The 271989-nt window shown below is 37.6% G+C and overlaps 1 protein-coding gene across 1 annotated transcript; it reads right to left on the bottom strand.

Annotated features, from left to right (window-relative positions):
• Nucleotides 1-54624: 54624 nt before the first annotated feature.
• On the bottom strand, nt 54625-252099 carry AGMO (alkylglycerol monooxygenase; the record flags this gene model as incomplete). The annotated part of the gene is made up of 13 exons (XM_081996664.1): nt 251768-252099; nt 245012-245142; nt 231098-231249; nt 174440-174543; nt 168473-168568; nt 153329-153395; nt 150714-150779; nt 150532-150611; nt 149263-149397; nt 148658-148774; nt 138594-138676; nt 137749-137854; nt 54625-54705 (listed from the first exon to the last, which is right to left on the bottom strand). Exons 1-13 carry the CDS (start codon nt 251894-251896, stop codon nt 54625-54627), a joined length of 1347 nt encoding a protein of 448 aa, XP_081852790.1. The 5' UTR covers nt 251897-252099.
• Nucleotides 252100-271989: the final 19890 nt, after the last annotated feature.

Raw genomic sequence — 271989 nt, 5'->3', positions numbered from 1 at the left:
CTCACAAGATACAAAATATCAATGTTCCTTGCATTTTACTAGTGTTCAAATCAGTAAAGTAGAGCAATATTTAAAATGAACCCTACATTTATTACTAGTGTGATTTTCAGGGATAACTTTAGCTCTGGTTTCCAGTAAGGAATGGTATAAATACATTTTTAAATAATTTAATTCTTTCAAACAGTCTATTGTTCTACATGTCCTTGTAGACATTTGAAAGGTTACAAGATTTTAATAATTGAATTTTAGAGAGATCGATTTTATATCAGAATGTAATTTGCAATATTTAGAACCAGTTCTATTTATCTTCTGATTTTACAGGTACTGTGCAGCTGTGTTATGCAGGGCACAAATGGCTTCAAGTGCTTCATGAAATCTAATAAAAATTGAGCTGTTTCAAAGGAAAAGTAGATCTTACAAATGTGTCATGTACCTAACCTTAAGCCTCTAAAGTTTCACATTCTGAATTGCTTGCTCCTGAGAAACTAAAAGAGAACATAATGCCAGCAAGATTTGCATTCACAAGACATAAGCCATAAAATTAGGCTAGTGTGAAAAACAAATAAGCTGTTACTGATAGTGCTCAGTGATATAAGGCAGACAGTGAGGATAATAAAGGGTATAAAACTGACTTTCAGCCATCAAATCAATATGATACTTTTTAGGAAGCCAATTCAAAGACTTCTAATTCAGACTGAAATAATGATAGATTTTAGAAAGAAAAATGCATGTATGACTAATCCAACAGTCATGAACACAATTAAACTTGTCTGTAGGCTGGACAAATAAGCACAAGCTTGTACTGAAGTGTCATTATCTGATTGCGATTGGGGGAATCCCTCAGCTGTAAGATTTGGTCTCTTTCTCACAGTGTTTGAAGGAATTCAGACATTCAGAAAAAAATTACTGCAATTGCCATGTTGGCAACAAAGCAGATGGGCAGCAGGAAAGCATTTCCAAGAGGACTACATGCCAGCCCCCCTGGCTGGGGTTTTCTGAACATGAGCTCTCATCTGCTTCATTAATGTAAGAATGGTGACGGGTGTATGCAACCAATATGCCCAAACTCAGTTAAAATCCAGTGTTTACATAAGTATATTTTTCTCCACGTTTGTCACATGGCAAGAAATCCTAACGAAGAGCTGACCTGTCAGAGGGAAATAGGTTGTAGAAAGGACTAGGAAGACAATTAAAAGGGACAGAATATCAAGTAAAACATGGTACTAAGAGGTAGTGTCGGCAGGTGATACGGCTGAAGAGATAGTGAGATTGATGTTACAGAAAAAAATGAACAAGAACTGTCAGAATCTGGTACTTCTTAGGCACGGGGTGCATTTTTGTTTTCTTAGTTTTATTATACTAGTATTTTATTACTCTGTTGTAAATTCTAAGTTTTCTTTTCTATTGTCATGTCCCCTCTTCCTTATGCTTTCCCCTGTGTATATCTCCCTCCTCAGTCTCCGTTTACTTAGCTCCCTTCCAAGCAGCCATGTTCCCCCTCCTCCTGCCTCTTGTTCAGGAGTGATGTACTATGTTTTCCAAACATCAGAACATTTACTTAGAGTCATACATTTGGTTTTAATAGTTCCACTTAAAAGCATTCAAGCTGAAAATGTTGCCTTGGACAATATTGTAGACATTTTCATAAAGCGTGTTTTGAATATACAGAAAGTAATGCTGTGCCTGGAAGCATGCTCGTCATGAAAAGAATTACGAGTAAGGGACTGACATATTGTGATAGGAATATATTATGTATTTGAAGGTCATTGTCATAATATATTAATGAAAACGAACGTGACTGTTTCTAACAGTACTATTCCAGGCCTCCTGTTTTACAGTATTTCCAGAAGCTGTCAAACAGCACCATGGACAGTAACCAACGAGCCTCTGAGACGCGGTGCCGCAGAGCGCCGGGATTCAGATGTTGCCGTGTTTTATCACTTCAAGCTCGTGATGGAAGACTAGGAGACTCAGGACTTGCTGAGCCTTTCACTTCTGTCATGGTCTATCTCTGATTGTTTAAAATGCTGTGTGAAACATTTGATTTGCACCGCAGAAGTATTTTGAATTTATGCTTGATTCAGGTTTACCTTCTGCCCGTAAAGATTCAGTATTTTATTACTATTTTTCCTTCTCATGCTAACTCTTGAAGTTCTTTTTAAATTCTGTCTAGTTATCTTCAACTCATATTAAGCTCCTATCACCTGGTGAATCTCAGATTTCATTAGGAAAAGTCACACTGGGAAGCAAATAAAATGTTCCTATATGAGAATTACTGTGCTTTACACAAACCTGAACTTTCCAACAGTTTTTAATTAGATAAAAAAGGTTTCTTAAAACACAATCCTTTCAGACCTTGCCCAGTAACTCCATTGTGAAATAAGGCTTGAAATATATTTTTAAAGAAAGTTAAGGAGATGGAGATAATTTGTTTAAAATGTGTGGACAGAAGAATTTTGTGTGCGATGCTCAAAATGCCACCAAGACATTTCAGTCACATATTCAATCTACCATCATACCTGGGCTATTGGTTTTGGATGCAAATGCAAAAGCCCCTCTCCAATACATTGACTCTGATACTCAATCAGATTACTAGACAGTCTGCAAGGCTGACAGTTTAGACTCTCCCATTATAAAATTAAGCACTTGAGTTCTGTTACATCAGTTCATCCCACATCATACAAAAGAAATGTTGAAGGTGCTGTCAATCTGACCCATCAAGAATGCCCAGCAAAGACTTAGGTTAGTGTTTGTAAATAAAACTAATTACAAGGAATATAATGTTCTTATATTTAGTTCTTTGGGAATAAAAGCAACACTGACATATATAACGTTGCCACCTTCTTCAAAAGATTTTTGATTTTAAAATCACTCTGTCATCCCACAAAATAGGCAAATGTTTTCTGTAATTCTTTTTAATCTCACATTTCAGAACACAGAATAAATCACTGAAGTACTTTCCCCACATTACTTTGCATGTACACTGCTGTTCATTGAAAGATTAAAAACAAGTGGAACATCAAGCTGAGCAATCAAGAGTTGTTTTTGTATGCTAGCAGCTAGCTTAAAAAGCCTTCAAACCATCAGCTGTGACTTTCCTGTAGTTTGAGTTATAGAGCCCTGGAAATGCATGTTGATAGACTGTATCTCCAATGCTGCATATTTTACTTTAAAAGTTGAGGATTGTCATACTTGATTATCTGTAGAGTCACAGACCATTACTCCACATCTACAGAATGTATAGTTGTTATATCTGTGCTTTGAATTGCTAGTGTTACTTTTCAAAATTAAAGCTTTAGATTTACCTGCAGTTCTATTTGTTAAGAACATAACCATAATCTTGCATATATCCAGCTAAATCAGGATGAAAAAAACAGAAGCCAACACACTTGTACTGGTTAGAAACAGAGTGAACTCAGCATGAGGTTAAGTTTAGCTTCCCCCCAGGGAAAAGGGAATCCTTAATGCCTATGGGTTTGTAGTAACATTAAGCCATCATTTTAAAAACACTTTTTCATTTCAATTTGAAAAAAAAGCCAAAACCAAACCCTTAGTTTTAAAGCTTAGGTTTAGACCTTAGTTTTCTCATACAAAGTGAAAACAACTGAAAAAAAAATCAGTTAATCATATAGTCTTTTGAATAAATCAACCCAACTAAATACCTGCCCTGTAAACTGTGATTACTCCTCTAAATTGTTTTTTTTGGGGGGGTGGGGGGTGGTGTGTTCATTTGCTGTACAAGCAGATCAATATTCCTATGTAAAGAAGCAGTGCTGTAGGGGATTTGGTTTTTTGCCTTTTACTGCAACACACTGGACCCCTAAACATGAAAACTGAAATGTAGTTCTGAGAATAGACCTCTGTGGATCTATTCTAAAACCGCAGATGCTGAAGTGTTACCGGACCTTGTCTGAAAGCCACACTCTTGTATTTACATTGTTCCTGTTAGCAACTAGATATATAAGTTACTTTTTTGTGGTATTTGATGGAAGTTTCATATTCATATCGATATTTCATATCCAGTATCCCTTTTCCCTTTTGTCCATGGCACCCCTCTCTGAGACACTGGGTCCCTATTTCAAATGCACTGATGCCTGCAATCTCAGGGAAATTCTCCAAAAAGAGAAGAGTTTGCACTTCTGAGCAGAGAGCGCATGGGAGATGAATTGATCACGTTCAACAGCTGCAGCAGAGCTATTTCTAGTCAAAAATGGGTCAGACAGTCTTAGATGTGCAAAGAAAAAAGTGCTTGCTGAGGTGTTATCATAGCAGTAAACACTGCTATATATAGCTTGCACAGCTTGTGAATGAAGAGTCTTGCAAAAAACCTGACTCCCTAAACCAGAAAGAATAAAAAAATATGAAATATCCACAGGAAATGTATGAGAGAGTGTTTTATTTTTTCTTTGGAAGGGGCACTGTGTCTCCTTATTTGCTGTTATTGATCTTTTTATCAAACTTCGCATTTTTGTTTTATCTTCATGCAGAAAGTGGGTGAATCATGCTCTGAAACAGTAAGGTTTCTTGCATTGTAGGGTGAGTGGAGAAAAATGAACTTTAATTAAAGTGGTTCATATAGTGCCTCATGATTCACAACCTGTGTGTAGAATGATGTCAGGTTATAACGTGTAGTGTTTTGTCCTTGAACTCCACTAGTCTCTGTTTGTAGAAAAAGTGAGCTTTATCAGATTCTCAAAATCATGCAGAAATCTGAGACCTCAGCTTTTTTTCAACAGTAAATATAGCCTTTTGCTTCCTTAAATCCATTACATAACATTGCCCATTTTCAGTGCTAATCTCCCCAATTTGCTAAATTATATTAAGTAACATTCCTGTGGATAAAACAATGCTTGAAGTTCTTGAAATAAGTTTTTACCACCCCAGAGGACAGCAAGTTTCTTAACTATGGTGAGTATCGTGTTTTAGCTACTTGCTCACTCCAAAAGGCAGCAATTCCAAAGTGGAAAGAAATGTGATAAAATCCATGCCCGTTGACAGATCCAAATTTAGTACAGGTCTCTCAAAACTACCATCATGCCAGATGAGAATCCCTCAGCTAAAATTTTTTTATCCCACAGTGCTTCATTTACAAGTTTTAATATATGTCTGTCTTTCCTGAAAGCAAGATATGTACAACCTACAAGTGTAGAGTCAGCTAAACAGGTTACGTTTTTTGTAAGCTTGATGTTAAAACACTAACAAGTTATCATTATATGTAATCTGATGTGCAATTATCTTTGATGACCTTTTCAGTATATTCCTGTGTTATCTTTTAATACAGAAGAGTTCTTATTAATTAATGCTTGTTTATGCAACAGCAAAGACATGTTAGATTGGGTGCATCAAGCTAATGCACTGAGCTTTGTTACTTTCAATACAGATCCAGATGAATCATTAAAAAGTTCCAAAGAACAAAAAAGCAATAAGCAGGAATTTCTGTATCAAACTGTATGGTATTCAGAAAGTTAAGCTCCTAATAATCCATGATATCCTTAAATTCTCTGACTGCATGAATCATTTTTCTCAGAAACAGCAAGGGAAAAATTTTGCTTTTGTGAAATGACTCTATGGCAACTGAAAAGAGAAGCATTTGACTTTAATTCTTCTACTGAATTTACTATTGAAAGCACAAGAGTTATTTCACCACCTTCTTTTCAATGTTCTTAATCTCATTAGAATTACCTGTGAAACAGCATCACAGCACAGTTTTAAAGTGAATTTGTTCTCCCTATACAGAACATATGTGACCAAGATAGGTCATTTTATTCTACAGAGGAAAATCACTAATTTGGGGGTAAAAGCAGCATTATTCTTTCTGCTTGAGCATCTCAGAACAGTAGCAATACAATTCTTACTGTGAATTCTGTACACACTGCTATTTTGAGATTTGAAGAGCAGTACATTTTTTTGTGACAGCTTAGTTCACAGCATTATATTTTGCCACAGAAATTTAGGACTTGAGCCAAAATGGAGGCAGTGGAAAGGTTCCCATTGACGTCAGTGAGCTTTGGATCAGGCCCAGACAGCTAAGGACTAGGATTGTTAACTTACAATTAACGTGCATCTACACTGACCCTGGAACAGTCCAGGCAGGAAATTCCTCTTTTGCTTTTACAATTGATTTTAGCATCTTTTACTGGTAACTTTGAGAAAACATTTATTTAAAAAAAAAAAAAAAATACCTATAGGCTTTCCAAGTTAAACCAGAAGCTTATACTCAAACCTCTGTATAAGCTGTTATTTGCTGATTTGTAATATAACAACAGAATCATAACATTCAGCAATGCAATGTCCGTGTATACAAAAGTTATCTTCCTTCACAGTTCAAAATTGTTGCCTTTAAGGGTCTGAAAGCTTTCTCATTTAAACTAAGTAAGGTGTCTACAAGGAAAGGAGGAGTCTGAATGTAATCACTGAATTACAGCAATGACACTGAAGTAAACAATTCAGTTTAGAAAGGACAGCTGTTTCTGATGTTTTCATGTGTTTACTACAAGTATTTTTTGAGGGGTTGAAAAAGTTTACTAATGTAGTGTATCTGACAGAGGATTACTAGCTAATGTTGCAGTGAATATCTTCAGTAGAACTACTGAAGTAAACAGTGACAAAACTTATTACCCTATCTCCTTATTGCCTTTATAGTCCAAGCCTTTTTCTTTCTAAATAATAATGTGTTTTGGCTCTCTACTTCATAATTTGAGCTTCCATTTAACTTTTTTGTTATGTGTTGTGTCACTTATGCTTAATTCTGTAAAAAAATGCAGACTCATTTTTCAGTTAAGTAAATATAATATTTTTGTGTGAGAGATATATTGTTTTAATGGATTGCAACTCATAAGCAGCTAGTATTCATAGCAGACATGAATCACAGTTATATGTCACAAGAATGAGACGTATAATTAGTGTCATTGCAGTGAATGATTAGTTCATAGGTTTAATTTCATTGAAATTTTCTAAATATTACTGATAGGGTCTCATATTCTAGTACTTCCTCAGACACCTATGAAATTAAAAAAACCACAACTCATTAAATAAATATCAAAGTTATAGTAGGAAGGTTGATGTGATGGATGCAATTACTCAGGAGTTCGCATAAACAAGCTAATGAACATTGGAACCATTTTTATGATTGCAACTGAACATTTAATTTGAAGGAATAAATCTCCTCTGAACACTGATTGTTCATTTCATATAAAAGGTAATTTTATTTTCCTGTGATGCACTGAAAATAATAGTAATGTTCATATTCATTTCAAAGAAGCAGTTGGTTTGTAAAGCTTTTATTTACCCTGTGGGGAGTAACACTTTCAGGCAATGTTTTAGGCTCCTGAAGCATCTGAGAAGCATCTGCTTCAATGAAAATATTTTCCTTCTGAAATGCTGAACATTTAGCACTTACTCATAGGCATTTCATAGCTTTAAGAGACAGTAGATTATAAAAATCACAATGGGAAATTGGGAAAAATAGATTCACTTATTGTTCTTGATTACAGTGCAAATATAGATAAAAAAGTGTGTGTTGCAAAATGGGATAATGTCAGAAACATTTAGGAATACATCTCTGTACACCCATTTCAGTAATATGTGACATTATGTGCTATGTCACTGAGTTCAGCTACAATGTCTTTGACAACATAATGGAGGGAAATAAAGTCACTCTGATCTTTTAGTTGTGGATGACTCACCCAACTAACTTCTAACTCTAGAAGTAACTTTAGGTAGACCTGAGAAAAGACAGATGGAATTAAGAAATTTTCCAAGAAGTGCAAGGTTAAGGAAATAACTTCCTGAATTTGAGTATAGTATCAGCAAATTCATAGCTAAAAAAAACAGAAAAAAGTGAGGAAAAAGGCAAGTAGGTGAGTGTTCAGAATAATCAATTTTTTTCCTTTGACATTTTCAGAAAGAAATATTTCAACTTAAGTATGTTTTTGTTTCTAAACTGCTTTTAACTCCTGAAGTATTAGGATATTAGATCTTTCCCTAAATAAAAGCAAATACTCCCACTCAAGCTGAAGAAGAACCTCAAATATAACTGCAATATTTTCCTTCCTCATCTTGCAATGTTTCAGGCTCAGCCACTGAACCAAAACATCAATTATTTTTATAGATCTTCCTTTCAGTTTCTCTAGGGACTGTTCTCCTCTGGAAGTGGAATGATCATGCCCTCACTGTCTAAACTAAACTGAAATACCAAGGTAGTGATTGGTGGGATATGGTCATATGCCAAAAAAGGTGCTGTCCACCTGTTAAGAAAAATGTCTGGATGTTTTTCTGAACAGTTTATAACCACACAAATTAAGACAGAGACAGAGCATTCACTTCTTGTACTCAACCTTCTCACTCTCATTCTTTCTCACCTTATGCTTAAAACATGCAGGAATGTCTTTCAGATATGGTGGAAGAATTAGAAAAAAAACCCAAAGTCAGCAATATGCAGAATTTCTAGAAGTATGGTTATTAGGAACCAAGGTGTTCTGTCATTGTCTGATATCCGGGTGAAAAACCAAAAGCTGAAAAACATACGCTATATGTAACTTTATAAGAGCTCAAATATATCCATACATTTAGGGAAACTCAGAAATACAAAAGTTGGAATGTAGAGGAGAGAGAGGAAGGGATTTCAGAAAATCAGTTTTAAATGTCTCTTTCTAAGGGACCCAAACAGTAAATTTTCCATGGTGATGACAGCACTGATAGCTTAGTGCTGTTTAAGAAATTATTGTTTATTTAAGTATTTTGGAAGAATTTTTTTGTTGTTGTTTATGTTGAATTCATCCCATGAACTATTATTTACCTGTGTAACAAGTGACTTATTAAACAAAATGAGTAGTTCACCACTTCCAGGAGAAAATATGATAGGGTGACATTTATAGTAAATAAAATCCACCAATACATAAACAATATGATCTTAAGATCCTTACGAAAAGAAAAGGAAAAAAGAAAGGAAAAGACAGATGAAATAATAAAATAAATTCAATATGGAGGCTTAAATAAATTCAGTTCATTTTCCTGCTCTCTGCGGGTTCAGTTGTGGCCTCCTTGCTGGTGTTCTACCTTTGACGAGAAGCAGGAAACCTGAAAAAGGATGAACCATCTCCCAAAGTAGAAACTGATCCATAATGACTCTCAGAAACAATATCTATTTAATAAGCTGGGGCAGGATTTGTAAAGGTCCTGTTGGTGTCCCATCTGAAGAATATATCTGGTGAAGAGACGCATATTCAATCAGGTGTAGTAGTTCAATCAGTCAGTAGCTTTGGGCTACTGACCATTGACTCAGCCCCTGTCCGTATGGATGCACTAGTTAGATATTTGAGAAACACCATGTGTTCCATACCTACAGTGCAAATTCAGATAAATAAGAGAAAAGAAAGAGCTTTTACAAACATGGGTCATGTAAGTTTACTTAGAAACTTTGCCTTCTTTACTGTTCATTTTTTAAAATACAATTTTATTCTTCATCATTAAAAAAAAGAAATTAAAATGGGTCCTCTTAAACTTAATATGAAAGTTTCTTGAGAACAAGATACCAGGTTATTTGTAGGTATTTTAATTTATTAAATAGGTGTTTCGTTAGTTGATTACTTTTACATGTCTTGAATATATTTTTTCTTGAGTGTTCGAGAGTTTTTTTAGCATTTTTTTTCTAATCGTACTAATTTTCGGAGTAAAATCTCTGTTTAGTAGCTTTAAATTCCCTTGGAACAGGTTACAGAAAAGGTATTTATAAAGCTACTCCAAACACATTCACTTGCATTTCAAGACATTTCCTGTACATCCGTCTGACAGTGTCCTTGCATTCTGTAACTACTTTTAACACATGAAATCATTATAAATCCTTCATGATTAAGCTGACCTTAACCCAGTTGTTAAGGTCAACTCATCAAATCAATGGAAAACAAATGAAGAAAACAGACCTGATGGATATTGCCTAATTGGCTCATAGCTTCTTTAGTATGGTGTAGCATGTTCTGGAGGAGGCAAAAGCCAAACACTCTTGTAAGTCTACTGTTGCAAATGTTTTCTCTTTTCTGGTTAAAAATGATAGTTTAGAATAACTGGCATCATATTAACTATCAAAAAAACCCCAATTTGGAGTTGATTTAGAAAAGAGTTGAAGGAAATTAGACTGTAGAAAACATATATATTTCCTTGAAATAAAAATTATTCTTATATTTTGTATGATATTTTGATGTGTAATTAAAGAGTGACTAGTCAGTTCTTTGGAATTATATTAACCAAGCTCTGTGAACTGACTGCTACAAATGAGAAAATCTGAGACTTGTAAATATATGAAATGGGAGTGATTGTTAAGAGACATGTGAGGCTGCGAGTCCAGCATCCCAGGAGAAGACACAACAGGGGTCCACCACACCTCAGTCAATGACTTAGGATGTGTTTTGCAATACCCTGTTTTAGTTTCTTTAGCAAAGGACGCTAAAGCCCTGAGAAGCAATAAATTCTTATACACTTAGTAATTATGTGGGATTTTTTTTATTTATTATATTTTTGCATAGAGTGGGGAAACCCATTTATACTGTCAAATCTTCAACACCTTTAGAAACTTCAGGTTGTTCCCTACTAAACCTTGAACACTTCAGCTGGATTTGTTACCTTTTCTTCTTTGCCCTCCTGCATGACTTTATGATATCACTGACTAAGAATTTGGTCCTGTCTGCAAAAGGACACTTAGAGAAGTTAAGATGAATTAACTGAAGGTGTGAACTGAACTGCATCATCCAATTCTTGCGCTGTTGTTTATTTCATATGAAGGTTGACTTGACTAAACTAACTCAAGGCTACTCTTCTGAAAGAGAATGTCCAATGTGCAATACAATCTAACTTCACACCTTCAGCTAATTCCTCCTAATTTCCCCAGTGTCTCTGGATATCCTGGAGGCACACCAATCTCTGAATCAGCTACACAATCTTTGACTATAATACAAAATTGGCTATATGCCTGGAACTTCTGGTCTCCGACTTTCTCTTTCATCCAGCATTTTTTCTTCTAATATTCCAGACAAGCAAAGGCCAGATGTTTTCTGCTGTTCAAGAAAGCAACCAGAGAACACCCTTAGGGGTTCAGTATTTTACTTTCAGAAAACATTAAATTTGGTCCATTTAATTTCAAAAACATAGATATATTTTCTCTCTGTGTTGCTATTCAATATACTAATTATTGCATAGTACCTTAGGGTTTCCTAGTTCTTGCATGACTTTAAATAGAATAGGGTTCTGAATTACTGTGTTCTCCATCATTGATTGGTATTTCTAGAGCAGGCAGAGCTTGAAATAATTAAACTCCTCACTTTGCTGGTAAAAGATTTACTCATAAATTTTCTGTTCATGCTACAAACATAGATATAAATCTATTACAATAAATACTGAAAACACGTCAGTATTTTCTTGGAAGTTCCTACTCTCTGTAATGATTTCTCAGTTACATGGTTTGAAACATGAAACCCTTTCAGAAATAAAACTTTAAAGAATTATTTTAATACTGTTACAGCACTATATGCACTTCTTAACTCTCCTCCCCAGACATCCTCATACACATTTAGCTGTATCTAAACTGGATTTCTTGAGACATTTCTTGAATAAATACCGAGGCTATCTTCCACTCCTGCAGATTTATAATCCAGCCATGTGTTTATCAGTGAAAAACAGTAGCTTCTTTGATCCTCCAGAACATAGTTATTAAACAGGAAGAAAGAAATTCCATTACCACTATGCCAATGCCACAATTTCATTCATCCTTCCTCTGCACAGTTTTTCTCCTTGTTCATTTATGCATTAGCAAACAACACTTAAGGAAACTGTAGTTAATTATCAGCATTTCTTATGTATCTCTAATGTACTTTTATTTCATACTGACTAATCACAGCATTTCATTTGAACCATGTCTTCATCTTATTTATACCTTATATCACAACTGCAGAAAGGCGGTGGCTTTCTGGGTCAGGCCAATAGTCAGGAAGATGTATACATCTCTCTGAATTGCAAGATTCATTGTCTTGTAAAGAACATTGCCTGTGGTCCAGAGAGCTGACAAAGGCATGGTCCCCAAGATGTGGGGAGGAATAGGTGCTCTTTGGTCTGTTCCTTCCTTCATATTCCTCTGAAAAAAGAGATGGGGTCCTGGTGTAAAGCAGACAATTAGAGAGGGTGGCAGAATTGCCACACGATGCTAAAGATCTTTTCTCATGCCACCAACTCCACTCTATCCTATTGCCACAGAGCCCTGAGCAGCAGCTTTACCCCTACCATAAGTTTGACTGTCCGTAGGCAGCAATTCCTTCCTAGCAACTTTGTGCACCTTTGTGCCTGGTACACACAGCCCTGACGAGGAGAGCACTGCTTTCAGGGGTTTATTATTGCACTTCTTAGTATCATTTTAGACAGCTCTGGAGTTTCTGTCCCTACTTTTGCGCTACCATTCTAGCTTAATACAAGTATAAATGCCTGCACAGGAAAAAAGGAAAGGTCCCTTGTTTCTAGCAAGTAAGAGACTTACAAAACATACCTTACTACCTTGGTGGTATTACTTGTTATGTACTTATATTATGCGCAGGCAAATACAATGATTAATGCAATTACATTGTATTCTGGTTCCTTCTCTCTAAGACAAAAACCATCATAGTGGTTTTCATCATTTAACTTACCTTAATTTTTGAGTCATTTCCCTAGTGCCTTATTGCCATACTGTTTTATAACCACTGGTCATGTTTTAATTAGTTGAAAATTGAAGCAGGAATCAGCAGAGCAAAAAAAATTTAGAGATAATTTCTTTTTAAATTTTGCCTGTCAACATTCAGCTGTACTACATCTGAAAATAATACTTCATGGCATCATTTTTAACTCTTACAACTAATTTTTGAAGTGTGCAAATCAGATCATTCATTATTAAGTGTTCAGCTGTCACCAATATGCTCTCTGAAAATCTTTGTGCTCCATACAGAGTCCAGCTATCACAAAGTCAATGCAATTGCGTGCGTGGTTAGCTTTAGATATTTGAATAATATTCCAGAAACCTAGGAACAGTCACGTAAATAGGTTCTCAAGCAGAAGCAAGGGTAAAAAAACCAACAGATCTATTATTGAGGATATACTGAAATTAAGCAGATAAAAGGTCTTTCACAGAAATGGCATTTCAAACAATCAAGCTGTATTAAATTTCCTGGGTTGAGAAAGAAACTGCCCATCAATATCTGAGTGGATTACTGACAGCAAAAGGGTTTTTAAAAAGCAGAAAAAGTTAAAAAAACCAAAGGCTGAAACTTGATGTTATATTAGAAACAGGTGTATCTATCTTAGAAGCAGCAATAAAGTTTTCAACAGTTCACCAAACGTGATAATTCGAAATCTTTAATTATAGATTGAGTTTTTGAAAAAATATCTTTCCACTTAGGCAGAAATTCTGGACATGTGTCATGGTTTAAATCCCAGGGTGGGATGGGGAGGAGAATCAGAAAAAAAGGTAAAACTCATGAGTTGAGATAAAGACAGTTCAATAGCACAGCAAGGGAAAAATAATAATAGTAATAATAATAATATTCCAAATAAGTAATGCACAATACAATTTCTCACCACCCACTGACCGATGCCCAGCCAGTTGCCAAGCTGCAGCACCCCCAGCCAACTCCCTGCAGTTTATATATTGAGCATGACATCATATGGTATGGAATATCCCTTTGGCCAGTTTGGGTCAGCTGTCCTGGCTGTGCCCCGTCCCAGCTTCTTGCTGACAAGGCATGAGAAGCTGAAGTCCTTGACTTGTGTAAGCATTACTTAGCAACAACTAAAACAGCAGTGTGTTATCAACATTATTTTTATACTAAATCCAAAACACAGCACTATACCAGCTACTAGGAAGAAAATTAACTCTATCCCAGCCAAAACCAGGACAATGTCAAAAATTACTTGTTGAAAATATACGTTGGGGTTTTTTTGTGTTCTATTTTGTTTTTTCTTGTGTTTCGTAATAAAGAAGAGATCAGGTAAGCATAATGCTCTCTCTAAAATATTTCTGTATTTTCTCTCATTGGATTTATCACTAACTTTTAATGATAATTGTAATAAGTGCATTTCTAAACACAATCAAATTTTAAAATCTGAAACCCAAGATATGCAGTTTTTTCTTTTGGATTAACAAGAAGAACCAAAAAGACGTTCACATCTAGGGTGCTATAATTCCCTTGTTCTTTGATTCCATTCTGTTGTACCTAGGAAAATACTATTGCCGTTCCCAAAACATCACCATAGCAAATTATTATGCCTTGCACTTCCTTTAGTGAGGCATGTGGAGATGTAGTATTCAGGACAGACATTGCTTTAGTGACCTTACTACTGAAAGGGAGCAGATTCAGCTAAAACCATGTGGACCTGATTTCCTGAATAAGAGATGGGATTGGTACCAAGTCACTTTATGGAGAAGAAATATTCAAGTAAAATTTTTTTCCTCCTCTAGCATTGTCTATGTTATTCTGAGGGCAAATCCGCCCATCCAAGAAAAACTGAAGCTAGGCAGGCTCTAAAGGAAATAAAAGTCAATATCTCTTTCCCTTTTAATCTTTTCCCTTACCTGTATATTTTCTGCATACATTTTACTCAGTGCTTTGAACCACAAAGCATATCCCATTCATTAAGAGCACAGGTATGCCTTATTTAAATATTTGAATAAAATTTGTTCCATTACAGTAAAATTTTCTGACTCAATGATCTTACCACAGAGGTTTCTGCCCTCCCCGCCTTGGGATAACCAGTGGAACTGCTAGTTTCTATCTAAAACTCTCTAGGAAAAAACCCAAACATGTAAAAATTAAAAAACTCCAACAAAACAACAAAACCAACAAAACTCTAAGACTTCTAATTTTATTTATCTAAACATCAGTAAGCCTGTGTCAAGTGATTTTATCTATTCCTACAGCAAAGGAACTGGAAAGGCATAAAAAACCCCAGTAAAACCCTATTTAGAAACAAAATTGGACAGCAGCCCACTCTCTCTCAAGAATTTATTTTTCTTCCCTTCTTACCACCCCTTTTTAAAACCACCCTCGAGGGTAGAGACTTGTGTGAAGCTGCTGTAGAAGGAGAAAACTGGGAATGGGTTGATGGAAAGCCACTGGGGAGTTCTACTATCAGTAAACAAACTGAAAAAGGCACTCTCTTTCTTTGACCCTCCAGAGAAACCAAAGGATCATTTGTACAAACTGGTTTAAAGCTAGCCTGTTTTCTTCTTTCTCCTCACTCTGAGTACTGCTGAAGTGGTATATGGTTTCCTCCTGAACATTCACAAACATCACCTGGGGGATTTACAAGGATGGATCCTGCCCATGTGCGTAGAGTCTTGGCTGCTTCCATTTGGACTTCAGAAGGTAACTGCTCACTTTCTACAAATGTTTTAAAGTGCGGTCAAAAGAATAACTAAAGATAATTTGCTTATGACCTTTATTTGATTTTGTAATAATTTTCAGGATGGCATATTTTTTGCAATTGAATGTCACTTATATATTTCATTAAAAGAGAAAAACTTTTACCTTTTTTAACACGCATCATTAGCTCACTGTCCCACCTATATCATCAGTAAAGGAAGAAAGGCTGAAATATGTCAACATATGAGCAAGCCATGAATTTGAGAACAGATTTAATTTCTGGTTGGTAAGTATGCAACGGCTGCTTTTTCAGTGCCTCAATATATATTTTTAGGACAGACGGACATTGCAATATCATTCTTTTCACTACATTTTCTGACATTTTTCACTGGCATATTTGAACTCTATGTTCTTCTCCTTTCTGCTAGTTAGTTCTCAATTTTAAACTTTTTATCTTATCTTTATCCTTAAAGGATTGTGCAGCAATGTGGATTAGACCAAGCCTTGCATTATACCTATATAGCGTAATGACACTCTCAATGCATTTTAAAAGAGGAGGAAGATATCATACTTTTAATATGCAACAGCTATTCCGTACTGAGTTCCTATGTTGCTACTGCAAATTCCCCATCCCTTAAATTTTTGCAGAGAACCCATATCATTTTGCTCCTTTTCTTAAATCTGAAGTTTTATTTCTTGTATATCTACCATATAGTCCAATTACTTTAGGGGTTACATGTTTGAGCTGAAATAGACTGGAACAGAACTTCTATAAAGTGTGACACAGCAAACGTGAGACTTTGGCAGGTGGTGATACAATATGTTGGATTTAGTTGCAATTATGATGTGATTAGAAATATCAAACTGCAACCCCACCCACCCCCCCCGCATTGTGTTTTTGCCAAAAGCAAAAATTACAATTAGCCTTTTCACACAGTGCAAACACATGCTATCTGTTTTTCTAGTTATCATTCAATTAAACAGGTTTTCCTCAAAATACACTTGCTGTTTAAAAAGAAACAAAAAAAGTTACTGTCTCCTAACTTTACCATTTGTTCTCTTTTGCCTAGTCCTATCCAAATAACTTTAGAAATTATGCTAAAGAAACACATGAATTTTTAATGGAATACAAAAAATAAAGGTGAAAGACACCCTGCAAGCTTATCTAGTCCAGCCTCCTGTTCCATGGCAGAATTAATTGTTTCTAAATAATTCCCTGTATGTTTGCCTAATTGGTTTAAACTATTGATTAAACTATTGGTTTATTCCCATTCTTCACTGCCCTTACTCTTGTATTTGATAAGCTGCTTAAATAAAAAAAATAAAACTGCCTTACTGTAGTATTGTGCTGCCTACTGTTTATTCCTCATCATAACGATAATGGAGAGAACAGAACTAAGGACAGAACTTTGCATATAATTGAAAAAGAAAATAAAACAGAAATTTCAATAATAATAATAATAATAATTTCTCCAGTTTACTAAGATACTTTGAATTACAAGTCCATCTTCCAAAAGAGTTGTAGCTACTCTTCACTTGCAACTGCTGGACAGTTCAATGAACGTACTATTTATTTTATTGGTCCTTGCTGAAATACAGAATCAGAGAAGATAAATTAAAATCTTCAATGAATACATCCTTCCAGTGGAACAGCTAGTAATTGATTCCTACTTTTTTGGTACAGTTATCCCATCAGTTTTGCACCCGCATTAGAGCAACTCTTTCCTTAACTTACTTGGAAACCTATTAGACAAAAAGAGAGATTAAGGAAGACGCAGTATGATATAATTTATTAATTTTCATTACATCTTACCATATATGTTTAACTTCACTATCAACATCCCTCATTGGGATATAAAAATACGTTTAATTTGGAGCAACAGAGTGCATATCACTTGTTGGCAAAGAAGTTGAAAGTTGTGGTCGATTGACCCTGGCTGGAAGCCAGGTGCCCATCAAAGCTGCTCTACCGCTCCCCCTCCTCAGCTGGACAGGGGAGAGAAAATACAACAAAAGGTTTGTGGGAAAGGACAGGGAGAGACTGCTCACCAGTTACTGTCATGGGCAAAACAGACTCCACTTGGGGAAAAAATAATGTAATTTATTATGAATCAAATCAGAGTAGGATGACAAGAACTAAAATCAAATCTTAAAACACCTTCCCCCACCCCTCCCCCTTCTTCCCAGGCTCAACTTCACTCCCAATTTTCTCTACCCTCTACCCCACAGAGGGATGGGGAATGGGGGTTGTGATCAATTCATCACATGTTCACTTCAGGATATGGTTTAGTGGGCTTGGTGGTGTTGGGTTGATGGTTGGACTTGGTGATCTTAAATGTCTTTTCCAACCTTAATGATTTTGTGATTCTATGTTGTTTCTGCCACTCCTTCCTCCTCAGGGGGAGGACTCTCCACACTCTTCTCCAGTTCCAGCGTGGAGTTCCTCCCACAGGAGACAGTCCTCCAAGAACTTCTCCAAAGTGAGTCCTTCCCGTGGGCTGCAGTTCTTCATGAACTGTTCCAGGCTGGGTCCCTGCCACAGGGTGCCGTCCTTCAGGAACAAACTGCTCCAGCACGTGTCCCCCACAGGGTCACAAGTCCTGCCAGCAAACCTGCTCCACCCTGGGCTCCTCTCTCCATGTGTCCACAGGTCCTGCCAGGATCATGCTCCAGCACGGGCTTCCCTTGGGGTCATAGCCTCCTTTGGGCATCCACCTCTTCCACCATGGACCTCCACGGGCTGCAGGGGCACAGCTGGCCTCACCATGGTCTTCACCACGGGCTGCAGGGGAATCTTTGCTCTGGCACCTGGAGCACCTCCTCCCTCTCCTTCTTCACTGACCTGGGTGTCTGCAAAGTTGTTTCTTACAGTCTCACACCTTTCTCCAGCTGTATACCCTAAATACTGCATACCCTTTTTTCCCCCCTTCTTAACTACGTTATCCCAGAGGCGCTGCCACCATCGCTGATGGGCTTGGCCCTGGCCAGCGGTGGGTCCATCTTGGAACCGGCTGGCACTGGCTCTGTCAGACACAGGGGAAGTTTCCAGCAGCTTCTCACAGAAGCCGCGCCTGTAGCGCTTCCTTCCCCTGCTACAAAAACCTTGCCATGTAAATCCAATATAAAATTCCAGAAGAGAATAAAGAAAATAAATACACTAGTGAGAGAACATGATGCAGAAAAGTACTCCAACTTACAGCTATGTTACCAGGTAGTATAGTGCAATTTTTACGCACTATGTCTTAGAATATAACTTAAAAGAAATAGTAGGATAAGACTATTAGATCTCTTTTTAAAAAGTGGAAAGATCAAGTCTAGTTTTCCATGGCTATTTCTTCACATAGAAATAACATTGCTGACACTAAGGTTATAAGTGAAAATAGCAGCAGTCAGGTGAAGTAAAGGGCATGAAATAACTCTGGCAAAAGAATGGATTATTTTTATGCTCTGTTTTGATACTGAAAACTGGTTTGCTGTCTGCCCCAGTGCATTGCTCTTGGATAATTGAGATTACTCAAACTAAAATAGAGTTTCGTGGCACAGTATGGATGGGGACACCTTGTGAGTTCTCTGAAAGCACAGTAGCAATATCAAAAAATCCTTCTCATCCTCCTCAGTCCATTTGCCTTTAAAACCTCACAGGTATTGTGATCCTGTTACATATTGAAAGAATAATCTTGTCAGAGGGGATCTTTGGCCAATTTAAATATCGAATTATCTTTTAAGACATTTATCCATTATAAATAGGAAATTGTATGGAAGAATAATTATGAACAGAATAATAATCACAAGCTCTCAAGATTTATGAATGCAGAGATATACTGTGCTAGTTTTGGCTGGGGTAGAGTTAATTTTCTAGAAAGTGGCTAGTATGGGGCTGTGTTTTAGATTCGTGCTGAAAACAGTGTTGATAATATACAGAAGTTTTTGTTATTGCTGAGCAGTGCTTACACAAAGTCAAGGACTTTTCTGCTTCTCACACCACCCCACCAGTGAGTAGGTTGGGGGTGCACAAGAACCTGGGAGGGGACACAGTTGGGACAGTTGACCCCAACTGCCCAAAGGGATATTCCATACCATATGATGTCATGTTAAGTATATAAAGCTGTGTGAAGAAGGAAGGAAGAGGTGGATGTTCAGCCTGATGGCATTTGTCTTCCCAAGTAACCGTTATGCATGATGCAGCCCTGCTTCCCTGGAGATGGCTGAACACCTGCCTGCCCATGGGGAGTGGTGAATGGATTCCTTGTTTTGTTTTGCTTGCGTGCGCAGCTTTTGCTTTACCTATTAAACTGTCTTTACCTCAACCCACAAGTTTTCTCACTTTTACCCTTCCAGATTCTCTTCCCTATCCCACAGGGAGGATTGAGCAAGTGGCTGTGTGGTGCTTAGTTGCCGGCTGGGGTTAAACCATGTCATATACTTACAGGAAAAGTATAGGTGAGAAAGCAGAATTTCACATTGGTAATTAGTTTTGGGTGAGTTTGAAATATACTGATGGTGTCTTTAGGCACCAGAGTTACACACTCTGTGTGTAACAGAGCCAACACCCTGTTTGCGTTATGATACTAAGTTGCCTAAGGACAGTTCAAAAGCATAGTAAATTCACTATTTAAACAGAAAGCAAATTGTAAATTGAGAGATTTCTTTCTTCAAGACCTGCAATGCAGGAAATACATTACAAATAGCTCTGTTTTTCAAGCACCCTTTGCTAAGGAAACCAACCATTGAAGCAGCATGGCTGAGGATTTTGGAACAGCTACAAGTGCTTTGCTGTGCCAGAGAGCTGCAAGCGCAATCACAGCCTCAGCAGCCACAGCCACTGGAGAGGAGCTCCCCATAAAGTCTGCAAAGTTAATTCTTTCTTCTTTTGCAAGCCAGCCTGCAAAATTTAACCTCTGCAGGGCAAAAACCTGACCATGTACACAGGGAGACCTCTGACTGTCATGGGTTGGCTAATATCACTCCCCTTTTCATTCTGTTCCTGTATCAGTGTCTACCCATCTCATGTCTCTTTTTCTACTACTCTCTGTCAGTGCAGTGAGACAGAGACCTCTTTTTGTTCTGTAATTGTATGCTCTGTGGCATCAAGGAATCTCAGACTTGATTATGGCTCCAAGGTGCTGCTGTAGCAGAAATAATTACGCAGTAGAAAAGGAGAATGGAATGATCTCAGAGCTTTATCTCTGCCTAGGGCCACAGACACAAATTGGAAAAAGCTATTCATTATGTCTGCTGAGTTATCAATTGCCAAGTCTTCTGCAGGTGGGTAATTGTAACAATTCTCATTTTACATAGGAAAAGCTAAGGACAGAGAATAAGACCAGAAAAGTATGTTGTGGGTTTGTGGTTTTTTGGGGTTTTTTTTTGGGGGGGGGGGGGGGGGGGCGGGGAGGCTTTGCTTTTTTTTTTGTGGGCACAGGTTATACATTCACACAATTAACTACATGTGCAGAAAAGAAAATCACAGAATCATTAAGGCTGGAAAAGACCTTTAAGATCACCAAGTCCAACTGTCAACACCACCATGCCCACTAAACCATGTCCTGAAGGGCCATATGTACATATTTTGAACACTTCCAGTGATGGTGACTCCACCATCTCCCTAGGCAGCCCGTTCCAATGCTTGACTACTCTCTTCGTAACAAAATTTTTCCTAATATCCAGCCTAAACCTCTGCTGGTGCAACTTGAGGCCATTTCCTCTAGTTACTTGGGAGAAGAGACCAACACCCTCATCGCCACAACCCCCTTTCAGGTAGTTGTAGAGAGCGATAAGGTCTCCCCTCAGCCTCCTCTTCTCCAGACTAAACAACCCCAGTTCCCTCAGCCACTCCTTGTAAGACTTGTGCTCCAGCCCCCTCATCAGCTTCATTCCCCTTCTCTGGACATGCTCCAGCACCTCAGCATCCTTCTTGTAGTAAGGGGCCCAAAACTGAACACAGGATTCAAGCTGCAGCCTCACCAGTGCCTGTACTTTTACTCTGTAAAAGTACTACTCAGTAATTCAAGTAATTTACATTCTGTAGATGCTAAAGTAAGCAAACCACCTTCTTGGTTATAATATGACATTGTCATCCACCTATAAGTTATAATATGACATATAACCTCAGGTGATAACCTAATGAAAACAAAATAATGAAAGGTTAAACCGAAAGAAAAAAAATTAATGAATGGGCAAATGTCCTGGTTTCAGCTGGGATAGAGTTAATTTTCTTCATAGAACTAGTCAGAGACTGTGTTTTGGATTTGGGATGAGAAAATGTTGAAAAGGTACTGATGTTTTGAGTTGCTGTTCACGAGTCAAGGACTGTCCAGTTTTTCATGCAGACCTGCCAGTGAGAAGGCTGGGGGTGCACAGGAAGCTGGGAGGGGATGTAGCTGGGACAGTTGACCCAGGCTGGCCAAAGGGATATTCCATACCATATGATGTCATGCTCAGTATATAAAGCTGGGACGAAGAAGAAGGAAGGGGTGGAGGGATGTTCAGAGTTATGGCGTCTGTCTTCCCAGGAAAATATTAAGCATGATGGAGCCTTGCTTCCCTGGAGATGGCTGAACACCTGCCTGCCCATGGGGAGCGGTAAATGAATTGCTTGTTTTGCTCTGCTTGTTGTGTGCAGCTTTTCCTTTACCTATTAAACTGTCTTTATCTCAAACCATTAGTTTCCTCACTTTTACTCTCCTGATTCTCTCCTCCGTCCCACCATTGGGGAGTCAGCAAGCAGCTGTGTGGTGCTTAGTTGTTGACTGGGGTTAAACCATGACAGACTGAGACTTTCAGGAAATGACAGGAGCCATACAGGACAGATGCATTTCAAGAACTGCCTTCAGAGAATTAACAACGAAGTTAGAAAATATACCTAGTTTTCCAGGAGATCTTGGACAAGTAATATTTCCCAGCTGCCACACTCTGACACTGGTGTAGCTGAAACCATAGTAGAGAAGGTTCCCCTCCCCACCTTTTTCAGAATGAGAGAGAAAAAGATAAATAAAAGAATACAGATGAACCTAGAAGAGATAAATGAGATAAAAATAAAAAGAAACTCCATATTTTTCTATTTAACAAAGAAAAAAAAAAGAAAAATGATTCAGAGTAGCATGGGATACATAATGTTGCACTATATAACTTCTACACCTATGCTTTTGCTGCCCATTCCTATTACAGTGCTGAAATGGTTGAAGAACCTTAGATGGGCTACAATTGTACAAATTTCACCCTGTATGACTCCAGTCCTTTTCTAACATTTTCTTAATACTGTCATCTTTATGTAACTATGTAACATCTTTATGTAACTATTAAGTTATGTTTAATATAACAAAATGTTATCCAAAGGTTTATGTAAGGATGGGAACATAGAAGTTCATGTTTCTTACTTGTTGACTCAAAGTTGAAATTTCTGCAATACTGCAACATTTATTTATTATTAAAAAGTCCAGAGTCTGAGCCATACTAAAATTGAAATGACCAATTCCCATATTTGGCACAAAAACTGGAACTCCAGTCAAATGTAAGGAAGAGCTTTTCTGAAATGGAGCTTGATTTCAATCATATGTGAGTGAATGAATCTGTAAGGTGCTTGTTTCAAGTCTCTCCCGAGGTCATAAGAAAAGCATTTGGAGTTTTATGGAGATATCTCATCATTATCTCTTTCAAAGCCTCATCAACTCTGGAGGACAAATCCGTCTTGGCCAAACTGGTACTAAAAGGAAGATGTTCATTTAGTCTAACTTAATCTTTTTTCTTCTCAACATAGGGCAGAAGGGCTTTTGTTTCCATAGTTACCAGGATATTTCCTTTGAACTTCTTCCAGAATAGTTTTATCTCTTCCACATGCACTGACACACAATTCCATGAAGTATGTATGTATTTGTGAAACAATCTGTGTTTCATTACCAGTTCTTCACTGGATGTAACAGAGGAAATTTAGTCCATTGTTAAAGCCAAATTTCTGACTTGCTGATTTAGGTGTTTTAATCTTTAGTAATGTATTACTGTAAATTGACTTCAGAATATTACAAGTGAAAGATTAAATCAATAACATTTATTCCAAGAGGTTTTTTTGAAGTTACTATTGTGCAAACCCAATTCCTTGTTATTAGGTATTTTGAGTCAATATAGTTGCATGCCTTCTAAATTAAAGAAAACATTGTTTACATATTGAAATATGTGCTTTTTCTTTTTAATTCACTATCAATATCTGTATACTGGCAATAAGAAACTCAGGAAACATAGGTTGCTGGTTTTTGGATTTATTTTTTTTAAAACAGAAAAATCTGAACTTTAGGTGAATTTACCTAGTTTTTCTACCCTCAAAAATATTTATATCACTTCCAAAAAAAAAAAAGTTTCCATTTCTGTCTTCCGGTTGGAACCATTTTTAGCATTCCTCCAACACCATTCCCTTTCAATTCAAAGAACAAGTTTTCATCAAACGAAAAATTTCTATTCTATCTAGCTAGATACTCTATCCTTTTTAAACTGATATCCAATGCCCATGAAAAACAGAGGAAAAAAACAAACTTCAAGGTATTTCTTTTCTTAAAAGAGTATCTTGAAAAGCTTTTACATAGAAATATATACAACCAGTTCCATGGTCTACATCAGTGGTTCTCAAAGATTCTTTGAACTAGATGACTTCTAAGGCACTAAGAAGTGAGCTGCTCTTGTAGTACACATCAATGCTCAAACCCTCTCCTCTTACTCTGAGGTCCAGTGCACCACATACAGCTGTCATGTGGTTCCTTTCATTGCTGCCTGAATAGCTCACCGAAAAGCCTGGAAATGTGGTTTATTTTGGGGCTTTCCAACACTGGATACCAGTAGTGATATGAAAGCTATGTCAAAAGTGGTGCTATTTGGGTTACCATCTTCTTTCTAAAGGAAGACAGACAAGTGGCTCCTTTTTTAGCAGTCAAAGAGTTGTTACTCCACTCAAATAAAAAAAGGCCAGAGTGCTGGAGTGCACCTCCTTCCTTGCATGGATGTGGTAGATGAAAGTATAGAAATTGCTTGTATTGGTCCCATTGCAGTATTGGACAAATATCTTTCTTTGAGAAACTGACAACAGAACAAAACCGAATGAAAAACCAAACTAGGTTGTTATTAAGGCCAACAAAAGTTCTTTCAAATGTTGTCTGTTAATTTTTGTGGGAAAACACACAAACATATGCACTAGCTTAATCTGACAAATGAGTAAGGCTATACAGAGTCCTTAAAATGCCACAGAAGTCTGTGCAGAAGCATGGACTACATTACAGATCTCCCAAAACATTAAGATAAAAAACTCCCACTGCCTTAACCATAAGTAGCATACTCATTTATCCATGTTCTTTCATATCTATAGTCAGAAGAGTCATCATTCAAAAAAAAGTTGAATCCAAGACTGTATCACATCTTCTGCTACCATTAAAGATTGTTAACAATTAATAAGCTATTACAAATGGTAGGTATTCTTTTACCGAAGTATTTAGTAAAAATAACCAGTAGTTGAACTTTTCTATTTGCCATTGTCTGAAGACAGTTGTTTAGATATTAGATCAACAACAGAATGGACTGATCTTTTACTCGAGGAATGCAAATGCTCCCAAACACTAGTGTCATTGACAGCTCAAGAAAGATATGCATAAGACTAGGGTTCTTTTTGATAAGAAAGTTGATTTAAAGGAAATTTTTGACCTCTGAGAATGAAGCCTTGTTTAAAGTTATGTCTGAATTCATTCACTGCCTGGTATCCCTAATTATCTGACAACCATTGCTAAACATTGTTGGAGTGGAAATTATAGGGACAGAGATCTAGATGCTTAGGTTATTCTTGATTCTACTGACTCAAGAATAATAGTGAGCATTTAGCCTAATTCCCTTGTGATTCATCTGTTACAGCAGCTACAAGAATTTGGCTGAAGAAGTCCACCTAATGTATCTTTCTATAAGAAAAAATTTTTTACAGTGAGATCAATCACTAGAACAACCTCCCAGGGTAGAGTCCCTGTCACTGGAGGTTTTCAAGGTGCAGCTGGACAGGGTACTAGGTAATCTCATTTAGAGTCCCTTTCCTATGAAAGTTTGGACCAGATGATCTTTCAAGGTCCCTTCCAACCTAGGCTGTTCTATGCTTCGTTCTGTTAATAAGTGATCTGGTAAAAGGTTTAATAGAAGTTTTTTTGCTGCATGTTATTTAACTTTAGTTAACTATGTATACCCATGAGATACGTGGAAAAGGCATGAAACAAGGAATAGATAAGACAAATCGAATCTGGTGTGAGTGCAGCGGCAGTGGTGTCTTCTCCAGATGCTTCATTGCTCTGAAGTGTCATTTCATTTACGTGTGCAATGTGTATGCATTGGCCCCAGCAGACTTCAAAACAGGATCATAATTTGGCTGTAAAGAGTAATTTTAAGTCCATTAGACCATTAAAATGGAACCTAACATATCTCATTTATTAAAAGGAAAGCAATGTTTTGTGAAAAATAGCTGCTTATTCCCATATGGAGTAAGAGCTGCTCTCTGCAGTCAGAGACATTTGGCAGTTACAATGTGGTGTTGACACAGCTGCAGGCTGTGGCAGCTGAGCCAGTTTCACATGGCTACGCTGTTTTCTTCCTCCCTCTTCCCCCTCAAAAATCTAGGGAAAAAATACTGGACAGTTTCTAACCTGGCCTAGTTGGTTTTGTGCATGAGTCATTACAAGACTCCGTCACTGTCTTGTTTGATGTAGGCACATTCGGCTATTGTACTTTCAGTAGGGTAATGAAGTCAGCTCAATGCCTGTGTTTGAATACAAAGTTGGTTGACTATGTCAAGTGTTGAATGAGGACAGATCAACTAAGATAAAACCCAGATGAATTAACTCACATGGGTGGGAGTGAACCACAAAAAATAAATTCACATTGTCTTTGTTTAGCCAGGTGTCTTACTGGATCCTTCGCTTTTCCTAAATGTGAAAGTCTTCTGTGTCAAATATATCATGAAACTCAAAAAGCACCATGGGAGAAGAGAAGGTGGAAAGGAAGACGACATTAATATTTCAACATTAAGACCATTAATCACCAAATAATGTTCCACTACAGCTGTTTTGCCTGGAAAAGCACTAGATGAAAAGTAGCTAACACAGCACAGATTTCTAAGACACTAGTCTCTACCTTCCTTTCCTTTTTTGTGACTGATGAGTAATTGCTTTATATGACAAGCTCATGCTGCTAAGTTACATAAGGAGACTCTGATACAGTCAGATTTGTCCCCAAAGCCAAGTTTAGAGTTTTCACCCACCTGTTTTAAAAAGCCCTCCAAACATTTAACATTCTTGTGGCAATTGCTTATCTTGGAATAGCTTCTAGAAGCTCCTCCAGAAAACATTTTCACTGTGCCTACAAGGGGAAAAAGGCAGAAGAAAGGAAGTTTGTTCTTTTACCTTTTCAAGTTTTAAATTCATCTTAAATACGAGCTACTGTGAGAGATACGCTATAATTAAAAAAAATAAAATCTTTCTCCTTATTTTGAGAACTGGTTGATGAATTATCCATCTGTGAACTACTGGGGGGAAAAAAATGCTTTCTATGGATTATTCTAGTGTATTTTTTTTTCCATACAAAGCAAGGTTCAAGGAATAAATGAGAAGGTTTTTAGAACTACTGCCTGTGTGCAGCTATTAGTAACTTTCTGCATCAAGAGTACACTGACTGCCAGTTTTTAAAAAGAGATTATTTGAAATATTTTTCCTTCCATCACATTATATTCAACTTATTTTTGCATTCTGTATTAGTAGAAAATTATCTTTTTTTTTTTCATATTCTTTGACAAATCTTAAGTCAATAAAATTCAATTTAACAACACAGACTACAGGTCCTAAAGTTTAACTGATCACATGTCAAGTATTTTTAATATTAGATTTAAATAATCATATTATATATTTTAGACACTATTACATAAGCTTCTTAATTGTATAGTGCTCCATTATCTATGAAGCAACTTTTGCCACAAACAGAATCAACACTTCTCCAGTGGCTTTTAAACTTTTGTTAAATATTAAATATTCCACGCTTGCTATGTTACCAAAAGCAAATGGGTGACACTTTCACAGTGCTCAGCAACCCCAGAAATCCTTGAAACTTAATATTCCATGGGGAAGAAAAGAAAAAATTCCTTCTGGGATCAAGTAAACAGGCCCCTCTGGTATGCCTAGTTGTTTTATATTGCAGTCAACAAGAGAGTTAAATGTCTTTGAAGATCTTTGAAAGAAAGTTCTGTATGACTAAATTAGGCATGTCCTTCCTCCCTTGACAGGCACAGAATTCAACCTTTCTAGGCAGTTTTCTGTAAATCAGCATACAGCTGATGTGCTGGAGCTCATCTATATCTGTGTGGCTCACTTTGAATGCAAAGCCCTTTGACTGAAGCCCTAAAAATGTCTTACAAGAAATTTAAACATTTGAACTGTAGCTATCTGCCTAAATTTGGATCAGAACAGGCTGTACATGTCTGTCTGTCTAAACAGGCAAGAAAAATAACAAAAAAAATTCCAAAAAAACCCCCCGTGTCAACTAAAGTTTCATACCTGGGGAATTTTCATACCAAATAGTGTCTAATGACTTTATATATAAAGGATTAATTATCTGGATTTCTACCTGGGATTTATATTTTATGCTTATAATTCTTCTTAGTGCCTAAGTGGGATTTTGGGAGACTGGATCACACAATACTTGGCTTTTGATTTAAATTGGATATCCACATTCTAAAGCTAATGAGAAATCATTGTACTTCACAGACCTCACAAAAGCAAAGAAATTTAAATAACCAGTTAGAGAGAATATACATTCCATGACAATCTTTAGAGCTTTTGGAAGATAGAGAACATACCAGATTTTTATTTACTAGATGGGCTTTAAAAAGCCGTAAATAAAAAAAAAATTGATGTCTTGTAACTGGGTTTATTTTTGGAAGAACTGCTGTGTTTTGTCCCATGAGGATTGTAGTTCTGATTCTTCCTGAATAGATCTTGACCTTCTGAAATTCTCATTGCTAAAGCAGTTACAGTACAGATTACACACCCTAAAAATAGTAATTCAAAGGATACTTCTGAATTTTAATATCTTTTTGATTCCTTCTCAAGGCAGTTAGCATGCAAGAGGCCTCTACTTTCTTTGGAGTGAAAATAAGGAGTGAAGCTACCCTAAGAAAGCTTATACCTGGATGGAATGATAATCCTGAAATCATTGCTCTATCTAATGGATATAGCTATTTCTCATGCTTTAAAGGCAGAACTGAGGCTCGGATTAAGACTTCTGTAAACCTGCTCCTTCCTCCCCTCAAAATGTCTTCCCTCTTTGGTAAGAGTCTGAATGCTTAGCATAAGGCATGGACCAGCTTCAGAGACATCATTAATAAAATACTTTCTTGGACCTAAAATGTGGCCCCTTGCAAAAAGAGTTTGAGATTATAACTTTAACACATAATTTGCTAGATTTTTTAAATTGAATAACAAATCATTTAGAACAGGAGTTACGACTAAGGTTAACTGAAAGAAAGACAGACTCGTTCTTCATTCAAAAGTCTTTGAGGAACAGACAATACTCAACCAGATCTATACTTTTCCATTCTAATTTATCTGTATGTGCTGTTTGTACAATACAGAATCTACTCCTCTCTCTGCATCTTCAGACAGGAGCAGAGATGATTAGATGGCTACAATTTATCTGAGGAGTTCATACCTTTCTTGTTGCCAAGAGCAGATGACATGGTGTTGCAAGACTTTGATGGTACTTCTTTTCTGTCTAAAAAGCATCTTGGACAACTCCATGCTTTTGAAACTGGTATGAGTTTGTTTTTTGGGTTGTTTTTTTGTTTGGTTTGGTGGTTTGTTGTTTTTTTGGTAATTATAAGACTGAGATGATAGATCCAAGACATTAAAAGAAAACTACCTGCTGAGGAACCGTTGTGTCTGGAGATATACCTTTTACCATAGCGAGACAGACATAGTGAGACAATTCTGTGGACCAAAGCCACCAGAGCCCTAACAGGTACTAATCCCTGGAGAGCATGTGACATTTTGTCTGACATTTTGAATCCTTCCTGTGGCAGAGCTTGGTGTCTACGTATGGAGTAATTAATCTGTCAAAGCTGCTGATGAAGCCACAGTCTCCTGGAACATGCAATGGTTCCCAGAAAGGGTGCTCCACTTTGATCACTTCTTACCACTTGGGTCTGCCTCTTCTGATTGGTTCCCAGAAAGGGTGCTCCACTTTGATCACTTCTTACCACTTGGGTCTGCCTCTTCTGATGTCTGCAGCCAACATGTCAATGATCCAACCACTACTGAGCCACCCCAGTGACTTAATTAGAGGAGAAACTGTTTATGCACCATCCAGAGACCATATTCATTCAGCTATCCTTAAGGTTTGGCCTTTATCAGGGATTCCTTTTTCAGACAACATGCCAAGTAATAAGCAGAGCCCTACGCACTGGATCCAAACACTACAAGGATCTAGCTCTCCTAAAGCTTGAATATGAAGTATCAAAACCACAGCTCTATTTCATACACAGGGAATCAGTTCCTTACATGTTCACTGACATTTTTTCACTGGATATCATCAGGCAACTATTAAGACTTTTGAATTGGTTTATCTGCTTTACCTATATGCTAAATACACAGTGTCATTCTAGTCTTTTATCAGAACAACATGGTCTGTTTATGGCATATCTTCAAATGTTATATTTGGATCTTTTCCAGTCTATGTGTCCTGATTTTACAATTACAGTGGTGCTTTATATAGATCTCATTTAGTCCTTGATGGACTACAGACATCCTGTTTGCTGGCCTATTATCCAGCTTCTTATCAGTTTCACTCTAAACCATTATTTCAGTTGCACAACTACAGCAGTTAGGTCAACTCTTTCTCAAACTACAGTGTTTTAATCTACCCTTTCTGAAATTACTTGCTCCAAGTACTTGAGAAACTTTTTCCAACTAAAGATAATAAAATGCATTTTAAGACGACCACACAGGAAAAGGCAAATAGACCAAAAGGTAATATAACAACAGTACTATCTGTAAATGTGAAACAGAAATATCCCTTGCATAAGTCCAGTGACTGCACAAATTGGCACACTTAAAAACAAAACCCTAAATCGAACTAAACAAAGTTCTACTTTTTGAAAATTTCTGCAGTGCTGGAATTTACTTTTTACCTGTCACCAGGGTTTCAAGAGTGATCTGACCAGTAACCTTAGACTAGAAAACAATCTCTTTGGAAATGTGTTGATTCAAGCAGAAGAGAGATCATAAATTTTATTTTCTGAATAGACACTTTTGTGCCTATTGAAGCAAGTGTTCTGTTTGCAGGCAGTGTGCTCTCTGTTCTGTTTGACAGGAGAAAGCAGATGTCAGCACGTACAGCTTTGGAATTACATTTCATGTTAGAGGTATAAACTTTAGTTAGCTTATAACTATGTAGTACTATTTTATTTTTCTGAAATATTTTATTGTTCCCAAATGCCAAGGTTTAGCACCAGCTATACAGGAAGCTGATCATAAGAATCATCTTACAGATGTAGCTTCAGGCCAGACACAATTGTTTGATGTTAATTGCTCACTGATAAGTACAGCCATTTGGGAAAGGAACATTTGTAAAGATGCTGCTCACACCAACTAAACCAAAGTGATCTCATTATCCTCAGCAGCACACATTGCATCACCTGAATGACACGTAAATTGCTGATGTAATTACACCAAGGGGTGCGATTCCCATTACTTAAACAGGAAGTGAGGAATGAGAGTTAAAGAAAGCCCCATAATGACCACTCATTATAGAACAACAGCTACTTCCACACTAGTTCATATTGGAATATTTTTCCTTGACAAGCTTCCGATTGTAAGAGGCATAGAAAAAACAGGGAGTTCAGGGTGGCTGCCACCTTCAACTACTGGGTACAGCTAGATACAAACATTCACTTTTTTAATGTTTATTTAAAATAGTTAAAGAATTTTTTAATAATAACAATAAATTATAATTATAATAATAATTAAAACCACAAAGATTGCATGAAGCTCTTGAACAAGCCAACAAAAAAATTGTTTTGCAATTTTACCAGAGAAAGCAGAGGAGGAGCTGCAGAATTATTCTTTGATGGTGAATAACATTAAAAATATTGGGTTTTAATGCCAATCTTCAAGAATGTCACCTGGTCTACCTATTCCCTCAGCTAAGCATCTGAAGAGAAATAACAGTCAGTCTATGCTAGCTCCCAGAAAATTTAAACAAGGTACTTCATAATAATGGTTGTTCATTTTGCAAGTTTGAACCAAGGAGTTGCCAAGCAGTGAATGAGACAAGGAAAACAGTCTCTAAAGGTTGGCAACTTCTTTCACTAAAAATACTGGATTTGGATTTCAGTAACAGACAACTATGATCACTTTCTGCCCCAGAGTTCCCACAGCTAAGTAGACCAAACCCACAAAATTAATCAGTTTTCTGACTGACCATTTTGTTTTCTTGTTACTTGAAGAGGCTTGGAAACATCACCCAGCATTTGCTGGAACTGTCATGAATGGGCTGAAGGCTTAATAGCATGGCTGCTCTTACAATATTGTGGCAGATGAGCCTGGTGCCTCAGAGGTCTACAAACAATGATGTAATGAATCTATGGACCTCCTTTGTAAATAATAGAGAGTATTGTCTATACAAAATTTTCTTCCCTTCATTAAAAAGCTTTGTCTAGAAATTTCTATACTTCTACCCTTTTTGCAGCCTAAAACCAATTGCACAGTCACTGACATGAATGAAATGAGTCAAATTAAGAGTACTGCATTATTGCTTCTGAAAGTACAAATTTAAGCTTATCAGCTTCCACAGCATCAAATATGGACTGATCTTCGAGCACTACAGTAGGTGGTTCATTGATCTATATCCCTGTTGTAATTATCAAAGATCAGATCCTACCTTCTACAGTTATGAACCCAGTGCTTTTTAATTGTGCCAATGCGGTTTTAAACCACTGCATTTTGATATGCTATTCTGTTCTTGCTGTTTTCATTAGCTACAACTATTCTACCAGTCTATCAACTAAGTCTAACTTAAATTAAGTGCAAGAAGTGTACTACACAGTCTTTTCATCCAGATCTCATGGTTTTATCTTGATGTTCCATCCTAAGACATGAAAAGGGAATTATGAAAACAATATAGTGCATTTTCTAACCAGGAGGTATTAACACCAAGTGTGAATGTATAAAGAAATGAAACCTCAGAACTCATTTTCCTCCTCTTCTTTAGGACTGTCATACTTTCTTTTCCCCATTGTGACTTTAAAATGTTGGTAAGTTGATAAAAATATAATATTGAATGTAACTGTGTATCATCTGACTTTAGAACTGTTTCTCAACTTAATGGGGAAGACTGAAAGCAGAACTGAATTTTTCCATTTCATTCTTTGATTTGAGGCTGAACTAAAAGAGATACACTCTCACACTCTGGGGAAAGAAACAGAAAATTAATCTTCCATTGCTGTTATGCCTCCATTAGCAGCGGGGTATGAGGTCACACTGCTGCCTCAATAAAGATTGCTCAGCCTCCTTCGCCAAGTGCTCGAGTCCTGCAGAGTATGAACAGCTTGTCTATAAAAGAGACTCTGGATGTGGTGGCTCTATAAAGGCCTAGCCTGTGCTGTCAATAAGGTGTATCAGCTAGCAAAAGGTCCTGCAGGTGTCTAAAGGCAATTGAACAGTATTTTTCAAGCCTTGTAAAATTGCTCTCTCCCCCACCTTCTCCTTAGAGCTCACCCACAGACAGGCACAAATACAGATAGGACTGTAAGTTCCCAAACTGCAAAGTGCAAGATATAAAAATAGGGATTCAATGCCCACTTCCTCCTGCTACCATCATCCCACAAGATGGAGGATATAACAAAAGGGGCGTGTGGGTGGTGTGGTGGCGGTTCCCTAGGCACCTGCAAACCAAATACTGCAGCAACTGACTCCCTAACAAGGCTGGGAAGCGCGTGGATTCTGCTGTTAATACCACCCTCAGCATTACCTGTGTTTCCTCTGCATGGTGCACAGTATGTCCACTCTATCAAGCTGCATTTGTGAAAGGCCCGCAGGGAAGACAAGGACAGCAGCTGTAACCATTTTAGATGTGTGCAGCCCAAGTTCCCTCTTCTAAAGATTTCCACTTGCCAACCTCACTACAGCAGAATTTGGAAGACTCTACAGCTAGTAAACTTCATCTGATATTGGTAATTTCCAACACCATCACTATAAAACAGGGTCTTAATAGCACACCTTATGGATCACGTCAGGGAAGAAATGGGAATAGATAAATTATGAACTCACCGGATCTCTGTTCTCCTCACAGCCAAGAAAACAGGTATTCTGTGGCTTTTTGAAGCTCAACACAACACAAAAGCAACTACTCTGGCTGAGGGGAAAAAAGCCAATGTCAAGGGAGGAGATATAAGAACAGGTCAGTTCTTAGCTTTCCACCAGACTCCAACCCCTTCAGTGCTTCATTTTAAGCCCCTCCTGAGCTGCTTCTGGTTGTTTTATTTTAGTCACTAGTGAACTCACAGAGAAGACATCCATTGTTAGTGACTAATAGGAGTTTTTAGCACACACGTTATTCTTTGACAAAGAGGTTCTAAAGATCAGCTACATATAAGTATATGTATATATATACACACATATATGTATAAAAGAACATGTATATACAGTATATATTTATATAAAAAAGAACATTTGTTTTGTTTCGAACCTGGCTCTGACAACTTAATACCAACTGGTTGATTTTTGTTCTTTGTTTTTGTGTGTGTGTGTCCTGAAAAGGAGAAATATGGCAGTAATTTTCTGTTGTCCTACTAATGTACTACTGTCAAGTCTCCTCTCAGTCGTCGTCTTTCCCTCAACCTTCATCTCTCTAGATTTTTACTATTTGTAAGAGAAGATAACGTAGACACATATAAATTCAAAGGCAAAAGGATGGTACTAAAAAAAACCCCAAACAAACAACAAACCATCCCCAAAGACCCCACCACATCCAGAGTAAAGTGCATGATAATTTTAGAAATTGTGCATCTTTTTGTGCACTACTGTTCTAACTCTTTGGAAGAATATGACTTATTACACCTAATAGCCAGATTTACAATTGGACTTACAGTGGTCATGTTTCACAATCTTTAGTTATTATTATTTTGTCTCAAAAATAGAGACATGCTGTAAGCCCTGACTGTAGGTACTGAACATTTCAGGGAAAAAAACCCAAACACCCACACCTTAATATATTAATTTACTTACAAAAAACATTCAAACTTTCAGCTTCCTTCTTTCCTGACATGATGATATAGTTTATTTACATAAACACCTAAGCTTCCCTAGATTCATCCTCTTCCTGCTCACGGAGCTGGAGGCCACTCCAGGCTTCCCAGCCTCCAGCTCCAAGGTCTGGTGTCTTTCTTTTATTTGCCCATGTTCACAAGTCTCTAATCTTTACATACAAATACTTCACAGAGTTCTTTCTCTCGGTTTGTCCACACACTCTCAAATCACGCTGACTCTCAGCTCCTCTGCCCTTAACTCCACAAGTGTCATTCTCCCCACTACTCCAGTAAAAATAATGGAAATCCTTTCCAGTACCAAATTTCAAGCCTCTTTTCCAGAGCTGTTAGTTTCTTCCCTAATCCTGTGATGAACACCTTTAGCAGTTTTTTTATCCATAGGGACAAATCAAGGAAGTTTTATGCCTCAGAGTCTGATCTTTAAGAAAGAGATGTTATACTTCTAGACCATTTTAAAGTATATAATTACATAAGCACAATTTAATCATTATGAGTCATTGTGGATATGGAAAGAGTAAATCATGTTAAAGAAATCTGGTTACTTTTAAAAAAATGAAAAATGTTATTAGCCTAGATAAACCAAGAGGCTTGACATAGCTGGGTTTTTAAAAAGGTTCAGAGGAAATTAAAAATGATGGATGATTATTGTCATTAAGAAACTTTTGCTGTGGATGGACTAAATCTTTATTAAAAACAGGCTTTAAGCTTTTCTCAAATATCAAGCACTTGTGACCCAGCATTCATATCTGAAGGTCAGTATCCTGAAGTCTGACTCTTTCCCATGCTTGATCTTTAGTTTGTTTTCTTTGGGGCACCTGCTTTTTCTGTAAAACTGTAATAACTTCAATTGACTCCATATCTGATGCAGTTGCCTGCCTTCAGGGATCAGCAGTACCAAGGTACCAATCAGTATCCAGAACAATAGGGGACTGGAGTGAAAATGGAAAGCCAACCACTGAGAAGTGAAGACCCACAGCGCTGTAGATTAACACCAGCAGATTTTCATATTTTATTCAATGATCTAGATAAAGCTGTAATAAGTCAGATCATTAAATTTGCAGATGATACTAAAATAAGGGGAGTATTTAAGACTCAAAGGGATGTAAGAATAATCCTGACATTAACAAAATGGGCTTAGAGGTGAGACAGGAAATTAACTGATTATTCATTTAATGTAATGTAAAGTGACACACTTCAGTAAAAATAATGCCCAGGACACATACCAAGACACTTACAACTTAAATTATACTAAGTTGATATGCAAAGAGAGAGAAAGTTACAGGTTATACTTGAATTGCCATTCACGTTCATAGTTTTAAATTATAATAAGAAGAAATGGCCCCTGTCCTAAAGGGATAACAGATTACAACAGACAAAATAACACACTGTCATTAACACAGTAAGACTAGGTGTTTGCCAACACGCTGCAGAAAGGAGAGCTACAGCCCTCTGGACCAGTCAGTCATTGACAAGACTCAGAAGAATGGCTGTGGCCACCACCATCTGTGATTTTCTACTATTTTATTCTCTATGAAAGTATGTCTGATAAGAGGCTACTTCAAAATCACACAGATAATTTTTGAGAATATAAGTCTTCAGGCATGAAAAGAACAACATTATATTACCAACTATTTGAATAATACTCAAGAAAATTAAACATCTGTTTCTAAGAGGAGGCAAAAAAGCCCCAGTAAACAAACAAGAAAACCCAACCTCTAAAAGTAGGCCTCCAACCCTCTCTCAAGGTTGCATAAGAAAAAAGATCTGAGAATAAAGCAAGAAAAAAGCCAGTAAGATGCAGAGAAAAGGGGAAAATATGAAACAACAACAAAAAAAAATCAAGAACAAAACAAAAGAAACCTGTAAGCAAGCTAAAGGCAAAGGTCCTTAACTCTAGTGCACCAAAAAAAAAAAAACCCCAAAAAAACCCAAACACCACTAGAGACACCAAAAATAATTTTGCAAAAAGACTGTAAAAGCTAAAGTTCTCTATTAATACTACTGTAATAGCATGTCATAACACCTACCTCCAGAGTAGAATACCTCTTTTCATTATACCAGTGAAAAGTTTGAAGAAGACTGAAAAAAAAAAAAATTCCTCACAATTTACCCTTGAGCCAATGCAATCATTTGAGGGCAGCAGATTCTCCGGGTGTTCTTGATTTAGCCAAATTTCTTCACCTAGCCTATTAACAGCCCCAATGCACTACAAGTGTCCAGCTGTAGAGTCTTAGTTAGGCCTACTGTTTGTTAGAATTTGAAGAACAAAATTTCAAGGAAAAACAACAGCAGTGTTAACAGAGAGAAACTGCCAAGGTCATATGATTCATTTATCTAGGAGCTTAGCAACAAAGGAGAGCTGTGAAATACTGTAATAGCAATAAGCCAATGGATTAACACAGCATCAAGCAACATCTTGAAGGAGATGAAAGTAGTAAATAACATAAAATGCAGTAACAAGAATGAGAATAGGGTGTTCAGTTTCTTACCAGTATGAAAGAAGGAATGAATTGCAAAGGACCCACACATCTTAGAGCAACATGAACAGAGAGGAGGGAAAGAAAATGCTGGCAAAGCTTTACCCCAGTTAATAAGAATTAAAATTAATTTCTATTCCTTCTTTAATGAAACACTGTTGTTGGTGTCTTTCCTAAACAAATTACAAGAACTCTGATGTTTTATGAATGATGTTATTCTAAAATATTTAAACAAAAAGTTGAACAGTTACAGGATATAACGAAGTATTATTTAAGATTCCCAGAAAACCAAATAATTCATCTAGCCTACGCTGCAGAAAAAAAAACAAAACAGTGACTCATACTGGTAAGAAGCCCTCTGATTTCAGTTTAGAAAACAGTTTGATATGTTTCTGAAAAGAATTCGTTACAGTAAGTGTACCAATATCAATCAAGTGAGAGGATATCTATAAAGTATACTGTATCTGGAAGCATTACACCACACAAATAAAGCCCATAGTCTGTGATGTAAGTTGAATAGAATCTGTTACAATATACAAATTCCTGGTTTTCAAGATAGAGCCTCATTTAAATATAAACTTACCAGAGAATAAGCCTGTTGTGAATGAAGGGCTTGCTAGACATCAGGATGACAGAATCACTTGCACTCAGTAAATATGAGTCTATCATCTTTCAGTAGTATCTCATTGCTGCAAGCACCAAATTACATCTGCAAAAGATTTTACCTTGATCACATTTGCTGTTAAATATCAAGGTCTAAGCTTGTATATGAATGTAGACAAGCGACAACATTTAAAAGTCTAATTTAACAATACTATTTCCTATGTAAATCTGTGTAATTCCTCAGATACTATAATAAATATATGCAAATGGTTACTTCTTTATAGCAACTACTACAGAAGCTGAAAGGGACCCAAAATCTGAAATCTTAATTTCCCACTACTTTTATCTGTAGTGTCTCCATTAGTGCTCCCCCCACACCAGCTACCCACCCACCCAACTGGACTAAAAACTCACTGTTGTTTCTCAATATGTAGTAAGTCCTTCAAGTCCTCTGCACTTAATGAAAACCATTCTGAGTGAGTTTTTACAAAGTTGAATAATTCTGCATTTTTTTTGCAAGAGTTAATAAGAAAGGAAGTACCTATTTCGTTTCCTCCTCTCACATTATATTGCAAAAATGCACGTTTAGGACAGGAAGGGCAAGAGACTCTGGTACTACAGGCAACCAGTTGTATTAGCAAGCAATTCCAAAGTATCTACTTTAAAATTTTTATTCTAAATGTATTGATGATTACTTTACCTATTTTATATTAAGGCTTCTTTGCCAATTAGCTTACCAACTCCTCTTTTTTGATGTTTACTCCCCGAGGAGTTAAAGGTAATATGCAAACCGCCTTTTTATTCTCCCAGGTTCTGATGTGCATCCCAGTTGTGTTCTGACTACTTGGCGGCTCGTGGCAAGGCTTTCCACTCCTCTTCCATCCCTGTGGTGCAGACAGTGGGTTACATCAGGCTGAAAGCAGCATTTGTCGTGTCCTCAATCTGAACAAGAGGAATTCCTGGTTAATTCCATCTACCATGCAATCTACAGACAGCCTGGGAAAAGCAATCATGCTGTCTCTTAGATTTTGTTCTATTTCTTCAAAAGATGAGTCCTTTTGCAATCTCTAAATAGCCTTGTTGCCTTTGGCGTATAGGTGACTGGAGCTGTATCTAAAATTATGGTATTACAGACAGGATCTTATCAGCATCTTGTAAAAGTAGCATTAGGGCTTTTCCATCTTAACAAGGAATTTCTTAACACAAGCCCTTTAGAGATCCCTGGAATGGACTAGCAAACAGAGATCTTCCTTCTCAATTCAAGATCAGGTTGGACGGGACTCTGAGCAACCTGAACTAGTTGAAAATGTCCCTGCTCATTGCAGGGGGTTGGACTAGATGATCTTTAAAGGTCCCTTCCAACCCAAACTATTCTATGATTCTATGATTATTCTTGGTCGCTTGTATTTTGAGTTAACAGCCAGTTTTTGCCATTAGATCTTTAGTGAATGACATTGTCGTTCCTGTTACTAAAGTTCATCAAATTTCTGTTATTCTCTTTCTTAAGATTATACTATATCCAGATCTCTCTGTCCTGATGTCTTTCAGCTTTATCAGTTAATTTTCATTTCTGCACTCAAACATTCTGTGCCAAGGTAGTTAGAGAAAAGTTAAATAATATTAGACTCAAGACTGCGTCTTGAAGAGTTCTAGTATTAACTCCCAGGGTTCTTTTATCAGGTCCTCCTACGACAATTGAACAGGTGAACTGGGTGAGACCAAATTTCCCTTCTACCTAAACGATTAGGAATAGTATATGATTTTTGCACTGAATAGTCCATGACAGATTTCTTTAATTCCATAATCCCATCTAAGTATTTTTGAACTCGATAAACACTTTTTATATTTATAATATTCTATAGCTGTAAACTTCACAGCTTAATTACATGGCAGGTGAAATTGTACTCCATTTTCTTTTGAACCTAACAGTCTATCTATCTTTGATGTTACCTCGATTTTCCAATACTAAAGAAAGTTAAAAATCATGCTGATGTCCTTTCTGCTTGTGAACTTGTAAGCCACAATCATATTCTCTTTCAGCAGGCTTTTCTTGAGGCTGAAAAGACCTAGTGTATTTAGTCATCTGTTTTGTCTGTGTCCTTATATGCCTTACAATTCCCGCACTTATCATAATCTCATCCAGCTTTGCTAATAATTTCCAATGCAGCATCATATAAAATTATTTCTAAAAGTATTGATAGATGATGTATTACACAGTTGTTGTCTAAAAAATCAGTTACCCCATGTAGAAATGGCGGCAAGTTAGTCTGGCTTGACCTTGCTTTGGTTAACCCATGCTACATTTTATTCTATTTCCTGTTTACCTGCACATTTTAAATTTTTCTTTCATTTTTTAAACACTTTTGAATTCTATTGAGATCAGACTAATGAGCATCAAATTACTTCAATAATTTTCTCCTTTTATTTAACAGAAGTATAGTATCTGTTGTTCTCCAGTGATGAAAGCATCCTTATTCTTGGATGAGGAATTTATCAGTGAGTAATGAGAGCCTAAAGTTGAACTCATTAAGCTCACTTAGTTTTGTTTCCAATAGTTATTTCCTTTCTTATATATCCAAATTCATGAACCATCCTCATTTTGCTTTCATGTTCTATATCTTCCTCTAATTTAAAACTGAAACAAGCCATTCATTTGGATTTGTAGACATACTTTTTGAATTTATTTTTCCATTCCTTTTACAACTTCTGAGCTCAACATTTTGCAGCTCTCAACTGATCCTTACTAGTGTCTGACTCTCTAGATAAAGCTTTCTTTGCTGATGAGTTCTTTTTTCCATTCCTTTTAGATTTACGTCTAGTGTATTTTTAACTTGACTATTCATCTAGTTAGGCTTAGAGCTTTTCCTACATATTTATGTTCCTCCTGCAGTCTACGAATAATTCTTTCATCTTTGCAGCCTTGGCTGTATGATGTGTTTACGTGTCATTGGGAGGGATCATTACTTCAGTGCAGTGCCTTTCTATTACCTTGCATCAACATGCATCTGGTGATGTGCCTGAACCAACACCCAATCCCCACAGCCTGAATGCCGGGGCATCCAGGTGACTCTGCACAGAGTTGCGGTCTGTCACAGCTGAGATGAAGGTGGATTTTAATAAGACAGGACAGGCTTGGGCAGGATGTCTCTGTCCTGTGCTCTCAGGACACAGTGTTCCAAGAAGATTATTAGCACAGCGTCGTGCAAATACGGTCTGGAGCCTTCCTGAGCTTAATGCACCCAATTGTATGATAGAAGAACAGTACAGAGGGGCCTGAAAACCTTTTCAGAGTCTGTTTGGGGATGGACAGGCATATTAGAAGTTCCCGGCCATACCAGAACCAGGTACTTATGTAAAAGACCTTTGTGGTGTCCCTACTCTCTGTTTCTTGTAATCCTATTTGCTAAGTACCCAGCGCAGATTTTAGTGAGTTTTACTCATTTCAGTGAAATAAGTCTCTCCCTTAATATCTGTCTTCAAGCCTACAGAAGGAAGCTTTCGTTTGCTGCTTCTAGTATTCTCTCCTTATATTCATTTGAGCAATCAATGATCTTGAAAGCACAGTCAGATGGAGAAAAGTGACTCTACAGTGTTTGCTCACTTGAACTGATGTCACTGAAACTGCTTATACAAGCCAAAGGGATACAGTACCAAACCAGGGTTATTTTTATGTAGCAATATTTGCTCAGAAAAGCCGCAATACAGTGACTGAACTATTTGATTCTTTCCTATTTTATCCTTTTACAGACACTCCTAAAGCACCAAATAATGTGATAGAATTCCTATTAAATAAATGGTGAGATTAATTTGGATATATTTTCATTGTAAAAAGTGTCTTTTACAACATCATTAACATTTTATTTCTCCTTCAGGCTCTGTAAATGCTGAATAGGAAGTGAGAATGTAACTCTGGTTTTAAAAATTGAACATTTCTCACCCAGCAGCAGGAGAAATTGATATATTATTTAAATGAGAAAAATAACTGAAGACATTATCAATTGTTTTATATGGTATGTATGGTTTATGCACAGAGATTTGCAGAACATGCAGTTCAGAATATAGTCAATGTATTTGAGGCTTTATCAAGTCCTTTTGCACTCAGATTGTTTGAGTCAATTATGTTTGCTATTCTAAGATCATAGTTCACCTATTCACTTCATAGTAAGATCCCTGTCTGACTAGCTCCCTGACTGAGTTGCATTTTTATTATCATAACAGAGTCAATAGGGTATAAGCCATGTTGCTGCTTGTGAAGATACATCAGAATAAATAAAAGCAAAACCAGATGTTAAGATATGTAAAACAATAGCAAGAAGTAAAATGTAATTAAAACCTTTGATTGTTTGAGAAAACAAATTTTCTTTAAAAGTCAGAATTAACTGAACTTAAATCATATGCAAAAAAACCCAGACCAAAGCAAAATCCTACCACTACCTATAATCTGAGGCAACAAAGAAATCTCCTGTTTCTTCATCTTCTTCATCTGAAATATTGGGGAATTATTTATCATATCCCTGTAGAAAAGAAGACAACAGGAGAAAGGCCCCAAAGTCACAGACTCTAGCAAAAAAACATGAAACTTTCATATGAGTTTATTCATCAAGGGTCAGGTGTTACGGAGGGACATAGGTTGAGGAAAATAAGGTACATTTCCCTGGTGTGCTTGAAGATACCCTGGGAGTCCTCAGGAGAATGAGGAACAGGAGGGAAAGGGGCTGTCCTGGGGACTGTGCTTGCCACAGCATGCTCTCCTTCCACAGTTTGGATCTCTTAATTTCTCCTGGAGATTTTGTGAGGTAGCATTACTCAGTACCGCCTGCTGCTGACACCAGGGACTGTATGCTAGAGTCTTCTCACAGTACATACATATTTTAAAAAAATGTAAATACATTGGCTAATTCATTGTGTATCAGTCTTATATTTCTGGACAAGTCTAGGACCCTTGCCGTAAGCTTTAGATGGACACAAGCCATATTCACAATATGATCCAGAGGTGTGAAGATGACTTGCTTAAAAAAGCCAAAGCTAATTTCATTCCAAAATATCTGTATGGTTGTGTCCATTTGACAGCACGGACTTCAGTTGCTTATGAGGAAGGCTTCCCAGGTCTTTGCTCACTGGCTAACTGCTACTGTACCAACTCTGTTAGATTTGGTCTTGTCAAGACTTAATCAAAAGCTTGAGCATTATCTATAGGGGATTCAGTCAAATCCTGTATTTGTTTCCTTTGAGGTTGCAGCTTTGGTTGACGTGTTTCTTCTAACCAAATTTTAGACATCTGGGTAAGTTTCTAAGCTCACCCATCATCAAAAGAGAGAAAAGCACATTTTCCTGAATCTGATTTGAACTCTTGCCACATTTTTCTTTTTCACATCAGTATTTTCATTCTTGTATAAGTTTCGATGACAGGTGTGTATCTGCTTTTGTTTAACTGAAATTTTTAGTTGTTGAACAATTTTTCATTTACTAATACACGTTTAGAGTTTTTTCCAAAAGATTGTTCTTTAAAGCTCCAATAGATGTCACTATCAAAATATAAAAGAGAGCTGGTTGTGTAATGCAGTCAAAGAAAAAGGCAGCAGGGAAGCCTTACTCACTGGACTGCTTCAAATCCCAGCGTGACAGCAGAATTCATTAAGATAGACATTGAAGTGAGCAGCTGCCAGCCAAAGAGCGCACTTCTTTTCATTCTTTAAGCCTTTACTATTAGATCAAAAATATCTAATAGTTTCACTGAATATGAAAGTAAGACTGAACCTCCTGAGTTTCAGGGCTAATAAGCACTTTTCTGTTAGCTTTTTCCTTTCTCCTGATTCAACTACAAAAAATGGCCTATCTTTTCTTTAGCCCACTTTGCACATTTCTGTGTTGTGTTTTACAAATTCTTGTTTTTCCTGGTTTTTTAGATTACATCTGGAGTAAGTCTGTTATGAAACTTTACTACTGCTTTTAGAATGACTTGTAAAAACATGACAGCACTGCTTGAAATGGATAAGTAAAGCTTATGAGTTAAATGATTTCAGAGCCATCTGCCCATGCTACAGGAACCTTACAGCTTTTGTACTGACCAATCAGATACTTTGTTCTTTTTGTTTAACCCTTAAATCTTTGAAAAAAGCATATTTTCTGTGTGAATATTAGAATCTTTCATTGTTCTGAATCTCTTTTTTTTACTGCTTGCAACAGAGTAAGAAAACTCTATGTAGTTACTGTGTCAGCTCTATTACATGATGTTGAGATGACTCTACCAGCTCTACTGCCTTGGAAAACAAGATACTTTAAAAATAAAAAACAGTTTGTAGCCCCTAGTTCTTGGGAACACACTTGGTAATGGGACCCTTTCTACCTTCAGAAAACCTAGTGACTCTTTCTATATATCTCTGTAAGCCCATATGTTGAATGCATTTTGATCAAGTAGTAGAGCATTTTCACTGGTGAAAGTTTTGCAAAAACTGCATCAGAATCCACCCCGAAACTGAATTGTACCACAAGATGTCAGTATCCAATGCAAACAGCTCCCACGTTCATGGCTCCCTGTGATCTGCTTGTGAACCTTATTCCAGTTTGGAGTTATTTTCAGTAACAAATATGTCCAAAAAGTTGCTAATCTATTTACAGACAACTAGCTGAAGTACCAAAGAGAAAAGAGTAGCTGAATAATTTGTTTCAAATGACCTGTCCAGCCTAGAGCCCTATTGCTTGTATAGGAAGTCTTCTCACTCTATCTAGAATCCTGGACCTGTGCATTAATTCGAAGACACAGACACTTGGATGGTTCCACTAATAACAAATCTGTGGCTCCCAGTCTAGAGAACTTTTGTATTTTAATGCAAATAATCTTTGTAAAAAAATTCTGCCCTAAGCTACAGAACTTACAATACAATACTTACCTTTTAAACAATTTCTTGCAGAGAATTTGGCTGAGCCACAGTTTAATGAGCTTAGGATGTGAGGAAATTCAATGAGCCAAAAAGAAAAAACAAACAAACACAAAGGTCAGCACAGCTACCCAATTTATGTCAGCCAAGGATCAGGCTCTTCTTACTAAAATACTGTAGGAATAGGACCAAGCTGCTGTTTTTGTCTCATCTGCCTGATTTTTTTTTTTTTTCCTAAAGACTAGCTTTGCTTTGGGGTGATGGGAACCTCCAAAAGGTATAAGTGTCAGTGCAAGCTGGAGACCACTATGACCAAGTACAAACACAGACTACAGGTGGCAAGGTTTCTTCCCACCAGAAATGGCAGCACCCGAGCACGTATAATCTAGAATTAGCTCTTAGGGAACACGGCAAGGTTTTTTTTCACTTGCTTTTTACCTGCTGTTTCTTGTTAAAGGAAGGGTTACTCTCTCATCTCTCACTAATCTTCTCTGATGTGCTATGACAGCAGGAGCCTTATCTGTGAGAGTCTCTTCACCTTGAAATCAGCTCGTTAGAGAAAAGTAGACCCCAGGTCCTCACACATGGTGTCTAAGCAGTTTACTTGGGTGACCACCTCCAGAGATTTTGTACAATGGGCAGCCAGAAAGCAGATTGAAATTGCACAGCATCAATTTTCTTGACTCTTTAAAAAATACTGCATGGGTAATCTGTACACAGGAGATGATGCTAGGGTCCTCAGCCTAGCTGGCTCTCCCCATTTGTGTGGTTTCCATGTAGAAGGTGTAAGAAAGGCACTGAGACCTTCCAAAGAATCCAGTGAGAAAAAGTCAAAAGCAGCAGCCTCCAATAACAATTGCCATAGCACAGCAAAATCATTAATGGGATTTAATTAATCAGATTTTCTCAAACATCTAGAGTACAGGATTTTATCTAGCATATAAATTCATATTTGCTATAGGGATAAAGAAAATAAAATGTGAAGTAAGCAATGACCACAGCTTTGAAAAGCTGAAAAAGTTGGTAGGACTTCCCATGCATAGTTGAAAAAAAGATCTTTTCTCCAGACAAGCAAATAAGATGCAGAAACCATGAAAGAAAAATATATTTATACATAATTTTAGCTCACTTCTCCATAATCAGAAGCTGTTCCCCAGAGGAACCAAACGTAAAAACAAAGCCACTTAGTGTTATTACTTTGCACCTTTTTAACTTTAGTGTCTGCTGCATATGTAGTAAGTAAAAATGTAGATGATATGACTGCAGTTACCCAAAAATACTAGAGTGGTTGAGAAATATGACTATGCCTTCTGGAAAACACAAAAGTATATCTACATATCCTATTCTGTGAAAATGCAGACATAAATCTCCACATCTCAGAAACAAAATGCATATCTTCTAACCAGACAAGTTCAAGGACTCAGGCACTATTAATTCTGTTACTCTGAGATCTCCTTAACAGGAAAATGGGCCTTACAGTTGAGTATTTTCCACAGAATATATTTAGACTACATAGCTACATTTTCCATAAGTTCCAGAAAATCTTCCAGAAAAAACAAAAACATCCCAGTGCACATTTTTGGCAAATTTGACTGAACTCAGACTGTGCAACTGAACTTGAAATGTTGAGTTACTTTTACTAATATTAATACAGTGATCAATATTTTCTAACCCATATTAACAGTAATACTGGTCACTACTGTTGTTTCCCACTAAAATCTGACTGCAAGACATCTCTGATAATCTCAACATACTGACAGCTTCATAGCTATTACTCTGTGTTACACTGCATACAACTATACTGTTTGTGAAATACTGTCTGGAGGATATACTATCTGAACCTTTGTTCATTCTGAAAATTCAAAATAAATAATTTTTTTTAAATACTGTACCTCTGCATCCACTAACCAGAAGTGGTTGCTGCTGGTGATTCACAAGCATTGTATACAACCCTGTATACTCATCCTGTTAATGAGAAAATTACAGTATGAAATGTACTAAATTATGCACTTTAGTGAATGTATTTATACCAGCTTCAATGGCCAGTGTTACATTTTGCCTGTTTTCATTGTTTTGTATATAAGTGTAATAGAATCCAACAGGAGCGTAAAGATATGTATTGCGAATACATGTCAAATGCTCAAACCCACCAGCATACCATTTCTTCTTCTTGATTAAAGTATTGGTAGAAAAATCCCCTCTATGTATTAGAAGACCCATGTTCTTTGCACTTACCCAAGGCATAGTGTGATGGAGAAATGGATGGAAACAGGGGAAATCCAAAGAAAGAATAACAGCAATAACAACCACCACCCACAAACAGGCCACATGCACTGTTTGTGGACCACCTTCTCTGTCATATCTATTCTTATTAACTTTTTATTCTGAATGAGAAGGACTTTGTGCCATTCATTTCTATGGCCAGTAGGCTTGTAACTGCCACCCTCCTGCTGCGTCCGCCTCCCAGGGCATACCCCCTGCTGCCTTATAACCTCTGCTCCTCTCTCACCCTGCAACTGTTGGGGAAGGGAGATGGATCATCTCACTTTGCTGGGGCTGTTTGATAAGGTACAATGCCCACTTCTGACAAAGCTCAGTCACACTCAGAGAGGAGTTATTTTTCATGGAACATCTTAAGAGCTGGTTGATTCCTCAGGGAAAACGTTATGGGCTTTCGTAAAGAGGTGCAAAGAGGAAGCCATTAGTAGTGTGCAGCAAGTTTCCACGGTCCTATAACATCTAGGACTATGCTAACTAAATTCCAGTGCTACCATGGATTTTTCTTGCAAGGAGAAATCCTGGGGAAAAAAAAACACTGAGCGATAATTCTGCTTCTGTAGCACAAACAATTTTTCATTAATAAGGCCATTTACACACATACTACAGTCCAATTATCAGGCATAATTAACCATAGGCATGAGGCACTCTTAGATTTTCCCATGAATAATAGGAATATTGCTGGCAAAAAAAAAAAAAATTCAAGTATATATCTTATTATTGGCTGTGAAGGCATGAATACATTACTTCTCTCTTACAGCTGTATTTCAGGGAAAATAAGCCATATATAAAATAAAACCAAATGTGATCTGACCTTCAATGGCAAACTTTGCTGTCAGAATCTCAGACACATCCCTTTCATTTCTCTCACTGATCCCTGATCATCAAGCTTACCTCTGTTAGGCATTGCTGTGAAACCCAGTTGTGGTGATGGACAGGAAACTGGGAGTATTTGAGGTTTTCCAAAACGCAGCATGTTGGTACATACCTACACTGGTGCAGTGTAACGCCTTAAGCTCTCTCAAAGCATTTTTTTTGCACTGTGATTAAAAGAAGAGCAAAAATAAAATCTGTGCTTTCAGAATGATTAAAGGTAATGAGTCAGCTGTGAGTCATGAGTGGAGCGAAGGTAAAGGGCTGTGAGAACTGAAATCACAAATGCTGCTACATGAAGCAAAGGAGTAATGCCATTATCTTCAAATAACAGGCTCATGACCTCTATGCAGACAGACACCAGCAAAAGACATGATCACACTCAGTAAATTGATAGGCTATTCTCCAATCTAAAAATTGTAGTTCAATTGTCTTATACTGTATTTTTCTTTCCTGGCAAACGTTTCTAAAATTGTAATTATTGTGCTGCTAAGTACTTACATTCAAGGTTTATGGAAAAATGTAAGTAGCAGAAACACCACAAATTCCATAGTGTTTAAAACGTTCCATGATTTTCTTTATTCATTTAATCTCTTTTTGATCAAACATTATTATTACTGGGCTGCCTGCCTCTGCCACACTAAAATCAGCAAGTTAGAAAATACTGTGTAAAAACTGTAGTAGACACCCTGATCCAGTGAAGGGATGACAAGTAACTAGAAGAAAATAGCAAAGAAACAGGAGAGGGAGTAGAAACTGGGAAAAGGACAGTGTTATGTTACTGGAATGGAAATAGAAAATTACTCATTAGAGGACACTAGGCAGATAGATACATATGAAATACAACATTAATGATGTATGAGCAGTATATTGTGTGTTTTGAATACTAGAAGGTCTGTTGACTGATAGGAACAATAAAGAAAGTAGTCACCTTTAGGTAAGTATATTTCACTCTCATCTATTAAAATAAAATAACATATTTGTGGATATGAAATATGCCATTATGTACCTCCACACATAACAAACCTAAAGCAAGACAGGACAGGATTTTTTTGCAAAGATAAATAAACATTAGAGACAGACAGACAGAAAAATGGGAAGAAACAATAAAGGAGGAAACATTAAAAATATAGCAAGGGATGGGGGGGAGAGGATTCATTTTGTATCACTTTTCTTTGCCAAACCATAAACACAAGGACACTCAGCAGTTCATTCTTACTCAATGTTTCCACATTTTTTCTGCTGTTTTCCATAGGTGTGGCAAAAATGACAAAGGACTGAGCCAAGTTTTCCATTGGCTCTGATATTAATATGGAAGTTTTTCTCCAGTATGTGAGATATCTTATTTTTGCTTTACCTTGTGGTTTGTATCCGAGTTTCAAACTCAGTATTTTTACACTTGTTTGCTCTGTAGAAAGACAAAACCCTGAAGTCCACGCTACATCTCTTGTTTGCTTTGACCAGAACTGCTGGGAGTTATCGGTAACGTGACATAGTGTGGCCGAGGTCTGCCTTTGCCTGGAGTTACTGAGGGTAGTGGGCCCTCAGGGAGCCCGCTCTGTGGCCCCCTTCGTTTTAATTCCAAACTGAACAGGTCAAACACCAGCAGGGAACCAGGAAACCCAGCAAAAACCCTGCCTCATGGCCATTGTATATGCCTATGCTGGAACCAGAGGTTTTATGGAAAAAGGATAGACCAAGAATAGTTTTTTCCCATTCAGCATTAGCAATCCCAAGAGATTAAAAATCGTGAGTCAAGCCTGATGTAATCATGAGGGTGGTTTAAAAGGGAAAATATTTTAAAATATTACCTATTAAAATATTCTTGTTTACCTTTTAGATCTTGAACCTTCAATAGCTCTTGTTTTCAGCAGAAACATGTGCTAAAGAAAGCAAATCAGTAAAAAAAAAAAAAAAAAAAGAGGACAAAGCAGCAGTCACAGGATTCCAGGAGCCAGAGTTTTAAGAAAAACTTCAACTATGGGCAACATAGTTTGCATAATAGTGCAAGACGTGGCAATGCTCTAAGCATTCTCTAAGAGTTACTGCTCTTCTTGATAAACTCCATAGCTTTTTGTACCACAAGAGCAAAGAAGAAAAGTCTGAACGACTCTTACCTTCAGTACTATTCATCTTAGTAGCATCTAATGGCATGACATAAAATCCTGAAAACTCACAGGAATTTGTCTGTAAAAAGGAAGCTTTAAAATATCTGATCAACTATCTCCTTTTAGATAATGGCTTAGGTAACAATTTCCTTAATCCCACAGACTTGAGAGAAAACTGGAGACAAGGAAAGAGAAGAGAAAGGGCCCTGAGTCCTTTGTATCTGGGATGCATAGCTTACAGCTTTAACTGCCACCATTTACCCATCAAAGGGCTCTGATTTTAACATGACATAAAGGACACGTGGCGACGAGGGTGTTGGTCTCTTCTCCCAAGTAAGCAGCAATAGGACGAGAGGAAATGGCCTCAAGTTGCGCCAGGGGAGGTTTAGATTGGATATTAGGAAAAATTTCTTCACTGAGAGGGTGGTCAGGCATTGGAACAGGCTGCCCAGGGAGGTGGTGGAGTCGCCATCTCTGGAAGTGTTCAAAAAACGTGTGGATGTGGCGCTTCAGGACATGGTTTAGGGGACATGGTGGCGCTGGATTAATGGTTGGACTTGATGATCTTGAAGGTCCTTTCCAACCTAGTGATTCTGTGATTCTGTGATTCTGTGACACCATGTTATCCACTTAGAGGAACAAGTAATTGTGCAACTGTGTTACTTCTAATTAATGCACTGTACCAGACCTTGAGCTGCAGTAACTATTGCATCATTCTTTTTTCCATACAGGGAATGCTCTGCCCTGATCCTGAGGTCAGCAGCAAGTTTTTGAATGGAGCAGGGTCAGGTCTCAAATGAACACAGGATTCAGCTGCTTACTTCTGGGTTTTCAGTAACTTGATACTGCTGTGTACATAGTCCGGGAAAGGCCGTGTGTAGGGATGTCACATTATAGCAGCTGGAAAGAGCAGGAGAAGCCACTTCTTTAACACTCTTGCTGAAAAAAAGTTCTATTTATCTACATTTTTCTCCTAAGATGTGCCACTGAGGAGTTTAATGACAAACAAAATCAAAAGGAAGTCTTAAGCAATACTTCAAATATTACAAATGTTATTTATGAAGTTTCTCACTTGGACATGTGCGGCTAGGGTTTTAGCCTGCAGAATATTTTTGTTTCCAGAGACATGAAACTGTGGCTCTCTAAAAGAAAAATAGCTACTTGCACAAAATCTGTTAGTTCTGCATCAATATTGTGCTCACTAATTTCCTTACATAATTCACCCGATTTCACTTGATCCCATACAATTGTTCAAATCACACAACATGGTCAAACTCTAAAGAAGTAAACAAAGGACTATTAAAAGGGTGAGGGGAGAAGGGTAGCTTACCCAAATATCACTAATATATGCTAGCAATTAGCCATGTTTGCAGTTAGCATTTAATTCATTCAGTTAACTGTATGTAATATATCAACTACACATAATTCAATTCATTGGTCATCTAGTCTCCAGAGTGTTTTGATTACTCAAAAACAGAGATCTTTGGGATGACTGTTTCACTCTATGCAGTGGCTATATAGTATGAACTAGATCCAGTACTGGTGTTAGGTGCCTAAAATATTGAAATAGGTTATATTTTAAGAAAACATGACAAGCAAGTTGACAGGGAGATGGCTACCTACCACATAGCTAATGGGAGAATGATGCAGTCAAGGGTGTTTCTATGAGTTTGTCCTTGAAACTCTCTCTTGTCTCAGAAAGGCAAACCCCAGCTTCCAGGCTGTATTAAAAGATTGCTTATACATACCCAGTGGATGTTATTGTAAAGTATGAGAGTCTCAGACACCCATGATGAGTCTGTTCAAGCCTTCAGTCAGAGGAGTCGTTCTCAGACTCTGTGTTGCTCCGTATGCAACGGGAAGAACGTTGTTCCTCTCCTGCACCTTGCTTTCAAACAACCTATACATGATGGCAAGTCCTTGGAAGTAGGAAATTGGGATTTAAAAACTCTTGGAAAAGTGGAAATTTATTGGGTCTCTGCTTTAATGACTAGGTTTCCTTCACCCACCACTTTTCATAAGGGACATGGATCTGTTAGACATGTTAGATGTTCCCAATGGTAGAGCTCCCCACCCCATCATTTGGCCAAAGTGAGGCTGCCAAACTGAAGCTGAGGAATGTTTCATTTCCAGATTGCCATCAAGCTGAGAAATAAAATACTTTTAATGTAGGAAAGTAAGGTTTCTGTAGAATTCAGGATCTTTGAGAGAGTAGGCTGTAGCAGGGGTATATTTGGATTATATTTTGTGCCTCGGGTTTGTATATTTCATTTATTAGAATTAACCTCATATGAGTACAACTGTTTTCTTTCAGATAACATCTTCATTAAACTACTGTGCCTTTTGTATTTGTCACTATTTTATCTGTATTTTTTAATTTATTTGTAGGCAACTGATAGTGACTATAATGAGAAACTGGTGATATACATGGAACATATACATCTTAATATGAATTTACCTTTGAAATCATATTTCTTTCATGACTTCATGTAAATAAGACATTCATTAGAATACCTTTAAAATTAGTTTAATTTAATTCAGATCTTCATTATTGTCCTTCCAAGATTGCAGATTTTTAAATGCAGAAAATGTTAAATCTTTATCCTGTCCTGTCTCTGAAGGATTTATTTTTATAAGGAAACTGACTTTCAGTATGACTCTTTGTTATGTTACTTAGTCATTATATTAAACTGACCTCAGAATATTCCTGTGAGGTTGATGTCACTATTACAAATTTTGAAAATATAGGTACACTAACTTACAGGGTCACATAAGAAGTTTGTAGATGGTGGTGTACTTCTGGAATCAGATTCTGTCATTTTCTTAAATATCCTATAACAGATTTGTAAGGAAAAGATCCCAAATGCAACACTTTGATTATGGTGAGAGACATCATCAGTATTGCCATCACCCCCATTCCACAGGCAGGGAAATTCAGGCAAAGGGATGGTAAGTTTTGGTCAGAACTGGTAGTACCAGAGAAAGCTCATGTCTGTTGCACCAGTGTTTTAGTCACAAGATTATATTTCCGCTCTTGAACTCACTTATCTATTTCTTAAAATGACATTGGAAGCCTACCTTACTATGAATACAAGTTTGAATTAAACTTCTCAACAACTATTTAAAATCTGATTTCTTCTAGGTTTTTCATGGGCCAGTTTTTCATGGGCCAGTTTTTTCATCTTCTCATTATGTAAAGTGAAGAAGATGCACAAGTAAGCCTTCTATTTAAACACAGCTCCAGTTTTAGAAGGTATTATCCTTACCTTGCATCCCAGTAATCGAACTAACACCTGCTTTCTCAGTCAACTATTTCAAGGTCTTTGAGTATAATCTACAGCGATTATACTCTACAAGGCATTAGATACACAAATGGAGTAACTTAAAACTTGGGGTTTAAAGTAAAAATTTATATAAAATTAAGCTGATACTATCACTAGACATTGGATCAATTTTATTTATATAACATTATTGTGTTTCCAACAATTTATTGGAAACATCCAATTATGTAAGCAGTGGTATCTGTTACAGCTAGAGACTGAAAATATAGGTTAATGAAAAGGAGACTATCTGTCTAAATCTGAGATGTCTCTTAGTAAGTCATTAACATTTTTAAGGAAAATGGAATGGGAGAAAAACCCAACCCAAACTCAAAACCATTTTTGAATCCAGGTATTACTAGTTTGAAGCATGCAAGACAGCCTACATTTTTTAGCTACTTGACTTTAAGCACTTCTAAAAGTCTTGGAGTCAAATAAAAAGTTGGAAGAGTGTGAGGAAAGAAAAACAACCTAGCTCCAGTATTTTTGCCAGTCCTGCTGTTTGGAGACTCCCTTTACCATTTGTATTTAATTTTCCTATCTTAGTACAAACCATCTTTCCAACAGCTCCTGAAAGACAAAACGTGCATCTCCCCTGAGATCACCCCAGCAGGAAATTACCAGAAATTAAGGGCCCAGCCTTGCAAATATTTGGTCATGTGAGTAACGTTAGTCAATGGGATACCCATGTGTAAGTGCTGGCTTGATCAGTGTCTGAAGTTGGCAACTGCAGGTGTACTCTTTAAATAATTCAGTCTAAACTGCAAGTCTGCATTATACAACACATACATCAGCCAATTTTATTGAAGATGTTTCAACCCATACTAGTTTGAGTTATTTTATCATGCTGTGTTTAATCATTTTCTTGCCTCGACTACTCATCCTCATGTAGCTGTATGTTATGAACACCGAATTGGGCATGACATTGAGATTCTAGTGTAATTCAATCATTACGGAAAAACTGACATTCACATATGTTTACGTTTAGCCTCAATAAGAAGACAGTCAGTCACTTTATACCAGGTTACAACAAACACAATTTTAATTATTCCTCTTGTGGAAAATACTTTTCACATATGATTACTAACAAAATCTGCAAAATGCAATTAGGTTACATGGTTTCTAAGACTTTGTAATCCTTTGAATATAAAAATGTTGGGAACAAACATTTTATTTAAATTGGAGGGAAATTAAATATTTTTTAAAAAATCAAATAAAAATGAATACACATCCTAATGAACCTTTCAAACTTTCATACAAAATCACAAACCTCTCCTATCATAAGTGAAATGATTGCGATTCAGTAAGATTCATGGTTGATTAATTGCAAGGAACTTAGAAGGTTATTGCAAAATGCTGTTTCCACAATTAAAGTGATGTTAGTTCTGCTCTTTCAGTGATGTTTTTCTTTGGATGAAGTGATCTGCTTCATAATTTGGATTCCCCAGAATGCAGCGCAGAGGGAAAACAAGACCTACAACACAGAATTTAAAATGAGAAATATTATATAAGATTTTTTAAATTATAGTTGTCTGTAAATATAATGAATGGGTGAAAACAGAGAGCTCTCAAGTAGAAAATTTATACAAGACTCCCAAGCATACTGATAAATTCATTTTAGGAATGTATGCTTACTTTTTTCTATTACTCTTTATTGTGTACATTCCTGTTTGAATTTGTTTTTTCTGAATGATACCAAAACAAGATAACTGGCAGTCTGCATGTCCTTCCTTACTTTGTGATTTAATTTGGATTTGGAGTACTCAGAGTCGTATATAAGACAGGACAATAACAACACCAGCTATGACAGAAGGTAGGTACAAAAATGTTAACTGTTTTCTTGGCAAATGGTCTGAAGAATGCTGACATTGTAAGTTGCATGGTAGGGTACAAATATCCAAAGTAGCCTTAAATAGAGTCTATGGCAAAAGAAGTGTTCTAGCTGCAGTACAATTGATCAGTACTTATTCCCCAACCTGTTATTTATGATAAGATATAAACTAAACTGGAAATAACTTAAAGATGTAATACTCTTTATCTTGTCCTTGGTTCTGTGCATCTTTTTATTTTTCCTTTAGTCACTGTGTTTTAATGAGAGATCTGATAATTTTTTTTTTATTAGTTTATTTGCTGAAAACTGCTTTGGGATGAGTAGGAATACTTGCAGGGTGAATTCTAATCCAGATAATAACTTTGTCCAAAAAACAAGAAAGAGAGCAGGATAAAAAGTGTGTGCAGGTGTGTGTGTGTGAAATTTTCTATTTTTAATTTTCTGAAAGAAGCCTTTGTCTTTCATGTAGAAACATTTCTCTTAGAAAACTGCAAAATTAAGGCAATTTTTACGGTTTACTGAAGTGATTTTTTTTTACCGTGAGTTAAACAAAACATTCCATTTATACTGAAAGATATTTTGTTCAGGTGATTTTTTGCTTGTTTGAAGGGACAGATAAAATTGAAAAGGAATTTTGGGGTCAAGTTATAATAATTCTTTTTTTCAGGTTAATCTGCAATCAAAAGGTACTGACTAGGAGAGCTCCAATTTTAACATTAACATCATGTAACATTCAACATATAACAATGCACGGCCCGAAAATCTACTTCTGTCCTCATCTACACAGTCACCCACTGAAGTACATGAGATCTGAATGTCCAACATAAATAATAAATGACCATAATACCCAAAAGGTACTCATTTTGCACTCATTGAAGGGAATGTGATGGGATCAAGTCTGAGCCCTCTCACAACCCGTTTGGGACAGGTACAGGCTTCATGTAATCTATACGTTACCTACTTAGCAGCATGAGATGGAAATAACACAATGCATCAGGAAGTAGAATTCTAATCAAATTTTAAAAATCCAATCTCCATTCAACCTTTATCTAGACAAATTCCCTTCAACTATTTTCACCGAATGCTTTCATTCTATTTGAGCAAGGGAAGGCTGTCTACTGTGTTTAAAGCTTCTGATGACATTGTTGGTGCTCTCTTTGTAGTCCCATTTGTAAGAAAGACTCATAAAATTCTCACCAAAAGACTTATTATTATGAGTTTCAGACCTTTAGGTATTAAAGATTTAACTTCTTTTTTTCTTGCATTATCACAAGCACCTTGTAAAACTGCATAGCTCTTATTTTACAGCTATGGACTGGAGAGACTTTCTAAGCAGTGCTGCAGACACATACTCTCCGTGTTTTGTGGGATGTTTTATTTCTATGCTGAGATGCCCCATAGAAGAAAACAAACTACAAATAACGATCTCAATTTCTGATTTGGCTGTTATGTAATTGGGATGAGTGTGAATCATGACATACATAAAATGATGACTTCTTACATATAACATGCTCTTACTGCAGAGAAATTCTGCTGTGCTATCTCCAGAAACACATCTTATCCACTTGTGGTAATTAGTACTTTTCTGACATGTTACTAAACTCCTTTCATTCCTCACCTCTGAAAGACCACTCCTATTCCTGGAAGATGCATTAAATATATAAGTATTTCATTTTCAGAAGAAGCACGTTTAAACACAGTTAATGACTGAGATGCAGGGCATTTGTAGGGGATTAATGACTGCTGGGAGATGATGATCACCTGAAGAAGCACAGCCATGGGCCATTAAGTCCCAGGAAATGTCCTCAGCTAAAGATGGTTATTGCTATTATAGCCTGAAAATGAAAAAAACCATCCCAGGTGAATTTTTCTTTTTAAAATGGAGTGATGTAGTTTTTATTTTCTTAATTAAATTTTTTATTGTGAATTTCTTAAAGCATGCAATCAATGCTTGTGGGGGCGTATTCCAAATTGCAGATATTACATCCAGAATGAAAAACCACATACTGCACATTGTGGATCTGTAGAACTAGTTTAGCTTCATGATTCTATAAAAGTATTGATTCACTGCCTATCAATGTCAGGACTGCCAGTACTTGATGGAAATAACGTATTCATGAAACAATAATGCTGCAAGGTTGCGGGGGACAGGGTTTGAGAAAAACCCAGACATCAGGGAAAAAAATTAAGGGGCCACATCCTCCCTTGCATGACAGCAATTCTGGCTGGCTCTACTTCTATAATGCTGACCTACCGTGAGTAGAAACTTGCTGTGTAGGTTGGAGTTCAGTTTCTTTTGATTACTGCTACATATTTGGGAGTTACAAGGCTTGACCCACTTAAATGAATGGTGCAATCAGGTGATGTCAGCAGGGGAAAGCCGAGACGATACTTGCCAGAATTTTGAGCAGACAATAGTGTAGGCAGCAGGAAGCATCAGAAGAGCATTCCACCAGGCAACCTGAACTATAGTTGACCGGTATTTTTTTAATGCCCTTGGGAAAACGTATTTCCTGAATCCTATGTGCAGATTTTGCATTTTCTGTTCAACTCTCTTGCACCCTAACAGGTTTGCTTTTGGTTTTGGGTTTGGTTCCTTTGCAGTTTCTAAATTATTGTCACAGAAATTCTCATTCTTTCTTATGTTGTCCAAAACAACTAATATTTGTCCCTTGATAAAAAAATTCACATATCGTTTTCCTAATTCAGCTAGTTTTGAAATTAAAAAGTAGAATTAAATAGTAAAGTTTTTTCTATTTTTACACTGAGAAAAGCTCCCCTACAAACAATAACAGTAGTTTCACTTCTGTCTTCAAATGAAAAATTACTGTGGACAGTGTTCATATATGGAACAGCTAGGCCTAAAAGCAGAATTTCTTTCAACTTATATCCAGCAAAGTTAATGCAAAGTTTTTGCCACCTTAATATAAGCACTTGTTACATTTACCTGTTAAAATAACTACAGATTAATTGTAGACTGTGCTTTAGACTGCTGGAAGAGGACAGTCCTCTTCCAAATATTTACATTACCTCCTTTCATACAGTCTTTCTATTTCCATACAGCCTTTCTATTTCCATACAGCCTCTATTCTCTCCCTGAATAAGCCTACAGAAATGTAAATAACATTCTTTGCAGGAACAAAGATAGCTTAACTAATGGATTGACTGGAGGACTGAGTCTGCTTTTCACAGGAAATCCCCTCTGGAGTAATCAAAGTTTATTAGGCTATAAACTACTTTAAAATCATTAGCTCAATTCAAGCACCCACTTCTGCATGATTAGCTTTGCTGTTGATCACTAACGTTATTTTCTGCCATTTTCTTTTTTGTATTGGCTTTGTATATCTGAGTTGCCTAGACATAGTGCCTTTCCTCTTGCAGATTTCATCTGGATGGAATCAGAAGGCTTTAGACATTGGCTTAGAAATCTAGACAAATGTCCAAGTAGCCCTGCTTTAAGGAGGGGGAAGAGGCTCAAACCACAAGACCTCAGATACCTCCCAACCGAAATCATTCAATCATTCTCTCACATTTCTCAGATACTGCCCAGATGCGTTCACTCCAAATTTCACTGCAGAGACAGTCTGCAACTGTGCAACAAATTGGCTGTATCTGGGGTACAACACCATATGAATGGGCATGGTCTTGAGACTGAATTCTCTGAATTCACCTCTGTGCTGTGCAATGTATTCCTAGCTCTAGAGAGAGCTCAGGAAGATCAGCTCATCCATGTACTTCATTAGGTTGTCTGTTCACGTCATCAAGTGGAGCTGGTACTGGGAAATGTGATAAACAATGTACCCTTTCAATGTGATGCTGAGAATTGTTTAACTGATACAGCAAATCAAACATGATTAAGGTTCTTTCTATATTCTTTATCTACAAATCTGGACATGGCATCTTCAAAGGCACCAGAACTCATTTCATATTACCAATATTAATGATAGAGTAATTTTTAGACTTTAGAGAAGGCTGTGTTTGCATAATGTCATTGTCCTTTTCTAGTAAAGATGGAGACCACAAACTGGTATAACAGTTAATAAAAATACTAATATTCATAACAAAATGCTTGAATAAACTACTCCAGATTTCACAAGTGCCTAAATGGTGCAGTTTTCACTAATACCATCGCTATTTTCCCACCTCTCTACACAGGACTTCTTCAGGTGCTGAACTACACAGAGGAGATGATAGAAAACATATGTCTCAGAAGTGGGGAAAGAGGTTCACTATTTCTAGAAGTCACAATTAGGGTAATAAACACATGGATCTTCATTCTCAGTGCAATATTTTGAGATGAGCAGTCTGAGGCTAGTAGAGAAATGCCATGGCATTAACAGCAGATCCAGAAATCACTAATCTTGTACAGCGCACAAATCAAGACGATTACACTAGCAAAAGTTGCAATAACAATACCTGGAAAGGGAAACCAAGAAACAAGAAGCTTACTTCTCTGTGTGATGTCTTCCATATACTTGGAAATATATGGAGAAGGAAGTGGGAAACTGATTTTTTTTTTTTTTTTATGTGAAGGAACTTGTGATAGAAGGGAACAGGGACAACTACGATAGTAGTGGCTTCACAGCTTTTGTCCAAGATTTCTGTAAGAGTAGCAGTATGTCTGGAAATTCTCCATAAGGTTTCATGACACACATTTGGACTATTGGTGCAGCATATATCTATCTCACAGATTCAGCATGTCCATGACATAGAACAAGGTATTATGAGATTATTGGCACACACGGGATTAAGCCAAGTATCTTCAACCCCCACAAAGCATACTCCACATGTTCGCTCACAGACTGGTTTCTTGCTACTATCTTATATCTCATTAGTTTTATACTTCATTATTAACAGATAATGAGAAAATAATAGGGAAGTGATATATACATCTCCTTCCCATTCTGTTAAATGTTTTAAACATCCCTTCTTTTATTAAAATATGGTCTGAGACTCTAAAAACTGATAATGCATGAAAACACAGGCTGCAAAAGGCCCCATACCTTAAAAGACTTATATTACCTATCCAGGAAAGACAAAGAAAGATCTGGAGAAAGGATATATATTCCTCTGTTGATTTCGCAGCTGAGCACATCACCAGTATGAAGTCAAGTGCACTGCAGAGATGCCTGAGCTAGCAAGGCCAGAAGCTGCTAAATCTCTCTCAGCACAGCACTACCAGGTTGACTCTGACTTTCCTGGCATTGCACACAAGCTAGTAAGTCACACCCCTCAGCTAAATACATGGGGATTTTTACACAGGCAGCGAGCGCTATTGCAGTTATATTTACACCTAAAATGGCTTACGTGCATCCAGCATGGTATCTTACATCACGTCCTTCACTCAGGAGAAACCAGCCCACTGCCTCTCAAATCACTTGTGTAGATATATGTATCCTACTGAACTGTTACCTATGAAATCCCTTCTCTCTTGGGTCACAGAATAATCCACAACCCAAGCACTAGGATTAGGAAGGTTTTACCTCATTCCCCAAAAGACAAAAAAAACCCCACTAAAGTGGGAAGCTTTGCTGTCAGTCATGTGAATAGGAACTCCAAAGCATGTTAGTAATTATGAAATCTTCACATTGCGATGAGCTAATGCAAGCTGGAGACGGTATCAACATTATACTCATTAACATACACATAAACTCTGCATCTCATCAGCATGAAATTTGTTTTAAGATATTTTATTGAAACATCTGAGAATACTTCCCACAGTAAGTTCCCTAATTCCTTCTATAAATTCCTAGATCATTCTTAAATGTTCAGCCATTTCAAGTTGTCCCCAAAGTAAAACCCTGTTAAACAAAAAAAGTCTTCTTAACTGTTCAATGAACATTTAAAAATAACTTCTGGAGCAAGTTTTTAATTGTTTGGAAAACACATTCTAAAAAAATTATTTAGTAATTATAAATTGTCAATCATCATCTGAGCTTAAAAATTTCGTAAAACCTACAAACAATATATGTACTTTGTTACACATTCTAGAGCATAGTACTATTTTAGAATTTCTGTTCATTAATTCATTCATATTGCTTTAGTTTAATTTTTTACAACACAGAGCTGAAAAACAAGTTCAAAGATCAACAGTTTAAGAAGACCTTAATTCTGAATGTCACCTATTTTATTTTAAATATTCTGCAATTTTTCAGCCTCCATTATCGCTCAAAGTTGAGAAGCAACAGGCATGGAAATTTTCTCAATTATTGTATTTTAAATGAAAATTAAAAATAAAGTTTTCATAAACGTTAAGACGACAAAACTTACTCAATCTGTAAACATACCAGTTTAATCTGTTGCAGGCTAACAGGACAAATGAGATTGAAAGAGTTATTAATAGCTCTTCATTGCAGAAATGAAATATTTGAGATAGTCCTGTCTCAGTTTGGCTAAAGCTGTTGAGTTTATTTTCTTAAACATTTAAACAGGAAATGTACCCATTGAGATGAAACATCTCATTTACTTTCATGCCTGTCAGCAGCTGTAGCATAATTACATACACCCCACTGCATCACTTATAGCTCAAACACAAGTTGGAGGGTAAAACAGACATCTGCAAAGAACTATTTCACCTTTTAAGATATTATTTAAATTATATGTAAAGAGCAGTTTAATTTCCCTTATTCAAGAAATATGAAGCTCATTTTAGTCAATAGTTTACTGCAGAGATCTTATATTAACCAAATTTAAATTGTTCTCTTAGGCTTAAAGAATTGAATGCTTTTAAATGCAATACTCTATGTGAGAAAGACTGGACATGTATATTTCTGGGATAAGAGTAAGGGTATTCTTTTTATAAAGTCATGGGTTTAAGAAAAGTTTAGGTACCATACTGCTTAATCCTGCATTGAAGTAAGTTTTTACTTAAAAGATGGGGCAAATTCATTTAAAGTAGCTCATGCAGGAGGGAACTCTCCTTTATGCCTGAACCCTTGCTTGAAAATACAGAAAAAAAATGACTATATTTTGAACACAGAAGAAAAATTGCTACACATAACATTTCAGAATTTGGACTGGATATTACCTAGCTGTGTAACATTCACCAAATAACCATCTACAGAGACAATTCAGTCTCTTCAATCCCTTCATTTGTATGTCAGTTTGGTACAATACTATACCGACATTGCAGGAAAAACATTAGGTAAGTCAGTATCCAATCTCTCCATCATTAGCAGACATAAAATATTGTACGTTTCTACACAGATGGTTTCATTTCAGAGTGTGGCTATTGTGCATAAGCCCCCTGGCGTGGTGGTGAACAGAACCAAGCCTGGAGAGCTCTTACAAAGGTGGTTGCAAAGTGGAAGATCTCCCCTCACTGGTATACTAAATATCCTCTTGAGAGAAAGTTGACTAGCTACGAGCTCCAAAATGGGAATTTTTCCATTGTGTGGGGAAAAAAAAATATTAAAAACATAATCCCAGCCTTTAACTATAACCCACAGACATTAGATCACTGACGGGAAAAACTTTGCTGCAGATGTTGAAAAGAAGTGATGGGAAAAAGCTGGCTACTGTGACTAATGGGAAACGTGAAAGAAAGGAATAAGAATGTGCAGAGAGGGATAAAACAATTGAGTGACAAGCAGAAAGGATTTCCATCACAGTGAACAAACACCAGAAAAGTATTCAAGAAAGACAGAGGAAGATTCAAGGCTGAAAGTCATTTGAGACAAAGGTTGCTCTTAAAGGTAACATGTTATAAGGAGAAGTGAATACTTTCATTGAAAAATGGAGAATATAGAAGGCTGTTCTCAGCATTAAAAAAACAAACTCAACCAACCAACCAAACAAAAAAAACAACTTCTGAATGAAGGACATGGGTTAATATTCATTGATGCCGTAAAGGAAAAATCTTGCCATAGAAGATAGATGTCCAAGTTAAAGATAGACAGAACACACCCATCCTGCCGGCCAACTCTCTTTTGAGGCCAAAAGCAGTAAACTGTGACTGTTTTTAAGTTCCAAGGAGAAGAAAAATGTGCTGAGGTCAGTCCATCCTCTGTCCATCCCTTTACATGGAAAAGTAGATCTCCTTCTGGCTATTGGTGTTTCTCTTTCTTGTCTGCTCTCAAGACACTCTTCCTCTGTTCCAGCCTGTTGCTTCTGCTCTCGTGCAGGGAAACTCCCATTCCCAAAACTCACCATCCTGATTATGTAAAAGTCATTGTTATCGACACTAACCACAGAAAAATTAAAATGGGCTAAATCACTGATATCCCTAATCTTTAGGTCAAGCAAATGTAGTTTTCTTATTTAATTAGCTTATAGGAAAAAAAAAAAGAAATAAAATTAATGGAAGTGATCCATGTGACTTTCCATGGCACAGGCAAACTGGGGGAACATGTTCTAAATTAAACTTCTATATGGAAGGTACAGAACTGAGTGGAAGAAGTAACCTCCAGAAAGGATCAATCAATTATTATGTCAAAAATAAGAGGGAAATCAGAATTAGCTGAAAAATATAGTAACATTTCTAAAATACAAAAAACTATGAAACATCTTTCTTTTCCTGGAAAACAGGAGGAGAGTTTATAATGTTTTTAAAAAAATCTGGAGATACTGAATAAAATGTGTAATTTAATAGAAATGGAAGACACTGGACTTAAGAGAATCCAAATACACAAATATGCAGTGAGGAATAATCATTACTCAGGAATACACCAGAAAAAATTGGAGAGTTGGAGCAGTTCACAAAAAAAACATGTCTCAATCATACAGTGCTGATACAAAAACATGCCAGTAGCAATATGGAATATACTAACAGAATCATTTCATGTAGCCCATATGTATTAATCCAGCCTACTGAAAGGTGATGAAGTCTTTAAGGAAAACACAGATAAGCTACATACAGTCATGAAGTAGACAACAAGAATAATAAAATGTTTAGAAAAGTTGACCTGTGGGAAAGCTTGAAGCAATTCTTGAGAGAAAAAAGAAAAAAGTCTCAGGAGGGGCAATAAAAGCAATCTTCTGATATGCAAAAGAAAAATAAAAAAAGAAAAGATGGTAAGCTACTGCTTAAGGTAATAAAAACAACAACAAAAAATCTTTTAAAACTAAAATTTTCATTAGATAATAGCTGTCTATAAGAATAGTATAGCATTGGAATCAGTTATGTAAGGAAGCTGTGAAAGGTGTGTAAATGGTTAGATAAGCATGTGTCTATGGTGTAGCTGTACTTGATCCTTCCTCAGTGCAGGCTCTCCGCCAGCCTGCTATTTTTTTTGCAGTAACCAACCTTGTGCAAGACTTTACCAATTTCATTCTCAGATGTGGTTGTCACTTTAGTAAAAGCATGAAAAGCAGGATCTGCTGTTTCTTTCATTTATTTTTTTTTTCCAGTTTCTGGAATTAGGCAGGGTTGAACCTGCTTCCAGTCAGAGTAGTCATAGGATTATAACATTTAGAGATCAGCTTGCATTAGCTCTTTGGACAATAACTGCAAAGACTGATGGCAGAAGCATGAGCTAGCTCACTCCTATTTTACACTCAGTGTACTCTCTACCCTAAAAACATCAGACTGCCTAGTCAAAATCATCTGCCTCTAAGAATGGGAAAGAATAATCACGGAGTTACAGTAAAAGCCTGGGAAGCTGGGGTATTCAATTTGCACTCGTTGCCATAGATTAGGCAAGACACTTAGTCTTTACAGCTCTTTAGCGGCAAAAAATTGATTCTGTTTTCCCAAAAAGAAGTTACTTTCCAATCCCTGTCTTAATAAAAACTACGATAGTTTCTTTCATCACAGTAATGATGAAAAGACAAACACATGTCAGAAAGGCATAGATTTGGCCGTCTGTGATTTTGTCTCTGACAAGCCTCATATCAATAATTATTGGCCACAACAATGTTGTTTGGCCACAACAACCCCATGCAACGCTACAGGCTTGGGGAGGAGTGGCTGGAGAGCTGCCCGGCGGAAAGGGACCTGGGGGTGCTGGTTGACAGCTGGCTGAACATGAGCCGGCAGTGTGCCCAGGTGGCCAAGAAGGCCAACAGCGTCCTGGCCTGTATCAGAACTAGTGTGGCCAGCAGGAGTAGGGAAGGGATTGTGCCCCTGTACTCGGCACTGGTGAGGCCGCACCTCGAATCCTGTGTTCAGTTTTGGGCCCCTCACTACAAGAAGGATGCTGAGGTGCTGGAGCGTGTCCAGAGAAGGGCAATGAAGCTGGTGAGGGGTCTGGAGCACAAGTCTTATGAGGAGCGGCTGAGGGAACTGGGGTTGTTTAGTCTGGAGAAGAGGAGGCTGAGGGGAGACCTTATTGCTCTCTACAACTACCTGAAAGGGGGTTGTGGCGACGAGGGTGTTGGTCTCTTCTCCCAAGTAACTAGTGATAGGACAAGAGGAAATGGCCTCAAGTTGCGCCAGGGGAGGTTTAGATTGGATATTAGGAAAAATTTCTTCACTGAGAGAGTGGTCAGGCTTTGCAACAGGCTGCCCAGGGAGGTGGTGGAGTCGCCATCTCTGGAAGTGTTCAAAAAACGTGTGGATGTGGCGCTTCAGGACATGGTTTAGGGGACATGGTGGCGCTGGATTAATGGTTGGACTTGATGATCTTGAAGGTCCTTTCCAACCTAGTGATTCTGTGGTTATGAATTTGTACTTTTTTTTTCAGATAATGGCATTCATTTCTTATATTTCTCCAGCTGTTGAGCAATCTTAGTTCCATAACTCATGGCACTGACCACATGAAGAGCTAAAAATGGTGTGAGAATTTGTTTCCATCTCATGATTATGTTGGTTTAAAAAAAGTCAAAAATCACTGTATCTTTAACAATTGCACAATGTTGAAAAAAATACCAATCCAGGCTTCAGTTTTATAGAAATGTATCCTTTTCTTATTCTAAGTTTTGTTTGGGTTTTTTTTACTCCTATGTTGAATCCTAGATTAAAGAGGATGTTGTGCCCTAAATATGCTTGTCTTGGAAAGGCTACTTGGTATTGTTGTATTTGTATGTCAAAGGGAGGACTAAAGTCTCAACAATTGTTAACCTCTCCCATGGTGTGCTAATAAAAGGTCAGAGGCCTACATGTGGCTTGCAGCCTGGGGAATTTCTCTCAATGTTCTGCCAGGGATGGGACCGCCTGAACGGTTTCTCTCATAAGTTTTAAGCCATAAACTGCATCCTACTTGGCTTGCTATGCCAAAACTGAACCCAAGGGTATCCAGAGTCTTGGCTGATGGGAAAATATGAGTGCTTCCTATGGAAGCCACAGCTGTTTTCCTGAGAGAGAGAGAGCACAGATGCTCAAATATTTCTCTACTTTCCGTTTCTGACTACCTGTTCTGGCAGCAGTTCCGAGAAAGGGGGAGGACAGAGGCAGGCATCCAGCTGCTTTCAATAAGCCTTGGCAGCGCAGGTACTGATTGCCTAAACACTAAAAATGATCAAAAAGAATTTTTTTTCTGGATTTCAAGCTATAAAAAAGGTGAGAGCATGCAGTAATGCTCCCCATCTTCCCATCTTGAGTAGAAATTTGGTGATCAGGATAAAGACCTTAATTATGAAAGCAGAGACTTTTTCAGGGAAAAAAATGATGCTGCATACTATTAAAAAGATATCATTCATAGAAGAGTGTGTGTATCTATATACGTATATCTATATACACAGAAATTCAAGCATATATGTAAAATATGTATATCCTATGTATTTTCTAGAAAGATTTGTTTTTTCCATCAGATTGTAGGCTGAATGTCATAATGTGGAGTTGATATTGAATTGTGGGGCCATATTTATCCCTAGTGTAACTCTCTGAATTCAAAGAAAATACATATGAAAAGTTATATTATACATTGATTTGGCCAAGAATTGTATATAATATCAGCTACCTCATAAATTTAATTGAAATTACGTTACATTAGGATGTGGCTTATGATACTGTTTAGTAACTACCTAGTAATTATTCATATCTGCCATTTTTTGCTTATACGTATTGATGTCCAATGATCTTTTCATAGATATACTTGGTCAAAAATTTATGCTTGTCTTCTGAACAGGTTACATAGCTAGTTTGAAGCCCTTATATTGACACCCTTCAACATTTTTCTTCAGTGCTACCATTTGAAGTATTATATAAGTATTTCTTAAATGGACTTCATTAGTCCAGTTAAGGCACAGTTAATTAATGTAAGTAAAAATGGAATAGTAGATAGTTATAGCCAATATGTAAACAGCAGAACACCACATACATAAAACTGTAAAAAAAACTGATTTAATGGTTATTCATTGCTCAGTGAATCAACAGAAGCACTATCAGTTAAGCTTGCAGTTCACTAGTTTATTTGCTTTCCTTAAGGACAGCTCTGTCAGTCTTGTTCATGGCTGCATGTGTTTGCTACCTGCAGTGCTCAGTCAGTACCTGTCCCTTCTGTCACAACCTCTCTTCCTTATCAAATGAAGAAACATGGGAAGTAAGCAGATGATCAGTGTTGTCTTGAAAAAGCTTGGGGAAAGAGCAGCTCTATAAAAGTAATTCTCCCCAACAGACAGTCAAAAAGGCATTCTCCCCACAAGACGTCTGAATGCTGTTTACTTCAAGACTCGCAGCAGGCTACCTGAACAGCCTCCGACCAGCTGTCCTCAGGGCTCTCCCTCTCTGCCCCATTGTTCATCAAGACCTTTCATTTACATTCAGATCCAAAAATTTTGTGCTGTTTTTGTCTTGAGTGCTTCTTAGACACCAGACCTATTTCTACTTCAGTTGAATGATCAAACTACGTTACCAGTGTTCTTGCACTAAGAGCTAAGCTGCTCTCCTAGCCAGTACATTCCCCAGGCAGAGCAATAGCTTTGGCTTGACAGCTTCCACCAGGGTATTCTGTTATTGAGTGTCTGAGCGCTCCTTCATACCAGAGAAGCTTTAAAGCTGGTGAAGTCAAACCCAGCATGGTAGCTGCAATATTTCTAAGCCATAAGGATAAGAAGTTAGATCCGCTCGGAGTAGTGATCTCATAGCTCAGCCACGCAGGCTGCTGCTCCCTCCTTAGAGGTAGAAACCACCAGCAAGATGGATCACGTAAGAATCCTTCTAGGAACAGAACAAGAGGAAGAAAGTGGTTTCACTTGACCAAACTATGAGAAGCTGGTGACTCTGAGCTGGTGAGGAAGTCACAAATTCAGAAAAAGGACTACTGTATTTGAACCACACCTTGCCCAAAACTGTTCAAACAGGGGAAAGAGTTACAGGAATTTTGCTGCCTGTATACACCAGAGCTTGATTCTGCCCTGTCTCACTTTCTCCTTTGTAACTCATGCATTGCACTCCCAAAAGAATCAGTACCTGACCTTTCTGCTTTCTTGTCCAAGTATTTCTAACATAGAACCTGATAACCTAGAAGCTAAGAAGAGAACAACCGTCCCTTTTTTCTCTAAACTAAGTGACAGAGGTCTTAAAAAATGTCAGATGGCTGCCCAAGATAAAGTGTCCCTTTGTGACAATAAGAATCAATCCCCCACTACCTATTTAAATGTGAATGTCATCATTTTCAATTGTTCATTAAAGATCAAGGAGGTTTTGCTGATGCCTAATTAACCTATAATTAACCTAGGTAATAGTATATGTTTATCTCTAGTTTTATCTTAGCTACTTGAAATATTTTCCTTTTGCTATCTTTTAATTATTTTTCTACTCTTCAACTGACTTGTATTATTCCAGTTTTATTGAAAGTACCTCTTATTTTTATGTCTTTCAAGCACTCTCAGAAGCTTTCTGCAGTTACGCGTATACATCAGCCAAATCATACTTTCAACAGTACTATAAAAACACAGCATTACTTTTCTTTTTTGTTGAAAGCCTGCATACTTAAATACTGAATCATACAGAAAATACGGAAAATAAGTGCGTTATCATAAAAATCATTAAAGCAGGAGAGTGAAAGGGCACAGGGTTACAGAAGTGTAGACACACTTCTGACAAATTCGTATATATGTGATATAAGATCTAATCTTGCAACTCTTACTCACAAAAGTAATCTTACTGAAGTCTATAGGAGTACGCACATAAAAAATACAGGATTAACCCTGAAAGCCTGAAAGAAATCCACTTATTTTTTCAGCTATGAGAACAAATATTGCATCATAAAACAAACGATGTCCAGATGAGTAAAATAGCTTAGCAACAAGATAATCTTATAGAAGACTTATAGGCACGTCTGTAGTGACGACAGATAATAGAACCTGAGGGGAGGTTATTACAGACAATTTGGAGTATGACATTGAGTCTCCTCCTGATTGTTAAAGAAATTATTGTGAGATACTGCAGCAAGATTAGTCTGTATCTAAAGGGATTTACTACTGATATCATAACAACACCATCAGAGAGAAATGATTTTTGGAATAAAGGAGGAGCTAACTGGTTTAAAAAGTTACTTAAAAGCCTCTAGCTGCCACTAACCAGAGAAAAAAAACAAGCAAGCTACCCATAGATTCAAAAAAAGCTTATCACAGTCTACAGTATTGTGAAATGCATTCAGGAACAAAGACAAAAATGAAGAAGAACCAAACAAGTCTGGACACAGATGTTGTATTTCTGAATAAACAAACATGAGTTCTTCATTAACTAAACCCACACAATGATTTAATTTAAATGCATAGGTTTGTTCTAGCTGTAGCTAGTAGCTTTCTGTGGGACCTTATTACAGGGGTGATTCTGATCCGTGGAAGAGGAATTGTATCAACATGCTTTGCTGTGCTCACCAGGCCATGAGCCATGCTGAAATATTGGAGAACTGTAGCATGGGGGGAGGCTCCCAGAGGGTCTCTGCATCCCCGCAGGGTGAGCTGGACTTGGCATCACCCACAGACAGCTATGGAGCAATGGCTAAGGACACTTTGTGACGATATCCCTAAGTACAGTTTTTCTGAAACAGGCCTTGAATGGGCTTATTGTAAAGTTCTTCTCACACACATATCTATAATAAGGACAAGAAATAATTGTAAAGTGAAAAATATGTTTTTCATATTTTTGTAACTTTGCCCAGTGGTTGGTCAGTTTTATGAATTCAAAGTCTGTTGATTCCTGTATGAATTTATATTCAGTACTGAAATATAACTGGCTAGAAAATGTGTGAGAAAAAGAAGTAACATTTATTCATACATCTTTAACATAGCTAATGAACTTTAGAATAAAAAACATAGGTAAAGCAAATCAGACCTATATTAATAATTTTATCTCCATAATCTCATGTTCTTTTTATGAAGCATTGTACTGGGATATATTTATTTAAAGAACAAATATAAATAAATAAATAAATAAGTTTCATTCTGGTGGTGAAAATCTTAAACACGGAGTTGTGCAGAAGGTGCAGTTAATTAAAAATGAAATAAAATGTGTACGATGACTTATATCTGGAAGTAGGAAACAAGTGTAAACATATATATGTCTATCATTATTTTGTCAAAATGTACTTAAGCTCTTGTGTGGGATTGATATGAATGGAGCCTGTTACAAACATGAGGGGTAGAAAGTAAAAACTGATCAACCCAAAAGATATAACTGCGTTTGAGTTTGCTTTCTTGGTTTTTTGCATTAAAAAATGCATTTGAAAATGATTTATCTCCATGAAAAAGTTTGCTGTGTTTCTGTAAAGTATGTTTAGATATACTTTTAGAAGAATAATTTATTCAACACATTTCAACTCTTCTGTTATACATAAATTTTATGGAAACAGAATGACTTCACAACATTTTTATTAATCAAAATTATTTGGCTATTTCTTTATGGATTCTGCTTTTCCTACAGATCATGCCTTATTACAAATGCTTGATATGTCTGCATCATATTATTAACTCAATTTTCTATTATATCTGTGTTAAACATATGTCTAAACTTGTATGAAGACATCCTATTGTATTCCAGACATCTGCTCTGTACAAACTTGACAAGGTGCTTGACAACTTTTGGGAAGGCAGTCCCTGAGAAGCCCCCCAAGTACTGCCTCTAGTCTCCCAAGTCCCGTTGAAACTATCTGGTACAAGTCAAAACCAACAGTTTTATAGCTACTGGTATCTAGGTAAAAGCATGCAGAGGTTTAACAGTATCCAACCAGTATCCAGCTGAAATAACCAGATGGACAGCTTTGTTGACTGGGAACAATCTTTGGCCATAAATATGGAGTAAGACTTGAATTCCTGTTTCTCAGGCCATACAAGCAGGTAAACCACTCTACCAGTGCTCTCTCAACTATGACTCCTAGTTCATGGAATGGTAGATTTTCTAAGGCCTTGGTAGATATCCCATGTTAAGATTACTAAAGTCAAAAAGCTAAAAAACCAAGACTCTTGCACACATTACAAATAAACGTATGAAGCACATTGGCCACTTGCCTCTTCCACAGAACAGTAGAAGTCTCATAACTTCATTTTTGCTGCTCTCCTGAGGAAAATGCTCCTCACATTCCAATGGTTATAACTCTCTTTGTAGTTCTGTCTCTATTTTTTTTTTCTCCAGTTATACTCACCATCCTGCTATCACACTACAGCCCTCACCACCAACAGCAATAAAAACAAACAATAAAACCATTGTGTTTTTAGCTCTTCCCTCTTCAATCACTTTATCTTGTCACTCTGCCATTTAACCAGAGCAGCCTGCGTCAATCTCTGCTGGTACCAGTGTACCGATGCCTGGCCTGGCATCCCACCTAGTAGTGGGATGTGTAGCAACTACATGCACGTTTTTCCCATGTACCAACCCCTCACCCCTCACATACCCAGTTCCAATCCTGGACAGGTCACACTGGACTCCATCCATGAATACGTGGGTGGTGATAACATATCAGAATAATTTATGGGGCAAAAAGGTCAGAAAGAATTTTAGCTAATGGAAACAGTATTAAAGATTTATATATTCATATCATTAAACTGCTTCCTAAGCGACACGTTCTCATTGAATAGGGAAAAAGGAACATGTCATTTCCTTATATTGGTATACCATTGAAGGCCTTGAGGAAAAGTGTGACTAAAAACTCAGCAAGTTTCAACAGATTTAGCTCATGGTTGGAGCAGAGTAGCTTCTGGTTCAAGAAGAAAGAAAAAAAGCAAAAAAAAAAGATAGACAGACAAGGAAATACAAACGAGGAGCTGACAGGTAGGGTGTAATTTTGTCTACCTAGGGAATTCAAGGACAAGTATGGCTATTGTAAGTCACCTCTATGTGAAGTGGACATGATGGACCAATTTGGAACTTGGATTGTTATCACTGCTCAGGTACTGTAGTGATGAGAATATTATAAACAAATATATATACACACACACTAGAAATCCATTACATATATCAATTCCACAATATGAAACAATATGAAACACAAATGTACAGGAGTTATAGGGGATATGGGTATTAGAAACATATGACTGGAAGAACTTTTTGAATCAAGTTCCTTTCCCACAGTGATAAGAAACCACACAAACAAATATTTTGTCCAGAAAACCTACAGAACATAACACAAGTGAAAAATATTTCCTAAAATACTTTAATACTGCAATATTAATGTACTTCTTTAATCTGTAATAAAATCACAAAATCTACAACTGTTATATATAACAAAAAGATCAGGGAAGTCATAGTGGCACTCTAAAAAGCACACATAGAATGGGATTACAGATCCTCAAATTCCTGGCTGTAAGACCCAGCTTTTCTCTTTGAGATGTGGCTAAAATCTAATAACATACTACAGATTACAAATATATTTTCCACACCGGAGTACCTGAAGTGGCTAATGTAGCCTAGAGGGTGCTTTGGATTTTTCTGGGAGGAACATATTACAAATTACATAGCATTACAGTAATCCACATCATTAATTTTTGTATTTATTAATTCTCGTAACTTAATTAACTAACCCTCAGAGCATTTGTGTGGTTTCTGTAAAGAATGTGTGGCCTGGTAATCTGTCACAAAAGATTTATTGTGTACATTTATTTGTGGAATGCTTAGCTGAAGCAGCACTCAATATCACAGTAATGAATGCAGAAAAAGACAGAAAACCAAACATGTATGATGCTAGGAACTTTTTTTTAAAAGCTTCCTGTACAGATAGAATAGCAGTGTAGCATGGAACTACAAGTAAAAGTGAAATCAAAATAAATGAATTGACGTGTATGAGGTTTAACGAGGCCAAGTGCTGGGTCCTGCACTTGGGTCACAACAACCCCATGCAACGCTACAGGCTTGGGGAGGAGTGGCTGGAGAGCAGCCCAGAGGAAAGGGACCTGGGGGTGCTGGTTGGCAGCCGGCTGAACATGAGCCAGCAGTGTGCCCAGGTGGCCAAGAAGGCCAACAGCATCGTGGCCTGTATCAGGAATAGTGTGGCCAGCAGGAATAGGGAAGGGATTGTGCCCCTGTACTCGGCACTGGTGAGGCCACACCTTGAATATTGTGTTCAGTTTTGGGCCCCTCACTACAAGAAGGATGCTGAGGTGCTGGAGCGTGTCCAGAGAAGGGCAAGGAAGCTGGTGAGGGGTCTGGAGCACAAGTCTTATGAGGAGCAGCTGAGGGAACTGGGGTTTAGTCTGGAGAAGAGGAGGCTGAGAGGAGACCTTATCGCTCTCTACAACTACCTGAAAGGGGGTTGTGGTGAGGTGGGTGTTGGTCTCTTCTCCCAAGTAACCAGCGATAGGATGAGAGGAAATGGCCTCAAGTTGCGCCAGGGGAGGTTTAGATTAAGTGTTAGGAAAAAATTCTTTACCGAGAGGGTGGTCAAACATTGGACCAGGCTGCCCAGGGAGGTGGTGGAGTCACCATCTCTGAAAATATTCAAAAAACATGTGGATGTAGCACTTCAGGACATGTTTTAGTGGGCATGGTGGTGTTGGGTTGATGGTTGGCCTTGATGATCTTGAAGGTCTTTTCCAACCTTAATGATTCTGTGATTCTGTGACATAAACAGGTAGAATGTTTATGGTCCTGCACCTGGGTCTGGGCAACCCCCAGTATCAATATAGTCTGGGGAATGAAAGGATTGAGAGCAGCCCTGCCAAGAAGGACTTGGGGGTACTGGTGGATGAAAAGCCGGAAATGAGCCAGCAATGTGTGCTCGTAGCCCAGAAGGCCAACTGTATCCTGGGCTGCATCCAAAGAACTGTGGCCAGCAGGTCGAGAGTGGTGATTCTGCCCCTCTACTCCGCTCTGGCGAGACCCCACCTGGAGTACTGTGTCCAGCTCTGGAGCCCTCAGCACAGGAAAGACATGGACCTGTTGGAGCGGGTCCAGAGGAGGGCCACAAAAATGATGAGAGGGATGGAACACCTCTCCTATGAGGACAAGATGAGAGGCTTGGGGTTTGTTCAGCCTGGAGAAGAGAAGGCCCCAGGGAGACCCTATTGCAGCTTTTCAATAATTAAAGGGGGTTTATAGGAAAGATGGGGACAGACTTTTTAGCAGGGCTTGTTGCAACAGGACAAGGGGTAATGGTTTTAAACTAAAACAGGGCAGATTTAGCCTAGATATAAGGAAGAAATTTTTCCCAGTGAGGGTGGTGGAACACTGGCACAGGTTGCCCAGAGAGGTGGTAGCTGCCCCATCCCAGGTAACTTTTAAGGTCAGGTTGGACGGGGTTCTGAGCAACCTGATCTAGTTGAAGATGTCCCTGCTCCTTGCAGGGGGGTTGGACTAGATGACCTTTAAAGGTCCCTTCCAACCCAAACTATTCTATCATTCTGTTCAATGATTCTATGAACATTTCAAGAAAATAAAACGTATGTAGTAAACTTCAGCTATGAATCCTAAATCTTGTATCTTATCACAAAAACCCCAAATCAGAAAAGTCATGCGGGGTTTTGTTGATACTAGCCATCTGAGCAGCCAATTTGAAGTGAGATATTTGTTCCTTTGGTATAAGAAACTCGTACTGCGGTTCAAACAGTTGGTGGATTAGGCGGAAAAAATATTCTTTAAGAAATCAGATATCATTTCATGAACCTCCAGAAGACTTTCTTTTTTGAAAAAATGTTTACAGGTAGCTTCAAATATGTACATCTGGGATATAAGTGTCATTGAGAAGGTTAAATTCCCTCTAAAGTTCCTTCCCTGACAAAACAGTTTGCCAGGTTGGTATGCTAAGGAGTGGACTTTGTATTTCTGGAGGATACATGACAGTGGCATGCTGTGAAAGTAAATCATCTTTTCACATAATTGCAAAAATTAACACTAATTTAAGTCATCAGTTCCTGTAGATTGTCACTAGGAGCTTATTTTCCTTTTTTGTTTGCTGTTGCAACATCTCTGTAGCAAGTAGAGAGAAAAATCCCATTTAAATCTTTTACATAACTTAGGGTTGAGTTTTTGCTTTCTTACTGTTAAGAGTTTGCTTTTGGCTTTCTTGTGAGTTACAGTTTATGAATTAGGACATGGAATATCCTGTCACCAGTCAGACCTCTTTGATACATAAATAGTCATTTGCAAAATATAAGCACATTGAAATTCATTGTCTGAAAATCTCTAGTCTAAACATATTAGCTGTTTTCTATTTCCTGAGGTTTAAAAGTTTTATATCATCTAGAAGTTGCATATTCACCTTGTTATAACTATACACGTATTTTTATCTTTGTAAAATTTGTACAAATAACATAAAATCATAATACAAACATTTTGTCTGCATTCTTCAAGGGATAAGTGACTACCAATATACATGACTGTGGAGAAATAAGCACCAATAATAAAAAAAAATGAAGTGACTCATTTTGTGGCTTCAAATGTAATAATTGGTATTTTTTTTACATTAAAAATATCTCATCTTCTAATCTTAGTTATGAAATAACTAATGATGTTAATGGGATTACATAAACCAAATTTATCCCTCTTGTCTTGTGCCCGATTCTCATTTATGTGAACTTGTCAGTCCTGTCTGAATGATGAACATTTTAAATTAAACACAATTAAAATGACCACTTTGGTAATCTAAACTTTAGATGTTCTCAGTTCGGTATTTTCAAACTGGCACTCTGGCCTGTTAGTTTGTCTGCATTGCCATCTGGAGGACCTCATAGCAAAATCAGGTTGAATTCCTTGGGTGAGATTCTGTGTTAAGGCTCCATGAGTTAAAGCAGCCTCTTGTGCTGCAGGAAGAGACCCACCGTGGCTTCCCCCTGCGCCCCTGCAAGGGGGAGGCCTGAAAAACTCCAGAGAGAGCCTGGAAGATGTCTAGGTACCTAAGCAGGTAAGTTGTCTTAATCATAAAGGCCTGACGCTAACTCACAGTTACCTACCGCATCTAAGAAACTGAGAAAGAGAGCACACAGCTCCTTGAAAGATGATGAATGGCAAAACAGAGAAGTTAAGGTCTCCAGTCCAGTTGGACTACCTACCTAACATTGTGGCAAATAATTACAAAAAAAAAAATCAGTCAAGAACTTGATCCTTTTTTAAAAAAGACAAAACAAACCCCCCTACTGATTAAATATTGAGTAAATGGTAACTTTTTGAAACTACTGCTTAGTCTGAGTCCTTAGATTTACACAAAAATGTAGAAACAAGTGAGGAAGAACATGCTATCAGGTTGAGCAACAAAGATTTGAAGAATTTTGCATCTGTAGGAAAAATGAAACTTCAAAAGGAATATATCAACCTGCAGAACGTACCCATAAGACATCATATTTGGGAAGGGAAATAAGATGATGTTACTTTGAATGATTGTAAAGACAAGTCCTGTATAACAACCAGAGATAAAGCAAAAGTTTTAAAAATAATACAAATACAAATACACTGTAGAAAGTTAGAGAATAATGTGTGATAGCAAGAAACAAACAACTGTTTTCACCAGAATGACCATATTTGCAAGAAGCAAAACTTTTCAGAAAAAAAAGAAAACTTTTCCATATGTCCCCTGAAGGAACATAATGCTCCAGGCATATTTTGGTTGCAAGTCAAGTAGATAGGTGCTAATCAGTGGAGGTCACAGTCTTCCCACAGATCCAAGTCATGGTGAAAGGAGCAGATCACTACCCACCACACAGAGATGACACTGCTGCAGCAGGGAAGAAAGGTTGTTTCAGCAGGAGGAGGATCAACACAACTGACGAGTCCCCCATCAGAACTATCTGGGACATAACTACAGCCAGTGGTTGGATTGTTACTTTGAATGCAAGGAAAATGCTTATTAACCATAAGTTGGACACAGGTGCAAAGGGTTAACGGGATACCAGAAGTCTGACTAACAGGCTGGAAGGGAAAATTTTGTCTTACAGAACAGAGAGATTCAAACCTTATGTTAGACACAGTAGGTGAGTGAGAACTAGATGAAACACAAGCAAAATCTTGGAAAGACAGAACAGTAGGTTTTAGCAGAAAACAGACTACCTGTTACAGGGATGAAAATAATGTCCTCAGTACAGCTGAGTTTCAGAAGCATAGATTTAACTGGAGTGGGAAATCTCAGTTCGTGATCCTACCTTTTTTCCAAAACTAACTAAGGATTGATACTGTTATCCTGGCCACATCTTAGTGCCTGGATTGCAGCTTTATAGGCTGTGGCTACACCAGGAGCTCTCTTGCAGTCACTGAGGGAAAGCAGCGGTTGGATGCGATTGCTGCTCAGCAATTTGTGTTTCCACTGTGTTTAAGGAAGAGAGAATTAATCTGGATGTAAATATTTGTATCAAATACAAATACTAATGTAAGCACACCATTTCATTATGCCAAAGCCTCACATTGATGCGTGTGGAAGAAATACTTCTAAAATACTCTGTAATCTTCAAGGACTACGACTACAATATAAAACACGAAGGATGTAAAATAAGAAAACTTCCATGCTCTTGACTGGAAAGCAGAGGACTCTGACATGGAGGTGAGCAGGGTAGGCAGAGCACAGAATAGAGTACAGCCTCCAAAACAGTAAGAGACAAACTTACTTTAGCACACCAGCGTGCCAAAACTACTAATCTGGTTTAGTATTATTCTGGATACTCCTTATATTTCTTCTACAGATTTCTACACAGGAAATTAAAGTCTGTACTTACTGTATGGCTGTTACTTAACTGTAACTGTTAGGCTTCAGTTAAAGTCTCTTTCTTTAGCTAAAGAGTGCTAAAAAATAACAAATCAATAAGCTGCTTGAGACACATGTGGTGAGGGATTGATTTGGAGGCCAAAGATTGTTTCCTACTGGTGGGAACAGCCTTTCTGCAAACTAAGTGTTTTTTTATATAAATATCAAATTTATGGAAAGAGGAAATTCTTTAAAAGACACAGTAAAGAGTAAACAGTGTATATAAGGGGACAGAGAAGCAGCGAGGGGACAATCCCTCAGAGAAGCTTATATACTGGTGACAGAGATAAAACAATAAGGGAGCGAGCAGAAAAGAAAAAGGATAGAGTCAGGAGAAGGAAAAGCAGAGAGAAGAGTTAAGAAGAGAGACTACAGGAGGTGGAGTGAGATGAACACCACATAAAAGTACAAAAAAAGAAGAGGAAGGAAAATTAAGGAAAGAAAGAATCAGCAATAACGGAAAAGAAAAATAGAAAACAGAAGATTGTAAGAAATGAAAAAAATTTATAATGACTCATTCTAAAAGTGTGCAACAATTGACGAATAAGTAGATTAAAAGGAAAAAAAAAATCTGCAAATACTGTCTTTATATAGTGTGTATACCTTTCTTTTGCAGCCTTCCCTGGATAAGAGGCTTGCTGGTGCTTCATGAAGTGCAGGTGTATCAAGTGGCTACGCTGTCACCAAGCGGCAGATGTGGCCGTCATTAGTGCTGTCCTGCTGCATGGGGCAAGGGTTACTGCAGGAGCCTCTAACCTGTGTTTTTCTGCAAGCACACCGAACTGTTCAGCTGCCATTTCATAAAGCAAAATTCATTTGCCAGGAAAAGGGTTAAATTTAATGCAGCTGGACAGCTGAGCAGCTGCTTTCATGATTTAAATAAAAACAAGCTGAAATCCTTGCTGTCAGCTCAGTGATATATGACTTGTAATGGGATGTTTCCAACCTTTTCTTCCATATGGTCGCCTACGTTAGGTAATACACACAGCCTACAGTGCAACCAGCTTCCCAGAAAACATCTGGGTCCCATTCCTGCTCTGTTAGCTTCAGTGTTGCCTCCCACAAACACAGATGATTCATAGGACAACATCCCTTTGGTTAAGGATCAAATTAGGACGTTTCATTGATAATTTTATCATGCATCCCAACTGGAGTTATGGGAAAATGGAACTCATTCAAAAAAGAATTTCTCCACACATATTTCCAGCCTCCTATCTGCAGTTGATAAAGTTAAGATTTCAGAAACAGATTTTAATGACTGCTTAGGAAAAAAAAAAAAAAAAAGAAAAAAGAAAAACTAGCCTATCTCCTGTGAGAAATGCATTTCCGCTTGATTTCATCTTCTCTCTCGCCTAATTTTAGAGTATTTCCCCCTCTAAAAATGTGTTTGCTGACAGGAAAATCATAACATAATACTTATTTCTGGAAGCTGAAATCAAAACCAATTATTTCTTCTATTGATAAGAGATAAGGATCTGCTGTAAGAAAATTATGTCATGTTTAAAAAAAATACAATGCAGTAAAGAGGAAATGGACAGTCTGCCCTGGAGCTCATGCAGTGATACAGGCTGGCTGCTAGAAGTCCTGTAAAGAACAGACAAAGTTGGCAAATGCCAGACAGTCACTTCTCTAGGTTAGGTCCCCCAAATATTAATTCAGTAGACCATTTAATTATTTGTTTCTGAGAATTAAGGCCGTCACTGGTGTCCATTACTTCAGTTTTTGTGGTCATACTTTTGAACATGAATGACTGACAATACTGGAAACTATGCAGCTATTTCACTGATTTCCACAGTTAGTTGCCCACACCAATCAGTAAGTTTGTGCAAATGTCTTTAAATCATCTTTTCCAAAACAGTTTAAATTCAACATGAGTTGCTTTGGTGGAGTTGCTTTGATGTGATACATTACCCCATTAGTATTAGTTACAAATAACAACAGCAGCTGGGGTATGACACTTCGTCTCTATTCAATTTTCAAAATGCTACTTCCCCCCCTCCCCAATTTTAGTGAGTGACAGAAAGTGGATTAGGGAGAGAATTTAATTAGTTGAATATTATTAAATAATAATACAGCAGCTTGAAAATGCATCTCTAGCATAATTTAATATTCCCGTTTAGTTCCATTATTTCAGATAAGTCAAAATAATATAACGACGCCCAACAAAAAATTAAGAACCTGTCAGAATGACTCTCTTTTGACTTTCTTCACCATATTTATTTTGCCTATGTGCTAACAAAGAATTTAAAAAAGGATCAGGCTCTCATCCACTTTCCATCCCAGGTATAAAATAACACAAAGTATAAATGAGTAATATTTTCCCAGGGGCAGATGCATACAAACGCACTCCAAAGTTTTTCAAGAATCATCCAGCTACCTCAGGATGGTGTTGGGCCACTGACATGCCTATCAGGACAATCTGCCAGCGCCACGGAGACACTGGGTCATGATCCTGCCTGTAAGGAAACGGAGCCTGACTACTATGAGGCAGACTGGATGTAACTAGAGACAGGCCTCCGTAACCCCAGCCTTTCAAGACTTTCTAAATCATGCCGGGGCTGGCGGTGCCGGTCCCGGCGCAGACCAGAGTCAGCGCTAACACAGACTTACAGCCGCCCTACTCCCAGCTGCCAGTTCTGTGGTGTGCTCAAAGGATATGCAGCACACATTCTCACCCAGTGCGTTACTAGGATTTACGGAAAGAAAAATCAAGCGCTGCCTTTGTTTCAGAAAGTCTGGTTACATTTTTGCGCAAAGATCTGCTGGTGCTTTTGTTTTACTGACACTTAGAAATCGCTGAACAACTCAAATTGTGCTATAAAATCTGCCATCTGACACCGTGGGATGTTCTGGAGTGATAAAAAAAAAGTACATGAAAGAACAGACACAAGGTTTCTTAGAAAGTTGTTGTTTTTACTAGTTATTTACTTAAGCCATTTTTCTCCCATCGAGTCATGAATTTTGTGTCATCTTAAACAACATTCTGTTGACTTGTCAAACAAAGAAACTCATTCAACAGCTTATACTCAGCAGCTTATACTCAGCAGCTCAAAAAACTAACTCAAACTTATATTGACTCAAAGGATATGTATTACAGACAAGTTCTTTTCAGAATTAAGACAAAGTGCATCAGAAACTTGCACGTTGTTTAGACTGTTGTGAGTAGCAGAATTCACAGCAGTCCTTCACCTTTCTGTTTTGCAGAAAGGTATTTCATGTTCTCTCTAACAGGTCATTCGCTACCGAAGACAAAATATAATTTAAATCACTTAACCTTTTTCTGTATGTAGTGTTAATCTTTAGTTGTGTTGGATAAATTTCTCATCCTAAAGAAATACAAAATGTAAGTTAATATAAAGATTGCTTTGAGTGTTCATTACCAAATTCTAGCACTGACATAATGTTAAAATGTATATTATCTACACCAGAAGTGACTTATCATATGGAATGTCAACATGTGATAACGCACAGAGGAATTCTTCTCCGTGAATGTATCCTTCGGTGCATTAAATGTGAATAAACTCCTGTACACTTTATCTGGAGAATGGAAGTGGTGGAAGTAGGAAGCCGAGTGATCGCACCGTTAGCAGTGGAAGTACCAAAAAGAAAGTGATCAGCTTTCAGAGGAGGTGAGAATACCCCTGGGTAAGGTACACACGCTCATTTCTGCACTGCCAATGCTTAGAACTGCAAATCCCATAAAATCATAGAAAGAAGGTGGCTGAACCAAGGCAAAGAGGTTTTGGGTGAGAAGAAAGCAAAATCACAGAAACAGGACCTCTTTTTTTTTTTTTTTTTTCTTACTCATAATCAGATTTGAGAGACTTTGTTTGAAAAAGTGTAGAAGACAAAGACAATACACACAAAGTATCAGCTGCCTGCTGAAAGCCAGAGATGCTTGCAATAAACTCCAACATATTTGTTGCCAAAGTCTCAGATTCCTTTACACCTGCTTCAGTGACTGAAAAGCTTTCTAGTTAAGCCTCCTCCCATTTCACCTCACTTCTACTTTAAGAACCCGAGTAAAGTAATACTAACATAAAGTTTAAATAATGTCTACATTCAGAGTTAAATACTGTTTGGTACCTAAAGATACTGGTATGGCATATTTGCCCCCAAAGCTGAAAGCACAAAAAGGTTAGGGACTGCATTCATCCTAATATATTTCATTATATGAAAAATAATGCCACCATGAAATTTCACAGAGGTCTTTATGACTTGTTAAAATGGGATTAGTTCTAAGCAGGTGATATATTTAGTTTTTAGCTTTCATTTCTCAGTACTCAGTTCCATTCTTTCATTCCATTTTGTTCCCCCATCTTTGTATCTTTTTGATTTTATTACTAGGAATCAGCCATGACAGAAGCTCAGAAAATAAAACACAGAATGATGCAACCATGAAGATGAAAGCACAATTATGCATTTTTCTAATGACGCTTAACACTATAAAGCCAAGCCAGTGGAATTGTGTATAGACCACAAGAGTGTGCATTCAGGTAACTGAACGTATATGAAACAAAAAGTATATAAAAAAGACCTACTTTCTTTTCCACATAGGGTGTAGCCAAGATACCATACACACAGAACTTTTCTCAGTTACAATTTTTAAACCTGTTTAACTAAGTATTATAAATGCTACAATCATGACCTAGCTTGAACGAAGGAATACTCTCATGCTCCAGAAAGCTTTTCCATAAAGAAAAATACGTATTTGAAGGATGTTTGAAAGACCATTTAACTGAAAGAGGAATGATAGGCATGCCTTTCTCAGAAATACACATACATCTGCAATTCTTTAAGATTCAGCTAGATGCACATAAGCACATGCAAAACTGTAAGCAGATGACAGATTTAGAGTGTAGGAAAGTAACCAGAAGAACCAGCAAACTAGAGAAAATTCCTTTTCTCTCTTGTGAAAATTAGTATGTCCCACTGGGTGAAATCCTGAACTGGCTCATGTCTATAGTCCCATCTTCCTTAATGAGACAACTCAAAGAGGTAACAGGGGACCAAGAACTGTAGCTTCTGAACACTCTTCTCAATTTCTTGTTATTGTACGCTGAGGTAACCAATTAGAGTGAAGAAATGTAAAAAAACTCATCTCCTAGAAAAATGAGTTCCAGCAAGTTTTCTTCATCTGCTTAACAGACACTCTGGTGCAAGGAACCTCGGCAGGAACAGTTACCTAATCCAAAACATTTGATTCCTGCCTAAACTGATTATCAGGATATTCGCAGGCCATATTGCCTCATTTCTATTTCTTGAGAGAATTATCTTCTTCACAAGAACTTATTTTAATGGCAAAGAGCTATTTAGGGTGACTTTTCTTGTCCCTAACAAAGTCCTTATACCGACCATAGGTATTTTTCATTGCTTAATAATCTCAGAGATAACCATAACTCACTATTAACCATTGGACTTCCTACTCAGCCTGAAAAATAATTAATGAAATGTCCAGGGCCACAGTAACTTCATTCATGAAGTACTCTCAAAGTTATATGTGCAGCCAGTTAAAAAGCACTCTAGTTCAAGACATGCTGGCCATATTCCCTTCTTTTTGATCACCATAGCTTCATTAGCAGTGTGGAAGTTTTGAAGGTGGCCTTGAGTCATTTAACATTAGCTTATGAGTCAAGAAAATGTTTTTCACTCATGTTTTGTTTGTGCTGGTAAAGGACAAAAGATTTGAAGGTCCCCTGAAAAATCAGGCTAAAGTTAATTAATATGTTCTATTGAATTTCGTCATGAAAGCCTAATTATAAAATAGGATCTTTGTTTTCTCCACCTTCTCTTTCTCTCTCTACATAGATATTTTCTTGCTGGACTCATTCATCACAATATTATGTAACAAAAAAACAGAATACATTAATTTTTTTTTTCCTTAGCAAGAATAAACATAATGATGATTCTTACTCCAAGGAAAATAACATTTCATAGAAATACTATTCAATAATAATATCTATTAATAATGCTAAACTATCTACCTAGTACCCAATTAAACGACACATGGAAAGAGAATGTGTCCTGAAGCCCAGGAGTTCATAACACTGCTAGGTGGGGAGACCAGGATAGTTACGAGAGTGAAAAAAGCCTGGAGCGTAGGAGACAATGCATGTCCAGGGAGATGTGCAAGATGATCTGGAAGCTTTCTCGAGGGTGGATAAAGGCTTCAGCAACAGGAAGGTCAGAAGGAAACAGCTGGAAAATAGGTGTGGAATAATATTCTTGAAGAAGGCTTATGTGAGGGAACCAGGTTTGAACTCAGGCTAGCTTGGGGAGTTTTGTTAATTAAGTTAGAAGTTAGGAATTTAGTCCTGCCAGGAATATGATGCTTCAATGATAGGAAGTGAACTTTTAGAGTATATAAAGCCATGGTACTAAACATTTCTCTAGTGCCTCAAAGTACTTCAAAAATTGCAAAGTCTGGGCATAAACAAACAAACAAAAAATCTTGTAAAGATTATTTTTACTTTTTAGGTAGTAGAAGTCTAGCCTTCATAGACAATAATGGGAACTGGCAGCCAAACACCTGAAGCCAAATACAGCTTCAGATACTCTGCCTGAGGAGTTCAGGCTCCATAAAGAACACACAGAGTTTTAAAAGTACCAAAAACCAGTTTGTAAATACAGGCAAATGGAGGAGCGATCCACCTAAGCTGCTCAATAGCAGGCTTAGGCCTTCCACTCAAAGGTACAAAGGAAACTCTTTCCTACCCTTCAATATTTTCAACTCTGAACTTTCCCTCAGATCTGAGCACCTAAAAATGTTGTTAATTTTAAAGAAAAAATTGGTCAGGATTCTTGTACATCCTGTATGCTCAGTATGCCCATTGAACCAGAGAGACAAGGAGTACAGCTTGGTGGCTTGATCACTCTGTTTAGTCTTCAGACCTTGAGTTCAATTACTTCACAGAACATTGAAGATTTTGACACAAAATTGAAGAGCTTCAACCAAAAGAACTTGAGTGTGAGCATCCCCAGAAGCTCTCACCTGGTCAGTGGGGTTCCGAACCTTAAAAGCATAGGCAAAACCAGACAGCAGAAAAGCATGGTGAAGTTCAATCTTCCTTTCAAGTCCTAGACAGATTTAACAAGGGCATTACCAACACCACCCTTACGTTGTGTTTCATTTTGTTTCAGTGATGAGGTAGGCAATAAAAAAATGGCTAAACTCACTTCTCTGGCGCACATAAGAAATGAGCAGGTATGATGTTAACCAAATTAGGAGAGCTGTAAATCAACTCACTTATGATTATCTTTGACGCACCGTTTAGGTAACTGTGCTCTGAACCTTGCTGCATTGGTATACCCCAGCAGAATAAGTGATAACTAACTTGTCTGAGACTCTAGCTGTAGTCTGAGCAGCAGAGCTGTATCTGAACTTGTCTGGTATGTGTTTAGAAGCTGAAATGCTGGTGGCTTAGGCCACCTGCCCAGCTGGCCACCTCCTAGCCTTAGAGACCGATGTCCCCACGGCATTAAGTGTAGTGAAGGGCAGAGGGGCAAGGGGAGAGTTTTGCAAACCACTTAGAAAGTCTAAGACTGGATGAAGACTGACTATTTAATTTTAAACTGTACTAATTTCTATGGACCTGGGGTAACTATAAGGTAGGTAGTGTATCTTAATTTTGAATGCAAAATGTATGTGGAAGACTATATTTTACGTTCAATACATTAATATTAAAAATAAACTGTATGACTGTAACATGGTGGAATTTGGCTCAGAATTTAAAAAAAGAAACTCTCTCCAATAAGACATAGTAAAGAATATCATATTTAAATAAGTTTAAGATGTTTTCAGTCTATTCTATTTTACTCAAGATGACATTTTTTCTCTAAAACAGCATAAAAAAGAATTATATTTAAATAAGTTTAAGATGTTATCCATTCCACTCTTTTTTCCTTTAAAAAAATATAATACATCTGTCAATGAAGATAATTATAATGTTTCTCAAAGTTCCCATCCACTGAAATAGTGAAAATACCATTCCTACATAACCTATCAAAAGAGAGAAAAAAATCCACATTCTAACATGAATGACAAAATCACCTTTAAAAACAAAATTAAAAGGAGGAAGCAATATGATAACTTCACAGGTTTTGTTGACCATAATTAAATGTCAAATCAAACACAACTTATTCTTTTTTGATCTGCCATTTTCAGATACATAGTAGAATGACTCAGCAGAGTGTTACTTTTACTATTTTAAAAAGTACAGAGAAAAACTGTCATTAACACCCTCCTCTACTCTCTCCCACACCATATTTTTTCTACATCCTCTTTCTTAGTAGCTAATCGTGATTTGAGATTGCAGTGTATTTTGTTATTCTGCCTAGAATGAAAATCTAATTATCATTCCCTGTTTCATAGCTACTTGCAAGTTTAAAAAAAACAAACCACAAAACAAAAAAACGAACACAGAACTGATTAAAGACTAAATAAGAGCAGTATGAGATTTACTGAGATCAGGATGCTCTTCCTAACTACACAATTGTTTTTGTCAGTCATCTTATGTGTGATCCCTGCAGTTCTCATACCTTAAGGTAATATCACAATACCTTTATGCTACAGTGATAAAGTACATTTTAGAACATAGTTAAAAAAGAATAAAAAAATAAAATTTTTTTAAAGCTCTACGGTAAAGTCTGGTTCTACTGAAAGCAGAATATTTGAACCTGCAGAGGCCCCAGCCAACCATCATAGCTGCTAGCCTCAGCCACATAGACTGAATAGGACATCGGCATCATCTCCATCTCATGCACCACCACCTCTTTTTTTAAAGACACTGGATATCCACAAACCATCCCTAATCTTCTAATGTGCACAATGATTTTAACCTTTACCCTTCGTTTCCCAGCTGCTATGCAGCACTTTCACCTTCTAATGCACAACTCAATCTGACATAACCCAAATCTGCAAAAGTCTCTGAGATTTTTTTTTTGCATTTGGCATAAATATCATTTGCAATATTTCTTTCTCCTCAAACCTCTGAATTGGAAGAAAAGTTGTTTCCATAAAGCAGTAAGAAACTGCAATGGAGAATTGGACTAGGGGAAGATACTTAGGAGTGTCTCATCTTAAAGTTCAGAAAAAGAAAACAGGAATACTTTTCAACAAGGAGAAAAAATATGAAATCTTGAGGAAATACTCATTTTAGTCAATTAGGTCTAAATCTTCCAGAATTGTTTTACAATGTGCATGCCTTGTGTGTACATGTTTTTTACTTCTTGTTTCCAGGGGTGGGGTGGAGAGACAAAGCAACTGATTACTTGTATTTTTCACCTGGGAAATGGATTCAAGCTAGAGAGAAATTGTAAGAGTTTATGGTGGTTGTATGCTGCACTAAACAGTTAGGCATGGGGTTTTTTTAATGCCATGCTAATAAAGTGATTTAGGTCTTCCATCAATGCCATTTGACATGGTAACACTGTAACTCGGTGACTAGTGACAATCCTGGTCATTCTGAATAACTGTTGATGCAGAATGAACATGTACAGACATTCTGAGACATACAGAGGAGACTATCTTTGAATTAATTAAAATACAGAAATCCTCCCTACAAAAAAACCGAAAGGGGTTTCGGAGGGAAGTTAGGGTGTCTGTAGCTCATCATTTGAGAAAGAATATGTTCGCCTCACCTTCAGATTAAGGGAGGATTTATAGACATCTTTGTAAACCTGAATGAACAACGAAATTCAAAGGATTATATTAAAAAACACACCATCCCAGCAGAGGTATAGAACCTTCTGCTGCACTGCTAGAACTCTGGTCATTTGGAAACAGTTTGATAGACTGAATGATATATTAGAAAGAAACATGGATTTATTTCATGCTCCTGCAGTGCTGAAACAGAGAATGGTTTTGTTAAGTAGGTGATTTTTCTACTTTAAAAGCCCAGTTTCATACCAAAAAAGGACCCATTTATGAACTCAGTTATACAGTCACAGACTCATTTCCTGTCTTTATATTTCCAGTTTGCTTTCAAAGTTATTCCCTTCTGCAATTTGCCTTTTAAAGGAATAAACTGCTATTGAAATTGTGGGGGCAGAAAAAAAAAAGAAAAATCACATTTCCTCCAATGCACTTGTGAATTTCATTATATGTGAAAAGCAGTTTTTAGCTGCAGAAGCCAATATTGCTTAGAGGAAGTCGAGTGGAGGGGCAGCTGGAGGTGAAAGGATGGTCTATACTTTCTGTGACCTGTCAAGCTGAAGCGCACACATGTGATGTAGGCCACTCACAACAGGGTGAACCTACAAAAGGTGGGAAGTTCTGCTGGTGTCAAGGGAGAAGCTTTGGAGAATTAGCTGAAAACATTTGCAGCAAATTGCCAAAGTCGTTTGAGTTCTATTTCTTTCTTGTTGTGTTGCAAAGTGTGTCAAAACTTCCCTACACCCTGTACCTCTAGTTTCCTTTTCTTTCCCTGAAAATGAGCATTGATAGGGGTGTGAGGGAAGAAGAACAAAGTGGGAGGGACTGTGCATTTTTTAAAGGTAGAAAAGTATATCTAGACACTAAGGGGGAAAAAAAAAAAGAAAGAGAAAACCTTCTACAACAGAGAATATATGGATGATAATTCAGAAATGGGAAGAAAAACCTTCCCCATGCCAAACAAAGAAATACCTTTTTTGCAGAATGCTAAAGCTCAAAACATTAAATTTTCAAGTTATTCCACTGGTAGAAAATTCATTGCTAAAGTATCAGACATTAAATTAACTTATATAAGAAAGCAAAGTGATAGCATCCTAATTTTCCACTAATGCTTTCATGTTTTTGACTGAATGAACTACATGATACTTTATAATTAACAACATTGGCTTTTATTCCATTTCATTTGGAATAGGAGAATTAGGGTAGCATAATTTTTTTTTTAATTCAGTATGTTTCATAATGAACCTTTTTATTTTCTGAATATTTTTCTAATCACTACCACAAGTGTTTAAAGACCAATTGCCAAATTTTCCATTTTATTTTGCCATTTTGTTTTTTTTCTGCATGACAAAAGGAATCCCTAAAATAACCTGATAATCTTAAATTTGGAAAGGTTACATCTTATCTCGCAGATGGAATTTCACCATGTGAGAATTTTTGTTGCAGTTAACTGCAAACAAAAACTATACAATAGTTGAAAAAGTAAAAACAGATCCATCGTCTCCTCTGTATCATTATCTCTCTGTAGATAGCTCTACCTAAAAAAAATAATACAACTACTTCCGTGGTTAAGTTATCCGTATGAACATACTGCCTTTCTATGGCCTTCAAAGCCATCTCTGAAATGTTTCATAATATATAACACTAAAAAGAAATTTTAAAAAATATATCTAAATAGGAACTCAAGTCCACAAATTTCACATTTGAAACTTGTGTTGTAACATCTTGATAAATTAATTTAAATATTGTTTGCAGAGCAAGTATAGAAATAAACAAACAGATAAGAGACTTCTCTTAACAATATATGTTTTCACAATGCAACTTACTTAATAGTTTCAGCAGAGCTAGTTACATTGTGACAAACTTAATCCACAAGTACTGATTCAGTAAATTATATTTGTGGTATAATTGGACCATTCCTACTTTGATTATAGCTGGGTTAATGCTCAAGTGTACATCTGCGTATTATATGAAACTTTTTTCCAGTGTTCAGGTGCTCAGAAAACTGATGGGGTGAAACAAAGGCTACTCCTTGTAAGCATCAGCATTTTGGAAAAGTTCAAGCTTGTTTTATTAATTAAGATGAAATACCCATAAGAGATGGGAATGTCCATGGGTTAAGCCAGCTCAACCACTTGTTTGTTGACATATCCCCAGAGTAGTGGAGTTGGGCTTGGGGAACTGTTTCATAATGCATTTAGTGATGTGCAAAGGATGCTAATCAAAATAGTATCGGATGCTAGCCTCAGAGAAAAAGAAAATATGAGCTCTATACACACAAGAAAATAAAAAGCGTGTATAAAAATCTTGAAAATAGGGCCAAAAGTGTCAGGTAATAGAGCAGCAACACGCTTTCACAGATCTCTGACTACCAGAGTCTTGGCCTAGCTCCCAGCTTCAGAAGTTGGATCAAACTAATCTTCATCTTGCCAAAGCTGATGGAAGCTCTAAAAATGTAAATCTGAGCTACAGCATAAAAGTGAAAGAATTTTTCTTGCCTTATACAATTTTTTAAAGCACATAAATTTTAAAATTAAATGCTGGGTCTCTGCAAGATTTGGACTATTCAACAGCCAAAATAAGTTACCAAAATTAATGGAAATAGGGCAGTAAGCTTTTTCAGGATTATAATGTGATGCAAGTGTTAGGCAGAGTGATGACAAGTCTGCTGCTCCCCTAGATATCTGTATTTCATTTTTCTGTGCTCAAAAGTTGCACATAGTTGTTCCATCTACAGAAATCAACAAATTCTGGCATCTAGATTTTCACTAATAGAACAGTATGTCAATCTACTCCAGCATTAATTATCATTTAACAAATCTTCACAGCTAATTTTGGTTTATAAAAAAATATGTATTACAAATATTAGGAAGGATGGGTTATGAAGCATTATCTCTTCAAAACTAGAGACAAATATGCCTCCTTGAAACCTTGTGGATTTTAAAAAATATTAGAAGGTTTGGAGTAGAAATACAAAATTGATGGCTCACACTTACATGTGGCTTTAAGGTGCAATACCGGGCTGAAAGAATATCGGCCTGGGCAAATTTGACTCCATTGTAACTTTCTGGGTCAACTTAGGGAATAAAGGAAGTCATACACAGGCATTTTATCAAGAAGCATATATGTGAAGTAAGTAAGCGTGCCATACTGTTGTGACATGAACATCATAGTTAATTCATACAGGGTACATCTACACAGTTTTGTACAGTGACAGCAGGTTTTACAAGAACAATTAATACTTAGCTTAAATTATAATATCCATTAACTAGGTTTGAGTTGGTAACCCCATTGAGACAACTTCAGCAAGACAGCTGTTGTGCTATGGAAAGATCCACGCATACACATACACACTGTACATGAAAATACTTGCACGTTTCCCAACATATAATACACACACTCTGCTTTATTTGGTGGTTTGAAGCAAGAGACCAATTTTAAGAATGTGTCCATGCAAATACTGCAAAATAGCATTTGCCTGATACTGTTCACGTCAACAAATACTCCAACACCTTGACAATGAGTTATATTACAACTACTATTACTATTACAACTACTATTTACTGGGGAAGATTATGGAGCGGTTAGTCTTGAGAGTGCTCACAGGGCACCTGCAGGACAACCAAGGGATCAGGCCCAGCCAGCATGGGTTCATAAAAGGCAGGTCCTGCTTGACCAACCTGATCTCCTTCTATGACCAGGTGAACCGCCTAGTGGATGAGGGAAAGACTGTGGACGTTGTCTACCTGGACTTTAGTAAAGCCTTTGACAGCGTCTCCCACAGCATTCTCCTGCAGAAACTGGCGGCTCGTGGCTTACACAGGTTTACTCTTCGCTGGGTAAAGAACTGGCTGGATGGCTGAGCCCAGAGAGTTGTGGGGAACAGAGTTAAATCCAGCTGGCGGCCGGTCACAAGCGGTGTTCCCCAGGGCTCGGTTCTGGTTCCGGTATTGTTCAGTATCTTTATAGATGATCTGGATGAGGGAATCGAGTGCTCCCTCAGTAAGTTTGCAGATGACACCAAGTTGGGTGGGAGTGTTGATCTGCTGGAGGGTAGGAGGGCTCTGCAGAGGGATCTGGACAGGCTGGATCGATGGGCAGACGTCAACTGTATGAGGTTTAATAAGGCCAAGTGCAGGGTCCTGCACTTTGGCCACAACAACCCCATGCAACGCTACAGGCTGGGGGAGGAGTGGCTGGAGAGCAGCCCAGAGGAAAGGGACCTGGGGGTGCTGGTTGACAGCTGGCTGAACATGAGCCGGCAGTGTGCCCAGGTGGCCAAGAAGGCCAACAGCATCCTGGCCTGTATCAGGAATAGTGTGGCCAGCAGGAGTAAGGAAGTGATCGTGCCCCTGTACTCGGCACTGGTGAGGCGGCAGCTTGAATCCTGTGTTCAGTTTTGGGCCCCTCACTACAAGAAGGATGCTGAGGTGCTGGAGCGTGTCCAGAGAAGGGCAACGAAGCTGGTGAGGGGTCTGGAGCACAAGTCTTATGAGGAGCGGCTGAGGGAACTGGGGTTGTTTAGTCTGGAGAAGACGAAGCTGAGGGGAGACCTTATCGCTCTCTACAACTACCTGAAAGGGGGTTGTGGTGAGGTGGGTGTTGGTCTCTTCTCCCAAGTAACCAGTGATAGGACGAGAGGAAATGGCCTCAAGTTGCACCAGGGGAGGTTTAGATTGGATATTAGGAAAAATTTCTTCACTGAGAGAGTGGTCAGGCTTTGCAACAGGCTGCCCATGGATGTGGTGGAGTCGCCATCTCTGGAAGTGTTCAAAAAACGTGTGGATGTGGCGCTTCAAGACATGGTTTAGGGGACATGGTGGCACTGGATTAATGGTTGGACTTGATGATCTTGAAGGTCCTTTCCAACCTAGTGATTCTGTGATTCTGTGATTATGTGATACTGCATCTTTCGTGAAATTAATTTGGTTCTTTGGTTTATTGACTATTTTTCCCCCTGTCTTACCTACTCATTCTGTCCTGGACTGTAGAAAAGAGACTGTTCTAGCATGATGGGATGGTGAATCTTAACAGGCACCTAGGTATTAATGTAACAGAAACAATAATAACATAGGGTGGTGCTGTTAAGTCAGTAAATTGACTTTACCAAATTATTCTTGTTATAGGAGTCAATAATTTTCAGATCTGGGTGCAGCTGTACTGGGTATGTTTTCCCAGAAATAATGTCAGCTTCCCATGATCCTTATTTTTCTCCTTTTCCACTTCTTTTCTCTGTGAATATCCAGTTAAGGAGTGAAATCCTGGCTCATTCAAAACCTAAACCAAAACTCTCAATTGGTTCGATAAGGCCTTTAAAATAGCATAGAAAACTGAGCTTCTCAGCACCTGATTGCAAGTAGGAACAAAGTAGCCTGAAGACAGAATATATGAAAATATAAGGGGACAATCTCAGCTGGATGTTGAGGAAGGAAAAAAAAAATGAACTCTGCTCTCAGTTGGTACAAATACTGAATTTCTCCTGTACTTAGAAAGATTCTAAGGGGCAAAGGATACATTTATGACAGCCTTTTATTTGAGGTCAGGATACTCAAAGCAGATCTCCTGGTCATCCCCACTTGCTGAGCTTTGTTTCACATTGAAGCTCTGGAGCGTTAGAACTGGAGTCCTTTGGAGTGAAAGGTGACTGGAAGGTGCCCTCTGGCAGCACGCCTAATGCCCTCCGGCTGCTGTTGGGCATTCAGTCCACAGACCAGGCTACAGCCAGGCCAAAGCAAAGCAAGTACGGTGTGGACTAAGACCCTCAGTGCCACCAGTTTGCTCTAGAAATCAGTTCCTGTTGTGCTGCACTACTTTCTAGACACACTATATCACACAGGCACTTGAGGGAGAACTCGTAGGGCTCGTTAGTTCCACTGATGCCGAAAAACAAATAGGAAACGTTGCTTTCTGAAGCAAGTGAACAGTATAGTGAGGAACATCTACTGTTTTTGGAGGAAAACCAACAAAACCAAACATTTCTTAGAAAGTGGAATGAAGCATCTGAAAAGTTGAAACTTCTCAATAAAGGTTTGTTGTGGTTTTGGTTGGTTGGTTTTTTGGTTTTTTTTTCATACTGCTGGTTTCATATTCCAGTTTTTGGGAACAAAAAGGATAAGCATGGAATAAACAGAATAGAGAATGACATATCTTCTAGGAAATGTTTATGACATAAAACTACATAGAAGTGAGATGTTGCTGACACATACTGGCAAAAAATTCAGTCATGAATGGGAAGATTAGTAACAGAACTTCTTGTGTGTTACCTCATTCATCCATGAAAGAGGAATACTCAGAGACGAAAGCATAATTAATACCCTATTTCCTTTAGGATCAATAAAATGCAAGAATAATAAGAAATACTAGTAACATTGCCTTTCTACAGCTGAAAAAATGGGAAAAGAGCTTACTTTTAGCTAGAGAAAAATTATCACAGAAGAGGCAAACATTTTTAACCAGGATCATTCCATTTAAATGTTACTATTTTGCACAAACATTGCAAAAAAAGGAATAAAAATAACATTTACAATATTAAGTCAAGTTATATTATGAAGTGTGAAATCATATGCAACAGAAAAATGTGTCTTTATGAAAATCCAGAAATAAACAATTTGAGCATTTCATAACTATTTCTTACGAGTATTGGAGATCTCTTAAAATGTAACTTAAAAAATATGGAATTAACTTTTTACATACATCACAAGTGTATTTAAATACACTGCACGTTACTTTGCCGTTAAGAGTATTGAACACAGCTAGTAGGGTAAGTTACGGGTGATTCATTTCTTGTTGTTTTGAAAGTTTACATGAAAGATGATGGTATACCATGCAGCAGAAATTCTGAACAAGGAGTGGTGAACATCTGTGCTGTTTCCTCTCTAAGAAAAAAAAAAATCATATCCCACCCAGGGAGAAGCAATGACCCTGATAAAGAATGTAAGTGATCTTGTTTGACCTGTGATGCAGGACTAGTGCTGACCTCTGCCGCCTAACCACAATGCATGTTTTTTGTTGTAAGAGGGAGCAAGTGTGTATTGCTAAAAAGGAATGCAAGAAATATGAACGATGCTGAAAGTCATGAGAATGAAATATTGATTGTGGAAGTGAAAGTGTGTTTGTTCAGGTAGGTTTGAAAGGCTGAACGGAGGAGGAAGAGGAAGAAACACAGGAAGAAAATGAAAATAAACATACACATAACCAAGTCATTTCTGTTCTGGAATCAAAGAATATGCCGCTTCCCTGTCCTTCCTCAGACCAATAGCACTCTTAAAAACATACTAGAACTGCTAATTATGGAATTTAAAGTAATAAATAACCCAAATATTGTCCCATATATTTATGAAAGTACTAAAATGTTAATCCCACTCTATTTGAGAATGCTAGTCATCAGCATTCTATATTATTTATATAACTTTTCAAATGATAAATTAAGTACTTCTAACTCAGCACACGGAGAGCATGATTAATCATTCTCATCCAGAAACCACCCATTGCACTCATGGTATTCTTTAAAAGAAGAAAACGCTCTTATTTGCCAATAGCTGGATGCATAAATATTTCTAATATTGGTATAAACACAACGCACTGATCCTGAAAAATGAACACATGAGAGATTTTAATTGTCAGCCTTCCCACGTAGTAACTTTAAAGTAAAATAAAATACAACTGGCTGCTTACTGACAATGTCTGCTATCTACAGTGCAGGAAATAGCATGCTTACTATCTAGTCTATATAAACATATTGTCTGCGTAGGTCTCTTTTTAAATATGATTAATGCAACAGACGAAAAGCTGAAGTCAAATTTAATCCATGCCATCTCAAAGCACAAACAAATGCACTTCTTCTCACAAATAAGAATTGTAATTTATTAAGGGAACTCTGGAAGGAAATGAATTTATTAAAGGAATTCCTGCCAGCTGAAAATTTGGCCTCCAATTTTAAAAGTGGCTAACAGAAAAACTCGAGAACGCAACAATAAATCTAATGATATCGCAGCTATCTTTTTTCTGAAACACTTTAATTTAATCCTGAAATATAAACACAAGACTAGCATTAAGCATAGAAGAATAACACTGCCAGGTGTGATGTACAAATCTCAGTAATATGTGAAGCAATTGGACAAAGAGAGTCTAACCTGTCAGCAGTCATTATGCAGTACATTTTTAGCAACAGTAAGAATATGTTTGGTGGAGCCGGATGACTCAAAAGGCAGGAAATATAACATGGAACTTTACATCTCTGGGTCACAGGTTCAAATGTAACCCCGGGCAGGATCCACAGTGCAATGCCTAAGCTTTAGGCACCTGCTAAGAAATCATAACCCAGATACCACTCACTCCACATAGATGCTTAAGACACTTTATAAGCGCACAGGGAAAATAAACATGTTCAAAAGGAGGTCCAAGATGGCAAGGACACCAACCAGGGAACTGCAACGAACAATCACAGAAAAATATCTTTTCTCCCCAGAGAATAAGCACTTCAACTCATAATGCAACTGAACACTTCTGTCCCTAACTGATGATCTACAGCATAAGTCTATCGCCGGGGTCAGGTATTCGAGCCTGTTTCCTAAGGTGAAGCACCCAACTAACGGGTGCCTCAAGGAGCTGAGCAAGATACACTGTTTTTAAAATGTAGTCAGAGAAGCAGGTGGTGATGATTGTACCAAGCTTTTACAATGTCACCCTCCAAAAACTTAATCTATTATAAAGTCACGAGATAAATAGTTTAGGAAGATTACTTCCATTTTCTCCTTAGTCCAAGAGAGTTCATACCCACATCCATTCTTTTGCATGCTCCAACTGCCATACTAAAATCTATACTGAAAGAAGGAAAATACTCTTTCACTCCTGCTGAAATTATACTTCTGTACAGGAATAGAATAAAAATCTTAAGAAATGAGAGAAAATGTCTATCAAAAAAGGTGAACATGAGTTACAGGCCACTGACTTGAGAAAGCTTAGTTCCAGTCCTTGCGTTTGTTGCTTTTATGCAACTTCAGCATGAAACTTTGCATTAAAAGGACAATCGCCAGATAAAATAAATCTGCTGATTCAGGTACTGCCCTGGAAGGTAGAAGATGTGTAGAAGGTAGAGAAAAGAATTGCATCTGGTTCTTCTGTTTCCTGAGCAACTTCTGTCTTTGCTAGCCTATTATGCTTCAGGGGGTAGAGGGTGAAGTACGAACAGTGTGTGTGCTATAACAAAACAACTGCTGCTGCATCTGGAAGGGAGCTTGAATCTGTCAGTGCCATGACAGCATTCCCTAAAAGTATATTGGAATTGGACTCTCCATGGTATAGAGAGGGGAACTTTGTCTTCATCCCCAGCAGACTTAGGCATGTTCAAACTGCAGCAGCACCACAAGAGCTGCAAGCAAAGCAGCTGAAGTCTGAGTATTTCCAGTGTAAGAATAATTTTTAATGACAATTTTGGATTTAACTGCTTCAGATAGTCTCTCTTGAGGTTGTAAATGTTTTAGCTACCAGTGTAATCTAGCTATCAATCACCAGTGTCTGGAGTTGCTGCCCGTTGATTGAACGTTGGCAATTCATGAGGTGAACATAATTGTATTAGCAAAAAATCTCCACCAGCCAGCTTCTCGTCTTCCAAAACAGTTTCTAAGCAGTGAACAGAGAAAGAAAAGAATACTTTCATCTGGCCAAAAATAAAGCACACTGGCCAACTTCACATACAATATTGTTTAAGCCACATTTATTTCAGTATCATCATCCAGTCAGTAGTCCAACCATAAACATGCACATGCTAAAGGGAAGGTCTGTAAATACCTCTAGTGTATTTGATGAATTTCCATATAGCTTTGCTGTTTAAATTAATACTTTAACTACTATGGTGTTTATGCTGTATTAAAATGTGGAAGTATAATAAATTGGTATCACCTGTTACACATCAGAAATTCTAGTCAGTAGACTGGTTTCAGAAAAAAAAATTCAAGTTAAGGAATGTACTTTTACTTCTCAGGTTTTGCAGGTGCCAATAATTGAGAGATTAAAATTTCATCATCAATTACAAATGAGCATTATTAAATTTATGTGGATGGCTGATTTGAGCACATTTAAATTATCAGATGCCCAAGTGCATTAGTTGTCCCCTCAAAATACATACCCCACTTTCTTTTTCAGCTATCCAGAAATCACTATACAAGCACAAGAATGCAGGAATAAATTTTCAGAAGTTATCATCCCACAAAATTTTTCCCTTTTTGAAGTCACAGACTTTAGAAATAGACTAGAAACTACATTGATATTGCATAATCCCACAGCAGGTTCACTTTTTAAAGTCTTGAATTCTTCTAATAATTTTGTATTCTCCTTTGATTCTCTCCTGATCCCTCTTTTTCCTTAGCTATATTTCTTCCTTACATTAAAAATTCTTCATGCCTCTGAGAAAGAAGACAATCACCTAACTGAATAGTAACACAAATATTGTCACCTCTCTGGTAATGTTGGGCATCTCAGATACCATCTGGAATAGAAAATTTTTCTAATTTTTCTAATTTTTATCATTTTAATTGAATATAAAATATATAATAGGGTTTATGATACCTTGGTATGCTAGCTTTTCCAACAAATACGTATTTCCTATCTTATTCTTATAGTAGAAGCAATGGCCCACCTCTTAAGATTAATCACAGTGTTCTTACTCTGCAAAAGAATGTGTTACTAATAGCAACACAAGGGACTTGAAGGGTTTCTTCTGGTTCTATCAATTTCATCACCATTCAAACTTCAAAATAAAGCAACATGTCTTTTTACATCATATTTTATAGAACATTAACTCTTCTGCCCCGGGGACTTGCACAGACACCTCAGCCTGAGCTCCAACAATTGCAATCAAAACTCTTGACATGTCCTGAGGTTGAATCCATTAAAGTGTAAAGGCTCTGACATTTTTGAGCATTCTCTTTATGTTACATTGACAAATGGAGGGGTTTTGTGTTTCATTGGTTAAGAGGGAGTCAGGTTTTAGTTATTTGAAACTGGGGTAACTTCATTCATGGATCAAAAAAGACCTCTTGGGGCTTCCAAAGTCTTAATTATTTTAGAGCTACAAGGCATGATTTGGTAGAGATTTGGGTAATGGGAAACATATTCTTCTGGGATCACTTCACTTTGGGGAGCTTTCCAGCTGTGAAACAGGCTCTCAAACTTAAAAGCTCTCCAAAGCTCTACCTGGCCCCAGGCCCAAATCTCCCTGTAACAAAAGTTGACTCGTAGAACAACTAGTGTAATATATGCAACCAGAAAACTGCAACATTAAAGAATTGGTGAGATTTATGATAACACTAAAAGTTGTTAAAGTGTTTTTAAAAGGTCAGCTTTTCACATTTTGAATCAGAAGAATGTTCATTTTTATGTAATCACCATATACCTAATTCCACATGCAAAAGTGACGGTTATTTTATTATACAAGGTATATAAGGAGGTTTGCGCATGACAGTATCAGCTTATTAAAATAAAGTGAAGGTTCCATTTGTTATCATTCAGAGTGATAAATATGAGGGCTCTTTTTACTTTAGAATTTTTGGTTTGTTTTTTTTTAAAACTGCTTATATGGAGATAGCTTGTTTATTAGTTAAGGTAAACATAATTAAATAATAAATCTGTTGAAATCTCTGTGTGTCTGACATTATTTTGCAAGAGTTAAAAAAAAAGTATCACTTTCAAGGCATGTTTATCAACAAAATATATGGAAGACAGGTTACTGTTAAGCCCATTAATAGAAATTTTACGTTGTGTGTACACTCAATGGTAGATAAGAGCTGTTCCATGCAGTTTGTGATGTGAATAGGATGTGTTTTTCATTCAGAATTGTTTAAATTGAAAATTTTTCTATTGTTATCAGTATGAATAACAGTAAGTGGCTTTTGAAAAACCTAAAACCTGGGATTTTATAGGCCCGAATTTGTTTAAAAGTGCACAGCAAACCTTAGGTGCCGGGACAGACTTTCAGCATAAAGTTCAGTTTGTGGTCTGCTGTGATCGTTTCTTACACAGGCCAAACTGAAGATGTCTTCTTAACATAAGGAGACTTACAAACAACTGAGGGAATTATGTATGCCATTAAAGAAAGCCATTAAGCTTGAGGAAATTACACATGCACAGAAATCAGACATAGCAACCACCAAAATTGCCTACCATATCAAAACATCAGAAAAACGTGCCACAAGAAAAAAAAACCTTCTTCTGTTGAAGTGTAGGGAAAAACTCTTTCATGTTTATGGGCTCTATTTGAAGTCTGGAGTCCATACATCCCCTGCATTCAAGAAAAAAAGAACTGTAGATCAACAGTCTTTCAATATCTCTATGGTATCTCCCCTAGTCCTCACCTAGAAAAGTCTTGTACATCCTCTGTTCTACTCTGCAACAATGATGTTTTTTTAAAAAGTTCGCAGGACAATGATTATCAAAGCTTCAATTGTATAATAAGGGTGACTTGGAATAAAATGCCTAAGCATGTATTCTCCTTTGATTCTCTTCTGATCCCTCTTATTCCTTAGCTATATTTCTTCCTTACATTAAAAATTCTTCATGCCTCTGAGAAAGAAGACAATCATCTAACTGAATAGTAACACAAATATTGTCACCTCTCTGGTATATACAGTAATGTTGGGCATCTCAGATACCATCTGGAATAGAAAAATTAAGAGGACCAAAAGACAGACAACCTGATGCTTGGGTCAGTCCAGGTGAAACCTCATCCAACCTGAGCCAGAATAAAAAAGATTTCTCTTCAATCAGCTTCCTACAAAGAACATGGTACTTTCAGACTGTGATTCATCAAGATCAATGTTTAGGGAGGAGGCAGGTTTGTTGGCACAGGCACAAATTGAGATGTGAGCTATATCCCTGTGAAAGAATAGAGAAACAGCCCAAATGACAAGTGTTTCTGGAATTGGTAGCACTAAGGAGTGTTACAGGCAGCCATGGGAATGCTGCTCCTCCACACCCCCAGCTCCACTGGATTGGGAACGCGGGCAGGGAGATCTCAGATGGCCATGTGCACAATTCACTGCGTTCCACATCTCACCTGGGTTTATTAGTTTATGCTCCTTTCTGAGCAAAAACTGCTAGCCTGCTCTTGGACAAAAACTTTGTAGAAAAAGTATAATCATGTTTGTCAAGTGCCAGGACTGAATCAATAATCCAGGTTGCAGGCATCAAGCTCACTATCTCTGTATTTATCTAGATTATACATCTACAACCTAGATAAGCAGTCATGAATAACTTAAAGCAGACTGTAATAATAAATATTGGTAATAAAACCAAAATCTCAGAATAGTAATATGTGGTTGCCTAATAAAACTTTAAGAGGAAGATTCTATTTATTTATTTATTTTTAAGCAAGCACACCTTTAGACAGTACGTATGAGGAAGTTTGGAGTTCTTTTTCACAAGGGAGAAAAGTCTAGAACTGACTTGAGCGTCTTGGGTAATAAAAATATGGGATGGAGCTTGGGAAAAAAAAAATGCACTGCCCGATGCATATGTGTAGACTGAATAAAATAGACCACACTAAACAAGCAATGCAGGTAAAATGATATAAAAATATTTGTATCTTTGGAATGAATTTACTGAAGGAAAAGGTTTATCTGAAAGATGATTATGCACAATGTCTATTGCTGGAGGCAATGGCTTTTACTCAGTACATCAGCTATATAGTCTAAATTGTAAAAATTATCTTCATTCAGTAAAAATTCATATGTTAACAGAACTGTTATTTCAGTGACTGCAACTGCACTGATCTGAGCATGAAATGTCTGTCCTCCACACAGCAACCCCTGGGGCATTCTTTATGCCTTTACTTACATTCTCCTGAAAGGTTCATTGCCTGCGGGACACGTAGGTCTGACAAGGAGCCTCAGAGCTGCACACAGAGAGCACAGGTGCAGTCCCTGGGAGTGTTCACCAACTACCAGAGTGGTCCTGAAGCTGCTCTTCACACCAGATGGACTTGCCTGTCACATGGACAAAGGGCCTGCTAGGATGGACCTAAGCCTCACCAGAACTTCCATGCCCAAGTTTGACAGGCAAAAACCTGAAGGCACATACACAGGTTTTCTGCCGCCTGCCACCAAGGTGGCAGCAGAACTGGGAGCTGGAGCGGTCACAGAGCATCTGCCCCTCACTGTTCTTCACAGCCACAGCCGCTGCTGGGCCCCAGTCCTGCCGATGTGTGGAGTTATCCTAAGCCCTAGGGGTGCTCCTGTTCTATCTATGCTTGCTGATCCTTAAAAAAAAAAGTAAGAAGAAAAAAAAAATTAATCAGCATTATCACATTATTGGTCATAAGATTAACAAGTTCTTCAGACTGTATTTCCCCGTGTCTTGCACTGACATGTTTTAAGTATTCCCAAGGAGTGGAGCTAGAAAGAGAATTCCACAAACAGATTTCACCACAAATTAGACCTGCCAGGGCTGTTGTAAAGTTATTGGTCATGCTGACCTGTTGCAGCTTGTGCAAGGGAAGGGTATTGCCTGTGCTGCTGCTGGGCAATGCTCCTCGCCCTCCAGCAACTGACAGAAGATTGCCAAAAAAGACCCCAAAGAAATAAAAAATGGAGAAACTGCTTTTTTTGGTGTGAATAATTAAAGGTATATAATTTTTTAGGCAATGACTGTTTCTATGAAGGGGCACCTGCAACTGAATACTCCAAACTTTCATAAGTTGAAGAGGGCTAGGCAGATTGTGTCAATGTGCCCATGAATTTATTCCTTAACACGTCACTAGAATTTAGCACACTAATTGTGAGAAGGGGAAAACAACACCACCACAAACAAACAAACAAAGCTCTCTTGCAATTAAAAAAAGAAATTAAGTGAGAGAGAGAAGGAGACTGTGCTGTTCCATCCATGGATAACCCATACTTGCCAAAGCTGCCCTGCATTGATGTGACATTTTAAAGATACTTACTTCAACTGTATGAAAAATCATACTTTGGTTTGAACCAGGCTTATTTCAGCTGCTCTAACTTGTTCACACAGAAAAGCCTGAATCTAATACGCAGAGCTACCACCAGGACCTGACTGGTGTTTCTCCTTGGGCCATGCACATCAACTTCAAACCAGGCCAAGACTACTGGCTTTATGTTGGCAATCTGACAGATGTTATCAGAGAACAGTACTCCCTCACCTTTAAAGACAGTTGCTTTAAAACTTTCCCCTGGATTTTGTTTCAGTGGTCATAGGAAGGAGACGCAAGAGTCAGGTTACACCTTCTGAAGGACTTCCTCACATCACAGGCATCCGCAGCAGGATTCTTACAGACTGCTGCTCCCTGACACTGCCATGCTGTACGACTGCTTTCCTGCCCCCACTTGAAAGAGTAGCAATTAAATCATTTTACCTGATCCACAACACCTGTTGGAATGTAGTTCTGAGTAAGAAGTCTCCATTACTCAGGTATTTGAAATCAGCTTTGTACCAAGAACATGTGGACAGAAAATTACATTATTCTGACAAAAATACTTTTCTGTGCTATTCATCATTCTGTACAGCTCGCTCTCTCATAAGCACACACATACAGGCTCATACACCCACAAGGGACCCCATCCTCCTCCCGTAGATAAATTTTTTGTCATTTAAATCACGTTTATAGGTGTGGTTACACTGAACACTCACATATCTGGGCGTATGAATGCTGCCAGTATACATGGCCACATGTACCCTTTTTATAGTCAAAACTGCAAATCATCTTCTGCACTGAAATAAGTCATCACTCAACAGTTACATGTTGTAGTAAAATCTACCTCTGTTCTGTCTCTGGGTAATTCTTTCAGAAGCAGCTGCAACAGAGAGCATCTATGTATCTGAACAACTTGGCTCATGTTTGGTGAATCAGGTTTGGTTTTCATTTAAAGAATTTTTTTTTTACTCCATAAATTTATTTAAACAAACATTAAAATATTTCAGGAAGATTCAGTTGCAATAAGTGATCAAAGCTGCGGTTATTTAGGCTCCTTTTTTTATAGGATGGTTACAACCACATTCGCAATGGTTTTCATTCTTTTTTTTTTCCCCCCTTTATAACTGGATAGCACTGTCCCAGTCATCACCGTGTGAGTGACCTCTGCCCCTGCAGTCATGTCAGAACAGGCCAGTCTTTGCCCATTTATCATGTCAGGACATAATTTCATGATGTACTTGCTAAGGTCATGCTGCACATAGGTTTTCCTTTTTCTTTTTTCTATTATCTGCTCCTGTATGACTTCCTTTTTCCCGCCTAGATCTAAGAACTGTAATCATCTAATCTATTTTGATGACTATGAGACAACTGTAGGTCTGCTAACGCAAAGAATGGTTAAATTTTGGTTTAGGGACTATTTTGGAAGTTCAGCATAATGGATAAAGCATACCACCAACACCTAAGTCTAAATCATTGACTCAAATGTGTAAGTGTGCTAGGATGAGACTGTCAAATGAAGGAAACTGTTCTGTGACATTATGAAAACAAATGCTTATGGGAACATTATAATAAACAAACAACAATGTTTTTGTCATAGACCTTTGGAAGTTATTGAGCTTTCATTCCTTCTGATAAGCAAGCTAAGTCTTGCAGTCATAAACATGTTCAAGTAATAGTGACTTGAGTGAGACTTGTAGGATCTGATCCTTCAGGAATTACTCATACGTAATGTTAATAACGTATGTAAACTTTTGCAGCACCAAAACCGCAGTTTGTACATTATGCACATCACATCGTAAATTGTGTTATGCAAGCAGCGTTTCCAGTATTTTCACATCTTATTTTCTGTCAGCCTGTTAACATACATTTTTGTTGGTATCTAATACAGAGACCATTAAAAAAAAACCAAAAAACAAACAAAAACCAGACAGACATTCACTTGCAAAGAGGTGTATGCAAGGGCTCCTAAGACTCTGCTGGGCTGCAATTTCCTTGGTTCAGTATGGAAAATCTGGCTGGGTTAAAAAAATTTCATTTGGACTTCAGCCTGAGAAGGTTTGGCAAAATTCCTGGTTTATAGAATTTCTGCTGCCTGATGTTTGTGTTCCAGGTAGTGTAATGCTTCAGAATCTTAAAGACTTCTGCTTTAGTAATTATTTTTACAGACTTCTTGATAATGCCAATTAATTGATTCTCATGTGATTTAGTTCTTCTGCTTATAATACGTCCTTCAAGATTAAATTCAAAATCAGATGGTAATAGAGCTGCTCTGAATAATATTTTAGTTAATTTACTTTATATATTTAACTTATAGATATTGTTAAAAAAGTAAAAAAAAAAGAAAAACCAAAAAGAATTACCTGCAAAGGTTTGGAACATAGGAAAATCTGCTGCCTTTGCTCAAGGAGACTAGAAAAATATTCAGTGTGATACCAAATCTTCATAAAAGTCTTCATTCCCATTTTGAGTCAATTTTACTTATAAGACTTGACAAGACCAAGCTAATATTATTGAAAATAATATCCAACACCTGGGTTGCTTAATAATTTATTTTATTGAGTATGAGGTTCACTGTGATCAACTGGCAAAATCCATAATATGATTCTTGGAGATAATGCAAAATTGTAACTGTCATAACATTGGGGGTGGTGGTGTGGGGATTAAACAGTACCTCGCTTGTCCTTTAGACTTTTTTACTACTATATGATTTCTTGATACAGAAAGTGTAAAAATAGTAAGAAGGAATGACCCTCTGTATTTGGTTCTTACTTTCAGGGGTAACACAATGAGAATATCAAAACATAATTTGACAACTGGGGTCACAGTGACCATGAAATATTACCTTGTGATGACTGGGATAGGAAGAAGGACTAAGAAAGAAATAAAATCAATGAACTTCACTTGAGCAATGAAGTTTTCAATATACTGACAGAATTGGTTGTAGGTTTTTGAGGAGAACTTATCTAAGGTGAAAAGGAGTTAAGGAGAGTTTACAGTATCTTAAGAAATAATAGTAAGGATGCAAATATTAAAAAAAAAACCAACCACCACCACACAAACACAGCAAAACAAAAAAACCTCATTATGAAGAAAGAATATTCAGGACATAAGTTGCCAGAAAATCATTAACTTTTCCTGATTCCAAACACAAGATGGAATGCACAGGAAATATTTGAAACATACTGTAATAAAAGGTCAAATAAACTATTTATAAACATATGTAGGTATACAAAAAATCCTCACAAATATATATGTAAAGCATAAGAACTAGCATAGCTGTATGAAAAACAAACTGAATAAAACTATATCCACATTGGATAGGACAAGAGATAACAAGTATGATTCAGGCTTAGTAATTTTTTAAATTGCAAGAACGATTAAACGCTGAAATACACTGCCTAGGGAATCACCACCACTGAAAGTCTTTTGAATAAGTTAGAAACACATCTGCTAGGATGGCTGTTAGGAAGTGTTGTTGACCCTGCGCTGGAGAAGGCAGCAGGATTGGAGTTTTTTTCTGTGGTTCTTCGAGCCCCACAGTTTAGTGTCCATTTCTATTCGTTCTATCAGTTTTGTGTGGTATTCTGTGCCCTCCAGACACCAACCCATCACCTCGTTTATCCTACTTCTATGAACCTGTGGCACTCCACAATGCTCCCCTCAGTATTATATTAAGAGTGGACCTGGTCCATGTCCTCGGTATCTGATGGTTGGTACGGTTGGTATGGTAGAGAAAGAAGCGGGCACAGGACATGAGAAGGATCCGATGAGCCTGCAGTCAGGGACTGGGGAGAAATGCAAGTGGGTGGGAAAACAAGGAGGGAGTTGAGTTTCTGTGTTCAGTGTATATAAGGACACAAACATATGCGAAATGCACTCATTGGCGTATTACCACTGCTCCGGAAAGGGCACTGAACAGTGTTTTCCTTTTAAGATATCTGATCAAAGGTTTTCTTACGAAGTTGGATTTCTGCTAGAATAACACTGCTATAGAGTATGTGAGGGTTTTTTAAATTATTATTTACCTGAAGGAAATGCTTGCTGCAGTTTGTAAAAAGTCATTAATAAATAGCGAGCTTGCCCACAAGGGCAAAGGCCATGTGCTGCATGGGGAAACTCAAATGTATTGGCTTAGGCACCAAAGAAATATAGTGCTGACCGTGCCATGTTAGTGTGACATTCCACTAAGACAATAAGGCTTGCATTTTTATTGTGTTTCACATACCTGAAGTTTTGCTTAGTTTTTAATTCTTTTCAGAAAAACATGGGTTGATTGCCAAACAATGGAATTTTAAACAGCTGTGAGATTTAGCTGAGGGTTCTTCGTCTGTGGGGTCTCTTTTATGAAAAGGCAAGTAACAAAGAACCAAAAAAACCAAGGATTTTTGTAGTGTTTCTTACTTGTTTACTACTTGCAATGCATTTTAGGTGTCTTTGAATACCTAGGAGTGCAGCTGGCAAAAATGGCAGTTCATTTCTTGATTAATGCAGAAAACAGTGTGAGGCTAGAGGGCAATCCAAAGTGGCTTGCATATCGCTGATCCTACCTTACATCTGCTGTGCACAGTGGTGGCCCTTATGCATTTTAGCCAAGGAAGACAGCCAAGGATGAAGCTGCCAAGTCCCCTTGTGATAAAGCTACTAAACAGCCTAAACTCTGTCTAGCCCTGGAGCAGCAGGGCCCTGGAAGCCAGCAGAATTTCTTGTCTTGCCTTGCCTTCCCTTACCCTGAGCTCTCTGAGGGACACGGAAAGTGTCTCAAGACAATCACCCACATAAAGATTTTGGAAGGCAGTCACAGAATCATTACTGTCACTATTTCCTAACCCATCTGCAGCTTGACAACACTCTCATAGTATCTGTAACTCCGCTCACGGATGCGCAAACTCACAAATGTTTCTTTTCTATGGCTGTCGTTGTTGACTTTAGGAAAAGACTTTAATAACCTAATAATCTGAGGACCCTTCTAATAACAATGTCACAGCTTCTAACTCCATATGAAAACTTCTTATAAGTAACATACACATTTGAAATCTTAAGTACTTTAAATACTTGTATTCACCTGTGTACCTACCATGAACTTTATAGTAAACATGCTAGTAAATGAAAATTCACATTTCTGTCTGAAAAGTAGGTTGCTTAGAATAAAATGTCAAAGGTAGTAATAAGTTTTCCTGTTTTTCTTTAAGTCCTTTACTATTTCTCACTATTCTTGTGTGAATTGAAAAGCATTTGGGCTATAATCATATACAGTCCTTATCCAAAATCAGCAATGCATTTTTTACTATTGTGCAATAGCTACATCTGTCCATATTTGCCAGTTGTGCGGTGTTATTGTGCAAATTAAACAATCAATTTCCTAAAGAAATCAGGCTTTTTTTTGTGAATGAGTCAGGAATTTCAGGCTTCTTTAAGTGTGATTACTGATGGCTGGTTTGCATTGAATACCAGCACTTTTCACAGAACATAAATTACCGTATTTACAGATATTAAATTACCGTATTATAGATATCTGCTAGGAATTAACCATACCATTCTTGACTGCAAAGATATAAAACCAAAATGGCACAGCTTAATGGAAAATTGATATTTAGAGCACAAATAAAAAGTCTGCAGTCCCCTAAATCCAGGTTAGCACTTATTCCTCCTTAGTTGTGTGTTGGTAAAAAATAATTATCAGATATTATGCACAAGAATTTGAAGGAGATTTAACATCACACATCTTAAATTGCCAAGTCCTTCTTGCTCCAGAAATCTCTGAACCAGCCACGGTTTTTATATATACAAAAACGTTTTATGATTTTTTTTTTCCACACGATCTATTCTAGTCTCTTCCTAAGTCTTTGTGAACTTTTTGTTTTTACAGAATCTTGTGAGAAGTTCCAAGGTCAAACTCACATTTTGTCATCAACCATAGCCTTTTTTTTTTGTTTGTTTGTTTTGGTTTTATTTTTGTTTTGTATTCACTACATGACATATTAGCTTCTGTTGCTAATATGTCATGTAGTGAATACAAAACATTTTTCACTTGTCTTCCCATGCAAGTAGTGCATTACACGCTGCATCAATGAAGCAGAGGTCCATTGTGGAACCCGACAATCCAAACGTGTATAAACTGCATAACCAGATATTTCTCATTGCCACATGAGCTAACACATGTACCTCAGCTGTGGATTCCTGATAACTCAAGAGATATGTAAGGTGACTTTTTAAGCTGAAAAGTTTGAGAATTTGATGGGGGGAAAAAAATCAATTATTTTAAAAACACTACCAATTATAATGCATAAAATATTACTTCAGGGCTTTTTCTTTTTTAATGTATGATAATACTTACATTTTGCATCTCTGAAGACTAGAGACCATTCTCCAGTAGACAAATGTGCTATTATTATGTTACCATCTCTGTCTGATTTATCCTCACTGCTGTTAGTTTTTATGTCCCATCACTAAACCTAAGCACATGTTTCAGTCTGTACGTCTATGCACCTGTCAGCAGATGGGTTAAGTTGATTAAGGTTGTATTCAGAGGGTCTCAGTATTTCAATATCTATCAAAGTCTATTTACTAGGGTGTTTTTAAGAGCCAATCTTAATATTTAAGATAAAGGCTGAACTTTATTCCTGTCTAAATTTATTAATTAACCTATCTTTGCTGAACATACTACAGCTGATAGCTATAGCACACAGCAGTTCTGCAAGAGTAACAGGTGAATTTTAATTTCTTTTTAATTTTTAGGGTTTTTTAAACACAAAAATGAGATGTGAGCAGGGCAATGCTTTTAAAAATCTGTATGCAAGTATGAATCAGAAAGCCCAACTCAAGAATGCACTGACATTTTAATACTTAAGAATATTCTCTCTTGAACAGCTCAAGACAAGATCAATATATCCATAATAATAAAAAATAATGCTCTTGGACAGATGAGCCAACACTTGGTGGGTATCCAGTAAGAAAGGAGTGATGTGTAGCAGATTAAGGAGCTTTCTTTTACTTTAAGCAGTAAAGAAAAATAATGAACAGAGACAAAATAACACAGGCAAATCAGTATGTAATTTACTCATTATTAGTTCACCTGGAGATGAAAAAAAATTAGGACAAAACAGTTGGTGATTTCAGGCTCACTTGAAACAAAAATTTGTTTGCATTTTTTAACAAAAGGGATCAAAATGTTTCTTTTGCAAGACTCTGAAAAAATATTTAAATGTTAATGATTATTTTTCAAGAATTTTGCTTTCTCAGTCATAACACTGGCAAAACAAACCTGTAGTGCCAAGCAATATATCAAGACACATCCATGCATCTTTAAGTACTAGCATTTTGTGACCCCACCTCTATTTCTGTATTTTTGATAGGTGAAATCAAACTCAAAAACTTTGGAAGAAAGTCTAGAGGCAAGAAAAAAGATGACTGGTGATATGGCTTGTCATTATGAAGAAAAATACTAATTATTTTTAACGTGTTTCCTATGATACATATTGTATACTATATTCTTTGATATACATGTTTGTGCATGCGTGTTACTATATATGTTCAAGAAATATATGTATATTTTTTATATATACACACACACTTATATGTGAATATATAGCTATTCATTCCATTTCTAATTTTATGTCTGTGGTTTTGTCTGTATCTGCCTCTTTAAAAAAGTGGTATTTCTGGACAAAAGTGGAATTTCATGTCAGATAACATTCTTCGGTATTTATTTCAGTAGGGAGTAAACAGCCGTGAATGACCTTCTTGTCTTTACCTTTGATTTTTAAAACGTTTCTTGGTGCTTTAACAAATGGTTCGCCACACTTCAACTGAAGGGGAAGAAGATGTCAGTGACTTGATGGATGCTTTCATAACTATGAGTAGAAAGAAGGTGTTTAACACCATGTATTCTCATGGCTTGTTTTATAAACCTATTGAATATGTACAATTGATTTTTTCAGAATATATTGCTAAGAATATTGTTAAATCTTTCTGTTTGAAATCTCAAAGATTAAATTTTATTAAAAGACACATAGCATTTTCCCTAAAAAGTTTATAATGAAGCAAATGCAAAAAAATTTTTCTCCTAAAACTTTACTGGAATTTGCTCTTATTCTTGGATACAAGAATGTCTCAAAATTTGGTCTCTGTGACAATGTTGAGAATACACATTAAGTCGCAACATTCAAATAACCTCACAAGAAGAACAAGACAAGAAGAAAACAGTTACTGACAGGAAGTGCTTTCTATAAAGAACTGTCATGAAAATTGTATGCACTAAATTAAAAAAATAATCAAGTTGTTCATAATGACATAAACTAATGGCTACAAGACATACATTTTGGGAGTGGGAAAGAGGTGCTTTAATTTGCTGTGGAAGGACCCTCTGACAGTTCGAGGCATTTCCTTTATGTTAGATCCAAGCTTCATTTAATTTTTCATCCACTGTTGGTTCCCACATCCTTTAGCAACTAGCACATGCTGACCAGAGATGACAGACAGACTTATATAAGTCACTTGGGGCCAGCTCCAAGAAAAGACTTTGATGCCTTAAATTAGATGCCACTACACCAAACCATGCTCAACAATCCCTCACAGACATGTCTATGCATTTTTTTTTCTTTTTGAGTTTAATCTGTATCTGCTGTTAGATCTTTTGCATCGGTATATTCGAAATTTCTCATCTTTCTATAAGGTAAGTGAGGAATTCCAGAAAAAAAAAAACAACAAACAGGACTTCCATGAAAGTGATGTGTTAGGAGAATAAAAGATTGAGCCTTACAGTACTGTCAGACCAGTATTAGTATGCAAAGTACACAAAAACGCCTACTAGAATGGCCAAATGCACAAGTGAAAATAGACTCATTTTACTTTCCTATATAAGGAGAGTGACATTCTCTGCTCCTTTCCCTGTTTTTCTCACCAAAAACGTCTTTGCACAGGTGCTTTCTGCCCTCTTTGTAACTTGTTTAGTCTGTTCTATCTGTGCAAGTCAGGTGTACACAGACATGAATGCTAACAAACCACAACAGTGATGTAATGGCTGCATGTGGTTCACAAAAAGAGACCATCAGGTACCATCATATGTAAGTAGCACCTATAATGCTCTTCTATATTTGCGTTCTGTTCTCAGTTCACAGGACCCATTACAAGTCTGCAAGCCCGCCTAAAAGCATGATTTAAGCCATTCTAAAGAAAGGATCTGGCAATTTCAAAGGCATCCCCATTGTCAGCGGTAAAATACCTGGATTTTCCCATTTTTACTGCCATATTGCCAAATAATATGAGCACATAGCTGCACACATCACAGTTTTGCCCTCACCCTTTTACATTCGGGAATATTCCTTCACCACCCTTTGCATTCCGCTGCTTGTGGAAAGTGAAGGCATTATCTTAGCTTGCCCTTCTCTGCTCTCCACTTTCTCCTTTCAACTCATCTCACGAGCACTATGATTTTATTGTTCATTTCCTGTCAGACTATAAACATTGTCTTTTCTCTTGGAATTTTTTCATACTTTTTTTTTTCTTGTTTCCTTTAGTGGCCCGTTCTGCAGCTTCCCACCCTTTCATATCTGTCTCCTAACTGTATCTAGCTGGAAATTATTTTTTTAAATGTCTCCTTTTATTGAAAAATACCTTTTTTTCCTTCCCTCCCCCCCCGGAATATCCATTCTCCACCCACTCTTTTCTGTCCTTCCCAACTAGGTTTACTAGAGGCCAGCCAACCCTTCCATTGCATTCAATAGATGATTTCTTTTTAAATAATCACATTGCAGCAGTATTATCATGATATTAGTTCTCAGATGAGTGGTCTAAGTAGGGGCGAATTCTTTAATTCTTCCATTCTGCCTTTTCAGTTTGGCAATCTGTTTCAATTTTTCCAGCATGGATATAAACGGTGCACTTTTAGATTACAGAAATATTTTCCAAATTCTCCCACATTAACACAGAAATTTGTACTTTCAATAGCATATCCTAACCATTACAGTGTCAAAACCATTATCATTAATTTTTATTTGGTAAATTAATTTACTAACCTGAAGTTCTGAATTTCCAATCTATAAAACAAACAGTGGCACAGAGATTTAGCGATAAAATAAGTGGGGAAAAATACCATTTGCTTTCCAAAAAATTATATTTTCCACTTTGATCGGGAAAGCAAAAGGCATAAGACCTTTGTCTCCATGGCCTCACTGTAACTTTAGTTCAATGGGATTCCAAGGAATACGGGAAGATTTATTAATCCCCCAAGACCTGTAAACTGGCTATTTTTTCCTTCTTCAGTCTCTCTTGTAGGCGGGGTTCTTCATTTTCTAAAATCCTCCTAAGAGCTGAGGCAGTGGAATTTTAGGCTTCAGACTTAATAAAGGAATTCTTTTCCCTTGGGTATGCAGCACTGGGAAGAGGCATAAGAAAGTTCAAATCCAAAATGAATAGAAACATTTCATATCTTTTTTTATGATTATCCAGTTCAGGTAACTAGAGAACAGTGACAGTTAAGTCAGTAACATGACATCAGTACAAAAACAAGCGTATTTCAGATATCAAGGTGTATACTCACTTACTAATGAGATTTTAATTTAAAATGACAATTTACTTCCATACTGCCAAAGTGTATTGAAAAGATTTATTTATACACCTAATGAACCATAACTTAGAGAGCAGTACAGGACTATATTACTCTGTGGAGCTCCTATGAGTTCCACATCCCTATTTAATTTTTGTTCTACTGAATGGTAATTAATTCTGGTCATTTACTTTGACAGTTTTCTGTCAGGCAGCCAGGTGTAATCTACAGAATACACACAAAAGCTACAACACTGAGATCATACCACTCTACATGTAAAACATTAAAGCAGAAAACATTAAAATCTATCTGATTTACGATTGAAAAGGCAACAATATGGAGTGTTTTTTCCATGGACTTATGCCTAGATTAAACTGATTTGGACACATAAATGGCAGGGGCTTTATTAGGCAGATCCAAGAAAATGTTATGTTTTAAGAGGCTCAAGTTCTGTGGCTACCATTCTGTGCTTGAAGTTAGCTGTACATGTAAAACTGCAAGCACAGTTAACTACCAACAGTAGCAAAATTCCTGGTTTTTATTTGGCTATCTGGCTAATGCTTAGTCATTGGCTATTAACTAGTAGATTTTCAATACACAATTTTCCTTCCTTAATATGGCTAGTAGCTATTACTTTTGGAGTTAAGACAGTAGTCTAGACAAACCACAAGACAGATTGGTTCCTAACATTATGTAATCGGATTGCTTATACCTCAAAGGAACTTGCAAAACATCCTTATACCTTATTGCAACATTTCACTCCAATGAAGACTCAGTAAATGTACACAGTTGCATTATTTCCTCTTCAGAAAATCTGGTCTAATTTATATGATCATGCTCCAACTCCCTGCACAAAGCTTCTGTCAGACAGCTCCATCAGGGCAGGAAGCTGGAATCTGTCGCAGTGGTGATGCAAAAATTTTCAGCCTGGGAACCCTGATTTAACACCTTTGCTTAAGGCCACAATTCTCAGCATGAAAGGTCTGTGCCCCTGGCTGTTATCTATGATTCTTTTCTGTCCTCCCAACATAAATTCAGCCATATTCTCCCCTCCTAGCTGCTAGTTTCCATTTCTAGTCTCATACAGAGATTCAAGGGATTCTTTATAACAATGTTCTCTAATAATATTTGAATGATCCCCCGATGATTTCCAGGACAAAGCGTACCATGCACCTGCTTTCAGGGCTTCTCCCTCTCAGCAAAGCACTTGCTGCATGGCCCAGGACAGGGCCCTCACAGAGGTCATAGCTTCCTCCTTGCAAATTCTTAGTGTATCTTTGGCTGAAAATTGTCTGTTTAGCCATAACAGTGCCCATCAAGGTATAATTCAGCAATTCATTTTGGGTACCCTTGTCAGTTTATTGTTTTACCACAGTCAACTTCTGCAGCTGAAATGAAGATCGGTGTTTCAATAAGTGAAGGATTACAAACAAACATTAAACTGCCTTTTTTCTCATGATCTTATATCCTATAACAACAAGCAAGAGCTTACACATGAGACAGACAATTGTGAGGTATGCTTGTAGCAGATGCCTTAGGCTGCAGCCATCTAAATGTTTCTTTCTGGTTAGCCCTCTAACACATTGGTCCTTGACTTTCAGGAGCCCTGAAAGAAGCAGATCCTGAGAAAAGATTTAAGGGAGTCATTAGTAAATAGCAACTTAAGAAATCAGTTTAGTGAAAGAGAGGAGTAACCAGATAGAACAAACACTTAAAAAACCATGCACATGCTCGAGATTGACCTCCACAATAATACAAGACGTGATGGGAGACTAACTCCATGCAGTCAGGAGGATGAAGTAGGGGAGTGAGAATTTGCATGGAAGAGCTGAAGATTAAGACAAGAAGTTTGAACTCACTAGGATTGGAGTTGGTGGAAGGTCAAGAAAAGTCTGGGATGATTACAAGTTATCTGGTAGGCATGATTATCACAGAATCACAGAATCACTAAGGTTGGAAAGGACCTTCAAGATGATCAAGTCCAACCATTAATCCAGCACCACCATATTCCCTAAACCATGTCCTGAAGCGCCACATCCACACATTTTTTGAACACTTCCAGAGATGGCGACTCCACCACCTCCCTGGGCAGCCTGGTCCAATGCCTGACCACCCTCTCCGTAAAGAAATTTTTCCTAATATCCAATCTAAACCTCCCCTGGCGCAACTTGAGGCCATTTCCTCTCGTCCTATCGCTGGTTACTTGGGAGAAGAGACCAACACCCACCTCACCACAACCCCCTTTCAGGTAGTTGTAGAGAGCGATAAGGTCTCCTCTCAGCCTCCTCTTCTCCAAACTAAACAACCCCAGTTCCCTCAGCCACTCCTCGTAAGACTTGTGCTCCAGACCCCTCACCAGCTTCGTTGCCCTTCTCTGGACACGCTCCAGCACCTCAGCATCCTTCTTGTAGTGAGGGGCCCAAAACTGAACACAGGATTCAAGCTGCCACCTCACCAGTGCTGAGTACAGGGGCACGATCACTTCCCTACTCCTGCTGGCCACACTATTCCTGATACAGGCCAGGACGCTGTTGGCCTTCTTGGCCACCTGGGCACACTGCCGGCTCATGTTCAGCCAGCTGTCAACCAGCACCCCCAGGTCCCTTTCCGCCGGGCTGCTCTCCAGCCACTCCTCCCCCAGCCTGGAGCGTTGCATGGGGTTGTTGTGGCCAAAGTGCAGGACCCTGCACTTGGCCTTATTAAACCTCATACAGTTGACCTCTGCCCATCGATCCAGCCTGTCCAGATCCCTCTGCAGAGCCCTCCTACCCTCCAGCAGACCAACACTGCCACCCAACTTGGTGTCATCTGCAAACTTACTGAGGGAGCACTCAATCCCCTCATCCAGATCATCTATAAAGATACTGAACAATACCGGACCCAGAACCGAGCCCTGGGGAACACCACTTGTGACCGGCCGCCAGCTGGATTTAACTCTGTTCCCCACAACTCTCTGGGCTCGGCCATCCAGCCAGTTCTTTACCCAGCGAAGAATAAACCTGTCTAAGCCACGAGCTGCCAGTTTCTCCAGGAGAATACAGTTTGTTCCCTTTGAGGAAGAAAGTATTTCAGAATCTTTTTTTGAACTGTATTGGTGACTCTGGTTTGTGGGACCACAAGTATGAAAAGCACATCAAGCTAATGATAAGAGTGTTTTTCTTCCTCTCACATTCTCTCTCCAACCTTCTAAAAAATAAGTTGATCAACACCACAGGAAATTAATACTAATTTATATGCACTTTTCAGCTGAAATCATCTGCTGAATATGTGTGATTACAAACAGACTTGTTTTAATACATTACATTTGTGGCGATAATTTTCATTATGACACATCTCAGTCCAAATTCACTAAAGCTGGTTAGACACAGTCTACCTAAAGATGGAGCAGTTAAATATGCTTCACAAGGCAGGGGAGACTCCTGTTAGAGATAAGTAAAGCAGAAATTATAATAAGCATTAATGCAACTCCTAAAATAATGAAAAATTATTTCCTCGGATATTTACACTCCAGTGCTCTGAAATCCCCGGGCTTCACCCAGGCCCAGCCAGGGTCAGAATCTAGATTCTACTGACTTTAAGCACTACGCAGTCTCTAAGTTCGGTTAAATTTAGTTTGTGTCTGAATTTGGAACTAACAGAGCCTAGGGGGATTTCACTTACAGAGTTCTTCTCAGACTTGGCCCACTTAATCCTTTAATTGGATGTTGAACTTTCTAAGTATAAAAACAGAAACCGTACATGCCTCTCATATAGGAACATATGGGAAAAATAATGTGTGTATAGAATTGATAAAAATCGGGGGACTTAGCTTTAGAAAATGTTTTTAAAGTATAGAAAATGTGTTCACAAAGAGTTTGTTCATTTGTTTAGTAGAAAATAGAATCCAGTATTATTTACCTATATTATTTTATGCTAACATGGATGACACAGCCGACAACATTTAATGAGTTTCCCAATATTTATTTCAAAGTAGTGCTTTACAGCTTGAAATGAATATCAGTGCTGGCAGGTGTCAAGACTCAATAGCAATTTACTTGCAGAGTAATGATGCAAATTACACACTTGAATTCTACAAAGCAAAGAACAGCAGTAAAATATGTGGTGACAGTACTATGAAGTTTGTAAGAAGTGTGACGGATCGGCTTCCTGATGTATCTGGCTTACCCAGCACAACAAAATCTTTGTGACTAGCACTGAATGCAGAGTCTACTTAAATTTAGCCATGGAAGAGAGCATGGCAGTAGCTTAAAATCTCACTATGTTTCTGCCTATTTCCAGAGCCTAAATACTTTGCTCTGATTCAACATTTCTCTACATTCTTTTTACTAAATTTAATGCTGAATAGGACTCTTCCAAGCCCAGCACAAGTCCACTCACTCCCAAAATGATACAACAGAAATCAATAAAATAGGTAATTGCCTTAGTTGTTAAGAGAAAGTTAAGGACTTACTTAAGAGTAAAAACTAGTACAAAAGTTAGAAGTATGTATCATTAATAGCTTTTTAAAATATAAAACAATAATTATTTGGATTTTTTTTAAGTAATTATATAAATACATCCTCTGAAAAAGTAGCAAGTCTATATAAGTTATTTGAAATTTGTAAAAACATACTACTAACTCTAAACAAAAATGGAAAACACAGATGTAATAAAACTAAAATCCCATGGCAACTAGGGAAGATCAATAAGTGAATTCAGACATATAAAATCTTCTCCATAGACAGAGAGAATTTTCAGCATTTCAGCCCAGTAAGGTAACTGCCTTGCGTAAGGGCTCAGGTTAGTGGAAAGGAAAATACAGACTACTATCCAGCAAAGATTTAAAACACATGCTTAACTTCATGCACCTAAATGGTCCCATTAATGTGAAGTTAAGCATGTGTGCATGTCTTTGTAGGATCATACTCATGTGCTATCCCTTTGATGAATGCTTCTTCCTGTGTTAGCAGGGAACAGTGTTTGATCAGGCCAGCATGGGGTTAAGCGCCCTTTGTCTTTCACCTCTCACTTAGAGGACTCTACTATGTTGGTGGGGTGAGGGTGAGGATGAGGATGAGAGAAGCAGTATCTAGCCCTGAAGTTATACAGTTCAAATTCTTGTTATTTTAAGAAGAGGAGTTCCTAACATACTGAAACTGAAGGTCTATAGAATTTGTATCCTGCAGATTCCTCAGCTGCTTTGGGTTGCAGACAAACTCCTGATCAAAATTTTTTAGATTTTTTTTTAAGTTTTATCTAGTGATTAATGTGGAAGTAGCTCTGCCGATTTCCAGATTAATCTTGTGCTAAGAAAATACCAGTAATTTTATTTTCCATTCCTCTCCAGCTATGATGAGGCCCATTTATATATATATACACACAATTTTTTTGCAGTTTGGCTCTTAATTGCAAAAGCAGTGATTGCAAGATAGCTGCATAATATACCTTACCGAACAACTGCAAGCCTAAACTGAGCTCTAATAATACATTCCTGGTTTAAAGTTTCTTCAGGCATGTTGCTACAGTAAACTAGCACAACTGCCTCCATGAAGGGACAAGTATGTCATGACAGACCATGAAGTTTTGTGCAGAATACAAATGAGAACGCAAGGAACTGTGTTTCCTTCAATAGTGTAACTTCCAATTGCTTAAGCCCTTTCATAGCGTAATTCCAGAGGCTCTTTACAAACACACTAATCATACCTAATAAACGCATTATAATGTGGGCATTCTTGGATGCATTTTCTACTCAGTTAAAGCAACACGAAGAAAGATTCTACCATCTGCCTAAGCAGTCACTAATTCAGCAATAGGCAGGAATGGATCTTCCAAGTTCCTATTCTCATTTTAGAAGTAGTTAAAAAGATTGGATTTTTTCCCAACATTTTTATTGACAATATATTTTATTACACTTCTTCCAAACAGAATTTTATAACTGCACATAACTACTGCATTATGGACTGTCCTGGAAAGACACGTAACTTGACGGTATATGCCACAAGGATGTAACCACACATGCTTCCAAAAATGAAAAAGAATTCAAAACATATGAAGTATATCAGGAGAGAATATAAAAGAGAATGTAACAAAAGGACAAGAGGAATCTACCCTAGATCTTTTGGTGAAGAAAACCAACTGAGGATTATTAATGGCCACAAATATTCAGTGGCTGTGAAAAATGTTGTCAAAAGTTAAACAGAATAGAAAGCTGAGAACTTGTGTGAAAAAAAATATTTCCTATTCTTCTTAAATGTTGTTTTAATATTCCATATATTGTTCTAACAAAAAGTGGATTGGGATGTATTTAAATAAGGAGTTGTATTAAAACTAACAACTGACTCATTACACATCGCGTAAGTTGTAGCATCCCTGAATTACAGTTTGTGATGGCTTTGCATATTCCTAACTTTACAGCTAATACCCCTTCCAGTTTTTATTATCACCTCGTTACTCCCATTCTTCCTTCATGATGTTATGGTGACTAAAAAATATGTGACTAGAAAATAGCAGCCTTTCATACTTCAATCCCCTGACTTCCCCTGGGGGAGTGGATTACTGCATCATAATACTGGTATCTGTTAGTTAATGCTGTGGGCTTCACTCAACTTCAAAGCAAAGATATTAAAGGCTCGTTTTCCACTACAAGGCAGGTGTATTTTTATTAGCTCTTTTTCAAAATTGCTATGACTTCACTTGTGGATATCCCGCCAACAACCATTATTGAAAGCTGGACTATAATTGCTAAGGAACATGCAATGTCTGAAGCACTAAACCAGTGTTACTGCAATCCTCCAACAATTGACTGAAACCAAGTGTTACATCATTAAAGCTGAATTACAACACACCCATGGCGTGTTTTCCATGTGTGCTATTTTAAACAATAGTAGAGAAAAACCTGGCTATAAATTCACAGATCCCCAATTTGTTCAAAATTCATGAACAATGAGGGCTGTCTGACAGGCTCTGTTGGCTCTATTTTAGTCAGAAATGTCACGCACCATAATTAAATGTCTGTTTGGCTTTTATTGGAGATGGAAATGCTAGCTTTAGTTGTAAATTTAAACAACCTGTCACAGGGGGAGACGCCACATTTGTATAGTTTAGGAAAGTTTAGCAATTGTAATTGCTCCAGGAAAGACAAATAAACTAATGGAAACTGTTCTATTTCTTAATTGGCTTTGCACTGGAAAAAAATAAGCTAATGTGGTTATGGTATAGCTTTCATCTGGTTTGGACAGAATTCTTTGCTTTGGTAGATAAAGTTAGTGGACTAGTACCTTCCATTTCTGTTCACACAGAAATTAACTGAAGACTACGGTGATCACAGCGTCCAAGTTAAGAGAAGATGCCATTGACAAGTGGCAACAAAATAGCATCAGTCTTCCAGAAAAATGTTTAGTTCAATTCAGCACAGTTCACCCTGATGTTGTCCAAGTGGAAATATTTTGCCGTCACACTGGTATGCAGAGGCTATTATAGTTTAAGCAAATCCTGCAATTTTTCTACTCAGCTTCAGAAATTTTACAGTGCCCAGCTTCCAGTGGAAAATATTTGATCACTCATATGCTTGGATAGAAATTTGTCACCTGGAATAGAAATCAGGGTAAACCTGCCAGCATCCTTATGCAGACAGGCTCTGCAAATATATACTAGGCAAGATCTCTGCCAAATAACTTGTGTCTGGCCAATACCACCTTTCAAATAGTCTGTGAATACCAGTTGCCAATAAAGATTCATTATACCATGTATAGGTAAATATTATTTTAGCTTTTGCATCTACGATTTTAAGCTTACACAGTAGCAATTCATTTGCTCTCCACATATTACCTGTCTGCAAGTTTCTGTGCAGTAGCCAATCACAATATTCACACTTCTTACTAGCACCTAAACAATATTCTTCTTTTACTTAAAATAGATCACTGTCAGATGCAAACATTTCCATGTTTTTCACTAACACACAAAGTATGTACTATGGCTATTTTAAATAGTAATATCACATGCAAAACTTCACAGTAGATGTTATAATCATCTAAGTCTTTTCCTGCTGCACTGCTTTTCATGAAGCTAATCATTTCAGCTGTGTTCTATAATCTATTTAAATGTAAGTCAATGTATAATGTCTTCTACTTCTGAAAATGTATGCATATATTAAATTAATGCAAAAAATACTACTGTCTCTGTATTTCTCATGGTAAAAGTTCAGAGCCATTCCCTTAGATGCTCCTAAACAGTCCTAAACCATGTACTGGGTTACAGTCAAAAAAATAAAAACATCTTAGAAGGGAATGCGTGCCACCTTCACCATAAATGTTTACCTATACATCTTCATTCTCTCTTGTTTAGAAAAAGCCCGCCAACTCAGATTATCTCATTTCAGAATGCTATTTGCTTTTTCAAAATAGCACCAAACTTGCTGTTACGAAACTTCCCAAGCAGTTGTGTTGATTTAATTTTCACTTTAATTGTACCACTATTTTCACCTATTAGAAGAACTACATGAGAACAATGCAGTGAATATCTATTAACATTTGATTAAAATAGCTAGAAACATGTGATAGCAATAACATTTAGCAATAATTTTTTTTTTCCATAACATTTTCCCATTTAGCAACCTGACAAATCAGGTTGCTTTCTCTTCTACTGCCTTTCCTTCTATTACATACTTTCACACAACTTCATTGGTTTATTTTCCTCACCTCTTCCCATCATAAAGTCTTCCAGTGTCCTTATATCTCACTAACAGTTATTTGAAGCTCTCTCCTGCAATCTATCTTTATTTTTGCTCATATATTACCTCACATTTTCTATGGGATTTGGTCTTTCCTTCTTTCTGGAATTGGTTGTAAATACTAAGGTGTTTTTTTAGAAGATCCTTTTTCATATGAGAGACAATAAATGAAGTTTGGGCCAGATTGAAGACAGGTCTATATGTCCTTGTGTGCATCAGCCAGGACAGCTAATGGCAAAGATTTAACTCCTTTTTAGCACTCTGATATCTAATTGTTCTGGCTATTGATTTGTCACAAGCACTGTATACTGCATTCTCAACAATACTTCAATTTATTCCTGCTTTTGCAGAAGACATTAGTGGCTAAATAATTGCTATACCACAAATGAATCCTGAGTCAGTTCTCTCCGATAATAGTAAAGCCTGTTTGTAGTATTAGAGCACTCTACTGCAGCACGATCAGGGATCACATTTGGTCCCAGTTGCCAGAAAATATAATTTTCGTGTGCAAACAAACAAACAAACAGTCTCACCACCTTGAACTCAGCATGGATAAATCTATTCATCTGTTGTATATTTGGACATTTTTCTTTAAGTAAAAGATATTTCAATCATTCTATCTTTTACACAAAAGTTCTATTGTGTAGATCTTGTATAATTAAAGTTTATTTTATGCTATTATATACGGCTCAGTAGATTCACCAAGTTTTTATGCCTAAGTACAGCTCAAATACACCAAGTTTTTGTGCAAGATCTGTCCTTGTTTTGCTTTTGTAGTCCTCTAGATATTATTACCCCCAACATAAATTCTATCAGCTCTATGCAGAACCCACTCTCTTCTCCAAGTCTCGACCCCCTCACCCTGCCAACTAAATTGCAGCCTTCCCAATATTATTGTGTGTCTAATTGTCAGCTTATGTTAAATATAGTTTAAACCCTTTATCTCCTCTGTTTCCAAGTAATTTTTGCCTCCTTTTTGCCCTATAATTCTAGATATCATCATCACTGCTTACATATCATCTTCAATTCCCATCTCTCCTGAGATTCCCCATATCCACATGTGCAGATTCTTTCCTAACAACATACCTGACATAATTAGTCTTACTCATTCATGCATCTAGCATTCTCATCCAGGCCCTTGTCTTCTCATATGTCTGATACAGCAATTCTTTCTGCCAAAACCTTCATACCCCACTGATGTCCACCCAGAATGCTACTGAAATAAATGGGTGTCTTCGACTGTCCCTTTAGCTATGTCCTTCCTCTCTATGTATGTTTTCTTTGGCTCCCTTTTCAAAAGTAAACTAATTTTCAACATTTTAAGGATCTTTTCAGCATATCTCTCAGTTCCCTGAGCTAATTCTGTTAGTTCCCATTATCAACATGCTCAATTTCCATAGAAATATTTTGTGATTTCTCCTCCAATGGTACTGATGATTGTCCACATTCATCTGCTGCCTTTTATTTCATGTTTACACTGTACATGCCTGGGAGCAGGACTATCATTTTGTTCTGGAGCCTGACAGTACTTTGAACAACTGTGAGAATACCTGAGTGCCAATTAGTTTGCCTTCAGAGTTAATAAAGGAAATATTTACTCTTAAGCAGCACATTGCAAACAGTGATTATAGTGATTAAGTATTTTGTGCATATTTAATTAGTGCATTACAATACTGATTTGCTACTGTAGAGTGAATGGACAGCAAGGTGCTTCAGGACCTTCTTAATACAGCAAAGGTGAAAAACACCCAAATGTTAACAGTGAGATCCCTAACGCACTAAGTAAACAGTTGAAAAGTATTTTCCTGGATCAATGGGCTGAGGTCAACTGTATGAGGTTTAATAAGGCCAAGTGCTGGGTCCTGCACTTCGGCCACAACAACCCCATGCAACGCTACAGGCTTGGGGAGGAGTGGCTGGAGAGCTGCCCAGTGGAAAGGGACCTGGGGGTGCTGGTTGGCAGCCGGCTGAACATGAGCCGGCAGCGTGCCCAGGTGGCCAAGAAGGCCAACAGCATCGTGGCCTGTATCAGGAATAGTGTGGCCAGCAGGAGTAGGGAAGTGATTGTGCCCCTGTACTCGGCACTGGTGAGGCCGCACCTCGAATCCTGCATTCAGTTTTGGGCCCCTCACTACAAGAAGGATGTTGAGGTGCTGGAGCGTGTCCAGAGAAGGGCAACGAAGCTGGTGAGGGGTCTGGAGCACAAGTCTTACGAGGAGCGGCTGAGGGAACTGGGGTTGTTTAGTCTGGAGAAGAGGAGGCTGAGGGGAGACCTTATCGCTCTCTACAAATACCTGAAAGGGGCTTGTGGCGACGAGGGTGTTGGTCTTTTCTCCCAAGTAACTAGTGATAGGATGAGAGGAAATGGCCTCAAATTGCACCAGAAGAGGTTTAGATTGGATATTAGGAAAAATTTCTTTACCAAGAGAGTGGTCAAGCATTGGAACAGGCTGCCCAGGGAGGTGGTGGAGTCACCATCACTGGAGGTGTTCAAAAAACGTGTGGACGTGGCCTTTCAGGACATGGTTTAGTGGGCATGGTGTTGTTGGGTTGATGGCTGGACCTGATGATCTTAGAGGTCTTTTCCAACCTTAATGATTCTGTGATTCCTCTCTAAATATTTTGAATCAGAAATAATATCAATTTTCATATTTGGGAAGCATTTTTTTAAACCAGATTGGCCAGAAGAACATTTTAGAGCTGTTTTTCTTAACGTGTAGTAACACCTGTAAGGTGAATATAATTGTTTGCATTAACAGAAGGATTTATTTACATTGCTAACTCCACAGTTTTTCTAAATTATCTTAACAGTAAGAGAAAAACAAAACAGGAAAGCAAGTCACTAAACTACCCAATTTCATCTAATAACAAGGCAATATATTCTTCTGTTCAGCAACATACTTCAAAGTGCATATTCAACCAGAATTTTTCAATTTTTTAGCTCCCATTAAAATAAAACAACGAGGTGTTTCATGCATTTCATGTAATGCTAAGTGTTATTTTTAAGCTAAGCAGTATGAAAATGCTGGATGAGAATGAGCTCCAGAGAGTTGGCATTCCTTAAAAATTACTGTACATGAATAGTTACATATGCATAATTATATAATTACACTTGATGGCAGCAATAGCACATAGAGAAGACTATTAATAGCACGTAAAATCTGCAGAAATCTCATGAAGACGAATATCCTTTGAAAGTATGAAAAGGTGGCACTTGGTGCAGAATATATTTTAGTTTTACATTTCATCATGACAATTACCATGAAAGAAAGGATCAAAGTCAAATGGCACAGCTGGCAGCTTGAGAATAATTTAAGAGGTGTACTGGCAATAGCTTTTTGGTTTCAGTAAGATGGACTGCATTAACTGTAATAGGGAAACGATGGTGGAGAAAAGTCATACAGCATTCTTACCTGGCACTACTACATTAGTTGAACCTGCAGTTTTGATGACTTCATACTAATTTTAAGGGAGAAAACTTCTGCTAATAAATATGAACAATAACAATGTTTCCTCTGCAGTTTGGGACAAAACAACTCAACATCACTTTAGGCTTAAATCACTGATTCAGGAACTCATGAGCACTGGGGAAATGAGATTAGCATGTGCCTCTAGTAAATCCAACCATGGTCCTCAACCTTGTCCCCAAACTACAAAGAGATAATCTGTCTGCAAGGACATGACTAAATACTTTAGAAATCAGGGCAGCTGGGCTCGAAGGATGTAATAGAAGCTGTGCAGATAATACCATATAAACCCAAGGCTCTTCTCTCATTTCCCACTCTCCCTGTAAAGTTTGTATTTTACAGTATTGCAGGGATCACAGAAGCAACTTCTTATCATACAGTTCCTTTACAAAGGAAGTAATAAAAGGACTTGGGAAGAATGTACAGATCCTCTCTACTTTCTATGGTTACCATAACTCTCTCCTAGCACTCTTTGGACCAGCATTGCTCTGCGTGGACCGGAGAGGGTCTGTCATGCCTGCCTTCCCCCCCATGCCATTTCCTTCCACTCCACTTTTAACCTGGCTAATATTTGAATATGCATACTCTGTCCAACAAAGAATAATGCTGCATTTGATAATACACTTTACAGCCACCAATTTTCAAAAGTCTCTCCCTCAAAGATGACCGTACCTTGGACTGGAGGCAAAAGCGTGACATGTCTTAGCTGAGTTTTCCTTTAAACAGCTAGGCATTCAGCAGAAGACCTACCTTTATTTGTTTTACAAGGTATTAAGCATAGCTTCACTTTCTCAGCAGTTAAGCTAACAACATGGTTCCCTATCAACCACAATTTTTGAAAGAGGATTTGTATTCTAAAGACTCTGTCTAATCCAAGAGGCAAACATTTGTCCACACACAAACAGTTGTGAAAATCAGAATATTCACTGCCAAATGTATTATGGGTTCTCTGAAATTACCGGCCAAATATATGCCCAAATATGCACAGCCTAGCACATGCAGATTTTACAGTTGCAATATGCTTTTCTGTAGAGTTTAATAGTACGGATTACTGCATATTACAAAGCAAAATAAAGTCATGAAGACCACATAATTTGATCTACACAAAGATCAAAATAAAACAGAAGAGGATGTAAAGTAGTTGCTTGGGCAGATTTTATGTGGACTGTCCAGGAAAAATGGACCAGTTTTGGTTGCATGCTGCTTTCACAGCTATTATTTTTGTTAGTTTTGCAATCTGATGCTTTTGATTTTTATTTGATGCTAATAAGTTCTGAAAGCCACAGAGTTTACAAAGCCAAAAAAATAAACCTGGATCCACTAAAGATCCTGTTTTCCTTTCTTAACTCTCCACTAGCCAGCAGTGGAGCTGTCAATTTTACATCACTAGAAGGAGCAGATTTGATTCATCCAGTCAACTGAGACTTTTTATAAGAATTTGGCAGAAATCAGTAAATACTTTGAAGGTGATAAATAGTTCAATAAGGTACTCAAAAACATTGAGTTAGGATGGCATCAATTTATATAAAAATTAAGGCTATAAAAATATATTTGTTCTATTGCTGTTCTTAATCAGAGTAACACTGTATAAATTGACATTACAGTGGGAAATAAAGTTATATAAGAATATACCATGCTATTATTTAAATTTGTTTTTTATTCTTTGATATAGTTCACTGATAGCTATGCACCGCATATACCCATAAAAGAGTTGGATTTTTTTTTCCCCGCATAGATGAACCCAGCTCTCTTTCAAGCTATGAAAGGATTTTCTAAGATCTTTATGAAGCCTCCACTGAGAATTTCTTCTAAAATTCTAAAGTCTAAAATTATCTATTTCATGTGAACTACCTTTGAGTAATGTAGAATGACAGAAAAAATCAGGGTGTGAAAAAGCTGATCTAAATGTCAGGCCTGAATATTCTACCAATACCAAGGCCTGTGTTAAAAATTTACAGTGTTTGCTTTTTTAATATCCAGTTTCCCATTGTTAATGAAAACCTTCTTATTTCCAACAGCAAGGTCCTCATATAGCTACTCAGATGAAACACTCACTCATCTCTGTCTACTCTTGGAAGTAGAGATTGGACAATTTTATAAAAAAAAAAAATATTTCTTGAAGTGTGTCCTTTCAAGATTAATGAACTTAGAAAAAGTTGTGGACTTTTGATTTTATTTTAAATGGAGAAGTTTGAATGAGAAGTTTTTGTTTCAGGCAATACTTTCTTCTGGCATTTGACTAATCTTATTTTGTAATGGTGCAGGGAAAAAACCAACAAGTTTTTGGGTTTGGGTTTTTCTTGGTAAGTTTTATTTTATTTTGATTTGGTTAGTGAGACAGAAAATGAAGTTTTCCTACAGCTCGCTCTATCACTTGAGTCAATGCGGCAGGGCATGTTGAGCAATGCCAGTCTGAGCATTGCTGTGAGTCACACAGAGCAGAGCTGTGAGTCTTTACTGACCAATTCAAACATTCAGCACATTGATAGGACAAAATGTTTTCACTACTGTGTAGTTACCAACAGAAGGCCACAATGGTATGGACAAGTCTGTCTGGAGCATAACAGATTTGATCATAAATCTTAACCTAGGATGCAAATACACAATTGCTAAAACTGGTTAAAATTGTTTGTTTTTGAAATTCCCCATGAGTAATATTTATTTTTATGCTTTTTATTTTTCAAGTTTTTAAATTAATTCCTCTGTGTTAGTCCTGATATTAATCCTCTTCATTTCCTTTTCTTATCTTTTCCTTTTTCATACATGGAAAGAAAAAAGCAAAAGTAATAAAAGGGACAAGAGGGAGAAAGGAAAAGTTAAAAATTGGACCCTTTTATTTAGAAAAGTCTTAAATATTTTTCAGCACTTTTTATTCTAAAAACATATAAAAGCATATGCCATTTTTGTCAGCCAACTGCATATTCTAGACTTCTATCCAGGGGGCATAGCAAATTCTAGCTAATTATACCTTAGTTTTTAAAATTGATAAAGATCTTCTCAGTTATTGATATCTTGGTAACAAATTTTTTTGGTCCAATTTACAAGTCTGACAGTTAATTCCTGCTTTTTACATGTTTTATGGTCTGGGGATGTATTTTAATAAGGCCCAGACAATCCCAGAAGCTAATTACCATCTATAGACATAGTATGGAGGATACATTTGGAATGGACTCAATTTAACCCAAAACCTTCATTAAAAGCAAAGATGAACCAAGATGATATTGGAATTAAATTCCTGAATGCATCTCATACTGTGCTGGAACGTACTCAGCTGAAGACAACACAGAACTTAAAAATATGCATACTTAAAACCCCCTGTTTCCTAAATAAGGCAACAGTTTAACAGGCTTCACTTGAAAGTCAGGAATAAGAAATTACAAGGAATTTAACTAGGATGATGGCAGCTCTATTCACTGCTTACACAGTGCACAGAAGTGAGGTAGGCCCTTTATACATGCAAAAAAGGCAGGTATCTGCCCTAAGATGTTATAATCTAACTAGACTGTTCACAGACAAAGGAAAATGGAGATAGGTATGGAGACATGCATATATAAAACAGTGCAATTAATTGCCAGAGTTTGTTTCTTAACATCCACTTTTAACTGTTTCCTCGTATCTGACCGTTCCTTGAAGTCAACTTACATGAAGCCAACAAGAAGAGAAATAAATATATCTAGAGATTTACAGTCATATGCAGCTGTTCAATGAATTCAGGTAATAGCTAAGGACAAAAGACAGCATCCCTTTCTCCATAAAATCTAAAATGTTCAAACTAAAACCAGGCATTTTCAACTATGTATTAGCTTCCAATCAGCAAAATAAACAACTTATTCCAGGCATTTCATGGGCTCCACATGAAGATAAACCGAACTAATTCTGTCAGGACAGATGTGATCACTCCCAGACTCCATAGGGGGTTGCTGAGTTATTTTGCCTTAGTTTCAAGCGATAACTAGAGCTTTACATGTACTTTTTTTCCCATAACACCTATTTCCGACTTTTAAAAATACAAAGTGTTTTGTGTGTTCTGCATTTGGGAATCAGTTGTTAAACATAGCATTTGCTAATCTTCTTTCATCAGGCAATTTTTATTTGGCATTGGCAAGAGAAGGAAATTTTAAAACATTCTCTTTGCCTTGCGTAATACCCAAATATAAAAATAAATATAGCATTGTTTCTTTCTCTATATTCACTGCCTCTAAACATCATAGAAAACAGAACTCATACAAAGAAATGATATATCAAGACTTACAAAAAAATAACCCACAGCATAGATGATGATTTGATTTTATCTTATTGATCCATTGTGCACTTTAGACAAGAGGCACTAGATTAGAATTTAGCATGCAATTTCCCAGATGTTATGAACTAGTTTTCAGTCTCTGGTTGTTTCAGGTGCTGCTAGTAGAAAAAGACAGGCTCAATTTTTACTGTGCTTTTCCTTTTTGTTCCTAAGAAGCTTCTCAAAAAATAGACTGTGCAAAAGATTATTTTTTTAAATCATAAATTCTAATAAAATATATTATAGAATATTTTGAGTTAGTTTCTGTTTTCCTAAATACAGGTATTGATTTGGCTTTCTAATGGCCTATGTTACAGACCAATCCTGTGGGTCCTACACAGCCACTCTATCCCAGAAATGCTAATTTTTCACAGCTGCCGTGTTCTGCTCACTGTTACAGAAGTGGGAATGGACATTTATGGGAAGAAGAATCTTGTACCTCCATCTCCCTTGCAAGATGTATTAATTGGGTAACCCCGGACCGCATGACTTATTTTACATTTGGGTTTTCTCGACTTAAATCTTGTGAGGCAAAAATATCCGAAATACTTGAAATACTAGGCTGGTTCTTTGTGGTCACCTTGTATCCGCCAAACCCTGATTTACTGCACATCAGAAATAGCTAGCTTAATTAAAGCTGTCATCTGCTAAAAGCTAATTCAATCCCTCTGCCTGTCACGTTGAGGATAAAATTCAAAGTAAGCCATCTGCCTTCAGCGTCTTGGGAACACAGGCACACCTCTCCTCTCTTTAAGGTTAGGACAATTCACACCTGCCAATTGCAATAGTTTTGGTGGCAGACTATCTGATTTTGGAAGTCTACTAATTTTGCATTATCTGGTTGTCCTAACAAACACTTAGATGCAGGTGAGCTTGATGGGCTGAAGACAGCTCCACCGCAGCGCACACGGGCACCGGCTGCGCACGGTGGGGATGGAAGTCTCGCTGCTCCAGAGCGCTCAGCACAGCTGGGGGGCACAGCCTGATGGATACAGAAGGGGTCTTCTGCTTCTCCTCACGCCCTGTGTGTGGGAGGGAGAACTCAGCCAGTGAGCCAGTGTCTTTCATTCAGGATGTATCAATCACATCGTAGTGCGATTTGACTCGTGGAGATTGCAATGCGCTTTACGCTACGCTGCGCTTTACGCGACGCTTTAAATCAGCGTGGAACGTAAAATGTGTAAGAGTGCAAGCTGATCGGTGAGCGCTGGTTCTGTCAAGCATAGGGAACACGAGTCTGCTCCGACTGCCTTCGCATCTCCCCCACAGAACCCAAACGGCGCGAGGTCTGTCTGTACGTCTTTGTCTCGCTCTAGTTTATGCCAGCCCTGCCTCTGTTGTAATTCAGAGGTGCCTCTGTGCTTGCACAGATGACTAATACTGCAAACAAGGCATTCTCTGAGCATTCCTTCACTGGAAGTACTTTTTAAAACTCTTTAAAAGGAGAAAAAAAAAGAACAACCCAACTGTTAAAAATTACTCTACAGATTAGTTTTCCTAACAGTACCACGTCTGCAGAAGAAATCCAGGTATGAAAAAATATATGCATTCGTGCATAAACAAAAAAAAGTCAGTTAATACTCTAGTACTGGAACTGAAACTACACAAACAGAAATATCTCCCCATGTGGAGTATTTCAGTTGTCACCAGGGATTAATATCAGTGAAGCAATTCACTGGTATCGAGATTTCTATTATTATCCATGTGTTATTATGATTTAGAAAAGAATGCAGTTTGATGGGGTTTGTAGCATTACTGGCTTTTAGGAAAATTATGCTTTGACTTATGAACCAAACCGGCCTGCAATGCAAATCAGGAACAACGTGTGTGAAATGGCACAGTTTCATTTTTAGAAAGACACCCTCAGATGGATAATTGAACATTAATAATTTCATTTGGCACGGCTGCTATCTTTAAAATGCAAACATTGCATACAGATACAAGCCAATCACTAACTACTTTGGGCTAAGAAGGGTCAGAAAATAAACTTTACAACTATCAATGTGAGTGTTGAGAGAATAAAACACCAACTTTCAGACAGTATTTGTGAATATGTATTTTCTATCTTCAGAGTACCACCTTTGCTTCATCTTTGACTGCATGCTTCTGATTTCTATTAAGTATGACTACCTCCTTGTCTTGTCAAGCAATTAAAGTGACAAAAGTAATAGCAGATGCCTCTTTCATAGCTAAAACTACAGCAAGCAGACCATAGCTTGCATTTTATTACAACCACTCTATACAGCTTAATAATTGCAAGGTAATTGAAAAGATCCTGATAATAAACCACTAGTTTACTTTTTTTCAGACAAAATAAATATATAACCCAATTCAGGCTTCATTTTAACGACACTTTAGATGGTTTCCAACTTGTCTTGATTTTTTTTTTTGTATTTTATGATAGTAAATAAACCCTGGAAAATTCCTTCCCCCATTTTACCACCTGAAACTGCAGCTGTTGGCTGACATTATCAAAGCCTCGCAATTCCGAACTCACGTGCAAATCTCATCAAGTGCAGACACTTCTAATTGATTCCAGAAGTTTTTCTTCTGCTAAGATCAGCGCGCAGAAGAAGAATAATGAGCAGCTTTTAAGCAGAGGGGGGAGGGTGTTGAGCTCGGGGAGTGGAGATTTTAAAAGCTCCAGCTTGGCTGCTCTGCCAGAAATGCGGAGCAATTTTACGGTCAATTGGCCGGAGCATCTGGAACTATACATCATAGTCTTTAGTTGATGGTGGTGAAGCCGACTCTCAAACTGGCTAAGTCTAAAATCAGTAATGACTCTGCTGTCACACCTAAGTGGAAACTAACTTAATCTACTGCCAGATTTTACTGTGACTTTTTCTAAGGGACATTATTCCCCTTAGGGCAGTTGTCAAGAATATTATAAGCCCAGTCCTTGGGATAGACTGCATGGTATAGCAGACTTTTCTGAATGAAGCTAACATAGAAAATACAGATTACAACTTGTGTTTGTTTAATTCCATGTGTGTTGACAAGGCTTTTTATCATAAGGCAGTAGAGTTTCCTTCCATCTCCAGCTTCATTTCTAAAATACATTTCAAATACACCAGCCAATCTAGTTAGGGCACAGAGACTGCATAAATGCTGAGGTCATAAATCATAGCACAGGGCATGGAGCTTTCACCTTAATAGAAACCAAATATGGGATATGCTGCTCTTTGAAATGTGGCACAGATGATCATAACAAGGGACCAAGGAAAAATGCTGCAGAGCAGAAAAGTATCATTGATGTGGAAATAAGTTCTTATGAGTAAATGTTTGTTTTAAGTCAGTACTCATAAGTCAGTATTCCAACACTGGTAAATTGCACTAAGAAACAAGTGAGGTAACAGCAAGTCTTTGTACGATGAAAGGAGAAATAAGTAGCGTGGTAATATATCACATTAAGAGGGACTGCTGTAGAATGCAGAATACAGTGCAAATCAGTTCTTTAATAAAAAGATATTATATATTTTTATCCAGACAAATTAGCTGACACACTTGTAAGAAATGCCAGAATTGCATCAAAGATCAGAGAAGCAGTCCATTTGGTACAGAATACCGTCTCCAAAAGTTTTTGGAACAGCTGCATCTACTAAGTTTAGATACTCTGGAGTAAATAAACAATTTGACCACAATGAAGTACATTTCTGCCTTCACTAGTTACGGGCTGAATTATACCCTGCAGCACAAGATTTTATGTATCTTCTAAAGTTGGTTATATTTCTAATGTACCACATGCCCACATAAAACAAGTTATTCATTGAAAGTATCACACAAGTATGCAACCTTTCTTTTTCTCTCTTTTCCCCAATGAAAGTTGTCCCAGATTTTTATCCTTGCTATTGGTAAATTAATACATGCCTGCCAATGCTTTCATAGCCAGGCAGCCCAGGAAGTTGCAGTGCAGGAGTCTGGGTGAAGAGATTTACTCTCAAATACAATGCCCTCGCTGAGACAAAGGTGAAAGATAAACAAGCACATCAAGACAGACCTCTGTATTTCCTCCTCCACCTTCCTCACTCCTAGCTCCTTAGTTTAAGAGTCTTTCTCAGTACTGAGCTGCAGCCACTATGAGAGTTGGTGAAAATATTTAAGTCAAGAGTTCCAACAACATGTCAATGGCTCTCATTTCTACTTGCTCCTCATTAGTACTACTGTCAAATAACAGCCAGTGCTTGACCAAAATCAGCTCATGGAATATGCTGGCCGATGCCAAACCAGAGCAGTTGGATGGAAACACTTTGAAGAGGTGCACCATCATCACAGATTTATTTTTACATATCGTGCCTGCTGAACTGTCACATAACTGAACACACAAGCAATGTTTTCTGCTGCCTCCAGGTGGTTAGGAGGCTCCAGACCCAGCCTGACAGAAAATGATTTGGCTTTAGTAATACACATGATCATCACATTACACAGGCATGAAGTAATCAGCCTAAAGAAAACTAACTAGTATAGAATGTGGCAGCACAGATCCTCAAGCAGAAACATAATTAGCTCCTCACTTTCCTGTCTACAACCAGTCAAATATGGTAACTCTGCCCTTATCATCGAGGTTTTCGGTGACCTCCACACAGGAAACGATTCTCTTAAGATCTAAAAATGTCCTCAAACACCGCATTTTTTTTCTTCCAAAAAAAAAAGCAGAGCCTGCTTCTTTTACCTAACTATCCATATTGAAATACATACAACACAAGGAAGAGAAAATGCATGCTTTCTTGCTCCACAGCAAATCACATCAACTCACTTATCTGAAGAAAAATCTTTGGCTGTATAAGGCTGACCCAGTTAGATGGGCAGCAAGGGTAAGAGGCTGGAGCCAGAGGACAGGACTGCTCCTCCTGCTGGAATTGCAATCTTTAGCTGCTTTTTTCACACCCACCTGAGCTAATTTAATGTCAAAATGTGAAAGGCTTGCTCCTTGTTTCCTCCTCTTTTCTTTCACCATTGCCCTAGTTTTCTCCATTTCTTCTGTATTTCCTTCTAGTTTTCACCTGGAAAGCCTTCCTCCCATGCAGTAGTTCTGATAATTGTCAGACCTCCTTATGAGCCAAACGCAACCATTTGCAGTCTAAATCACCTATTTTTAGTAGTTAGAGTACCCTGCAAATAGTACTGCAAGGATATTTACTTCTGAAATCTTATCTACTCGTAAAATATTCATAAGAAATTTGAACATGTGAAACATAGTCACAATAAAAACAACAGGTACAGACAGGAGTCACATACTTTTTCACTAATTATTCAACATTATGTATGGCAAAATCACTCTTGCACTTATCTGGTGCAATGTGTACCATTGACTTAAGAATGTTGAGACAGAATTATTTGTTAAATTCTAAACACATTGAATAGTGCCATCATGCCTCTTACTTAGGGATGAAAAAAATAAACTGCAAGTGCCCTGAAACACTTAATTTATAGACCACAAAAAATAAGTAAAAAGAAATACTTTTACATGATATTGTGCATTCATTCCTATTGCTCGTAAATACTGGATTACTAAAGAATTGTTTATTTCATAACATAAAATCATGCAGATGTACTAAGTACGTTATTTAGGTATAGTACAGATTATGAGTACTGAAAAGATTACATTAAAAAGATCAAAGTCAATTAAATCTAGCTGTTAAAGAGTAAATAACTGGTTTAATTTACATCTCAAAAATTGAGTGGATTAAGTGGATTTGAAGGAGAAACAGAGCAAAGGAAGTTGAAAAGCAAACAGATAAAAATTACTAGGTCATATGTAGCAGAAATTTTAAAAAAATGCTTATGAGATAGGTCTGTGTTTATGAGCCTCACAAGATTTTTGAAGTATATCTACACTATACTGGGAAGGCTAGATAACCTGCTTGAATGCTGGAAAAAAACAATTTTTAGGACAAACTTTAGACCCAATTTCTGAGAAAACCTTTTATTTATTTATTTATTTGTTATGCTTTCTGGTATCTGCTGGTTCAAAATGATCACATCTATAATGACCGAAAACATTAATATTTGAAGACTTTTCAACACAAATTGACAAATCTCTGGCATTTTGTCTTTATTTAGAATTTTTTGCTCATAAATACCCTTATAACAACGTTACCACTCATAAGAACATTCCAACCATTAACCCAGACATTGCATAATGCATTGAGAGCACAAGAGTAAAACCTATGATGGTGGATCATTTATATCAAAATGGGGGACCCTTTGAAGTTCATCACAAATAGCACAAATGCTACTAATAACACAAACTTTCTGATTTATGATAAAATGTAAGTCTCTAGTATTGATCTATTGGCATTATTCAGAAGCATTATCTATTCCAGTCTCATTGGGAGCACCTAGTCTTTCAGTATTTTCAAAGAAATAAAAATGTAAGCAAAGTGCTCTTGTTTCTTGTTAAATGGACTTAATGTTCAATGGACTGCCTAGTCACTGTCAAAAAAAGGACCAAGACCAGACTAACAGAGTATAATGTAAAGGACAAAAAGAAAATCACTAGACAGAAGAAAGCATAGGAAAGTACGGTAGGAAAGAACTAGCAATGGCAAAGACGTTAATATTTTAATGACAGACACATGTAAAGAACAGAATAAGAACCATTTCATTTTGTTTTCTTCTTCATGTAGGAAGCCATATAGTTCACTACAAACAACAGAAATCAGAAATGACAGTCTGATAACTTTACTTCTATTTGCTTCTTAGTAGGAGACGCTTTTACACGTTACACATATACCTCAGCAAGGAAAGTACATGATTTTTTTTTTCATTTGGAGTATATATTTTGACATATGATTCTCCCCAAATTCAGTGAGAAAACCCAAGTATCTCAAGTCTGAGAACTATATCTCAAGGTCTATAGAATCAATTGCCGTATTTTAGAATACTTCAAATCTATCTATTGTATTAGACTACTTAGTAAATAATAAAAACATTTTACAAATTATATTTAAGCAAGTAAAATCCTTAAAATATCTGTTGAGGTCTGGCAGACTCTTACCAAAGGAATTCAAGAACTGTTTGATTTATACACCGAAGTTTTGACTCTGTAACAATACGGAAAAAAAAACCAAACCCATTCTTGATTAGTGGCATTTATCTAGCTTTAAGTATTGTCCAATATTTTTTGTTTCCTATCCCAGGTTAAAAGACAAAAAGACAAAAGTCCAAAAAGACCCACAGCAGCATGAGATATTTTTGCATTCTTGATCTCTTGGAAAAGCAGGAGAATCAGCACCACTACCGGAAACCTCCAATTATGAAAGTTGCTGTAAGTTTTGAAGATGTTTCAAGTCAAAGGAACCATTCTGAACTCCACCAGTGACAGGTTTGAGTTGTGATCCCCACTGTTTTATTTCATTTTTTCTGGTTTTATGCCAAAAGGTAACTTTCTGATATTTCTACTAGTCTAGCAAACTGTTCATAAGCTTGCTGATAACTGTCTTTGCTGGTAACCAGCACACAGTAGCTGGGGAATGTTATTCAGATCAGAAACATATTAATAATTCAGTGTTATTTAATTCAGATCATATTAAAAGAGTTATGATGAAATATCAACTGTACTGAAAAAAAAAGGTAGATTAAAAAGCAGAAGTCACAAACAGGAGAAAAATAAGTCTTAAGAACTCAGAAATTAACACATTTAATCAGACCAAAGGCCTATTTAGTCCAGTATGCTATTTTTGTCAACGGCTAAAAGTCTGGTTTTGAGGCACAGTGTAAGTACAGAACAAAATATTTGATATTTTAGACTCTTCCAGCCTCCAAGCATTTTCAGATTTTCCCCATGAAAGGTAAGTTAATCAATTCAAATTAAGCAACACATTTCTGTTACTCCCTTCAAAACATATGGCCACTAATATATTATTTTTGCAAGAACTGGTAAATAGACACTTTCCTGACTTTTTTTCAGTGTAAATTGGCATCTCTATAGCAAAACACAATAATTTTCTTACAAGTTAATCATAAAAAGTGAGAACAAAAGAGATAAGAAAAAAAAATCAGTACTCTACTAAAATAGTATAATAAAAAAACAGGAAACAAAATATAAAATTGTAGTGTTACTGGTTTTTCTAGAGAGATAAAAAATCTAGGGTTATTACCATAGACATTTCAAAATAAATGTCTTACCTCATATGCATAACCCAAGGAAGAAATCTGACTCCTTAAGTAGCCAAGTTTGTACACACCTACAAAGACCAAGCAGCGGATGATTTCCATAATTCCCGCTTTGGGCCTAGATATCGGAAAAAAAATAGATTAATGTCTAATCATTTCTTCTTTGCTAATTTCAGTGAAAAAGAGAATGAAGAAATAGTCTGTGATGCCCTGCACTTAAATCAAGTCATCTTTCTTAAACTGATATTCAAGTTTGTATAGTATACATCTTACATGGATTTATAACATTGAATTTACCGGGGGTGAGAATACACATACACACACACTATTTCTGTAAATATTTACTAATTCACATTATTAACTCCCTAAGTCATACACATCTCTGGCATATTGACAGATTTTCACATATCCTGAATTAAACTATTCAGTCCATACAAGTGAAAGTTATTCCTTTCTGAAAACATAATGAACAGCAGGTGCAAAGCAGGACTGGCATCTCAATCTCAAATGAAACTTGAAGAGTCTCAGGACAGCCTGTAGGTCTCACCGGCCTGCCAGTGTCCCAAAATCAGAGATGTGGATCCAACAAGTGCAAGCATAGAGGGTGACATGAGTAGCCCATCCTGTAACTTTTCTGCAAGAGACAATACAGATATCGCCACTAATTGCTATGGAATGCTCCTGGGTTTAGGTGCTGGCTATTCATGTGTTATTCTCTAGTCAACAGACAGAAATGTATGTGTCCAAGAGTATCTATATTTCTTTATCACTATCGTTTCTGACACACCTGAGATTCCCATATAATGATAAAAAAAGCATAATGAGAGAAGGAAAAAAGACCACATTTTTTATCTTGCCTGTTCTCCAGAAGTAGTCCGAAATTGGTCAGGGACAGAATGATAAAGCCAATTCTCAGAAGAATCGTTCCCTGTGATAACATCTGTTAAAAAGTAGACAACTCAATTAGAGTAATTTTCTGAAGAGAAATGAGCTTTAACAGAACAGTAGCTTCAATTTCCTCACTCAGTGATGTTAGTGTCTGCTTTTAAAGTAATTTGTTACTTTAAATTTTACAAAAAAAATCTGCTCTGAATAGCACACATGTGGAATAAAACCTTTATAGTTGTTTTCTGAATGTTGTATTTCCAAAATAGTGTTATAGTCCCTTCTGCACTATGTGTTTTCCTGAAGTTACTTGATGATCTTAAGCCTTTACCCAAGAAAGAACAAACTTATTTCTAGACAAAAATCCCAGCAGCGCTGTCCTTTTTCTTCATCTTATATTACCAGGTCTTTACAATTGTCGTCTATGAATCCAAATGGGTACCAAAACCAATACATTGGTGAGAATAAGAATACACATGACATGATAATATAACCATATTTAAGAAGAAACAAAATTAATGTTGTCCTTTCATGACAACTCAACACTTGGTTCCCAATTCAGCAAAACTCTTCAACTCATAACATTAACTTCAATCAGACTTCAAACACTTTTAAACATTAACAAGTGTGTTAGTACTCGGATGAATAGAGCATGAAGATGTATGCCTCTAAAATTTACATCAAAATGATATAAACAAAACTCAGAAAAACAGAAATTATTTTCATTGTGAAGTTTGAATTTTTTCTTTTCTTTTATTAAATGTTTTTTTGTATTCTACGCAGCTGCCTTTGAAAATCAAATATTTAATCAGTTTTCTTCTTCCCTCCCTAACTTCCTTTCAAATATTAGTTTTGAAAAGCCTTTGTTTTTTCATTTAAAAAACAACAAAAACCCAAAACAAAAGTAGTGAATCTTGCTGAGTTATAGGAATCCTTTCTGGCTTCAATAGCAATAAGGTTTATGAACAACATCTTGCACTTCAAGATTGCAGGCATTGGAAAAATAAAAATCTATGGATGTCTGCCCTGATTTCAATAAATTCCACTTGGTGACATGCCCACCTTCCTGCAGTGGTGGCCCCTACCCCTCAAAGAGATCTGAGGTAAGTATCTGTGAGCGTGGGAGGCCACAGGAGGATATTCTCAAGTTTTACAGCTGTGTGAACTTACAGTGCCCATGTTTGCAAAACGCATCAAATCACACACTCAAGCTAGGTAGGCTTCTGTTGTTTTACTGAAGAATCACAAGCACCTACTTAGACATGCTTAACAAACAGTTACTGAACAAAGAAAAGTCAATCCCAGCAATGAGTGAGCTAAACAGCAGCCTCACCAGTTTACAAGCCAGAACACAATTCTCACAAACGACACCTGTCAAGCCACTCTGTTGCACAGATTTATACCAGGATAGATCCAACTCATTACTGCATTGCTACCTTTCTAATCTTTATGACAAACTTAAAAAACCTCAGACTGATGATTACCACCATCATCTACTTATATATACTTATCCTTGAGAAAGGATATTCTTTACACTTTTCTTACACTCTTACCCTGGGCATCTGCTATCAGCCACCACAGGAGACAGGATATTGGGCTAGATATTGAACTCTGGGGGGACTCAGTGTAGGAGTTACGTGTTGAGACTCTCACTTAAGTCAAGAAAGCAAAAAATGTTCTAATGGGCTTATAATCCTTTATCAAGGTTTGTATCAGGTGGGATACCTTTGCAAATTCCAGATACAAGTTTTAAAATTGAGGGCACTCTTTTTGAAAACTTCAGTTTCTAGAATCTGAAAATCCCACAGCTATCCTAAGTTTAAAAGACTTTCCATTGTTAACATGAAGCAATTTATTTTGAAGTGACAAAATTTTTGGATAGAGCTTTCTTATAAAAACCAGGCACAGACTCTATTTTAGTTTAATAAAATGAGTAGTTCTTAAATGGCTCATCTAGTCATGGTAAGTTCAACTCCCACTTCAGCTTCCTGTAGAAATTGGGTCATACAAAAATTCAAGATGTGAGCAAAGAAAAACATGATTTGGCACAGGAATAAGGGAATTCACCCATAAATTTCTTAGAAATGCTTTGATATGTTTTTCAGTGATTGTTACTTGTCAAATAAAGGAGTTTGCCAGGGAAATAGGACTGGAATTCAAGACATTCCTGCTTAGAGACCGTCCTGACTTTTAAGTTGGAGAATTACACCTTTTTTTAAACCTAGTCCTTCTGGACAGGTGGGTCTGATTTTGCTTTATGTTTCTAACGCAATGCACTAACTTCTACAGACTGCTTTAAAAATGTTCCCACAGTGGTAGGGCACTATTCTAAGAAAAAAAAAAAAACAAAACACTAAAGTATTATATCCCTCTTAGGCAGGAAGGAGAACTGAACATGAAATCCAAATTTCAAGCAAGTCATGTAATTGCTACATTACAATATATGGCTAAAATCACACTTCATGGAAAACAAATGAAGCTGCAATGGTTTTGAGAGAACAAATGCTAATATTTGTCTTTGGGAAGGATCCAGCAGTACCTGCTATGAATGAATAAGGGTGTCTCCAATTTCTAGTTTAAAAGAGCTGCATGATTTCACCCTTTTCTGTCCTCCCAGTGTTTCCGAGCTGACTAGCATTAGACAACCAGTCATGAAGTCCTAGAAAATTTGGTTTCCTTGTGATTCCAGTTTCAGAAAACTGATGTGCTTATTCATTCTATCTTCCTTTAAGTACCTTTACTGAAGTGCCTAAAAACTTGTTATTAAGCTAAGCTTTCTCTGTAATCAGTGGAGAGAGAGCAGTTTCTGAATGATTCTATTTCTTGCCATTAGCTAGGCTGCAAGGGTAGAGGCTAAATTTGGTCCTTACACTAAGAGTGGGATTTGAGTGGGTGATGGAAACACTCCTCCAAAGCAGGTACTTTTGGGTCATATTTTTAGTGGTTTCTCTCATAACTTCTATCAAAATTCTTTTGTTTTGCTTAAAGATAAATTTTAATTGCCATTTCTGGAAGACTAGGAAAAAAATTAGAAACTCTTTTAAAGGTAACATATTTTCAGGAAACAGTAACATTTTTTATTGTTGTTGTTCTATTATATTGTTATTGATGGACCTTGAAATAATTGTAAACTTGATTAGAGACACTGTAATATTGTAATTCAGGCTGCAGCTTTCTCTCCACAAAGAAAGAAAGGATTGAATACAAGAATTTGGAGTGTGACCCTGCAAACTTCTCTTAAACATTTTTTCTAAGATGTGCAAAATTGGAGCCTGGAGTTATCATTTGACTCTGCACATTTATCTAACCACAGAAGAATACAGCATAGATTAAGAACTTGAAAGGAAATTAATAAATTGCAGTTCAGTTTTAAACATGGATTTCCAGAAAAAAATGAGAATAGAAATACATTTTAATGTATATTAGTAAATCAGAAGAAAGAACTGAAGCAACCTTATCATTTAGGAAAATCAAACGCAAACATAAACAAGCCTTTATCTTTAAACGATTAAAAAATGGTTAACCGCTATATGCAGTTCTTTGATATAATAACTACCTGAGCCAGGCATGATCTTATTTTACAGACTCTGGTTTTCAGGCCAATTTCCTTTTCTATTCAGATGCTTTCCTACTTGAACCATAACATTTTGAACACTAGCTGTTTGTAAAACTTCTTATGGTCCAATACCATCTGTGGCCCAGAATGTGAAGGACTGGAGGAACCTAAAGCACAACTTGCATTTCACAGTTATTTGCAAACTGGCACTATCATCAGACCTACACAAACGCGTGGCACTGTAATGTCCGAGTACAGTGTTGCAGCTTCTACTTCCCAAGTCCTCAGCTTTACTGGAAACTATGAAGGTAGAAGGTGTAAGTTACCCTTCACTATAGGTACATGCACCACATTCACATACAGCAAAAAAATGTGTTCTCTCAAGGACTACCAAATAATTTGCAGTGAAATACACCATGATGCCATTTGGGAATAACAGCTTTTAGAAAACCAGCCATGTAGTATAAAATTTAGCATTATTAGTTTGCTTCCACAACTCTTTTTACAGCTCCAGTGGTATGGTTACATGCTGCCTTGATTCTTTTATTTACCTTCAAACATGTATCACCCTATGAAGTGGATGATGGCAGCTGAGGCTTCCATTTTTTAGGCATTATTCTACTAAAATCAACAAAATAGTCAGTGGGTTATATCATTAAGTTAAACGTATATTAAAACTACACACTGCAAGTTGCAGTGTGAAAGAATGTGCCTTTTACACCGTTGTTAGTGCTAGCATCCTTGTTCCACTTACTTAAACATAATATGCATGGATGTATATAAAAAATAAATTAGTATTTACATACTGTAGTATTTGTATAAACAGAGAAGCCTGTGGGACCACAGCAGGTTCCCCAATTAGAAGTCAGCCACATCTTTGCAATGTGGTTATTGGCTGCAATCAAACAGAAAAAAAATATTTCTGTTGGGTTTTGATTTCATTGAAAGCTTTATAAATATCTTGGAGCCTTAAAAAAAAAGCAGGTTTTAGAATTTTGTGAAGAAGTTTACATGGCTTTGTAATCAACAGATTGCCACAGCATTATTATTTTCTATCTTGTCAGTAATGAAAAAATAATTCATTTAAACAGAGGAAATATGTGTATTTAGATGAAAATTGAAAGATTCCAAATTGACTTTTATATTTTAAAGGACTCAGATTGTTTTATTCCTTTTGAAGAATAGCATTTTCTCATCCTGCTGTTCAATGTTTCCACAGAGCTCCTAAGAACGATGTCACCACATTTTATAATTTATAGATGCCCTGCTGTCATATGTCAGACACTTTAGACATTCAAATGAAGAATGCTACTACAACGCTTTGAAATTTGTATTGTTAGGAGTCTTTGTCTGTATGAATTTATTTTAACTTAGAATTACTTAAAAAAATTGTAAATTCTTAACAGTTTTCCATATACACTACTTGGTGATGTCCTACTGAATGGATATATTAACTGTGTTCTCCGCTTTCAGGAGATCTATCTTATCACTTACTCCTGGTCCAGTTGAAACTTCTCGCATATTCATAGCATTATAAGCACAGTAAATGTTAGAGTATCTATCAACAATAAAAAAGACACTGCAAAATGAGTTTAAGGTACACTTCACTTTGATTTATGTGATACATGCAGTTCTGGAGCTATGAGACTCTTGCTTTGAATGTACTGCAGTTTTACACTCCTAGCACTCTCTCTGGGACTGATCCAAATCCCATTTCTTCAATGAGCTTTGGATCAGATCTAGATGTGCAGAGCTCAGAAGTAATTTTTACTCTCTGGATGTAGTGCAGATAGCTATATACAAAATAAACACTGTATGCTTTCTCCTGTACAAAACATTTATTTGTTCTTTCTTGTTTTGCTCATTTCCTAAGTTAAATGTAGGTCATTCAGACTGAAGGTACATTGGTTGCTCTTTATGTATAGAGAAATTTAACACTTCTACAGGGCGTGAGACCAAACACTGAGCAACTGTAATCACTTGAGAAATGTAATAGCTGTGTGCTGTGTCTTATGGCTATTATGAAATGGAACTTATACCTAAAAATGAGGAAAACAGTTAGCTTTCTCCATTTATGGAGCTATGCCACAGTTATGACATAATTCATAGCCAGACAGAAAGTTCCAGTTGTATCCATAGACATTTTATAACTCAGTGTAGTGGAAAACTGATATTGAAGAAATATTTTTGCCAAGTTATTCATACACAAGCTTCCTTCTCATGACAGCTTCCCCACTGTACTGCAGAGAGGTGCTGGAACTCTGCCTTGGGACCAGCACTTTCTACACCCACGCTAAAGGTTTATGTCCTGAGATGAGGTGCTTCTAGTCCCCTGTGCTCTCCTTCTTATCCTTACTACCTTATTACCCTGCAGTTTTGTGCCGAGAACTTTCTAGTTGTTTTTCTACAATAAGTTCATAAATGGTGGATCTTCAGGATGTTTCCTCCATGATTGCAAGAATTTAATGACCATCTGGGGCTTGGGTGCATTTTTCAACTTCCCTTCTTCCCTTAATACTTATTCTTAAACAGCTGCAGGTATCAGCAGAGAAAATAATTTGGACAACCTATTTTTCCTTCCAGGACCAGAAAAAGACAAAAAGAGGAAAGAATAAAATAGGAAAAAACTTATGGGCAGACTCCTTACTTCTTGCTGCTAAAAGGAACAGTAACAAAGTAAAAGAAGAAAAAACAACCAAACAAAAATCCCCCAGTTTGATCCCTACATAAACATGAATTGCTGCTGGTATGTAGGAATCTAGAATTATATCCGGAAAGCCTTGCAGAGGCTTTTCTCAATATAAGAACATTGGCAGTCATGTATACTGTATATCTTGTATACATTGGAGGTATTTATCCTTACCTTTGGCTTAATTTCCTGTCCTCAGAAATTGCGTAGAATAGACTAAGCCTCAGATGGCTTAGTAATCTCTGAATTCCCTGCAGTTGCCATGTGACCCTTTATAGAGGTGAACACGATGTGTAGAATAACTTCATATTAATCAGAAGAGTATGCCTGAGGTTGCTTTTATATTATATCAGGAATGCTACATAAAATACTTATTCTTTAAACTTTTCTCAAGAATTGCATTGTTTTACTGGGCTGATGTGCTACTCAGAACACATCGAACCAAAAAAGTTAAAAAAAAAAACCCGACCTGTAGCATTTCACATATGCAGAGCTGTCAGAGCTGCTATAAGCCTGCTGCTGCATAGCCCAAGAAACTACTGCAGGCCCTCTCCTGCCATTCTTGCCCTGGGACGCAAGAGGAATGTCTGAGTCGGAAGACGAAAACGTCAACATTTGGACAAGATTTCTGAGTGCTTTGAAACGGTTTTGCAGTCCTCTGGAATCCTTCATGGATGACCATGGTCAGATATCACAGAATCACAGAATCACTAGGTTGGAAAGGACCTTTAAGATCATCAAGTCCAACCATTAATCCAGCGCCACCATGTCCCCTAAACCATGTCCTGAAGCGCCACATCCACACGTTTTTTGAACGCTTCCAGAGATGGCGACTCCACCACCTCCCTGGGCAGCCTGTTCCAATGCCTGACCACCCTCTCAGTGAAGAAATTTTTCCTAATATCCAATTTAAACCTCTCCTGGCGCAACTTGAGGCCATTTCCTCTTGTCCTATCACTAGTTACTTGGGAGAAGACACCAACACCCTCGTTGCCACAACCCCCTTTTCAGGTAGTTGTAGAGAGCGATAAGGTCTCCCCTCAGCCTCCTCTTCTCCAAACTAAACAACCCCAGTTCCCTCAGCTGCTCCTCATAAGACTTGTGCTCCAGACCCCTCACCAGCTTCGCTGCCCTTCTCTGGACACGCTCCAGCACCTCAGCATCCTTCTTGTAGTGAGGGGCCCAAAACTGAACACAGGATTCAAGCTGCCGCCTCACCAGTGCCGAGTACGGGGGCACAATCACTTCCCTACTCCTGCTGGCCACACTATTCCTGATACAGGCCAGGACGCTGTTGGCCTTCTTGGCCACCTGGGCACACTGCCGGCTCATGTTCAGCCAGCTGTCAACCAGCACCCCCAGGTCCCTTTCCGCCGGGCTGCTCTCCAGCCACTCCTCCCCAAGCCTGTAGCGTTGCATGGGGTTGTTGTGGCCGAAGTGCAGGACCCAGCACTTGGCCTTATTAAACCTCATACAGTTGACCTCTGCCCATCGATCCAGCCTGTCCAGATCCCTCTGCAGAGCCCTCCTACCCTCCAGCAGATCAACACTCCCACCCAACTTGGTGTCATCTGCAAACTTACTGAGGGAGCACTCAATTCCCTCATCCAGATCATCAATAAAGATATTGAACAAGACCGGCCCCAGAACCGAGCCCTGGGGAACACTGCTTGTGACCGGCTGCCAGCCGGATTTAACTCTGTTCCCCACAACTCTCTGGGCTCGGCCATCCAGCCAGTTCTTTACCCAGAGAAGAGTAAACCCGTCTAAGCCACGAGCCACCAGTTTCTCCAGGAGAATGCTGAGGGAGACGCTGTCAAAGGCTTTACTAAAGTCCAGGTAGACAACGTCCACAGTCTTTCCCTCATCCACTAGGCGGGTCACCTGGTCATAGAAGGAGATCAGGTTGGTCAAGCAGGACCTGCCTTTCATGAACCCATGCTGGCTGGGCCTGAGCCTTTGGTTGTCCTGCAGATGCCCTGTGAGCACTCTCAAGACCAACCGTTCCATAATCTTCCCCGGTACAGAGGTCAGGCTGACAGGCCTGTAGTTCCCAGGATCCTCCTTCCAGCCTTTCTTGTAGACGGGTGTCACATTGGCAAGCCTCCAGTTTTCTGGGACCTCCCCTGTTAACCAGGACTGCTGATAAATGATGGAGAGTGGCTTGGCAAGCTCCTCCGCCAGCTCTCTCAGTACTCTCGGGTGGATCCCATCAGGCCCCATAGACTTGTGGGTGTCCAGGTGGTTTAGCATGTCCTTGACTGCTTCCTCCTGGATTATGAGGAGTACATTGTGCTCTCCATCCCCATCTTCCAGCTCAGGGGGCTGAATACCCTGTGGATACCTGGACTGGCTATTAAAGACTGAGGCAAAGAAGGCTTTAAGTACCTCAGCCTTGTCCTCGTCTTTGGAGACAATGTTCCCCGCCATATCCAGTAGGGGATGGAGATTCTCCTTGCCTCTCTTTTTGTTGTTAATATATTTGTAAAAACATTTTTTATTATTTTATTATTTTTATTATTATTAGAGATTTATTTCTAGAAATATGCCTCTTGGCTGGATTCAGACATGTTGGTCATGGCCAAAGGCATCGGGGTGCAGCGAGAGGGGCTGATCCCCAGAGAAGGGGTGGGGGGCTGGTGGTGGGCAGAGGTGCCGGGCCATGGCCCCAGCGGGAAGGGTACTGTCCCACAGTGCCCATCGAGGTGGGCAGGGGATAGTAACCACCATCAGTCAAGGGCTGGAGATCTCCAGGCAAGCATGCCGGCATGAGGCAGGTCCACAGATGAGCAGAGGCTGAAGAACCCAGGGGGCCCTTGGCACCCTGATAGCAAGCCTGTGGCAATGTGGGTGACACAAACACAGAAACAAGACTGCTCTTTAACCAAGGAGGTCTTAAGAAAGGGTTTAAGAAGGCGACCAAAAAGCATTTTATCAAACTGATAGACTTTTGTGGTGTTTTGGTAGGCTTTTGACTGATTTGTGGGAATATTAGATGCATTAAAATTATGCTTCATAACTAGAAGATATTAGCCTTAGTAGAAGGAGTTGTCAAGGAATAAAGAATGATAAGGAGATTGGAAAGTATGGAGAGTGTGAAACCATGGAAACAGTTAACGTTCTGCTTCTTGTAGGTGGAATTGGCTTCGCAATTCACCTTCAGAGACCTCCAGGTATCCATGGAGGTACTACATCATGTTACCAGGGAGATCCTGTCAGCCCAAATGTGAGGTGGTAATACATGACTCTCCTTCCTGTATTTCTATCAATGCTGCTGTATATTCGAGCCTGGGAAAAGGATTTGCCCTGAGTCCGTGCTCCTCCAGCTCTGAACTCGTGCTGACACCAAGCTTCCCACCTGCAAATGCTACAAGCCCTTTGCAATCTTCCTTCTAAAGCTTGGGCATTATTGGCATCTAACAATATTACCAACCTTGACATCTTAAAACCTACATAGTTTCAAGTCTGAGACACATTTTTCCTTTCATGGGGTCCTAAAAGCTGAAGCAGACACATACATCTTCTATAGAACATTTATTATTTTAATTGCTTAAATTAATTAATATTGTTATTAAATATTGTTTAAAAAACAATAACAAACATTGTATATTTAGTTTTATATAATTATCTATTTAGCCATTTATTTTGATCCTTTTTACGTAATCTAGTTATTATTATAAGATTTGAGTCAGGCCATAGAGATTTTACTCAATGCTTCATTATTTAAATATGTTGTGTGTCATATTACTGTTAGCATGAGATGCTGTTTCATTAAGATAGGAATTACTTACAGTCACATTACCAAGAAGTTCAGTATACAGGTCCATTATTACAGCAAAATGTACAACTGCGTAGCAATTAAGATAAGCTGGTACACTTGGATTGAAGGGAACTTCTTTTCCAGTGATCTGTATGAAGCAAAACAGATAATATCCTTCAACAGTGACCTGCTCCAGCCTGTTATTCCTTAGTATTCTTTATACTTACAAAAAAGATTAAGGTACATAAATAATTGCACAAACATAATCTACGATCAAATGTAAGTATTAGCTAGTGTGAGACAGAGTTTAACTCTGCATGTGTGTGCGTATGTTCACAGCTAAAAGAAAAAGAGAAATTACCATACTCTATAGAACAATTTTGAAAGTCTCTTTAGGAAATGAATAATGAAAAGGTAAATAAAAATTATATTTTTTCCTTCAAATAAAAGTAAAAACACACAGCTAAAACATTAATTTCCTTCAGTTTCTGTTCCCATTTCATCTTACCCTATGCTTTATGACTGCTAATTTGCTAATTTAAAATAGCATGTGTAGAGTTTTTAACATTGATCCAGTAGCATTAAGAGGTCCAAGTAAATTACACAAAGCTGAAAGCCTGTGCATGTTCTATTTACCACTGGGATTTCCTCAGGAAGGCCAAGTCTAGGTTTGCCTGGTCCCCAGCCTGGCCCTTTGAATATGACAGAAAGCTTGTTGCAGAATCCAGGTGTGGCCCAAAATGTGTTCCAAATATGAGCCAAGGGACGTAACTGAAAAGAAAAAGCAAGTAATTTTTCATTATTAGTAAAATAAAATTTAATAAAACATTGTATTTTATTCATTTTTAGTTCTCAAGTAAATAATTTTTCACAGTCTAAAGAGAATAAATTAGGAATAGATGAAGACAGTCAGAAGTTCAGAAAACCTGACTGAAATAGGCAGGAGCCATATCAAGCTTCTGGTTTATAGTGAGAATTACAATGACTTCTGCCCAGCGTAAAATCTGTCTGTCCTGTAATCAATCCAGAGCATTTAACAGTATATTTTATAGTTATATTTGTGGCAGTTTTAATCTAGAATTTTGTTACTGGGACCTTGACATGACATACTCTCAGTAACTAAATTACTTCGTTTCTGACTGGAATTAATATTATTGCACAGGTTGTGGTCATCCTTCCAGCTTCCAGTCAGACACCCCTGCAGGTAGAATTTCTCATTCTTTGAGATACCTCCTTGGGTGAACAGTCATGAAAAGGAAACAGGGACTTCAATACTCCTCAGTCCCTCAGGTTTTTACAGAGAATTTTTATCCAGCTTAAGTGAAGCCTGGACCAATAAACCTAAGGAGCACCACACTAAGTACTTTTTCTTCTCTTTCTTTTAAAAAAATAAACAAACCATATTCAATCTGTGCTGGAGGTTTTATTGAGACCATGATGGCTGCTCTATAATGCTGACAACATAAATAATTCTGAAGTACCTCGAGCAGCAAATATGCAGAAGAGATAAAAAAAGTAAAGATACTACACCATGGGGTTGTTTATGAAATAGCAATATTTAGAGAAGACAAAAAACAGAAGAAATATATATTTTTGTCTGTGCTTCACTGTATGTTGCTCTACATACAGCAAAACAGACATCATTCAGTCCAAGGCCTGTTATATGTCCATTGTAATTAGTTGTTAATTTTACTGTATTGTATTTTCATGATGACTACAAGCTCTGCATATGCTCAGGGTGGTGAGTAGAAATAATTGTTTTGTAATGAGATACTGAAGAAATTGTAGATAATATAATTGTCTGTGCAGTAACAAAAGCATGGCCTCAACCTTTCCTAAGAGGAGTTTCTTTTGAACATGAGTGCCTGTTGAAGATACCAGAGTCAGTGATACAAACTATAGCACCTGGAGCATGATGGGATCAAATGAATTTACTGGATGTGTTAAGCCATATACAACTTTTGCATCTTCTGCCTCAAATGTTCCTGACGGAAGAAGAAAAAAAAAAACAACCAACAATCAAATTCAAAGTATACATATTTTTGCACACTAACTAAACATGAGAGAACACTTTTCTTTTTACTTACCAAATATCCTGTCCCAGATAATGAGTGTGCCGCCATAATTTTTGTCAATGCAGTAAGGATTTCTACCTGTAATAAAAATCGTTTGTGAGAACAGTAATGGCATATATAAGAATACCTGCAACTGATTTATGAAGGGAAATCTTCATCAGTAGCACCAATTGATAATCTAAAAATAATTTTAAATGGTAGCTAACACACCACTCCTTATACATCTATAAAGTTTCTCTTTTCTTACTAGGTTTATTGCTCTCTCTCTACTCAGATTTAAACATACAAATCAAACATACCCAAAATTTCTGTGAAATATAAGAATTCATTTGGAGACTAAACTCAGTTCAAAATATAAAGACAAATTAAAAAGCAAACAAAAATCATTAAACCAGTTTATACCTAAGAAAATATATGCTAAATATATTTATGCGCAATCATCTCATTAATGGCTTTCAGCTGTCTCTATCTTCTATGCCATATATCTGATCCTGCGTGAGGAAAACTGATCCTACTATCTGTTTTCTAGGAAATGTATTTGCATATAAATATCAAAAGTATGAGCAAAGAAACATTGATTACATATCCCCAAGTTTGTGGAGATTGTCTGGAGCGACTGTGCAACACCTGATCAGTTCCAAGTGATTCTGTTTAAATCCGATCAGGATCAGACGATTAGTTTGGATTTACAGCAGAGCAAATAAAGCAGAGTGTCTCCCTCCAGGATTATCAGCACTTGTGCAAATTTTAAGGATTAGAAATTTACAGCACCACAGTCTTTTTAAAAAGTCTACACAGTGTCATAAACACTTTACACATGGAGGATAATAAATAATTAATAACATCCTCCGAGCCTGTTTTAAAATATTTTGTTCTTCTATTCCCCTATTACCTTTTTACTGGTTATCTCTGCACACTGAATGAGCCAAGGGCATCTATGAAAACCATTCTATTCCTCAGATAAGTTCATGACATTTTTCAGTATACAGTGGAGTTACTAATCCAATTTACATATGCAGTACAGTCTTGAATGCCTCTGAATATTGATGAAAACTCAATCATCATGCACTTGTGTGAGGTGAGATTTTTCAATAATTCAGACAGCCGAAACCAAATTCCACTAAAGTATTTAACAGTTTTTCTAAAAGATAATCATGTCTTTTCACACACTCAGTGCTTGAGTTTGAATGCAAAAGCATCTGTTAGCAGTTGGTAAGTTGATGATGTTTTAATAGTCAGGGCACAATGATACATTTTTCTATCACTCTTCATATTTACAAACACTGAATTGTTTTACTCTAAGTCTTCAACTTCTGCTCAATAATTAAACTTACATGTAAAAACTTTAAAATTTAAATTTAAATTTTAAATTAAATCTTAAAATTAAATTATAAAAGTTTTTTAAAATACTATGAGGTGAGGAACTGGCTGGATGGCCGAGCCCAGAGAGTTGTGGTGAAAGAGTTAAATCCGGCTGGCGGCCGGTCACAAGCGGTGTTCCCCAGGGCTCGGTTCTGGGGCCAGTCTTGTTCAGTATCTTTATAGATGATCTGGATGAGGGAATCGAGTGCTCCCTCAGTAAGTTTGCAGATGACACCAAGTTGGGTGGGAGTGTTGATCTGCTGGAGGGTAGGAGGGCTCTGCAGAGGGATCTGGACAGGCTGGATCGATGGGCACAGGTCAACTGTATGAGGTTTAATAAGGCCAAGTGCAGGGTCCTGCACTTTGGCCACAACAACCCCATGCAACGCTACAGGCTTGGGGAGGAGTGGCTGGAGAGCAGCCCGGCGGAAAGGGACCTGGGGGTGCTGGTTGGCAGCCGGCTGAATATGAGCCAACTGTGTGCCCAGGTGGCCAAGAAGGCCAACAGCGTCCTGGCCTGTATCAGGAATAGTGTGGTCAGCAGGAGTAGGGAAGTGATCGTGCCCCTGTACTCAGCACTGGTGAGGCCGCACCTCAAATCCTGTGTTCAGTTTTGGGCCCCTCACTACAAGAAGGATGCTGAGGTGCTGGAGCATGTCCAGAGAAGGGCAACGAAGCTGGTGAGGGGTCTGGAGCACAAGTCTTACGAGGAGCAGCTGAGGGAACTGGGGTTGTTCAGTCTGGAGAAGAGGAGGCTGAGGGGAGACCTTATCGCTCTCTACAACTACCTGAAAGGGGGTTGTAGCGAGGTGGGTGTTGGTCTCTTCTCCCAAGTAACCAGCAATAGGACGAGAGGAAATGGCCTCAAGTTGCGCCAGGGGAGGTTTAGATTGGATATTAGGAAAAATTTCTTTACCGAGAGGGTGGTCAAGCATTGGAACAGGCTGCCCAGGGAGGTGGTGGAGTCGCCATCTCTGGAAGCGTTCAAAAAACATGTGGATGTGGCGCTTCAGGACATGGTTTAGGGAACATGGTGGTGCTGGATTAATGGTTGGACTTGATCATCTTGAAGGTCCTTTCCAACCTTAGTGATTCTGTGATTCTGTGATTTCTAACTGAACAAGGACTATTTTTGAAGCAATGATCAAAATTAAAGTCCTCTGTAAAACTAATTTTACAGTACAATTTTAGTACTCTATTATTATACAAATGGAGACCAAGAGAAAAAACACACTGAGCAATAAGAGATTACACGTTTAGCTTACCATGATGAACTCTGTGATGACTAGGAGTATTAAGAATCCACTCCAGAGGCCCAAGGTTCGTGATAACCTTAAAAAAACCCGTAATGTTTCAATGAATTTGAAAATACTGTATAAAATCAAGGAGGCAAAAGAGGGGGAGGAAATGCACAAAGAGAAAGTTTCTCTAAAGGAGAATTGCATAAAAAGACAATAATGTAATTTTTTTGCCCGAACCATTTAACTGTATTACTGTTAAAAGAATTTTCATGAAAAAGTGAAATTTGGTAAAATGCAAGTTAAAAAATAGATTTCTTTTTGATCCAGCAGCATATTTTCTTCTTTTTTCTATTATCAATTCACGATTCCATAATGATAATTTCACTCACATTTTTTACCCATTTCCATTGGTACTGCTTGGGATCCAGTATAATGCTCAGATCCCATTTATATGAACACTTACATCAGCAAATGATTGGCACTGACCGAGCAACAAGTGCTCCTTCCTCCTTCAGTCTCTTTGACTGCTTGTTCCTCCTATCAATACCCAATGAATTTTGTTTTGTTTTTCTAAATTAGTTTAACTGGATCAATTCCTGAATCTGATCCAACATACGGTCACAAATACACTGGCATGAGTCAGAGGCATGAAAAGAATGTAGACCAGCATAAATTCATAATGGAGTTGCGATCTAAGGCAACAGATCAACAGTACAGAAAATGCAGCCTTAATCATTTTAGTACCAGACCAAAAATTACAGAAAGTGTTGATTTCCATAAACTTACTCTAATGATTCAAGCTGTGCCAGAAAATGCTGATGAATTAAGTTTGTATCAGCAGGGTTTGTGCTGAATTAGGTACTCTCCTGTATTATGGAGCCAGAACAAAGCCAGCATTAATTTCAAATTTTGTGCTTTGGTTAGTTCAACAGAAGTGTGTCAATATAGCAACCATTGCTTTATCCCAAACACAAAATCATCAGTCACAAATAGATGCAATCACTGGATGACCAGAAAAGATTTCTGTTCAAAATATATCCTAAAATGGTATCTATTCACCATGTCTGATTATGACCATAATGTCTCGCAATTAAAAGGGGTAGGGGGAGGAAGCAGCTAAATAAAAATACTTCAACCTTAAGAAACAAAACCCAGAACCTATCACTTTGTCTTTTACAAAACTTAATTAGTAAATTTAATACTCATACTGCAGAAATGGGTGATCTGTAATATAATGATCAATGTAATATTAGCAAACAACACATTAAGTAGAGGCAGACAGTCATTACTCATAAGAGCAGGCCCATTCATCTAAATAACTAAACATACAAGGATTTTTATTCATTTAAGTTTTACAGAACAAAGTCCTAAAATATGCCAGTGCCATTTCTGTTTAATTCACAGCTGTGCAAGTGGAAGTAGATCTGGACGCAGAAAGTAGACACAGGACATTCTTCAGATGTATTTAAATTTTTATGAATCAGGCAAATATCACAATAAAAGCAATAAGTACCTTTTGTTCATTTTTGTCTTTAATAACAGCTAAAAGAACTTCTACTTAATAGGTTAAGTAGAGCAATTCTGTAATTAAAGGAGTACAGAAATGAGCAAATTCTTCAGATAGAGAGAGCTGTAACATTTGGAGCATCTGTCTCAAAATCCTGCACACACTTGACTGGAAAAGTAGAATACTAGGACAAGTTTGTTTTGTTTTGTTTAACTCGGAAGCCAAGGGCAACATAAGTAGGACCATTTGTTTTTCTCAGTTCTCCCTCAAAATAAGTTCAAGCCTGAAAAGACCACCTAAAGGTGAGAAAAAATTCATCATTCACACCAGCTCCATTTCTCACCTCTCTCAAGCAGAAAATCCCACTGTGTTAAGCTATGCGAGATGTGACCACTAGATTAATTTAATCTAAATCAAATGTCTTGGATTGAACTGCAGCCCAGCACCTGAGAAAGCAGTGATTTATCTAGTAGACCACACCTAACTTTGATCCACTTGGTTTCAATACATTTTTAGCTCAGTATTTTAGCAGTTTTTGTGAAAATAAACCAGGTCTGCACTAGGAGAGCAGGGAATCACTAAGGAATAGCAGTCTTCACTTTTAGCCTGCAGGTGGATTATAATAAAATGTCCTTATAATGAAGGCCTTCAAGTCTTCAACATCCAGCTGACTAAATTCATATCTTAAAATTAAAATTCATCCTTTTGAAAGTCCATATCATACAACAGTAAGGTAAAGTAGAACTTTGCGTCTTGGGGGTCCCTAAGGACCTCAGGAAATTACATAAAATTTTAAATAAATACTTCTGACTAATTGTAAAGAAACTATTTTCTATGGAAAATGAAACCTCTCTCATCCTGTAAAGTGGTCGCAGCCCACTACACACTCCTTCTTTGGGTGATGACATTTACAGGTCTACTGAATATCTTCTCTGCAGCATCATTAGTGACTGATGCCTGAACCTACTTGATTCATTATTCAGCCAAGGTTACCTCCATTGCAAAGGCACACTAGCCACATGCTGATGGAAATATCATTGAGATAGTAATTATAACCGCATGACTTTCAAGCTCAGAGGTGGTACAGAACTCTGTACCTGACCGCGCAAAAATCCAGCATGCTGAAATTAGCAATCCATAAATCAACATCCTGGCTAAAACACATCAAAAATTTTTTTTTCACCTGCTATTCTAAACAATACAGGATGCTATTTATAGAAACTTCCTTTGTTATCTGTAAGTTTACTTCTATATTTAGCACATTTCTAAAACAGAAAAAGCTGTTGTCAGTGGAAAATATTTGTTGACAAAAAAATTATAAATATTTTATAAATGTATATGTTATAAATATATCCATATATCATTCCAACAAACAGAAACATATCACCTCTGAGAAGCTGAATTTTGAAGGCTCCTGCAGCACCACATGGCAAAGAACATAATTATTCTGTTGAATTTTTCTATATACCACCATCTAACCAGGGGCAAAATTCCTATAAGCAGATCTTTCGCCAAAGTGAACTGTCGATGCTGGGATAGTAAGACAATTTTTACCAGACAAGATTCCGACCCTGTGTCCTGGTTTCAGCTGGGATGGAGTTGTTTTTTCTTCCTGATAGCTGGTATAGTGCTGTGCTTTGGAGATAGTATGAGAATTATGTTGATAGCACACTGATATTTTAGTTGTGGCGCAGCAGTTGTAGTGCTTGTACTCAGTCAAGGGCTTCTCAGATTCCCGTGCTCTGCCAGCGAGGGGGTGCACAAGAAGCTGGGAGGGGGCACAGCCAGGACAGCTGACCCAGTGTCCTGGTTTCAGTCAGGGTAGAGTTAATCTTCTTCATAGAAGCTAGTGTGAGGCTATGTTTTGGATTTGGGATGAGAAAATGTTGATAAGGTGCTGATGTTTTGAGTTGTTGCTAAGTACTCAAGGACAGTCCAGCTTCTCATGCTGGCCTGCAGCGAGCAGGCTGGGGGTGCACGGGGAGCTGGGAGGGGACACAGCTGGGACAGCTGACCCAGGCTGGCCAAAGAGATATTCCATACCATATAACGTCATGCTCGGTATATAAAGCTGGGACGGAGAAGAAGGAAGGGGTGGAGGGACGTTCGGAATTATGGCGTCTGTCTTCCCAAGAAACCATTACGAGTGACGGAGCCCTGCTTCCCTGGAGATGGCTGAACACCTGCCTGCCCAGGGGGACTAGTAAATGAATTCTTTGTCTTGCTTTGCTTGCGTGCGTGGCTTTTGCTTTACTTATTAAATTGTCTTTATCTCAAACCATGAGTTTCTTCACTTTTACTCTTCCAATTCTCTCCCCCGTCCCACCGTGGGGGAGTGAGCGAGCATGTGCGTAGTTGCCGGCTGGGGCTAAACCACGACACTCAGGCTGGCCAAAGAGATATTCCCTGCCATATAAAGTCATGCCCAGTACATAAACTGGAGTCAGACAGAGGGAGGGAATCGCTGCTTGAGGACAGGCTCACCGGGTGGTGAGCAATTGCTGTACTGGGCATCACTTGTTCTTGTACATTCCTTTGTCGGTATTATTGTTGTTGTTGTTATTATTATTATTACTACTACTACTACTACTATTACTACTACTACTACTATTACTATTATCATTGTTGTTTCCTCCTCTCTTGCTGTCCTATTAAACTGTTTTTATCACAATCCATGAGTTTTTCCAGATTCTCTCCCCGGGCCCACCGGGCAGGGGGGGAGTGAGCGAGCAGCTGTGCGGTGCTTAGTTGCTGGCTGGGGCTAAACCATGACACCCTGTTACGTCAGGCTGACAGGAGCTTACTGAAATCACAGTGAAATGAATGAAGTTTGTAGGAACTGACTCATAACAAAATTTAATGTGACCTAACACCAACCTATGTTCAAAAGCATGCCTAACAGGCAACGGAGAGGAGAAAGGCAGTGGCAGGTACTCCACCTACTCATCTACCCTTCAGGTGTCAGTCTACCCTTGTTTCTGTGCCTTCATTGTGTCTAGACATTTTTCTTGGAGAATGGCAGTTGCAAAGGAGCTCATAGGTGTTCATGGAAGCAGAAGCCAGGCTTACACTGCAGTTGCAACCAGTCACTAAAGCATATACACCACTCAGTCATGCAAGACAGCAAAACATTTTCAGCTTAAAAAAGCTTTGTATTCAAAATGACGTTTTAGAATAAGAATTTTCACAATGTTTACATTTCAGGAAAACAACTATTTTAAATTAAAAATTTTAAAAATTTACAAAATAAATGTTATAAGAAAAGCAGCACAGTTCTCAGGTTTTGTGGCAGGATTTTCATTGAAAAAAGAAAGTTTTCTGATACTGTAATTTTTGTATGCGGTAGAAACTTTTGTTTCAGACCCTTTTACTGTAAACTAGGTTCAAAATTTAAAAAAAAAAGTGGAAATTTCATTATTCAATATCCTTATCAACTCTACTTCAAACCCTATTTCATACTGTTGAAAGGAAAAAGAGACTGCTTGTGAATATAAAATATTCTTGTTCTTTATATTATCATCTTGCACTGATTTTGGGAATACAGAAAAATAGCTATGAATCCCTTAAACATTGAAATACCCCAACTGTTGTCCAACGATGACCTTACCTGTATTTTAACCAATACGGCTGGCGGGGTTACATTTGTGTTTGTTTTCCTGATACAGACACCTCTGCTCTAAATCAATTCCTGTCTCCAATTTTTCCTCTCTCAATTAACACATCATGTACACCTCAACTCCCCTGCCAGTGACCCACAGATGAACTGCAGCATTCCAGCAAAACTATTTTCCTGTTTGCTTTATTTATTTTTTAACATCCCATAGCCACAAAAATAATTTTTCACCTGCCAAAATGCAGCCCTTAGAAATGGATCCAGTAAACTACCTACAAATCAGATGTGTAGGTATCTTATGTATACCACTTATAAAAGCTTTGTTAGATCACTCCACAAAACATGTATTCCTTTTTTTTTTTTTTAACAAAAAACATATTTCCTCCATTGTTGTACTTGGGTATCACTAAATAATAAAGCAGAATTACTGACAACATTTGAAGCAATTCCAAGAACAGCTTAATAAACAAGGCAGGCTAAAAGCTGTATGCTTAGAAACAGTTTCCTTACATTACTGAATAAAACATGCTAGAAGTGAAATATTCATATATAATGAGACCAAATGTTTTTTCTATAATAGTAGTTCTTATATAAAGATGTTTCCTCTGTGACAGCAACCCCTAGCCTAAAGAAAAAAAAAAATTATGCAATATCTCCTGCAGCATGTAAGCACCTCCGTTTGCGGTCTCAGGGTTTGTCAGCACCAAGGGAAATCTTTATTGCCTGGTACCTGCAGCACTTCAATGCAGTTCTTGTTTAAATAATGAGAAAAAATCGTGACATGAAATCCAAGGGAAACTTTACATCTTGTGTAACAACTCCTCCTGTCACCACTACTACATGAATCTTTACTTAACTCTGTTTCAACATGAACGTTAGGAAGGTATGTTGGCTGAGTAGAGTCGGCAACATTACAATAAAACCATTCGTATATAAAAAGTTTTGTGGTTTTTTTTCTTTGATTATAAAGAAAGCTGTAGAACAGCACTACTTTCAACATCACAGTGTTACTGATCTACAGGACAGGAGAGGGTAAATTCATCCCCGGAGTATCACTAAGGAGCATTCTGAACTTAACTTTAGGGTTTCTGTTAGACTAGTTGGTAGTAAAACACACGTTACTACTGATTTCCTCGTCAAAATCAAGATAAGATTTTTATTCCTGGCGTATAGATCTGCATTTCAGACAGTCTGGTGGGGAAATTTAAAAATAAGACCTTAATTACGTTCCCCAGTAGAGCTGCTGTGTTAATTCAGGACAACACACCCAGTTATTTATACAGATGGCCCTGGTGATCAGATTTGCCATGTGAAGTCTCTACAGGGAAGCTAGGGAAAGGCAGAACTCCTAGGATATGTGCTCGCCTGCCAGTTTCACACTTTGAAATCCTCGGCAAACCCTGATTTATACACCGCCAACTGTTTTCCTATCTGATTAGGCAGTTTTCTACTCCAGTAAGCATGTAAAATGGATGTAGCCAAATTTCCACACCGAGGAGTGAAAAAACAATATTTATGGTTTAGAAATAAAACAAGCGAGAGGAACCATGCCTGTTGGGATCATAAAGAGTTTCATAGGGGGCAAATTTCTGATAAATCTGGATTGTAGGAATGGGAGGTGAAAGCCTAATTTTAATGGATAGTCTGGTTCAGGGCATATTTATATAATAAACACGAAGACTTAAGAAATGTGTTTATAATAAATTATCTTGAAGGCAGGCTGTTGTCACTTTTCATTGTTTTATGCCTCAACCAGGAGGTAAGATTTGAATCAAATCAGCATCTTACATGAATATTTTAGTTAACACTTTCAGTAAGTGGATGTAACTTTTTTTTTCTTTAAATGTTGAATTAAGCCATGTTGTGGGAAAGATGAGCACATATAGGAAGTTTCAATCAATTTATCCACTAGAAATGAGAGAAAACCTACACTAACTGGTTGTTTTAACTGCAGCATTATAAAAAGCAGAGCATAGAGAAAGTCACTCTTTCAGTCATACATCAAGTTAAGCATTTTAAACAAACTCCAGGAGAAAAATTGCTATACAATTTCAGTATTTTTCATCAGCTTGACAAATACATGCTGGCAATTGTGGGGAAAAAAAGGGAAAGTAATAAATCAGTATGCCAGTCCTGAAATAAACTAAAATATAGCCAAGTGTAGCTCTTCACTTTCCTCTTTAAATAGATCAAAATACAGTCAGCATCCTACACTTCGTATTTTTAACAAATAAGGGTCTTCCTAATTTTCTGTTGGCTTTGAAGCCATAACCAATTTAAATCAATTCTCAGTGAGTACAAGCTATGAGAAAACCTCAAGAGTATTACATGTAACATGTTAAGATGGAAAATTAGATAATTTTTTTTTGACAGAGAGCAGTATCTCTAACTTACCTCCACGTGAGTGTGGTATCCTTTCATTATAACAACAACTTTATTTGGTAAATGAGTTGTTTAGATCATTTTGCAGGATGCCGAATATACTGAAATACGTTGCATCTCTAAGTAGCTCATTTCACTTTTATCTTGATAATTCCCCGGAGACATAGTAGACACAAGTGGCCTAAATAAAAATCTTTAAATATGACTTTCAGTTTTAGGGTTTCTGCAGGCAGGTTACCAATAGTCAGGCCTCCTGCTGCTGAATTAAACATTTCACAGCTGTCTCTTACAAGTAAAGTCCTTGGTGCAAGGACCAGAAACCAACATTCAAACTCAAGAACTTAATTATTAGGATGAAAAGTCAAGTTCCTACTTATGTTTTTGTCCCATAATCTTTTCATTTCTGGCCTCACCAGTGACCCAGCTTCAACAGGGAAAGGGAAGGGTTCCTTTGCCTGGATTGTTGCCATCAAAGGCAAATATCCAACATAAGCCGATTATTGTGGAGCAGATGCTTTTTGAATGAAAAAGACCACAGCTCCTGCTGCATGTTGAACTTGGAGCTACTGGGTGCAGAGGACTACTCAGTTCATTTAAATGACTTAAAAATATGTACGTCCCTCCCTCCCTATTCTGCAGTTCAGTTGAAAGAGAAGCTAGGTAAGAATAAGATACTTAACTCACTGTGTCAAGGCACAATACCACAAGGTATCTGGGTAGACTCAGATACCTAAAAGTACCAAGGAGCACTTAGGTTTAAAATAGGAGGCTCATCCTGGGGCTACGATGGTGTAAAGTTGGCACTTCTAATAATCATTGAGGTCCTAGGTGCCAAGGAAGGAACTCCAAACCTCATCCCACTATGATTTTCCTGATTAAAGTGTGTTCAAGTGGAGCCTACACTTAGCAGGACAGGAACAGTGTGCTCTCTTATGAATGTTTTATTTTCTCTCTCTTTTGTTATTCTTTTTCTTTAAAACAAAGAGCAGAATAATATGGTTTATATATCTAGAAAGGTAATACTTTTCTCTCATCATGGGGGGGAATGAAACATGGATAAGTGGAACATATTTTGCAGTTATTTCTAGTATTTTTACTTAGTGATAGTGTTGTTAGCTTTGCTCTTCTCCTCACTCTGGCAAATGACAAGACTTCAATCCTGCGGGTTGGTCAGAAAAATCTAATAAGCCATTTTGGCAGACAGGCTGGATTGAAGCAGTGAGATATCTTTGTTTCTTGGAATCATGTTTGAGTTTTATTGTCTATATTCTATATATATCCTACCTGGACCTACAAAGGCACTGTCTGCATTAAAGGAAGCATTTTTATCTCCCTGGTATTTATTGATTTATTTGTTCTTCTTCTCTCAACACTAAATGCTTGATTTGAGAGTTTGCAGCAGGTGAACAATGAATTTCTGAATGATAAAAGCATCAGCTATTAGGAATGGGACCAGAACTTTCTTCTGTAAATCAAACTTCTGTTCTTTATGCAAATCAGCGATTAGTTCGTTTCCCATCGGTTTTAGAATGATTTCTTGGATCTTTGTAACAGTGAGAAAATCCAGCTTCTAAAAGTCAGTAGTCTGTCACATGATGTGACGTGTTTCTTGGAAATCCACTTAAATCATCTGTGTCACTGAGAGTTGTCAGGCACAATCTTGAACATCAGACCAGGAGAATGGCTGTAATCACCTCTAATTACATTCATCTTTTTGATGACTTTTAGCAAAAGTCTTGTGAATGGTAATTTTTTGATCCCTTGTATCCTGTGTGTGTTTCTAATTTGAAAGGACACATCAGACAGACCTATGTCTATTTTTGGCTATAGTGGATGAATTAAAGAAAATAAGTTTGTTCTTTCATTAAATGATGCAATGTAATAGAATACAAAAAATGCAAGGTTTTGTTGGCATATCTTATTTGAATTCAAAATTAGTTTCCAGAATCAAATTCAAAAGAGACTGCAATTTCAGAATTATACTCAATACACTGGATTATTACTGATTTTACCTTTTGCTAGTGATGCTTTTTATTAAAGAAAAACAAACAAAACAAAACAAAACAAAAAAAAAAGGGAAAAACCAAACCACATTTCTCATCTCGGCCAGGAAATCAGATCAGTCCACCATATCCTGAATCCACTGTGATCTGTTCAATACCACTTGTATACCACGATTTTGCAAAAACTTCCACACATTAAATTTGACTCATTACTTATTGACCTTATAGGAACTATTCATAATACATCCAATTAAGCATAAATATATGCCTTTGTAAATAAGGCCTGAAGATTTTTTTACCTACGAGCAGAGCATGTCCATTTTTCATTTGCAAATTATTTACAATTTTAGCTCATTACCAACAAAAAATCTCTCTCCAATGACACAAAACAACCACAAAACCAAAACTTTCTTCCCACTGCAAACACGCAAAAGTTTTATAGTCAAATAAGTTTTGTTGAAATGCTTTTTAAATTCAAAGTCTCATTTCTCAATCAAATTTACCTTTCAGTTTTAAGAAACGGATTACTAAATTGCTTCTAAATTACTGAACTACTGAAAGTAATTCAAATAAACCTTGGTACACTTGTTTACTCCTGCACTCCTTTCTTGTTTATTTAAATGAGAATGCAGCACACAATGTAGAAAAGGTAGGTCCAAGAAACTGAAAAAATGAATTTTGCAAAGAACTAGAGGGTTATTAATAACAATCGCAATTGTTAGGGACTGGGAATTAACAACTGAATATTTTATCTATTGTCTCATGCTGTCACTTATTTATCACATTGTCCTAATATTTTGTGATTCTTTCAACAACCATCTAATAGTCTTTTGTCTCAAATAGCTTTTGCTTATGAGGACACATATGTCCTTTAGAGTTTCAAAAATAACTTTTGCTATTGATACGGTAATCACAGGTGTACTGCTACTTAAAAGAAATATGTACATTTTTATGTATTTTACTTAATTTTACTTGCTTCTTTAATCTGCTGGTTTAATTTTCTTATCGACCCTAAGCTCATATGTGGAAAAAAACAAAACAAAACATGGAATATTTTTTCTGAATCTGTCCGTCTTCCTAGGTAAGAGTTGATTGATGTAAGGACTTCAGGATTGGGCCACAACAGCTCACCTGTACTCAGGGAACCCAGATGGGCTGTGCATGGCTTCCTGCCAGGAACAGAATTCCTTTTCACGAAAGTGTGAAGCCTCCACAATTTCTCTCTTTTTCAGAGTTTTTCACTAAAGAAAACTGAGTAGAATTCAAAGCTAAAGAAAGTCATAGACAGAAACTTAGACCAGTACACACTGCACATCAATGCAAAATATTTTTTGACAAATAAAATATACTTCCACAGCGAGTTTCAGTTTTACTGAATTGGTGTTTTCTGACAAAAAAAAAATATATTTTGGCCTATCTCTGTAGCAATTTCACATCGTTTTTTCCAGCCTGCATGAGGTGTTGCCAAAATTTTTCTCATTCCTTGTCTTTTTTCACGCACGTTTCTCCTGGTTAATAGTAGTGGCTCACCTTTTTCTGCTCCCAGAGTTTGATGAGGCAGAAAGACTTTAACAAGGGAAAAAGAGATGCCTTAAGAAACCTGACTTCTGTGAGCATGGTAAAAGGCAGATTACAGTCTTTCCTTAAATTTGAAAATTAAACAGAAACTAATGCATGTCAAAGATCAAACCGGCAAGGAATAATCTGCTGCTGCAATTACTACCAACAGGGATTGATTCAGTTGATACTTTCCAAATACAATTTGACATCTCATAAAAATTACAGCTAAACCAACAGAAACTAATTTCTGTTTTTCACAGGTGTCTATCAGGTTATAAACACACCTAACTTATTGGTTGTAATAAATGCATAACGGAAGGATATAGTTTAATATGAGCCATAGACCTTCCGAATCACCTGTGAAAATAAACTGAAATGGAGTATTTCTGTCTGTCAGTAACAGTCCTGAAACATTTTGTGGCTTTTGAAAAATTAGATTTTTAGTGCTCTTTGACCAAAGTATTTTTTTTAGTCCCCTTATGATCTAGATGAGAATGGTCTACTCATAGAAACATTCCTCCCAGACTGTTTAAGAGCAGATCTACCAACTCATTCCATTGACCTAAGTTGTATTGGATAGGAACAAAAGTTGTTTTCTCTTGGTTAATTGAGATCCTATCTTTATGCACCATTGCCAAAAAGTGTTTTTTTCAGTTGATTTTGGGTTAGGACTTTTTTTTTTATTTTCATTTAAATAAACTATTATGAGTTTATTTTAATACTTCAGTGCTACTCAGAGATTTAAAAAAAAATCTTTGGAAAATTTCTGATATCGTTTCAGATTGCCACGTACACAGTACAATAATGCACAGAAGCAGTGAAAAAAGTGTACTTCAGACAGAAAAAATTCTTATAGTGGCAGAATATAGTTAAATGCAAATGCATACCTTTAATCACAAAGTTGTGTTTTCACTTTAGCACACCCAACCTTTTTTTATTAATTACTGAAAGACCTTTCCTGTATCAATAGCCCATTCTGATTTTATTAATAATAAAAGATCTCTAGCACCAAAAAAAAGATATAGTATAATCTTTATATGAGATTTATGGTGTTTAAAATGCTGTACTATTTTATAGAAAAGGCTAAAAGCTAATGCATAGCAAGTATGCAGGAAACAAGTCTAACTGAGATAGAACAAGTGGGTACTTTTTGATCTTTATGATTTGGTATACTGTCTTCACAGGAATATATGAGCCACTTGAATTAAAATAAAATAGACCACATCTGATCTGTTGGTAGGAAAGCTGGACAAAAACTGACATAACTAATATTGAAGAAGGTCAAAATTATAACACAGGAAACTTCTAGCATTATTTGAAACAGGAGTGGACACATTCAAAATTAAAGTATAGGAAAATATCAGGGATCATACTTTGGCTATAAACTTTTCTTCTACGCTGAAATATGGCATCGGAAATTTCAGCACAGCATAACCATTCTCTTGTAATTGAATTCATTAATTTAAATTACTCCCAAAACAAAACATCTTCCCTCAGAAAATGCCATATACTTTTGTTCTTTCCTATTACTTCAATATCACATATTTTTTTCTTTTATAAAGCAATAAATTACCCTTATCCTTTATTAAGCTTTTCAGTGCTATGAAAAAAAAAAAGCCTATTAAAGAAAAGAGATTTTTTCCTTGTATCTTACTAGATTTTATTTTTCTGAAGGTGAAAGATGTGTAATCAAAAGTTGTGAAGTTGCAATTTCCAAACATACTTGACTAGTCAATATGGGGACAAATCTTGTCTAAGGAGACAATGATACTGATTAAAAGCAATAGAAAGCTGAGGACAAACTCAACATTTCTTATCAAATGCTCCTGCATTTTAGAGGCAAGCTACTACATCTTGCACTGATAGGATAGAAATAATGAGGTGTATCTCCACCAGACCCCTAATGACATGTACTGCCGCCCTGTAACAGCACCCACCATGGGCTCCCGAAGGACACCAGAGCTGCTGCGGGGTGATGAATCTCAGTTCTCAGAGCAAGAGCTAGAAACTGTCACTGAGATAGGATGCTGGTTTTTATATAGCTCAGGCTGGCGGCCCCAAACAAACCTCATATGTTTGGGAACTGCTGGAAACAGACTTACAGAAAGGGTTTTCATTTTACTGTATATCTGTGTAAAATAACTGGAACCATTAAAATTCAGGAAAAGGAGGGTTAGGAAAAAAAAAAATAGAGATGCCATAGCTTTAAACAGCTAAATTGTAATAGTTGTTGCAAAAAAAAATCCCCAGTATAATGGTGAAGCATCATATTAATTTAATCAGAAATACAGGTTAATAAAAACCTGTGTACCTGCAATAGCTGCTACTATTTCCCTTCCTTTCCCTTTTCTGTTATGCCCTTGCCCTTGAGAGCAGGAAATCTGCTAATACATGGTGTAACACTATTTCTATTTTGACATAATTTTTGACCTTAAAGCATGACTTTAACATATTTTAACTGATTTCAGCTATGCTACAAAATCAACAATATCAACATTAAGAATAACTTCCCTTGTAAACAAAGATCTACGATTGGATCAACTGGATCAGTACAAAAGGTCCATTGTTTTTGTACTGGCACAATAATTTAATAGCAAGGAGTGCTTGCTTATCTTTTCATTGAGACTGAAATTCATTCCTGTTTAGACTAGTGTCTAAACTTGGCAAAATCCACATATGCTATGGAAATTCCTTTTAAGCCCTACAAAGGATTTAGCACTTTAGAGCGATGTAGGCAATTCATAAGCCTCTGAAATTCACTTTAGAAACTTTAGATGCACCCTGTTGCACCAGTGCTGAGACTCACTGAGTTACTGCAAAGCAGCAGAATGTTAGAAACCTCTCAGACAAGGAAGAAATGGATTCAGACAGCAGAGAAGACATAGATGAGGTATACTATATTTTTCTTAGTGGCAGAACACAGTAAAACCAGTTAGGGGAACCTATGGCACAGTCAAAGAAACTTTGCTACTATGTGATTCAGAGTATTCATTTGGTATAATTTCAAAGTGTTCAAATTTGTTCAAAACATTTTGACAACCTTAATTTTGTAGTGCTTGAGTTTATGCCAGTTCTGGTGGTGTGTGACATTTTATTGTAAGCCTTTCCTATTCACATGGTGTTGTAGAGCATCAGACCTGTATTAATGATTTTAGAAATGTGCCCAACAGAAGTGAAATTTTAACAACAGAAGTTTGCTATTGGGTCACTAAGTAGCTCCCCCACCCCCCCTTTTTTTTTAAGGAAACACACAGAAAAGAGAAAATAACTGTAATTTAAGTGACACAATCACCTAGAATAGCAGATAAAGAAAATAAAAATGCCTTCCAAAAGAACTGTCCTATAGATCGCATAATGAAACTACAGAGGGGAAAAAGGCATCTGTCTAGTCAGAATAATCAAAGGAGTAACTGTTGTAGCGATAATTAGTCCACAGCCCACTAGGGGCTACTGAGAAATATGCTACTGATATATAACATGGGAGACCTTTAATTACCTCTACTGTAGTGTGAGCGAGAAGGCAGAAGGCCACTCAACTACCTGAGAAGTATGGGAAACTACTTAATAATTACAGTGGGTTATTAACTGTATATGTATGTAAACTAGCTATGGTCTATGCACTCACAAAACACCAATAAATAGGTGCAGTCTTAAATAAAGAGTCATCAGATAATCAAAGAGTGTTTTGCATCTGAGAACTACTTGCATTAAGAAGGAAACAATATCTGACTTCAGTTGCAACTCTAAATGATCTTTAAGAAGCACTGGGTTTTGGATATTTTTCATCTTAGAAATGAAATCAGTTTCAGTATCTGCCAGAAATGTTTAATAAGCTGCAAGATAGGAAAATATAGTATTAAAATAGAAAAAAGTTTTGATTCCTTACAGTTACTTTTTTTTTTTATCTAATTGGGACCAACTGGCCTCATTGCTTCTTATAAACTTAGCAATATATATTCAGAAAAAGGAATAAAAATGAACAGATGTTTCTCCTTAAAGAAGTCAGACAAAGGTTTTTCTTACACAATAAATCAGCTGCTAGTGTATTGCCAGGACGCTGCTCCAGGCTAACTGTTTAGGTATGGCTTAAAAACCTGGTTTACCTCTGTATGTATCCAAAACTGGTAAAGTAGATTAAACTGTAGATGAACAGCAAATACCGAAGGGGGAATGAAAAGAGCCATGGGCAAGTTGAAAATCTGAAAAATGAGAAAGAAAATATATATTAGACATATAATTCTAAACTTCTGATGGTATAACAATACTGTCTCAGGAGCTCAAAGCACTGCACAAGATAATTGCTTCTTCTAATATCTGCATAATGTAGACATTACATAGAATAGATACTGATTATTATGTTACTACTAGATGTGCTGTAGCAAATGAGACATAAATTGATGCCAAAGTGATTTCCCAAAAGTCATACTGAGCAAGTAGAAAGATCAAGAAAAGGACTCAGAAATCCTGAGATTAAATATTTATTCTGTGTACTGTACAGAGCAGGCAGCAACATACCCTTGACATGAATGGTTCACTTTTAGGGGAGAATTATCACAGAGTAAGCAAGGTGTGAATTTATAACACTATAGCTTTCCCATCTGAACTCCCTACGTGAGCACCATAAGGGCAAGGCAGCTTACTTGGCTTTCAAAGTTAATTATAAATTCTCACCCTAACTTCCTCACGGCATCTCCCTTGAAGCACCAATATATTGCTGAGTTCTAAAGATGTGCTAGCATGAAAACAGCTTCAGAAAACTGCTTACTTAGGAAAGACACTGGTATCTTACATACAAAGTCCCAGGAATTTCACAATTAATTGGTTAATTGGCTGAGCAATAGAATAAGACTTTCAAGACCTCCATGTGTTAAAAGTCAGTCTGCTTTCTTCAGAAAAAGCTCATCCTTTTTTTTTTTCTTCTACCTGACATTGTATTATACCAGCTGCATTAAGAAGTTCATCCTTCCCTAAAATACAGAGATTTTTTCTAAACCAAGCAGTAGCGGAGCTATCTTCAAAATTTTACATTTCTTTAGCACTCAGGGAAAATCTGACTAGCAGATAAGAGCCCCCTGTGAAACATAGAAAAATTAGCAAAATCCTTTTTCAAATTCCTACTGACCTTCTCTCAAAAATAAAATCTTTGAACATCAGAGAAAGCAATCTGATAACAGGCCTCCTCAGCCAGGAATTCCTTTAGTGTAGGTCTGCACATAGCATTTAACGCCAATATTCCCTCATTGTTTGTCAAAAGGCCTACCCAATAGATAAAGTCACACTGGGGCTGTGAAGCAACTGCACCTCCATCCCCATGCGGTGACTGATGCTCGTGAGAAAAATCACCACAGCTGTATCCCACTGTCACAAGCCAATGGAGGACTAAGACCATGCAGTCCCAGCTCGGTCTGGTGACTTCAACACCAGATGACGACTGAAGCACTAGAAAGAAACCCTTAACTGACTGCAGTATCACCTGGTAGGACTGGGGCAGCTGTGATTTCAAAAGCTACATTCAAAGGCTTCATGGATCACAGCTGCCCCGCAAACTGCACATGGTGCGTTCCTGGTTGAATGTTTTGGAAGCTCTTTTCCAAGAAGTAAAAGGAATTCAAAGGCAGTAGAAGGATTATCCTGGGCTTCTGGAATTTGGGGGAAAAAATGCAAGTAGCTATTTTGTTTTAATCAATCTGATCCTCAAAGGTTGAAACGTTTGCATAACATTTATACAACAAAAAAGAAAGAAAAACATATTTGGAAGGTGAAATTTGCACATTGAATCCCTAAGAATCACTCAAAGTAAACTCACAAAAATACACAGCAACTCTTACCTAAGGTGGGAGCTAATAAATGGCATCAGGGGGATGTGGCATTTAGGCACAAAACTCCGGAATAGAGGTGGGAATGAGATTTCTTTTAGAATTAAAAATGCAGATCAGAGTGCCTTGTGCAGAAGGCACTCTTCTACTAAATGGAAGAGTGACTTTCAAACTCGCTCATTCTCCATTCTCTGAAGCAGAAACGTAGAGCAAGCCTCCCATACTTTAGAAGAAATGACCTTAACACTGGCATGGAGTCAATCTGTTTTCTGAGTTCCTTTTTACTCCTTCCTCTAACCTAGACTCCTTTAGTATTTAATTATTAGAAGTGGGAAAGCTGCACAAAAAGAGATACTGAGATATATTTGTCCCACAACAGCCAGAAGGCTGACATGGTTTTTCTCAAAGGTTATCTTACAAAGAAGCCAATGAAGGAGTAGGACACACAGCCACATTTAGGTAAAGATACTGCAATTTTTTCTTATTATTGATTGTACCTGCCTAATGGCACGATAGAAGCAGGAAATTTTTTAAAAGGAATGGAGAGGAAGTTAATTTAAAAAAAAAAAAAACAAAACCAGGTGGTTTTCAGATTATTCATGGAAGTGGTTGCAGGATTGAAAACAAGGTTAAAAATGATATGCTTTTCACCTAAAAATATCAGAGGCAATTTAGTGGTATTTACAGATGACTCAGAGTGGAAGGAAGGATCATCTTTATATATATTTTCTAACCTGCTTCTCACAATGAGTACTAGGATTTCCACACTAAGTGGTGAGATGAGGGAAATTTTATATAAATCTATGGGTAAATTTGAGATTGACAAAGGAGAATGCTTTCCTGCCTGCCTCATGTTTCCTTGCATGTAAGCTTTGTTTTGCACAGAAAGGATTTCAAAGATCATTTAAGGAAGTAGAACCCATAGGGAGGGATGAAAACGTTTCCCATACAAAAGATTTGGTTTCCCCTATTTGTGGTTTCATTGAAACAACAAGATCAAGGTCAGAAAAAAAAAAAATCATTAAATATTTGTTCACTGGAAATGCCAATTCACCAAATGAAAACGTTTCATGGAAATGTACCAGCTCTCATTATCCTTGTAGAGGAAAAACTTTGCTGGCTCCAAGATGGAATTTCTGGGTAAAACTGCAGAAAATCCATTTATCACACTTACAGATCTTCTCCCATTTGTGGATTCAGCAACAGAGATTGAGAGCGCGCCACAATAACTGATAACCCGATGGGAAAGGCGCTCGGCGAGGGCGCGCTGGGGGATTCCTCTCTGGGGCTGCCGTACTGCAGCTGTGTGCCATCACCCTTAGGGCACTGCCCCTTCTGCAGGGTGTGCGTCCGCTGCGCACTCTTCGACACGGGCACGCTCTACCTTTCTCCCTCTCACTTGTGAGTAAAAGCTTATAAACGTTTCCACTACAGAAAAGGGAAAATTTGAAACTCTTGAGGTTTAGCAGGAGGGCTGAGTTTCTTGCGCGGATCCCCTCCGTTTCCACGCTGGGTTCCCCCTCACAGAGGTGCCACGGGGCACAGCTGCCGGCAGCTCATTCATGCGAGCTATACTTCTGTGAGGATTCTGCAGGAATTAAAGGTAAGGATAAAAAAAAACCAAACCACCCATCCCTTACAGAAAGCAGACCTGGCAGACTCCTCAGTAGATAAGAAGCGAACTTTGTGACTCTGTGCTGAAAAGAACAGTGTTGCTTATTCCATTTCCAGATTTATATATAGATGTTTCCACTGCTTTTAAACTGACAAGGCATAATTCAACCCTTTATCTAAACATATAGTCTAAAGCTATCAAATTATTATGGATCTAATAGTTGCAATTAAATCCTACCCCGGAGGAAAGTTGAGAACTGGTACTCAAAGAATTAAATCATAGCTCCTCAAGGTGTATATGCAACTCTCTCCTTTCACAATTACACTTTATCTAAATGTTTCATCAGAAGCAAAAATTTATAAAGCATTAACTTGTTGATTTCTTCTTAAAAATCCCACACACACATCTTTTTCCCACAAAAGGCTTCAAAACCATCTCTCAGCCATAACAGTAGGTCTACTTCTCTATGGCCCCTCCACTGTGTGTGCAAACGACATGAGGCGATACACGTTCGGTTCCCAGTTCAGGAGTACATCTCACACCACGGATTGTACTTTAAGCATGTTTTTCTCTTCTCTTTCATTTCACATCTCCTCAATCAGCTCAAGCACGACCCACACAGATTAATATGCTGATTTATTTATCTTATAACATTTAAGTTAAAACACATACAGAGCTGGCAGCAGAACAGTCCCACAATCCCACATCATCCACCACAACTTTCTCACAGCCTCCACAACACTGGATGTCAAACTGCATTCAACAGTACACATTCAGCAACATCAAATCACTGTCAAAGATTAAACTCCACTGAGTTTCAGCTTCGAGGCAGATGCATCCATGGGGTTCTGGACAAGTCTGGCAGTACAAAAAAACAGCAGTGTTATTAAGATTAGCAAGAATTGTGTAAACGCACGGTAAGGCTTTGGAGAAAGAAAACTGGCACACCTCTCAAAACTTCTAGGGGGAGTGAAACTAATATTTACATTAACCAAATGTCTTGGCTTATACCAAATATTTGGTGGAAAATACCTGCACACAAAAGTATTATGGATTCCTAGGTTTGCTCCCCTTTGCTCAAAGCAAATGAATTTCAAATGTACATATATTATTTATCAAGAGATACCGGTGTGGTCCTGAAGATGGTCTTCAGAATCTAAGGCGGCCAGACGTCTTGGCCTTCCTGAATTTTTTATGCTCTCTGAGGTATCATCCTCCAAACCACGCAGGCAGGCAAAGTGCTTATGCACACACCCATATGTACACACAGGCTTTTTGTCTTTTTTGAATTATTGTTTTTGTTAAGCATTTGCACATATGGTCCCAATGGGTAAATGTGCAAAGGTTAAATCTTTAACATGGCAAGTATTTACATAGGAAGCAGAGTTGTGACAGAGATGCATCCCTTCCGCTGTTGTTCATTATGGCCATGTAAACTTGAGGCACTTCTATCAAAATCAGATAACTATTTTCTGAATAAAAAAATTAACAAGAATTTACAGAGAAGACTTTAAGAAACAAAACAAAGAAACATTATCTGCTTCACAATTTCCGGAAGAACTAGTCATTTTTTTTGAAACCTAGTGCTTTAACTCATCTAATGTCGTGGTCTTGAAACAGTTATGAAAAACAGGTTAAGTCCACACTCAGTTATATGAGCATAAATCTAGACTAACTTTACTGAAATTAATGGAGTTACACTGGATTTGCATTTGTGTGAGCACACACTCTTGGCTTTGAGTCATTTGCTCGTAGGCTAGTTGTAAAGATTGCCAGAGGACTGTGGGTTTCCTCCACCACCAGTATTATACCTCACTGGAGAAGAACATTTCTATATTTTATATATACAAAAATACATTGAATATTGCTTTTGAACTTTAATTCTGAACATTCAAATTTTGAAGTTATTATTCTTTTAAAAACAAATGAACAAACTACAACCTAAGTTAAAAATAGAGTAAAAAAGAACATGAGAGCGCAATGGAGGAAATCAGCAGTTATTCTGGGACAAAAACTAAACACTGAATAGTATGTTACGTTTATGAATGTATTTGGAAATATACATTTCTAAATCTGTAAATAAGTACTCAGTTTATATTGGATACGTACACAGCTCACCATTTAAAGCAAATTATATCTGAAATAACACTAGGTAAAAGTCTTGGCATACTGCCCTTACTTACTGGAGTACTGACACATGACATGAATGAGCAGAGAAAAATAAATACAGTTGCATGTCCAAAGCAATCTTTAGTAATGATATCTCTCCCTGCTCCTTTCAGTTATATAGACATATTTGAGAGTAGTTATGTTATACTCTGATCTTTTCCTGTACTTACGCATGAATAATCAAATGAAAAAATTGTTTCATTTTACTCAAAGTTATGAAAAAATAAATACAGGGCTATAATTAGCCTTCTTAACTACTGTATCTTTTTTCAAGTTTGCTGTAAAAACATTAATGAATGTATTTTTAAAGCTTACGATTCTCAGATTCTTCAGTTTCAACTTCTGTGCTTTCAGTGTCGAACATCTTACATAATTTATAAGTTTTTCTTCAAAGGGAAATAAACACTATGTTTTCAGTTTTACTAAATCTTGTTGATATTATTCTCTCTGTCAAATCTTGTGCAACTTACCCAGGAGGTGTATTTCTGCAGTACAGATTGTCTCAAGGCTGTGAATAAGTTGTAATCTTCAGAACTGTGATGTATTTGGTGCGCTGCCCACAGTATATTAACCTCTGCAAAACACATAATTTCTAATGAGGTATGCACCAGAGAACAAAGCGACATTTGTTTCCAAGGCCTTTTTTCTTAAGCTAAAAGCAACTAATCCCCCAACTTACACTTTGCTATTTTACCATAGTATAGCAGGTAATAAAACCTAATGCCCAAAACTGAGTTTGGGTAGGCTACATTAAATGTCTGTAAGTGGACACAGGTCAGGGTAACTTTCATGCTGAGGAAGGCAAAGCCACGGCAGGAACTAAAATCAGTGCTGGAAGAGCAGAAGGAGAGTTAAACAGCTAGAAAGCCTGAGCTGAGTCCTGATAACATGAGTCAGTAGGAGCCCTGTTACGGGGTTCAGAGGGACAGGACTGAGGATGCTTTATGCCTGCATTTGTTTACTGAAGTTATACTTCAGGATTAGAAGGGGACACAAAGTGTTCCAAAAATCTTGTGCTTCGAATTTAAACGACGAAACCAGTGTCTACTGTTCTGCATGCAGTTTTCTGGAACGGGTAAATCTTCAAGCCCACTTGTACCGCAGACCACAAAACACAGCCACTGCCTGCCCACTGGTGACAAATGGGAAAACAAATGGCCACTTGCTGGGAACTCTAGACCCAGCCAAAGGAAAGCAGTCGCTCTATTGTGTTCCAGTTCAAAAAAAGTTGCTGGAATAAGGGCAAAACCAGTGTCAGCCATGTGCTCTGAAGGCGTGACACCTATAATGCACTACAGTGAAGAAGAATACTTCAAAATCCAGATTGTATTTCAATTATGATCTCCTTGACCCCTCTGCAGTGAAAAATGATAAAGTGGGTGGTTAATGCAGCCCAAATAAAGCCTATTTTGCATAAACCTAAATTTAAGGACACATGTATTTCAAGGGATGAAGTCTACACAAATTTACAGGATTTTAATTTACAGAAATTAAAAGTTTACTGGCTGACTGCCAGCTGCATGCTCCCATTGCCACCGACTGGTTTCACCAGAGCAATTAGAGAAGTGCCTTTGGCAGATTCTAAAATCGCATTCACAGAATGATCTTATAATGTGTATTTAAAGTCCTGACATTATCTGGTGCCAAGCTTACATCAAATAGTTTAGGTCTGGTGATTAATATATACTTGCAATGTAAAGTAATGTGAAAAAAATCCCCTTAATGAATCTCAGGGTGTCTTTACCATTTCAGGACGACTAGACAGTCTCGTAACAGGAGGTAACAGTCTTGTATGCTAGAAACTGAAAATTTTAAACCCAATTAATTTTGTCAGTTTGGTAATTTATATGACAACATCATTTTTTAATGTCCTCTTAAGTCCTTGAAAATCCTTACAATTGCTGAATTAAAATTGTAACTTCAACTATTATAAAACACTTAACACTCTCTATGTGAGAATTCTTCCTTCTTTAAAGGCATTTGTTCCTGAAGGAACAAGTGTTCACTATATCAAGAATTAGCGATCGCACTCTCAAAGAAAACCCCAAAACATCTTAATGCATCTCTGCCTAATGAGCTCACTAGGAGATGAATTATTCAGGTGAGCTTCAGTACTCAATAATAATTTGTATTTGAAATGTTTCCCAAGACCTTGACAGAAGCTAAATGAGTGAACAAAGCATCTGAAAAGGTGGAGGTTAAAGACCTGTCTCCTTAGTTGTTTTAAAAGCATTTACTTCCTATCACAAACTGTGTGTAACACAAGCCTCCACTCAATGAAGTACAGCTGTACAAACAGGGTACAGTAACTGGATCTTGCTTCTTTCCCTCGGTCATTTTTCAGCATTATGAAAAGTTCAAGGAAGGGAATCTATGATGATTTTTACAGTCTACATTCATTGTAGTTAAGGTCAAATGGTTTTCAGAATGAATTACTAAAAAGGCATTTTATTAAGCATTCATTTTTCAGTTAAACTGCCTCTTTACACTAACAAGAGAATGGAATAAGTTAACTGAATATTGGTAAAATGGTAATCTTTTAGATGTGCAAGTCAGCTTAAATGATCTATCATTCAAAAATATACCTCAGGAATATTAGGGACATAAACAAACAATTCTGCCACAAGTAATTTAACTGCTAAAGTTATTTCTGACTTCTTCTGTTACAGCTAAGTAAATTAAATCTTGGTCCTTAATCCTGTTCTCGTTGACATCAGTGGCACAGACTATGTTAAATTCCTTGGCAAAATAGGCAGAGTTGATGATCAGAAATAATTTTTGTCTTAAAAATTTATCTGAAGAAATTGATCATCTATAACTTTTTAGTCGAAGCAAAAGAACATCATGAATATGTGTGAAATAGGTCACCCCAAAATTCAGTCTGAAACCATTAGTACATTAAAAATATTACAATTATAATGCCAAAAAGTGTCATCTCACAAATGTAAGAAACAGATCAAGCACTCTTCAAGGAATACAGCTGAGTGTTCACCAACTATCCGCCAGAGGCCAAAATGTATGTGTCTATAGAAGAATCGTGATTTCACTTTTTCAGTCATAATGATGATAACTTGAAGCAAAATAAGAAAAGTTATTTGAATAAGAATGAAATTATAAAAGACTCTCTCATGTGCATTTTCTCATATGTATTATTACATAATGACCAAAAAAGAGAGAAAGACCAACATATGGCTGATTCCATATTTTTTAAAAAAATCTATGTAGAGAACAGGAAGTATTGCTGCATTTTGTAGCTCTCCAGTCAAATTCTCCTGTGAAGCCACAGAAAAAAAGACGTTGATGGAGAAGCAACCCAGACAATGCTCTAATGGAATTTTTTATGTTTCCCAAGTCAAATGTGTTGGTAAATATAATTAAAAAAATACATAATACACATATGCACAAAACATCTATTTTTTATTTAGGAGCGTGAACTTCATATACTCATCAGAAAATTCAGGCTGGAGAGAACCACAGGAGGTCTCTCTAGTCCAGCCTCCTGCTCACAGTGGGACCGCCTTTAAGTTCCTGAGTACTACACCCAGCTGGGTCTTGGAAACCTTCTGGAATTATGAAGAGCTCTCTCTAACATAAGATAAAGGTGGAATTTCCTTTTCATGTAGTCATGAGGAAAATTATACAAATTATAACCTAGCACAGCAAGGACCTCCTTTTCTGGTGTGGCTTTCCCCAACTTCCTGTTAATGGGTGGAGGCCTAATGAGCTATTTGCATCTGGGGGAGAACAGAACTCCATCTTGCTACTGGAGTTAATTATTGTTTTATATGTTATTATTACCATTGTACAGAGTCAATGAGTATTTTCTTCCACCACCCAGTATAAACTGTAAAAGAATCAGCATGTAATCCCCAAAAGAGAATGAATGATGCCATGTAGATAGGTGAGGAAGGAAATAAAACTGGTGCTACACAGGAATTGCTGGATGATGGATGGGTTATCATCTGGCCCTCAGTTTTCACTCCAGCTCTTTAAGTCTCCATGAAGGTATCGCAGAGTCAGACTTGCAGTTGCTAAAATCAGTGGGCTCCATGTGGTTGACATATTTGTATCCTAATATTAATTCTAAAGGAAAATTAAGTTTTGCCTTTTTTAGAATTAGTTCAAGATATGAGTTCTACTGATAGAAGAAAGAAAATGGGATGCTGAGGGAAATGGCCTGGAGAAGAGAAGGCTTTGGGGGACTTGACAGCAGCCTTGCAGCACCAGTAAAATACCAGTTATCAAGAATCTGAAGTGAGGCTTTTTGCAGCAGTCTTACTTTATCTTCTTTTCTGTTTTTTTCCAAAAGGAGGAGAGATTAATAACGTTATCCTTCTTTCCCACTTTTTCCCTCCCTCCTCCTCCTCCTAATTAATACATAAAAAGTAATGTTTCACACACAATCACAACTATATTCATATGGCAACCAATGATTTTACTTAACCTTTTTTTTTTTATTATTTCAAATTCATTTTTTGGCACTAATCAAATCCCTTTCTATGAGACTCAAAGAGATATCCAGTGCCTGGGCCATATTTCACTATTCCTGAAGTATTTTTTTTGTGGCAGTTGAAACTGGTCATCATGCACATCTCTAAGAATACATAATGTGGAGAGTTCAAAAGTAGACTGTGTGGTTCATTTCTGTAGCTTTCAGTGATTTCCACAGCCCAACACACTTTGATTAACAGGAGAAAATATGTATGCAAAAAAACCCTGTAGTCATCTTAAGGATTGATGTCAATGAAAACAGCCATTTTACACAATCCTCAAAATCAGTGAAATGGTAAAGATTTGATGAATCTTTAGTGAATAAAAAAGATTAGATAGATTTTTTAATGAAAAGGGGGTAATTTCTTTGCACACAGCTTTATAAGACCTGGATCTAAGATAAAGTGGAAAAAAATACAGATGATTTAGAAATACATCCATATGATGAGTCATGTAAAGCTTCTATTCTCTTTCACTCAACGTTGACTGTAGCTACAAGAACAGCTGAAGGTTTCCCCTCAACATCTAATTAAATTTAAACAAAACCTTCAGTTCCACTATGCTTGCCACCTCTTACAGGATTAGATACCTTCAGTATTCAGTGAGGAACTGAACTACAATTTACCTATCCAGAAATTTATAAGACAGCAAAATTACATTTACTCTGCTACAGATTACCATGGATTACGATGAGCTCTGCAAAGCCAAGCATGTGGCAAGAAACCCGTTGCCCATGGCATGGTCCCTGCTGACCCCAGCATGGAAACCACCACTTCCTAGAGCAGCTGTAACCTGCAGTGCTTCAGAAGCAGTTAGTCTGTGCTGCATTTGCCTACAAGCAATAAAAAAGGGATCATCTCATGGGTCCGATTCTCTCCAATCAGAATTAGAAACCCCAGGACAACTGAGGAAACAAAAATAGCCTGGCAGGTAAATCTTCCAGTCACTTCTTTTCTATGTATTTCAACCCTCCCTACAAAGATAAACCAGAGAATAATACATAGTATTCAAACAATTTCTCCACTAAACTATTAGCTTTTCTTACTCACGAAACAATGTTTGATTACTTACTACCTTCCTGTCTTGTTTTCACTGATCTGTTCTGTTGATGCTTCTGAAATGTTTGAAAAAATCTCTTCTCATGCAGGACTTTTTGAAAAAGTCTCATTCCCTGCTGGATTCTACACTTGCATTGGATGAACCACCACTGAGACAGAGCACCACTCTGACTCTCCTGTTTAGGCTGTTGTGGTGTAGTCTGCCCTTTGTTACTCTTCTGATCCAAATTTCATTTATGTTTTTTGTTTTAGTGTTGTTCAACAAGACTTGGAAGATCGGTTATTTGCCAAAGGCCTCTGCTTCCTTCTTATTAGAAATGTAATCCTTATAGGAACAAATTCTTTCCTCAGTTACGTTAGTGTAAGAGTAGTGCTGTATGGGTTTAATGAGAATAGGATTTGATCCAAGGAATTTATCTGGAAGACTATATATACCACACACAAAGAAGCGTGTATACAGGGAAATGTACACTTTTTTTTTTTAATAAGACACATTTTTCTTACATTGCGGCCTTGGCTACAGTGAGTATTAGCAGTTTGTATTCTCAGGATGATCACCTACGTAAATCAAAAGACTGGCTGTAAGGCGATCTGAGTTCAAGTGGTGAATTAGACTTGATTCACTATATAGCTTCAAACAATTGTCTTAACTTTCTTTTTCTGCACATTTTTATTGAGAAGCACCTATCTGTGCGTGTACCTGACACAGACCAGTTCTCAGCATTTAGAAAGTAGGAGTTCCACTGCTGTTTAGAATAATAGGAAAAGCAGAATCTGCTAGCCTTTGTTCCCAGAGTTTGTTTGTCAGGAGAAGTGGAACAACTCAGAAGCACCTCTTCAGCCTCAGCACCACCTAGTCCTCTTTGGTCATTTTGCAATGAAATACACTGCAGTACCCAGATCATTTTGGGATGAGCAATCACACAGCACGACACACAGCCAGTCTCAAACAGAAAATAATGCTCCCATGAGACACTCTGTAACCTACACAATTGCAGTCCAGCAGCTTAATTAGGAAATTTCACTAGGCAAACAGCATCTGATCCTTCCGTGATGTAAGACGGGCTTTGTTCAGTATCATCTCTGTTTTTCATACCTCTTCTTAAGTTACTGTATGTGGTCAGCAAACTATTTAGTGAGTGGGCTAACTTATAATCAAGTAATACATGGTATATGCTCCCATGGCTTACAAGCCAAAAATTGGAGCAACCTTCTACAAAACCTGCCTCCAGAATCTGCACAAGCCAAAACCTCCCACTTGATCTGCTGCCATACCAGTTGAAAACACAAAACTGCTCCCACACAAAAAATCCACAATAAGATCTGCAAAACTTAAGATGCAGAATGGTCTAGGGAAACGTGGGAAGAATCAAGACAAGCCAAAATATTACATATGCTACCCAGAACAAACAATGGGCCAGACCATATTCCCTCTTAGCAAGAATCCAGGGGACTCTGAATACACTTCTGAATCTGTAAAATATTTAAGATATCACATGACTAGGAAAGCAGAGCTTGGACAGGTCAAAAATAATGGTCCTCTCAACCTATACGTGCCCTATGTTATTTCCCGGCATCTTCATAAGCACAGGACATCAACAGAAAGGCTAGAAAAAAATGACAGTGTTCCTGAAGACTCAGTGTCTTCTAGTAGGAGCAGTTCCCTCAGAAGCCAAGCTGCAGGGATCAAACTTCATGCAACATAGTTATATCAATGTAAACAAGAGTAAGAGTCCCAGTTAATTACATTAGCACAGTCCTAACTCGCAGCCTGTGAGCTTTTCATACAGTTGCTGTGAGTTGAACAATCTCTTTCCACACATGCCATGGAAAACCACAAAGGAGTAGAGGTTATTAGGTAAGGATTCAGAAATTAATCCACAGTGACTCAATCTCTGACTTCACTCATAGTTTTAATAGAAAATGAATGTGCATTCCTTTGTGGGGAAAGATATTGAGAAGATAAATGATGCAAAGCAATTTTAGCATGCAAATGTTGGATTTGGACACTTCCACAAAGCCAAATAGGAAAAATTCAAAAGATGCAGAAACGCACAGAAAGAATGAAGTTTTAGTAACATGTATGTATGTAAACTCTGAAAATAGTGGAATACTTGGCAAGTCTTTCAGTACACAGCAGGTCTTACACAAATTCTGCTATACCAACTTTCCCCATCAACCTGTCTCTCACACCTTCCTGAAGCCAGTTGTTCAAGTTCTCTAGTTGCTTGGCACAGCTCTGCAGCTGGTTAAAGTTCTGTTTGCTTGAGCTCTGGATGATCTCTGCACCAAAGATCTGAGTCTCTGGATCGTGAGGAACCATGACAGCAGCAGCTGTTACACTGCCACTTGTCTCTTTTGTGGGTGTATAAGGCTTGATACGGGTACCCTGTTTTCCAGTTGTTCTGGCTTTTATAACAGGTTCTTTAAGTGTTAGAGTCTGAATACAGCTCTGATTTGTACCAAAAAAAAAAAAAAATTGGAGCCATGGCAGCTTCAAGGATAACTAAATCATAGGATAAAATCCTGTTTGTGAACCCAGTCTCAAGCCCAGTCAAACGTTTCCCACCAATATTGGGCTCGAGTTTTTCAACTGTCCTTTCTTCGGTGAGGGTTCCTACTGGTTATAGCTAGGTTTATCCACCTTACACCCTCACAGCTTCTTGACTGAGTAACACAGTGTGTGTTAACTTCTGCAGCTCATGGATGTAGCAATTTTTTGCAGCACTTAGATCTTTCTGCACCTTTTTTACCACAAAGAGGATCATATGACTCATTAATTGCACAACTATAAATCATCCTGTTGGTGAAATTAGTTTTATATATTAAAATAATAAAAACCTGCAACAAACTTCTGTGTAAAGAAGATCCTCAGCAGCTGGTACCAAGTGACTTCTGTAGATCTGTGCCACTTTATACAAGCTGCAGACTTGACTCAAGCTTCTCCAAATATGGCCGATTACAGCGCTGGCAATCTTCAGTTCTGAGCGTTTGCCAACCTGTATAGTATAACTTGGTGTTACTGAATACTGATGTCAAACTGTGGTATAAATGTGTGAAACACATTAGCTGTGACCAAATTAGCACTCCACTCCTTAGCTTGATGATAAAGAGAACTGAGACTAAATTAAATATTTTTTTTTAAAAAAGTTACTTCAGAGAACCTTCTTTTTTTTTTTTTTTTTTTTTTAGTTCAATTCTTTTTTTTTTCCCTTTCCCCAAAGCATCTCAGCCACTGAAATGTCAGCTTATGCAATTTGAGAACATATTCATCTTGGAGGATCTTAGAAGGAAACTGCTGGAATGAAATGGAAAAAAAAAAAGAGAAGATAATTCTCCTTTTGTTTTTTTGGTGAGGAAGTGGGGGTGAGAGTTCTTATTCTCCTGTATGCTGGGCTGTCTCTACAGAAGATTGATGTCTGGTGTCACCGTTAGGAAGTGCAAACTGTTCAGCTTCATTGCAATCTATGTCCTCATCCTCTTGCTCTGCAGGATACCACATACTTTGGCAGGCAATATTCAGATGGGAAGCACTTTAATGGCAAGAATGGATGCCAGTGAAACCTTTTCCCACAATGTTCAAACCTATGAACGTGCATACGTTAAATCAACATAAATCTGCAGGATATTAGGAAGAAAACAATAACTGATACTAACTCAGCTACATTAACCTTACATTTTGCCCCTCAGAACAATATATTCAAAGAATGCTAGGGAAACACACACGTATACAAAAAAAAAAAAAAGATGAACTGGAATGAATTAAAGTCCTCCAACTCAAAGGCATAAACATACTTTTCAAAGGAAATATCCATGGCCCCTCATGTAACTTACTTTGTAGGTTGAATTCCTGCATTCATTTATTTGGTTCTTCATTTTTCTAAGCCAGATACAGCAAGCATTAACACTGATAAATCAATGGACTTATTCTGGTGTAAAAGAGGAATTAGCTCTACATAGTTTTCTCTTGCAGATTGTTTTAGTTGATTTATTACGCCAAGTTCCTGAATGAGGGATGTGTGGAAAAGCAGACTAGATTTGCAAAGGAATCTGTTGAAATGTACAAAGACATCAGGAAAGCCTGGGGGACATCAAGACACACCAACCCCCTTAAATAAACTTAAAATATTCTAGAAAAAGAACATTTACATCCAACTTTCATCCCACTCCTTTGTAGATTTGCAAACCATAGAAAAAGCCAACCAGACACTTTAAGCAATGCACGAGTTTTGTACTCTCTATGGACCTGATCCAAAACTTACTGAATTCAGTTGAAAAATATCCATTAAATTTAACAGATTTTGAAAAATTCGAAACAATTCGAAACAAAGGGCAGTTAATTCTTTGAAATCAAGTTCAGGTATTTAGTGAGATTGGCCACCCATATTTATTTATATATTTGCTTAACAAGCGTCAATTATTTATCTAAGAAATAAAAAGAACCAATATAGTAACAGACACTGTGTTATAGATCCATTGTATGTGTTAGTCATACTGCTTATTTACAGCGTATGTGATGCATACAGAAAGATACCTGCACTTCCACAGATGACATTTGGACCGGTGTTGTCAGAACTTATATTATACTCCCATTCCTAAAAGCACATGGCTAACCGTAGATCCTCCGTGTCCATCAAGTAATTACTTATCACCACATCTGTCATCCAACAGATTGGCTCTGGACACTATTAAGCATTCTGAAACATTCACAGCCTTTTCCATTTATCATTCTAACAAAAAGGACATAGAAGCCACATGGACAGATAGATTAGATAAAGAGACCAGAATGCTGGCAACCGTCAAAGCACGCAGCCTCAATTTGAAGGCAAAAAAGAAATCTTGCCTCCCTACCCCGGCGTCTGGTAGAGCCCACCCCTAAGCGTGCCAGCTAGAGGACTATCTAAAGGACGCCTCTAACACTAGAATGCTGTGTTCAAGGTTTTCTCTCCAGCCACTCCCTGCCCTGTCCCTTCAGCAGGGAACAAAGACATGTGCCTGAATTAAATCGTAATTATGCCTTTACATTGGAGCCATCAAAGGGGATACAGGTACTGGCAGTACGATCAAACACATTTAGTAAAAAGGCATCAAAAAGCCTTTAAGAAATCCTTCTAGTGGAGTGTCCATTGTTACTGGTGCTCTCTCTCGAACTTCGACTATCAGTCAGAGGAGTTACTTTATATTCCATTTCGTCTTTCCCCAAAATATTAATAAATGATTACAAGCTGAGGACTGGTGAAGCCACACAGAGTAGAGTTTCAGGAACAGAGTTCATTCCAACGTTTGCCATAAGTTTTGGTAGTGATGTTTGTGGGGCCAAAGCTCCTCTAGCATTGCCGGCAAACATTGAAACTTTTTACAGGCTGGGAGCATAAAACGAGGGTTGGAAAGAGCAGCAGCTGACAGAGGCGGCCGGAGGTGCGGGGAAGCAGGAATACCAGCAGGCTCCTGTGATGCTAATTCAGACTGCTTTGTCGAAGAACAGCCATAGCACTTGACCTGTAAAGGCTCTCCTCCTACACGCTCACTGGTTTTTGCAGCCACGTGTCTCCTGACTGATGTTGCGTTTTCTGACTTTAAAGGCCTACAGCTAGTGGCCGGATAATTAGTAGCAGAGCTAACAGAAAGGAAAGGATTTCAGAGATAGAAAACACCAAGTATGGAAAAGAATGATTTTTAACTGATTAATTATGACATTTTAATATATCCCACATTAAATGAACTAATTTTTATCCTTTATCTGTTTGCTCTAAGCTATAAAATAACTAAGCTAAGATCGAAAGCTCAATGCAGGATGCATCTGTTGTACTTTCCAAACGCACAAAAATATGCATTAAAATTATGACATGTAAGATACTAGACCGCAGACTTACCTCAACCACTAAAATTGTATATAGAAAACAGATCTGACTAAGTAAAATAGGTTCCTCTATTTTATAAAGTGTCATTATTATCTGGCAAGGGTGGGGTATTTTATTTTCAACATAAAAATTGTTTTTTTGCTGCTTTGAGATCTCTGTTTTAAAATCCATTACTAGACAAAAGAACTGACCCAAAATGAGAGCATGCTATTGGTCTCTTAAGGCAGATTGTGCCAAACGTAACTCTAGTCTAACAAAAAAATCCTGTTACTCCACAGCCAATCTCCTCCCACAGTTAGCAGGGGAGGAGAGGGAAACAGAGAATCTTCCTCTTTATCTGCAAAGTGTTGATTGTTTTATGGAAAACATACTTGCAAGTACAAAGTTTTACAGTGTGTTACGATATCTCAAACAGTAAGCATTTATGTATAATTTCATAGGAAATTTTATATGTGTGCCAGTACCCATTATCTCTATACCCAGCATGGGAGCTCTCAAAGCTTGTAAGTTAAATGACTACCCCGGATTCATCCCAGTGCTAACTCACATTCTTTGGTAGAAGGCCCCAGCAATGGATGAAGTAGTTTTGGTTTTTTTTTTCAGCTGCTCAGCCAAAAGACACTCGGAGGCAGCTGAGCAATGGCCAGAGGGAGGCACGGCACGACTGTGCCAGTCCAGGCTAAGAATATCCTTTGCTAAAACCCAAGAGGAATTGCTAGGAGCTTACACTAGGGAGTTGAAATCCAGATAAACAAAGTAGTATAATTTACAGCACCTGGTGCCAGTATCACAAAAATCTAGGACAGAGGCTATAGCACAGGAACTTTCTGTACTTCCCTTCCAGGGAGGGGGAAGAAGGAGAAAAGAAAAAAAAAAGGGGATGGGGGGGAAGAGAGAAAAAATTGTATGAACACAAGTGAACCTGATTTAGTTACAGAAACACATCAGGACTGTAAATTCACATATGTTTATAAAGAGCTTGAAGGACATGAAGGTTGACATTAATTTGCAGAACCAGATCAAACCATTAAGTGATTGTTTAAGGAATTTTAATCCCATTTAAATAACATTCCCAATTATTTAACCACTGCCACAGAGAAGCACCATGTCTGATAAAGTAAATGGGAATTGAGACATTGGCAGAACAGTAAATTTCTCTGATCCTTAGTTTATAAAATGAAAATGTTACTTCACAGGGCTGTTGTTTACTTCCCTCTGCTACTAGGAAAAAGAACTGTAGTTTAAGAATAATAAATACTCTCCTTATTCCCCCCCCCCAAATGACAAGAAATATAGTACTGCCTTGATAAAAACTGAAGAATAAGTGTCTTAGCAGGATGTCAATACAGATTATAAATAGTACATGTGTCTGTTGCTAAATCTAAAAGCAAAATAAATATCTGCATTTTGTAATTGGTCAAGGCAATCACATCACTACATAGATGTTCACCTAATTCTATCACACCACTCTTCTAACCATCCACATATTTTCTCTGAAACTAGATTACAAACCCTTAACTTCAGGAGCATTTCTCTCTGTGCATTTGCTGAGCATCCAGAACCTCCCAGCTTCAGTCTCTTCTGAGACTTTAGGATCTCCTGTGCCATAAGACCACATAAGGTCTAAATAATCAAAGTTATAAGGAAAGATTTATAAAGGTGTAGAAGAGACAGATACATTTGTTTCTGGAATAGGATAGGACTGGTGAAGTAGAGCTCAGTGGAAAAGCAGGTGGTTGAGATTATAATCAACCAATCAAACAAACTCCGGCAAGCTGGACCAGATGGTCTTTTTTCTGTTACTAATATTACTTATGTTCCTATTCAGCTGTAAGAAGTTACAAATAGTTTACCTGTTCAGATTTTTCTGACTCAAATTACATAAGATCAATGCTCTCACTTCACCATCACATTAAAAGTTATCATGACACTGTCTGTAGTTGTATTTAATAATTTACAATGCTGCCTACCCAGAGGAGAAACTGGTAGGTGTAATAGAAGAAGTTTTGCCTTTTACAACACAAATTATGTAGCAAACCATATAAAAAGGGAAAGAAAAAAAAACAAACAAAAAACTTAATCTAGAGGATTAAGTGCCACTAGATACAAACAAAATCTAAAGTTAAACCATATTTCCTGTATTAAAAAATTAAATTTTGAAGGAAAACTAATGGGCATGACTAACCTGTAGTCACATAGATTGCATGACACATTAATCTACAACTGCACCAACCATGTCTAAATCTCTCCTTCTTCTAACATGGGTCACAGTTCAGAGGCTATAAATTTAAATTCAGGAAGGTATTTCACAGGTGCAAGAAAAAACCCTAACATCTCTACGCTTCCAATTTGCATTAATTTATTTCAAAACCATACAAGCAATTTTCACATATAAGATAAAGCTTATTTTAAAATTCAAACTAATGTGAATGTCATGCTTTTGCATGACAGCAGGTCTAAAAATTACTGTTAGCAAAGCAAACTCATTTGTGGGGTATACTCTGATGCTGTAAAGATCTAATAATCCAGTGAAAACAAACAGTACAGGAGTGACAAGATTTACAGTATTACGACTGGATGTAAGAGCAATCCACTCAACACCTAGCTCTACTTTCTAAATTAGCTCTCTCCACTCTAATTTGACATCATACATTAGAATATTTAAGACAGAGTAAACTGTGCCCATCATACACCGTATAAAAGTTTAGAAATTATTCTGCATTTATGTCTATTTACGTTTTAGATGTCATCTTGGTTGATTAAAGTCTGAGTTTTGATTCAGCTCTTCAAGCATTCCAGGTACAGGAGCATGAGGCCACGTACAGGACTGCTAAATTCCAGTTCACATCTATCAGGAGCCTTAGAGGAAACTACAAAAATATATTAACCTTCTATACCTATTCTTCACATATGTTTATTAAAGCAGGCATAGAACATGGTACTTCCTTCAGCTACTAATATTCATAGTTACAGATTGCTGCTTCATTTCCTCATAATTATTCCAGAGGAATGCTGGAGGAAGAGTTTGAAACTAAAAATATACTACAGCACCCAGTATAGATCGTATTTCAGGAATAGCTTTAACAACATACTTCACACATTTTCTTGATCCTGATTCTGTAGACATGCAAGCATTTTCATTGACACGTGGTATAGGTTTTTGGCTGGGTTTTTTACCATTTATAGTGACAGTACACAGTACATTTTCCTTAAACATAGTGGGCTGGCCCAGCAATGGAACGACAGGTAGACTGAGCATAGCCAGAGATGATGCAAAGAAGGAGACTTTCCAAGCAGCACAGAAAAAACCCTCGCATGGGGATTATTGAAATTGGGATGTCACTATGAACTTCTTGGAGTTGCACCCCTCTCTGGAATGACACAGTGGGCAGGCAGTGCATGGATTTTCACATCTATTTCCAGGCTGACACATTTCAAAGTTTTTGGGTATCTGTATTCAGAGAGTTTTCTTGTTCTAGTTTATACATGTATCAACTGTTGTGGTAAGGCAGAGCTTTAGAGATTGGAAGCCTTCATTAGATTCCAGCATTCTTGCATTTCAAGGAAAGTCAGGTGAGAAGCTGTATCTCAAGGATCTCATTAGTTTGGAACCTGCTACATATGGAGATGTGATTATTTGTGTGTTCAAGTGTTTTTTTCAGTCAGAATTACAGAGATTTAAAAATGCTGCTTTGATTTTGTACCATGTACAGTCTCAATAGCCTTCATGTAACTGAATAACTGAAAGAACTTACTATTTATCCATGTATTACATCAGTTAATGCCAGCCTTACTACTTCAGCACAATAAAATAAGCATTAATGCAAGAAATTAAGCTTAAAGAGTTTATTATGCAGTAAAATATGCTGAGAGGTAGTTTTGGGAAGTTTCTCTTGAAGGCCACAGCTATAATCCCTGTGTGATCATCTGACTAAATATTATGTTAGTGTATTGTATATACAGATGTTCATTTATGCAGATTTGATTCTTCCTTCACGTATTTTAATGAAGATATTTATTCTGGGGTACCTACTCTCCTTGTTTTAATGCAGCAGAGAAGAGCAGAATGCTCATACATAATCAGTCTGAATATCAGAAGGATGTTTAAGAAGTGAAAAGAATCAAGGGCAAAACTAATATACTCTATGCCAGCCACCACAGTCTTTTCTATGACTCTTCTAGCATATTTTCAAGTGTATCAATATTTTACTTGACTCTTAGATCAACAGATGAACACGCACAAAATGGGAAGTACATAGCAAGCACATTTCCCAGAGACTACTCAAAAGCACTAAATAAATAGCATGGCCACAACTTTCTGTTCACATTTAATTCAACTCTCTTCTCTTCCAGTAGAGAAATCAAGTGATCAGATCAAATCAGCCTCAGACCTCACAGTTTCATGAGCCTAACCAGGGACAAAGATCTGTTTAAAGAAAATATGTGAGTGGATTTGCTGCGAGCATTGGCATCTGTTAACTGTTTAAAGATTTTTGGACAGTCTCTTTTAATCAAAATTGCTTAGAAGCTTTCATTTTAATCCAGCTTAAGGACAAAAAGAAATGATTCTTTCTATAATGTTTATTATTTAAAAAAAAATTAAAAACTCAGGAAGGTGATCTGATTTCATTATTATATTGAGTATTTCTACATTTTGCCTTATATTACTTAAACAGTTTTGAGATAGTTTAGGTATTCTTATCACAAGCTGTTCTATCAAACTAGGGTAGACAAAAATGGCATATAAATTGAGCTCAGGAAAAAGTCCCACTCACAAGCAGCTTTTCAGATGGGGCTTAATCCTGCAAGGTGCTGAGGCCTCAGCAGTATGTACATACAGCAGGCTGTGTCAGTCTCCTCGAGCTGCAGTGCTAGACTAGACCAACAGGAGATAATAAAGCCTATGAAAAAATGGGACTCTCTAGAGACCATAAATAAACTTTCTTGAGCTTAAACTCCAGAAGAATTTCACACCTTTGGTGTCCTATGGATGTTAGGAGCTTACATATAAATTGCCAACCTCATGACCCAAGGAGTATGCTGTTTATGACCTCATGCAGCATGAAATCTACAGATGGGCTGGTTTTCTTGCAGCTTAAAGAGTGAACAACAAACAACAAACATTTGCATTAAATTCTCAGATAAATCAAGACGACGTCAACCATAACGATCCAGAAGATTGTTCCTACTCACTTTCAGAAATGTACTAAATTATTTTTTTATTTCTGGATAGAAAAATTTTGCTGATGGCACAGTACTAAAAAAAATATTTTTCCTCATAACTCTTTCTTACATGTCAAAATGTTGGAGGAAGTCTTGACAAGAAAAATTAACCTACTGACTAATGTCCAGTCTTACTAGAAAAGATCAATGAGATTATTATTGAGAAATATAGCTGCTCTGCCCTGAAATTTCTGGCTCCCCCCCTAATCATTTATCCTTAATCTATACAAGTTAATTTTTTCAGTGTGATGCCTAATGTTTTGATCTTTGGATGCCAACCAGATCTTTGGAATGGCCAAGCTACAGCTCCAGGGCCTGTGAAAGCACTCACCAGCTCCAACTCATATATTGGAGCTGATTTTCTCAGATGTGGCTTTACCCTACCTCAACCACATCCTCATGGGAAACTCTGGTTTAGAATTAGGCTAGTTGCTATGACCCCATGTGATGCTTATGGCAGTCAGAGCATGGTCAGAAAATACCACCTTATCTTCATGGCCATTCTCTACTGACTAGAACAAGAACACTCCTCTGCCCCCCAGCTATTCACTCTATCACTTTGCATGTCAAGACGGATTTGATGTCTCTTCAGCCCAGATCATCAGTACAAAATCACATAAAATACAGAAGGCAGGCAGCTACAGGCAACACATGAGAAGATTAGGTGTGATTTTGAGCTCTTAACAGGATGGCTCCTGTTAAGTTAAAGTTACGCAAATGTAGAATCAAGAAAGCTGAGCAACATGCACGTAAGATTTTGAGTCAATAAACATGCCATACTCTGTGTACTTCCATATAAGTATGTTGTTATGTATTACCTGATGACATCCCCTCTGCAGTACAGTCACCTGTTGGTATACAGGTAGAGGTGCCTGAATATGAACACGGATCCTACTCAGCCTATTTTACAAGGCCAGTTTTCAGCACAACTGAACTTTAAAACTTCAAACATGCATGTAGGGATTTGCTGGTGGCCACTATTTTGGATTAATGAATGAGCCCCAGAACACACTGCACATCTGATGAGATCTCCAGCTGCAACCCAGAATTACAATTTATCATAGATGAGATCTGCTGGGCTCTATTAGGAAATGGTTTTAGAAGTAGGGGAGTGAAGATGTCATAGGTCACAGCCAAGTGACAGCTGAGAAAGCCTGTTGTGATTAAGGCAGCCTTACATGACTGTCATGAAAAAATTTCAGCACAAAATACAACATCTGTGCAACCAACACTACCTAGCAATTGTGAGGACAATGACCAAAAAACAAGGAAAATGATACCATATTCTCTCATAAATAGTACTTCCCATAAACAAGCAGAATTTTACAGGTCTTGACTGAGTGAAATGTTGAGGTCATAAGGGAGAAGTTGCAAGAGGCGAGCAGAAGGGATAGGTCAAATCCTTTATAAATAAGCATCAGCTATGTGTTTGCTATGTGTGGCCTCATTACTGCTGAGGGAGCCATGAAGGAGAGCCTCCAAGAAAAGAGGCTAGGGGATGTAACTTAAGAACAAAGAAATCATTAATACTAAAATTCCAAGGAGACTTTAACAGTTATAATATGAAGAACTTACATTTTATAAGTCCATAGATATAAAGAATGAACTTTAACTATTTACTTACTAAGTCCAAAATGTCTTAATTTCATTTTAGCTCCAGGAAAGTAATAAATGACATGGTTAAGCAGTTACTGGGGAGAATCAATGCAATGCTAGGGACAGAGAATGGTTTTTTTATGAAAAGTACTGTTAATAAATTTTAAAATAGATCATGATAAATTTAAATATGCCAATATTTTGAAAATAATTACTATTTTTAAACAGGCATATTTCTTTCAGTGGGAATTTGAGATAAAAATAGGGCATACAACAGGATCAACTGTGAATAGCACTAATAAGATGATCAACGATATGTATATTAACAACCTATACTGGTGTCTAGCTGATCAATCATGTTTGTCCATGGACAGCAGGACTAAGTAAAAAATGTCAATTATCTTACTAACATGAATCATCCCAATGGATAGCATTCTGAAGGATTGTGCAGACTTATACTAAGTACTAAAGCATACATAAGAACGCCAAAATTTTAAATACTATATTTATAGAGATTAAATAATAATTTATCACTTAAGTAAAGTATTAATGTTTCTTCAGTAAATATGAAATTTATCATAGATATATTGTGACTTTGCTCTCGTTAATAATTATTAATTGAAGTCTTGTTCTCTGTTCATTTCATACAAAAGACAATATAATGCAATGGATATCAAAGTTAAAGTAAAAAATCTTTATTTCCTACAAGAGTGTTGAAAGTTAATATACATACAGTTTTAGCTAGATGAGATGATTCAGATATGGTAATAAAGATAATTATAATATTCCCTGTACTTTAAGATTTCCCATATCTCCAGATCTTGCATGTATGGAAAATTAAAAATATGCCTTTATTGGCAGTATAGTGGATTAGTAAATTGAATCAGCTCAGGGAAAGAGCTGACGCGCACCTCAGCAACTAAGTAGTCAGGGTGAGATGGCAGCTGGACTAGAAATTGAAGGGTTTTTTTGTTTTAAGGATAAAAAAAATTGCAAGGAAACATATTCTTCCAGCACTAACAAACATCAAAATACTTTTACTGTTTAAAGTTAAAATTCTGAATACAGTTTTCAACAAGGCAATGGCATTGGCTAAATTTATAGAAAAATAAATAAGTATATATCCTCCATTGCAAACTTTGCCAGAGTCCAAGAAATCTGAGTTTATGTTAACCACATAAACAACTGTTATAAGTCAATAAAAAATTCATAGATAACAACGAAAAGCACAATCTTACTTTTGAGTTTCATATTATTCTGACACATAGAAAATAAAACATAGATTTCTTGATTTTTTTATAATCCAGAACTCAGAACAACTCATGGCATCAGAGTTCTACTGACTTCATGAAATTTAGTATTTACTAAAGCTTTGTAGAAGCAAAATTTGCTGTAAAAAGTTAAAACCTGATATTAAACATTTCCAGTGTCTTCCTCATCACAGAAATTGGCCACAAAATACTGAAATGCCCTCAGCACAACATTGTCATTTTATATTCTGAACTCAAATAAATTCAAGATCAACCAAAAATAAGGAACCACTACTGTTGCTAAAATAATCCATTTCTTAATGATAGCAAGAGATGGTGAACATCTGGCTATATTTCTAATTAAAATCCAGTGGCAGATTTTTGGCTGTGGTTTTAAAGGTGTTTTTGTAATTTTAATATAAGACAAAGCTGTTGGTGCTGTAGAAAAGATGACCAATTTTTTTTTTTTTCTGTGCATGAGGCTCTTGATTGGGATTTAAAATTTCAAAAAAATCCCCCAAAGGGATTATTCTTAAGCGAGGCAAAATTTTCCTTTCAAAATTTTAAGCACTTTTAAATGATCAAAATTAATGAAAATTCAGATGCAGTGACTTGGAATTACCTTGTCAATATAGACTTGTCACTTTAACAATAAATAAAAGCCCCCCAAAACCAGTAAAATTACATTTAAAAAATTCATCAAAAAGAGCTCAAATTCTTCAATGTTTGATTTTTATCCATCATCACAAGGTAGTCCTTTAGACAGTTTAACCCATCCTTGGAGAACAGCTAACAACATATCTGATGGAAGGACAACAGCCACAATGGGTGCAGAGCCTAATCTCATAATTTTCTGGGAGAAAACTGTTTTTCCACTATGTCAAGCCGAACATGAAAATGGAGTACAGAATATGAAAGGTTTTATTAAGTTTTAGGTAAGCATTTTGGATATTTTATTTGCTTTTATGTGATAAGGTGCTATATTTGGCAATAAACAATTTATATTCAAATATCATGTGTCATCTGTATCACATTATCTATGTATGTATAATTCAACATAGACAATTACTGGTATATTGGTAATATTATGTCATCACATTTAAGTTTTTAAAATGGGAAACAATCTGTAAGTATTAGGGGTTGGGTTTTGTTGGGGTTTGTTTTTTTTTTGTGTAGGCAGCTAATTTCTGCCATTAGGAAATGGCTGTCAAATATATAAAAAGTATCATGTCTTTTAGGATTTAGATTCCTTTGGGTTTTTTACTTCCTGATTATTGGGGCATAGTGAAATGCTGAAGCTGGTGTTTCAACCCCACCCCACGTGCTCATAAGGAGCTGCAAAAGCCAGATCCTCTAGGATTCAGAAGCAGCCTGACTCCCTTTCTGCAGTTCACTGGGAAGGTAAGCATAGCCAATATTATTAATGGCTTTCAACCTCTTTGTCAGCAAAAAACAGTTTTAGATTTCAAAAGACAACAACCTCCTTGGAAGTACTGAAGAGGAAACTGAGTGAAAAGGGAAATGTCTTCATTTTGCCATCTTGGTTACAGTTACAACAGATTTATTTAGATGACAAGTGTCAGATTCAGTACCTGGAAAGCAAATTACTTGAAATTTGTACCATTCACAGGTGCCTGCTTCACAGTCAATCATTTTAAGCATCCATGGGTGCAATGACTTTCATTTTGGCCAAGTTCCTTGCACAGCCAGTATTGTCCTTATTAAATCATTTAGATGCCTCTGTGCAGTTAAACTGGAAAAAAAACAACATCAAGACTACAATACCACCAACCATAAAAATCAGTGAATTTGTAAGACATGAGAAAAATCTGGAAACTGAGCTATTGAAAGGAAGCGACAGCCAGGTTAATATAATATATTTATTTCTTTAGGAGGTTGCTAATGAGCGCAACTTATTTTAATACAGCGTTTCACACCAAAGAGAGTTGTTTTCTCTGAACATCTTTATCCGGAATACCTGAGGCTTTCAACTTCAGATGATGAGCAAATTCCAGTGTGCATTTGATATCCTAATCTTATGTCCATCCATGTTTTACAGCTTAGAGATCGGCAATGGGAGCAGATAGGGAGAATGGTCGACCATACTTCATACTGATCTGATCACTTTGGGCATGGGAGATTTAAGCTCTCAGGATAGCATGCTCCTGTTTGGGAGCAATTCCATGAATGATGCTTTCATTACACACATCTGAAAGAAGTGTGCCTAACATATGTTATGCATCTAGCTGGAGTAGTCAGGAATCATTTCTTTTTTTACCAAATAACTCATGTAAATTCATCATCAGTTAATAGAAAGATTAGTCCATATCTGTGGAGATCTTATCTGTAAAAATTTATTCATCTTCGGTAAGGTCATAAAATTTTGCCTCTGCATCCCTCAGTGTTCACTGTAGCTTGATATTGATCCATCTCTTCTTTTCCCTTTTCTTGATTATATGTCTTGATTATAGTCATTATTGTTATATTTATGGAATCAAACCCTTCAGTTAATAGCTCCCCAGTTCCTATTATTTGGGAATTCAGTACGTCTTCAGGTGGTTATTGAATCATAACTTCCTGACAAAATTTTGTTAGGGGATCATAGTGAAAATTTTCTACTGTCCTACAATTCTTTAGCAAGCTTTTTGCTTGATTTCTGTCAGCCTGCAGATCTTCCATTTCCTTACTCATGCAGGATGGAGTATACCTCTGGCAAAACTCAAATATCTACTTGGCAGTATCAGCCTTGAAAACAGAATCATAATCCTATGACTTGATAGTTATGATCTCATGGAATTTTTGTGTAATTTTGCCATCCATAACTTTGACCACGGAAAATGGAAATTGGATCTATTTGAACTTTTTTTTTTACAAAGACTGTAAGATTGTTGAATCAGGCTCAGGTTATCTGTAATGGATGTTTATAAATTCTATTAGAGTTTACCTAACAGACTAAGTTAGAGAAGATAAAAAATTACTGTTCAACTGTAGATTCACACTTTTTATTCATTCTTGCATATCTCATGGGAATGTGAACTTACATTTAGACACCTGTAATGAATTACATCTTGTGCACAAAATCTATAGATAATCAGGATTTCAGAGACATCAGGTTTGCAAAGATTTCCATAAATATAACAATTATTAATTGTCCAACTAGAAATGATGAAAGGAAGAAATCATCTATGAAGTACATGTACTGAGTTCAGTTGAGTTATATCAGGGATAGATTAAACCTGTTATTTTGTATGCTGTTGATTTTAGTATACTTTGAAATACATAATCTTTCTTGGTGAAGTATATTGTTTTGACTTTGTTCTTATTTTACTCCATCCAAGTATTACTACAGAAATTCTGAATTACGTCTAATGGAAGATAAAGTTGAAACCTCCAATCCAATACTCTTTTGTCAACGTGCCCTTCACTATGCTATTCACTAAATATGAGCTATGAACTACGAACTGAAAAAATCACCATGTTCCAGCTGTAATGTACAGATGATTATTTAAAAGAAGAAGAAAAAAAGACTGGATATGTGTGCAAGACAATGTGGAGTACAGTCAGTCCTGATCACAAGCCAGCTGTGTGAGCTTGAGCTCTCATTAACAGGGTTTTAACTTCCTGGGTTTAGGCTGAAAGTTAGCATGTATTTTCTTTTTCTTTCTCTTTAAGAAAAAAGATGTGGCTTCATGTAAAGAAAAAAAATGTCCTTATCAGGGTCAACTTTACTCCTCTCTTCATCAAATGCAAACTTTTTAACTTGCTCAACCATAATTCTTGTTATGGTTGAGTTTGCAAGTTACACATTCCAGATGTGAGGCAATAGGAAAATTGAAATGTGGGGGTTGGCTTTGGGATCTGTGTGTGCATCTGCAGCATTCTTTTCCCACTAGGAACTTTTCCCACATTTATAATAATGAAATTCTGGATAATGAAAAAAAAAATGTTCTTAAACACAAGGGCCAACATTTTCAAATTATAAACAAGAATAAAGTGTGTCATTTATGATTCATCCATTAATTTTGGAAACTGGTAATTACAGGTCACACCATCTATTTCAAAACTCAGAGGGAAAAGTTGGCTGATAACTTCTTTTATTAGAAATATTTTGAATCTCTGGAAATGCAGCCAGCAGGAATTTAGGATGCAACAGAGTTCAAAGTTCATGTGGGTGCATGTTGTAGTGAAGTAAAGAATGATGATCCAGGCTGCTTTAACTTGCCAGATACAATTTCCTTTCTCAACATTGTTTCTATGGTCTTGCTTGAAAAACTGTAAAAATTTACTTTTTATTTGCCAAATTGGCTATAGCTGGAATCAATCAAGCAGTACTACCAAAATTTTAAGTTTTGTGTAAGAGAAAATTAGTGGCACTTGGCTCAGTGTTGTCTTTCTTATCCTGAAATAGATACATGCAAATCACAGGAACTGTACATGTTATATGTACATGGATAACATGAATGTATATATATTGTGTGGAAACTTACACAAATTACATTATATGTAACCCAAGGTCAAGCCCAAGATTTTCTGATGTGATCAGTCTTCTAAATCCACACATTGGCAGATAAATACATCCTGTTCCTGCAAAGTACTGTGCTCCTGGGGCTTCTCTAGAAAGTACTTGGTGTGGCTGGAAACACCCTGGAAATAGGGCTGGGCAGACATTGTCCTCCCCAAAGTTGCAGATAATCTACTGCATATGGAATGAAGTCTGAATCTCTGAATCTTTTTTTTTTTTTTTTTTTAAATTCCCGCTGCAGCCTTTCCCCTGATTGGGCAACAGAACAACATTATATAGCTGGGGTCAAGTGAGAAGAAACTTTGGAAACATGGGCTCCTCCAAACGGGTATCCTGTCCAGTGGGAAAAGACCTCTGAGCCCAGAAGGGCCCAACGTTGCTGTTCCCAGGAGACTTTCCTTGTCCTCACAGCCTGTTCCTCCAGCATCTTTCTAGAGTGGTGGGATTTCTGGTCAAGTCCTCCAGCCTTTCTGTGAGGACATGTGCAATCCTAGAGACTCCCAGGAAAACAAATGGAGCTGGACTTTTTTAGCTTTCTGGCTCAGTAGATCATGCAGTACAGACTTCCACCAAAACACAGAAGGTGTTTCAAGAGCTGGCAAAAATAGCCCTGAATATCTGGTGTGGAAGAGTAAAACCAGCCTGGATTAACAATTAAACACTTGGTCATTTCGCTGGGATTACAAACATGGCAAACTGAAATTTCACGCTACTCTGAAGAGAGGACAATTTCTTTGTGTATAAGCTGAATGGACACTGCTCTAGAGATGGCACAGGCCAGCTCTGCTGACTGACGTAAGGAAACACAGTGTCAGCTTTCTTCTCAAACCTGAATGGCTCAAACAGCTTTTTGCCAGATTTTCTCTAGCCTGATCCTTAATTATGTCTTCTAGGGCATCACAGCATTCTATCTGTCTCCAAAATCCACCAGTCAACACCAAACAATATTCATTACTTCGTGGCTTTAGCAGCAGAGATTGCAACGATTTAAAAGCAAGCAAAGGCTTGAAACAAAAGACCTTTCAGTGCTTACATGTAGCTATAGCAGAGACTGTATCTTCCTAGGAAGGATATTCCTCAAGTCTCTGGTTTTGGATTACTCAGAAAGAACAAATACCTGGCTGTAAAGGAAAGGGCTTTATTATGTTTAGTATAAATAATATTTTATGATGTATTGTGTTTTGGAAGAGTTATTGAACACAAAATTGAAAGATAAGTGCTAAAGAATCCGTGTATCCTTCTAGGAAACTGAATTTATTACGGATAGAAAAAGCTTCACTTTCCTTTTCAACTTTAAATTAGAAACAAATAGATAAAATAAAATATTCATTTCCCTCCTGAGTGCCTTTATATTATGAATTTTTTAAGCAGCTAGTAGATACATCGCTAACAAAAAGCAGATATATTTATTCTATCCTGCTGGGCCACTAGAAGTACATATTATAAGTTTATGAAGAGGCTTTTCTCATATGTTATGGGATGAACATAGTAACAGTACGTACTAGAAATCTGAAATTAAACACTTATTGTGCTTAAATGATCGGGGTGGGGGTGGGGATGGGGTTAACCACAATCTGCTGAAAAAAGATTTCTGCTGAAACAATGTAAGATTCATTTCACAGTTCTTTAATTCTTCACTGATATATTTCAAATGTGAAATAATTTCAGCTACTTGCACATCTTCTGAGTCCTATTCAAGGTTCCTTTCTGCATTCTGTTATGTTTAATTTTACAACAAGGATTTTAAATACAAACATCCAGCAAACAAACTAAATGCTTCTGCTACTCTGAGAGGTAAAGCAGAAAATAATTTTAGAAAATGAAATGGTGACAATGTATGAGGGTACCAGTATATGCTGATGTTTTCTGGGCCTGGCCAGAGGCTATTCTTTCCATTCTTAAAATTTTAGATTGGATGAAATGGAAAGTCAACACTCTGCCTCCTACAGAATTAAAATGTTTCTGTTATCTAGGACAAGCTGTCATCCCAGGGTATCACGCTCTGTTATTTTATTTCAGATTCACATAGACTCCTAAAAAAGTATTGGACCAGTCTAGTTCAGAGTGGCTTTAAGCTGGTTTTAAGTTATTTTAAGCCACGACAGAAATCTGACTTTAACAAATTTTATGTAGCTGATTAAAAATCATCTTGTCCAAAAGCTTCACATGAACTTACAACAGTCAAACATCATCAAAACTGCTGACGCTGCAGCAGCGTACTAAGGATAAAAGAAAATGGCAACACATTATCAGGGTTGCCACTTCTCAATGGAGCTTTTATTCTGAACTCCTCTCTCATCCCCTCTGGTAGGATGCCAGGGAATTAAAGCCCCAGTGGCATGTTTTTGATGGAGTAACAGGACAGTCACTGAAGTTTTTTCTGATGGAAAACAAACAACAGAAAAAAACCCACCAAATGGGGATTTACAGAGGAACACGTAAATCTGCCAAATCCAGTCCCATAGGGATTTCCCTTGTGCCACCCTGGCTGCACTGGATTCACCCTAAGTGAAAAGGCCTTAAAGTCCTGCTTCAGTTTGCATCTGGAGACACAGAAAGGAAACGTTTTCTGTGGGAAGGGGAACAGAGCTCCAGGGAGAAGTCATAGCACATGGCAAAGCTCATCTGGTAGTTTTCTCTAACCAAAGTGGTGATCACACGTCCCTCTTCAGCTGCTCTTCCCCTCACTCCTGTACACCCACACATGCTCCTGCTCACTCGGGCACTCACGGCAGCACTCAGCAGGGTAACTCAGCTCACTGGGTTAGTTTTTGGCTTGGATTGTAAAAAAAGAGAAGTGAGACTGTCATCCTTGGCTCTGTCATCTGTTTAGTTTTCCTTTTAACCCCTACTTTTCCCAGCACGGATACGATTTGGACCCAGTTATAAAAACACAGTCCTAATAACATTGAGAACAGAAACACCCAAAAGTCAGGCATGACGTTCAGAGACTGCTTCTGTCCCTCGTTAGGTGCATAGGGAAAGGTATGGGTGTCCAGGAGGGCAGGCACTGTTCTAAACTTAAAACAACCGCAAGTAAACTTCAAACAAGTAGTTTTCAAACCCTGCCTATCTCATGCTTTAGCATTTCCCTGCAGTCCCAAGATCTGTGCCTTAGATGGCAAAGCAGGATCCCACACCTGAAAAGTTGCTTCTTAAATTACCTAAGGCATCCTGTTGGGTACAGACGATGGACCTGCTCTTCTCTGGTGTGACGGCAAGAGGTGTTGCAGTGCAAACATTAACAGCTGTGTAGGTGCAGGGAGCCCTGGACTGTGAATCCTATCCAGTCCTGGGTAGGACTGTGAATCCAGACTTCCTCCAAAATGCATCTCATTAATTGCTTGTCATTGTAGAAGAGCTAATAACATCACCATTTTGCAGACTTAAAGACTCAAAAAAAAAAAAAATAGTCACTTCTTGAAACTCATCACAGAAGAGCAAAGGAGAAAGGAAGATAGACTGGAAAATACACAATTTGACTGAAAATTGCAAAAAAAAGCTTTAGAGATGTGTGTATATATTCACCTTAAAGATACCCTGCTCCCTGGCATGCTTTTAATTTTTTTTTTTATTCCTTGAACATATATTTGTTTATGCACATGTCTGTCCTTTGGTGAGCACTCTCAGCTCATTTATCATCTGTACAGAGTGTCAGACTGTTAAAAGTCAACTTAGACACCTAAAAAATCTGCAAGTAGATACACACTCCTCCCTTTGATTATTACTATCGGCTTACTCATAGCCAAGCGTCCCTTATAAAGAAATTGGCTCTGAGTAATTATAACTGTTCCTAGAAATTATTCATATGTTGAGTCAGTGGAGGAGGGGATGAAAGAAATATATGGATGGGGGTTTTGAAGGGGTGAGTGGGAGGAGTAGATTAACTCCCAGCACCTGTTTTCTGCTTCCCAGCATGGACAGTAAATACATAAGAGAAAAGGCTTCTTACTTTCCTGCAGAAAAGTATGTTTTGGAAATCAGTTGTGCAAGATTTAAAGGTGATGGTAATGTGCTACTGATATACACATGGCACCAAAACACACAAAACAAAAACAATGCCTGGGCCTTCCAGAGTAAGAAAACTCTTGACATTCTTTGTCATTGCAAAGTAAGTTGGTCATTTTTGAGTGGCATTCAAGAATTACTTACTGTAAAAACAACTTCAATCTAACTGGTATACATATGCCCTCTTTTGAAAGCAGCATTTTACACAAAAATTAAAATACAGATTGGTACAACGGAGACAGTATCATCCACGAAATGGTATTTTAAAATGTTTCTCAGTTTCCTAATAGCACACTATTTGTTAATAAAGACAGAATATGTAGTGAAATTGGTTTTGTCTGTGAAAATTCTTTCAACAAAACACTGGAATGAAAGACATGTTTAAAGATACGTAATTTTCCTTTTATGATGATGTTTGCAAAAGGTACTGTGAAAAAAAAATATCCCCTTGGGAGGAAATATTTAATATCATTTGTGAGGTAATAATATTCTAGTTGTAAGGGCAGTACAAAATGTTACATACGAATCACTCTACAGTTCAAAAAGGAATTTTGTTCGCTAATGGGCAAGAATTCAGCTCCAGTTCTCTTTTTCTTTTTCACAGGTGTGCACATAGAAGCTCCAGTACACAAAATTGGAAATTATTTTCAACAAACATGGGTATTTGAGTAATTTTTTCAAATACTGAGAAAAAAAAAGTATGCCAACTTTTGCCAGTAAAGAAGAAAAAGGAAACCTCTCATTTTACAGTGTAATTTGAACAACTCACTGAGATGCTTTAGGGAGGAAATTTCACATTGGAATTGCAACCTTTAAAAAAAAAAAAATTCCAAGATGAGCTGTTGAAAACTCATTAAAATCAATGCAACTCAATAAACTGTCATGTGCTTCTACTTTTAAACACAGTTAAAACTGTAAAAAGCAGCACAAAAATCACTTTTTATTGCTGTCTAAACTTGTTCTGGATCAGAAAGTGCAATGCTTACTACAAAAAATAATGAAAGCAGCTAATAAACCTTACAGAAAACAGTAGAGTCAAGCACATGCAAGCAATATGCTGAATAGCTGTTGATTTTCTGTCTGCTGAGTGACTTCAGATCTTGTCACCAGCAGAGTCAATGGGGGACAAAATCCTATGGAATTTGCTGCATGACGCTGGCCAAGCAAAACAACCATTGGATCCTAGGACACTGGACATGTCACGTGCTGTCATCACAGATCACACTGCTGTTCTCACTCCCATGCCAGCAGAAAAGCCTGCGTTTTCTATTAAATGCAGACTCTCTCAAATCAGTTTTAATAAAAAATTACTTGTGTGCAACAGTATTTAAATCTCCAGTAATTACTCTGATTAACTCAAGATGGTCTCTTTCTTCATTCAGCTCTTTATACTGACTACCTAAAGGTTAGATAGAAAGCATATCAAAAACCATTTTATTCTGCATTTGTTATGGTTCCTCCTTCTAACTTCATCTCTTTAGTCACAAACAAAATATTGAGCATCTCCAAGAAACTTGTGGCCAAAGCAAGACTTGACATATCTGGTATTTTCAGAACGCTTACTAAATGAATGTGTCCTTGAAAGCTGATGATGGGCCATGCCCATTTTTTTTTTTACAAGATTTGAAGAGTCAATGTATTTTGCAGAATCACAGGCACAGTATATGCATTCACGTCTGGTATCTGCAGCCTACGATATAAACCGGGGCCTTGTACATTGAATCCCTTCTTAATGAAAAAAAAAAAAAAAAAAATCAGAACTTTATATAAAAATGGTTTCCTGCCAAATCAGTCTAGATATTTGAGGCCCCAGTATCTATTCAGTCAAATTATCTAAACTGTTACTGTCAAAAAAACTTTTGACTTTTTTTAAGGGACTATGACCAACTATCATCTGAGTAATTTACTCCTGAAGATTTCTAACAAGGAATGCAGTTTGTTTATTTTGCACAGTTTGCAGTTCCTTAGTAAGGCCACAGCCGCTGGGGAAGTAAGAATGTTGAGTAAACGGAGTTTTCTGTTCAATGCCTTGCTTTGTTCCCCTTTGGCAGAAGGAAGTGATTTTTTTGTTGTTGTTGCAATTACTGTGAATTGGAAAACAACTCTTCCTAACCTGGCTTTTGAGAACGGAACAGGTACAGTTCAGTATAATAAAACATGTGGATCCTCTACCCTTGCTGGGTATTGAAATACAGAAATATGATGTGATACATGGAACAGTGCTTACTAGCACACAATTTATTGATTATTCTCCCCATAATACAAAAGGCCTGTAGCTGTGTAAAATCAAGATCTCCTGGTATGGCAGCAACATACATGCCAACATGTAGGACCTTGATTTTCTCCTATTTGCTATAAGCTATTTTCTGCCCAGAGTCCACTGGGATCATACATTTGGCATATTTGAAATTTAATTACAATTGTGAAATACCTGCCAAAAATACAAAATAGCTTCAAACACATTAAAGGCTCACACCCTCAAAAGGGAAATGATTAGCTGTCCCAGTAATAACATGCTCCTAGTGAAATTATTGGGGTTTATTTTCAATTTAAAAATTCTATAATTAAGTTCAAAAGTTCTGGTGAACATTAGTTATCAAGAATACAGACCTTGCTCATTTTGCTTCTTACTGACCTACATAAATCCACACACTAGAAACTGGATTTTTTTCATTTGGTAAAGACTGGAAAGCACAGAAGTGTCAGGGCACCTACAATGAGAATTATTGTGCCAAATTCTTTTCAGATCTACACCTTTGAAATTTGCCATAAAATAGGTGGCTCAGGCCACAATAATAAAATACCAACAACGACTAGCATAAATAATTCAATCTTCACTTGTGAAATAATGAAGTCCTTTTCCTGATATGCTATCTTTCATTATAAAAATCATATTTTTCCAGCCCGCTAAGCTGTACAAGATTGTGTAAAAGAATGTGACTGGCTAAATCTTTAATGCAGAGAACCTTTCTGTCAAATGGGCATTAACTCTTTTCAAATTGTTCCTATCTTCTCCATTTTTTTCTTCCATTCTGAACTTATTAGACTACTTTTCCATTTCTTTCCTGGTATGTAATTAAAATGCACTGCAATGTACAACTTGCATTCCTGATGATGGGTAATGTGAATGATAACTCAGTCATACAGAGAATCTGATTTTGCTTCGGTATAACATGTTGCCTAAAAATCTCTAACATGTACAGAAAGAATTTCCTGTATTCTTAAACAAGTAAGCATAGGTTATAACGTAAGGAGATAAAGTCCAGGCAGATTTACTGCAGAGGAACATAAAGTCCACCCATTATCAGCCATTAGGGTTGTCCTTATTCGTTCCTGGCTCACGTCACAAGGCTGCACCCACAAGGGTGGTACCTCTCCCTGTCAACCAGATCAGGCTGGGTCTTCCGCTGGATAGTATTGCCCCAAGCTTGCAGCTCTGCAGTGTGTATCATTTATCATATTTTCTGGGAGTCCATTGATGTACATGTACTAATTACACTTCAACTGCCCATTATGCTCTATTTTCCATTCCTTTCTCCCGGTCTTGATATAAACACACAAAATTAGCTCTTGCTGACAATTCTGGTTTCTGTAAGGGAATCCTGAGCAGCCTTTTTATAGGATTTTAATTTCTTTTTGATTAAGCCTGTGTGAATTTAAACTCTTAATCAAAGCTCTTGCCAACATTTTACATAAATTGCAAAGCCAATCAAGACTTGCTCGTTTGTTTTCATTATTTTTCACCTCATGTAAATTTTCCACTTTGGGGAATGATGGTATGCTGAAATGTTAAAATAGCAAATAAAGAAAGGAAAACTTGCCCTAGAAATACTACAGCACATAAACTCTAACAACAAAGATTCTGCTCCTGTCCCAGCTCCAAGCAGAAAAAAATAAGTCTCCCTATTCAATTCAAACGGCCTTAAAGCTGGCCCTGCATACTTGTCTAAATATTATACTTTCACTTCTCCGCCCTTCCCTTTCTTTTTGCACAAGAAATATGGATTCCAGGGTAACACAACTAGTTTCCAACTGTTTATGCACAACTGCACAGAGGGATAAAAGAAAAGCTTCAGGTACAGCCCAGAATTAGAGATTACATCATCTCTAATACCTGCTGCAACGCAAAACCACCTAACTGCTACTGTAAGCCCAGTTAGCTTAAATGGCAGAAGTCTTGTGATTTTTGGATCTGCAAAGTACCTATTCCATTTGCAGGGTCACCAGTACACAGCTGGCAAACACCAAAGCCTGCGGCTTCAGTACTGATGGAGTAAGAGAGGCTATGTATATTCCATATACATATATCATGTTTGAACAGGTGCAAGGATTAACCACAAAGAAAGTTTCTCAGTTTCATTCTGGACTGAGAGACTGGCGTGTCGTCAGTATGCTCCAAGGAGGCTTCTTCAGTCAGCTTTGAGACAGTCCTATACTGCAAAGCATCTAACTCAAACGATTAACAGATGATAACAAGATAAAAAGGTCTCCTGTAGGTTGACAGATAATACATTATATAAAGTTCTTCTCATCACAGCACGGCAAATATGTGAAAAGTCAAAGTGAATCAAACATATTTATACTCTAGCCACTTTATCGTTTTATGTTTTCTATTCTAATCACCGCCTTTAGTTTTTACTATATTGCTAAGAGAGAAATGAGAGAGTTTTCTAAGCTGAGTTTTCAATGGTACTTAGTTCTTTTATTCTTTTTTTTTTTTTTTTGTAAAGGATCATTACTGTTTTAGGATTTTATGCAGAAGGCCATGAGGAATCTAAAATTAAAACTGTTATTAGAAGCAGTTGAAAGCAGGCAGTGAACTGAAGCTGTGCCTTGCAATCTTGGCTATTGTTGTATTATTGCAGAGTCCCATAGGCAGCCCTCACATGTACAGTACAGAGCCTTCACATCCTGGCTCGTTTGATTCTTTTGTCTGCCCTCCAACCTGCGCGGCCAGGAACTTTCACTTGAGAAAGATTTATGAAGCCTCCGCTAACAGGGTCAGCCCTGTTATATCACCAGAGGGCTGCTTCTTAAAAATAATAACATCTATCCGCAGCTCTGCAGGGCGGTCTCTCTTGGCACCAGCTTTCCCTGTTTGTCTTAACAACCGGCGCACACAAAGCCCTGGGCTCTAGCGAGGCCGGCCAGCAATCCCCCCAGGCACGGTAGCCCGTCTCCTGCTACCTGCCAGACCTGTGTCGGCCGAGATAAGCCACACCTCCAGGAACCGCTCCGGGTTTCTAAAGGCTTGACTCTTGAAGCTGGTGGGGTTATACCTTTATGTAGTCGGAAAAGTTTGTAGATCTGCAAAATCTGCAAAAAGTTTGCAAGGCAAACTAATAAAAGCATTATAGAGGCTCTCCCTGTTCATACAGAATTACTGTGCAAGACCCTTTATTTTTCTGTGCCAGTCACTAATATAATTTGAGTGTGTAGAGCAGTCATCGTGACTGAAAAACTCCTGTCATATCTAATAATTACAAAATTCTTTGCTACCATGTTAAATGTTACTTCCAAGGGCCTCATTATGACCTTTACAGTACACGCGGCTTTGGCTATTTATTGCATATATCTTTTGGAAAAGGGAGAAAAATGACTTTTTTTTTCCACTGAAGTTATCAAATATTAAAAATAGGTAGGAAGAATTATTTTTACAGTCATTTTCCCCAAAGCAGGTCATGCCTAGAAGCTTGGACAAATCCTCAGATAATCTGTCCTACTCTGTGTATTTCTTAATAACATAAAAAGTTGAACTTGTTCCCATTCCTCCCCTCCTGTTTAAGAAAATGCTCTTAAATTTATTTTATTTATTAAGATTACATAAAGTGTTTCTTTCACAGTAAGCATTCCTAACAAGCATAGTCCCCTGTGCCGGGAGGAGAAAGACTCTTTTCATGGGTACTCCGCCAAGGGTTCCTGAGAGCTAATACTCCCACTCTTCTTCTTTGAGTGTCAAGGGATTTTTAACATCCGCAAAACAGACAGGAACTTGGTTTTATGCCTTAGGAAAAGAATGGATTTTTTTTCACCACATAATAATCTGCTGTGCAATTACCAATAAAAAAGTAATATTCTCTGCTATAAAATGAACAATGTGCAAGAAGCATTTATTGGTAATGTACTGCAAAAGGCATAAGGAATTTAAATCAAGTTTTAAAGTGAATATAGAAATCAACAACATAAAGAAACCACAAGCACTATACAATGCAAATTATTTAAATGATAAATAGAAGCTTGTAATATGACAGGGTATTGAGACATCAAGACTAAACTGTCCACTTTTATAAAATACTGATGACTAGTAGATTGCATTCACTGTATCAAGTGCCATAAGGTCTGGATAGGTATAACATGTTCACATAAAAGAAGCATTAGTTTCAATCAGCTCTGTGTGGGAGTGTTTCCCTTCACAAATCCAGCTGGAGGACAGGGCCTTTATTAAACTAAAGACTACTGCTTCCAAACTCTAATAAGACAGATAGAGGGACTGAAGGTTTTGTCCCTGCCACATCCGTTTACTGTGTTTAGAAGTGGGGGTTAACCTGTCTTAAATTAGAATTTGCCGCTTTTTTTTTTTGGCCAGGAGGAGAGTAGATCAATGAAACAAACACTTCACACGATGGACAATTTTAAGAGTAAGGACACAAGTTGAATGAACGTTGACCCCCCACAAAAGCTGTTATTTTGCTCAAAGAGAATATTAATGGCACTTAAATATTTCATAATAAATTCATCCTGAACACTGAGCGACTGGAAAAGTCTTTCATTCAAAAATATGTGCACATGTTTCTACTGAGTCAGAATGTGTCAGTAGTAAAATAACATTCGTGCCGTACAAAGGCATATTTTTCCCTCTTTTGAGCAATTTCACAGATGCAAAAATGTTTTTATAAAACTATAAATGTTTGAATCGTTCTCACCTTTACAAAGAGTATATTAGCAATTATGTATCTGCCATCACTAATTGAAACCATTCCCAAAAACTTGATCATCATTCTGTACTACATAAATTTTGAAAGTTGCTTTAAGGTATGTTCTTCTCCGAATCCATGGTTAAGGTCTTCCATAGGCAGTGAAACAGCAGGCAGCACAATATGCTTTCAGAGGGTGCCTATGTTCTATATGTCCTTGTTGGACAGACTAATTCCTGCTTAAGGCAATGAGCTAAAAGCCACCAAGTGTGAAGACTTTCCCAGGTGACTGGTAGAATCTTGCAAGCTAACCTGCAATTAGTTCTTTTGCATACTGCACACCAAGGCAGCAAAATGTAACACAGACTAATCCTGCTTTGTCAGAATAGTCTTGGAGCTTGCAATGAGCTCTGTTTTTCCACAGCAAACAGAAATAAACCAGCTATGCTAAGGACATGCCTGTGAGCAGCAGTTAGTTCCACAAGAGCAAGTACTACAGAACACAGCTATTCTGGAAGAGAGAATGTTCTTCAGTCGCTCAGGGGAAAAAGTATTCCTTAGGTTGTTCCCTTCAGGCATGAGATAGCAGTACAATGTTCTCCCTTAAATCCAAGCTTTTTTAAAAAGTATCAGAAATTGGTGCTCAGGTCAAACACAGATCTATATTATTTTCCTTTAATTCTCATACTGACTCAGGATCACAGCATGGGATCAATCCAATGAATCAAAAAATTATATTGACCATACTTTGGCTTATCTCAGCAAACTGATCTGTCTCACCTTACAGGTTATCACACCAAAAAGTAGAGCACAGTGATTCAGAAGTCCATGACTGTTCCAAGATATGACCTGAAAATGTGACTGACAATTCACTTCGGACTGGCAAATGGAAAGCTCTGGTTCTAGTTCTAGGTATCTCCATACTTAGGATATCACCAATATAATTTAAAAACAAATTAGACTTAAATACAATTTTAAAATGTATTGAATATGGCATTAAAAACTATGGCAAGAATATTACCTACTAGCATCTTTAGGCATTATTTATGGTTATATTTTTATATGTACAACTCAACAGTTGTATAATATAGTAACAATTAAAGAAGTTAATAGATACACAGAAAATCACAGGGATGCTCTCAAGTTTTCAGGACATTGACTATCAGAATTTGCTCGTCATTCAACAGCTGCATGACTCAATTTTAAAGATGTATTTATAAGAAGCGATACATTTTGTTACCCTAGTTGGCCTCACCCCTCATAGTGCCTAAAGTTTTTCATTTGTCTCAAGTAAACATTTTAAAATAGAAAAATACTCCATATATTTATAACGGAGCATATAAAAATAGCCATCCATTAAGAGTGCACAGGTTCAAAAACATTTCTTCCTGCAAAAATGACTTTTCCATACTTCCTCCACTACGGTTGGATGTAAAGTACATTACAAGTCACAGCACAGTAAGGGAAAGGCCCTCCCTCCTAAGCCAGCAGGGAAGTGCTAGAGCCTCAGCACATCCCCAGTAACGTTTCCGCTGACCTTTTCCACATGTAAAGGAGGCTCCAACCCAAATGACTCCCTAATTTCCCAGGCAAGAGCAGCAACTTTCCTCAGTCCTTACCCCGCAACAGTTCAGTGTCTTGCCCAAAGTAAGGCAAACTAGAATCTTCTTAAGAAATTCAGCCTTTTCTTTGCCGTGCCTGTTTCTTTCTCCACCACAAGGTCAGCTATGTTTGTAGTTTTTCCATAGGTCACCTAATGTTCAAAAGGGATGGGAATTCTGAACAATGGAAACATTTTTCACTTTATCTGTAGAGCTAGTGGAGAGCTACTCCACTATGGTCCTAATGTACCAGGCTCTCACACAGACATGAATCGCAATCCTTACCAACACACACACATTCAGTTAGAATAGAAATATTTAAGTATCAGCTTTGTGGAGTCACTTCTCAAAACTATGTTATTTCCATAGACTTACATACCTTATAACTAATTTTGATACCTAGAATTTTAAATTCTAGGTTTTGGTACTTGCTACTGTATTGCTATAGAGTTAGTACTTATTATTTAAAATGAATATATGGTTAAACACTATATAAATTGTATGTTAAACAAAATTTGATTTCTACACATTTTCTTTTTAAATGTCAGTGACATCACCATATCCAAGACACCACAAAATAACCATTTGCTCTAGTAATTATTCCCCACGCTATGCTGTGGAATTAATGTTTGCAGCAATCAAATGATGAGTGACTTCTGAGATACTATACTTATTTATGCTTCTTATGTCACCTATAGTCACTAAAAACTGTTAAATGAATTCCCCAGTCCTTCATTTCCTCAGCTTCGTAAAGATGAAAAATAATCTTATTTTATGCACCCTGTACAGAATTTATATGATTGCAAATCATGCTCATACAAAGCCTTACTACATCGCTTCAGTCAACTAGAAAATTAAAGTTTCTGACTCACTTATTAAATTGAAACACTGAAAACTTTCTAATCTGCAAAACAAATTTACAGTCCTAAAAGCAATTCATCTTATTTCATTAAGAATATGTCTTCAGTTGCCAGGACTGGCACATTTAATAGGAAATCTGAAATTGTAAGAAAACTTCAGATCTTTACTCTGTCATATTTCCAGCATATGAATGAGGAATGGACTTCTTTAAGAAGCCAGCTGTGCATTTTTACCAGAATGTTTGTGGTGCTCTGGAAAAAAATAATGTAAATCATAACAGTAATAGAGGTTGACAATATTTTTTCTCAAATCTTAAAAGCAAATGTATTAACAAGTAATAAAAGGAGCATTAAAACTTTGTGGCAGGTTTGTATTTAGTACTTTCAGCAATAGAAAATCTTTTGAATTTATCTCAAAGAATAAACTGAGTAATATTTTGTTCAACTTAACGTATTATTAAAATACATAGATACCTTATCTGAGAACAGCAGGATTCATTCTTTAAGATTTAAGAATCATTGGTGGAAAAAAAATAGCATTAACAAATATAATACCACAGGGACATAGAAGCTGAGGGTATTCTGAATCTAAAAATTTTACCCGTTTCCCTGTCAACTCCAATACTAGTCACAGCAGCAGTCTTGCAACTCACAGTAGCAGTGAAGTTGCAACTCCTCTCCTACATATTATGTCTGACTGCCAATGGTGATTCAGTTTTTAAATTCATTCTGTATGGTACTAGTCCGATTTTGAATGAGGTTCTCCTCATTTCTCTCTCCCCTTCAATATTTAAGTATTTTTCTTCCTATAGGGATTTACAAAAGTGTTTTGTTTTATTTTGACAGTCAACATTCGGATTACAACACTGCGGTTAGGGCTACCAACACGAGGAAAGGCACAGGCTTTTGAGAACTCCACAGCCACAGTATCTTTTTTTTTTTTAAAGTACTTAATCTGGATTATAACTTTATGACTCTTCACCTCATATACAGTGAGTCACCCTGTTCAATCCTTAACAGCTTTGTAGCATTATACCTCACATACACACCAAATCAAAGATGGCCAGGTCAGCTGTAGTACTATCAACACAATCTGCTTTGAAAACATAACCCTCAGATTACTATTGTTATGAAATTTTACTATCCATGTCACACCACCAGATTTATTTGGCACTTGCAGTCATGACTTGTTCTTCCGGAGGAATTCCTCTATAATTGAGCATTAGTTATTGTACCATTAAAATACAGTGCTTCCGTAAATTTTAAACAGATAACAGCACTTTCTAGCAAGTGTTTTTTTAGATACAAGTTTATTACCTAGTTACAGGGAGAAAAAAAGAAAAATTGGCTAGAAAAGTTTTTCCTTTTCTAGTTAAAAAAAAAAACGAGGTTAACAGAAAACATCCTGCCATTGCTCCCAAAGGAATATTCCCCAACTACAAAATGAGTGAAGGCCATTTCTAAGTGTAAATATTTTTAAACCTAATGTAATAATAAACGGTTATCCTACATATTTTTTCTAACACGATCTTTGGAATATTTATACTATAAGCATTGATCTTTTGTGTTTTTATCTTGTTTCTTTCATTTGTGGATGCTGGGTTTAGGTTCAACATTATTAACAATGGCAACACTCCAGCGTCCTGGTAGAAATATGCAGTGGGCACAGATTGCTCCGGCTCCAGGGCTTACTCATATTTCAGATGAGGACTGGGCCTGTGCAGTTGAACTATTATTTTTCCACGAAAACACCAAGAGACGGGGATGAATAGGCTCCTTTCATTATTCTCTGAAGGAAGAGGAAGACTAAAAGGTACAGGGCGAATTGTGTCCTCACATAAATGTCAGGACAAAGTAAGGCTCCCTGCAAAAACATTTTCTTTACAATCTTGGCAAGTCTTTCCCTAAGAAATACCACAGAATTGTGCTTATGATGTCAGACGTACTTTAGTGAGTACGAAGCATTAACGTTTTGTATCTCCTGATCTGCCCACCGCTACAGGAAGCCAAAAAGGCAGAAGTAAGCTTTCGGTTAGCTTTCCTTAAAGCAAGATGCAGAACTGTCACACCTCAGCCCTTGAGTTCAGTGTGCTATTTGATCAGAAAGACTGGCATTTAGGCATCTAATGTAAGCAATACTGCTTACTGAAATCTTATTTCCATACAAATATACATGTCAAAAGCAGAAGAAATCTCTCAAGATCATTAAGAAGGCATAGGATTTATTGTGATTTTACTGCAGTCAATGCAGTAAAATTAAGTATAGCATCAATAATTTTAGCTTGCATTGAGAATAATATTTTTGAAATGTCAGATTACAGTATTATAAATATTTTACACTAAACGGTAATCAGTATAACATCATGCACTCTTTTACAAAACAACGTATTTAGTGGTCATCATATTGTAAATGTAGTGTATCAACCTAACAGATTATAGAAAATTAAGGAGTTATTAACAGTTATGGATAAAAAAGAAATTTAGAAGCAAAAATCGAATTTTCACTTTAAAAGAAATCTCAAAAGAGCTAACAACCGTAACTTGTTTCAAAGATTAACATAGTAGTCAGCAATTTAATTTTAAAACCCTTTAAAGTATTGAAAGCACTATTTTAAAAATAAATAATAAACAAATAAAATAATCAAAGGTTAAATTAATTATTTGCCTGAAGAACAACCCCAGGCTTACAATTCAAGTTGTTGTGGCTCACGTATGGGAATCGCTAGCATACAGTAGCACTACACTGTGGCTCCTTCGACCCTACTAATATTTAGCATTCAAAGCCGCTGCCAATACAGCGGTCACCTGAGTCAGACCTGGGGGCTGCAATACTTTGGTTTCAATGGGCATTCCAAAGTTCTCTTTAGAGCAAATCACAGATATAGTGAATTTCTTCCTGAACTAAATATCATTCTCTTCATTTGGATTTTAATTGACAATACTTAGTAACAACTCCTGTTTTCTATTTCTTCTGGCACAGTTTAATTCTGACTTTACCGCTATTGTGCTACCTCTGAACCACATGGCAAACACCTTCAGAAATGATACAGGTTATATAAACAATTTCTACTAAAGTATGGAGGGGTCTCGAAATCCTTTAAAAGTTAGAGATAGCTGTGCATTTCACTATTGGGTCAGTACCTGCCATGCTGAACTTTCATGTATCAGTGTCTGACACAGCATAGAATATGTACTTTTGGGGTTTTTTTCCTAAAATAAACCAGTTTTACTCAGTCATTTTCAATTTGACTTTACTTTGGATATACTGCAATCAAATTAGTCCTGACAAACTTATAAAGATTGGGCCAATGTTTGGATGTGACACCGTTAAGGAAATCTATCTTGCAAGAAGGAAATTTAACAGCTGCCTCTGGAGGAAGCATCTTTATCACTGAGTCAGAGAGGAACCAACTGCTTAGCATAATTTTAAAGGCAGCTCTTCTGTCACAGGCATCATCATTCAGTTGATGTGTAAAAACCATTTATAAATATTAGCAATCATCTGGCATTTTTCAAAAGAACAGGAAAGTTAATCCTGTTTCCTGACTGAGTTCTGCCTTGCATAATTACATTCTGACTACCTAAGTTCCCCTGCAATTTCAGTTAATTACAGTATTATTCTTACTTCCTGTCCTAAAGTTATTTGTGTAGTAACCGTATCCTACTAGAGTGGAAGATGAAGTAAGCGCTGTGAATTATTTTGATTAATGTGTAAAATGTTGTGCTATCACCTCACACAAAAGACACTACATATTGGTTATTATTCCCAACTAAAAAATGTGTGAAACTTTTCAGCAATTACATTAACACTCAGTAGCACTCCTCTCAAGGGATGCTTGTATTACTCGACAAATAGATGTAAATCTCTGTGTAACTAAAAAATATTAGTACAGCCTTTTATTGAACATAAGCAAATGAAAAATCTTAGATATCTCTTAAGAGATAAAAATATACAAAAAATATGCATAGTATACACAAAAATATAGTCCTCAGGCACTTGCCATTGCCTTTTCCTTCATAACAGAGAGTAGAGGATAATTTTACCCAAACCATCCACTACAAACTACTATTGCCAGTTCTACACATTGAAAAATTATTATATTTGCTTGACAATCATAACCTTTTGAAGCATAACTAATTGGGAAGCAACTAGTGTATTTTCAGCAGGCTAGAGAGGGCTGCCTAAACTTTATGGCAAAATTTCAATTTAGCTGTATACAATAATAGAGGATTTCTTAGTGCCTGCTATAAAAAGAGGACTTTTTTTCATGTTCGGTGCAAAATCTCATTTTGTAATTAACAACAAAACCTCTGCTGACTTCTAAAAGACAGGGCTTTATCCCTCAACTTTGTCAGGCAGTAGCTGTAAATCTATCCATCATAAATTTCCTCCCTTAGCCTCAGACCACTCCTCCTAAACTCGTCCTGACTCTGCATACATTACTCCATATCGCCCCAATGTTTACTGTTTTCTGTCACATTCCTCTGCTCCAACCAGCCCTCCCCATGCTCTCCCCCCCATCCAGTGGTGCTTCCATATCCCACTCGCTCAGGCAGATCCATTGCATTTTCCTGTCTGAATGTACCCCACTTTCCCTGCTCCAGTCTTCTCCTTCTACACAGTTATTGTTGCAATGTCTAAAATTTCCCTTAGCACTTCAACTGCTGTAGTCTAGACCCTTCCCACTATTATGAAAATTATTTCACTCCTCTGAGATGCAGGGGGGGGGAGAAAGTGTCCTATAGGCACAAAAATCAAAGCCAAAGAAAAAATAATCTCAGAGTTATTTCAAAACCAACACCACAAATAGAGTTCTTGAGACAGGCAAGACCTTGCAACACCGGCAGCACATGCGGATAAGCCACCACAATATGCTTGAAAAACAACTAGTTTGACTAGCAAATCAGAACTAGGTGTTTTGTCACTTTGGTCTCCTGTCCCCCCACCTGCATGAGGAAAGTGCAGCCGCGAGTTGGAAGAGCAGGTGGGTGGCAGGATCCAGACCCTCTGCCTGCCTGGGGGTTGCATTGCCCACCAGAACCACAGTGATGAAGTGGGACAGCTTCCAAGCACCACCTGGTTACTCAACCTTTAGCTGAAGGGGTTTTTCCCAGGGCCTGGACACTTATTCTCTCCTCATAAGGAGCAGTAGCTGCCCCTGGAGCAGGGATGAACTCCCAGGACCAGGATTATACCACTCTATACTCATTTCTTCGTGGTTACTCTCCATCCCTCTTCCTTGTTCTCACTTCTTAACCGCTCCCCTTCCCTCTCTATATGCAAAGACTCATGACAGCAAGTATTGCATCTGGTGATACCTCCACCTTTCTTTGCACCTTTTAACGTCTTCCCTATCAGCATATGACACTTCCAAGCAATGTTTTGAGGATTACACTGAAATGTAAACATTTGTAAATGAAACAAGCTATTTCTACATGCTAGCAGTGGCCAATCTTTGGGTCATGTTCCAGACCATATTTGTTCTCATACACAACTGGGAAGAAATGAGTAAGTCATTGAAGAAATTTGGGGTTGGACAGCCTGTGTCTTCGAGACAAGGATTTCTGGAAGCTCTTTATTTGTTATAAGGAGGAAGACACTGGGCTTCTGTAATTATATAGTTATCTTTTCTAATGTTTACACAGTGACAGAATGGAAACAAAAACAAGTCTACAAAAGCACAATAAACAAAAAAGCCCTTCAAGGCTGTTTCCATTTAAAATTACAGGCCATGCCATTTAAGGGAGTTTGCAGTGCTGGAACATGCTGCAACACTGCCTGCCCAGGAGAAGGATAACCCCATCTAAAAGTTTAAAAAAAAAAAAAAAAGTTTTACTCTTGACATGCTTGTTTTGGAGCTCCTTTAGGAGCGGGGAATTCACATAAATGAGTTCATCACCTCCCATGCACTGGGGCAGGCTCCAGCCCTCGCCCGCCTCTCCAGGGCCCTGCGGGCCATGGGAGATCTTTAGCCTGAGGAAGGACAGGAAGATCTGGCCAGTAACAACATCTACGTGCTGGAAGGGGCCTCCTCTGCCTCACTGCTAGTCTGGTGGCAAGACCCTCTTATCCCTCATCAGCAGAGGAAAATCCCTTCCACATTAAGTACAATTATAGGCGAAAATTGGCTGCCAATTTTTGAAAATCTGTCCCTTTAAGTTTTAAGGGAGCTGGTTTCCTTTTCAATTTTAAATATATCTCACCCATATGGGAATAATACACAATCAAATCCGATATTTTTCCTACTGCCTAGCAGCTAGGTTATTTACTTGACTTTAACAAGACTCTTCTTTCCTCTTCCCAAGTTTGAGAGCAAGCACAAGCTGAGATGAGCTGTGCTGCTGTATGAGCAGGCAGCCGCTTCCAACAATTTATTTGAAAAGAAGCAGACCTGTATGTTAGGTGGGAAAGGCAGAGACTTAGCGTAGGCGGGAGAAAGAGGGGAAAAAGTCAAGGTTTAAATTTTTTGTTGTCATAAATAAGCAGCTTGAAACATGGGAACAGAAAATAGGAAACTTTCAAAGACTCGACACACCTATTTCCTACTGCTGGAAAATTAAGACAGTTCCATAAGCTGCATCTCCCCTAAATTAAAAACAATGCACAAAGAGTGTTAAGTTAGCCACGCAAACATAATGGCCATTAAAAAAAAAAATCCCACTTGTATGCTGTGCAAATCTGCATGTGCGACCTGCATCTGTTCTTAAGACACTAGGTTGAAGACTAAACAAAGAGTTTTACTTTGAACGCCTGTTTTTCTCAAAAAACTGTAGAAATAAAAATTTAGCATGTTTACTATTTACAACTTCCTTCTCAGAAGACACAGGTAGAGCATTCATGCCTTCCAAAATGTAACCTTACACATCTGGCTAGCAAACATCTGGATATTTATCTTCACTCATCATTTCCTTCAGTAAGTCCAAAAACTGTCAGTTATTTCAGCTGAGATTTAGCCCAAGGGAGTACAAAAAAAAGTTACATCCTTCTTTTGTCCAGGTTTTATAAACTGCTTTTTACCTTTTTCTCTGGGATATCAGTAAGTACAAAAATAAGCAGTCTGGATTCCGTTGACTGTGGGTTTTATTCTGTGAATATGTACTTCTGTAGCCACAGGGAGCATACATATGCAATTGTGTTTATTATGCAGTTATATCTGCAATGTATGCAAAATATCCTACATCTTAAAACAGACTTTTTTTAAGTGTTACATACATCCAGAAGAAACCACTCAAATCACAACTAAGAATACAGATTGATTTATGAATAAACTATATAGTAAAACTTACGCCAATTAAACTTCAGATTTGGGATAGTCACAAAACAGGAAATGCATCAATTCACTTTAAAAAATAATAAAATAAAATTAAAAAAAAACCCCAAAAACTTCACTTGCAGAATCATTGTAATGGAAGCACTGCCTTTGGACTGGAGGCACCAGCCTGAGGACCTCATCCCTGAGTTTGTCCCTTGCTCTGCCCCTGTTCTAGGAAAGTCTTTTCATCTGCCTGTGCCATCCTTCCCCTATTTTACAGAGTGGTACAATGAAAGTCATCTCCTTTGCAAAACACTTTCCAGTTTAACTATGAAAAAAAAACCCAAACACTCTAAGAGAATCAAATGTTATTACCAAAGACACATATTTAGCAAAGGAAAATGTCAATCATGTCTGAATCTTTCTAATTAAGAGTTTAGTTTTTCTTACTATTCAGTAATTTAAAGCTACTGCTGATTTTAAATTTCCCAAATCATCATCCTGGTATCCAATCTGAAATTGCTTAGCAAAATATTTTATACAAGAAATAAAGAATTCAAACTATGCAATGAGTTTTTTGAAGTCTGTTGTTTAACCGAGGTTGCATTCACTTCTCGTTTGTTATTTCTTTGAACCAGCTTCATGCTTTCCAACTTAACTCTGCTTGGTGAAGTTGAAGTGCTTTTAGCAGAGAGGTTAACTTAAAAATCATACCCATATTTAAAGACAAAAGAGCATAAACAAATTATTATGGCTTCTTAAAATTCTGTTGCTTAGTATGAATTTATTTCATATGCGTACTGTGGGCATTTTGCACACTGCCATTTGTCCCATAGGAACGCTGCAGAGCGTTCATGACTCAGATTCATTTTAACCATATGGTACAAGGGAAGCTGCTAATGATATAACAAGCTTACATACTTAACTCTACATTTCTCTGTAATACTTTCAGATTTATTTTTCAACTGTAAATCAACAAATAAATATATGTTTAAGTACCAAAACAACATTTATAATAAAAACAATTAAAATTTCATGTTAGAATGAGTGGATAAGAAAAATCAGAAGAGCAAAGTCGCAAATAGTGAGAAAGACTTGAGAGTTGGCTTTGACAGGTTTGCCCATTCCTGCCTCACATCACTTCGAGACAACAAACAACTCAGGAACAGTTCCCTTCTTTTTTTAAATTTCCTTTTTTTTTTTAAACAGAAGGTAATTTCCAATCAAAAGCACATTAAAAGACAGTTTGAGGTAGAAAAACTCCTTTTATTTTTATTCACACTACAGGTTACCTTACTGAAAAAAGGTAAGATTTTATTTTTATGACTACAAACTTTTTAGGATCTCAGCATCCATATGTGCTGATAGTGACTATAATTTAAAAGAAGATAAAAGAAAACATAAAAGCATGTAAAATATATGCTGCACATATAAAGAATGTACTTCCTTTACACCACTGTGCTGTAAAATAAAATTTTTAAAAATCATACTTTTTTCTGTCTCAATTTAATAGGCCAGTTTCCCGTTGATGGAAAGCATGAACATGATGTCATTGATTTCTGAAATGATTCCTTGTGAAAACATGTCACATGCCATAGTGTTACTACAATCTGAGAGTCTGCACTTCCCTTTTTACACTTAGCCATAGCTTTGCCACTGCTGAACTTACAACTATAACACAGCAAGGTATTCTTAGAACGACAGTGATAGTTGTGATATACTTTCATTAAATAGAAAGGAAATATCTTAATTTTATTAAAGTTAAAAGTAACAAAAGAAAATCTCACCCATGTTTTACAAGGTCACGTGCCCAGGTTGCTCTGCATTGTCTGAAGAGATGCCTCCTCTGTTTTACTGATAGTCTGCGTAATGACGGCCACCTACTTGTCCTCATCAGAGAGGCTGAGTGTGGTCATGGCTTTTTTTTCAGAAGGAAAGTTTGTAAGAGTTTCCGGAAAGTTAAAAACCAGGTAGAATCAAGAGTCCTTCTCCCGGACCCTACAAAACCTTGCACTTCCCCATGTATTCATGTCAATCTGATTTGATTATCCACAATCTTTGTTTACCAGAAACAGAAATTATTTTTTTTAATACTTCAGTTCCCATTTAGCCATCAAAGTAAGTAGCCCAGAGGCCAACATCCAGTGCTAAAATCCAAGTCCTTTGCGGAATCCAACTATCAATACCATGACAACAGCTGAGAGATTCTTATTTGGGATATCTGTTTTTCATGCAGATTTATACATAAGAACATTGTAAATACCTTCTTGCAATAGGATCTTTATGTTCTATTTGGAACATGTCTTCATTTTTAAGATTAAAAAAGTAATTTTATTTTTAAAATATTTAACCTTGCTGAATATATTCAGGTTTGACAATTACCAATTCTTGAGAAAATCTAACTGAGAAATACTGTAGATTAAATATATTTGATTTAAAAAAAAACAAAACAAAACCAAAAACAAGTTATGCCAAAAAAGAATTTACTGATAATTTTAGCTATTAAAAAGATAAAAAAATGCAAAAAATACAGTTAGTAATTTTTATTAAGTTACGCCTTTCACCAGCATGCTATCAATTTAGTGTGCGATGTGGAGGAGATTGCCGTTCCTACACTCAAAAAGCATTTTTGGCAGTTTAAATACTTGAATTAAGGCAATAAAGATGCATTGAAGGGAACATACATGCAAAGAACATTGTCCAGATACAATAATGTTTTGTCTGCTCCAAACACACTTTAAATGTTAATTGCCAATCTTGCAATGTATAATAAAGTATTTTAAATGGTAATGGCCTCACTAGATTTTTAGCAAGCAAGGAAAACTATAACAGACATCCAGCTTCTAGAAACCTGAGTAATATCCTGAAAGGAACAGCTTGCCATTTGGGGGTTGGGGTGGAATGCACTTCTAGTCTGCTTTAAAAAGTCATTTTAAATTTCTTACTCATAGCAAAAAAAAAATACCCTTTTTCAAATTTGCAAATAATTATGCACCTATTCTTTGTAAGGAGTCCACGTCAGTCAGTAAAACTGAGGGTGCAATTAGCAATGGACAATCTTTTTTTTCTTTTGGCTAATTCTGAAATGATTGATTGTACACACTTGGAAATATTTCGGTCACATCAGCTGATATCAAATATGATTTTAAAATGTTCTCTCTACATAGACATATATAAAATACACATGTATTGAGGGATACACACCAGAAAACTGTATTCAAATTACAGAAAAATTTGCATAAAGAGCATGGGTCCTTGGGAGAAATGGAAATAGCAATGATATTTCTGATATGTCCTTGATCCTAACACTCCAGAAATGGGAGTTTTAGCAATGTCCCGTTGAGGAACAGAAGCACAAGGCCAAGCCCTTCAGAGCAGTCCGTGTCCCCAGGAAAAGAGCTAGCTCCATGTCCCTGCTCCACATCCCCCAGCCACAGAACCACATATGTGCCCCAGAAGCCACCTTACCTTTCCCTGCAGGTAGACTGTGACGGCGCTCCGAAGCTAAATTCTGCAGTTTGAAAAGTGTTTGAAAAGAAATTTCAAAAGAGCCATTTGAAATTGCAGAGTACTAAAGGTCTTCATAGTGCCTATTAGCTAAAGTGCTGCTTCAGAGCCAGGCGCAGAGGCATAGTGCTGCGTGCATTTCTTTCTCCATGCTAAAACTATACAGACTGACAAACAGAGCAATAATGACCAGGCAATTTTTACTAGCACAGCAGGAGAAAAACAACATCTTTTTAGCAGAAAAAGCACAAGCATCTCAATGGGCCATCTGTTTTAACAATGCCTTTTATTTCTCTAGGCCTCTGCTTCTACTTTAAAACTTAGTGACAAAAAATAGTTACCACTGCTGCTGTTTGATGAATTATGAGACGTGTGCTTTCACTCCAAGTCTAATTCCTTACAATCACCTTTTCATATCACAAATTAAAAACTGTTGTTACATTTGGTACCTTTTATTGCTGATCTGCTGATTTCAGCAGATTGGCAAAAAAACATGGAAGGGACATAAAAATGAACCTTGCCGCTCTCTGAGCGTCCCTCCAGCGCAAGACAAAGTCCTCTAGTGAGACAGTGTGCAAAGCTGCTGCATCAGAGCTAGCATCTCCAAAGTAATTACAACTGGTTTAGGAAAGAAATGTGTTTAAAAAGAGCCTGGACCAAGTGATTTGTGTGCAACTTGTTCGGGAAATAGATATTAGTAAGCATTTTTATGTTTCTCTCTAATTTAGTAAGAAGCATTTAGCCAAAGTAAGTAACATGGCTTGAAACTAGATCAAGGGAAACAGGAATATATATTCTCAGGTGGGTTTTCACTTACCCTAAGTATAAGTTTCTATCATAAGATATATATTCAAAGTTTGAGACAGAAACAAAAAAGGATGAGAAGACAGACATAGCTGGATTGCTTTGCTTGAACAATTGGTGAACTTCCAAACATACAGTCTCTCTCTTCAAATTATGAAGTCACCTGACTGAAAACCCCATAAAAATAAAATCTTCAAACTATTGCAGAAGAACTAGCTTCTCCTCTCCCATGCTCACTAACTGCAAAAGGATTCACTTCAAAACTTGGATAATTCATATTTTACTGTATGTTCTATAACACCTTAAGAAGTGTTATGCACCATTTCATTGGTTTTCAGCAACACACTTGGAAAAGTATGTCAAATGAACTGTTTCTCTGCACAGTGAGTTAGATGCTTTCGTACTCATGTCTCCACTCAGACTAAGTGATTATTTTTTTCCCTATTTAAAATGTACACGCACAGACTAGAGGGCAGCACTAGCCAAGTATACGAATGTATGAAGATGGGTGTCTTTGAATGGTCAAACCCATGCTAATTCATACCAAATTTTATTCTCCCACTTCATCCCATAAGATACTGTTTTAAACTGTTCATGCACAATGACACTTCTATCAGATCAGTTTGTCAGGAGGGTAACTGTAGTCACAACAGCCACGTGTGCAATGTATCAGTTTCTTCATTACAACTGCTCATTTAACCCACATACCGTGCACATTTCCGTGGGACATCAGAAGACAGCCATGCCACAAATGACTTTAGGAATTCATTTCAAGATTCAGAAAGTTTAGTTTTTAGCACCTTAACGAAAATTTTAGATGAAAAAAAGATATTTTCCCCATGGTTTTGAATATTTAAGGATTTTTTTTTTTACACTTTCTAATGTTTTACTGTAAAAACATGTTGCAAACTTGCTTTGGTGCAAGCAGATCCAGAGCTTTTTCCCCAGTCTGTGTACTCAGGAACAACCCAGGCACTGCAGGTAGGAAAAAGATGAGGTTCTACCCTCCAGACACCCATAGGTACTTCTAGTTAATGTATACCTATATATGTAGCCTCAAGAAGACCAATGTATTATGTAAATCCTCAAAGTAGGATTTTGGTTTTAACCTTGTGCTGGCCCCTTTCCCAGCCATAAGAAAAGATGACTAACAAGTAAAATGGAGGAATATGGTTTCTTTATAATTTTGTACCAGGGAGTTTGCCGGAGGTCTTAATGGTGGGAACCTGAGAAAAGACAATACAGTGCTGAGAGGAGATGAAATTACCGCCTGAAGTTTTTGAATTAAAAAATGTGTCACAATAGTATCGGCTCAAGCTTTCATGAATACATCTTTCATTGTATTTAAGATTAAAAGATAAATTGTCTCTGGCATTATCAAAAAAGAGATTGCTTTTATACTCATATCAAGGACTAATTCATAACAACCATAGAGATCCATCTCTCCCAGTATTCTGTGGCAAAGAAAAGCAATTACCAGATATTTACAGAAAAACTACAAGAACCATACGACTTTTCTTGTAACACGCTTCTATCACCCAAAGTTAAGCAGCTTATGTGTTCTTGGATTACATGTTGAACCCAAGGAGTTTAATTCCTCACCTGTAGCAGTGAGCTATGCCCTACCCTCCGTTACATCATATTCCTACTCCGGAACACATCCTACAGCAGTTTTAAAGAGCCAAAAATCCACAGCTGATGACTTTGTCTGCTGTCCAAACCTGTCAGTGGATTTGTTATTACCATCATTCTTAACAACCTTTAGCATATCACAGAGTTAGAAAATCTGTTCACCTGTAAAGCTCCTCTGGATATTAAACAATTAAAATTAAGCAAAAGCTCTCTAGTGGATTTTCTTTTATTCCCATCTTCAAAACTCCTCAGGTTACAGAAATTTTTCAGCAAGTCACCTGCTGTCTCACAGCTCCTCAAGTAAAAAAGGAAGGGGTTTGTGATATCTGTATGTACCACAACAAATGTAACAGACCAAATGAGTCAACCTCACCCCATATCAGAACATTATTCCTGCCAGTACACAAGATATCACAGTCTGTCAAACAACAGGAACTTACTATGAACAATAACAACCTGAAAACAATACAGACAGGCTCCTATAATTTTTATGGGACCCTAGACCACTCCGTGTCAGGAAGACTCATTGCAGCTGAAGTAGTCTTCAGGTGAACTTTTTCAACCAAAATACACATTTAAATATTAGAAGGAATGGCAACAAATTTGTTTGCTAAGATTGACTGTGGCCTTCTACAAATTCAGCGTCCACTCAGGAAATTACATGATACATGGTAAAGGAACACCTCTTATTTCTGAAAAGAGAAGGGTAAAAGAAGAAATAACAAATTATGTAGTTTATTTACAGTGGAGCTGGAAAGCAGGGAATGAATCATAATCACATGAACTCTCTATTTATTTTCAGTTCATGTTATGCTGTCTGCAGGTATTAGACAAGAATCAGTCAGAAGATAGAACAGAAAATATGACAACCAGTTATTGCTTTTGCTATTTTTCTGAGGCAAGCAGAGTCAGCATTTTAATATCCTGCTTTTCCAAGGCTGTTTAAAAAATAAGAAAAAACAACTGACAGAATGGCAAAAAATGTTTTTCTGTAAAATTCACAAGAAGATAATATTTTTCTCTTAATCACTGGGTATCAATTCCCTCTGCAATCAACACAAGCTGTGACAAGAAAAAGAGCAGAGCTTCATTCAGTTGCTTGACAGTTCCCAAAGTTTCTGTCTTTCACTGGGGTGGAATTAAATTTGTTTCATGCTGAATAATCAATATGGCACTGAATTTCTAGTCTGGTAAACAGTGTCATTTTCCCACATGCAAGGACAACCATAAAAACACACTACCACCCATCCCTCCCAAATGGAGCCTTTGGCATGTAAAAGAACATTGTATTTCTCAGGGAATGCAGATTTTCCTGAAAGAAAAAAACTTGTATCTCCAACCACGTTCCCAATAACAAAAGTCAGATATCATTTTATTATAATGAATTTCCCATAAATCTGAAATCCTTTAAATCCAAAATTATTTCAATATACTATCAATTCTTAATATAAAATCTACTTAACAAGTCCATTCTAATATATTGACTTCAGACAAGTACATTATAAAATGCAGATGAAAGGAGCACTTCAAAGGCAGGAATGGGTCAGATAAATAAAGATAGCACAATCATATGATTCCAATACACCCTCCAAAAAATGAGCAGTAAATGTAGATGGTGAAGAGGCTTTGAGCCCTGCTGTCTTTTTCTTTAACAAGCTTGCAGGTTCAAACTCATCTCCTTGTTCAACGATGATGACCCATTGCACTGGTGTCCAAAGTGATAACATATTAGGATTATTATAGCAGACTATGTATATAATTAGCAGAAAGAATAGGACTGGATTCTACTGTTGCCCATTCCAGTCATTTTAACGGCGTGAATCTCGAGACACTACCTGCTCAAATTTATCCACTCTGGTTCCTTACAAAAGAATGAGTTACCTGCCTGTGCACTATTGACCCAGAAAATCCCCTCTGCTCTCTCTGAAGTCTCCAGTTATCCCATAGATTCTGCACTAGCAAGTCTGTCTCATGTTGCTTATGTCCTTTGACCGCTGGGCAGGACTACATGTCCTGCCCCATGGCTAAGTTGAGCCCACGACTACTGAAATGAGTTGAACTGTTTAAGAAAGAAACACAACACAACGCTGTTTTTTAACATGGACTATTTCAGTGATCTGATGCACATAGTCTCTGTGCAGGAGGTTTTTTCCAGAAATGAGTGGGTGGTGAACTGCAGCATGGTGTACGAACGAGCAGCCAGAAACTTCTGAAGCGAGCTCTGCTGCTGAAGAAATTGTCCTATGAAACTGTAACAAAAGATGCTTACTGGGAGAAGAGGCAGAACAATGTGAGTCATGGCTAAGAGAAACCCCCTATTTTAAAAAATCTACAAAACAAGGGATGAAAAGTTCACAAAGCTTCCAATTCTTGGAAATGTTAGACAGAAAACCTCCTCCATGGCCTCAGCTGAGACCTTTTGCCACAGATCTGAGGCATGGGCTTTTGAGGGACAAAGGTGAAGTGAGTTTTCCGGGTTTCTTCTTTGTCCTCTGACCCTTCAGAAGCTGGCCTTGGCCAAAAGGTCAGTCCTGTGGGGTGGGAGAATCCGAGAAGCTCAGAGTCTATTGCTCCAGAATATGCCTGGTGTGGTAGAAAGCTTATTTCTCACCCACCATAAATAAACCGAGAATTATTAAGAGACACACTATCAACTCAAAATTTTATGTAGCAGCTGGGGAATCTGCTGAGGATATACTTATCAGTTGAGGTCTATTTTACGACCTCTGCGCATAACTCAAACCATCAGCTCATATTGGCTCGGCCTTTCGCCGACAGGGACCGTGTCACGTATCCCACAGGGCGGCTGGAAGCCGCCCGCGGACAATGGGGGCGAGCGGCTGACACGGGCCGCCGCGGCCCTGGCAGAACAATGCAGCGGCTGCAGAGGTTGGCCCTGCTGAAGGAAACTCGCTTCTCCCAGGTTGTCTGAGGGGAGGGACAGTGAAGCAATGGAAATTCCCCAGCAGCAAAGGAGAACAAAAGAAGAGGTGTTGGAAGCTGCCGTTAAAAAGAGACAGGCTCTCTCAACCTGCTGGCTGCCAGACTTGGACAGCTTCTTCCAGGGCCTGAAAGAGGAGCGGAGGGTCCCCGGCTGACAGAAAACCACACGGCTCTGCAGGATGCCACCTCCCTGGGAAGCATCGATTAAAAACTACTCCCTTCCACAGAGGAATGGAGTTTTACTGTTCCCCACTGTCCTCCATTGGGACGTGGGGCTGAGAGCGCAATCGCTGCGGAGGGCCTTGCTCAGCCCAGGGGTGTCCTGGGGTTCAGTGGAGGCCCCGTGCCCAAGTCGGCCATGAAAGCCCCCGCTGCCCCGCAGCTGGGACCCGGGCTCCACACAAGCGTGTGTGTCTTGTTTTTGCACGGATCTGGAAGTCTCTAGATTTCCTCCCCTGATTACAAGGTGTGGCTGCTGAAGAAATTAGTTTACAGAGCCTCCAAATTCCTTACTGCCGTTGTCATATGTGTGCAACAGGAGTATGCGCGAGGCCAGGGCGCAGGGAGGGGTGTGCTGCACCACGGCTAGGGCTCGGCACTGCTCTGGGACCGCCGAATCCCCCTTGCTAGCAGGAGTAACTGCAAGGACTCTGCACCTGGAGGGGAAACTTGAGGAGTAATCCATATATGCTAGATTAAAATATCTGCTAAAAATCCCTCAAACCCACACATACTCTTCCCTGAAAAAAATTAAAATAAAACCTGTGATTTTACAGCTTACTTTCCTTAGTAGTGCAGCCATAACTGGTGTTTTTACTGAAACAAAGGGAAAAGTTACACTGATTTATAAATTCATTAAAACGCCAGGAGAAAAAGCAGCGGTTAACTAAGTACTCCCATTGACTGCCATGGCTTTTGGATCAGGCCCAGAAGAATGCTGGAATAAGTGGCGAAACATTGTATTTTCTAACTTTTTAGTGGCTACTGCAAACAATGGAAAATACAAGCACATACTTAGAATAACTCTATCCTTTGCAAAATGAGATCACACCTAAAAATACTTCCTCTTGTTGCTGTATAACTTCGGTTTATGATAATAGCTATTACACACGTATAGTGAAAAGGAAAAAATAGTTTCCCAAGTGCTGGGTAAAAACTTGATATTGTACAGTAGAGTTTCTGCTACAGAAGAAATCTGTAATGATTCAGACTATTTAGTCAAACAGCAGAATGGACAAACTCATTATTGCATGGACAACATGAAATAAGGTAGTAAAAACCCAGGGGTCTGAGTTATCAAGTTATTGCTTGGAGACAAGGAAAAGCTAAATGATGACGATGATTCTTTGTATCAAAATTATTTCGAGTATTAAGAAACAACTACAAAATGTATCTGAATTTTAGTTTTCCAGTTTGAAACAATTAGTGCTATTATTTACATCCCCACACATAAGCCCACACAGCTTGAATTTTCTGGAATATACATGTGCTATTAATTGTTAACTTTGCTCTAGCATCCAAGCCTGAATCACCAGGCCCTGTCACTTTCTAGCACAAGGGTGTGTTTCGTCCACTTGTACCAGAGACTGTTTCAGTGCCCTCACGTCTCAAAGTGCAAAAATATTTTTCAGGAGTTTACATTTTACTTTTTAAAAGCATCTCATACACTTAACTTTCCTTAGCAACTTCCGAAGCAGCCGACTTTCACAGCTGTGTTGCTGTGCTATGGATTTCATCAATGCTTGACCAGAGAAAAGAGTGTTCGTTAAGCTAAAATCTCCATTTAGAGTGATTTTCTATAACATTGCATCAGTTCCCTGCTGAGTAGCAGAGAAGTGAGCGACATTTCCGTAACCTGAAGAAGAGAAAATTAACATTTATAGAACAGTTCAGCACTAACCTTCTTAAGACAAGAGAGGCATTTTATTATGCAGTTTCCTCAACTCCATTATATATAGACAGAATTGATTTGGATCTGAATTCTAAAACTGCTAGCGTGATTCATTTCAAAATGTGCAATCCCCTCAAAATACAGAAAAACAGATGAGAGTAAATGCAGTGTTACTGCAGGAACAGAAATACGTGCAGTTGCTTTATAGAGCATGGAGCTGACCTTGCTCCCTTCCCTGCCAGTGGGAATTTTACCACTGACTCCAGTGAAAGCACAGCCAAGCTAGTGATTTTCTAACACTTGAAGGCAATTATTTTTATTTTAAAATGCAGGAATAGCCTCCTGATCTGGTCCAGTTCTCAGCCTGAGGCTGTAGCCCTGCCAGCACTGTTAATGTCATTGTTTGCGAAGCGTATTCCCAGTCTTCGCGTACACCCACGCAGGGCTCCCAGCTCCCAGCCGCGATGTCCCCCCTGCCGCATTGTTCCAGCTCCCCCCGCTTCCTTGCCCCCGGCCGCGGGCCCCCCCGCATTGTTGTCCCCCTGCACCCACCCTGCATTGTTCTCGCCCCCACCCGCCATCCCCACCCGGGAGGGACCTTTCCTCCCTCCCTCCCACTCCCCGCAGCAGCTCAGGCGCCTTTCTTACCTACTTCCATATATTCCGCTGACCTATTGGCACCAAAACATTCTCCCTTTCCGAAAGCGCATTACATAAACTACGGCTACTAGATCCCACGGCTTTTGCGAGCTGTGGGCGCCCTGCCTTGAGAAGCCCAGTCCAAAGTCTCTTGAACAGCAAGATGATTCTTATTTCATCGCTAGGGACTTTAGATCAGGCCCAAAATTACGATTGATAGAAAGTGTTATTGCATTTTCAGATACGATATTAAAGGGTAGAGCAAAAACGTTGTCACTAGAGAACAGAAATATGTAACAAGACATACATAGGAATCGATATTCACAACATATATGTACAGAAATGTCATGGGCTCCATCGTTACAATAAGTAAAAGTTAAATCCTTTCTAAACCGTGCTTTTTCTCTTCCACATGTAAAGGCAAGTAGGGTTAAAAGTGTACTTTAAAAAACCCCACAAACAAGGCAAGGCTCGCATTTACATATTCCAGTGTTAACTGCAGACAGGATTTCTAAAATATCTTATTTATATGAGTATAGCTATATCCATATACACATGTAAAGTATAGAAACACTTTTATTCATTTACCAATTAAACAATGATTGAACGTTTAAAAATATTTTTAAAACACACAGAAACAGATGAAGGTTGCCAGCTGCCCTGTCATTATTTTAGCTACCTTGCTTTTTACAGCCCTCCATTTTGTACATCCACAAGGTTCTTTTGAAATCGTTATCTGTATTGTGTTGTATTTTTCATACCAGCATATAGGGATACTAACCCTAAATTTTTATGTATTTCCAACTTTTTTCCTATGATACTTCACTTTTGCTGTAGTACTGCTTTCAAAATGATACTCCCTCTTTTCACAAAACCGTGTTTATTATACAAAGTGTGATGTATAAACTGCTTTCCATGCTCAAAGTAAAAGTGAATCTCTGCTAATCCTTGGGAAGAAGAGCAGCTATATATGCTTAGAGTACATTAAGTATAGAAACAAAAACATACCTCATTTTATTAATAAATAATTAAAATATTTTGTATTTTAATACATGAAAAACTCTTTAACTCTTACCATGGCTTATGCGATGAAAGCAGTAGTATGCGAAGTCCACTCCCAGGAGCGTCAAATACCACGTCCATGGCGAGTCCCAGGGCAGTTCAAAGAGTCTGTAGTTATTCCATACGTAGATATAACTGATTAAGTCGACACTTCTGAATAAAACACTGAAATGGAGATCCAAAAAGTTTTATCCATAATTTTGTCAACTTTAATTACAGAATCTTTTTACTATATATTTACCACTTCTCAGATGGGAGTCTTTTTGTAACACATAAAACCATCCTCCCAAGTTCTGCAATCTTTGTCAAGTAATACTATTACTGGCTTCAGTGGAACCTTTGCTTAAGGTCTACGAGGTTTTTAAGATCAGTCCTCACCCACTCACCACCTGTGTTGTGGCATTAGGCATGCTCCCAAGGCTGAAGCACTCCTATTCTCCTAAGTCTGGAAGAAACCCATCCTTGCTAACTCACAAGTGACTGACATATAGCCACAATTATACTTAAACACTAATGTAGGACATTAAAATACCTTGACTATTTCCATTGTGAGGAAGGGCACAGAAGCTTACAGGACTTTTGCGAGCAGCGAGATATGCGAGCTGCTCAGCATATCACTTCAGTTTAGAAGAGGATAAATGTAGCAGGAGAACACAAAGCTCAGTACCTTGGAAAAGAGTGGAAAGGGCAATTGGTAGAGAGAAATGGCAGGATTGCCAAAAAAGAGGAAGAAAAATCATGAATTTGCAAAGGCAGGAAAGCCACCAGACAGCAGCTTTTATTGCTGCCAAGTTCATGAACTACAGGGAGCAAGCAGCTACCCCTGACCTAATGCAGGTCAGTGCTAAGACCAGAAGGAGAAAGGAAGTAGCTCTGGGATGGGCAGGCCAGATCCAGCAGTAACTCTCCACAGCTTTTTAGGTTAATACAAATTTGGGTTGCCTCAGTCACACCCTCCCCTCAGTGCCCCACCACCTCCCACCTCATTTCACTGATCCGGAGGCTGCTGAGCTCCAAACAAATTGTTTTGGTTTTGCTGGGTGACTTTTTGGACAGATTGGGAAGCGTTAACCTCAGCCTGAGAGAGATGAGAAGCCGTGGGCACTGGGGTGGCCCAGGTGACAACTGGCTTAGGTAGCTGTGAAATGACACCTCAGCTGCAGACTGATGTATATTTACACTGGCATTTTTGTAGAAGAGGGTAGTCCACAGCATGATCTGCAGTAGCTTCCTCACACCCCCTCCTATTACCCCACTTTGCTGTGCTGCTGAAAATGTTTGTGGGACTGTGGAGAATGGGGGCAGCCAGCAGAAAAATGTAGGGAAAACATACCAATTGCAGGAAAGTCACACATATCCCTTTTTTAATATATCAATAGCTTAAGTGCACCTCAGTGAGGGCCTAAGAGTCAGAAATAAGGTTGTAATTAGCACTATCTCTACACACAGGAGAAACTAATCTAGTTCTCAGATGTTTTGCTTTTTTGGGGTGAGTGGAGGAATTATCAGTAGAACAACACCTTTGTGCAAAGTTGTGGAAGATTTTAGAAATCCATAAATCGTATTCATCATTGGAGGAGGACTGAGGGAATCAAATTCAGGGAACTTCAAATGGAGATTGCAGATGGCATACCTGCAAACCACTACTTGAGAGGTGGTAACAAACTACACATAGGGGTCACAGCCTTGCAAAACCTCAGCTGAAAGACTGTCACAGACCAACAAGTCTCTCTCGCTGTAGTCTCACACTGAAAGTGTAAGGAATGTCACTTTACATTGAAATCAGCTAAAAGAGTCTCTATGCATCTCTCTGTCCATGTCTGCTCATTCTTCTCTCAGTGACACTTCTCAATGCTACTTCTTCCCAAACCTGCCTTTTTTTTTTTTCTTTTATTTAGCTAGATTAGTTTTTATATTATTTCAGTGACTTAGTTTACAGCACGGTCCCAAAAATACTTGAATCTGCAAAACTAAAAAAGGACATACTATACTCCTTTTTCTCTAAAGCCTTGTTTCACACACCTGGGAAACATTCCTGAAAACAGTCTGGCCATGCCCTGTCCTTTTGGGTAGCTGCACTGAAACATGAGGGAATCTCAGCAAATATGACTTGTTTCAGCTTGCAAACCATCCCCCATGCTATGACAACTTTGCAGTCACCTTCATATTTTTGCAGAGACATCCATTCAGAACTTTTATACTTCTGGAATTAGCATCTCTTCCCATAACTGTGTTTTGAATAAGACCAGAAGGAGCTTCTGTGCCTCTAGTTTCTCTATTAATGAGGAATAGCGTCATCTGAAAATCCCAAGGTCCCAATACTAGCCTAGCAAGCAGAATATTATCTCATCCACCATTTTATCCTGAGAAGCTGAAACTTTACAAGAAGCTGTTGCGCAGGAATAAGAGAACTAATAAGTTTTCCACAGCCAGCTGTCACATCTTACCTGCAACTCATTCCTACCTTTACTACAATCATCCCGATTTTTCTCTTGGACAAAAACAAAAAACAACAAAACCCATGAAGTTTCATTTCAACAGCTGGCAGATGAAGAATTTCTCTTGACTAGCAATGACAGGTGTATCTACCACTTCAAAACAACTTAGCTATGCCCACAAGTTGGACCATACACACCTGGAACATGTTTAATTTTCATAAGAGCTGTATTCTATAAATATTTTTAAAGAAGATTATATGTGTTCAACCAGATTTTTGCAATTCACCTCATGAGGAATCTGTAAAGTTCAGTGTAACTTCTCAATCCCTTTCACAACAGGTCAGAAGGGAGCTGATATTATTCAAACACAAAGAAATGGGCATTTCTTAACATCTTTTCAATGACCAGGAAATTTAAAACACCTCTTGCAACATAGAGTATCAGTTATTATTAGGTACTGGTTTTTTACTTTATTCTTTTGCTTTTATTAACATATAATGCCTTTGCAGTACATCCAAAGATATGTGAACTGGTACATTTCCTCCATTTTTGATCAGCTTTCAGTATTTCACCCTCGAGTCCTTTTTTTTTTTTTTCCATAGGCTGAGGCCAAGGTGTAAAACTTCAGCTAACCCTGCAACACATTTTTTATATAAGTAATTTGCTGTATGTCAGAATTTGCTTATTCTTTCCTTCATGCTTGAATCACAACTCTACAGCATATAACACTAGCTGATTACCGTAATTAATTTGGAGTAATCAATCATATCACTATGCAATGCTGGAGAAAGAAGATTTGCTTAGCTAAGTATTTTTTAAAAATTTACAGTGTGATAGATAGCAAAGTCCAGAGCTTGCATTCAATTACAATTCTGAAAGTTCACTTGGAGTTTTAAAGGTTTATATTGCCCTTTTTTTCTCCCTCAAGTTCCATTTTCACTTCTTGAAAATACTGAAGAGAACTTAAGAAAACTTTTTCCTCATTTAAATGTTAGTTTTTAACCATAAATATGACAGAAGCAGATATGTAAGACTTTTGTCATCTAGTCAAATCTTTTGCATAAGGAGTAATAAATCCTAGAACAGACTATATAGAAAAACTTATTGTATACATTGCATAAATGTATCTTCTTGGATTTTGAACATTTCTGCTGAAAATTTTCTTACTATGTGCAAAGTATGTTAGGCAACTGTTTTGACTTTGAGAGAGTGTTCTCATCTCCTTGTTTCTAAAGCTTATACATACTTTACTCAAAGGTGATAATATTTGTTTTAATAAAGCGTTTCCCCCCTTCTCCTTCCACTAGGTCAGATTATGACTTCCTTTAATTAAAAAAGTCCAAGAAGGAAATTCTGGGAGATGAACTCTCCATGTGGATATGAAGATCTACTTATGGTAGATCCCTATGGGATAATGAAGGAGGGAAAAGGTGGAGGAAATTCAATTGGAAGAAAGGCAGCTGCCTCTTTTCAAAGAATACAAGGTCCTGTTTTGCTTCCTCCCACTCACAAATGCGCTTTAGAGCCTGAAACCAAAGGAAAGGTTTTAGGAAACCCTCTTCCATGGTGCCCAGGACAGTCGTCAAACGGGAAAAGTGTCAGAGACAGTAGCTGTTGTCTCTCTTCTGAGCATGGAGGAAGATCTGTGTATCAAAAATGAAGACCCCAAGGAAACTGCCTTGGCTGTCACCACTACTGCAGTCACCACCTCACATCACACTGGGAACCGACCTGGGACTCCTGAGCTAAAAACACAAGTCTACAGCTGGACCTACAAAAGCTCAGCTCTCAAGGGCTCTAACAGACTTGCATCCTTGGAGGTCAGACACAGAGGGAAACATGTTAAGACACTGTGGTCACAAGGTTATATTATCATTAAAAATAGTGAGATATTACTAATACAGTTTCCCCGGGTTAAATAAATGCAGTTTTCCTAGCCTGATTCAAACTAAATGAATGTAAAGTTTCAAAATGTTGAACAAAGGCAGTTTCCCCTCAATAATTTGAAATCATTCAGGCCACATATGTAACAGCAGGATACATGAATAATTAAATGCTCTGAGAGCCTTTGTTTCAGAGTGGAAAGTATAAGGATTTCCATTTCCAAAGATACTCATAGAGTATCTTATCCAGATGAAAAACTGGCTCCAGTCACAATTGAAATAAACATTTTGATAACATGATTTCAGTAAAGAGGAGAAGAGGGGAGGAGGTAGAGGAGCCTTGAAAAAGGCCCATTTGCAAAACAAAGCAAACCTCCTGCAACTGAAATCCCCTTTTATTTCCTGTACAGGTGCCAGGTCTTGAACAGACACCCAATTTATTACCTTGTCAGCTGACTTATTAGGGTTGACACAAATCGAGCTGAAATATGCCTGACATACTGCAGTCGAGCCTTTTTTCACGCTTTAGCACAAAGCCAAACTTTCCACAGCGTGGAGGGAAAGGGAGAGGGAGCTGCGGGAGTTCTATTCCCTGTTTTCTATCATCAAGACGAATATGATCCTCTCCCATTCTTAATATGCAAAACCAGTCATGAAATAACCCAAGGCTAAAAAATAATTCACCAAAATGATACAGCTGGGAAATGATTATCAGGCTCTGGAAAGCCCTTGATTACAGGAAATAGCACCTATATTTTGAGAAAATGTTCCCACCAGACAAAAGCTGAATCAAAGCCTCTCCTCTTCCTCAGTATGGGTTTCTTCTCTGCCATTTTAGCCTAAACAATGCAAATCCCCAGTTTTCTTCAAGGAGGAAAAAAACCTATCAAATGCAAAATGAAGTAAAATAGAGGTGAGTTTGGTACCCCTACTAGCTGTATTATATGCATTATTGCATAATGTTTTGTCTGACAGAACTGACCTTCACCAAAACTATTCCTATTGCACTTTACTTTTTATCCTCTAATATAGGACAGCAATATTAATTTACAATAGTGGGTGGAATAAAAAAATGAAACAACAGCTTTTGGACTGACAAGAGTCAGTGTTACACTTTTTTATTATAAAGCCCAAGTCCTGTCTATATAATTCAAGTAACTTGTTGTTTATCTTTGCTCTTTCATACATAAATAAGCAATCAATTAAAAAATCCAGCACAACTTATTTTCATGGGAAGTTCCACTGCCTTTAGTGATATAATCCCTGGTAGTAACACGTTTTGCCCTAAGTTTATGCAAGGTCTTCTGGTAAATTTAATTACATGTGATGTTTAAAAGATTACAAATCCCAGTTTAAAAACTTCAGTACAGCTGAGCTTCTGGCACTGTAGCTTACTCTTCTTCCTTTCTAAGAATGGAAGTTATATTTCTTTAAACCTATTTATACCTGCCCAGCACACTGGGCAGTAAATTATGTTCTGGTAAATTCAGGACATGCAATACTGGTAGATTCTGGAAGGTCGTCTTCTGCGAGGCAATGGACATGACTTTTCAATATTTTTATAAGTAGCACCATATAAGTGTAATACAAATGCTTACTTAGTACCTTTTTCCAGTAGAGGATCGGATTCTGATCTCTCTTACTTGGTTGTTCCACTGAAGTCAGCAAATTTGCATTACAGTTTAAGTTAGATTAGGAACAAGCTTATAATATTCTCAAAGGTCACATATAAACAGAACTAACGAGGAAAATGAAAAGGGTATTTTGCTCAACTCAGATTAGTTCCTCTGAATTTATCTAGAATGAAGGAACTGGTAACAGATGACTGTTCCTATGTTCTATAAAAATATAGTGAAATAACTTCAGTAAGGAAAAAAAATTACATGAGAATTTCTATTGAACTGCTTTGGTCATACTTCTGACCTTTCAAAATGATAGTTTGTTTTTGTCATGATATACACAGTGGTGAAAATCTATTCTTTTCAGATCTGTAACACTGATTTACAGAATCATTAAAAGACATTTTTCCCCAGTTTCCACAACTTCTAAGTGTTGACCCAGGAAACTAGGTTGGCCAGATATAAAAATGCTACCCCTGTGCTCCATCTAGTGGAATAGTAATTTAAGCTTAATGTATCTTTTAGCAGAGAAATGCTTCAGTCAGCAGGGTACTCTACACAGGAGCAGTTCCTTAGAGTTTTTTCAAAATGCATGCAAACTGACACAATTTATCTTAAAAAATAATGAAACATGGAATAAAAATCTACACAATGTAATAGATTTGAGAAATTGGTATATCTTGTGAGCTACAGAGACTACTGAACTTAATTAAGAACATGTTTCCAGTAAGGGTAAATTAGCTCACAGTCTGTGCTTTCAAAGAAGAGCACGAGTATATTTGAGAACAAACACTGACAGCTTGTCTTTGTTTTTAAAAACATGGCAGGTGTAAAACTGGGCTCTGAGATTCACGAGTGGGTGATCACCAAGATATTTACTGGCCCCACTGTATAGAAAAAGGCAATATTTTGCATTCTGCAAACTGCAGTGTCTGTGTAAGAGTTTACAACCTGAAAAGAGTAATTGGCTTCCTGACAGGCTCGTGTGAAATACAGCAATCTCTAGAACATTATGGTAGGTAGGGATTACCAGTTGATTCAGTCAATTAGTTTGAGAACATCCCAACTTTCTCTCCCAAATCCTATTTTTTCATGTTTAGTACCTTATATATCATTTCATTAAAAACTCCAGAATTTTAAGCTCAGAGTTCTCCCACACCTTGAATCCTGTGTTCAGTTTTGGGCCCCTCACTACAAGAAGGACGCTGAGGTGCTGGAGCGTGTCCAGAGAAGGGCAGTGAAGCTGGTGAGGGCTCTGGAGCACAAGTCTTATGAGGAGCGGCTGAGGGAACTGGGGTTGTTTAGTCTGGAGGAGGGTGAGGGGAGACCTTATCGCTCTCTACAACTACCTGAAAGGAGGTTGTGGCGACGAGGGTGTTGGTCTCTTCTGCCAAGTAACCAGCGATAGGATGACAGGAAATGGCCTCAAGTTGCACCAGGGGAGGTTTAGATTGGATATTAGGAAAAATTTCTTCACTGAGAGGGTGGTCAGGCATTGGAACAGGCTGCCCAGGGAGGTGGTGGAGTCACCATCTCTGGAAGTGTTCAAAAAACGTGTGGATGTGGCACTTCAGGACATGGTTTAGGGGACATGGTGGCGCTGGATTAATGGTTGGACTTGATGATCTTGAAGGTCCTTTCCAACCTTAGTGATTCCGTGATTAGTTATGACCAAAAAGTAGCACTCCATGCACGCCAGGCTGTCTAGAGCTGCTCATTGGTCCTCCCGGGCTCTGCTAGCAGCTCTGCCCACATGGCTGCTCTCCAGCCTGCTTCAAACAAATGAACCAGGCTAGCAAAATTCTACAGTTGAAACCACCAAAGGTAATGCTGCTGATATACCTGGGAAGGACTCACCACTGAGAGAAGTGGAGTCAGTAACAGGAGACTGGGGAGGTGGTGACGAGCACCTGATGGCAGGCAGGAAGCGCTAGCATCTTTACTGTGCACAGCTGGATTTGGACTTGACCAAGGCCACAGCTTGATTTACACAAAATTTATAAAACTGTGTTGAACTGATGCAGTGAGAACACAGTAACCCTTGTGTGGATTAATTATCCTAACATTTGCTGATTTAATTCCACTCAATTCATTGATGACAAACCAGATCAAAAATACATAATTAGACCAAACAAAGATTGTTCATGTAGACAGTCACTGCCAGGAAGTTAACTAAACTGATTTAGAAAATCCCCTTCCAGAGTCAGGTTTGCCTACTGAAAGTGTTACCAGCTCCTACTCCACAGCACTACCCCCTTATTGAAACTCTTTATCCTACTCTGACTGCTTTACCTACAGAAGATTAGTGAGTTATTTCAAAACCTGTTTTTATGACAGAGCTGTGAGAGTTGTGACCCTTGGCAAAATGTGGGAACAATTAGCAGTGTATATGGGACAGTGAAGCCAGTGGGGTGACTTTTATGAAATATATAACTACCTAGTGCTACCTGGAGAGTGGGAAGAATGGGGAGGTGAGTAGATTCTGTCTCTTCAGGCTTGTTACCTATTAAAATGCTATTTTTTGAAAACATCTATTGACAGGTAGTGTCTTAAATTGCCATAGCTAGCTGCTGCAGGCATGGTCACAACTGCAGGCTCAGTGGAGCCTAAGCCAATCCAGCTCTTGGCTGCCCCATTCCCACTCGCCTCTCTCTCAGCTTTAAGCAAATACATTTTTGCTCCCATAATGAACTGAAATACCTCTGCACGGGATCAGATGAGCACCTGAACCAACACAGGAGAAAGGGAAGACTACGTAAATGAGTATGAGAAGTACAGGAGTGCAGTAGCCAGAAGTTAGGTTGGTTTAGGGGCATGGCATGGCACAGCAGGTTTACTTGCCATTTAACCAGGTTAAGTGATTACCTTTCCAGTTTAGCCCCATCTGCTCATCACTGCCCTAAGTGTGGTGGTTACCAGCCCTCAGACCTGCCAGCATAATTGCATGCATAGCTGCTCCCTGACCTGGCTCTGTCAAAATGAATGCAGCTGAGCTTAAACACCTCTTTTATAGTTCTTGGGAGGCTTTTGTTTCTGCTTTTAGCTGGATCACTTTGTCAGGACCAGGTTAGGGAGCAATTAAATGTGCAGTTATGTTGGCAGATCTGAGGGGGCAGCTGGATCAGAAGCAACACATCTGACCATGCTCTAAATAAACATCTGTCCAAAGCCTTAGTCAAACAGATGTGGAGAAAAAAAATGTACCTAATAAGTCTTGAAGTGGAAATATAATTTATGAGAACTGCATGTATCAAATTTTCTTCTGAGAGATGCAATCACTAATTTATGAGATGATTATCATTTTCTACAGTCATACATGAAGTATCTAGTAGATACTTCAGGAAACCAGGACACACTTTTAGTAGATAAACCCATGCAGGCAAGTATTTGTTCTGTCAGGACACTGCCAGCTCCACAGGGTTGTAAACAGCTTGCACCAACTTGAACCACGTGCATTCTCATCAGTTCTACATATTGCTACCAGTAAGAATTGAAAACTTCTTGTTTCAGATTGAAATTTTACATATGTTTTAAAGTCAATAACTCAGTAATGCTACAAAAGAATTGAGTATTTCTTATCCTGCAACCCTGACGGCTTTTTTCTAAGCCCATTTCTTGTTCTGGTAGACAATTTTGCACAGTAAGAATTAATGCAGGTTAATACAATGGGGGGTGTTGGACCTGCTTCCTGGGCCACTTCAACACAGGACAGCACAAATGCTGATGCTGGCAAAAGGGGAGAGAAGGTGCAGAGGCAGGAATGAGCAACCAGAAGTCAGGCAAAAGTGCTTCATTTGGCAGCAGTACTGGTCTAACATGTACAGGAAACTGCCTCTTCAGTCTAACTTCTGGAAAAAAAATATTTAAAATCCAGGTGACATACAAAACTGTGAACCACACTGGTTTACAGGAGAAACAGGATTTGTACTCCTTTGATTCAAATATTGCTCATCTGCAGATATCTTAAGATGCATAACAGCATCAAAAAGCTTTTTCTCATTCCTTTCTGATATTCAACAACAATTGAGGGAACTTTAATCTCCTCTGTTTCAAAAACCAAAGTAAAGAATGTATGAAAATTGTAATGTTCTCTTCAGAAATGGAGAAGTTCATTGCAGACTTGACTGATAAAGCTCTGTTACACATCTATATACACACACTCACATACTGTATGACTGTGTTGCAGAGTTGAGCACTAAAAATTGGCAATTGAGCATGACCATAAAGAATGGAGACTTTCCCAACTAGCTCGAAAATGTACCTACCTCAGTTATCCCCCAAACACTTTTTGACTTGATTTATGTTCTGCTGCTTTAAAAGGAGAAATGGGCCAATATGAAATAATGCACATACTTGTATAGTGGATATTTATACCCAAAATAAACTTTCTCTTGGGAGAATATTTTTAAAGCAGCATTTCAAGTCTCCTGGCAATGGTTAGTTAGAAAAGTTATTTATTTATTTATTTAGAATAAACGTTCTCAGAAATTTTTTAACCACGAACATTTAGGATGCTAGGAGTAAGCTTAGTAATTCAAGTATCTCCCTTTCCCCCAAATTACTTTTCATTGCATATAACATTTAGTATTCATACATGCAGCAGAATGCATAGTATGCATTAAGGCAGAGAAAATTATATTTAAGAAATGTATGGGCTATTTTAAAAGAGACTATATGTACGCACAAAGCAATTCAACTTAATATATTCTGCTGAGTCTAATGAGCCTAAAAACAAAACACATTACCTTGTCCGATTAGACTTTTCCTCTTGCACCTACATTTTTAATATTTGGCATACGGATATCAACAATTTATGATTTGCATTTTCTCCAACAATGAAGTAAGAAACACTGAATAAATACCGTTTTCCCTCAAGATATGTAGTACTTCTGTTATACAGACTGTGAAATGGAAAAACCTACTCAGAGACTCAGAGGCCGAATACAGTCCGTGACTCCTAATTTTTTCATTAAATGTAAAGACTTCTTTTCAGTGATGCATCTGAAGCTTCATTCTAACTAATAGACTGAAGCCCACCATTTTAGATTCAACCACAGATTTTTTAAGGAAGTGGCAAACCATTGCTGCTAGTTGAGAAAATGAAAATTAGTCCCTGGGAGAGGATACAATCAATGGTGTGTTAATCTAACCTTCAGCTGTTAATGATTTGCACTACTATTTCCCCTGATGCTGTGGGTTCTGCTGAAATATTGTTTTAGCAGTTTCTGTCAGCTTTCCCTACCTTTTTTCTGCCTGAAAGACTGAAGTGAAAGTCTTAGTAACAGATTTTGCATGTGCTTTTTTCTTTTTTCCTGACCAAGTACTTTCACACAATGGAAGCAGAAGACAGAAGGGTAAAGTGTTCTGGTTTTTTCCGTTCAAGCCTTTTTAGCCAGTCTATTATTCACAACAACTCAGAGTTACAAAACAAATGTTACACTAAGCAGTCACCATTATAGTTCTGATATTAACATGTGATTAAATAATTTAGAATGTCTGCATTTTGCCTGCTTCTTTCACATTCAGCCAGAAAGTCAAAAGCTTTACAGAACTCTTTTTTGGAAAGAGCTGTTGAGGATGGTCTTGTATTTCTAGCCGTGAAAACCACATAAGCGACCTGAAAGATACTTCTTGTACTGGCTTAGCAATAAGTGTACCAATCCTGCAGATTTGCTTGATCCTGCAAACCTTGTGTCCTTAAGAGTCATTTGGTTCACTCAGTTGAAACAACCTTGCAAAATAATTCTTATCCAAAAGAAAACTGCATAGCCTGCGAGCCAAATTCTGCAGCAAAGTACTGAGTGCCAAAATAATAAAAGTACTCAGCACCTTGCAAAACTGGGTTCCACACACGCAACGCTAGCTTTCTTAGCAAGCATTTCTTCCAGGAATAAGTGGATCTGAAACATTTTAGTATTCTTAAAATAAAGCCAAAAAGCCTTGCAAAACCATTCAAACGTACTTCACATGTATCTCAGTTCCCTTGCTTAACTTAATCAGTCCTGAATATTTCAGATGAGAAAAGTCAGTATTTAGCACGGTAAACCTGTGAGGTCTGTGACTGTCTAGAAAATTTGGGTCTAGTTGAAGAAGCAACATTTGAACTAATTCAATTTAGCTGCATGCAAACTAGAGTAAGCCTTCAATAGGGTTGTGAGTTGGTGCACATAAGCCTAATGTATTGATAAATATTTAATTTATGACAGCTTAAAGTATAACTAAAAATTAAATGTTTCTCCTTCAAGATCATTCTCTCAAGTCATATTAAAAACAAGAAAATGATTTGAGTACAGGTTGTACAATAGCTGCAAAAACAGCTTCACAAAATTCTCAAATAACTTAGATATTACTTTATGTTTGAATATTTCTCATACTGAATTTTCATGCGTCTTATTTCCAGACATAAGAAGAGTTTGGGAGAGTGTCTCTAAGTGACATTATTTATCTACCAAATTCCTTAAAAGAGTTTATCCATGATATTTACCAGTGTTAACTAAGATAATCCATCACAAGTTGTCTTTGTACTTAATTTAAGGGCACAGACATAGACCTTGTCAAAACTTCTCTTGATTAGAAAGTTTAAAAAACAAAAAAGAAGCAAACGTCAAGTGTTCAATAGTTTCTATGCTCTTTTAATGTATTTTATCAATAACCTGGACTGAAAGAGAAGATTTCTAGTAAAATTTGAAATTACAAAAAACTAGGGATCCATAAGTAACAAAGACAAAATTGTATGGATTCCAAGTATTTCAGGATGCCCAAATGTATCATCCATGTATTTCTGTGTGGCCAAATATAAGAACATATTGCCCACGAATGAGCAATGTAAGCCACAGAATCTAAAAAAATATTTTGGGATGAAGGATGGCTCAAAGGACCTGGGATATATAAAGGGAGGAACAACAAGTAGAAATAGAGAACAAATGACTTCATTATTTGGCACTGATGTAGTAATTTCTGAAATATGGAGTGCACTTGAGACATCAACACTAAGGCGGCTGAAAAACTGCAGAGGATTCAGAAAAAGGACTGTGGGAATAACTGAAAAACTTGAAAATATACCATATAGTCAAATTCAAATAACAGAAACTTTTCTTCATGTAATGAACTTATAAGCAATTTAATGGTAATCTGTATATTCATACATGGGGAATAGAAATGTAATTCCATTCTAACAGAAAAGATGTAATAAAATTTATCATCTGGAAGCCCGTATCATGCAAAGGCAGATCTAAAAACACAATATTCCTTAAAAGCAATCATAGCTCCCGAAAAACACTTAGAGCAACTTACATAAAGAATTTGTTGGATTCCCTGTTACTGGATATTTAGTAATCCACAGTGAGTATTTCTTTAAAACACAATTATGTTCACCATGAACTAATTTGGGTAAATCTTACAGCCTTTATGTTGGAGAGTAGATTAGATGATCATGCTTGCAACCATTCTCTCAAGCATTAAAATCTTTGAGAAGTCCGCTTAAGTCAAACAGGATTATGACTGAGTTCAAAGAATGCTGGGTCACATGCATATTCACAATTCTATCAATCTGGATATATGCACACAATTTTATTTTTAAAGTTAACTTTTAAATAATGGACATGCTTTGGTTTGTTGTTTTTGTTTTATTTTCTTCTTTCTGAATTTTAATTAAAGAAAACTCAGATTTTAACATACAGTCTAACATACAATTATGTTAGTCATCACTGTCAAGTCAGTTGAAGTCTCAGAATCAGCAGAAGGTCACAGCCAAGATCAAATATAGACAAATATAACTGGAGCTGGAAAATATCCTGCAAGTATAATTTAGCCTTACAGATTAGAAAGACATTTATACTCTTTATGCGACTTCATTTTAGCAAAGTAAGATCCAGATGCCTTGTTTAATCATTTTGGGTTAGCAATAACAACTTCAATATATAATTCTCTTTTCTGCCTTCTTAGTGATTAAAAAACAACCTTAAGCAAATATAACATGTATACTTACTCTGGCAGCCGAGACAGGATACCTAAAGAAAGAGAACTTATGCCATCATTGATCCGGCCTGACAGCTTACGTTTCTGAACCCAGCTGACAGCAAACTCCAGCACGATAAAAGCAATGAAGAATGGAATACTCTGAAAAAGAGTTTGAAGAAAAGAAGTCACAACACAGACAGAATCAGATCCACCTTCCTAACAGCAGTTTATGTAGTTGGACATTTCTTGGGTTAGCTGGCACCTTACTAGCTACTACTGTGATAAAGCTCCACAAGGACTTTATGAATCAGAACAAGCAAGGCTACCACTTAATCCACCACACCAGCATAAATGCAGTGCACTAACCTCTTCCCACATTATTTTCTTTTGTATCTTCTGCACATAAATTGTTAGATGGCATTAAAACAACACAGAAAAGTGTTTCCAAACTCATATTTGTCATATTCAAGTAAATCAGAGAGAGCAGCAACATTTGGGGACTCCTCTAACCACAAGGTAAAACAGAATCTGCTTTCGATTTGATATGCAAGCAGTTTTTGAATGTGTTTAGCCACTGAATTTGGCATCCAGCAAGATTATCTGAAAGACATATTAAAGTGAATTTCTTTCTGCTCAGCATTTCTGTTGCCATGCTTTTTACTGCAGATAGCAACAGCTCTTCTGTATGCGTTTTCATCAGAGAACCCAGTAACTATGCAGCCCATTCCAACTTGGGCCATAGAAGATGTTGTCTTTCCAGACCAAGTAGCAATGATACAATGTTCCCTTTTTTCCTTTGAGTTGTGCTAACTGTAAAATAATTTTGTGCCTTTCTGCAAAGTATAACGATGAGTGAGACTGAAACATTTCTCACTCACAATAATGCTTCAGTCTAAGGGATTCAATTCACACTGTCCATTTTGCACCTCAGGTCAACTGGCAAGCTGAAAAAGAACAGCAGCAGCATCAAGTAGAGGAAGGTATGGCTGTGACTGGTGGTAGGACTAGTAACATTGTGACAACACCATTTTTCATCAGTGGAGAAAGATCATTACAGCTATTCTCAAATTTTCATCAGCATAGGCAAGAAAAAAGGATTGAATAACAGTAACTGGTAGAGCATACGCTTTTTTTACTGACACTGGAGTCCTAACAGCCCCTGCACTTCATCAGTGGAAGGAATGACGAAGCAGTGTTGGCATATCAGCTACCACCACCAAAATCTAGAAGGCCTGTGGCAAGGAAAATAGGAAGCAGCTATTTTACTTGCATCAGATCTCTGTGCACATGAATGTTCCTTCATCGGCCTCCCTCGCTCTGTAGAAAGTCTTTAAGCAACCTTGGATACATTCAGACAACTCCTTCTCAGTGGTATTAAGACATAAAATTCCCACCACGTTTTGCAGGGCAAGAGAAATGCAAGACCAGTGAGACTTTCTGCACCATTATTGGAGGCATCACACTGCCAAACTTGTGCTGTTGGTCTTCTTCTGCCACCCCCTTCAAGTGACCTGCAAACACGTATAGATTCACAGACTGAAGCCCTCCAAACTGCACAGCTGTAGAAGAGAGGCTGCTCCTGCCTATACAACATTTTAATGGAAGAAGCATGTTGCCTCTGCAAATGCCATTGCATTTTGGAGGGTGCTCATTTTTTCTGCCAAGTGAGATATGATCCGGGAATTCCTACCAGGCTGGGACACTAAAGAGACTAAGATGGATATAGACCAGATTGCTCAGTCAAAGAAGAATTGGATGATTCAAACCATGCAAGCAGCAAGAGATTTATAGCGTCTAGGAAACGTGAAAGTTCATAAACTTCAGCAGCTCAGGGTTAGGTTACAATAACAGATGAACAGAGATTAATATCAACATGGCACTTTTTAATTTAGATGCTTAGCTTGCTCTTTAACAGCATTTTAGGTATCTAAAAGCCTGTTTGGGATACACACTAACTGATGATGTAAAAAACTTTGAAAGCAAAGGAAGACCTATAGATAAAGCCTAAGCAGTACCCAAGAAAACCAATGTGGTAAATCTTTGGATATTTGAAATCAATAATAAAGAAATAAAAACTAAACCCCACAACCTTCCATTTGAAAACATTGAAACATTCTAGGAAAATATAAATCCTCCTTGTTTTGCTCTAGCTGCTTCATTTCTAAGTAGGCAAGACTTTTAATGTACTTTTCTTAATTGATATAATTAAAGAACAGATTCCTAACTTATGAAACAAAGGTTGATGCTCATAGCTGTACATTCCAGCAGAGATAAAAAGGGTCTTAAGAACAACTAAGAAACATTTGACCACAATATTAGGAGCCAGGTCTAGAACAATTTGAAGTTACGGAAGAGCAGAAGCTGCACAGCAAATTGAAGGGGCTCAGGACAGAAAAAGCAGGATTCATGAAATGAAAATAGTAACTAGAATAAATACGATGCCTGTATTCCATGTGGCAATTCATTTTACCTAGCAACCTCTGAAATGGTTAAAATATTTTACTTCATACTAATATGCACTAATATAACTTCTTTCCCATTGACTTCATTAAATATTTTCTTCCCACTGTGAAGTTGTGAGACAGCCAAGCATTTGACAGCACTTTTTGACTCACAAATAGGGAGTGTCGTAGCAAGGAGGATAGAGAAACATTCAGACAACCTTAAACTCCTGCCCATCAAGGAGCTTGCAAAAGGAAAGATTTATGGCATACCTCTTAGTACCTAAAAAATTACTACCTCTCTCCCACATTAAGCTTTGTCCAAAGCAGATCAAAGGGATCAACCATGGCAAGACTAGTATGTATTATTTATGTGACCATAACACCTAACAGCTATTGTCATGGAGCAGGTTTGTACTGTGTTAGATTGTATTGTGTTGCCATACAAACAGAAGGAAAAGGCACTCCCTGTCCCAAACAGCCTACAGTCTAAGGATGAAATGCAAGACAACAGAAGGATAATGCAAATAATTCATGAAAAAAGGACACTGTCAGTAAGACAGACAATAGTCTCACTAGCCTAACCATTACTTTTTTTATCCCCTTTAAGTTAAAATGACAAAAAAGACATTTAAGGAACCCATTGATGATAGGCAGCTCTGCAAAAGTTTTCAAGGCGTGCCCCTACAATCAAAAAGGCACAAAGTTGAGAAATAGCCACTTTTGGCATCACAAGTCATAGACAGAAGCTGGATCCTTTTGATATTTTCTGGTCTATAAACATTTTACTATCTCCATTTCCAGTTTCTTCCTCTTCACCCATCATCAGAAATACTTAATGGAATTTTGCGTTAGCTTGTGGTTTACTCGAGTAACTGACCCATAACTTGAACGTTTTAGTCTGAGCACTGAGAAGAACGGTTCCCTTGTAAGTAACCAACTCCTATAGAATGCAAAGGAACGTTTCAAATCAGTTTCTGCTTTATGCAGTTGCAAAAAATACTATTCTAAGTTGAAACTAAGCATAAATTCGTGGTTTTATTGCAAGTCTTGAAACAGTTTCTGTTTTCTTAGAGTCCCAGGTCTTTATAACATAAGAATCTCAACTTTCATGTAAAATGAAGTATGAAGGTTCTGCGCCTCATTATTTGGAAGCAAGGCCTAAAATGTGAATTGAGTGTAAATGTGAACTTAATCTTTAGGCTCTCAAAAGCAGAGACTAAACAGAAAGGAAAAATAGTGATTATTAAATTTAAAGCTTTCATTTTGGGGCTCTTGGCAGAAAGAACAGTGCTCTCCCAGAGTCTGACTCATGAAAGTCTTCACTGAGTATAAATGACAATTTCAGAATGTAGCAAGGAGCAAAGTGAAATTGTTGTTCATTAAAACTATATTCGGCAAGCAAAAAGTAGCCCTCCATCTGCCCACATGTAGATTATGAGAGAATCAAAAAAACTGAGCATGCAGAGCATAATCTTATATCCACAGCGAAGAGGATGCTCGTGAAAGGACAGAGCAAGCACCACTATACATTGTAAGAGTCAGAATGTTCTACCCTGGAGAAAGAAAATTGACTTATACTTTCTCTTCTCTTCCTAGAAAAAAGGGAACATCAAGGGTTTCAAATTCTACATGACAAAAGCTCACATAAAAATAAATTCTATGTTTGTGATCCAGGGTTTTGGTCCCTTTTCCGCAGAATTTTGGGGATTAGTTGGAAGGGTGACTTTTCCCTGGGCACTGCTGAAGAGCTTTGCTACTAGTCACTGGTAGCTGATCAGCTCATGTTTTAAACAGGACTTGAGACCTTCACATACAGCTCTGCCAACATACAGATCATGATGCAGGGACCAGGAGCTGTCCTGCCTCCGAAAATCGAATACAACCACAGCTAGAAAGTATACCACACAAGCTAAATTTTTCTGTTCTCAAAATCAGAGCTGCTTCACCCACTGCTGTCATTTGCTGCCCAGGTGTAACAACACAGCTGACTCTAGCTCAAAGGAGCTACTTCTATGAAGTGCATATATTTTGTAAATCAAAGTGTTCAATTTTGCAGATCACTAAAAACATGAATATTTGAGATAATTAGGAGGTTCTGCCACCTGCCTAATGTTGGAAGGTAACTATCCCCATAGCTGTAGTCATATGATCTAATGTATCAGGAATACCCTCATCCATCTGAAACATGATAGATCACAAAGCCAAGATCTAAATCCAACTTCCATATGGTGTCTCAGAAAAAAAACCCAAAAAAACCCACTGTTTAGAAGACACTAATATAATCAGTAGTTGTTTCACACTCAAATCACTGTTTCTGTCTTTTAGAGTGAATTATTTGAGCTAAAGCCCTCCTTTATTACCAGCTTTACACCAGAAATTTTTTGGCTCTGTGTTAGGCTGAGCTCAGACATCCCCTTCAGTATTTGTATTTGTACCAACTCAAGAGGTTTCCACTTCAAGCCCCCCTTCAATGGCTCATCAGGTCACTATTAAATCTAGCTCAGCTGGATCCAGTGGACCTGCTGTGCTTGCAACTCTTCCCTAAATAGTCCAAAAGAGGCTGCCAGACCAGTAGGTCAAATTAGACAACAGTTGACAACCAGCTGGAGAGGTACTGTAGGTAGCAAACTTCTGCCCACAACACATGGCCAGAAGAAGAGGTGCGAACACTGCCTAAACTCAGACCAAAGCCATAGAGTTAAGACAGTTATACCACTAAACGACTTTTACACATCCACCTAATAAAGCATCAAAAGACCTGTTCTGGCAACAAATTCACTAGGGTGGTTTCTAGTTTAACTAAACCAAAATAGTAATTATAGGAAAGTATAACCATAATGGGAAATCTTTTTTGGTGGTGTTTTTTTTGCAAGGTATATACTACTTTACAGACTTATCACAACAGAGCTCTACAACAGCAGAAGCCTGCAGACACTTTTACAATGCAAAGAAGTATTAAGAATCCATCTGCAAACTTTCACAGCTGTGTGCCCAGCAGCAGAAATTCTAGGTTTGTCCAAGGTCTGAGCTGAATATTGCACAGATCTGCATGGGAGAAGAAATCCCAGGAATGCTGTTGGCAAGAAAGTGAATGATACTCTGTTGGAAGTGTGGTAACAGTAAAAGGGACTGAGACAGGGAAATAGATAGAGCTGGAGGGAGAGATCAGCTGACCGGGCAGAACTGTCAAGCTCTAGACAGTCTTCCTCACTCATGATGTTCCAGCTTAGTTGCAAAAAGCCTCTGAGAAAAGCGGTGCGTTGATCAGACACGGCACGCACAGGCTGGGTTTGCGGCAGCTGCCCGCTTACCCTACCCAAAAGTGCCATGTTTGCTGCTAACAGCCATCAGCGAGGGGCTGCTGCATACTGCGATTCCCAGGAAGCTGCTGACGGTGCTCCGCTGTTCTGCGCAATCCATGACCCCCTCACTGCAGCCCAATAGCAGTCCAAGGTTTACCTGGCAGAGGAGCTAGGCAGAGTTATCAGGACCTGTATAAAAAGCATAGATCTTCAGTGAAGCTGGACTGAATTTACATTGACAAGGGCAAAACAGTGTTTATCTGCTGTTTCCATGAAAAGCTCACATCGGTTCCAGGTTCAGCGGGAGCTGAGTGCCAAGATTTGTGCAATAGGTAAGACAGAAAGGAGCAAAGGTACCTTCATGGAAGTGGATAAACTGGCAGGAGGGGAGGGAGGGGTATGCTGCTGCCTGCTGACAAGGGAGTTCTCATCCTTGACCTCTGTACTCTTGCCTTGGAGCTTTAGGAGACAGCACTGTCCCAATACAAATATTTGCTCTCACTTCTCTTAAACAACCTTTATTTTTTATTTTAAATACAAATTTTTATTTTTCTTTCTTTGACTGAGCTTGTAGCACTCGCCTTAAGGGCACAAAGAGACCTGACTTTTTTCTTGCTTTAAGAACCATAATAGCCAAACCCAGTATCATGTTTTCTGGTTTACTTAGTTCAGTTTATGTCACTATATCCAGCAGCGCTGACAACCTGAACAACGTTAGCACCAACTCTCAGATATCTGGAGTGCCTCTCTGAAAAAATTCAGCTCCTGGTATCAGGAGAAAGCATCTGAGCCTTCATTTAAAATGCATGGAAATAGAGTGCAGGCAGCGTGCAGACAGAGCCCAGGAGTGAAAGCGGGGAGAGAAAGGCGAGGTGTTTAATGTTCATTTAGGTGCCCTTTCGCGGACATTGCTTCCTTGGGCCGCCTGGGGCTTTTGAAAAAAAGGCAGGCGGCAGCTGCGCGCAGGGGGGCGGAGGGGCCGGCGGCGGGTGCTGCCGAGGGAGGGGAGGGGAGGGGAGGGGAGGAGGGGGCTCTCACCTTCTCCACGTAGTCGGGCACCTCCTCCACCGTGCGGAAGGAGCTCTCGCCGGGAGGCAGCACGTAGAAGAGGGCGCGGAGCTGCTGCCCCGGCGCGGTCGCCCGCGGGCCGCCCGCCTCGCTGCCCATGGCCCGACTGCGCACGGCTCCGCGCTGCCGCCGCAGGTGCGCGGGCAGCGGGGACCGCCCCGCGGCCTGCTGCCAGCCGCGCAGCGGCCGGCTTTTCTCGCGGTCCCACGGCCGTACTTCGTTGCCCCATGGCGCTGCGGGGCTTGAAGGCTGCTTTGGGGAAAGCCTCCAATTTCTTATTTCCCCTAATCGTGCTGTTTTGGAGGTTTTCTTGGGTTTTGGAGGGGTGGGCGGTTTGTGTGTGTCATCACGTGCGTGGCCCAATTCTGGGAGCCAAGAGAAATCTTCACACACCTACCCACTGCATGTCCCGGTTCCCTTCTCACCCTCAAAAAAATCTCTAAAAAGCAGAGCTCCAGCTAGCCTTTTCCACTTTTAGACAGGTTTCCGCACACAAAAAATATTGCTCAGGTTTTGACTTCTGCATAAAAAGCAGAATTTTATAAAACTGAAGTGATAAGGGTTTTGAGGAACAAGCTGAGGTGCGCTTGTTGACTTCTTTGTTCAGCTCCTTCGGTCAGTCAAGCACTCTTTCCATTAAAGGTTTTTATTTTTTAAACTTTCAGAAGGGTTTATCATGGCTCAATTCTATATAGCTCCAATTAACATAACTATACTGAAGGTAGCTTCTAGAAGCCATCTGTTACGCTTTCATTTACAAAGGAATGAAAACTAGGGAAATACAAAGAAACAGTGAAAGCAAATGTATGCTAGATCGTTGTAGAAAATCACTTTAAAAAATGGGAATAAGGACAGGCTTTGTACATTCAGGCCTTCAGCCTGAAGCTCAGTAGCATGCATTTCCCTGTCTCATGTTTGTCAATCACACTTGATATGTTTGGCCTTAATTCAAATAATAAGCTTTGTGATAAAATAAATTAGCCAGAAATAAAATAACACAATGTCCCAACAACGCCTTCATCTCAAACATTCAGTTCCACTTACAATCTTTGCAGAAGAAATGGACTGTAAATCCTGCTGTAAAGGATTTTGCCACAATTTAAATCCTGCCAGTCATTAAATTAAGAAAAACTTTCTACTTTGAATCAACCCTTCATTTTGGAAAGAAACTATAACTGGTAATTTCAGCTGAAGTTTCTGTTTAGAAAAAGAAACATATGTAGAAACTGACATTAAAATAATTGAAGTAATGCACATTTGTGTTGTTTGTATTAAATATGTTGCCATTTAAACAACAGCAAGGGTGTAGATTTAAAAAATATTCTGCAGTTTGAATAATATAACAATACTGTAGTGCATGAATGTCAGAAAACTACTGGAAGTATCAATAAAAATATTTTACTTTAAGCTGAAGAAAGCACAAGTATTTTAAAGTGGTGTTAATGGTGAAATAGATTTGGGCACTCTTAAGATATATAGTTTATGCTAGTACTATAATATAAGTAAAAATTAATAACTTATTAAAATGCTTTAAAACTACATCCTAGTGTTATCAATTTCAATGCTGATTTATGGTAATATGAGGTTCTTCTAGAACTCTAGTTATTAACCTCCAAAATCTGAATTAATCTAAATGAAAATTCCAAAATTACTCAAAACCGAACAAATCCACAGCATTCTGACTAGATTGCTTTGGTGCTGGTGTTAATCTTGCTCCACTATCAGCTCACAGAGTTAAAACTGACCAAAACTTAACCCAACAAAAAAACGCTATCAGTGAACAGTTTTTGGGGACCACTCTGGGTGAGAAGAAGGATTAGCAGGGCAAGGGAGCCCATGGCCACATGAGGTGAGATACATTTCAGGTACCATGGAACAACTACCTCACGTCACACCATTCTGGGAAAGAAGAGAATCCATCATTTTTGGGGGACTCTATACTGCCTTAAAAAATATTTTGGACCCCCATTTCAGTGTAAATTATCACTACACTAAAATGCCTGTTTTCAAAACTAAAGGAAAGAATTTGGACTTGATTATGCCTTACAGGGGAAACAGATGGATTGTGTTTTCCAGCTTCTGTGTCCAAGGAATAAACAGATGATAGCACTACAGTAGCTACACCTCTGGTGAGAAGAACAATTTTAAATCCTATCTGGAGCATCTATGAGTTCTAGACAAGCTTCAGTAATCTGGCTCAACAGATGTAGCTTCTGTTATCTATTTAAGCCTTGAAACTTAGCATGCAGTTTCCAGTGCTCACTCTTTTCTTTCAGAAAAGCAATAGAAAATAAAGCATCCAGGAATGTTGTTTTAGTGGAAGCTCTAACACTCTACCAGTCAATGCTCCCTCCATTCAGTGACCTTGCAGAATTGTTCTTGCAAGAATTGATTTCTTAATTGTTATTATTATTTTACTTTCTTCAAAGAGTTAAATAAGCTTTTTTCTTTTTACAACAAAAAAATAGAAAAGTAGATATTTCCCATCCTATGCTGCCATCAAAAATGCAGAAGGATGTTCTGTCTGGAGACTGGGATTCTGCTGTTGACTAGTAGATCATTCCAGTAACTAAGGCAAAAAAAGCCTCTGTTCTACTTAGAGGAAATTGGGGAGCTGGCTGAACATGATCTGTAGGTGGATCATATTTTGTTTTCTCTGAAGAACTCCATCCCACCCACTTCATGAACAGAGAACGCCCAAACGCTTCCTGTTTGGGTCTCTCTGAGCACTAAACCAGCACTAAATAATAAACTCATAAAGGGAATTAGGGCAGGTTAAAATCAGGATGGGCGGTATAGTCTGCCTTGGCAATCATTCACAGCAAACTAAATCATATCCAGAACCGAGCTGGGCTTAGTATGCTCTATTTACGTGGTAGTATCATCTTCGAATATAGAAGCACTTTAAATGATCATTGTGATGAGCAGATGTCAGCATTGTTCTGTATCACTACTCCAGGTATTCAGCACCTATATTCATGCTTGGCAATGGATGTCATTAAGGAAGCACTAAATGCATCAATGTTATTATAAAACTGGTATTATGAAATATTGAATTTTGCCTTTGACAGTGATAAACCCTACATCATACAGTAGCCTTTCAAAAAAATTATTTAAGTGTTTATCTGTTCATATTATGTAAGATATTTATTAATACTCAACTCTAAACAGCATAATACTGACTCCAGAAACTTGAAGATGGGGATTTATTAACTGATATTTATTAATTTATCAATCAACTTCATGTCATGCACTTAGCCACTTACTGCTAACTTTCCATTTCTTCTGTGCAGGACTGCTAACCATAGAACAGTGCTCATATATGATCATTCTAAATTATTTAATCCAGTGCAACTGAAATCAATTTATTCAAGGGTTGCCAAGCTGTCCAGAGAAAATAATCCACCCTTCAGGCGTTGGGGAACCTTACTGTGATAAATGTACATAGTAATCTTAGAACTTTATCCTCCATGTTTATTTGTTGTTAGCATCTATTCTTGATCCTTTAGCAGGTTTGGGTTTTTTTAACCACAGTGATTTGTTTTGTATCTTTCTCCTTTCTCTTACAGAGAATTTTTTTATTCTTAAAATTCCTTATCTTCCTTCTTCTGTCCCCTAGTGTATTGACCATGGGAATCATTTGCACCTTAGACTCTGGTCCCCCACTTAACTGAGCCAGATGCTGACTTTCTGCTGCAAGATGGGTGGGAAGCACTGCTCTCTGCCTCCTTACTTCCAACAGGCTTCCTCCACCATTTACTTTGCCCTGGCACAGAAACTGGCAGGATTCCCTCTTGAGTTGATTTACCTCACAAACTCACATAGCAAGAAATTAAGCCAGAAAATAGTTTTACATTTTTCTACTGTAGTGATTTAGTGGCTCATGAGACAGTGCAGGAGTTGGCATAACAGCCCAGGAGAAAGAGGACCATACAGCTACAAACCAGAGATGGGAGAATGAGGTGGAAACAAGACTTCTTCATTTCAGGAGAAGCAAGTTATTTGACCAACTGAACAACTCATGGAGTCACCGCCTCCTGTACATTTGCCAAAAATATGGCTTCAGCAGGCTGTCACGTGTCAACATGCAGCTACATCCAAACACTCGATGCTTCCTTTACATCAGCTCTTCAGTAACTGCCTTTTTCAAAGTTATCTTTTTCTCTCAAATGCCAGTCTCTAGCAGGATGGAAGCATTTTCTTTTATTTGCCTATTCACATAACTGTATATGTTATATACTGCATTGTATGGATGGGTTTTGGATGGATAGGAAAGCTCCCTGGTACTCCATGTTCTAGCTGCCACACAGGGATGGGGTCATGGGGCATCTTCTGGAAGGAGAGGAAGATTGTGCTCTCCATGGGATCCACAAGGGACCATCAGGCTGCAAGGAAGCCAGGAGGGGATAGTTCAAGAGGTGTAGCACATGAAAGATGTAGCATGAGATGAGGAGGCAGGGGCCTGATCAGGAAGAACAGCAGTGTCTCAGAGCTGCAGGAGAGAGGTTCTCCTAGAGACCAGAGGAGCTTTGCAGAGGTTGCTGCAACCCAGAAAAGCAGCTGAGATTGCAAGCTGAGACATATCAGGTCTGAAGCTAATGTCTCACCCTATTAGGACACGGTGAGCATCAGGCAAATTTGCATTCATGATCTGTATTTTTATTAGTCCTCAAACAGCAAAAACTCAGTTTTCTGTATTTCAGAACCTACTTTGGTTTAGTTTCTATTCTAATAAAACAATGTTAGAGATGGAAAACCCTTTTGGTGTGGTGCTATACTGACTGCAAGGAAGATGGGCAGAGGGGTTCATCCTGAAGCTCTGACTGATTTTGGGGAGCCAATCACAAGCAGAAAGCCCTCTAACATGTTTGCATGTTAGCCTTCTTGAACAGTGCTGTAATGGCAAGAAGTTCCCAAGAGAGCCTAAGTAGTGGTTTCAGCCTTACCCCACTTGCAGCTGCATGTTGTGCACTCTCGGCACTTTCCTTGTGCAAGCCCTGGTGGTTGTTAGACACCACGCTGAGCCATTTTAACATGCTCCATCAGCAGGAAAAACCGCCCAACAAAACAAAACACTAAAACTGGCTTGAGCTGTTCTGATCTGAAGTCAAGACAGACATTCACAACAGAAAGGATGATCAGGATGACATGGTAGTCTAGACTCTACCCTGCTGAGAAAAGCTTGAGAATTTCAGAACATCAGACTTATCTCGGTATCTCAAGCCTAAGCTCTGTAGAAAAATTTGTCAATAAACAAGCATGTGGCCTGGTGAAATGATTGCTCCTCCTCTGCATACCTCATTGCCTGGGCTGTTCTGTTGCCCATGGGTGGGCTCCTAGGCTGCCCCATCTATTGGGTGTTCAGCTACTAATGTGCTTAAGAGGTGTACTCTTAATTAGGTTGGTTATCGGCATTCCCTGAAGTTGGCTTCTTGGGCTGCTTATCCCTGCATAACCTGAAAGAGCTCCAAAGAGCTGCTTTTAAGCCACAAGCAGTCCCACACCAGCTGACTCACTCATGGCCGGTTCTGATGCAGACAACACAGCTGCCTAATGAATCAGGAAGCAGCCATCAGGGCACTTCAGGCAAGCTGAAGAATACAGTAGAAACTTAAGGGTATTTTTGGGTTTTTTTTCAGCATTTTCTGCTCTTGAAATACTTTAACCTTTTGTTCCTACTGAGGAAAAATGTGTTTTGGTTTTTTTTGGTGGGAGAGGGGATGGGAGTTACAGGAAAAATAAATTCCATCTTCAAGGCAGGCCTATCAAGTAACTTTAGAAGAACAACCTGCCCACCTGTTGTGAATGTTTCCAAATTTTATTTGGCATGCTCTGCTGTGCAATTTCTTGCACTTTTATTTCTGAAAATCTTATTTTAGTTTATTAGGAACACCAGGGTTCAAGTTGCTGCATGCTGTAACCTACATGGTATGCCAGCATTATATAGCTTACAACCTCAGATTCAGGATAAGTGTCTTATACATCAAGATCATTTGATCAGACATGTTATAACCTATTTAATATGTCTTTTTACTATCTGACCAGTGATTATCACTGTTTCTTTGTTATCACCAGAACAGTCTCTTTCATGTTTTTTAATTAGGAGCATGTGAATATCAACACTAGATAGATCCAAAATTATGAAACATCTCATGACATGACTATAGCACATGCTGCCACTTTACTGCATGGGCTCAGGCAGGAATCATTTGGGTCATTTCTGAGTGGAAGCAAAGGAAGTACCACCTTTCAAGCAAGACTAACCAAAATACCGATTTTTTTTTTTTTTTTTTTGGTATCGTAAAGAACAATCCTAGAGAATTATAAAGATTAAAAGATTATGCACATATATCTGAACTTCAACAGAAAGACAGTTGTTATAAATTGACACTGAACATATTTTTAAAGACGTATTCTAGTAGCAGCAGATGTACCTGATAAAAATCACTGGGTAGTATTTTAAAGCTTGAGATCTTCAAGCATCATCTGGCCTTAAATCAACTGTTTTTCTTTATCATGAGGAACAGGGGCTAATTTATTTTTCCTAGGAAAATGACATAATTTCTATTTCTCCCTAGCCTTCAAATCCCTAGTGCTTGAGGGAGATATTATTTTCTGTTGATGACTCCGTTAAATAAGATACAGTGGGTTATAACTGCTGAGTGAGATTAATGCATTAGAGCAAAATGAAAAGAGTAAACCGCTTAGCTACCAAAGGTGGTAGAACACCTTTGGAAAGGTGGAAATCCTCTTTTCTTCTAAAGAATAAGTTACCTGGGCCTCTGGCAGGCAACAAGTCACCTGTGCCAGTAAGCCTGTAGGAGATGAACACTGCTACTACCCCACCACCACCCAAAAGGAGTCTATAGCCCCTGTCCCTTGCCACTCCAGAGCTAGTGCTCACCTCTGGTCCAGCTGCCTCTGTGCTCCCCCTTGGTAGAGTTCATTCCCCTTCCTTGCCTTTGATCAACACTGCAAATTCAGGTCTCAGGGCAAAGAAGGAACCTTTCTCCTGCTGCCTGGAGTCACAAGCTGCTAGCCTCCTCCACACAGGGTGTCTCCATCCACCACTCATCCACAAGTAGCCTCTCGCTCGCCTTTGTTAAATCCTGCAGCTGATGCTCATGCTGCTCCAGGGGCTCTGTGAAGACCCTGTCCATCACCCACTTGTCACCCTTGAAGCTACAGTCTCACACACTTCCTCCTACCATTCCCTAACCAGTCCCTAAGTACTGCTGACAAAGCACACCTCCCATTGTGAGACCACCCCGGGGAGAAGCACCAAGTGCTCCCCGCAGCCCTAACCTGCATAAGGGTATCCTTTGCGCTCAGGTACGTTTGATGCACTCCAGGTAATTTATCTGTCACATGCTGAGGCCCAAACCTGGCAATATTGTGCAATCCCATCCTACCTGGCGACATTCCAGCATGCTCTTCACACCCCAGATGGCTCTCTAATTGCCAAAATGCCTACTAGTTGAAGGCCTACTGACCTAAATGGGTTCTTTCCTAATCAGCAATCAGAAAAGACAGACGTTGCAGGCCCTTTTTAATCAACAACCTCCCTTTCAGAAAGTAGTTAAATGAAGCTGTTAGCTCCAGAAGGCCCGAGAAGCTTTCAGAAGCAACTAAAAGCTGAAATTTGGACTGAAGAAAAATCAAAGCCAGAGCAAAAACTAATTAATAAATACAACAGAATCTGCAAATAATTGTTAGGGAGAAAAAATTATATAGAAAAAAACTTGAAGGAAAGAGAGCAAGCAAGTGACAATTCATAGAAATCCCAAAGTTTCTGGAATATTTGAAATCTAGAGCAGAAACCTAGTTAAATGTCCCGGTACAAGGTAGCATATGATGAGGTAATTAAAGGCTACTGTAACGCATAAGCACTGCAACTGTCTGTTAAACGTAAAGAAAAATGTTTTCAGTCTTTCAGTGTTTTTCATTTTGCAAGCTTGAAGTTCATTTCATGCCCCATGATTTTTAATATAGTATGAAAAGCAAGAATAACTCTAAAAGTTTTTTGATAAAATAAATGATTACTATGATCAATCAAATTACAAGTAATATATATGTCACATTTTACCAAAGCTTTTTTTGCTTCTTGGCAGTCCTATTTTTTATATGATGAATATAAATAAAGAGGTAAACGAAATTTCATTTATGCATGCAGATCACTTAGAGGAAAAAAAGACTAATTCCCTTATGCCTTATGCCTATTTTTTCCTCCTTCATTCTAGTTCCAAAATTTAGTTCTCCATATATTCATGAATGTTTCTAATCTCTTTTTATGTTCAGGGAATGAAATAGGCTTCAAATTTGTATGTCATAAGTATGGAATGTATTCTCTGATATTTAGTTGTGGGGAATCCTTCCAGTGTTACAGACTAACTTACACAGCAGCTGCGATCAAGATGTCTGTAGGGTTTTCTTTGCTGCGCTGTTTACCTGTTCTGAAACACTTACTGGTTTAATATCTGAGCCACAGCCCAATCAGAATAGTAAGACTTTTATGTTTTGGGGGATGCTTAGGGGTTTGTGGGGTTTTTGGGGGCAATTTTTCAAGACACTGGGAGACAAAATAGTGGAAAATTAGAAGGAGATTTGCAAGAGTCCAGATGCAACTATCAAGGTCAGTTCTGTCTACTTAGAGTAGGTTTGCAATGAATCAACTCCATAATTTTGACATGAATCATCTCTCTAGCTTTTAAGGGACTGATGAGCTACCTGGGGAATGCATGTTCATTCTTAAAAGATTACAAAATCTAGCACAATATGAATAGTCAATCTGAATACAGCAATGCAATTTATAAAATACATTATTTTGCATTTTTCAGTTTCAAAAAACAATTTACGTTGTCCTCACAACTCTCTACAATTACTTGTAAATTGGTGAAGATTTTAGACCATGATTCTCAGTCAGTAAAACTGCTGTTGACATGTTTGAGCCATTTCTATAACATTGTTAGTCCTTTCTTTTGGGCCACAGAGAGGTATACCTTTGGATTTGGAAAGCAGTGAGAGGAAGAGATGGGATGGGAAGTGGAGAAACCAAGCATAAACACAGACTTTCCTCTACCACCTTGTTGTGGTTTAACCCCAGCCAGCAACTAAGCACCATATAGCCACTCGCTCACTCCCACCCCCATGGGATGGGGGAGAAAATAGGAAGAGTAAACTTGTGGGTTGAGATAAAAACAGTTTAATAAATAAAGCAAAAGCCGTGCACACAAGCAAAGCAAAACAAGGAATTAATTCACTACTCCCCATCGGCCAGCAGGGGTTCAGCCATCTCCAGGAAAGCAGGGATCCATCATGCGTAATGGTTATTTGGGAAGACGAACACTATCACTCTGAATGTCCCCTTCTTCCTTCTTCTTTCCCCAGCTTTATATGCTGAGCTTGATGTCATATGGTATGGAATAACCCTTTGGGCAGTTGGGGTCAGCTGTCTCAGCTGTGTCCCCTCCCATCCTCTTGTGCATCGCTGGTGGGGTGGGGTGAGGAGCAGAAAAGGCCTTGACTGTGTGTAAGCACTGCTCAGCAATAATGCAAATATCTCTATCAACACTGATTTCAGCACAAATCCAAAACATAGCCCCATACTAGCTACTTTGTAGAAAATTAACTCTATCCCAGACAAAACCATCACACAACTCTTCAGAATTCTGAGAAGAAAGTTAATATTAACTTCAGACTCTCTTTAAGAAGTGCCGCTGAATGTGAGTGTACCTTTGGAGTCCAGGTGTTGTCACAAAACTAAAGGAACTTGACGCGTTGATCTATGTCTCCAGTTTAGCTCACAATATTTTTTTTTCCTTTATATATTTTCAGCTTTTTTACCTTTCAACCTGAGCGAACCCTGGATTTTACTATAATGTAGTGAGCAAAGAAAATTGTCAATTAAAAGGTTTCTTAAAGGACTCTTTCCCTTTTCTCTGTGGTTTTTTTTTTCTTTGCCAGACACTAGATGTAATGCTCACACACAGATCTGTATTTGCTTTAGCGTTACAGTACTGTAGCTGACATTAGAATCTGCAATGAGACATTTGGTGTGCAATTCTGAACTACCAGGTATGCAATCAGTGTGTAAAATGTCACATCCAGTCATTCTGCTCCAAAGAACCACAATCCTACACAAACTTCCTCCACAGACATCTTGTTTTACTGACATTATCGTACTAAAAATGTCTTGGACCTTATGCCAACTAGCATTTCAGAAGCTGAGAGTTTTCTTTTTATTTGCCCAGATGAGAGGTGGAATAATCTCTACATTATTTTTCTTGGCTATTTTGGGCAACAGAAATTTTCTAAACTGTTCCATTGCTCACATAAGTACTTAATCTATTTTTTTTTTCTGAATTGCCCCCATGCGGGGTGCCTGAGCCACTGCAATAGTGTGAAGATAAACCAGAAATTTACCAATTTCCTAATTTAAAGAAATAATGAAATGTGAAAGTAGCATTCTAACTCAACACATTTTTTATATATATGTTCTCTACAAGTTTCAATTTTGCTTTGTAAATGTTTTCTTTGTTGATAATTTTGTTATGATCAAGTTGACTTTGCAACTTGATTTCGGGTGAAAATTAATTTCAAGTAACAAATTTTCCAAAAAGTCACAGATTGAGTACTCCATAATCATAGATATATCATAAATATAATAATCTATGAATAGTTCTGATGAATCATGTTAATTAAATTCAGAGGAATACTTGATTTCATCTCAGATATATTATTAAGTCTTCACTTGATTTTGTAATAGACAAATACACAAAAACAGATCTTAACTGTCCTTAAAAATAAGATAGCCTTATTGCCTTAAGCATCACAGCATCACTTGTAAAATGAAATCTCATGTTTTATGGACATGCTTGTATTTGAATTGGAGAAGATCAGTGTGGATCAATGGGGGATCAATGTGGGAACTGAGCTGATGAATTTTTCCAGTACCTTGTCATCCTTTCTTTGCATTTGAGAGATACAATGCCCAGGCATGATTTTACTGATGCTAGTCTGGGGAATTTACCATTACTCAGTTAATATGTGAGACATATCTGCCAATTCATAGTTACTAAAAATCCTAAATTGTATTTTTTATAAGTACTTATTGCAATCATATTTGTCTTTCCCAATTCACTTAAAAAAAAAAAAATCCACACATTGTTTTCCTTCCAGAGGAGTAAAATCCATTGTCCCAATTAAAATCCAGTTTTTATAATTGCAGTAATCAAAGTGGTGCTAAGTAAGGAAACTGCAGTTGCGGTTGGATACATCATTATTCACGTTCACTTCTTTCGTTGTCACTCCCTGAATTGTTATACAACTGTGAAGTTTCACCTCAGAGAGAGCTGCACAGCAGTGATAAGCAAAAATAGGGACAATAGGTGCTTATGGTTTGCATAAAGCTGCATATACCTTTCAGCATGATTCTTTAGATGTCAATTTAAATACCTGGATGATAATATAATCTTTTGCTGTCAATACTTCTGAGAAACCTGTATCTGCCTTGGTCCTCGAAGTTTTATCAGACTCATCAAAGATGACTCCAAAAGGACTGTTCAGTGAAAAAGCCTTTTTTTATACCGTTGCGATTTTCTCAGGTAGTGGAAGGTGTTCGCACATATCTTGCAAACGTGATAAAAGACTATAGTCTCCTGCTAGAATTAAAATAAATCTCTGTATTGAACTGTCAAATGCTACATCCACAAAGTCATTCAGAAGGCCATTGTAGGATGGACTCAGTCACAAAGTTATGGCTTCATCCTCATGTAATCCACCATGCGAGCAGGTATGGGATGGATTTTAGCCATTAATACATTACAGCACAGGAACAATTTCAATGCAATTTTCAGCTTTTTTTTCCTTCTTTTCTAATCAAAATATGTTTCTCTAAGCCTCTATTCTGCAAATTTAATGAAGAACCCATTCTAACAAGTAAATACTGGGATTTTGATAGGTATTCAACCCAGGCCAAGAAAGGTTTTTAGGGTCTTTTGGTTTTGTTGTGTAATGAAATGTCAATGGTATATTTCAATAAATACAAAGTCTGCTTTTAATTTCACGAGATCCTAACTCCAGTTTCATCAGGCTTATCTTCGTGCCATTGCTGGATCTTTAATTCTTCTTTTGTTAGTCTCTTAAGAGTCCGTATAACTTTTAACAGGAATCTGGCTGAGCCAAAAAGGAAATCATCTCAATAATGCTGCATACCAGTGCTTTGTGTACATCTCATTATCACAATATGCTAAGTCAGTCAGAAGATAAGCATGATATTGAAAACACAAGAGGAAGTCCTTATGAAAGTAAAACTGCTCTTCGTAGTAGAAGATTGGTAGTTCAAAATCATCCAGATGTCTCAGGCTTGATCAGAAACGTAACAGCACTAGGTACTCAGTTGCTTACAGGACTGCTCTTTGTCTCAGTGTCATATCAATCTATTGTAAATATTTTGTCAAGGGTTCTGCATAGGACTGGGGACAAAGTTGGATTACTTTCATCACTGATAAAGCAAAGAATGCAAAGTCTTACTGTCAAATGGAGTAAATGTGCCTATGCTTTCCTCATCCTCAGTTTTTAAACCACTTTCAATGTCATTCATACCGAATGCCAAGATTACAAAGAGCAAAAGGACTATTTATTCAAAAGACCCTCTGAAAATGGCATAGGAAATAGGAAGACTTGCATTTATAATGGTAATCCCGCACCTCCTAACAACACTCATCTGCTAAGGAGAGAGAAGTGTTGTAACATCTGGCTCAGTGTGGTGAATTTTCATCTTCTGTTGGGAGGGCTGATGTCTTGTAAGGAACAGAGGAGCAGACTAAGTATTGTAAGTGAGAGGCAACAGCAGCGCTTATCCTGGGAGCTGGGGCTCATGGATCAGTTGAACGGGTGCCTGCAGCCCCCACGTGTTGACTCTGGACCATTAACCATCTTATTAATTTTCAAAAAGCTTTAAAGCATGAGTGTTTTGGAGATTGAATATAGGTGAGAATTTGCAGTTGTCATTCACACAATACAGCCATCTTCCACACTCCTTTCAACAAACAGCTCTCCCAGTCTATTAAAGCACAGAAGGAAATTCTTTCCATCACCTTTTACCCTGTCTGAAATTTCTGAGAGCATCAGGATTTTTAACATTTTGCAAGATGGCAGTGCAAACGTAAAGGAACAGAAAGTCGGTTTATAAGAATTAGAAGGATATTTGTTTTGGAAAATTTACGCACTTCATTCAGCCCACATCCTTTACCTTTCAGTTTTTGAGTGTCACCAAAATATATACTGCTGCATGAGTCATCTCAATCCTGTATCAACCAACATTTCAATTCTCTGTAATATTGTGCTCTATTCTTCTGGGAAAAACAGCATACAAGAACAGGGCAATTTTAAGCAATTGGAAGGTTATACCATGGTTGACACCTGACTTCACTTTAGTAACACCTGCCTGAAGAATAATTAGCAGGCCATTTTTAGAAAAAGAACTTCCATACACCACAGATGGCATTTTTCATACCAGACAGGCAACGATGTATGTTGGAAGTGAGCCAAACTGTCTGCAAAAACTGTGAGAAATTCAAGACAGACATCTGAGTGGAAGGAAAGTTTTACCTTCCTCGACACCCCTACCCCCCTGCAACCATTCGGGAACATCTGTTCAAACCTACCTCTATATATAATGTGCTTTATTTTTCTTATCTACTAATGCCACAAATTACAGGAGAAGGAAAGCAGCATAGCGAGTTTCTTTTATATTGATTATGAAACCTACAATTTAATAACGTAATGTGATGATTTGCCAGCTATAGAAATCCTGTATTATAAGGCTCTTCTTAGACCCAAGAACAAAATGTTCTTCACTGGCTAGTAATATGGGGTCCTCAACTCACATTTCCATAAAGTGGTCCTAATTTTCACTGTGTACTCAAAACTTTGTTGAAATCAGGATACTGTGTGTCATAACGGAAGCACAAAGTCAACAGTCACTTTGGAAATTATTGGCTAATGTCTTAATCCTGGACTGTTCACTGATTTGTATGAACTTTTGTGTGTACTTTGGGCTAAATCCAAATCCCTCTGAAATCAGTCGTAATCTTTCCATTGCCATCTATATGCTTTAGATGAGGTCTTTTGCTTCCTTAGAAGAATCTTTACCTTTCTTGCAAAAATATTCTATATAAAAGGAGTCCTGAGAATTCTTCATAATATTGTCATCAGAATCAAATGTCTTACGCAAATATGCTAAAATTAGAAATGTAACAGCTCTACTTATTATTGCTTATGAAGTAAAAAATTGTGCATTTTATTTCCAAAGTTCCAATGAATAGGTATATACGTGAGAATTATAGGAATACACATACAAAATTATTTACAATGTGTTGTAATTCCAAACTAGGGCTTTTTTTCTCCCCTGGTAGTTTTTACTCTCTTAAATGCATTTCTGTGGTGATTGAATAAAATTTTTCTAAGGACACTTTTCAAGATAAATTTTTAATTTGGGAAAATGCCCATTTCAGTATTTTCTCAGCTGTGCATGTGACTTTCTTGGCAAATAATGTGGTAAGCATTCAGAATAGGCATATTTCTAAAAACCCTGCAGTCCATAAGAAAACCTAAGTAACAGTGTCTGTATATTCATGGTGACACTAAGGATGAGAATCTGTCCCTAAATACTAAACCACTTTTATAGATCTCTGCCATGTTCTTGGAGCACACTTTTGTAACACAAAAAGCATGATATTATCATGTGGTTATGACAAGAAATTTCCTACATAAATCAATTATTGTGCTGTTTACTTAAAGGATGAGTGAGTCTGAAACTTCTTGGTACTAACATAAATTTTTACAAGGACAACATTTTAATGGATGCTAAATTTTAAAAATTTACAAACAAAATCCAAATATTAGCAGAAGAGTATTTATGGCCCAATTTTGTTTCTCTCTTGAGAGAGAAGTCTATCTGTGGACTAGTAATGTTATTTTATTAAACATCAGAACCAAAAATTCAAGTATATAACCTTAATAGGTATAATCAAAATAGGTAAAAATTTCTAAAATAATCACACTGGTACACAAGAATATGAAACCATTTACAGAAAGAAAAGGAATGTGGCAATATGTTTTATTGCAGTCTGTTAGTCCTCTGAACAGAACTAATGCTGTTTTAATTATTATTTAATGTCCTGGATCACATTCTTACACCTTATCTCAACTATATCTTTCACTTCTGCTTTCAAGAACCACATATTTAGTCTTTGTTAGCGTGAATCCTTTTAGGGGAAGGAGTCAGGGTCACGAGGGTTGGAAAAGGTTGTCATAGAAAGCATTCAAGGGCAAAAAAAGATAAAAAAAGAACAGAACCAAGTCCTCACAGCACATTTAGTAGGGCACTGAACCTAATTCCAAAAGGCTTACTGGGCCTATGATACAAGGTGGCCAGTACAAGTTACTTGAGTCCCTTGTCATTTATCTGTTAAAAAGGCTATTTCAAAATTTACCTTTCGTTAAAAAAATCTTTGAAGTCTGTCTACAGAAAAGCACTGCAAAAAAGGGAGCTATGATTATTTCTTACTACAACTACTATTTAACAAGCTCTTCATTTACAACACCTTTTGGGGTCTTCTCTGTTGATACTAACCACGTCTACTGCCCAGGTGATTGTTTGCAACTGAATGAAAGTAAAGTTTCACTAAATTTCCACAGATAGGAGTCATGACAGTTCAGATGCCAGAAAAAGGACAATGGCTAACAGGTCTGCATGGATGACTTGGACTGAAGAAATAAATGGCTGAGAAACTTCTAATACATTTGCAGTTTGTGCAGATGACAGTGATAACTTCTTATTATGCCATATGGAGGCCCTGACTAGCAGCCAGTGGCCTTAAATTACATTGAAATTGATTCCTACACCGCAGCTTTCAGCTGTAAATGATGTCAAAAGACTATGGGCTTAAAGTGAAAATGAATAGAAATATATAAAAGCAAATGAGCTCTAATAAATCCTTATTAATCTGAGGCAATAATGTGCATCATCACTGAAGCCCTATGCCAGTTATTGCCAGTTATCAGCTACATTGCCTTTTAAAAATGAATATAGACATCAGGTTGTGTACAGAATTCTCCCTTTCAATCCACACACATTACATAATGATATTAAATTACAGTACATAATTAGTTAAACATTACTCTTTAAAATTTCTTGAATCTTGTAGCCGATCTTAAATACTGCGTGTACTCTATTAAATACAAGCTCACCCAAGAGACGTAAACTGACTGAAGCCAGGAAATTCTAAATGAAGGCTCAAGCTGACATTTTGTCCCTAACTTATATCCTCATAGCTACGAAGAGTGCACGTCCTAATGGTGTTTCTTTCTTTATTTGTACAAATAATATTATTGCAGCAGCCAGAGCCTTCATTTAAGAAAGCAGGGTACATAAACTACCTTGAAACTTGGCCTGTGGTGGAAAGACATAGGTATAGAGTCTGTCCTTCTTGTGCTCCTTTTTTGACTATTTCTGGTTCTGATGAAAAGAAGGTCAAGAAAAGATAAGCATTTAAATAAATTCCCAGACAACTTCCAGTTTGTGATTTAATAAATTCAGCCAGCTTGCAATGGTGTAATTTTAACCACACCTCTTGAACTGCTATTGTCAAAATAAATCTGAAAACAATGAAGCCATAGTAAACGAAACCACAAAATAAAAACTGAACAGTCATAAGGGAAGAGAAAGAAACCCTGCAAATAATATACAGCCTTGTACCCCAGAGACAGCAGAAAACAGAATTCTTATCATCCATCATGCTGAAAATTAAAGTGTTAAACATTTTTACAGTCAGTCAATTATATTTTCTGTGTATGTTTCCTAAGAGTACACATTTCGGTGTCTGGCTCAGTGATCCGCTAACAACAGAACATCAAAGAGAGGTAGACTCTGGGCAGATACAATATCAAAATCACTGTAACTCAAAAAATACATCATCAGTCCACAGAAGCAGGATCCATTGACAATAAGTCATGAAAAGTGATTAGCCACTATTTAATAACAGGAACTAATAAAGATAAATAAACCAAACTAGGTTTCATCACATTTCACTCTACCACCAAGTGCCTGCACAACTTTGGGCAATTCACAAATCTTTGGGCTTGATTTTGTCCATCTGTTAATTGGTATAGTCTTAGCTATACCATATGGCTAGATTGATAGAAGAACCCTCTGCTAGTCTGCAGACAGATATAAGACAATGAAGATTAAACAAAACTTCAAGTTATAGTTCAAAAGCCCTTTTCCATAGCTGTTTTCAGCATCAAGATTATGCTAAAACTTTGATACAAAGTCATAATAAGTTAGAGCAGGTGATTGATCCGGGGGCCTTCAATAAGACAGTTGTTGCGTAATTGGGGTATACACAACAAGGTGAGACATCAGCTGCTTTGGTAAGTCCTGAGCAGACCAGCTATCCCGTGAAGCGGAGTTAAAGCGCAGGGTGTTCGTTGCTATTATGTGTGGCTTGAATATGAGCTAGCTGAAATCTGGAAGAAGCATGTCTCTGTTTCTGTGGGGCTGTGCTTGTAAGTAAATTCCTTCAAGACCATGGTAGGATGCTCGCTGTGCTTAGACTTCATAGCTTCAACTTCTGCTAGTGTGGTATCTCTGCACCACATTGCACTTGCCAATGGTCTCCCCACAAAACAGTTGTTTAAAGCCACCGGAGGTCTTTAAGTAATCTGAGAGGTGACTACATACAGTCAGCACCTTACAGCCAAATTCAAATACTGAGCTGATTTTAAAGCACAGGAGAAGATCAGTTTTGTTAGTTGTCTTTTTCTTCTGTAATATAAAGTTACATAATTTGGTCCTTTGTTTGAAATTTCATTCAATTATCTAAACAAAAATTCTCCTAGCACTGCAAATCCATTTGCACGTTTCTCTCTCTTCAACCTGTCCTTTAGTCTCAACAGATTTAGTTAAAACTAGGAAAATGGAAAAAGACTATCTTCCTCAATAGGAAAAAATTCTTCCTGGTAATGAGATTATTATGGCTCACAGATTGCCATCATCACACATATTGGCTGCTCCCCCACTGCAAGTATCCCAGTCAAATCACGATGCCGCTAAGAGAGTAATACACCTCTCAAAATGCCTTGGGCTAGGAACACATTGCTGGCGCATTTCAGGTAAAGTAAATAAAGCACTTCCATTTGTTTTGTAAAATTTCAGCTCAAACTTGGCTGATCCCTTTTCAGATTCAGTCTTAAACGTTTTATGAAAGAGAGCAAAGAACAATTCTGTGAACCTGAAAAGGCATTTTTGGCAAACAGAGTATTTGAAACACAATAATCTTCCCTCCCCTCTTTACTAGCAAAACAAGTCACATTATATTTGACGAAAACTCTGTTGTTAAAAAATGTTATTTGAAAATTCAAGATGCTTTTTTTCAACATTTCATTCGAATTTTTCATTTTGAAATTTAGCTATATTTTGTTTAAGAGGGAGAAAAAAACAGCCAAGAATAAAAAGCTTTAGTCTGAATCACTGGGTGGTTTTTTCCTGTTTTGATAATCCCCACCACCACCCAAAAAAACTTTCCTATCCATCCATGAAATCAAAAATATCAAGTATTCACAAGTAGTTGGCTTCCTTCTCTATCCTACTCCCTTTCTCAGCAACTTTGTAGGACAAAGGCATTTGAAAAAGAACTGAGAAACAAATGCAAACTCCTTTAACTGCTGGAATCAATAAAATGCTCTGAAGTTTTTAAAGAAATGAATTACCCATTGCTTGGATATTTTAAACTAAAATGATCATGACAACAATTAATGTGCAAGAAAGATCAAACCTACAGTGGAAAGGATTTGGAAAACAGACACAAGAGTTCTTGATCGCATTTAACTTTTATGGTGCCCTACTGCTCTACATAGCAGAGTTTCAGTGAATGCTCACAAGCATTTACTAGGATACGCACGTTTCTGGCTCGTTCTTTCTTTCACTCAGCTGCTTCTATCACACTACCCAGCCCAATTAATCCCCAAATTTTTTTGAGTTATTTTGGTTTTTTCTCCTGAACAGCTTTATTGAACAAAGGCATGATAATATAAGTATGCATCCCTTCCTGGTATTTATTCCCTTTCATCCATTTCAACAAGGTCCAACAAAATAACCCTTTATATTTGCTCTAAATCTGGAAAAATGGTTGAACAGACTCTTGTTGTTTTTGGCTGAAGACATCATTAGCTACTAGATGCCTTTTTCCTGCTAAAGGAAAGAGTTTCCCAAATGGATCAAGGTGAAGGTTTATCCAAGATTAAAAGCCTAAATTTGAAAACATAGCTTTGTGTTGTCCACAGACTAAGTTCCAGAAGACCCAAAAAAAGCAGAGCTGCTTCGGACTTTTGCAAAAAGCACTTTTAAGTATCTTATGGAATCACTGCAGAGAGACCAGAATTATTTAAAAAGGATTATTTATTAAACATATTTCTTTACAAAGTACAATCAATTGTTTGCATTAAATTTTGGGTTTTGGTATTTGCCTGTATGTACACAAAAGCTTATAACAGAAAATGTGTCTTGATTTTACACATGGGAAATAATACTGAGTTACCTTCATATTTTGATTTCTACCAACATAAGCAGTTGATAATAACTTTCAGCTTATCTGCTGGGTTTTTTTAGACTGAAGATGAAGCGACAACATTTCTGCAGTGTCAGTATGTATCAATGTACTCAACTATGACAAAGTAGAAATGAATAATGCTTTGGGAAGTTTCCACTGAGGATGAGTGGAACGTGGTATTTTTTGGCAGGTTACTGGACTATCCTTATGATCCTAAAAATCATTTTTTGCAGTTATAAGATAAGAAGAATTGAGGAGCTAGGTAAGTTTAATAATACCCTATTAGCAGCAGTTGATAGTAAATGCAACATAAGGTTTGTTTTGTCTGTCATACAAGGACGTGTCCTAGCAGACACTACTGTATTGTTCTCTACTTGAACAAAAGTATCTGCATGTATTGTATGTCTTTGGAAAAACAAAACAAAAATAAAGAGACAAGAAGCCATTTATTGTCATGAGTGACTATTGCCATCAGCTAATATGAATGCATTGCTAAAATTAGTGAAGACAGGAAAATGCTGTAAGGTAAATATATACAGAGTTAAAATACATTTCTTATCCACTAGATAGTGATTTTGT

Source organism: Phaethon aethereus (assembly GCF_964289735.1).
Source record: "Phaethon aethereus genome assembly, chromosome: 2".
Classification (NCBI taxonomy): Eukaryota; Metazoa; Chordata; class Aves; order Phaethontiformes; family Phaethontidae; genus Phaethon; species Phaethon aethereus.
This window is presented reverse-complemented; position numbering and strand designations above follow the sequence as displayed.